Source organism: Cardiocondyla obscurior, linkage group LG11 (genome assembly GCF_019399895.1).
Source record: "Cardiocondyla obscurior isolate alpha-2009 linkage group LG11, Cobs3.1, whole genome shotgun sequence".
Lineage (NCBI taxonomy): Eukaryota > Metazoa > Arthropoda > Insecta > Hymenoptera > Formicidae > Cardiocondyla > Cardiocondyla obscurior.
This window is the reverse complement of record NC_091874.1, coordinates 6,331,839-6,620,196: the sequence shown is the minus strand read 5'-3', so window position 1 is coordinate 6,620,196 and position 288,358 is coordinate 6,331,839. Positions and strand designations below refer to the sequence as shown.

Sequence of the window (288,358 nt, the reverse complement as noted above, 5' to 3'; positions counted from 1 at the left end):
TGGTTTTAGCCCTTCCAAGCTTCCAGATAACAGATTCGGAAATGTTTAGGTAACTTTTTTTTATCGGCAGCGTGCAATTGCTGCCTGAATTTTATAGTTTCCGGCCGCGTATCCCATTTTTATTATTACAGGCTTCTTGCCTCCGTTTTCTAATCCCTAAGATCCACGGCGAAATTTGATTTTACTAAATTGTTTTTCTTCCCGAATTTCCTTTGTGTACCGCCAGGCATTTATTGTTAGTTTAAGATATTCCAAATCTTTCCGAGCTATTAATGTTTATTGAATATTTTGACAAACCCTTTCGTTTCGATTTTTATATTCCGCATCTGTTGTACAATTGTTTCAGGTTCCTTCTTTTATTTATACATCTGGCGATTCAGGATATTCCGTCAGTTAAAACTTTTTTTTTTCTGGAAACTTAGAACCCTCTCCTTTGATACCAATACATTCGGTATACTTTTCATTATCTACTTTATCAACCATGTGTCGGAAAAAGGAGATGTGGAGTTACAGGACGTAACAGTATTTTGTTTGCCTTATCTACTTCGTTGTCTAACTCGTCGAAACTATTAGTTAATTGTTGTAGTTCTCGAGGGTTAGATATAATTGTTTCGCCTTGTAACTCATTTTGCTTTAATTGAAGATTTCTTAATATAATGTTTTTTCGGTCGAGTGTCAGGTTATATGCGGGTAAACGTGCCATGATATGTGATTCATGCACAGTTTTGGTTCGTATTGATACGTCAGCTGTTATTACCTGACATTCGCCGAAAATAGTAAGTTTACCGGTGTTATTGATTTTAATAATATTCCTCGTGTTGTTTAAACAAAATATCTGGATCTCCTGTTCTTCAGTAGTTGAGAATATCCATGATTGAGCTTCGTGTAGGGAGATTCATATGGTCGCTTTTGATAGGAGGTATCGGGTTTTGCACTGCGTCGGTTGTTGATCCGGTCTCGTGAGTGCTTGTATTTCGCACGGGGCATTTGCCTTTGCGTGGTATATCGGATGGCTTTGAGTGCACACGTACTGTTTATCGCTGCGTTTGCATTTTTCTAATTCGGTCGCGGTTAATTTTAGGTAGTTATTATTATCTTTGTCGAAAGCGATTATTTCGTTGTCGTTATTTATGACGTTGAATATGTTTTCACTACTATACACGGGAATTGCCGTGACTCGCATTACTTCAAAATTTTCATATTTCACTATCGGGAATTTTATAATTGTTATTATTGCATTTTCTTTATAATACGCGCTGATCTCTGCGTATTCGTGGATATTGTACCAACTCTGCTCGTTGATACGAAATGGGAAGTGATTTCCCCTTCTTAATTTTCCTGCGGCTTCCTTTAGTTCCGCTAGTATTTTTTCTAACGGGAATAATCGCAGATTCAGCATATCGGATTTTGAATGTGTCAAGAAATCCGTGATGTCGTGCACATCATTTAATGTGTCTGTGATTAATGTTCTTACTATAGACACGAAATCTAACGCGTACAGTCGGCGTGTTATCTGGTCGAGTTTCCAGCTCACTGCTGCTGTCGCGTTTGCTAGATTTTTAATATGTTGGTCCATCTTATTTTCTGTTTCTCGGATGTGATCTATCGTTGTGTTCAGAATTTTTATCTGATTTTTTGCGATGTGTTGCAGAGTCTGTTGTTGCGAGTGTAGTATTTCCAGTTGTTCCGCGATTTGTTTCTCATCGTCTACGACCATCAGGCTGAATAATGCTTTTCCTGCCTTCCCGACGAAATCAATTAAGCCTCTTTTCTGTGTTGCGGACCCATATATAACTTGCAGCCGGTTTATTGCGGTTGTTAATTTGTCGTATTCGGCGAGCGCTGTATGTAATTGCTCGTTGCACTTTCCACCTATGTTTTCTTTGTGTGCCTCATGGAAGTAATCGCAGAGTTTTTCTGCTTTTTCTGTGTAATTTTGTATCTTCCTGTATCGTTCTTCGATGGTTAAGACATCTGTCATAATTACGAACTTCTATGTAGACGTTGCCATTTGCAGAAATTCCTGGCTCTCATAATATAATCCGGGGGTGTGTGTAAACCGGGCGATTGAATACGGTGGTGTACGTGTATCCGTGTTTTCACCTATGTCCCTGGCTTGCGTTACCGTGATCGCAAGTCTGAAAAATGAGTAGCCTTTCTTACTGTGTGTTAGTTTTGATTTTATATTCTTATGTGGAAGTGTCTGTCAGTGTTGTGGTGTCCAACGTCTACAGTGGGAACGTATTTTTGATGAGATGAGTGCACATTCCGATTAAAATTTCACTTATCTAAACTTTTTATTTTTTTTGCACGGCTCAAGTTCTTCTTTCCTTCACTGCTGCCTTCTAATTTCAGAGACTCTTTAGTCTGTCTCGAGCAGTCTATCGCGAACGTGTCCGCGTTTTTGTCCTTTTTAAAAAAGTAAAAAAATTTTTTTTTTTTTTTTTTTTTTTTTTTTTATATAATTAAATTCCTTATTCTATGTGATGTGTGATGGTGGTTGGTTTTTATAAATTTCCTCTTGTTTCCAGTGAGTAAGAACGTGTCATCAGGGTGCTATCGTTGCGACGAGCCCCGCTTTGCCCCCCTGTTTTTGGGACACAGTATGTCGCGGGCGTGCCTGGATTTTTGCCCGCGGTGCCGAAGCACCTATAGCCCGCGGTATGCGAGGAGTGCTCCGTGGCTACCTTGTCGCCTAGCTCTACGGCGATAACGGTGCCGGAGCATTTGGCGGGCCCGTCGACATCGGCCAGGGGGGCACCCGCGAGGCTGCCGCCCCCTCTGTATATGCCGCCCATTAGTGGATTCCCTCCGATGGTCTGCAGGGAGCTTATTACCGGGGGGGTAGTGGTGGATGAAATTCCGGAGTTTTCCCATCTTCCACTCTTCCCCCCGGAGAGTCAACCATCTAGCCCCCTGCCATTGGAGGTATCTTCGCGGGTGTCGTCACCGGTAAAGCCGAGGACGCCGGATACTGATCCTCCGGCCTTGGATCCTCCTTTTCGGTCGCCGCCCCCCGAATCGCCGCCGCCACCGTATTCTTTGGTGGCCTACCGTTCGGGGGTGTCTGCGGCCCCGGACCCAGGGCCATCGCCGGCGTCCCCCTTCGAGCTGCGTGAGGTGATCACCCGGGTGGAGGACCGGGACCTGTGCGTGCGGCTCTCTGAGGATGAGTCTCGCACTGTCGACATCTTGCAGGCTGGTGAGTGATTTTTATTTGCCGCTTTGGGCTTTGAACTCCGTCCCTTCAGACTGCTGATCCGTCGTCCAGTCCTCTCATCCAATGCTCCTGGGTATCAATTTTCTGTTTGCTCTGTGGCATGACTCTTCTTTTGCTTGCTCTCTCCCTCTGCCTGTTTTACCGACTCACCATCTCCTTTTCCTCTTAATGTTTAATAAATAGTTTTAACCGATTAGCGTGAACGCGAATGGTTTTCCTTCTCTTTTTAATTGCATAATTTATTTCGCCGTGTTTTTCTATTATTACATATGGTCCTACCCATTGCGCGTCGAGTTTCTTTGATCGCCCTCGCCGTACTGATTCGTCGTGTAATAGTACGGAATCTCCGACTTTAAATGATTTAGGGTTTGTTCGTATGTCGAAGTTTATTTTCGCTTTTAATTTTTCCCCCTTAGCGTGTTCTCGCGCTAGGAAATTTGATGCCCGTAGTCGTTCTCGGAGCTCTTGTACGTAATCTCCGTACGAATAAGTTTGCTTCGGTGTGCCTGACATTGCTGTAGGCAGCAAAGCTTGATGTCCATATATTAGCTCGAATGGTGTAAAACCTGTAGCTGTGTGTGGCGTAGTATTATACGTGAACATAGCATACGGTAACCATTCATCTCAATCTGTTTGTTCCTCGTTTAGATAATGCCTTAGATACTCGGCGAGCGTTCTGTGCGATCTTTCCAACGCACCATTTGTTTCATGGTGGTAGGCGGTTGTTTGTATTTTTTCTATCTTTAGTAATTTGCAAGTTTGTTTAAACATTTCGCTTGTAAAATTCGTCCCCTGATCCGTGAGTAGTTTGTCCGGTATCCCATGCTCGAATACGATCTTCGTTATAAATGCTTTTGCCACTGTCAGCGCTTTTTGGTTTGTAATCAGAATCGCCTTACTAAATTTTGTTAAGGCGTCTTGGAACGTTAATATATATTTGTTCCCTTCGTTTGACACGGGGAGTGGCCCTACAATATCCAGGGCGCATTTCTCAAAAGGTCGTTTAGGTGTATCCGTGATTGTCAGTGGCATTTTTGTTTGCCTACTTAATTTATTTTTCTGGCATGTTTCACATTTTTTTATGTATTTTTTGACATCCTTTGTTAGTCCGTGCCAGTTATGTTTTAATCTCAATCGATTTATTGTTCGTGATACTCCCTGGTGTCCTCCCAGTGGAGAGTCGTGATATTCTTTTAAAATTTTTTCTTTTTCTTCCGTCGTATATTCTCGTGTTTTAACGATTGTATTTATGCTGACAGTTTTTTCGTGCGGCGGGTTTCTACTGAGCGCGTCTGCGTTCGTATTTTTCTTTCCTGCCTTATGTAGAATTTCGTACGTATATTCTTCTAATTTTAGTCGCCATCGGATTAATCGCGACCCTGGATCATTTACATTAAAAAGCCAAGTTAGCGGTTTATGATCCTGTTGCACCGCAGCCGGTGCACGGGGTCCGTCCGATAATTATAATAGATATCAATAAATTGTTTGGATTTTTATTTGGTTGTGGTGTTACACTCCTTTCGCTTCTCCTGCGTTTCCTTTTTGTCAGTTCGGTGCACGTCCCCGCGTTATCACGCGTCCTCGGCTCCGCGAGGTCTCCTCTTTCACGGCACGCGACCAAACTTTAATTACCACACGATATCGGTTTACTGCACGGACTCTGATGTGACTGCCCGCCCGTGACAGTCCGCGGTTATTTAATAGTGACGCAGGGCCTTGGCGTCATCGGGTTGCAATGCCGAACTTCGGTTGTTCGGCGAATGCAACCTTCGCGATTTCGGCAATAAGTTCTCGCAATTGTTTCCTTATGATTTAATTGCTTAAGGAGGTTTGCTGATATCGCATCCTCCGATGTTATTTCATTACGAGATCTTATGCCGAAATGCCTTGCGTCATGTTCCGTGTTGTAACGGGGTTCGGGTTACAACAATCCGTAATGATGGTGAATTTGTTTCCGTAGATGTATGGCCTAAAATGTTTGACGGCCCAGACTATGGCTAGTAATTCTTTTTCAGTCGTTGTGTAATTCTTTTCCGCTTTATTTAATATGCGGCTTGCATAAAAGATCGGCCTGTCTTCTCCGATTTCACCTTGCGAAAGTATAACTCCGATTGCTTGGTCAGAGGCGTCTGTGGTAATTAAAAATTTTTTCGCAAAGTCTGGATAATTTAATACTGGAGCGGTAGTTAATTTTTTTTTGAGCATTTCAAATGCTTGCTGCTGCTCTATCTCCCACTTAAATTCTTGGTCTTTTCTTGTTAGATTCGTTAGTGGCTTTGCTATTTTCGAGAAGTTAGCAATGAATTTCCTATAGTATCCGGACAATCCGATAAAAGATTGAATATCTTTGATTCTTTTCGGAGTCGGATAATTTCTTACGGCGGATATTTTAGACGGGTCGGGCCGTATTCCGTCCTCTGCTATTATATGTCCCAAGTACAGGACTTCTTTTCGTAGGAATTCGCATTTCCCTGGTTGTAATTTTAAATTGTGTACTCTTAGCCTTTTGAAAACTTCTTTTAGCCGTTCATTATGCTCGTGGAGAGTAGGGCTGTAGATTACTATGTCATCAAGGTATACCAGACACTTGATGCCTTGTAAATTAGATAAAACTGCATTCATCAGCCGTTGAAACGTGGCTGGTGCATTCTTTAGCCCGAATGGCATACGATTAAATTCGTAATGCCCCAGAGTTGTTGAGAAGGCGGTTTTGTTTCGATCCATCTCATGCATCGGGATCTGATGATATCCCGATGCTAAATCTAAAGTTGAAAAGTATTTTGCTTGTCCTAGTTGATCTAGCATGTCTGTAATGTTAGGAATCGGAAATGAATCTCCAATTGTGATCTCATTTAATTTCCGAAAATCCACCACAATCCGAACTCTGGGATTTCCATTTTCGTCGGTTTTTTTCGGTACTACCAAAATGGGCGCATTCCATTGACTGGTACTTTCCCGTATTATTTTTTCTTGCAGCATTTTTTGTATTTGATTATTTACTTCTGTTTTATGTTGTTCAGGCAGTCTGTATGGTCGACACTTTATCGGTTTTGCCTTTTCATCCATGGAGATTTCATGTGCTACCGCGTTAGTACATGTTAAGGTATCTCCGTCTAAGTAGAATGTGTCACAAAAGTTATCACTCATTTCTAAAAGTGACTTCTTTTCTTCCTTATTTAAATGCTCGGTGCGTAATGTATCTCTCAATCTTTTTTGTCGTGACTGTACGAGCTCCGAGTCACGCGTTCCGCGCAACACGAGTATCTCTTCTGCGTCAGCGTTTTCAATTCTTTTTATATCGACGTTCGGCGTGCTAAAGACATTTTCGCTGTCCGAAGTATTTAATATACTTACCGGACAGATATTATTTATGGGTTCAACTAGGCAGCTTCTCATAAATACTCCAGGTTTACATACTTTCGCCTGAATGATTCCGATGTGGTCGGTATCGGTGATGGTTCGGCAAATTGTTTCGCTGCGAGGTGGCAGAATGATCTGCTCGTACGGCATTAACTTGAATACGGCGTTACTCATCGTAAGAGTGCCCTTTTTCAAATCGCATACTGCTCCCTGTTTTTCCAGGAAATCCATCCCTAGTATTCCCTCATAATCCACGGGGAAATTATCCTTTACTATATGTGCTTTATGTATTATTTCTGTTCGGCCTAAGTTAATTGTGGCTTTGATTCGTCCTAGCGTGATTGCTTTATGTCCGGTTACGCCTATTAACGTTAGTTTGTGTTCATTTAAGGGGGTATTTCCTTTCAATTTTCCCACTTTTATTATTGTTATGGTTTCACCTGAGTCCAATAGGAAAGTTATTTTCCCTTGCTTCGCTTCTTTTACTGGTAAAGTGATTATATTAATTATATTAATTTTAGCCCGCGCGCTTTTTCCTGTGTCATCATTTGCGACACTTGATGCTTCCTTACCGTTTGCGTAGCCCACGTTGTCGAGTATCTCTCTTCGTCGCTGCTATCGGCGTCTTGTGTATATGCTCGTGTCGTGGTATTAACTTCGCCTTTTCTACGGTTATTTGATGCTTCGCGCGTGGCGCGGGTCGGGTTACGCGAGGCCGTTGGTCGTCCGTGGATTTGCCAGCAGTCCTCGCGTATATGCCCGTCGATTTTACAATGCGTGCAGTATTTCGCGGTCGCATTTACCTTTTCGTTTGCGTTGGCTCGCGGTAACGAGAATCGGTTTGCGTGACGGCTATTTTTACATTCGCGTTTCGTTTGTCCTCGTTTTCCGCATTTCTGGCAATTTATATTACTTCGTGAATTTACTGGCGGGTATAATTTTTCGCGTTCCAAATAAACCCGCGCGGGGGTTCCCCGTTGTCGTTCTTCAATTGTGGCTCCCGCGACTGCCTCAGAGAGGGTCGTGTAATTGCGGGAACGTATAATTGTTTGGAGATGAGGGTGCAACCCGTTTTGATATGTGATCAGCACTTGCTTTTGTAGAGAGTTCCATATACCTAATTTTTGTTCGTGCGAGTACGCGGTATCATTACTCAATGCGTCGTATAAGTCCGTAGTTAGTCGGTCTGCTCTTGCTCCGAATGCTTGGGCGTTTTCGCCTGCTCGTTGCTTTAATTTAAGGAAATCGACTTGTAAGTGTACAGCTCCTTCCTTTTGTAAATATGCTTCTTCTATTGCTTTTATAAATTGCCGGAAACTTGTTATTTTCTTTGTTTCAAATCGCATTAGGGCGCGTCCTCTTAATTTTGTATATAATACTTCGGCTAGTAATAACTTTACTTGCGTCGGTTTGATTCTACGCGCGGCGAATTCGCAGGATCGCGTAAAGTCGCGGACCTCTCTTGCGTCTCCGTAAAAGGTCGGGACTATCTTAACTGCTTCTTTCAATGATATAAATTCATCCGACTGATCGAGTGTAAGTCTAGCGTCCTCGTCGTCGTCATCTTGTGGTAGTTGATCTACCATTCGCGTAAGCTGTAATTCGGTTCTTGGCGCGTTACGACTGGCTTCCAGTCGATCCATTCTTTTATTTATCTCTTGCATGGCTTCTAATAGCATGAGAGTGGTTTCGTTTTGCGAGATCTCGGGTTTCGAGTTCGCGATAGGCGAGGAATGAGCGTGTTCGGAGAGCTCTTCTTCCTCTGTATTTTCTTGAGGAGGATTTGCACTTCTCGAAGGTCCAGGATTTTCAGTCTCGTGTCCTTCGTCAGTAATTGTCAGCATAAAATTTTTTCCGTTAGCTGTGCGGATAGTTGTTTGTGCGGAGGGACGCGTTTGTCTGTCGGGTCTCTCAATATTTTCGTACGTTGCTCCTGTCGGATCGTTGTCAAATTCGTCACTCGAATCATTAAAAACGTCCGCATGCCATGTGGCAGTAGATTTCGCAGCGTGCTTTCGTGACATTTTAATTTTCAAATTTTCGTACTCTGCGTTATTCGCGGTCGCGTTTGTCTATAGCGTCTGCCAAAAACAGGAAGTCAGTCGTTCGGTTTTGTAAGAAAAGTTTTTCGTTCACTTACATTAATAGCATAGAATGCATGTTGTCTTCTGCTTGGTCTTTCCTTTTGCTTACGCTTGTGTTTTGGCGGGTATCGTAACGTGAGCTGCTTGGCTGTCTTTATCGTTGACGTTGTCCTCACCGTGTTTATCTTTTTGTTTCAGCCGTATATTACTAACAGCACCGAGCGGTGTAAGGGCGAAAATGCAGAGAGCCTTTTCTTCGGGGGGCGGATCCCACCGTTGCCACCAAATTGTTGCACCGGAGCGGTGCACGGGGTCCGTCCTCCGAATATACACATTTTGAATGGAGTTGGTGTTGAATAAATTATAGTTATTTGATACAATCATTTGAAGTATTTATTCTTCCTTGAATTTCGGCGTTGGAGTTACGGGACGCTACCTCGTATACTCCGACTGACTTGCACGAGCTTCGGAGCTCGTGCATTATATATTATTATTTTCGGTCTTGTCAGCGAAATAGCAGAAGAAAGTGGCCGCGTGCCCTACTGCCTTCTGCTGATAGCGCGCGATGTCGAAAGACTGACAAGACGGATTCTTAGGCTCAGCAGATTCTAACAGTTTGGCAATCTGCTGAGTTGTATATAAAAATGTGGCGCATGCGGTGGTCAATGACCAGCGTGTGCTTTCGGGTTACAACACTTCTGTCATGTTGAGCACACTTACTGGGCACTCGTTATCTTTTGGTGCTACCAGGCAGTTTCCTATGAATACTCCTGGTTTTGTTTCTTCCGCATTAATTACTCCTACTTGATTTTGACTCGTGATTGCTCGGAGTATTGTTTCGCTGCGCGGGGGCAGTATATATTTTTCGTACGGATGTAGTTTAAATTTTACTTCGTCTATTACTATTTGCTCCTTTCCGTGCAGGCAGAATGCTCGTTGTTTTGTCAGAAAGTCTATCCCTAGTATTCCTTCGTACTCTATCGGGAAATCATCTCTTACTACGTACATTTTTTGTTTTACGTTTTTTCTGTCTATTTTAATTGTTGCCCTTATTTTTTCTATCGTATTAATTTTGTGTCCTGTGACACCTGTTAATGCCATTTTTTCTTCAATTATCGGTGTGTCTTCTTTTAAATTTCCTACTCTTATTAGTGTAATTGTCGCTCCTGAATCCACTAATAAATTCAATCTTCCTTTTTTCGCTTGCTCGACGTTTAACGTGATGAGTTTTAATCCGTTACTTACTTCTTTCGTTGCTATGTTCGCAACTTGATATTCTCTTGCCGCTCTTGTTACTCTTGGTTTCTATCTCTCTTCTTCGCTCTCGCTTCCGCTTTCCTTGCTTCGGCTGGTTTCTTTTCTATTCCTACTTGTGCGTGCTATGTTTATCGCGGGCGATTGTCTTGTGCGTATCGTCTGTCTGTTATCTTTTCGTTGCCATCGCGTTTCTGGTCGTCCGTTCACCGACCAGCATTTGTCTCGTGTGTGTCCTGGTTTTCTGCAGTGTGTGCAGAATTTCTCTGTGTTATTAATTCTCGCACGTGTTTCGGCTCGCGGCAAGTTGAATCCGTTTATGTGTCTGTTGCTTCGGCATTCACGTGCTATATGACCTGCTTTCCCGCATTTATTGCATGTAATGCTTGACGATCGCGGTTTTTCGTGCGTTTCGTTTGTTCGCGTTTGTTCATATGTGCCTTTATGTTTTGTTACTCTTATTTTTTTTTCTTCTACTGCGCCTTCTATCGCGTCTTTTAACGTCTCGAAATGTTGCAAGCGGACCATTGTTTTAATGTCGTCTATTAGTCCCATGTGAAAGTAATGTAACGCCTGTCGCTGAATCAATTTTAGAACCGTACGTTTCTGTTCGCTGGTCATCTCTTCTTTATTTGTCAATGCTTCGTATAGTTCCATCGCGGTTTTTTGTACGCGTTGTCCGTAAGTTGTCGCGCTTTCTCCGTATTTTTATTTCAGCGCGCTCATTTCCGTCTGTAGACGCGAAGTTCCCTTTTTTCTTAAATATGCTTTTTCGAATTCCTTTAGAAATTGATCAAACGTTGTTATGTTTCTCGCGTCGAAATCTAATAATGCGGCACCCTTCAATTTCGTGCAGAGTACCGCTTCTAGTAGTATTTCTGTATCTTCATGTGCGACGTGTTTCGCGGCGTACTATTAAAAATTCTTTTGTTTGATCGTGGTTTGTTCCGTCAACCGTCGGAATCATTGCTCGTGCGTCCTTAAGTTTAAACGTGGATGCTGGTTCCGTCGGTCTGTTTCGTACGTCCCCGTGTGCGCGTCCATTTCCTTCGATGAGTTCTTGATTTCCTCGCGTTTCTCGACTTTCGTTTGGTCGTTGTTTGAGGCGAATAATTCAGGAATTCATTTCTTGCAAGTTTTCGAGTACTTGTTCCATTAATCGTTCTTGTCGTTGTGTCGGGTTTGGCGTCGCGGTATGTAATTCTCGCAACGCGTTTACTTCTCTGTCGATGAGTATCTCTGGTACTCATTTTTTTGCGGGTTGTGTTTAAATTATTCGCGAAAATTTCCGCGGGATCAAACACGCTACTGTCGTGAAACGACCGTAACTCTTGGCTGCGAATGTCGGGCCGGCCGGAGTGCTCGGATGTGCTCGCCGGGCGGACAGGATTCGCGAGAGAATAAGTAGGTTCGAAAATACACGAGACTTGGATTAACGATTAATTAATGGTTTATTCAATTAATAAGAACACTTTACAATAGAGCCAAATGTGACGAACGCGTGGTTGAGACGTCGCCGGACAGAACACGAATATAATAAAACGCTTGCGGTAACGCGGTAATTGGCGCGTGTATGCGCCGGATCGGTACGGCGGTGATTGATACGCGGATCTATGACGGGCGGGCCGTTACAAGTTTTCGGCAACCGCCTAGATAACGCCCTAACGGATCGCGGAGCTAGCGGCGCGAATATTCCCCAGTGTCGCGGGCCTGGGCGGGGCTTGATCGATGCACGCGACGCGGGACGCGGTGGTCGAAATAATTCGTATATCGCGACGCAAATGCGGGTTTTCGGATGTCGTGGAGGACGGAGCACCTGTTCGGTGTTGCAGTAGCCGAGAGTACTCGGCCGAGGCGGAGAGCTCTCCACCCCGGGTTTGTGTAAGGGTGCGAAAGGATATTTCGCCTTGGCAAACCGACTGTAGATCCGGGATCGAGATCACTCGAAGAAGGCGAAGTGCGTTTCACCCCACGAGCCGGTCTTACGAATCGAGAATTGCTTTCGGCTGCTAGGAAAATTCTTATGCGGTCAAGCGTCAGGAGTGCCTGACCGAGGCGGAGTTCGCTCCACCTTGTTGTTCTGCTTGCTCCAGGAGTCGGTCGGTCCGGATGTTCGCTGTGAGGCGAACGGAACGAGAACGGTGCGCGACTTTTCCGAATTCGCCTTTTTATCTAGAAAAGGCGACGTCCGGGGGTATCCTGGTACGTGGCGCCGGCCGCAGTATTCCGCGGTACCGTGCGCGTCGCGCTCGTTCGGACGAGCTCGGGGCCGCTCGTGTAAGTCCGTTCCGCGGGACTTTGCGCGTTACTCGACACTTGTACAATTATCGCGCCGATGATCGGTTTCTTCGGGAGCCCCCACGTTCCCCTTCCTGTCCGAGAGGATGGTCGTCTCGGCCTCCGGTGGTTCTTCTCCGGGAACGATGCTTTTCCCGGGGGCATCGTTACAGTCGTATGATGTTAATGAAAATTCTTCCCTATCCGAAATACCGCTTATGTCGCTTGAGATATCTGCGAGTAATTGTTTGTGTTTACGGCGCGCAATGTTTCCGTCTCCGCGGTCTAATAACGCGTCGTCTATTTCGCTAAAATCAAATTCGCGCGGCGTGATAATATTTACGGACTCCTCGCTTTCTGTCGCGGGGTCGTCTTCGTATTCTAACACGTGGCGTACCCTATTTCTAATATCGTTTAACGCGTTTACGGCGACTCTCAATGGTCGCACAGGTGTCGGCAGTAAAGCTCGTCTACCCGCTTGGCTGTGGAGCCACGAATTGTTTGCAACGCGGCGTTGTAATTCTAATTCATTATCCGACATGAACCGGTCGGTTACAAAATAATTCAGACTTACATTAACGCTGCGATTCGCATGTTTAATCGGCTATGCTGCTGGCTGCTTATCTGCTGTCTCTTTTTGCTGCTTGGCTGTTATGTTGCTCTCCTTGTCTCACTGCTTGGCGGCTTCTTCTTTCCTTTCTTTTATCACGGAAGTCAGGTACCGAGTCTACTGCTGACTCAGTATTTTGCTCACTGTGGTGTGTCCGTCTCGTCGCGTTAATTATTTTTTTGTAATAATATTCGGTTTTTCTTTGTTTCAGAGATCGTCTTCGCCGTCGCGGAATAGGCGGCTCTGCGCCACCCGGAGAGCGGATCCCACCGTTGCCACCACTTTTGTTGCATCGCAGCCGGTGCACGGGGTCCGTCCTTCGGGATCCGTGGGGAAAGGGCGATAAAGTTTTAGATAGAGAAATAAATACTTAGTTTTTATTTGGTTCTGCGTTACAAGTCCTTCGCTTCTCTTAATTTTTCCTTAGTTAGTTCGGTGCGCATTCCGACGTTATCACGCGTCCTCGGTTCCGCGAGGTCTCCTCTTTCACGGCACGCGACCGAACTTGAATTACTACGCGGTATCGTTTTACTACACGGACTCTTCCACTTTTGGCTTTGACGTGACTGCGCGCCTGTGACGGTCCGCGATTATTTAATAGTGACGCTGGGCCTAGGCGTTATCGGGTTGCAATGCCGAACTTCGGTTGCTCGGCGAATGCAACCTTAGCGATTTCGGCAATAAGTTCTCGCAATTGTTTCTCTCTTTTATTTCTTATTGTGGCGGCCGAGATGACAACCCGAAAAATTGACACTCGGCGCGCCACGACAGATGCAGCCCGGCATACGTGAACGTATGCCGGAAGGCCCGGAAGCTCGGTGGGGGAAAAGCTCCGGGCCCGACTGATAACAGCCGCGGCCGCCAGGCGTCGCGAAAGACGAAGAGCTTTCGCGAGAGTCAGATGCGATAAGGACCGCTATATAAGCGGCACCGATGGAGCTTGCGATATCGCCTTATCCGATAAGGAGATCGCCTTTTGAATACGGTCGATAATGCTCGAATAGACGCACACTTCACGGTATAAGAAGTAGTGCTCAGCCGACGCACATCGAACTGAGACGAGGCAGTATTCGTTGCCACGAAGCAGATCATAGACGCATGCCGTTACCACCAACGACGAAGAGTCAGAGTCCGGAGACAGGGACTCCGCAGAAGCGGACTCGGAGAAGCCGCCGCAAGAAGAGGGCCACACTGACGCCAGAGATCGTGCCTGACAGTCCTCCGTCGCCACCGGTCGAGGAAGCAAGAACACCGAAGATAGTATCGATTGAGGTCTTTCCGCCGCAGCAGCCGCTGGCAGGGATATTACGGCCTCCAGGACTCAAGAAGCCGCCACGACACACGCACTTCCAATTCCTGGAGTGGAAGCCTCCTCTAGCCAACTTCACGCCTCCACGGCTCACGAGGCCACCAAGGATATACCTCGCACCGGGTGACATACGCATTTGGCGTTACACCAGTCCCCGGTGGAATCAAGTGAATCCGCTGCTCTCGCCTATCCCACCAACACCACCGGTGCGGATAGAGCGAGGTGTACAGTGTGGGCCAAGCACCACAGAGAGGGCTATACAGCACGCCCCCTGTGGTCACGGATAGTGGAGTCCAGTGCGATCCCTGGGCTACCACCTCATCCTCCGAAGCCGAGCCTCCGATACTGCCCGGCGATGATAAGTGGGGGCCCATAAAGGTGACGCTCACCGCCCCACACATTTCCTACCGCGAAAGGCGGTTGTAAAACGTTGTAAAGCGTTCTTTTGTAAAAGCACCAGTGGGTGCGATTTAAACGATATCAAACACCATGTACATAAACTTGTAAATATACTTGTATATATATATAGAAAGAAGGCGTTTATCTATAAACCAGCGTTCTATCCTATCAACGAACCAAAAAGATCTAAACTTATTATTTAATTGCTTAAGGAGGCTTGCTGATATTGCATCCTTCGATGTTATTTTATTACGAGATCTTATGCCGAAATGCTTTACGTCATGTTACGTGTTGTAACGGGGTTCAGGGTACAACAGCATTATAATAATTATCAGAAGGTGCTTTCGACGTTGATGATACTGCCATCGCATTAATGCCCTATTGAGAAATCTCAGATGCAGTGGTGCAAGTATTGTCGCATATATTCAAATATATTTTATCGTTGTGACAAACAACATCAGTTGACGATAACATATCAGACACAATACTACCAGACGGTTCAACAAAATTGATAAAAGATTCTAATGTTTAAAACATATGTGCTGAAAGTTATTATATGAGATTAATCTATAAAAATTATATGCACATTCTAATAACAGATATCCAGGGGACATTTGGAGTATGTTTTGAAGGGTTTTTGAGGACGTTTTTTTTTGTATAATTTTCCTTTTTTGTTGGATTCTTAAAACAAGGGGGGTAGAGAGAGAGAGAGAGAGAGAGAGAGAGAGAGAGAGAGAGAGAGGAGAGGGAGAGGGAGAGGGAGAGGGAGAGGGAGAGGGAGAGGGAGAGGAAGAGGGAGAGGGAGAGGGAGAGGGAGAGGGAGAGGGAGAGGGAGAGGGAGAGGGAGAGGGAGAGGGAGAGAGGGAGAGGGAGAGGGAGAGAGGGAGAGGGAGAGAGAGAGAGAGAGATAGAGGGAGAGAGGGAGGGAGAGAGAGGGAGAGGGAGAGGGAGAGGGAGAGGGAGAGGGAGAGGGAGAGGGAGAGGAGAGGGAGAGGAGAGAGAGAGAGAGAGGGAGAGGGAGAGGGAGAGGGAGAGGGAGAGGGAGAGGGAGAGGGAGAGGGAGAGGGAGAGGGAGAGGGAGAGGGAGAGGGAGAGGAGAGGGAGAGGGAGAGGGAGAGGAGAGGGAGAGGGAGAGGGAGAGGGAGAGGGAGAGGGAGAGGGAGAGGGAGAGGGAGAGGGAGAGGGAGAGGGAGAGGGAGAGGGAGAGGGAGAGGGAGAGGGAGAGGGAGAGGGAGAGGGAGAGGGAGAGGGAGAGAGAGAGAGAGAGAGAGAGAGAGAGAGAGAGAGAGAGAGAGAGAGAGAGAGAGAGAGAGAGAGAGAGAGAGAGAGAGAGAGAGAGAGAGAGAGAGAGAGAGAGAGAGAGAGAGAGACACCTCGCATTGAGTATTGAGGCACATACTGCGCATTACTTTTCGAATATCAATATTCGTTAACGATGTATCCATATCAACAATTTTAATACACAAAGCAATGTGTCTTAATTATTAGTGCAGACTGACTTTTTATTGATTGACAGGCTGCATAAAACAATTGCGCTATGCAAATTTTCGCGTTTTTATTTTGGTAGTACATTTTTTTTCTTGGCGAAACATTTTAGATTTTGCCAGTACATTTTAAGTTTTGGCGGTACACGTACGGCGGTACTTTAACGACTGTACCTCCAATCTACATTAACGCAAAATATACGAGAAAATATGTTTCTCCGAAGAAAAGTACCGCGAGTTTTTAAAGACAGTACTTCTAGATGAATAATGTACTTCGTGTATTTTGTGTTTCGTGCTAATATATCGTAAAAAATATCTCTTATCATTGTTACGTCCAGGCCGTTGATTATTAAAGATAGGAGAAAAGGATGAGGCAGGTCTGGGTAACTTGACCTTATAATCTCGAGATACACAGCAAATAGTGTACTCGAGATACCGTTCACACCGAAAGCTACGATAAGAGTCAATGTTTTGAGAGACAATATGACGTCTTATTTAAGCTGCGTGACCGGTGGCCGCTTATTTTGATAAGGTGATAAAAGTATCACCTATTATCAGGGATAGGGCCGGTGCGACTTATAACTAAAATAATCCGAGAAGGCAGATGTATAAAAAAAAAACAATAACAAAATATATTTCTTAAAGTTACAATATAAACCGTATACAACTTTAATTAATTAAAATTAGTATCCACAAAGATGACTTTAAGGAACAGGAGGAGAAAAAAAGTTGGCAGGTGTGATTCGGGAAGAATGAAAGGAGTTAGATGTTCAGGATGATAAACAAAAATGACAGGATCGTTGTCAGAAAGGTTGTATTCTGTTTTAAAAGCTGGAGGAGGGAAGGATTGAGGTTTCGGAGTTTCTTGAGGTGGGTGAGGGTATTTATCGGCTATCTTGTCGAGGAAATGTCGGTAACTGGAATTAGGTAGAGCTGAGAATGGAGAGGAAAAAGAATGGGAAAAACTCGGGAGAGGAACCGGAGGAGGAATATGAGAAGCAAACGAGGGAAGGCGGTGAGGTGACGCGATCGGCGATGGAGAAAACGATGGGCCTTGGGCCTCGCAATAATCCGCGTACAATCGGAGCTCGGGGTAGCACACTTTACAATTGTAACTTCCGCCGCATGGCATGAGAAGTTTTCTCTTTAATTCAGTGAGTAAGGAGTCGTATTCCGACGTATGCTTATCAGAGTCAGCGGAAGTGCGTGGACGAGTTCGGCTCACTATAAATCGATTTAATAATTGTTTTACGGAAACTCGAGAAAAGTGAGAATTAGACTTACTACTTAGGCGGGTTAATAAACAGGCGAAGTTTATAATGTCAAACGTTCCTCTGGCGGAGCAGTAGATTCGTGATTCCGGTGGAAGTTCGGCGGATTTGAGCAGCTCGTGGATCGGCTGGTTTGAGCGGCTAGCGGATCGGCTGGTTTGAACGGCTAGCGGATCGGTTGGTTCTTCCTTCGGTTTAGAGCACTCACGAATCGCGGTTAAAATAATGCCAGGTATCAAGAGACTTTTTAGAATGAATGAATGTTCCGCCCGCTCGCGCTATTTATATGATTCAAAAGGGCGTTGTTTACGGGTGCCGTGCGCACCGCTTATCGTAGGGCAGTCTGATTCACTTTTCCGAATTTTCCGTTGTTATGACTCTTTTCTTAAAAACAATCCACTTGACCTTTCATTTATTGTTAGTCATCTTTGTGGATTCAGAATGTTCTGGAAAGAAAGAAATTAAAAGGGCGTGGACGTAACATCATCGTGTATCTCTAAATTTTTTAGTACCTCGAAAAATATATAAATTTGTACCTCGATTTTGGAGGAACTACGCGATACATGTTTAAGAGTGCACCGTTTACAGATAACGAACATTCAACTGTACAACAATCTGAATTTAATTTCGTTCATTCTTCAACACGAATGTCAGTAAAAAAAGCGTTTGTTTATTTAAAAGACGCTTCTTTCGTTAAAAATTTTTAGAATTACTTTATTCTAAAATTAATAACAGCTATTTGTATTATACATAACATTACTATAATAGAAAATGATAAAAACAAATTTTTTAAGAAGTTTTATAACGTTTTTGTAATTAATGTTGCAAGCAATAGTGAATATGACGATTTACATATTACAATTACGAACGACTTAATAAATCGAAGAATGCAAATGTTTCGTGATCTGTTTCCAGAATAATATATAAAAATTTCTTAGAATAGATAAGTAGTTTTTTTATACTTTTATATACAGGGTGTCCCAAAGTCATGTAGACAAACTTTGGAACTAGGTAGATCTCGTTATTTTAAGACGAAAAGTCCTTTACCATTTTTTATTCCGAGTAATATTAAGCGAGATAAAAATTATTGAAAATTAGGTTTTTTGGGCGGATCTTACTGCTTCTCACACCGCGCGGAGACGCTCTATCCGTCGATAGTCCCCAATCCTTGCTTTCTTGATCATCAATAATTTTCTTTGTATTGTTACGCGTCGTCGCCTTTCTTTGATTCCTGGCTTAGACCAGTTTATCTAGGCGGGCCGATCGTAACCGCCTGTCTTGCCCCGCGCGCCTTCATTTTTCTTATCGATGATCGAGAACGCAAGAATTGGGGACTACCGATGGATAGAGCGTCTCCGCGCGGTGTGGGGGGCAGTAAGTTCCGCCCAAAAAACATAATTTTCAATAATTATTATCTTGCTTAATATTACTCGGAATAAAAAATGATAAAGGACTTTTCTTCTTAAAATAACGAGATCTACCTACTTCCAAAGTTTGTCTACATGACTTTGGGACACCCTGTATATGAATGTGTCTATTTTCCTTTTTGGAGTACATTTGACTCTCTTTTTCCTCCTTTTACATACATACTGTCACGATGTTTTCTCTCCTCCTCGCGGAGGAGCGTCGCGAGCAAAAATAGACGGCCGTGCACGGACGGAAAATCCGTGCACCGTCGTGACACGAGGGGTAGGGAGGGAGGAGGGGTCGCGGTACCTCAGCCGTATACCGGCGCGGGACGGAGCAATCCGATGACGAACTAGTTTTGGGCGCCAGGCACGGGCCCAGCCGTGCCGATTCTATTCACAAAGGCTTTTTATCTTAATAATTCCCAGTAAACTCCAACGGCCGTCACGCGCGGGGGCTAGCTCATCCGAACGGAGAGGGGCGGGGTATCACAAACGGAATTTTTTGGACAGACGGAAACGACAGCACAAAATGATAAGTACGCGCGAACAGGGCGAGTACAGTTTTCAGTCCGTTTATTAATACTCAACGGCACGAGACAACTATGACGAATAACAAGAAAAATAACGAAATTATCGTAATCGTGAGGCGGCTCGATCTTCGCGCAATCACCTAGATCGGGGTTTTGGTTTTGAACCGCTATTAGATCGCCACAAGTATCTCCCTTGGATCTTGTTCTCCCGTAATTTTTGCGTCGGCCCTGACTGTTTTGGTCGGTTTGCCGGTCACGCGCCTCCCGTACACGCGGCGTGTTTTTGCGGGACGCAACGACACACACGAATTTACGCGTAAGATCGCCCGTCGCAAACGAGATCGCGGGATTTCGGTTTCTTACCTCGGCCGCTGCCGAGGGCTCTCCGTGCGGACGCGATGTACGACAGCCTCAAATCATTATAGTAATCAGCGCAAATAAATCATGCCGGCGTTTCCCGCGGAGCCCAGCTACCGGCCTTCAGACGCCCGTCGACTGCCACTCTCTAACGTTAAGTTTTTGCCTTACGACAAAGATCCATCAAATACTCTAGCGGGCCCGCGTGCCCGCTCTACGTGGCCGGGTCTCGTCTGAGCCTACGCCAGTCTCCCCGGGAAGCGGAAGGTTTCACAAAATAATATTTCCGCAATGCGGGTGGAAGATCTCACCGATGAAAAGCTGCTTGGGTCTCGCACGATCCCTCTCCCGTCCTCGCTCGCTCCCACAGGCTCTCTCTCTTCGTCGCTCGCTTACTCGCAATTTCGCTGTCGCACACTCTCTCGCTCGCCCTAGCTATCGTCTTTTCGTCCGCCTACGTTGCTTGCCTACACGGAAGAGAGCGAGGACCGCGCGAATTCTCGGCACGAGGCCCGGCGTATCCCCACTCTTGCGCCTCGCGGATTTTTCCGCGCTACGTTGCCGATTTCCCGCGGGAGCCGCTGCCCTCACAGAGCTCTATTGGTACTAATAGGTTGGCGCGAGCTTCGGATTGTCCGCGGCCGTGTTAATTTCCTCGCAGGTCCCTTCCGGCGCCGAGATGCGTAGGCAGCGGGTTTCCTTCAAGGCCCTCGGAATGGGTGGCCTCCCATTCCGGGCCCGTATCTGGTCATCGTCTAGCTCGGACGTTTGCGTCTCCGCGTATGATCCGCTCCTCTCGCTCCTCCCCCGGCAAGGACGACCCGCAGTCTCGACGACATACGGTAGTAACATGATCCAAAAATCGCGACCATTACTTTTTGTCTCGCAAATAACGATAAAAACCCTTGGAGGCTTCCGCGACCCCTCCCCGCTCTCCTCTTTACCGCGACTTCCTCGGCGCCGCTGCGCTTTTGTGACGGCCGCGGGGAGCTGCGACGAAGCAGCGAAAGCCGCCACGTCACAACTCCCCCACACCGAGAGAGAGCGTATCGGGGGTCTTCCACCCGCAGTCCTCCGCTTTCCGGAGAACGGGATTCCTCCACGGATGCCGGAAGGGTTCCGGAGTTATAAGATATATTTCTGGACCCTCTGTCCTCTTTCTCAAGTGCGCCGGGAAAAAGAAAAAGAAACAATCTTTGACATATATTTTTTTTTTTTAATTCCTCGGTTATTAAACCTACTATAAGAACACCAAAAAAAAACTTATTACATATGAAATAATCAGCGATACAAAAAAAAACGTAGTTAAAGGGAGGAACATGACTTTTTCGAAGAGGATTACAAACTAGAGGCCGAAACAACAAAAAAAAATGAGAACAAGAGGGCGAGCAATCAAAAAAAATTTTCCAGAGGCAGTCACGACAACAATAAATTAAAAAAAAAAAGGACCATTAAAAAAGAGGCTCCAGTGGGCGAGAGCAAACAAAAAAAAAATAATTTCCCTCTTCTTATTGCTGGTCTTCCAACGATCTCTCAAAGTTGCAGCTGCCTTCCACTTCGCGCGTTTCCTCCTTGTTCTTTGACTGAGTCTTCGGACATGGAGGTCCCCTAGTTATGATGTTTCTTGCAACCATCAGGCTTCAGCGTTCCCGGCGGCCCCCCTTGTCTGCGGGGTGGGTCTTCTCCCGCATTTCCGTGACCTGGCTGAAAGGGGCCCTGGGCTCTCCAGGCTGGACCACACTCTTCGCAATTTTTAATTGTGGCCCCTGGTCGCCCACAGCGGTAACAAAACCCCGTCCCTCTTGGCTTCGGGCAACGCGGCATGAAATGCCGCCGAGATCCACAATTCCAGCATCTCTCTCGGCGGTCAACCCCGGTCGATCTGGCTCGCCTTCCGTTGTCCGAACCGGCTCTACGGGGTGGACGCTCTCTTCCCCTATTCCGTTCCTTCCGGGCGGTAGCCACCTCCTTACTCTTCTCGCCCAGGCTTCGGTTCTCGGGGTTGTCCCACACACAATCCGATACCACGCTTTCCGCGTCCAAGTCATGGGTCAGTTCGGCAGGCGGGAGTGTCCCGGGCAGTCCGCGATATTTTGGCGGAGCTCGCGCCCCCCTCAGACGAGGGTCGGCCCGCAACCACAAAAACACGTCGCTGAACTGGGTGATCAGAGATTCGCTTGATCCTCTACGCCGCCCCAGCAACATCTCGCTTCTCCACTCTTCCGGAGTCTGCGTCGCGACGTCCGCCTTCCGGGATTCCACCTGGGTGGCTACTTCTCAGACGGGTGCACCCAAGTGCGCTAGTTCCGGTCCGGGGAACAAGGGTCGGCCATCTCTGTGCAACAAAACTGTGGTCTCAAGTCGTTCCCAAAATCCCGGCTCGTTCCCTCCGAACTGCACCATGACGGCGATCACGTCAACCTTTCTCCTCCCGCTCTCCGCGCCGGCCATGGCGGTTCCGGTAGCTACGTTTTTATTGGCCTAAAGGGGTGGACGAGAGTACGTAGGGTTTCAAATCTTTAACATGGATCTTTCCGGCTACATTTCCCGATTGATCCGCGAGTTCGTAAACGACAGGCGACAAAACCTTTGTTATCGTAAACGGACCGTGAAATTTCGTAGCGAGTTTGGCTGCAATGTGCTGCGTGGCTGACGACAAAAAATGTTGCCTCTTAAGGACTTTGTAACGGTGCACCCAGGAAGTGCACCGTTCCGGCCAGAACAACGGCCGGCCGCCGGCAAAACACCGCTGGCGGGGACCCGGGGCGCGGTGCACCCCAAACATTTATATTATACAAACAGAATAGGCGATAGCAAGCGCCGCGCTATCGTCTCGCGGCTAAGTCCCCGCACGGGCTTAGCCGAAGTACGCCAAACGCCGCCAAACGCGCCGACGACGACGAGGACCGCTGTTTCGCGATCGCGCCGTAACGAGATCCTCGGCGCCACGGCAGGATCATCCGTATCCCCGCTGAGCCCCGCAAACCCGGCGCCCTCGTTTTTTTTGTATAAAACCGCGATGCCGGAGCTCAGCGGGACCGTCCTCGATCCGCTCGCTTGCGAGCAACATCTCCGACAACCTAGAGCCGATCCGGGGGTAGAGCGCTCTCTGTCTCCACCAGGTGATTCTGGGGCTTGTTTCCAACCTAGTGCTCACGACTTCCGACGCGCCTTCACGGCCAGCTCGAGGGGTAGAGCGAACTCTGCCTTCTCCGAGTCATCTCGGACTTCGGCCACCGGTCTCGTGGAGTCAAAGAACACGCAAATTAACGCTTCCTATCGCACCGTCGCCGACCACGGGGTAGAGAGATCTCTGTCTCGCCCGAGCGATCTTGGGTACGCGACACCAAGCCTATGCCTCACCTCCCGTCCCCGCGAACCGTCACCGACACCGCGAATTGTCTGGACTTTTCGGCGAATAGCGCAAGCACCTAAGATCTGGTCCCGCGTCAAGCGTACCGCGCTCGCACGTGCCGCCGAACGGCACGTGCCCGTAGGATCTGTCCCGCGTCGCGGACACGCCGTCACCGCGTGCTTCGATCACGATTATCGATCGCCTCACAGCCGCTCGCATGGCCTTATCGCATTTCGTGTAACTATTGTAAATACGCGTTACTTTTCTTTTGTTTTAATAAATCGTTGTTACATTCAATATAACAGTCTCGCTGCATTCCCGGACCCTATCTACTCGAATCCCGGAATACCGACGAGCGCAGCGGGCGCATCCCGCACCGAGCCGACGATTTGGTGTACGCGAAAACAGGGTCGTTACAACTTGATCACCGATATTAAATTGGCGATCTTTACGCCGAGCATTGTAATATCGCGTTTGCTTTTGTTGAGCCTCTTCCAAATTTTCGACAATCCATTCCTTTAAAAGCTGAATGCGCTCCATGCGCTCTTTCCATTTTTCGGGCTCTGTAGGCTCAACCTCTACGTCCGCCTCGGTTTTTCCGAGCTTAATTCCTACCGGTTGCGGTTCCCTCCCAAAATTGAGGAACGCGGGCGTAGTTTGCAACGACTCGTGATGCGCCGAATTATATGAGAAACAAAATTCTTTAATATGTACGTCCCATTCGCGGTGATCTCTCTCTAAATAAGCGGTAATCATGGTTTTTGTGGTACCACTAATTTTAACTGATCAAAATCTGTCACGGCCTGCGATATCTCCGCGCGAGGTTTCCGAAAATATAGTTCCCCGTCTGCAATTTGCCACCCGATATGTGTTTGTGGCTCCGCCGTGACTTCCGTTTTCTTCGCGTCGTACCACTTGTCTGCTTCGACCGCGACAGCACACAATTCTCCGTCTCTTTCCGGAATTCGTGAGAGTGCATCCGGTACGTGATGCATCCCGCCTTTACGGTGTTCGACAACGTAATCGTACTCTAAAAGTTCTAAGGCCCATCGCGCTAGCCTTCCCGTCGAATTTTTTAAATTATGCAACCACCGGAGGTTGCTATGATCCGTTATTACACGAAAAGAATATCCTTCTAAATAAAGGCGATATTTTTTTATGGCCCATACCACCGCGAGGCACTCCTGTTCGGTTGTAGAGTATCGCGTCTCCGCGTCTGATAATGCACGACTCGCGAAAGCTATCACTCGCTCCATACCGTCGATATCCTGCGTCAATACGGCCCCGAGACCTACCGAACTCGCGTCTGTCTGTAACACGAACGGTTCCGAAAAGTCTGGACACGTGAGCGTAGGCGGGGCGGTAATTCGTTCTTTTACTAGCTCAAAAGCCGCTTTTTGAGCATCCCCCCAACCCCAAGAGTTGTTCTTCTTGAGAAGACGCGTTAATGGTTCGAGAACGGTCGCACACTGCGGAATAAAGCGCCGGTACCACGACGCCATACCGATAAAACGCCGTAATTGTTTAATATTTCGCGGCGGAGGGTAATTCCGAGTAGCTTCCGTTTTATCCGGGTCGACTTTTAAACCGTCATTTTGCACTAAAAATCCAAGGTATTTTACCTGCGAGCGGCAAAATTTACTTTTCTCGGGATTTATTGTAAGTCCCGCTTCACGAATCTTCGCGAAAATTTTTCCGAGCCACACTAAGTGATTTTCAAACGTTCGTGTGACGACCACAATGTCGTCCAGTTACGCAAACGCGTGAGGTTCCATTTCCGGCCCGATTAATTTGTCTAACAATCGTAGAAAAGTCGCAGGCGCTCCCGTTAATCCGTACGGCATTCTCGTGAAATGATACAGTCCACGCCCTGGCACGGTAAACGCCGTAAGTTCGCGACTTTCTTTTTCGAGCGGGATTTGGAAATACGCCTGGCTCAAATCTATCGTTGAGATATAACGCGCGGCTCTCAACTTATCTAGAATCGCGTTCATGTACGGTAATGGGTACGCGTCTTTCTTCGAAACGCTATTTAATTTCCGGAAATCTAAGCAGAACCGATAACTACCGTTTGGCATTTTAATTATTACTATCGGCGTCGACCACTCACTTTTTGATGGCTCTATTATTCCCGCTTCGAGCATTTTGTCGACTTCCGCGTAAATAGCCTCTTGAATCTTAGGCGAAACCGGATAGTATCGCTGTTTTATCGGCGCGTTATTCCCGACGTCGATTTTGTGTTCCGCGAGCGTCGTGGCACCAGGCTTTTCCGGATCTCTCTGGATTTCGGAAGCCAAAAATTCGGCGAGCATCTTCCCTTCGTCGGGCGAGAGCTCGCTAAGACCGCAGCATAACGCGGAACCCGGGTCCACTCGCGCCTCTTTCTCCCGCCTCGGAGAAACCCATGCCGTTCGCCGCGAATCAGCCGAAGACGCTGCGTTTCCCGATTTTCGGTGCGACTCCCCTAGACTCGCCCGAATCCCGCCGCTCTGTTGCTTTCCTCCGAAAGAACGCCTTGATTTCTCGAGCATGGGCGCCTCGCCCTGCTCAAAGCGATATTTCGTTGCGGTATTATTGGCGAAGTGCTACTCTCGCGTCGCGAAATCTATCACCAACGCGAATGCCGTTAGGAAATCCGTGCCCAAAATGCACGGTAACGCCAATGACGTTAACGAGCAGACGCTCAATTGCCGCGTCTTGTCCCGTAAAGTTATCGGTATCGCAGCTTCTTCCTGGACGCTCGCGATTTGACCGGTGGCAGTGATCACTCGATTCCCGGTCTTTCCGCCAATCTTGATTCCGCGTTTTTCTAGCGCCCCCACTGCTTCTTCCCCGAGGAAGGTCCGGCTGGATCCCGAATCCAGTAGCGCCGAAAACTCACAAGGGCCGACGGAAACGCGAAGAAAATTTAATTGGGTTGAGTCCCGAGCTCCGTACGCGCTATACGCAAACTCGCGGCCCCCGGTCGCGACAAAACTTTCGAAGCTCTCACTAAGAGAGGTCGGATCGCCCCGCAATCTCGGCCTCCTTACGCGTTTTCCGAGCAATCCGGGCAGTCGCGTAACGTTACGTCCGCGCGTCCACACCGATAACAATGTACGCGCGGCTTGACTTTACATTCGCGCGCGAAATAACCGGCTTGCTGACAATTCCAGCATTGACCGATTAACGGGCGCGAAGTTTTCTTCGGAACCGTCCCTGAAGTTGACAAAACCGCATTACTCAATTCATTTTTCGTTGATCGCGTCTGTTCCTTTTTGGGTGGTAGAGGCGGCCGTTTTTCCCGCGGCCGCGTCTCCGGAACGCTCACGGCCGCGACCGTGTCGTACGAGCGCGGTGAATCCCGCCGCGTCGCGTTTTTCGGCGACCGATACGCTAGGTCCGGGAATAGAGATTTGTCGGGTGTCGGCGGAGCGCGGTAACTTAACGCGACTTTATGACATCCTTCCGCCCGAGCCGCTAACAATTCGAGAGCTTCTAAGCTCTCTACCGAATCTCGCGGTATCATTGTTTGCAACCGCGGTAACATTTGTCGGTGCGCGTACCCGATTTTCTCTTCTTCGCTCCACGGCGGCGAGAGTCGATCAAAAAGCGATTTGAGACAGGGTAAATAGTCGCCGACGGACTCCTGTTCTCCTTGCGTACGCCGCATAATTTCGTCCCGAAGTGCGAATTGAAAATCCGGATCCCCAAAACGTATCCGCCACGCATTCTTAAACGCGGCCCAATCCGTAAAACGCTATCTTTTTGCGTGAAACCAATGTAACGCGACTCCCGACAAAAAAAAGAGCAGACTCTTCAAAACGTCTACATCAGATACCGCAATTAGCTCTCGGCCTTCCTCAATTCGTATGAGGAAGGTTTCCGCGTCTTCCCCGCACGCCCCTGAAAATTTGAGATTCCATTTCCGCATGGTGTTGTATGCGGCGGCTGCGGACGTACCCGGTAATTCCGGCGAGCCCAAACGGGCCGGACTTCTCGGTTCCGGTCGCGGTTCCGCGCGAATTAGTCGCGCGGCAGTCTCAAAAGGGCTATCGGGGCGTCCCGCCCCGCCCGCGGGCACCTCAAGTTGTTCCGCGTCCGACATTTCGTTATTTCGTGATCTCCCGGCACTCGAAGCTCGACGCGACGTTGAAACTCTCCGCAATAATCTTAGCGCGAGAACAGAGTCGGATCCTTCGGTCGGAAAGCCAAGTCTTTCTAATTCCGCGACGAGATGTGGACGGTCGGAAGCGAAAACCCAATCGTCGTCAGGGCTCTCGGAGCGGCTCATACGGAAGCACGTACCCCAAAATTAGCGAAACGCGATTTTAATATCTCTGAATAAGAAACCTCGCGAAATGATTAAAATATTGGTTGCTGTGCGCAGATAAAAGGCTGCTGTGCGCCGATAAAAGACTGCTGTGCGCCTGAGACCAATATTTATAAAAACTTATGATGTCAAATGTAACATTGTAACGGAGAGACGAAAAGTATTAATTTGGTTTCGCAACGCCAAGTTTTTTTTTTTCTTTATATTACCATGTTATATCATATCGGGGCGAACCTGGGTCTACGTTTGTACGGTTCCACATGGGTTTATAATGTTAATTACGTTTTATCATCGGGGCGAACCTAGATCTACGTTTGTATGCTTCCACATGGGTTTGTAATGTTAACGTTTTATTATCGGGGCGAACCTAGGTCTACGTTTGTACGGACCCACATAAGTTTGTAATGTTTAAAATTCTAGCTGTTGCGAAATGCAACTCGGTTTAATTCTTATTGTACAGCGATCACGCCTTCCTTCGTTTGGCGTCCTTGTGTTGGCGCGTGATCATTCGTTGGCCTTCTCCTCGTGTTGTTTTCAGCGTGTCAACGTCTCGTATGCCTCACCTGTTCTCTGTGTTTATTCCGGCGGTTTAACCGTCCAACGTGTAATTGTCATGTTCTCGCGGGTTCTCGTCTTTTCTATCGTGACGTATTTCCGGATCTAGAATTCGCCAGATCCTTCCAGAGGATGGTAAGGATATATAAGCATCCTCCGATCGATCTGGAGTCAGTCGCTATTTCGTCGTCTCGCTGCCCGGCTTTGTTCTCTTGTGTCATTGCGTGCGAATTCGTGAAGCAGAAAAAGTACTGCGGCTTCGATAAGGCGAACGGCATTCCGGCTCGCGTATGTTGTTGTTTTTTGCGACACTTCTTCAAACTGTAATTTCGCGTGATTGAATTCCAAAAATAAAAGTGACTATTTCAGGAATCAGACGTTTTCTTCCGCTAACTCTCCGTGCCTTTCTGAGAAATCCTCGCGTTTCGTTCGTTTCAAAACACTAGCTCTTTCAAGTTCTTGGCGCAATTTTTTGATCTCATTAGTTTTATAAAGAGTATTTGATATTAAAGTATACACTTTATGTTCTGTTTTGGGCGATTATAATTTTGGGGGTTATTTTTGGGGGAGACTTGAGGTTTTGAAGAAGCTTTGGTTTTTGAGGAGTCTTTTTATGAGAAAGTCATTTTTGAAGAGAATCTTTTTTGAGAGAGTCTTTTTTGGGGAAGTCTTGGTTTTGCTTAAATATAATTTTCTAGTTTCTTTAGGTTCTTGGCGCAATTATTTGATCTCATTAGTTTTAATAAAAAGTATTTGATATTAAAATACACATTTTATATTCTTTTTTTGGGGAGTCTTGGTTTTTTGGGGAAATTTTTTTTTAAGGAAGTCTTTTGTTGGAAGTCTTGGTTTTGGAGGAGTCTTTTTTGAGGAAGTCTTGGTTTTGCTTAAATATAATTTTCTAGCTCGTTCAGGTTCTTAGCGCAATTATTTGATCTCATTATTTTATAGAAAGTATTTCATTTTAAGTACACATTTTATGTTCTACTTTGGGGGAGAATCTTTTTTGGGGGAATCTTTTTGGGGAAGTCTTAGTTTTGTTTTGAAACTTTTTCGAGGATGCTTCTCGCAAGCCTATACTTGGCGCTTTTTTCTATCTTTTTTTTTAATTACATTTAAACGCTATGTCGGCGCGCGGTGCACGTGAATATATTATTGTTCGCGGTGTATATGGTGTAACGATGCCCCCGGGAAAAGCATCGTTCCCGGAGAAGAACCGCCGGAGGCCGAGACGACCATTCTCTCAAACAGGAAGGGGAGCGCGGGGGCTCCCGAAGAAACCGATCATCGGCGCGATACTTTTACAAGTGTCGAGTACGCGCAAAGTCCCGCGGAACGGACTTACAAGGGCGGCCCCGAGCTCGTCCGAACGAACACGCCGCGTACGGTACCGCGGAATACCGCGGCAGGCGCCACGGACCAGGATACCCTCGGTCGTCGCCTTTTCTAGATAAAAAGGCGAATTCGGAAAAGTCGCGGACCGTTCTCGTTCCGTTCGCCTCACAGCAAACATCCGGACCGACCGACTCCTAGTGCAAGCAGAACAACGGGGTAGAGCAAACTCCGCCTCGGTCAGGCACTCCTGACGCTTGCCAGCATAGAAGTCTTCCTAAAGCCAAAAGCGATTCTCGATTCGTAAGACCGGCTCGTGGGGTGAAGCGCACTTCGCCTCCTTCGAGTGATCTCGATCCCGGATCTACGATCAGCTTGCTAAGGCGCATCTCCTTTCGCACCGTTGCACAAACCCGGGTGAAATGTCCGGATATAATAATTAAGCACGGTAACTTTAATATATTTATTTCGTATAAGCAGTTCGACGGCTGAACGATTTCTGCGGTCTGGACCGCAGATTCGCAAGCACAAAGCCTGGCCTTCCAGTGAAGGTTAGCCAAATATAAAGTTACAGAGTCACTGGAAGCACCAAGTGATGAGATATAATTGCGGGGATATAGTTACTTAGAAATAAGAAGTAAATACATTACAATTCTTTCTCCCTTAAAGTTTATGAAGACGCGGTGAGCGACGCAGATATAATGGAGATGAATCATATTTAATAATTTGATCCACATGTCTCTTCTGTGTAAGGTTGTCATACTGGACGATATACGTGGAGGGTGACGCTCGCCCAATGATTTTACCCTGGGATCTTTTATACGATCTAACACCGAAAGTATCAATTAAAACTTTATCTCCGATTTCTAAATTAACATTACGCTTTCCAGAATGATTAATAATTTGGGCACGCTGACTATAATCTATATTCTTAATAATATTATCGCTTGGTTTTAGTAAATCAAAACGGGTACGAAGTTCGCGGCCCAGAAGCATAAACGCCGGGCTTCTGCCAGTAGAACAATGACTTATGCTACGATAATCAAATAGGAATTTATCAATAGCAGAGTCTAGCTTTTCTTCTCCTTGTACAATTTTTGTAATTTTTTCTTTAAATGTATGTACAAAGTTTTCGGCCGCACCATTAGTTGCAGGATGATAAGGGGGGGAAATTGTGTGCTTGATCCCGTTATTTTGTAAAAAGTCATGAAATTCTTTACTGCGAAATTGGGGCCCTCTATCTGTTACACAATGCATAGGTAAACCGTGGCGTGCGAATAATGTTTTAAATTCTTGAATTAGACGATAAGCTTTAGTATTTTGTTTAAAATTTATAATCTCAGGCCATTTTGAATGAGCATCGATAATAATAAGGTACATATTACCAAAGAAAGGGCCCGCAAAATCACAATGGATGCGACTCCATTTATTTAATGGCCAAGGCCACGTAGTAAGAGGCGTGTGTGGTGGCTTTTTCTGAAATGTTGCACAAATTTTACAGTTTTTAATAAGAGTTTCAATGTCTGAATCAATTTTAGGCCATCAAACATAAGAACGTGCAAACATTTTAACTTTGACAATGCCTAAGTGTGAGGCATGTAATTCTTTTAAGATTAAATCTTGTAAGGACACAGGAATGACTGCTCTTAAGCCCCAGAATAAACAATTTTTTTCTACCGAAAATTCTAATCGCTTAGAATAAAAATATTTTTCCGTTTCAGACAAATTAGTAACAGACGGCCAATCGGTTACCACATATTTAATGATTTTAGAAATAACGGGATCTTTTCTGCTTTCTAAGGCTAATAATTTGGCGTCGAGTACTTGGACTCCTTCTTCCAGAAAATTAACGTGCGAAAACTCTGTTTCTAAATCTAAAAATAATAAACGGTTATCTTCGTCATCAATAGGAAGGCGTGAAAGCGCATCGCAGTTTGCATTAGCCTGTGAATTGATATGCTCAATAACGTATCGGAAACCCGAAAGAAAATACGCCCAACGTTGTAGCCTGTTATCAGCTGTTAGAGGAATCCCCTTACGAGATCCCAGAATGAGATGTAATGCTTTATTATCCTTTTGGAGAATAATCTCCTTGCCAAAGATAAACTGATAAAATCTTTTGAAACCAAATACAATTGCCATTGCCTCTTTATCTAGAATAGCACGATTTAATTCTTTTTTGGCAATTTTTTGAGACGCGTAAGCAATGGGCTTTTCCGTTTCATCCTTAAACTTATGTGAAAGAATAGCTGAAATACCTTTATCCGAAGCATCACAGGCTAAAACAATCTGTTCATTTGGATTAAAATGAGCTAGAACTTGTGGTGATATTAACTCGTTTTTAAGCCATTCAAGAACCTTAGTGCAATCTTGAGTCCAATGAAATTCTTTCTGGCCCAATAAATCATAGAGCGGTGCTAATTTAGTAGCTCGGTTATCGATAAATCGTGAATAGAAAGTCACAAGGCCCAAAAATGATGTTAACTCTTTGTGATTTGAAGGCTGCGGAGCATTGATCATAGCTAAAATTTTGGATTTGGCTTTATGAAGCCCATTTTTATCTATAACATAACCCAAAATCTCAATTTGTTTTTGCATTAATTTACATTTATCTTTATTTAACCGTAATCCACAATCTTGGAGTCTTTTGCAGACTTTATCTAAATTTTCTAGATGCTCCGCGTCTGAGCGACCCGTAACGTAAATATTATCTAAATAAGCGATTGTGCCAGGAATACCTCTAAGGCACTCATCCATTTTCCGTTGGACGTCCGGAGGAGCGCGCGAGATTCCTTCTGGAATGTTTCGATATCTAAAAAGCCCTTTATGCGTTACAATTGTAAGCAAATTTAAACATTCATCGGCAACGGGAAACTGCATATAAGCATGCTTAAGATCTAATTTCGAGAATACTACGCCGCCTTGTAAATTTGCAAAAACTTCATCAATTGTGTGGAGCGGATATTTATCAATTACAATGTGAGGGTTTAAAGTAACTTTGAAATCACCACAAATTCTAATATCGCTATTAGCTTTAAAAACCGGAACAATGGGGGTTGCCCATTCACTTATTTCTACCGGCTCCAAATGTTTTAATTTAACTAAACGGTCTAATTCTTTTTTGATTAATGGTATTAACGCAAGTGGTGTGTGGCGGCATTTCATAGCAACTGGGTGTGCAGAATCTTTCAATTGAATTACAGTTTTACTTTTATTGTAACTTCCCGGAGTTTCGCTAAATAAATCATGATATTTTTTTGACAAATAATTAAATAGATTGGAAACATCAATTTTGTTTATATGATTATCTTGTAATTTATTTAGATTTAATGGCCACAAACCAAAAGCATTAAGCCATTCTCTTCCGATTAATGCAGGGCCCGTACCTGGCAAGACAAAACAATCTAATACTCTTTTTTCAGTATTTAATTCGAGCGTTATATTGGCAAGTTTTCCTAATGGATACAAAGTATTTCCGTTATAAACTTTGAAATTCCGCTTGGTTTTAATTAAATTTATATTTTTGAAATGTTCATTAAATAATTTTTCAGGTAAAATCGTCGCGAATGTGCCTGTATCAATTTCCATTTTTAACTTAATGCCATTAACAATTATTTCTAAAGCCATTGGTTCCGCACTATCCTTATTAATTAGATGAACAACGCTTTTAACATTACATTTAATATTATCATCAATTTCAAGATTGTAAAAATTATTACAATGCGATGGAGACTCCTGGTGTGTTGTCGCGATGCCATCATCCGGTTGCACACATTCTTCTTGAATCCGCTTGACTTGCTGTTGCGGGGAACCTGTAGGACCTTTTTTTCTGCAAACCGTCTTGAGGTGTCCCTTCCGACCACACTCATGGCACGAATAATTCCGGAAACGACATTCCTTGTTAGTGTGATTAAGTTTGCCGCAACAAAAACATACGAGACGTCGGCCTTGAAAATTTTTATTCGGATGACGTTGATTTCCGGGTAAGGAGCACTTTGAATTTTCCTGCCTCTTGAATGAAGAGTTGATATGCTTATTCCACTTATTTTTCTGATAGGCCGGTTGAATCGCAAACATTTCATTTTTTGTAACCCGTTTTTCAAGTACTTGTCGTGATTTCGATGCGTCTTTATCCGCGGCTTCACGTGCGACGGCTTCTTTAAAAGCCGTATCAAAGTCTAATTTTTCCATGCGAAATAAAGCTGCTTTAATCTCAAGATTATGGAAGCCACTAACAAACTGGTCACGTAAAGATATTTTAATTTGCTCGAAATCACAATGTGTGGCCAATTTCTTTAAGCGAGCTGCAAAATCCGCCACCGATTCATTTGCTTCTTGTTTAGCAGCATTAAATTTACACCTTTCCATTATTTCTGAGGGTTTAGGCGTTAAGTGAGTTGACATAAGTTTAATGAGCTCAGCGTAAGATTTAAAAATTAATTTGTCCGGTAAGGCCAATTGTTTAATTAAACTAAAAGCCCTCTCGTCAAGACGAGTTAAAAATTGAGCTGCCTTTTTTTCATCTCTTATGTCCTTTGCAGCGAAGTACAATTCAAAACGTTCCAAAAAATTTTCCCAATTGTCCGTTTGTAAGCTAAATTTAAGCTTAATGCCGTCGTTGGACATTGTGTCTTCTTCGTCTAAAACACTTTCTTCTAGCACGGAGACACTGGTTTCCACTACAGGGTTTGAATCGTTGAGTGATTTTCTTGATATTTCCTTTTTCACAATTGTCCTCAATAGCTCACGCAGGCTATCATACGAACTAGAACTTTCACAAACAATGTTTCTTTTTTTAAGTTCCGCAAGGATTTGGTTTTTATTTAATTACTGAATCTAAGCCGTTCCTTGTTGGGACATGTGTAAGAGATTTAAATTAAGCGCGTAAAGAGAAGTAGAATTGACAAACGGCGGCGCTGAAAGCAAAAAGGCGATGGATCGGGATCTCCGTGAGAGCACGAGTAGTATTAATTTGGCAAGCGAGCAGATAGCATTTGAATCTATTGTAACCGTGAAGATTTCGCAAGTCATAAGGACAAAGAACAAAATTAAGGCGCGTCAAACTTCGTGGCCACACCGTAGTGATTACACGGTATCGTCTTGCCGAAAAAAAACTAAAAGGAAAGTGGCGATCCTTAAGCAAGTCTGTGAAACACATAACGAAAATAAAGCAAGGCCGCCTAGGCCATAGTCACGAGCACATGAGACATGCATGAACTTTGATTTTCAATTGTTCCTTCTCATACAAGGAAAGTGGCGATCCTGCCAGGATCGGGAACGATTAAAACGAGCAAGGAATCTTCTGATGCAGCAGGAAAGTCAGCAGGAGCTGACGAAATTGAAGGACCCAAGCGTTAATTGGTGACGTCAGCGGCACGCGCTCGGCACGAGAGGCAGGCGTGAGCAAACAAAGAGAACATATAAGGCGTCACATTATTCGCATTGCAGCTCACGGAATGGAGGAATTTAACGAATCAGTATCGCTTGCTCATTTGCTGTCGGATCAGCAACATGATTTTGACAGCTTAAAAAGACACGCATGCAGCTTACGCACGTTTTGCGTTCAGGAGCGCAAGGAGTCAGTGCTCAATCACCGAGCGGAATTTATTAGACATCTCTGGATCCGATGTCAAGAAAGAAACGCCCAAATATATCGATTGGCGTCGGCAGAGGAAAAAGCGGAATTGTCATACTTCATTTCATTGGAATTTGGTACCATCGAGAACACCGTGTTCGAGGCACTCAACGACATCGTGGAGCATACATCTATTCAAGAACAACAGTTCCTCGGCGAAGGACAAGTCAGGCCAGGCGGAAGAGGCATATCAACAAACCTAGCGAACGTTAAGTTACCTCGTATTAATTTAATTACCTTCTCGGGCTTATTTACTGAGTGGCAGACATTTCGCGACACTTTCGTTTCTCTGGTAAAAAATAACAGTGCGTTGAACGCGATCTCGAAATTGCACTATTTGCGAAGTTCATTAGCGGGCGATGCGTTGGACCTAATAAGTCACGTGGATATTACTGCCACAAACTTTGAAGTTGCTTGGAAAATTATATTGAAGCAATACGATAATAAAATCGCGTTAGTGAACGTTCATTTAAACGCTTTATTCGCTGTTGAGCCGATAAAAAGAGAGTCACCGCAGGGCTTGAGTGCGCTTAGACACGCGATCAAAAAACATTTGGGCGCGCTCAAAAGTCTGGGTCGGCAGACTGACGGTTATGACGATATATTAATTAACCGAGTGGTGGCTTCTTTAGATCCGCGAACGAAAAGAGATTGGGAATTGCAGTTGGCCGCCCAGTCGAATTACTCGAAATATGAAGAATTAGATAATTTTCTTTTAGAAAGAATAAGAGCGTTAGAATCGTTGGGCGGGGAGGCAGACTCCATAGGAACGGCATCCCAAGCAATTTCAAAACAAAGATCGAAGGCGAATTCGTTCGCCGTGCGAGCGTATCATGCGACAATAGCAGGATCGGTGTGTGTTGTGTGCGGCGATAAACATGCGATATTCAAATGTAATAAATTTAAGGCTGGTAGTGTGAGTGAGCGATATGAACTTGTGCGAAAACATCGTTTATGTATAAATTGTCTGAGGCCAGCGCACACGGCCACTGCATGCAAAAGTCAAAACAGCTGTTTCAAATGCCAGCAACGGCATCATACTTGGCTCCACCGGGAGCAACCGCAAAGTGATAATGCAAAGGAAAACGCACACTCTTCTTATGGAAAAGACGCGCTGGCGTCGGGAAGCGGCATGCAACTTGTCATGCCCAACCAAGCAGTCTCACATTTTTCTGTCGCCGACTCAGTTCGGCCCGCAAAAATTTTACTCGCGACGGCAAGAGTGTGGGTTCTCTCAAGCACGGGCAGAGCGGTGCGTGTGCGAGCGTTATTGGATCCAGGATCCACGTGGACATTCATGTCCAGCGATCTGGCGAAATTGTAAGGCATCAAAGGAATGCATACAGCCACCGCACTCGCGGGAGTGGGTGACACCGTAGTTAAAACAGTATCTTCGACTGCGCACATTAGCATAGCCTCCGACGCTCAGGGCGAATCAGCTATTAAAACAGCGGCGCTAGTTTTAAAGAAAATTACTTCTTACATACCGAAATGCAAGCTACCCGTGCAAGCATGGCCGCATTTAGAAAATCTGAAATTAGCCGACGACCCATCGAATGATGACCCTATTAATTTGCTCATAGGCGCGAACGTATACGGGGACGTGCTTCGCGAGGGACTCATTAAAGGAAAACAAAACGAGCCATTTGCGCAGAATACGTTGTTCGGGTGGGTGATAAGCGGGGATCTCGGACACTCGGCACCACGCGTAAACACGGTTGTATCTCATCATTGCATATCGAATGATGAGCTTGCAGCGTCGCTGAGGGCGTTTTGGGAAATCGAAGAGATTCCTCAGCGGGCGGTTGAGTCGGAGGAAGATAAGATATGTGAGGAGCATTTTAAAAGAACACATTCGCGCGACGCTCATGGGCGATATATCGTTAGTGTGCACGATTCGGCGAAAAGGCACACTTCCGGTTTCTTTTGTGTGAGAAACAGCTCAGCACTGAGCTCGGCACGGTGCTTTGACTTGAGGTTGACAATACAAAAAAAAGGCGAAATTCTAATTGTCACGATTAACGAAAGAGCAAAAAAAATTATATTTACAAAAAAATGATACAGAAAACTATACAGTGTAGATGTAGGGAATCACGAGAGCAAGGTCGGCGGTGGTAACGAACGGAAATCTTCTGAGCTCGGCCTTCCCGACGGAAATCTTCGAGAGCGGTTGCTTTCCCGCCCGATCGTCGAAAATCTTCTCGCGAACGTCGGATATCTTGAACGCGAGCCGACAAGTTGCGCGATCGCGACACCTTGCCCCGCGAATGCTCGTGTAACAAAAAAAAAAGAAAAAAGAGAAAAGAAAAAACTGACAAAAAAAAAGGAATGATCGCGGAGGATTCAATTAGTGACGGAACGGTCCAATGCTCGCGGCCGAGAGAGAATATACGACGAGTGAACCGTACGGTGACAACGTGAAAAACTTCTTTCTTACTAGTGTCGAAGTTCGAGCGAAACTGCCCGCGTTTCGGCAGAATCGGCCCTCGATCGTCGGAAACATCGAGTATACAAAACAAACAGGTGGCGAGATGACTAGTGAGAACCGGATTAATCCGACTTTAACGTATTGAACCTGTCGATGTAAACTAGAAGCGGTATGCGGCGACTGACAAAAATAACAAAGCATGAGCGAAGAACGCGGACGGATCGCGAATGCCGATGGAGAGTCAGCGAATTAAAATAAAATTTCACAGATGATGAAACAGTTAGGATACCGTTTAAAGTTTCGTTACCCTTAAACATTGGCGAAACGCGACACGTCGCAGAAGCTACATTAAAACGAATTGAAGCGCGAATGGCGCAACACTCGAATCACAGTGAATTATATGTAGATTTTATGAAAAAATACCGTATTTTAAATCACATGACGCTATTAAGTAATCTACCGAGAGAAATTGTCGACACAGCGAGGCCCGTATTCCTGCCGCATTATCCTGTTATACGAGCGGATAGTCGAACAACGAAACTTAGAGTCGTGTTTAATGCATCAGCAAAAACGAATAAAAATCTAACTCTTAACGAATTTATGTATACCGGACCCGCGTTGCAGAACGATTTATTTAATATCTTAATGAACTGGCGAGAGTATAGATACGTTTTCGCGGCCGACGTGGCTAAAATGTATCGACAAATCCGCGTAAACGAGCTCGATGTACCCTATCAGTGTATTGTTTGGCGCGACACTCCACAGTCGCCGGTGGAGGAATATGCACTATTAACGGTGACCTACGGTACGCGGGCCGCGCCGTTTCTCGCTCTTCGTGTTTTGCGTCAATTGGTGGCGGATGAGGGGGACAAATATCCGATGGGTGCCCTCGTCTTGCAGCAAGATACATTTGTCGACGATGTGCTGTTCGGGGAACATGACAAACAAAAAATCATGCAGGCTAGAACGGAGTTAATTTCACTACTCGCGAAAGGAGGATTTACGGCGCGAAAGTGGGCCAGCAATGATCGACATTTGTTACAAGAAATAAGTCCTGCAGATCACGGGCTCGCGTGGAACGCTCCAGTACAGGAGAGCGAGGAAATAAAAATATTAGGGCTTCTGTGGAATCCCGAACGGGACGCGTTTGAATTCAAGGTTAATTTCGAAGCTCCGAGAAAATTAACAAAAAGAACGGTTCTTTCGGTAATAGCGCGATTGTACGATCCGATGGGATGGATATCGCCAATTGTAATTGTTGGAAAAATTCAAATGCAAGCGCTTTGGGCACACAAATACGCATGGGACGACGAGTTACCTACGCCCATTAATTCGACAATGCAACACTATTTTTCGTCATTAAAACAAATCGCGAATATCACTGTCCCACGGTGGACGCATTTTGCTCAGGGGGAGGAAGTACAACTTCACGGATTCTCCGACGCCTCCGAACAGGCATACGGAGCAGTCATTTATCTAAGATGTTTAAGTTTCCAAAAACACTTTACAAATTTTCAGTAAAAAAAAAATATAGTTTATTAATTAAACAAAAGAATGTACAATAAAGTGTATAACGGAGATGAAAGTAAAGTTGATTCAAGAATAAGAGCTTGCTGGTTCTGCGACTCGCAACAAGCTTGGCAATCGTAACGCACATACGAAAGCGAAAAGTTATATTGTAGTTAATTATTTATGAGTAGCACGATCTATCCGCATTGAAATACGGAAGGCAACTAACTCGTCGGTGTGAAGGCTCGCAATATCTGCTTGCCCTACCTTTGTTCGTAAGGACAAGCGCATAATATTACGGGATGGCCCAGGTTCTCCGAAGATGAAACTTATCAGTTGGTCTACGTGACCGGGTATTTAGTTATAAATTTCTCGGTGCTGGCAAGTAACAAAAGAACGGAGCAAAGTTTCCAATCGCACAAAACTTTCCAACGCACAAATATCATATTACATTTTTCGATATTTTCTCATTCTCTAACATTCCGCCCGCCTCGTTCTCGCTGTGAACGAACATTTGCTTATGTTAGCATGTTCATGTTTCGATCGCATCAGAAACATGATTTATTTCATCCTCAGCAAACAATGGGACGATTTTAACCACGGGTCGCGTATAAGTGGATGTTGCAGTTTTAACGGTTACCACGCGAACTTGACCGTCGGCTCCAGGATGAATAGCAATAATACGCCCAAGGGGCCACTTCGAAGGTGCAGTGCCTTCCCCACGAATTAAACATAGAGTATTAACTTTTAAATTTTTCATCGCAACAGGCCATTTATTTCTTACATTAAGTGTCGGAATATATTCATGGGACCATCGTTGCCAAAAGTGGTCCCGCATTTTTTGAATGAGTTGCCATCGCTTTAGTCGATTCTCAGATATTTCTTGTAATGAAGGTTCGGGTAAAGTATTTAGAGGTTGCCCTATTAAGAAGTGACCCGGTGTAAGCGCTTCAAAATCTTCGGGGTCATCGGAGATTGGAAGCAAGGGTCTCGAGTTTAAGCATGCTTCTACCTGCGTCAAGAAAGTTGCTAATTCTTCATACGTCAATGTCGCTTTACCGATTACCCGATGAATATAGAATTTTGCAGATTTTACCGCGGCTTCCCAGAGGCCCCCAAAGTGGGGAGCACTGGGGGGATTGAAATGCCAAAGCACCCCTTTATTGGTCAGATTATTTTTAATCAACGAGTCATGTGTTATTTGTTTTATAAAATTTTCTTAGTTGCGCATCTGCCCCTATAAAATTTGTGCCGCGATCACTATAAAGATGGGCACATAATCCGCGTCTAGAAGTGAATCGCCTGAAAGCCGCTAGAAATGCTTCAGTGGTATAATCTGAGACGGCTTCTATGTGAACGGCTCTGGTAGAGAAACAAACGAAAATGGCAATAAAGCCCTTATAGGCTCTTTGGCCTCTGCCCTTTGAGGTTCGCATCATAATTGGCCCAGCATAATCTAGACCTGTATTAAAGAACGGTGGTAACGGAGAAGTTCTCGCATGAGGCAAACTTCCCATAAGCGGGAAACATGCTATTCCTTTCCAACGTATACATTTGGCGCATTTGTGAATGAATGATTTAACAATTTGGCGTCCGCCTAGGATCCAATATCTTTGTCTTATTGTAGCTAAGGTTAACTGCACCCCGCCGTGCAGTGTCATACGATGGCACTTATCAATTACTAATTTCGCAAAATATGAATCCTTGCTGAGAATGATCGGATGCTTTTGATTATAGTTAATAGGCGAGTGTTGCAAACGGCCACCTACTCGAAGTATTTCATTTTTGTCAACAAACGGATTTAATTTATATAATGCACTTTGTCGTAATAATGTCTGTTTATTTTTAATAGCCTTAATTTCTTTAGAAAAAAATATATCTTGCGAATGCTTAATCCAAAGATTTTTTGCATTCTCAAGTTCGCTTAGTTCGAGATCTTGATCTTGATTTTTATGTTTTCGTAATCTTGCGGGCCAGCGACGGCACCAAGCAGTAATATGCAATAATCGTGTTAGCGAAGAAAATTGCAATAGCATTTCATTTTCCTGATTTTTGTTTTCAACTATATGTACCCTAGCAGCTCGTTCCTCCTCATGCGTTTGAGGAATTTCTTGTTGAATTAATCTCGCATTTAATTCATCGTCTGGTGATAACCAAGCTGGCCCGGACCACCACAGCGGGTGTCCTGCTAATTCCGATGGAGGAATTCCTCGCGACGCACAATCAGCCGGATTTTCGTTACCAGATACGTGTTTCCACTGAGCATCAGGTAATGTTTCTTGTATCTCAGACACTCTATTAGCTATATATGTTGACCAACGCGAAGAATGACCCCGAATCCAAGCCAAAGTAACCGTAGAGTCGGACCATAAATAAACTTTATTAATTTTAAATTTTGCAGCAAGTTTTATTTTGTTTACTAAACGCACTAATAGAGTGGCGGCATTTAATTCTAATCGCGGTAAAGAAATAGTTTTTAAAGGAGCAACTTTGGTTTTTGATTGCAAAAGCGAAATTTTGGAAAAGTGAGAATCATCATATTCGTCAGGAGTGGTCCACATTACTCGTAGATAAACAATGGCTCTCTCGGAGGCATCTGAAAACCCGTGGATTTCTATACTACAATTTGAGGCAAGAATATTTATCCAGCGAGGCAAGGTAATTTTCTGCAATTCAGGGAGTTCTGCTTGAAATTTTAACCAAAATTCTTGCTCCTCTTTCGGCAGAGGCTCATCCCAATCTAAACTTTTTAGCCATAATGTTTGTGTGTGAAATAACGGGTTCAAAATAAATTCAGCTTTAAAACGGTTGTATTTAGTCTTTTACAAAAAATGTTTGTTGTGCGCGACGGCGTCGCAAAAACTCTTAACGTGCAGCACGCGATTAAATTGAGACACTTGTCTCACGAAACTCGACGCGTCGAGAAAATGACAATTCGCATAAAAACGGGGATTCCGCACTCTGTTTTCAAACGACTGTGCGGCGACGAACGAAACCTCTCATTTTATACTGAGAAAAGGCCCAGAAATTTCGGGAAAGTGCCGGCGCCGATAACACGCTATTATGAAGTGATTTCGATCGCTTCAAGTGGGTTTACCGGCGTGACCACGGCATAAACAACTTAAAGGTGAGGTAACACGATGCTCACCACGGCGTGTCAAACATATTGTTGTCGAGGCTGACGTTGAAGCCAGTTGTTCGGCACGCGAGCGCGCCGTGATCCACGCGACATCGACTCGCTAAGCGGTGACCGCGACGTTAATTATTTGGCTTTCCGAACATCCCGCCCGCCTCGCGAATTACTAAGACAATGACGCATCGCCGGAATGAGTTTACGAGAGTTAATTCGCGATTAACACATCATCATGTGCATTGCGCCCAAGAGCGAACGACGCCTCTCAGAGCGGAGAAGCGATGCACGCGAGAAAGTGACCGGAAATGAAGTCACGTCACAATGATGCTGCATCGCAGAGCAGCCTGAACAATGCTGTTATGAGTAGAACACAAAAATTACAAAATTCACGCAAAAGAGAAAAGAATACAAAAAAAATTGATTGACATAAGTAATCGCACGGAACCCGAAGCGCTGCACGATGCATCACTCGCAACCTCGAAATTTTAATTCACCGGACGGTCCGAAGGCGGTTCGTCGCCAACGGGCAGCAGCACGATTTTTACGACGGGCCGCACCAAAGAAGAGGCCGCGGTGCGGACAGTTACCACGCGGATGTGGCCGTCGTCGCCCGGATGCACCTGTGTAATCCTTGCGAGAGGCCAGCGCGCAGGGGGGGAAGTCTCGCATCGCACAAGGCACAATTGTCCCACCTGGGGCGGGGGGACGGGAGTCGCCCATTTTGGCCTTGAAGCGAGTCCGTGCAGGTACTCGCCTGACCAACGACGCCAAAAATGGTCGCGCATTTGCACGACCAGCTGCCAGCGCGACAGACGGCCCGAAGGGACGTCCAATAGAGTGGGCTCCGGAACCGCCAGCGGAGCAGATCCCACCAGGAAGTGGCCCGGAGTGAGGGCCGAGATATCGTCCGGGTCGTCGCTCAGGGGGGCAAGGGGGCGCGAATTCAAGCACGCCTCGATGCCGGCTACCAGCGTGGTCATCTCCTCGAAGGTAAGAGTGGCGGAGCCGACCACCCGTCGAAGATGGTGTTTCGCCGACTTGACGGCCGCCTCCCAGAGACCTCCAAAGTGGGGAGCGGCGGGGGGGTTGAAGCGCCAAGAAATGTGCTCCTCAGCCAGTGCTCGGTGAATGCGCTGGGCCTCACGACTGCTGGCTCGGAACATCTCGCGCAACTCTGCCTCCGCACCTGCAAAATTCGTCCCGCAGTCGCTGTAAACGACTTGCGGGAGGCCACGCCTGGACACGAAGCGTTGCAGCGTGGCCAGAAAGGCCTCAGACGTATAGTCTGACACCACCTCAAGGTGCACAGCACGGGTGCACAGGCAAACGAAGACGGCAACGAAGGCCTTGTGAGCCTTCCGCCCACGGCCCTTGCCGGCCCGCAGCATCAACGGCCCAGCGTAGTCCACGCCCGTGTGCTGGAAAGCTCGGGACGGCCTCACCCTAGCCGAAGGAAGGTCCGCCATAAAAGGGGCCGCCGCCCGCCATCGCACGCATGTCACACAGCGGTGAATTGCCTTCTTCACCGCGGCTCGAGCGCCGGGAAACCAAAATTGCTGTCGCAGAAGGCCCAGGTCTGTTGAACTCCACCATGAAGAGCGCGCGTGTGGCAGGAAGAAATTAGCAATGTCCCCAAGTGCGAGCTCCGTGGCAGAATGGCAGGGTGCTTCTCGTCGTACGATAGAAGAGAGTGCCTCAGACGACCGCCCACTCGTAGCACACCCTGAGGATCCAAGAAGGATGAGAGTCTGTGACTCCAGTGAGATCTGGGGAGCGCAGCGCCAGAAGCCACAAGCTGCACCTCTCTCTGGAGGAGGGCGGCCTGAACGCAGCGCACCACGGCCAGCAGCGCCCCGCGCAACTCCTCAGCCGAAAGGCCCAGCGACTCCGCGCGAACCCTGTCCCCTCGGCGCCATCGGAGACACCAAGCCATGACGCGAGTCAGCCGTGAAAGGGAGGAAAAATTGGTGATCCAGTCGGGCTCCTCCACATCCGAAGCAGCGACCGCGGCATGCACCGAGCTCCGAGCCTCGGGAAGATTCTCCTCCGCCACAGCCTCCTCAACCCCCGCTCCCAAGTTCGTGTCCGTGGACAGCCACGCAGGGCCTCGCCACCATAGGGAAGAGCGCACCAGCTCGGAGGGAGACACCCCTCTGGAGGCGCATTCCGCGGGATTCTCGGCGCCCGCCACATGGAGCCACCTCGCCTCGGGCAGCGTGAGCTGGATTTCCGACACACGGTTGGCCACGTAGGTTGTCCACCGCGAAGGATGACGCCGGATCCAGCCGAGCGTCACAGTAGAGTCCGACCAGAGGTTGATGGACTTGGGTTGAAGGTCGAGCAGTCCCTTCACGTGAGCCACCAATCTCACGAGCAGCACCGCGGCGCAGAGCTCCAGTCTCGGCAAGGAAACCTGCTTGAGGGGGGATACCTTGGTCTTGGCGGCCACCAAGGCCACCGTCCAGCTAGACTCACCGTTGCCCCGCGTTCGAAAGTAAACCACGGCCGCGTACGCCCGCTCCGAAGCGTCGGCGAAACCGTGAATCTCGACCTCCCGCACTCCAGACAGCCGCATCCACCGCGACACCCGCACCTCCTCAAGCGCGCCGAGATCACGTACAAAGTCGCACCAGCGATCTCGGTCATTGTCCGCGAGCGGGGAATCCCAATCAAGGCCACGCAACCAGAGGCCTTGAATAAACGTCTTCGCACGAATTGTGGCAGGCGCCAGCCAGCCCATGGGATCGAACAACCGAGCTGACTGCGACACAACGGTGCGTTTTGTCACGACGTCCGTGGGCAGAGTGCGCACCCGAAACGAAAAAACGTCTGGAGCAGGATGCCACTGCAGGCCCAATGCAGTGTGGCAGTCCTGCGGAGACCATGAGCGAACTCCTGGCCGCGATAAGTCGCCCACCGGCACTTCCCGCAACAAATCCTCGTTGCTGGCTGCCCACTTTTTCAGCGGGAACCCGCCCGCCATGCACAGAGCTCGTACGTCCCTGAGCGCCGCTGCCGCCTCGTCCACCGAATCTCCGCCGGCCAGAACATCGTCGACGTACGTTTCGCGCCTAAGAACCGCCGCGCCCAAGGGATAGCGCCGTTCCTCGTCCTCCGCCAATTGATGCAGCGTGCGAATGGCCAAAAACGGAGCACACGCGAGGCCATACGTGACAGTATTTAGACGAAAGGTGACCACCGGAGAATCACGGTCAGCGCGCCACAAAATTCGCTGTAAATCGCGATCCGCGCGATACACCTCAATTTGCCGATACATCTTTTCGATGTCGGCCGTAAACACCACGCGATGCCGACGCCAGCGAAGTAGCACGTCAGAAAGCGCGGGCAGCAAATTTGGGCCCGTAAACAATTTAATATTGAGCGATTCATCGCCGCTCAAAGCCGCCGAGCCGTTGAAGACGACTCTTAGTTTGGAGTCCGGACCCTCCCCCTTCAGCACCCCATGATGAGGCAGATAGCAGACTGCAGCAGGAGTCTCGGCCTCGCTCACGCGGGTCATGTGACCCAACTCTTCGTATTCCCGCATGAAAGCGGAATATTTCGCGCTCAAGGATGCGTCCCGGCTGAAGCGTCGCTCCATGCAGTACAGCATTCGGAGCGCGAGCGCCCTGGTGGGCTCCAGATTTGACACGTCGTCCGCACAGGGCAACCGTACCGAGTAGCGACCGTTCGCTTTGCGTCGATGCGTTCGCGCGTAATGTTCCTCACATTTGCGATCGTCCGGGGACGCTGCCCCGGCTGCAGGCGTCGTCTCCGCCTGTTCCCAGAATCCGCGGATCAAGGCAGCGAGCGAGTCATCTGTCCCACAGTGCAAGGCCACTGCCGACGAGGGCGCAACCGCACCGCCCACCGGGCCCGACACGATCCACCCGAAGATCGTTTCCTGCGCGATGGGATCTCGCGGAGAACCGCGTCGCACTCCCGAGCGCAGGATCGTAGCGTACGCGTCCGCACCAAGTAGAATGTCCGTGGGATCGGCGGACATGAAGTCCGGGTCCGCCAACGGTATCCCCCGAAGATGAGGCCAGTCGCGCGCCACCGTGCTGGCCAGCCCAGCATAAACGGTAATTCGCGGTAGAATAATCGCCCGACACGTGGTCTCCGATCCCCCGCACCGGGGTGCCATTCGTAGCGTCACCACGCCCCTCGCCGTGTCGCACTGCCGTCCGCCAACTCCGAAAATCGCGGTGCTTGATCGTTCGCGAGGCAAACGCAGTCGTTGCACCAGCGCCTCGGTGACCATCGACGCGTCCGATCCTTGGTCAATGAGCGCTCTAACGTGGTGCTCGTTACCGAAATGATCGCGTAAAGCGATCCGCGCCGTGGCAAGGAGAACGGTTCTCCTCCCCTCCGCAAAATGACACGAAGCGGTCGCGTCAGTCCTATCCGCGACAACCGCACTCGCGCCCGCCCCCGGCTCCGTCGACTCATGGAGAGCCGTGTGGTGCTTGCCGCTGCACACCGTACACGTGCGGGTAGAGAGGCAGTCGGCCACCCTGTGACGCCCCAGGCAATTCCAACAGAGGCCAGCTTGCACAACGAAAGTCCTCCTCTCTTTCGGCGTCTTCTTCTTAAAAGCCTCGCACAGCATGACGAAATGGTCCCGGTGACACAGCGCGCATCTGTCACGCTCGGCCTTCGTCTGCGCCGTCTTCGCGAGATGAGATCGCACGGGCTTGGAAGAGCGGTCTCCGCTCTTGGTCTCAGGCCGCGCTCTTTCCACCTTGACCGCCTCCAGAGTATGCAGCTGCTTCTCCAGAAACACCTTGAGCGTGGCGTACGACGGGGTGTCGGACGAGTCGCCAATACTCGCCTCCCACTCCCGCCTTGAGATCGGGTCGAGCATCTCCACGGTAGTGAAAACGAAAAGATCCTCGCTCGAGTGAATGGGTCGCCCGATGCTAGCTAATGACCCGACCGTGCTCGTCATCGAGAGGAAAAGTTTCCTCAGTCCCTCCGCCGATTCCGTCCTCAACTTTGGTAGCGAGGTATACGCCGCATACGCCGACCGCACCAGCAAGCGCTGATTATCGTAGAAGCCGGACAACGCGTCCCACGCCCTGGCAAAATTATCTTCTGTGGTGGAAAATTCGTTAATAAGCGACGCGGCTTCCCCCTTCACACCGACCTTAAGATAATGCAATTTCGTCACGTTCGCCAAGGCAATATCCTCAACGATCAGCGTTTGAAATAGATCGCGAAAGGACGGCCACTCTTCGAATCGCCCCGAGAATTTCGGTATTTCGATCTTAGGCAGAGTCGTTCGCGGAGGCGCGGGGACCACAGTTCTCGGCGGTCGATCGACCACTCGATCCGCAGTCAAATCTTCTTGCATCTTGAGCAACTCTGCTCGCTGGTCAAGATACACGCCTTCCGCGACGTCTATGACGCTTGAAAGATGATATTCATGTACCTTCAACGCTTCCCAATGCGATCGTCGAAGCTGATCGTGACGCTCCTCAAATCGGTCCCACTTCTTATCCAAGGCCACAATTGCAGAGGCCAGCATTGGGCCGGTTCTTCTGGCGGCGCCGACCTTTTTAACGTTAGCCACGGTGCGACTCATGCGACCCTGAAGCTCCCGCTGATCCTCAATAAGCGCCTCCATCCTTGCAGTTGTCTGCTGTCGATGCACTTATTACCGTACCGTACCGTTGTTCTTTCAAATCCGGCTCGAAAGACCATTAAATGTGTGAAATAACGGGTTCAAAATAAATTCAGCTTTAAAACGGTTGTATTTAGTCTTTTACAAAAAATGTTTGTTGTGCGCGACGGCGTCGCAAAAACTCTTAACGTGCAGCACGCGATTAAATTGAGACACTTGTCTCACGAAACTCGACGCGTCGAGAAATGACAATTCGCACGGGGATTCCGCACTCTGTTTTCAAACGACTGTGCGGCGACGAACGAAACCTCTCATTTTATACTGAGAAAAGGCCCAGAAATTTCGGGAAAGTGCCGGCGCCGATAACACGCTATTATGAAGTGATCTCGATCGCTTCAGGTGGGTTTACCGGCGTGACCACGGCATAAACAACTTAAAGGTGAGGTAACACGATGCTCACCACGGCGTGTCAAACATATTGTTGTCGAGGCTGGCGTTGAAACCAGCTATTCGGCACGCGAGCGCGGCGTGATCCACGCGACATCGACTCGCTAAGCGGTGACCGCGACGTTAATTATTTGGCTTTCCGAACAATTTGAATAAAAATTTTCGCGCGAATGATAACTGGTGCTAGCCACCCGAGCGGATCAAATAGCTGTGCAACTTCTGATAGAATCTTTCTTTTCGAGTATATTTTTTCTGCAATTATATGAATATGAAATGCAAACGTATCTGTTCTAGGATTCCATTGCATTCCTAAAATCGGGTGTCCCTCAATGGATTGCCAAACGACAGGCTGGTTTTGATGTTTTGTTTTGGGAACTATGTCCTCTATTAATTTTGAGCTAGCAGCCCATTTTTTTAACGGGAAGCCGCCCGCCATGCAAATCGCAACTAGATCTTTTATTAAAGCGCGTATTTCGTTTACGGAACTCGCTCCGGTAAGAATATCGTCCATATAAGTTTCCGACTGCAACACGGAAGCGCCTATAGGAAATTTTTCCTTTTCATCCTCCGCGAGTTGTTGCAATACTCGCAGGGCTACAAATGGTGCACAAGCAAGTCCATAAGTTAAAGTGTTTAACTGATAGTCGTTTATATTCTCAGCAGGGTCATAACGCCAGACAATACGCTGCATTTTCTTGTCCGCGTCGTCAACCAAGATTTGTCTGTACATTTTTTCTATATCCGTTACTATCGCAAATCGATGTCGGCGCCAATTGGTTATTATAGCAGGCAATTCTGGCAGCAAATTTTTTCCCGTCAGCAAAACTTGATTTAAACTTATATCTTGTGCCATCCGGGCTGATCCGTTAAAAACTACGCGTATCTTAGTTTTTTCTTCGATTGATTTGATTACGCAATGATGTGGCAAATAGCAGCACATTTCGTCCGACGGCGCGGGTGAAGTTACTTTAGTCATATGCTCAAGCTGTTGATATTCTGTCATAAATTCATTATATAATTTACGAATCTGCGGTTGTTTGCTTAATCGTTTTTCCAGAGCTTGAAGCATTTTAACAGCTATTGAGCGAGAGTTTTTAAAATTTGGAACCGTGTTCTCGCTTAAAAACGGCAATCGAATTATATAACGTCCTGTCTCATTGCGGCGATGAGTTTCTACAAAATGTTTTTCGCACTTAATTTCTTCTGCAGTTAAGGCCGGAAGAGACAATTTTATTTCCTCCTGCTGCCAAAATTGCTTAACTAAATCGGACAAGTCTATTCCCGTGCTGCATTTATGCACGGTTACGCCCTTGCCTGTTGATTCTCCGCCCGCCGTTCCGGAAAGTACCCATCCCAGCGCGGTTTTTATTGCAATCGGAGCGTTTATATTTCCTTTACGAATTCCTTCTTTTAGTATAATAGCATATACTTCCGCACCTAAGATCAATTCAATATTAAAAGAAGCTCGAAAATCTGGATCTGCTAGTTCTAATTCGCTTAAATGCTGCCATTCACTGTACATATTTTCTAGACTATCTCCTGAGGCGGTAAGTCGAGACAAAATTAATGCTGTAATTTGTAATGAAAACGGAGTTTTTGTTCCGGATTCTATTTTTAATATTACTTTACCACGAGCATGCATATTTATTATTCCACCAATTCCAAAAATAGGCGTTGAATCCAAAAACCGCGGAAGTTTTAATTTTTGCATTAAAGATTCAGAAGCAAGCGAGACTTCCGAACCCGGATCAATTAGCGCACGCACGGTGTGTTTTTTACCAAATTTGTCTGTAACGAAGACCCTGGCAGTCGCAAGCAAAACTCGTTTCCGCTCTACGATATTACTCAAGTGGAGAGCCACTGCTCCTTCCGTGCTGGTTCCGGCTGATTTTTCGGCTGTTTCCGAGTATTTCGACGGCGCCGTCCCGGTGTTGATGTTCCTGCTGCTGGATGCGTTGAACTCCTCTGAGGCTCGATGCTCAATGGCTCGGTGTCCGGTGGCACGACGCTCTGCGGCGGAGGCATTGACTCCGGTTCGCATACTTCCGGTTGAACAGGCTTCATGGATTGTTGAATGATGTCTCTTTGCAATGGTAGCAGCTTCTGGTAGAAGGACACAGATTGGTTCGATGATTTCCGAAGCAGTTGAAGCACAAGCGATGCTCTATCGCAAATTCTTTACGCGCATTAGGCTCTTTTCTTTTAAATTCCGGACAGCCCAAAATATAATGTTGTCCGTGGCACAAAAAACACGAGTTGGGCTTACCTCCGCTCTGAAACGGAGCTGGGGTAGAAACAAATGCTCGCGTAGCCCGAAATCCAGATGTAATTTTAGACGATAAATCACGTCCCGACGGCTGGATCGCTTCCAAAGTTCGGAGACGGTTTTCCATAAACAGTCTCAATTCCTCATAGCATGGAGGATCTGTGGTATTTCCAATAACCGATTCCCACTCCTTACGTGTATAAGAATCGAAAAGCTCAATTATTCGATGCACAAATAAATCGTTTTCTGCTACAGGCCTCTGGATTCCCTCTAATGCAGCAACGGTCTGCAGCATTCCATTAAAAATCTTTCGCAATTCAAATGCACTCTCTCCTTTCATTTTCGGCAAATTTGAAAAGGAGGTAAGCACGGAACGCACAAGCAAACGCTTATTTTCGTAGTGTTTCTGAAGCATGGTTCACACTCGTTCGTAATTTCCTGCAGTTGTCGGAATGTTTCGTGTTAATTGTTCCGCTTCCCCCTTAAGACTGCTTCTTAAGTAATGGAATTTCTGTATTTCTTGCAACGAACTGTCAGCTCCCACCATTGACTGGAAAAGATCTTTAAAATTCGGCCAATCCTCGAAGCGTCCCGAAAAGGTAGGCAATTGCAATCTTGGTAGTTGACTTCGAAGGGGCTCCGAACTGCGCGGAGATTCCGGTGTCTTTGAAGATCCGGCTGTGGGTGACAATGTTAGCACCATTTCTTCCAAAGTAGCTCGCTGATTGTAATAAACCTCTTCCACGATTGCATAATAATCTTTAGTAATATAGGCATGGGTTTTCACTTGTTCCCAATATTCTTCTCTTAATTGATCATGAGCCTTCTCGAATTTTGCCCAATTGGTATCCAGTTGATTGATTCTAATTTCTATCGCACTGCTTGTTATCTTTGCTGATCCCAGCTTACGCAAATTGTCTACGGCTCTTGCAATACGGCCGTGCAACTCCTGTTGGTTGTTAATTAACGTATCATGATTCTGACTCATCGTAACGAACTTGTCGCAAACTTGAACAGTATAAATTTCGCACTGATTTACACTATCCGGCTCGAAGGACCAAAAAATGTTTAAGTTTCCAAAAACACTTTACAAATTTTCAGTAAAAAAAAAATATAGTTTATTAATTAAACAAAAGAATGTACAATAAAGTGTATAACGGAGATGAAAGTAAAGTTGATTCAAGAATAAGAGCTTGCTGGTTCTGCGACTCGCAACAAGCTTGGCAATCGTAACGCACATACGAAAGCGAAAAGTTATATTGTAGTTAATTATTTATGAGTAGCACGATCTATCCGCATTGAAATACGGAAGGCAACTAACTCGTCGGTGTGAAGGCTCGCAATATCTACTTGCCCTACCTTTGTTCGTAAGGACAAGCGCATAATATTACGGGATGGCCCAGGTTCTCCGAAGATGAAACTTATCAGTTGGTCTACGTGACCGGGTATTTAGTTATAAATTTCTCGGTGCTGGCAAGTAACAAAAGAACGGAGCAAAGTTTTCAATCGCACAAAACTTTCCAACGCACAAACATCATATTACATTTTTCGATATTTTCTCATTCTCTAACAAAGAGTAACCAACAAGGAAGGTCGAATCATTGTATCATTGCTAGCAAGCAAAACGAGGGTAGCCCCCATTAAACAATTAAGTATCCCGCGACTTGAGCTACAAGCGGCCGTTCTTTTGGCTCGACTAGCGGTAGCGACGCGGCGAGCGCGAGCACTAGCTCAAGTACCTGTTCAATGCTGGTGCGATTCAAGTATCGTATTAGCATGCCTTAGACAGCATCCATCGAAATGGAAACAATTTATCGCGAATAGAGTGTCCGAGATACAAACGCTACTTCCGGACACTAAGTGGCGTCATGTTCCGAGCGAGTCGAATCCCGCGGACTTGCTGTCGCGAGGCAAGCCAGCAAGCGAGTTAATAAATTTAGAAATTTGGTGGAAAGGCCCGACGTGGCTCAAAAAGGCAAATAATTACTGGCCGTCACAACTCGCGGACGGGTCAATAGAGACGACGTTAGAAGGGAAGACAGCGCGATGTAATGTGCACATGGCGCACCCGGCAGACGACATATTAGCAGAAGTATCTGAACGGCTTTTGTCGTGGACGAGAATAGTGCGGACAGTCGCGAGAGTAATCAAATTTGTTAAATTACTAAAAAGTAAAATCAAAGCACAAGGCCGCCCGAGCGCGGACATAACCGCACAAAACTTAAATGAAACAGAACGATTAATTATGAAGTATTTGCAAAGACGAATGTTCCTAGAGGAGAGGAAGGCTATAATTAACAAAACCCCAATCAAAAATTCGAGTAAACTTATCGCCTTAAACCCATTTATAGAGAACGGACTATTTCGGGTGGGCGGTCGGCTGGCTAATTCAAATTTAGAATACGAAGCGAGACACCCGGTAGTGTTGTTACGACATACAGTCACGATTCGAATAATAGAAGACGCACATCGTAGATGTATTCACGGGGGCGTTAAGCTCACCCTCAGCACTCTTCGACAAGAGTATTGGGTACTCAGCGCGAGAGCGCAGGTTAAAACGGTTGTACATAATTGTATTAGATGCGCGAAAATCAGAGCGAAATTAACATGTCAAATTATGGCAAATTTACCAGCGATGCGAGTTACTAGACCCAAAAAGGTTTTCAAAAATTGCGGCGTAGATTATGCAGGCCCACTTCAGGTTCGCATGGCGGGCGGACGAGGACAGAAATCACACGCATGTTATATTGTAATTTTTGTATGTTGCGCGGTAAAGGCGGTACACCTTGAAATATCAACGAATTATTCAACCGAAGCGTTTATCGCGGCACTGCAACGCTTTATCTCACGGAGAGGTATGCCAGCTAAATTAATAAGTGATTGCGGCACAAATTTTCGCGGTGCGGAGCAGGATTTGAGACGCAGCGCGGATGCGATTTGTAAGGAAAAATCGGTACAAGAATTTATCACAAACAAGCGAATAACATGGCAATTTAATCCACCCGCCGCCCCGCACTTCGGGGGTCTGTGGGAAGCGGGAGTAAAGAGTGTGAAAGGACACTTAAAACGTATTATGGGAGATAAAACGCCCACACTCGAAGAACTCAGCACCTTGCTCTGTAAAATCGAAGCAGCCTTGAACTCGCGACTTCTTGGACCGTTAACGGACAATATTGACGACTTACGCGTTTTAACACCTGGACACTTTTTAACCGGAGACGCGTTAACGGCGATTCCACAATCATCCCTTCTAGAGGTACCAAAAAATCGATTGTCAAGGTGGCAAGATATACAACAGTGTATGGAACGCTTTTGGGTTCAATGATCGAGCGATTATTTACAATCATTGCAGCAGCGCACAAAGTGGCGTGTGGAACAAGAAAATATAAAGCCGGGGCAAATGGTGCTGTTGCGACAACCAAATTTGCCGCCTACTAAATGGTTAATCGGGCGAATTGAGGAATGTCACTCGAATGCAGACGGAAAAATTCGTACCGTACAAATTAGAACAGCAAAATCAATATATTTACGTCCAATTACTCAAACCGCGTTGTTGCCTATCGACTTAGCTGATAATGAAGAAAAAAAAGTCGAGTGACAGTCTTCATTCCTTCCAACGCAACGAGAAAACTGTAAAAAAAAAAAAAAAAAATGTGCGTAAGACAACTGTAAAATTAAATTTATTGGACTCGCGACAAGTCCAAGGCGGGCGGTTTGTAAGAGATTTAAATTAAGCGCGTAAAGAGAAGTAGAATTGACAAACGGCGGCGCTGAAAGCGAAAAGGCGATGGATCGGGATCTCCGTGAGAGCACGAGTAGTATTAATTTGGCAAGCGAGCAGATAGCATTTGAATCTATTGTAACCGTGAAGATTTCGCAAGTCATAAGGACAAAGAACAAAATTAAGGCGCGTCAAACTTCGTGGCCACACCGTAGTGATTACACGGTATCGTCTTGCCGTAAAAAACTAAAAGGAAAGTGGCGATCCTTAAGCAAGTCTGTGAAACAAAAAACGAAAATAAAGCAAGGCAGCCTAGGCCATAGTCACGAGCACATGAGACATGCATGAACTTTGATTTTCAATTGTTCCTTCTCATACAACATGAAAATACCGTTAATTGAACGTATTAAATGACGTACAATACTGCACCTTGCTGCAGTTTTAATACAAAATAAAAAAAAAAACTGAGAGATCAAAACTACTTGACGAAACGGCGTAACACTCACGAAAAAAGTGTTTTAATCCTCGTCGCCAAGTTGAAATGTCCGGATATAATAATTAAGCACGGTAACTTTAATATATTTATTTCGTATAAGCAGTTCGACGGCTAAACGATCTCTGCGGCCTGGAGCGCAGATTCGCAAGCACAAAGCCTGGCCTTCCAGTGAAGGTTAGCCAAATATAAAGTTACAGAGTCACTGGAAGCACCAAGTGATAAGATATAATTTCGGGGATATAGTTATTTAGAAATAAGAAGTAAATACATTACACCGGGGTGGAGAGATCTCCGCCTCGGCCGAGCACTCTTGGCTACTGCGACACCAGATAGGTGCTCCTTCCTCCACTACATCCGAAAACCGCATTCGCGTCGCGATCTACGAACTATTTCGACCACCGCGTCCCGCGCCGCGTGCATCGATCAGGCCCCGCCCAGGCCCGCGCCGACGGGGAATATTCGCGCCGCTAGCCCCGCGATCCGTTAGGGCGTTATCTAGGCGGTTGCCGAAAAGCTTGTAACGGCCCGCCCGCCAAAGATCCGCGTATCGATCACCGCCGTAACGATCCGGCGCATACACGCTCCAATTACCGCGTTACCGCAAGCGTTCTACTATATGATTGTTCTTTTCGACAACGTCTCAACCACGCGTTCGTCATATTTATCTTTATTGTGAATTGTTCTTGAAATTCTTTAATTGAATAAACAATCAGTTAATTGTTCATCCAAGTCTCGGTGTATTTACGGACCTACTTATTCTCTCGCGAATCCTGTCAGCCCGGCGAGCACATCCAGACAATCCTGCTGGCCCGATATTCGCGGCCTAAGAATTGCGGTCGTTTCAATGGAAAGAACAGACCGCACGTGGTGTATGCCGAAAGAACAGACGAAACGCCAGCGTTCGAGCAGCATATATGTCTGTCCTTAACGCTCACATCTAAACAAACGCGTGCGAACGAGAGCGATATTATATACCGCTTTGATCTCGTGCCTAACCTATAGCGTTCTCTCTCCATCGCGCGTTTCTCTAAAGGATGGAGCATCAAATCGCGCCCCACTACATTTTCCCTTGTTCTCTCGATCTCCTTGGCGCTCCGTGGCACACGTGCATGCTTCATTGTGAGAAGCGTGACGCGCTAGCGCACGTATACCACCGTCGCCTCAGATCGGAGAGACTAGCGTACCGCCGAACGCTATCTCTGGTGGTCCATGTACGCTTACAATTATTATAACGCTGCCCCTGCGGAACAGCAGCTTGGAAGACACGAGTGGTTGTCTATTAGACGTTTGGAAGGCGCTAATGTACATGTGCTTGAATATTTGCGTTTGATAACATGGGTTGTTTCCTTTTTTTTTAAAGCGACTTAGTATTTAACAAAATAACATTTGATGGAATTACTTAATATTAAATAAAGGTGTTTGGTAAAATTAGTTTGAATAAACTCTAAAAAATAGAAATGCAAGCAAAGGTAATAGTTCAATAAGTAATCGACGGCTTATTGATAGCCATGGATTATTAAAATTTTGAACTTTGTTTATTCTTTCTTTTTTAGAGTTTTAACAATAAATATCTTTTCTTTTAACATTCAATATTCAGCCGGAGACATCTGATTAGTTTTAATGTTTATCATGTGTCAGCAGGTAGAGCGTGACGTCTCCATTTTGTCTATCTCATAAATTAGACAATTAGGAACCGCGTGTGCGACTCGAGTATCCGATATCTCTAGCTGTTTATTTTTTCTGATCTCTTGACTTTTGGCGCCTTTCTGACTAGCCTTTTGTTCTTTGTTAAAAGAAAAGTGCTATTATAAAAGTTTATAACTTTTTAACGGAACGCTTGGCGTTTTTATCAATTTAAACGAACAATTTTCAGGATCGTTAAAGCGCGAGAATATAGGTCGGTATAAGAAGATGAGTCGCGCGATGGCTCATAAATTATTAATAAAAAAAAAAGAAAAGTCATGTTTCAATTCTTAAAATGTTAACAAGTTTTTCCTTTAAATTGATATTACGCATAAGTATCTTAAAATATCATTATATATGTGGGTGCAGATTTGCCTGCACCCCGGCAGATGACGGGACAGGTATCACCTGCGACCGGCCGTCGTCGCAAGCAATTGATAGTGCCGCGCACTATCTTCCCCATAATCTCCCTTGCCTAGCAACAGCCCGGCTTGGCAACGGGAGCTTCTAGAAGCTCTTTCGTCAGCTTCCGCTGACACAGCGTTGCATCATCTCCTGGATGATGCACCGGGAAGTCCCGTCTTAAAGACAAAGGGCTGATAAGCCACAAAGGAACTTCCTTCGTGCTTCCCTGCTGTCGACGCATCGGAGCGTCAGTCCAGCACCAGGAGTTGTACCTCGCGCACGCGACTAGTTTTATATCGAGTCCTACCGTTCTTTATTACTGTGTCATTTTCTTATATTGAGTTTAAAATTATATTTGATTATTTTTATTCTTTGGGTATTTCACTGTGTTCCCTGCACGCTTCCTAACCCGCGAACCTGTGAGATCCTAAATATATTCTATTTTATTATTAACAATATGTAAGAATCATACACTTATTTTAAATATCCCGCCGGACATACGAGCTAGGGAACGCAGCGCTCTAGTATAACTTAGAGAGACTATAAGGAGAATGAAGCGGATTCCCGGAAGTCAGCCATTTTTAGCTCAGCTTTTAGTACCTAGGCGGAATTTTTTAAACTTTAGATACATAATTTTATTTAGAAAACGTAAGTATTAAAACAAATAATTTATATACAATTACGATTAATTATATTAAGTAAATAAAAATAATTGTGTAAATAAAGTAAATAATTAAAAATATCTATTAAAAATATCTAAAAATACAATTTATATTTTATACTAAAATAAAAATATAATGTATAATTTATATTTACTTAAAAATTAAAACTTAACATATTTACACATATATTTTTGTCTAGCATGTTTTTATAAAAAATGCATATTATTATAACATTACTAAGTAAATACTTTTTGTTTAAATGAAAAAGTTACATAATTATATTTATAATCTATGTAGTTTATTAATGTTGATCAATCTATTATTAATTTATTAATAATTTTTTAAAACTATTAACATTTACACAATAGTCACTAAAGCCACAATAATGTTGGTTATTCACGTCAGAAATTTCAGTCACATTATTTTTTTTTTATTATTATTTCAAATTGTGTTTGTAGAGAATGCCTCAATAACTCTTTCATGAGAGTTGTTTCTTTTATCTGAAATAAAAAATAAATAATAAAATGAAACAATGTGTTATGTAATAAACTTACGGATAAAAAATATTAGTAATTAAAATATTTATATTATAATAACATTTTCTTAAGAGAGATAAATGAAGAAAAACGGAAAAAGAATAAAATATATATTGTTAAATTATAAATAAATTTATATGTATGTGAGTGAGTGATGCGATCATGTGAAGGAAAGAAGAACGGCACATAAGACAGTGATCAATAAAGATAGGAATAAAAGAAAGAAAAATTAGGATCAGCAAAACACCGCACAAAGCAGAGAGTAAGAACTCCCACTACGCTCACATGTATTAAGGACTGTCTCAGTCCATAAAGAATTATTATTCGGTAGTCTGACAGTATAGAAACTAGATCAAATGTAAAGGATAATAAAGAAATAAATCTTTGTAAAAGAAAAATCAGTTTATTAAATAAATCCGAATCAAATATAATTTGTTAAACCACGAATCCTAACATATATAAAGATAAAATATTTATTAGATAGAATAATATAATATAAATGAACAGAAAAATCGAACATAAGTTATAAATTTAACATATAAAAAAATTATATACAAAGAAATTATTCTAAATTATGCATTGCCATTGTTTTGCTTCTGTAATGTTTAACTCTTGTACCGCAATTTTTCGAATTTATTTTTAATCTAAAAGTTATAAATCTTTTTATAATGTAACTTTTTAATTTATGACACGGTGGCACATAGAAAAAAATATTTTGACATTTTGAAACAAAGAAGTCTCTTTTATTTTTACTACGACAATTTTTAATAAAAGCGCGAAATATTTTTTCCATCTCAATAAAAAAATCTTAAGTACGATTATTAACAAAAAATAGTGTATTTGTATCGTTATAACATCATAAAGATGTTAGTACATTGTAATTAGTTACATTAGTTTGTAAGTGCCTAAAAATGATATTCAATTATTACATGTTTTTATATTTTTTTTAATACTACAGATAATATAACCACTTATGTGATGTAAGATATTTAAATCTGTATTAGGTAATTCAGGAACATTTTGTTGTAAATTTTCCTTATTGTTATCTTCAATATTGCACAAACTTTTTTTTCTTTTTATTTCTTGAATTTAAAAAATCAGGTAAGAAATCGCGATTATCGTATGAATAATTACTAGTAGCAACTTCTTTCATATAATAAGAAATAGCGACTAGTCTTAAATTAAATTTAAACTGTAACGCGTTTAACGTCGAATTTTTTAAACGTAAAACTGAAAACAAATTTTCGATACAATCTTGAGTAAAGCGACTTGTAAAAACAAAACTGTAATGTAAATTTTCAATTAAATAAATGACTAATTCAATTATTGACGTGGTCGATAAAATATAACCTTTCTGAAATGGCATCCAATTACTTTTATTGCCAAAAGTTATATCTGTCATAAACTCGATAAACTCGTAAAAAAAATCGATTGTTTCGTTAAATTTATTAACATTTTTCTTGCTTATCGTCATAGAAAGATTTCTTGAGGTTACAATTTGAAACCATCAAGGGTGCGTTCCACTTAGCGTTTTCAACGTTCGCTGTTCGCGATTTTCACGATAAGCGAGCGTGACCGGCTGGTGAGTATTCTCCGGGCCGCCTCACATGCATCATCCGCGTGATGCGGGCGCACCCGGACTTTTCCGAAAAGGCGATTTTCGGATCGCGAGCTGACGAAATTCCTGCTCGCCTGCCGATCGCAGCTCAGTAGCCGTACGCGTCTCGTTGAAACTACATCTACGTACCGCGACTACTCCGTATCTTTGTACGCTCCGCGAAAGGCCGGTGCGGCAATTGTTCGCCGATCTTCTGACCACTGGGCTCAGAACGTGTGCGCGATCTCTATATTGTAATTAAGCGTCCTTTAATTGTGACTGTTAGTATTACGACGCGTGCCGCGTCTCGGCACGGCCTGCACACGTGTTACGCGTTCGCGAAGAACTCCTGCTGCCCGCGAATCTCCGTTCCTCGCGATCAAGATCTTCCGCATTCGGCGGGGCGTTTACGCTCAACGCTCCTCAAGATTTCCGTCGGGCGCATTTGCAGCAGATCACGAGTTCTTACAAGATTGTCCGTTCCGGTGCGTGCTATTTCATCCTTGTGCAGAGCTGTGTGCACGCGCCAGTCACCTGTGTTCTTTCTTTCTTCCATTCCACGTTTTGTTTCAACGTTGTATTTTAGTGGACCATTAAATTGTCGTGCGTATCATTATTCTGGTTTTAATTTCTTGTGCGTGGAACGAATCACCCCGCGGCGGTCACTTCTGGCCGTACCGGCACCCCTTTTTTTTTCTTTGCATCCGCGCTTCGCGCGTCGTGATCATCCGCGCTTCGCGTGTCGTGATCACGCTACCACGCGCGTGCACATTGTTGTTGGTCCTTCGAGCCGGATCCGTTCAGGGTGATTTGGCACCTGTTTTTCCTTCACGTGTCGAGTGTGTGAAATCGGCATGAAGACCTTGCTTGCGAGGCAGCTGTTTGTTCAGCGATCGATCACGCGTGCGTTGGACAACGTACGTAAGCTGGGGAAGGCAAATTTCACCGCGGCGAAGCTGAGGAGCCGGCTTGACACGCTGCACGAGAACTGGACTCAATTCCAGGAGGGACATCTCCGTCTCTTGGAGGGCACTACCGAGGTGGAACGCGAGGAGATCGACTACTTCCGGGATCAAAACTTCGAGGTAACGGAGGAGGTCTACCAGTCCACGAAGGATACGTTGAGTGAGTGGCTTGAGGGGGTGGAACCACCTCCCACGTCTCAATCCCTGATGCAATCGACTTGCAGCCAGGCCGACGCGACGAGCTTGGCGCTCACTCATATGCCTCCTATTAGCTTGCCACCGTTTGACGGTAATATTTCTGAATGGGAGCAATTTCGCGATCGGTTTGCGGCGCTCGTTATCAAAAATACTGCTCTTTCCGATTTCGCTCGTATGCATTACTTGGCTTCCTCAGTTACCGGTTCGGCGTTCAGTTGTATATCCGATCTTTCTATTACGGCCGATAATTTCCAGGTCGCTTGGGCTGCGCTCGCCAAGCGATTCGATAGTCGGAAGCGGCTCGTGAAACATCACTTTGACACGTTGTTCGGGTTATCGGCGTTGCAGCGGGAATCCGCGACTGATCTTCAGATCTTGTGTGACAAGGTTGAAATGGCGGTTTCAGCCTTACGTATGTTGGATCGGTCATCCAAGTCATTGTGGAGTGATTTCCTAGTACAATTATTAACGCGCAATTTGGACCCCGCTTCGCGGAAGGCGTGGAATCTCAGGAACTGCGACGCTGACGACCTTCCTAATTATAAGGAGTTGATTGAATTTTTGCATAATCGTTGTCATGCGTTGGAGGAAGCCAAGACTGTTGCCGTCGTAAAGCCGGAGCGTTCCGTGCGATCGACCCGCGTGCATGTTGCCAACGCCGCCGCGACTTCTTACGCCTGTCCGCTCTGCAAAGCGAAGCATTTTTTGAGTGCGTGTCCTCGGTTTCTCGCGCAGCGGACTAGGGCTCGGTTGGATACTGTCAAACGTCTAAAACGATGTACCAATTGTCTCGCGCCGTCGCATACATTGGCTGATTGCCGCAGCGCGCATACGTGTCGTACTTGTCAAAATCGGCATCATACATTGTTGCATGCGGACGCGGAAACGCCGAACGATACTGCGTTTCCTCCGAGTACCTCCGCTTCCATTTCCGCGACGTCTGGTGCGCCGTCGGCTTCCGTGCACCACAGCGCTTTGAATGTATCCGTGTGTCAAACACCCGGCAGCGTACTCCTCGCTACGGCGCGAGTTACCGTGACGTCGGATTTGGGTCGCGCGGTTACCATTCGTGCTCTGCTCGATCAGGGCTCCGAGGCTACGTTTATTTCGGAGTCGGTAGCGCAAATTCTTAGAGCAAAGCGTCGACGATGCCCCATTGCTATATCCGCTATCGGCGGCGCTTCAGTTGGCCACGTACGGCAGGCCATCTTCGTCAAGATTTCTTCCCCGCTTCGGAGCGACGCGGGATATGGTGCGACGGCGCTCATACTTGATTCGCTCACGGCTTACGCTCCTAAACGTGCAGTCCCATTGGGCAGTCTGTCTTATTTAACGGGTCTCACATTGGCAGATCCCAATCCGACACAATCGGGTCCCATTCATTTGATTATTGGAGCGGATTTGTACGGCGACCTGTTACGAGAGGGTCTTCGGAAAGGGCAAACCGGACAGCCTATAGCGCAAAACACGGCCTTAGGCTGGGTATTATCGGGTCCATTGCGTGCAACTGACGACCGGCTGCCCTCCCCTCAGTTGCTTGCCCATCATTGCACGCCGCTTCTCGATCTCGATGCGTCTCTCCGCCAATTTTGGGAGGTCGAGGAAATACCCGCCATTCAGAACCTAAACCCTAGGGACGCGCAATGCGAGGATCATTTCCTCACCACGCACTCACGCGATAGCGACGGTCGCTACATTGTACGCCTGCCGTTCATTTCTCCGATTCCGCGCGCGCTCGGGGATTCGCGCCCTATAGCAGCAAGGCAACTTGGCCACTTGCTGCGCCGTATGAAAAGTCGCCCGGAATTACAATCCGAATACGCGCAGTTTCTCCAGGACTATGAGGAGATGCGGCATATGCGTCGGGTTCTACCCGCTTCCGATTCTTCGCGTCGCGTATATATTCCGCATCATCCCGTCGTTAAAACTGATAGCGCTACTACCAAACTTCGCGTCGTGTTCAATGCTTCGAGTGCCACCACGACTGGAGTGTCGCTCAACGACATTTTGCATTCCGGGCCAAAATTGCAGACGGAACTTCCGGCAATTCTCTTGCAGTGGCGACAATTCCGTTTCGTCTACACCGCCGATATCGCGAAAATGTTCCGACAGATAAAAGTAGATGAACGCGACGTTGATTCCCAATGTATATTGTGGCAACCGGAAGCCACGGGGTCTCTGCAGGAGTATCAACTCCTCACGGTCACGTACGGCATGACTTGTGCTCCATACTTAGCGCTGCGCGTACTACGACAGTTGGCGGACGACGATGGGCCACGGTACCCTCTCGCGGTTCCCATTCTACGCCGACAGATCTACGTCGACGACGTCTTGTTCGGCGATCACGAAATTGCGCCGTTGAAACATAGACGCGATCAGCTCATCTCGCTGTTGCGGTGCGGGCAGTTTACCCTGCGCAAGTGGGCGAGCAATTCTTCGCAACTGCTGGACGATATTGATCCCCGCGACCACGGGCTCGCGTGTGACAAATTCCTCGCACAGGATACATCGGTTAAAGTCCTTGGCATGGTGTGGACCCCATCTTCGGACGCGTTTCACTTTCGGGTTAGCCTCGCATCTACGGCTCCGAATACCAAACGTTCCGTACTTTCTTTTATTGCACGGTTGTATGACCCGCTCGGTTTGGTGACGCCGGTCACAGTCGCCGTCAAGATTCTCATGCAGGCCCTTTGGCGCCTCAACTCTGAATGGGACGCTCCGCTTCCTGACCCCATTTATTCACAATGGAGTGCTCTCCATTCTCAATTCAGTTGTTTAGAACAGCTGCGGCTGCCGCGCTGGACGGGCTCTTCTCCTGGTTGTTCTGCCGAACTACACGGCTTCGCGGATGCGTCAAATAGCGCATATGCTGCATCCGTGTACCTGCGGCTACCACGTCCCGACGGTACGGGCTTCGTTACGCTCCTCGCCGGAAAATCTAAAGTCGCTCCCATCAAGTCTCTTACGATACCGCGGTTAGAGCTCTCGGCTTCTTTGCTACTGGCACGTCTCATCACTTTCGTTCGCGCGACCCTCGAGCTCGGGGCAGTTCCGTGTACGTGTTGGGCCGATTCGACCATCGTCCTCCAATGGATTCGTTCTCAGCCGCCACGCAAGGACGTCTTCGTGGCGAACCGTGTTGCGAAAATTCAGGAACATCTTTCTGACGCGGTTTGGCGTCACGTGCCTACATTGGACAACCCTGCGGATTGCGCGTCGCGCGGTATTGCGGGCTTAGAATTGCTTAACCATCCCTTGTGGTGGCGGGGCCCACCTTGGCTTGTCTCCAATCCCGACTTATGGCCTAGCGAGCCGGCGTCCCTTCGCGCGGAGACTCCGGACGCGGAGCTGTTGACTGCTCTTCACGTTGCCGAGCCGCCTCCTCCGTGGGACCTTGCAGAGCGTTTTGGTTCCTGGAATCGGCTAATTCGCGTGACCGCCTATCTCCAACGATTTATTGATTGCTGTCGTCATAAAACCCGTAACGAGCCGGGGAATGGGCCTTTGGGTACCGCTTTATCTGCCACGGAACTTTCGAGTGCCAGACTGTTCTGGCTTCGCCGCATTCAGCGGGACTTATTTGCCTCAGATATTCATGCAGTGCAATCCAAGGGAAAGGTTGCCTCCCGTAGCCCTCTCGCTGCCTTTAATCCATTCCTAGATCGCGACGACCTGCTTCGCGTGGGCGGCCGTTTGAGACATGCGCCGCTGTCTTACGATGTACGACATCCGATCCTGTTGTCGTCACATCATCTCGTTCGTCTCTTAATTCAGCAAACTCATTTGCGCGTTTTACACGGGGGCTTGCAGCTCACGCTCAGCACCCTCAGACAAGCCTACTGGATTTTACGCGCCCGGTCCTTGGTCAAGGCCGTCATTCATTCTTGCGTCGCTTGTGTACGCGAGCGCGCGACTGTACCTTCCCAGCTCATGGGAAACCTACCCGCGGAGCGGGTGACTCCACCACCGAGGCCGTTCACGTGGTGCGGTCTCGACTACGGTGGCCCGGTGCGGGTGCGTCCCTCAGCCGGCCGTGGCATTAAAGCCCGTAAGGCCTATATAGCTCTGTTTGTGTGCTTGTCGACTCGGGCTGTTCACTTGGAATTGGTTAGCGACTATGGTTCCTCGGCGTTCCTGGCGGCCTTTACCCGTTTCTGTTCGCGACGCGGACTCCCACAATCTGTCTTTTCTGACAATGGTACCAACTTCGTCGGTGCCGATCGAGAGCTTTCGGTCGCATTTAGAGAGGCTCTTCGTGATCCCGATTTTCTAAACTATACGGCCCAGGACAAAGTGTCCTGGCATTTTATTCCCCCCTCCGCACCACATTTTGGGGGGCTGTGGGAAGCCGGAATTAAGAGTGTGAAATATCATTTACACCGCATTGTTGGCGCTCATACGCTCACTGCGGAAGAATTTTCCACATTGTTATGTCAAGTTGAGGCGTGTCTCAACTCTCGTCCTCTCGCGCCTCTCTCCGACACTTATGATGATTATCAGGCTTTGACTCCGAGTCATTTTCTAGTCGGATCAATCCTTACGACTCCACCCGAACCCTCCCTACTTCATTTAGAGGAAAACCGTCTTTCACGATGGCAACTTGTCCGACAAATGTCGGAAAGATTCTGGCGTCTTTGGGCCACCGACTATGTCAACACGTTGCAGCAGCGATCCAAGTGGAGAAAGGTGCATAGCGATATTGAGGTGGGCCGTTTGGTGCTGCTGCGCAGCCCCTCTCTTCCCCCCTGCAAGTGGGAGCTCGGACGGATCATTCAGGTTCATCCCGGGGCCGATGGCCTGACCCGTGTTGTCACAATCCGAACGGCCTCGTCCACCTTACGGCGCCCTATTGCCAAACTTTGTATTTTACCTGTTAAAGGCAACGAGTCTTCCTCAGAAATTTAGTGCTTTATTAGTCCTATTGTACATAAGCGTATTGCGTGCGACGTTTCCATTTCTCTTTGCGAAATATATGTAATCCTTTGCTACTAGTTTTTATTCATGCGATTTATTTGTACATGTTTGTAGCGCATCTTTGTACTTTATCATTCTTGCGTTTCTATTGTAAATCTTAGTTTATACGCCGTAGTTTTGGTTGGTCGTTCTATTCTGTTGCGATCAGCGACCAGCTTAAGTTTAATTGTAATTGAAACGACGTTTCAAGGGGGCGGCGATGTTCGCGATTTTCACGATAAGCGAGCGTGACCGGCTGGTGAGTATTCTCCGGGCCGCCTCACATGCATCATCCGCGTGATGCGGGCGCACCCGGACTTTTCCGAAAAGGCGATTTTCGGATCGCGAGCTGACGAAATTCCTGCTCGCCTGCCGATCGCAGCTCAGTAGCCGTACGCGTCTCGTTGAAACTACATCTACGTACCGCGACTACTCCGTATCTTTGTACGCTCCGCGAAAGGCCGGTGCGGCAATTGTTCGCCGATCTTCTGACCACTGGGCTCAGAACGTGTGCGCGATCTCTATATTGTAATTAAGCGTCCTTTAATTGTGACTGTTAGTATTACGACGCGTGCCGCGTCTCGGCACGGCCTGCACACGTGTTACGCGTTCGCGAAGAACTCCTGCTGCCCGCGAATCTCCGTTCCTCGCGATCAAGATCTTCCGCATTCGGCGGGGCGTTTACGCTCAACGCTCCTCAAGATTTCCGTCGGGCGCATTTGCAGCAGATCACGAGTTCTTACAAGATTGTCCGTTCCGGTGCGTGCTATTTCATCCTTGTGCAGAGCTGTGTGCACGCGCCAGTCACGTGTGTTCTTTCTTTCTTCCATTCCACGTTTTGTTTCAACGTTGTATTTTAGTGGACCATTAAATTGTCGTGCGTATCATTATTCTGGTTTTAATTTCTTGTGCGTGGAACGAATCACCCCGCGGCGGTCACTTCTGGCCGTACCGGCACCCCTTTTTTTTTTCTTTGCATCCGCGCTTCGCGCGTCGTGATCATCCGCGCTTCGCGTGTCGTGATCACGCTACCACGCGCGTGCACATTCGCAAAGCCTCAAAACCCATTCCACATGACGACCGTGATCGTTATGGTCGTGATTGAAACGTCATAGATGACGTCATTACATCGAGTCACGACGCTCACAGTTCGTAGGTGGGTCGGCGTGAGCGTTGACGTTGCGAACGTTGCAAACATCGAATGGAACACAGGCCATGGTCTATGATAACGACACAGTATACAGTGGCTCATGAAAGTCTACATACATATTAAAAACCAGCAGTTTACCATTAAAACAATTATTTTTGGAAACATTAGCGAAAGTAAGGTATTCCTTATAATGAAAAACTAATACTGTAAACATATGAAACATTTTAATAAAAAAAAAAAATATGTATGAACAAAAGACTTAAATAACGTTTATCGAAAATCTCACAAAAGTTTATATATACTAATAAATAATGCTGTTTTAAGTTAAAAACAATAAATTAATATTTGGTAACTCCTCCTTTGATTTTTAAAACAGCTTCAAATCTTTGAAGCATTGACTTTAAGTATGATGAATTATATGGATTTTTAGAGGTGTGTATGTAGACTTTCGTGAGCCACTTGTATGTATGTATAGTCTGTGGTAACGATGACCGTTGGACCGTGCAATGCCGTACAATAAAAATTTGCTGAATATAGGTTTTAACTGTAATAAATTTAAACGGATAGACCGGAGAGAGCAGAGGGAATGGAAAAACCATAGAGATTGGAGAGAGCGGAAAGAACGTAGAGACCGGAGAGAACAGATAGACCGGAGAGAGCAAAGTGATTGGAAAAAACGGAGAAACTATACAGATCGAAGAGAGCGTAAAGAAAAAGTGAGAATGGAAAGAGCGGATAAAACGTAAAGACCGGAGAGAACAGAGAGAGCAAAAAGAGTGGAGAATACGGAGAAACCAGAAAAATCGGAGAGAAAGAAGAAAAAAAACGGAAAAACAGAAAAACGAAAGTGACTGAGAACGGAGAAACGGAAATGACCGAGAGAAAAGAAAGAGCGGAGAAAGCAGAGAGAATGGAAAAACCATAGAAATTGGAAAGAGCGAAAAGAAAAGAGAGAGCAGAGATAACGGATAGACCGGTGAGAGCAGAGGGGAGAGCAGAGAAAAATAGAAAAAACGAAAGTGATCAAGAGAACGGAGAGAGCGGAGAGAGCAAACACAAAAAAAAGAGAACGGAGAGACCAGAGAGAGCAGAGAGAATGGAATAACCATAGATATTAGAGAGAGCGGAATGAAAAGAAAAAACGGAAAGGACCGGAGAGAACAGAAAAAGCTGAGAGAACCAGAGAGAACATTATCAAATTCTCTTACTTGGGACGCTAAATTCTTCCGTTTTTAAAATTACTTGAATTTAATTAAAAAACTGTCACAGGCACAATGTTAAATTACACCAGTTAAAATTATAGCAGTTATCATACTATTTATCGATCAAACTCGCAACTTACGTATATCGATAAAATTAATTCTTTTGTTCTTTTCACCTACCTAGATTCAGCTTATTTTTATTAACCAGAAGAATGGAGTTATCAAATATAGAAGACATTGATTTTACGAGATACGGATTTGAGGATATTCAAACGTAAGTAAAAAAAATAAAATACAGTTAAATAATTTATATTAATATATATTATTCTTGCAGCAATATGGAAAAAATGGAAATGGAAATTTGTGAAAAAACAAAACCCCGAGAGTCTGGCCAGTCAAGCGAGGAACGTGTAAACGTTCCTCGAAAGAAAGAAACCACCAAGTTGTCAAAAAGGCAAGCAACAACGGCTACGTCTGCCCTGTCTAGTCAGAACGTGCCATCAGCGACTGCTGCCAGGCAGCGATTGCGACGAGATGAGACGGGGCATTCAACGTCGTTGAATGAGGAAACCGAGGAAGAAGACGAGGAAAATATTAAAAAATTAAAAAAAAATACAAGTTTTAGAAGCACGCTTAAAAATGCGTAAGTAGATTAATTAAAAACAAAAAAAACAAATTGATAATATTAAAAATAAGAAAATTTTTTTTTAGCGCCCCGATGGAAAAGAGGGGAACAAAATAAAAAACGAGGACGCGGACACAACCAAGGAGAAAGAGGACGAGGTGGTAGAGGACGAGGAGGAAGAGGACGAGGAATTTATCACGGCTTCAACCAATTTATTTTTTATTAATTAAAATCAAAATTATGTTTAATGAACATAAGTAAATGTTAATGTTGATATGTTTATTTATGTTAATATGTTCAAAATTATGTTAAATTATGTTTTATTATGTTAAATTATGTTTTATGTTACTTGTATTGTTGCATAAATAAAAATAATTTATTCTAAAAATACATTATTTTATTTATCAGAAAAGTACATTAAAATTAAAAACATAACCAAAGAAATCGGAAAAAGTGGAGAGACCGGAAAGAATAGATAGAATAGAGTAAATGGAGAAACCAGAGAGATTGGAGAGAGCGGAAAGAAAAGAGAGAACGGAGAGAAAGGAGAAAACAAAAAGACCGGAGAGAACAGAGAAAGCGAAGAAAACCAGAGAGATCGAAAAAAAGAAAAAGAACGGAGAAAACGGAAACAACCGAGAGAACGAGGAAAGCGAAGAAAACGTAATCAGAAAAAACATAAAAAACAAAAATGACCATTGTGTCACATAAAAATTATTATTTTAACACCTTACATATGTGTATATGTTCCATCACTTCGTTGAATTATACAAATTAAGTGACAATTAGCATAATGTCTTGGAAAATAGAAATAGCGAATGTATAATGCATAATTCAAGATTCCAGTCTGTGATATATGATTCTAGATTGTATTAAATATATTAATCAGGTATAAATGTCCAAGAATAATTCTTTATACATAATATTTATAATATTAATGTGTAAAATTATTCATTCAATCAAACTTTTATTAATCAAATTTTATTAATCGCGCACAATTATATAAATGGTATAAAATAACTATTAAATACATATATATTAAATAGACAATTACTTTAAAAACCATTCTCATTTACGATAGCAACTAGACTAGAATCTGATATACAAATTATAAAATCTTCAATTACGATTTGATTAGATAAATCGTAAAAATAGAAGTATATCTTAAGACAATACAAACATTAATATATTGATTAATTGTTATTTTTGCAATAATTATAATTGTTACTTAAACAGTTTGGATAATTTTAAAATTAATTCTACATATAACAACATGCTCTATAATAGTATAGAAATATATCTATTTTTCAATTCAAATCTTCAATTCAGCCATATTATTATAACTCAATTAAAATATTAACTCGATTAAAATATTTGGACTCATTTATGGTTTTGTGTGTGTTTTGTTGATCTGCAGTCTATCTTTGTGATATAGTTATTCATGGCCATATAATTTTTATATTTGATCTAAAGAACAAGATATACGATTGTACTAAGATAAACATTGACTAGTATACCATGTGGTATTTAATTTGCAAAAGCAGCAGTTATAGTTAAGAATTTAATTCAAGCGTTTCTAAAATCGATTGACATAAACTTTGCAAATTTGGTTGTTTTGTATATTCTGTATGTATTTTTTCCAATTGTTTTAAAATTTCTACTCCTCCCTCTGTGATCAACATCACACAATAACGTTCTGCTGAAAATAAATATATGGCATTATTACATTATGTACAATTAATACTTTTATAATTTTTTCTATAGATTTTTATCGTAAGTTTAAATTACATGAAAAAAAAATTTAATTATGCAATTCTACCGTTACAATAATAAAATATTCAAATTTACGATTCCTTGTACATACATGATGAATCGCCCACACGGCCCAGAGTTGAACAAGATACGCATCTGTACAACGTAACAATGGGAAAAATGGTTGGAGGCTACGATAAGCAACCATTTTTCCCTGTGGTGTTTGCCAATGAGTTACAGCAAACACTAGTTGGTCTAATAATTGCTCTCTACTTGATTGTGATGGCATATTACACCAAGATCGAGGACCGTCGCTAAGTAGATGCGCGGCGATACCAGCTGCAAAATAAGATACATCAATGTGCTCGGAATCAAGTAGCATAGAAAGCATCTTTATAAATCGAGGTTGCATAAGTCGCGGTCTCAAATAATCAACCTAAAATTTTCAGTAAGAAGTAAATCGCATATTAATATAATTGTATTATTAAATAATATAATATAATATATGCAGATGACACGTTAATATTAATATTATTATTAAAAATTATTTTACAAACCTCTGCTATGTTGTTTAATAAACCGAGAACTTTAGTTTCCACACTAGATTCTCCTTGGAAGCTATCTAGTACTTGAAGAAATAATTCCATTCCACCTTCGTCAAGAAAAACCTTGCATGTAATCGCACTCTCGTCCGTTAAATTTCATAGAGCGCTTAATGATTGTAATATCAACTAATTTGAACACGATAAATACTAACCTCAAAGGATCACTAACTCCACACGTCAACACGTCAATCACATGTCAATAAACTGTATTGATAAATAAATGATAAAACAGAACATCGCAACCGCACCATCTAACGGTGCAAAAATGAAAAGGACGTTTTTGGAGTCGACGACGAAAAGAGTTTTATTCTTGAAAGAAAACTTTACATCGCGATATCTCCGTTTGTAGTTACATAAACGGAAAAATAACGACACTTTTCTTATATAATTCGACCCTAATCTACACGATAAGCCTATCTAGAAAGCGATCGGTTTAATCATTGTTGAAATCTGAACATTACAGATTTCTCAATAATTCGTTTCGCGTAAAACAGGCACGGTAGTGCGCTGCGCCTATACTTGGCGCGAGGCACTACCGTGCCTCTTGATATTAAATTTTGATTTTGTGTTGTGTTGATTTGTGTGATAGCTTATAATAATGGAAAAAATAATACGTGGACGAAGCAAACGCTTTTTCTTTTTTTCATATAAAAATTCCTCGTCCAAACTGAAGTCGGTATCCGAATTACTTTTTATTAACATTCGGATCGCAGATATTACTGCAATTTTCGTCGCCATGTCGTATCAATCACAATACTCGTAAAATCGTTCCACTTGCCTGGCTTTAGTTGCTACAATGATCCAAGTGGAATGAACGATCATAACGCCGCAAGCGTGAGTATTCGTACTATCAAGTGGAACGCACCCCAAGCTAAATATTCAGTTAGCTATGTTGTAGTTTTATAATCGGGTTTGGAACATTCCTCACTTAAAAATTTTAAAGCTGTGCTGACTTCATGGCTTAAAACATTAGTAGCACTTGGAACACGCATTTTTTGATAATGTTTGGATCTATCTAAATAATCATATTTTAATTTTGGTACTAATAAAAACTCTGTATCTTTTTGTTGATAAACTAATTCATAAAAGTGCTGAGCATTAGCTATATTTGAAGGTAAATTGTATTTTTCAACAAACTTATTTGAAATTTTAATCGTCTTATGGTTCAACATACCTTCTTTGAAGGTTTTTATTCCATGACAAACATCATTGTTGCACCCGGACGGTGCAAGGGGTCCGTCCTCCTGGATTTATGTATATATCAGCGAGGGCCACAATAAAAGATAACTCTTGATTTTATTTAGATGTCCTTTTATTTTCCTTTGGTTGAGTTCTTAGGCTTCGGGCAGCGTTACCCCGTCGTAGTAATTAACAGAATGACCCGCGGGCGTTCGGTGGCCGCGGGTTTTATACGCGACTGTTGCTAAGGCGGAAAAGCAACAGTCCGCGGATTCCGGGCGCATAGGACAGTGACCGCGTTCGGTCATTGCCTAGGCGAAAAGTGCAAGGCGTCGATCGGTCAGCGGATTCCGCGATCGGAAGATCCGATCGACGCTGGTTGTTAACCCGGCCAGCGCCTTCGCGTGCGCGGCCTTGCTGTTGCCAGGGTCGGGTTACAACATCCCTCCCCCCCTGGGGAGAAGAAAAGGGCCAGAGTTTTGTTAGGGCCATTTTCTTCTTATCGCTGTTTACAGAAGCCATTACATTAATCGGTTGCTTAATCTAATTTTCTTGCTTCGCTTATCGCTTTAAACTTATAACTTACACGGACGCGGTCGCCGTGGTTGGTTTCAACATGCGAGGAGGCGGAGGGGGTTTTTTATTCTTGTTATATTTTCTTATACCTAATATTACAATTACCGCAATTATAGCTATCACGCTTACAGTGGTACTGGCGCTCGCGGTGTACACGATTATTTCGTGTGAGGTGATACCTCCGGGCTGACTCACTGTGTTGTCTAGCTCACTGAGCTCGCCGCTTAACTTATCTAACTCTACCGGGTTTCTTATAAATGTCTCGCGTTGTATCTCTTTTACGTTCGTACCTTCCGGTAAGGCATTCGCGGGTGTAAGGCTTAGATTGTATAGAGGTAAGTGAGTAATTATGTCTGTCTCGTTAGAAGCTGCCCTTGTGCGTATCGTCATGTCGGTCGTGGTGATTTTGCATTCTCCGTACACATTCAATTTTCCCGTTCGCTCGATCAGTAGTATTTTGCTCGGGTAGTTTTTGCATTGCATGTGTATCTCCTGTGTGTTTATGGTCGAAAATAACCAAGCCTGCGGCTCGCTTAGTGTCATCCAAAACGTGGCACGCGACGTGAGGTGTCGTATATCGCATTGCGTCGGTTGTTGCTCGGGTCGCATGAGCGCCTGTATCTCACACGGGGCATTCGCCTTAACGCGATAAACCGGGTGATTCTGCGTGCATATGTAGTTTTTGTTCCCACGCTTGCATTTCTTTAACTCGTCCGCGGTTAGTAAGATATAATTCGCGTTATCTCGGTCAAACGCGATTACTTCGTTGTTTACGTTTACTACCTTAAATCTATTTTCTTTCTTTAGGACGGGTACTGGCGAGACTCTCATTACCTCATATGACTCATATTTGACGATGGGGAATTTTATAATAGTCACTATCGCGTTCTTTTTATAATATGCGCTAATGTCCGCGTATTTCTGTATGTCATTCCAGCTTTGTTCGTTTACCCTAAATGGGAAGTGATTTCTCCCTTTTAAATGCCCCGAGGCTTCTCTTAATTCTATTATTAGTTTTTCTAAGGGTAGTATGCGTAGGTTTATAATGTCCGCTTTTGCGTGCGTTATAAAATCGGTGACGTCGTATACGTCGCTTATCATATTTTTAATTAATGCCTCTAATACTGACAAATAGTCTATCGCGTATAATCTGCGCGTCAGCTGGTCCAGCCTCCAGCTGATATTGCTCGTTGCGTTTGCTAAAATCTGTATGTGGTGTTCCACTTTATCCTCCATCAATTTTATGTGCCCAATGGTCGTGTTTAAAATTTTTATCTGCGTCTTGGCGACATGTTGTAGCGCTTCCTGCCGCGAGTGTATAATTTCAAGTTGTTCTGTTATTTGTTCTTCGTCATCCGCGTCCATTAATCCAAACAGCGATTTTCCTACTTTCCCTACAATATCTATTAATCCCCTTTTTTGTACTGGCACCCCGTATATAATTCGTAGCCGGTTCAACGCGACCGTTAGCTTATCGTTTTCTGCTGCTGCTGTGTATAGTATCTCCTTACACTTTGCGCCTATCTGGTCTTCCTTTGCTTTGTAGAAATTCTCGCATAATTCTTCTGCTTTCGTGACGTAGCTTTGTAAATTTTTGTATCGTGCTTCGATGGCTTCTGTGTCGGTGATTATTACGAATTTCCACACGGATTCGATTATCTGAAGTTGTCCCTGGCCCTCGAAGTATAGCCCGAGTTCGTTCTCGAATTTGGTGATTTTGTACGGCGGTGACTGTTCACCCCTCGTACCGCCGTTTGAACCGTGTGTTGCAGCGAGAATAATTCTGAAAGGTAAATTATCTTTCAGTCTTATTATAACGCGACGCCGCGTTGGCTTTTTTTTTTTTTTTGTTTTGAGTGCGCGAAGTGTCCCCACGTGTCTGAGGTTTTGTTTGTGCCGGCGAAAAGGACTCTATCGCTGAGGTGAGTGCATATATTCTATTTCATTCGTGTAATATTACGGTGTCGCCTTAATCTATCCCATGAATTTTTTTATGCTCGTCCCGTCAGTCTGCTCCCTGTTGTCGACGGGTACGAGTCGATTTTATTAAGTACCTCTTGTTTTTTCCGAGTTAAAAGAAAGTAAGGATACCGTGTTTTTGTTTCCGGAAAAAAAAATTTAATTTTCTTTTTTTTTTTTTTTTTGTATTTCTTTTTCGCCTTACATTTATTTTCCTTATGATTACTTAAGTGTACTTATATCTACGGGGTGTTCATTTGTGATTTCTTCGTTTCCAGTGGATTTTCCAAGAGAGGCCTCCTTGGCATCGGGGGAGCGGTGCTTTCGGTGCCGCGCGCCCGGTTACATGGTGTTGTGCCAGGACCATCTCCTGGACCGGGCGCGCTACCAGCTTTGCGTGAGGTGCAGCGGTTACTTTGAACCCAGGATGTGTGAGCCGTGCTGCACCCCACGGACGCCGTCACCGCCCCCGCCGCCGAGGGATGATTTTCGGCTGATTTCCGTCTGGGAGCGGAGATACGACGTGGATCTCCGGATCCGGGCGTCGTCGACTGGCCGGGTCGTCTGGCCTCTCAGCAACCGTGAGTAGTATTCACGTATTTCTTTACGCTTTGTCCGTCCTTTGGCTTGAACCCAGCCTCTTTGAGTCCTGAGGCTGGTGTCGATTGCCTCTGCCACTGGTCCCCCTGCTGTTTATTCCTTATCCCTATTGCTTATTTACTCCTGTCCGCCTCGCTGCGCGTGATCTCTCTCCGTTTTATTAATGATCTATAAAGGCTTTTAGTCGGTTCGCGTGTACTCGCGTTGTTTTTCGGCCCTTTTTTATTGTATAATTAAAGTCGCCGTTCCGTTCTATTATTATATACGGTCCTATCCATTTAGCATCTAATTTTTTCGATCGCCCCCTTCGTACCGTTTCGTCGTGCAGTAACACATGGTCGCCTACCTTGAATGCGCGCGGATTTATTTTTTGATCGAACGCACTTTTTGTTTTTTCCTTTTTTAGTCTGGCATTTTCTCTGGCTATCCGGTTAGCCGCGCGCAATCGCTCGCGTAATTCTTGCGCGTAATTTTCGTAAGAGTACGTTAGTTTGGGCACCGTGGTCAGTGCTGTAGGTAGCATTGCCTGGTGCCCGTACACAAGTTCGAATGGGGTGAATCCCGTGGATGTGTGGGGCGTGGTGTTATAAGTGAACATCGCATAGGGTAACCACTCATCCCAGTCGGTTTGTTCTTCATTCAGATAATGTCGCAGGTATTCCGCTAGGGTTCTATGCGATCTCTCTAGCGCCCCGTTCGTTTCAGGGTGGTATGCGGTAGTTTGAATCTTGTTTATTTTCAAAAGTTTACAGGTTTGTTTAAAGATTTCACTTAGGAAGTTGGTCCCTTGGTCCGTGAGAATATTCTCGGGTATGCCGTGCTCGAGAATTATCTTTGTCGCGAACGCCTTGGCCACGGTAGCCGCTTCTTGGTTCGGTAACGCGATAGCCTTGCTGAACTTAGTTAGGAGATCTTGAAATGTCAGCACGTATTTATTTCCGGCGGTCGTTATCGGTAGCGGTCCCACGATGTCCAGGGCGCATTTCTCAAAGGGTTTCCCTGGCGTGTCCGTTATAATCAGCGGCATTTTCGTTTTTCGGCTTAATTTGTTCTTTTGGCAATTTACGCATTTCTGGATGTACTTTTCGATATCTTTATTCATTCCGGGCCAATTATGACGTAATTTGATCCTATTTATTGTGCGATTTACTCCCTGGTGTCCTCCTAAGGGGGAGTCGTGATATTCCTTGAGTATTTTTATTTTCTCTTCTTCGCTGTATTTCTGTTCTTCGTTGGTCTCGTTTGTGCTGACTCCGATAAACTCCTCTGGCGGGTTTCTGCTGAGCGCGTCCGCGTTTGTATTCTGCTTGCCTGACTTATGCACGATGTCATATGTGTACTCTTCTAATTTTAGTCTCCACCTGATTAATCGTGATCCCGGATCGTTAACGTTAAATAGCCACACGAGTGGTTTATGATCCGTGATTATAGTAAAACGCGTGCCATAAATGTACGGGCGAAAATGTTTTACCGCCCAGACTATTGCTAGTAGCTCCTTTTCCGTTGTACTGTAGTTTTTCTCCGCTTTATTTAGTATTCTGCTAGCGTATGCGATAGGGCGGTCTTCTCCTATTTCCCCTTGCGACAGAATAGCCCCGATCGCGTAGTCCGAGGCGTCGGTGGTAATCAGAAAAATTTTTTCGAAATTCGGATAGCTTAGCACAGGGGCGGTAGTCAGTTTTTCTTTCAGTATCTCGAAAGCTTGCTGTTGCTCCATTTCCCATTTGAAAACGCTGTCTTTTCGCGTAAGCGCGGTTAAAGGTTTTGCGGGTTTTGAAAAATTTTCGATGAATTTGCGATAATATCCTGCTAGCCCTATAAATGATTGTACGTCGCGTACTCGTTTTGGCGTCGGGAATTGTTGTATTGCAGTTAGTTTAGATGGGTCGGGTCGTATTCCTCCCTCCGTTATTATATGTCCTAAATATAAAACTTCCTTCCTGAGGAACTCGCACTTCTCAGGTTGAAGTTTCAGATTATGTTGGCGCAATCTTTTTAATACCTCCACGAGTCGCTTGTTGTGTTCGTCTAACGAGGCTCCGTAAATTACGATATCATCGAGGTACACTAGACATTTTATTCCCTGGAGACCCGATAGTACCGAGTTCATGAATCGTTGGAAAGTAGCTGGCGCATTTTTCAACCCAAACGGCATTCGATTGAATTCGTAATGCCCCAGCGCCGTTGAGAACGCGGTTTTCTTTTTGTGCTCCTCGTGCATAGGAATTTGATGGTAGCCTGACGCGAGGTCTAATGTTGTAAAATATTTCGCGTTCCCCAGTTGGTCTAGGATATCCGTAATGTTCGGTATAGGGAACGAATCTCCCTCTGTGGCGTCGTTTAGCTTCCGGAAATCGACAACTATCCGGAGTTTCGGGTTTCCTGACGCGTCGGCTCGCTTCGGTACCACGAGTATGGGCGCATTCCACTAGCTCGTGCTTTCGCGAATAATTCCTTCGTTCATCATTTTATCTATCTGTCGATTTACTTCTTTTTTATGGCGCTCCGGCAACCGGTAGGGTCGGCAGTTTATGGGCTTTATTCTCGCGTCGTTATTTATTTCGTGCGCTACCGCGGAAGTGTGAGAGAGAATATCGCCAGCGAAGTAGAATGTGTCGCAAAAGTTTGCACAGATTTGCCGCAGCTTGTCGTCCTCTTCCTTGTTTAAATGTGATGTCCGCAGCTGTTCGTTTAATGCTTTTATCCGTGTCTGTACCTTGCCGTCGCTTGGCGCGTCGCGTAACGCGAGTACCGGCGCCGAGTCAGCAAATTCCGCTCGGTGAACGACCAGTCGTGGCGTAGGAAAAACTATCGGTTTTTCGGTTGTATTAATTACGCTGATAGGACACGCGTTGTCTATCGGATCGACTAGGCAATTCCCGATCAAGATCCCGGGTGCAGGCTCGTGTGCGTAGATTATGCCCACCCGGTTTTCGTCTGTAATCGCGCGCACGATGGTCTCGCTGCGCGGCGGTAACATGATGCGAGCGTACGGATGGAGCGGGAATGTAACACGATTTATACTTAAGCGGCCGTTCTCTACGTCATACACGGTCCGCTGAGTCTTTAAAAAGTCCATACCGAGAATTCCCTCGTAATCGATGGGGAAATCGTCCGGCACGACGTGCATATCGTGGTGCACGAAGTTAGTTTTGAGGCGGATCGTGGCGTTACATTTGCCGAGGGTTTTCGCCTTATGTTCCGTTACTCCTGTTAAAACGGTCGAGCCGGAGAAAATGGGGGTGGTACCTTTTAGTTTTCCCACCTTTATAAGCGTAACCGCGGCACCTGAGTCGACGAGGAAAGTAGCCTTTCCGTTTTTCGCTTGGAGGATCGGTAGAGTGACGAGATCGAGCTGTCGACTCCTCGTGTCTTCTGCCAGGTGCGCTATTTGGTAATCTCTTGCGAGTCGGGTCTCCTGCTGGCGCGGCGGAACAGCGTTTCCCGGGCCGCTTCCTACCGTATCAGTATTCGGTTCTCTCTCTTGACAATGCGCGGTGTTAACTACAGGGGGCCTCCTCGGCGGGGGGTGCGGTCGGGAGTCGCGTCTAGTGTTTTCACGAGGTCCCGTCTCGCGTTTCAGGCGTCGGCATTCCTCGCGCGTGTGCCCGGGTATGTTGCAATAGGAGCAGTGTTTCGTTGTGGTGTGCACGCGCGGCGGGTGATCGGCTCGCGGTAACGGGAAACGTTGCGCGTATCGGCTCGTGCGACAAGCGAATCCCGTGTGTCCTTGCTTCCCGCATTTTTGACAGGCTGGCGGGGGGCGTCGCGGCGGCGGGTCGCGGTCCAGGAAGGATCGCGTCGGTATACCGCGTTGTCTTTCCTCCATGGCCGCCCCCGCGATGGCCTGTTGTAATGTAGTATAATTCCGCGACCGTACGATCATTTGAGTATACGGGAGGAGTCCGGCCTGGTAATTTTGTAGCACTTGTTCCTGTATAGAATTCCAAATTCCGCGTTTCTCGTCATCTGAATATTTCGGATTTTCGCTTAAGGCGTCGTATAGTTCAGTCGCGAGGGAGTCTGCTCGGAATCCAAAAGCTTGCGCGCTTTCCCCATGTCGTTGTTGCAGATTATTAAAGTCAATTTGTAGGTATGAGGTGCCCCGCCGTTGCACGTATGCTTCCTCTATTTCGCTTAAGAATTGTGAGAATCCGACGACTTTCCTAGTCTCGAAACGCGACAGCGCGCGTCCCGTCAGTTTTGTGTACAATATTGCGGCTAATAATTTATTTTCGTCCGCCGGGTCTATTTTTCGCGCGACGTATTCACAGGCTTTAATAAATTTTTTGGCGTGCGTCTCGTTTCCGTCGAAGGAAGGGATCGTTTCGAGGGCATGCTTCATCGACAGGTATTGCCGGGGGTTGTCCAAAGAGAATCGTACGTCATCGCGGTCTTGAGTTAGCGGTTCCCGTCGTGCGGCTACCGGCTCCGATGTCCGTGTGGAGTGGAGCGGTTCTCGTAACGTGCTTAGCTCGATTTCTACCCGATCTAGGCGCCTGTTTATTTCTTGTATGGCGTCCAAGATCATACTTAAAGTATCGCTATGGGGTGCCGGTGAGCGCCTCCGTGTGATCGGAGAAGGGGGTTCGGGTCTGGGCCGCTTTATTACGATGTCGGCGGTTGTCACAGGGGTGCCGCCGGCGGCCTCCTCCTTTGACTCACTCGTTCCGTCGCGATCGCCATGGTCTGTTACCATGAAAATTCGCTCGACGGGGTTCGTTTCAACTGGTTGATTTTCGTAGGGCCTTGAGGAGGTCCCTTGATTATCGCGGGTAGAGTTTCGGCCGCGTCGTCGCATTTCTAACTTGTCTACTATTTCCGCGGGATCAAATATACTACTGTCGTATGAGGTAAGAGAGAATTCGCCGCGTTGCGATACGTTGCTTATATCGCTACCTGCTTCTTCTAATAGCCTCTTCCGGTCGCTTTTTTGCGTTTCGTCGGTAGGTCGTGCTAAATTTAAGTCGGTTTCGTCGCACGGTTCGGTTTCTTCGCGCGGATCAAGTTTGGCTGAGCTTTCGCTATCGCTCTCTGTATTTAATGCCCGACGCACGTTATCGCTGATTTCGCATAGGGCGGCGGCTGCAATGCCTATGGGGTTTTCAGGGGGTGGTCGCCGTGCCCTGTGGCCTGATTCGCTATGTAACCAAGATTCGTTGGCTATTTGGGCTCGCAAACCGAAGTCTTCGTCCGACATCGACTAGTCGGGTTAAGATTGACAATAAAGTTATATTTCGGACTTACACTAACGCAAGGTGCTGCATGGCGCTGTCTCTGCTTCCGGGCTTTCTCGTTGCCTTTTCCTTCCGGTCCTTGTCCACGGCTGTCCGTTCCTTCGAGTGGCTGCGGCCGGGCTGCTGCTACCTTGGCTTATCTCCCAGCTGTTCGGCCTCTCCGATGTCGAGCGCGTGCGATATCGGCAGAACCGCTGCTTGTGCTGTCCTAGTCTTCTTCTTCTGTATAGGGTGAGTCCGACGTCTCACTTTTGTTTTTTGTTTCAGAGATCTATATGGCCCGTCGAGAGTAAAGGGACGTCGCCGGAGCGGTGCCTCGCCGGGGGGCGGATCCCACCGTTGCCACCAGAATGTTGCACCCGGACGGTGCAAGGGGTCCGTTCTCCCGGATTTATGTATATATCAGCGAGGGCCACAATAAAAGATAACTCTTGATTTTATTTAGATGTCCTTTTATTTTCCTTTGGTTGAGTTCTTAGGCTTCGGGCAGCGTTACCCCGTCGTAGTAATTAACAGAATGACCCGCGGGCGTTCGGTGGCCGCGGGTTTTATACGCGACTGTTGCTAAGGCGGAAAAGCAACAGTCCGCGGATTCCGGGCGCATAGAACAGTGACCGCGTTCGGTCATTGCCTAGGCGAAAAGTGCAAGGCGTCGATCGGTCAGCGGATTCCGCGATCGGAAGATCCGATCGACGCTGGTTGTTAACCCGGCCAGCGCCTTCGCGTGCGCGGCCTTGCTGTTGCCAGGGTCGGGTTACAACATCATGAAAAAAATACAAATATTTATCATTATAATATGGATGGGCGCATTTATTTTAAATTGTGAAATGACGAGAAACATTAATGTTAAATGATTTCCACATAGCTTGATTTGAAGCTCCCATGTCAGAAACAATCCTATTAACAATTAAACCAATATTCTTTGCTTTATTCATAATTTCTAGAATTATTAATTTCAATTTACTTTCATCAGTACTGTTACCAGTAAAATAATATGCTACAATTTGCTTCCAACGATGAGAAATACCTGTTTACATGAAAATCAAGCCATGTGTAGCAAGTTCTTTACTGTTATGATCAGGTAATGTAACATAGCCAACATAATCACCAGTACTACTGTCATATTGAATACTTGAAGTTATGCTTATTTCATTTAAAACAATAAAACACTCTTTATCTTTATCGGATTTGAAAGTATTTACTTTTAATTGTAAAAATTGAAAGATTTTATCTGATATACCACTTGTAAATTTCCAACCATCTAATTTATCATTTAAAGTTCTTAAAGAAGGTAACAAAAAACCTTGCTTAATGCTTAATGCTAAAAAAAAAATAAGTAATTCACGATAATCAGAATATCCGCACGTAAATTTCAATTTGTAACCTTTAATTAGTGCTTCATCGCACCACTTTAGCATGCGTTTTACTTTTCCAGAAATGTACTTTACATAATTATTATTTAAAAAATAATTTAGTTTTTTGTTCACACGTACTTATTGCTCTAATGCTTTGATTTTCCGTTTAAAAACTATATTTTTTTGTTTATATTTTCTTCTCATTTGTATATTTGTATTTTTTCATTTTTTATAAAGTTGTTCATATTTTTTACAACTTGCACATTGATCTTCAGCAATTTTAACATTTAAAGTATTTGTTTTTAAAATTGAGTCTTTTTCAACTTTTGAGGTTTTATCAGTGTATGAAACGACGGACAATATTGAAGTATTTGCTTTTTGTAAGAAAGTGTTTTCTTCAGGACACTGATGAGTTACATTAACTGGTTCCACATTTGATTCTGCCACTGTTTTTACTGTTGAAATACCTGCTTCTTGTGGAAAAATAGCATTGCCTTCAATACAGTTATGGATTATAATTATTAGTTTTCTTTTATTCTACTTATTATTGTTTTTTTTATTCTACTTATAATACTAATATATCTAACAAATATTATTAATAATTATTTCAATTAAGTTTTTACCTATTTCTGCTTCCTTCTGTTTTTTGTGTTTATTTGATATTTGGATAACAAGATCTCCAAAAATGGTTGGAATTGCATGGCGTTTTAATTTTCTGGTTCCGTCTACTCTTTCCTTTTCAAATAAATCTATTGTAAAATAAAACTAAAAAAAATATATAAATTATTGTAACTGTTAGATTTTAGTTATTTTATAAATAATAAATCATATTTAAAACAAATTATTTTACATAATGCCGAATGTTTATTTGGAATTCAGTTTTGTCGTCCAACTTTATGTATCCATACTGCTCTTTGGTCAATATTTGAAGGAAAGTACAGCATTTTAACACCGTTCTCTCTTCTGTTTTTACAATCCATTGCTGCGCAAACTGTCATCTAAAAATAAATATAAAATAATATATGTATAATTGGTAATATGAAATAATATAGATAGTAAATCTGTATTTAAAAAATGTTAGTTATTTAATTAATTTGTACAATATACAATAATAATATAGTTTTTAATATCTAAAATTATACTTTTAAATAAATTAATCATAAAAATTTATTAACTTATTAAAAATAGCACCAACACTTTGAAGTTAGGACTTTTTGAACACAATGTACGTATAACAAAACATTCTTTATAATATATTAAATACCAAATTTACCTTATACTCTATTTCTTATTTTGTATATAAGTAATATAATATCGAATTATAATAACACATTGAACTGAAAAAGAACGTATTTCACAATTTGACTAAATTCGACAAACACAACACGTGCATTCCATACGCTTCCACGCTTGTATTACTCAGTATTACTTGTATTGTGAGTGTGCATGTATGTATATACATATACTATAATATTGAGGAAGTTGAGCTGAAAATGGCGGAACCAATCAGTGAGTGGCACACTATCCGCTTCACTCTCCTTATAGTCTCTCTAGTGTAGCCGTCTTATAGGAAGAAGAATAAAGAACTAGTTTTAGTGCAAAGGTGCTCTCTTTATTTTCTCGACCGATGTTTCCTCTTTCCTAACTACGAGACGACTCGTCTTCCTTTCTCCGGTCGTCTGCTCCCTACCCTGCAGACGACTCTCGCTCGACCTGCTCGCCATCTAGGGTCTCTACGGTACCTAGGTTATAATCGAGCTGCCATCTATACAGCCTACTTGGTGTATGGTGAACTATCTACGTCGCTGGCGTGCAGAGCGTACAATATGGCTGCACTTTATATATAAATCGTTTACACTAGTATAACTGGCACCGCAGCGCCATCTGAAGCCAACCGTGCCAGCGAAACGAATATGATCTACCTGCCACCGGATGACGAGTGGGACGCGCTACGAGTCGGACATGCTTTTTCAGTTGGAGAGTTCGCGACGTATTTAAGCGATTTTTTCAATCTTTTGTGTCGATTATTGTTATCACCGGTGTGCTATAGTGATGTTACTCAATTTATCTTTAATTATCGTCCGTTAATTATTCCACGGCGATCGTTCGTTGCATGTCAAAAACTTTACAGGGTTCGGAGGGGAAAAAGGAGTCTTCGGACGGATCCGATCTTGTCCATGTTTCCCCTTCCCCATCCCCCTCTTTACTTGACCATAATTCTTCTACTTCGATTTCAGATATCCCGCTGGAAAATTTTTCCTTTTTTTGCAAGAAGTACAAAGATTTTATGGAAGTTATTGAGGACGAAGAGACCTCGGTTGTCGATCCTACTAACTTATTGGACGCTGGGAGTTCTTCAATTTTGAATAGCACAAAGCATGAAGTAGTGAAGGAGACTCAACTGAATAGCGCTTGAGTCGAAAAAGTGGCTTGTGAATATGGCACCGACTGGGGAGGGAATCCACAGAATGGCACGGATTCGGGCCAACATGACGCCATTTTAAAGTCCTGTTCTTTGTAGCTGAACTAGCTGCAATAATTCACAGGTTATCTCTTTCCTCACATAAAAAAAAAGAGATAACTTCTGAAGTAATTCATGTAGTTCAGTTGTAGAGAACAATCCTAAAACTAAATTAAAATAAAATAAAATAAAATAACACAAAGAACGTAAAATAAACAACATTTCGACCTTAGATTAATAAAAAAAGATCTTATAAACCTAGTATAAGGTAGGAAAATAAAATAAAGTTTATATAATTAACGTTTTAATGAGATCGTTTTTCTTTGTTTACTTATATTTTGTACAATTTCTTGTTTACTGGCTTTTCTTTTTATGGGGGCGTATACTGGATTTTCTAAATGTATTGCAATAGATTGGCTATTAGAATTGTTACTTGCTCGGCTGAGTTTAGAGCACTTTCTTCTCTCTCTTGTCATTTCCTTTTCAATGTTGTTGTTTTTGTTTGATTGCTTACATATAAAATACATCTTTGTTGTTAAGAAGAATCTTATTATTTTTTGCGTTACTTCCATTGCATGATTTATACAACCAACGAGAGATAAAGGAGATAATGTCTCTATTTTGTTTGTGATAAGAAATAATGTTTCTGCGTTAATATCACCGTGTTTAACAACGTCGATTGTCGTTCGTTCCAATGCGGACAACAAATCAAAAAGTGCAGCGGATGGATGTTTCAATCCTTGTTCTTTGAGCCTTGATTCTAGTATTATTAGGCGGTGTTTTTCCGGGATCTCATCATTTGTTTGTAAAACCAAAGTCTTAAGACATTCGTCGCAAACCGTGCATGGTTTTTTTCCAAATGTTGTAAATTGTGGTCCTTTTTTAGCAACGTATCCGGCAACATAACTTACAAGGAAGGTTAGGCAACCCGGAAATTCAAAAAAATATAAAACTTTGTGTGCATGTAGAGTAGTTCATCCGTAACACAAAACTATTTTTTGTTTGTGCTAAATTTCATTTTAAAGGGGTAAAACCACCCCTTACAAATAGAAGGGTTATTTGCTTTTTTTGATATAACTCGAAAACTATTTAAGATATCAAAAAAAGTTTTATACAAAAGTTTTACAGTAAATACAACTATATTTTACTGCAGTAACAGAATTAGATAAAAAAAAATTTTTAACAAAATTGTTTAGAAAATTACAAAAAAAAATTTTTTTTTTTTTAATTCTATTATTGCAGTTAAACGGAGGTGTTTCTACCATAAAACTTTTGTATAAAACTTTTTTTGATATCTTCAATAGTTTCCGAGTTGTATGGAAAAAAGTGAAAAAACCTCTACATATGAAAATACTTTATTTCCGTAAGAATTATTTTTAAGATGCAGCTAAAAATTTTTTAATTTACTTGTTACACTATATGCGTAAAGCTTCTCATTATAAAAAGAAAAATTTAATCAGGGTAATACGCTCAATAATAATAATAAGATTTTCATCAAAAAAAGTTAGAGAATCTTTAAATATTCAACATTGTGAAACTTTGTGTGCAATAATTTATCTTTAATATAAAACTTTTTTGTTCGTGCTTCAATTCGAGTGACTAATTATGAAATTAAAAGTAAATGTGAACTTTGCGCGGTCTGTCGAATGACGAGTTTTGTACACTATTTAAAGTTTGACATGTCTTTTTTCCACTATTCCAAAATTCAATAGCTTGTTTTTTGTAATGAAAACCGATCGTTTTACCTTCATCATCAATAATGCATTCTTCAGATTTAAATGTGTCTTCTTCTCTTTCTGCTGGTGTAACATACTCTACAACTTGTACATCGTGCGGTTCTGATGGATCAGCGAAATCAACCATGTAATCATGTTCAAATGATGATATTAAACGTGTATCTTGACATTTTTGTATAATGTCACGAATTTCATTATGTACTTCAATTTCAAATGGAGTTAATGGTGTTTGTGTGATACTTGCAATTTGAAATGTCGTTGCTAACATATTAATTACGTTTGCAATATTGAACGATGTCATATTAAAGAAAATTTATACGATCTCTTCGGGGGACCTGCGCCCCCCACTATTTCTCCCCCACGAATCGGGTTTTCCGCGTAACATGCCACCCGTGAAACGCGACGTAATTCGCGGAGGAGAAATAGTGGGGGGCGCAGGACCCCCGGGGAGATCGTAAAAATATGCAAAGGCAATCAATCAATTAATCATTCCTTTCCGGCTGATTATCATAAGCAGAGAAGAAAAGAAAATATGGCGACATACTCAAATACAGAATACTACGATATGATGATGGTACTCGGCGAGTACCTGGGGCAACCCCACGTTGCTGCTAGACGTTGCTGCTAGAAGATATGCGAAGTTATATCCAAATCGAGAAAGGCATCCTGGTTTTGGAGTAATTCAACGGGCAGCACAACGTCTACATGAAACTGGCAATGTTCTGCCAATGAAGAAAGATACAGGCAGATATCGGGATGTGAGAACTGAGCGTACTGTCGAACAAGTCCTTTGTGCGGTAGAAGAAGATCCCGTAATAAGTATTCGAGATATTGCTCGGAGGCATGAAATGACGTATTTGACAGTATACCGAATTTTAAAAGAAGAAAATCTGCACGCGTACCATTTTACTACCGTGCAGCATCTACGCGATGAAGATTTTCTTCGAAGAAGACAATTCTGCGAGGAATTCTTACAAAAAGTAGAAGAAGATCCTGCATATCCTTCTCGTGTGATATTCAGTGATGAATCACTGTTTACACGAGAAGGAATTTTGAACTCCCATAATTGGCACATGTGGGACCATGAAAATCCACGGGCCAAAAAAATAAGAAATTTCCAAGTTCGTTGGAAAATAAACGTTTGGGCCAGCATTATGGGCACAACAATATTAGGTCCGGTATGTCTGCCGGCAACGTTGAATGGGGCGTTATACTTAGAATTTTTAGAAGAAAATTTGCCCGATTTTCTGGAAGAAGTTCCATTGTTGGATAGAGCAAGAATAATATTTCAGCAAGACGGTGCAGGCCCACATAATTCAAGACGGGTGACAGAAGATTTAAATCAACGTTTTCCCGGCCGATAGATAGGCAGATACGGGCCAATACGCTGGCCTCCAAGGTCACCAGATCTTTCTCCATTGGATATTTTTTTTTATGGGGCCACTGCAAAGAAAAAATTTATAGGAAATTTCCCGAAAGCGAAAAAGAGTTAAATGAGAAACTCCATTACGCATTTTGGACGATCGATGAAGACATGATGGCACGGATGCAAGAAAATTTACTTAAAAGAATGAGAGCATGCGTGACCATGGACGGTGGGCACTTTGAGCACCTGCTTTAAAGCCGAATAAAAAAAATCTGCTCTTTTCAGAGCAACAAAAAAAAATCTGCCCTTTTCAGGACAACAAATACTTTTTACGATAAACATCCGCTGAAAGTAATAATTGAAAAATGTTGCATTATAACGGTAGTATGAATGCATCGAAGCATTTCACTGCTGATATTTTTACGCTAAGGTCGATAAATCAGATTACGACTTTATTAAACTGATACAGTTCAGATCGTGTACGCAAAATTAAAAAACCTTACCTTTTTATGTCAATTAATTTTTCTTGTACGCGAATTAAATAAATAATATTTTAACGCGAGACAAATATGTTCAGACACGATCACGCGATAACATCACGAATTGCCGATCGCGCGCGCGCGCGCAAATTGTTTCTAGCGTGTGATGTTCGTCTAACAATCGATGGTTTAATGTATAAGGAAAATAATTATTACCGGTAGTAATTAATTAATAGTATCAATTATTTTATTCGCGAGTGTCAGATCAATTATCAATTTTATGTTAAAAATGTTATGCGCGAGTACTTGTCACCGTGGGGCCCTTCGCTTTCTGACGATAAGTCACATACGTCCCTGGCTACCACTTGTATCCATCCGGTAAGTAGCTAAATATTTTATTAATTCACTCGAAAACTAGACCTCAAATAAAATTTTCATAGAGGAAAAATCGTTTCAGATTTGATTCAAAAACACGTCCCTTCAGGGACTATATACTTGTTCTGAATCACCCTGTATATTAAACTTGGGGACATTCAGAGCCTCCCCGAACAAAAATCCTGGCTACGCCACTGGCTGCAGTGGATAATATTCCTGTCTTCCTGGCTAAGAAAAAGATATCGAAGCTCAACAACAAACAAGGTATTTCTTCAGATTCTAGATCTGACATTACTAGCTTCCCCATCCTCAATAGTAATCCCTCGTCACAGGATATTTTTGCCTTTTCTTCTTCAAATAGATTTTCTTTTCTCAGCTCGTTGCCTTCTTCAATAGACTCAACTTCTTCCACTCTTCCTCGTCTGTCATACGCTAAAGCTACTACCAATTCTAGGAACCAAAAAACTTCAAAAACTAATCAATTTAACAAAGCCAAACAATCTTTCCCATTCTTTTCATCTACCAACTCTTTTTTGTCTAAATCGTCTGATACTCAATTTCGAGCTATCCCTAATCGGATAAACCAAGGCTCATTTTCTCTGCTTAATAAGAATTTATCAATGACATCGTCCTTTAATAATTGTTCTACCCCCAAGGCTAAATCTAGCATTGCATCGAACGATACTTCGTCACGTTTTCTGTCTTCCTCAAACATATTGTATAAAATATGAATGAGTAATTACAAAATGAGATCTTACAATTAACACCGCGGAGATGTTACGCAGTCGTGGCCGGTTTTATTTAATGCGAAAAGGCGGGTGTTAGTCCTTCGTATGTGCGAGGTACACGGAGACACGCGTTGAGCATGTGGTCGCTAGGTGAGATCCGCACTGAGTTTATAGAATGAGTTTTCCGAAAGAGTTAGTCCTGAGTCGATAGTCTGTTTAATTGTCTTTGAATACCCGCACTGAATTTAACTGAGTCACAATTTTATTAATCGTGAGATCACGCTGCGAGATCAGACGAGTTACTGAGCACGAGCTTCAACACGCCTCGTGCTGCAGAATTATGTCTTCCAGAAGATTCCTGGCGTGTTGCACACGGCGAGAATGCTCTGGATGAGTTGCACTGGAGACAAAGCGTTGAGTTTTCTGATGAGTTGCACGATGAGTAATAATTCGAAGAGAAGCACACTGCACGTTGTTGCACACGGGCGATGCTTGGCACAGCTGAACGAACAATGAGAAGTCTCGAGCCGGCAACGCCTTCGAGAATCGGAGGCAATTATCGAACGACAGATCGATATCGATCCGTCGCCGGCGATCGGCCACGAGGTGCTGCCTCCGCGGCGGTGACATAATTAATCACCAAATTCAAATCTTTTAACATATAATAATCGTCAATTATTGATGGACAAAATATTTCTGTGGAGTTTTCATTTAAAGTTTCCATTTCTTTTCTATTTTTAACCTTTCTATATCTTATTTGGTTAATATTAATCCATTTAATTGTTGTATTTTTATCTGTACCATATAATGGAATACCTAATAAGGTATCTGTAGCTTCTAAAGCTCCACATTCTCTGTTGTTTGTAAAACGTAATGCAATATTCCATAAATAACTTGCTAATTATTTATTTTTATTATTTTTACAGGCAGCAATAGTATCTGCAATTTCACTTTTGCCAGCTTTATTAACATACTTTGTAATATACTATGTTAATAAAGTTGATTTTTCTCCAATAAATTGGATGTCCATATTTCCTTCCCAAGCAGTAAGAAGAATTAGATTATAATCATTTTGTTGCATGATAGTAAGAGTAGGCTAATTTTGTTTGTTTTAATTTATAAATATTATTTATTTTTAATGTTTTTCTTACATCTAAGTTCTGAATCCATATATTAGGAATTAATAACAATAATAATGAAAAGAAAAGTTTAAAAAGAAAAGAATTAAATTTAATGATGATTTCCTGTAATTGAATCACTTAATTATGAGAGTTACCGTGCAGGGTTTTAACAGATAATCAACTAAAATACTAGAAAATAAAAATATAAATTGTGTTGGTTTAATTAATTGATTGATCAATCATACTCTTTCGGTATGGATGCAAGATCTGCTCTTACGGCATGAATAGAGTAATATTTTATAATCACTCTTACGGTGACAATCATTGGAAATCTGCTCTTACGGCGAATTATGCAAGATGTTAATATTTAGAGAGGTCACACTTACGGTGGAAATTGCAAGATCTGCTCTTGCGGCAAGAATAAGCTTTGTGTTGCGAACACAACCTCAATACAATCAATTGTTCGCTAATATCAGTTCAATTCGGTCTCAATTCCACAATTAGTTGGTTGTAAATCCTCGGAAATCCTAAAATATATCAACGATAGAGAGCTTCCTTGAAATCCGATGAAAGGCCTTTCCTTTTTCGATCTTCCACGTGCACGCTAAAACTGGTACTGAACACGTTAAGATAAGAGAGCTCAGCTTTTTCCGATCGTCCAATCGGGGTGGTTTTTAGGAAGGGGGATCCAATTGAGCGGTAGTGCTCGTCTCGCTGTTTCGCGCGTCCTTCAAATATTGAGACGTCCCAACACATTTATATTTTTTTCTTTTTCTGTTCGGGGTAAATCATACAATCTACTTTTTTGTTTTAATTGTTTACGACTAGCTATTGCACTAATTACATCTCTCATTAAAAATGTTTTGGTTGTTCGTCTTGGAAAACCGAATCGGCAAATTCGTACAACTTTACGTTCTATTTTTTTATTTCGTAAACAATAATTATGTTTATGTTGTTGATGTGCTATTACTCGTTTATATAATATTGGAGATAATTTCGAATTAGGTATTTTACAACTAATATGTTTTATAATGAAATCTCCTACTTCCATACTTGTTGATTCACCAATTATCAGTGCATTTTCAATCCAAATAATTAAATGGAAATGTTGTATTCCTCTTCCTTGATATTCTCTTCTCTAAAAATAATGTTTAACTTTTTTTATTGGATTACTATTTGCACATATAAATTCTAACATTCCTCGATATTTATTTTCGAGGAATTTTGATGTAGATACTGGATCTCGAGCAATTAATTCATTTATATTTATTGATTTATTTTTCCAATTATTTATTTCACGAATATATTCTCCTAAATCTTCCCATAACCATTCAGATAGACTTAATGTTAAAAACCAAGTTGCTGGACCATAATGCTGTATCATACAATTTAGATCATTCTTTGTTTTACGCCAAAATTGTTTAGTATTTTGTAATGTAGAAAAAATTACATTCATATTTGCCTCCAATAATTCTTTTTGCACTGCTTTTAAATATTCGCCTGCAATATATTGATTTCTTAAATTCGTTACATTCATTTTATGATAATTTCCTCGACTTAATTGTCTAATATTTGCATTATTGAAAAGGAAGAATAAATATTGTATATTTATTCTAAATTGTTTATGTTTAGATTGTAAACGTAATTTAATGTATTCGTGATTTAATAATTTTATTTTTCTATTTTTATGTTGTCCATTTTTTCCAAATGGAAATAAATCTGGAAAACATAATAAATTCAAGCTTTTTTCTCTATTATTTATTGGTAATTCTTCAATTTTTAACATTTGGTATAATGCCTGTTAAAGTAATTCGATCCTCATTCTTTATATTTACTTAATTTTTATTGTAATTTGATTTAACCGCGCTTTACACCACGAAACCTCAAATAGGTTATGGGTCCAGAAACGATCAAAAACGTATGAAAAAGGAAGTGGGTTAGAACGTCGCAAAAAAAAGTGAGGTTAAGTTAACGCTGTACGTGTTCATTTAAACAAAAAAAGGATCATGGCTTCGTCAAGTACGGTACGGATCGAGTTGCTGCACCGGGAAAATTATGACACATGGAAGATCCAAATGTAGGCGTTGCTTACCAAGAACGAAGTCTGGGATTATGTATACGGACGGAAACCTAAATCCGAGACGGACGGTAGTGCGGGATCTGCGGAGGAAAAGCGCAAGTGGGAAATTGAGGACAATAAGACAAAAGCAGACATCATATTATTGATAAAATTTTCTGAACTAAGGCAAGTAAAAGATTGTAAAACGTCGTCTGAATTATGGCGGAAATTATTATTCATATATCAGTCTTCAGGTCCTGCACGCAAGGCGACTCTCATTAAGCAATTAACATACCATCATATGCGAGAGAAAGACGATCTACGCGAACATCTCGACCAATTTTTCGACACCGTAGACAAGTTGAACGAAATGGAGGTCGAAGTAAATCCGGAACTACTAACTGTAATGTTATTGCATAGTTTACTTTCATCGTTCGAAAACTTCAGATGTGCAATCGAGTCGCGTGATGTAATACCGACTCCCGACGCTCTTTGTCTCAAAATTTTAGAGGAAGGAGAGGCTTGAAAACATTAAGGTCAACAAAGTCAAACGAATGCCATGTTTGCGAGGAACGATACGACAAGAATAAGAAATATTCTAAGAAGTTCGAGCAGGGGTTCAAGAAGGATATTAAGGCAAAACCAAAGAATACAACCTTCAAGTACAAATGCCATAGGTGTCACAAATAAGGACAAGGCGGTCGACTGCAATGTAACTGTTAAGGAAGTCAATAATGCAACCACTACAAATGATGTTAGCTTATACGCAATTGCGAATGCATCACATGTACTGAACGACAAGGAGAAAGCTTTACGAGCTGTCAATGCTGAATCTAACAAAGTTTGGTGCATCGACAGCAGATGCTCATCACACATGTGCGGAAACAAAGAAACGTTCGACAAAATCCAGAGATTTTTAGACGGAAAAATCAATTTAGCGAATAAGATGTCTATTGAATTTGAAGGCAAGGGATCATTGACTCTCTCAACCAAATCGAAGGGTAAGATGACTCACATAAGGCTGAATAAAGCGTTACACGTACCAAAGCTTAGAACTAACTTATTGTCAGTAAGAAAGATATGTGATAAAGGATACAAAGTAATTTTCGACAACGACAGCGCAACTATTGCTGATATAAATAATAATTGCATTATAAAAACAGATCGAAATCAAAATGGTCTTTATTATTTAAAGGATATGCCTCAAGAAATAAATACTAGTGTCGAACGTCTTGTTCAAACAAACAAAAAATTATTACTAAACGAAATCTGGCATCGCAAGATGGGTCACCTAAATTATAAGGATCTAAAGAAATGTCATCGTAACGGCACCGTGAGTGGACTCAAAATTGACGATCGTGAAGAAAAATTATTCTGTGACGTTTGCACGGAAAGAAAGATGACTCGCACACCCTTTCCGAGAAAATCAACGAGAAATACAGAGTTATTAGACGTCGTGCATTCCGATATATGTGGCCCGATGCGAAACGAATCCATCGAAAAATCCAAGTACTTCATCACGTTTACCGACGACGTCTCAGGATGGTGTGAAGTTCGCTTCTTGAAGAACAAGGACGAGGCTCTTCAATCTTTTATAAAGTATAAAGCGTACGCTGAAAATCAAACAGGAAGACGGATCAAAAAATTGCAATCGGACAATGTTCGCAAGTACGTAAACAAGGATTTTGACAATTTCTTGAAGAAAAATGGGATTGGCAGGAGATTCACCGTTCCGTACACCCCCGAACAGATCGGGACCGCCGAGAGAAAGAATAGGACCCTTCTCGACATGACGCGATGCTTGTTCCAGTCGTCGCTATCCATAGGTTTTTGGGCCGAAGCTATTAATACAGCCAACTACATTCGTAATCGATGCCCAACTAGTCATCTCGACGGAAAAACGCCACGTGAGGCGTGGCACAAGAAAATTCCTGACGTAAGTCATTTTCAGATATTCGGATGCAAAGCTCGAGTTCTCAAGCAAGAGCAAAATAAAGGAAAATTTGACCGAAAATCCAAGGAAGGAGTGTTCGAGGGCTATTCAACCACATCAAAGGCATACAGGGTGTGGCTACCTAAAGACAGGCGAGTCGAGATCGTGCGAGAAGTAAAGTTTGATGAATCGGACACTTACAGCGAAAGGATGGAGTCTGACAGCTTTAAGAAAATATGTTGTCCGAAAATCATGAAACCATTGATATCGAAGTATTCAACAGAACTACAAATGATACGAGCCAGGACACCGATGATGACTACATTTTGATATCAGACGACGACAATTATTCAGAAGGCAACCTAGATGGAAACGATCTTCAAGATGGAAACAATCCAGACGACGTATTCGACGAAAACGTGAGCACCCCTAAGAGAAGACCTGGACGGCCTTACTTGGAATGCACAGGACGCAGGGGGAGACCTAGGAAACTGTTTAATTACATCAACCCGACAGAAAATCACGACGAAGCTGCTGGTTTAGCGGAAATCTCTATCGAAGAAGCCATTCATGGCCCCGATGCTGAAGGGTGGCAAATGGTCATCGCAAACGAGATAAAATCCTTACTTAAGTATAATACATGGCAGCTTGTAGATCGGCCTGAAACAGGAACAATTATAGGCAGCAGAATCGTGTTGCGAAACAAGTATAACGAAGACGGTCTCATTGAACGACGAAAGGCTCGAGTAGTGGCAGAGGGCTTCGCACAATGTCCAGGCGAGGACTTTGACCAAACATTCACCCCCGTAGCGCGCATCGAGTCAATTTGCATAATGATGGCTTTTGCCGTCAAACTCAGAATGAACGTAGAACAATTGGACGTGGCCACAGCTTATCTCAATGGAACACTGGACGAGCAGATATTCATGGATGTTCCTAAGCACATTTAAAAGGGTTTAGAACAATTAATAGAACTTGAGCCTACTAATAGCGACATCGGATCGAGAGCTAAGGACATGATGAAGGAATTGACGAACGGAGACAAGGTTTGCCTTCTGAACAAGGCTCTTTACGGATTACGGCAAGCAGGTCGTTGCTGGTACAACTGTCTTCACAGTCTTTTAAAGGATTTCGGGTTTACCAAATCAATACCAGATCCTTGTATTTTCTTCAAAGGTTAAAAAAGATAATCGGCTAATCGTTGCTACATACGTCGATGATATGTTGGTTGCATCAAGAGGTAAATCAAAGATTGACAGACTAAAGAAGTTCTTGTCTAAACGCTTGGAATTAAAATGTCTTGGTCCAGTGAAGTACTGTCTAGGTGTAGAATTTTTGTAAGATGAATCCGGTATCTCAATGTCTCAAAAAGGTTACTTATGTGACATACTCAAGAAATTTGGGATGATTAATACTAAATCAGTCTCTACATCGATGGATCCAAACGTAAAACTAGAGGCTTGTGACGATCGTGATCAGAAGACAGAACAATTGCCGTATCGAGAATTGCTTGGTTCTTTAATGTACATCAGTACATGTACCAGACCGGATATATCGTTTGCGGTTAATTACCTCAGCCAGTTTGGAACTTGCTATGGTACAGCACATTGGACAGCCGCAAAACGTATACTTTGTTACCTTAAGGGCTTAAGGGCTATTGTGCGAATTGCACTCTGAATAGAAGGTCATACACAAGATACACTTTTATTTTAAATGGAAGCCTCGTAAGTTGGGAATCATGCAAACAGCAAACTGTGGCCTTATCATCCACAGAAGCTGAGTATATGGCCCTGACCGAGGCAAGAAAACAGGCCAACTATTTACATCTATTTCTCAAGGATTTGGAGTACCAAGGACATCGTAACGTTACACTATTTTGCGACAACAACGGAGCGAGAAAGATTGCTGAAAACCCTGTTTTTCATAGTCGTACAAAGCATATCGATGTTTGTCATCATTATATTCGCGAAATATTAAAAAAACGGTTTCCTCGAGATAAAGTATGTATTCACCGATGAAATGGCTTCGGATATCCTCACTAAAAGAACCCCCGCGCCGAAACTTTTAAAATGTTTGTCACTTCTTGGTTTAATTAAAATATGTTAGTTATTCATTTATGTAACCATCGGGTCGAGGGGGAGTGATGAAGTAATTCAATCCTCATTCTTTATATTTACTTAATTTTTATTGTAATTTGATTTAACCGCGCTTTACACCACGAAACTTCGAATAATACCAAAACAGATTTGTTTATTTTTTTCTCATATAAAGAATAAATTGTATATTGTTCGTAATAATTATCATTTTCGTTTACTTTACCTAACATTCCTTTATCGTTATTATAATCTTTATTTTCTAATTTTATTTTATTAATTTTTTCATTACTTTTTAAATTATTTTTCTCTGTGTTTTCATTTTCTTCTATTTTAAATTCATTTTCTATCATATTATTTAATCATAAATCTTTGGTGTATTAGGTAAAATTATTTGCTTATAAAAAGGATTGTTTTGTTTGAACCATTTTAATGCATTATATACTTTTTTCAAATCCACCATTTCTTCCCAAATAATTTTATGTTTCGTTGGAATGCCTCGTATTAAAATATATAATTCATAATTAATATTTATGGCATCTGTTTGTTTACAAATTTTATTCCAAGTTTCTTGAATTGGTAGTGGTAAATGAAACGTTCTACCTTTAACCTTTTGTACCATTTGTTTTTGTGGTATTTTTTTATTCATTACTGCACTCATTTTAACAATTGTTTGGAAAGCTTTTACTCTTTGTATTAAAATTTTTTCAAATGTATTTAATGAAGATATTTCTTCCGGAATTTTGTCAACATTTAAATTATTTAAAATGCAATATGCAGGTAATATTCCATCTCTATATTTTTTTTCACAATAATTACAAATTTTATCATTTTTCGAATTTTGTTTTTCAGAATAAGCTAATAAATTTATCCAATCTGCTGTATGAATTTGTGATTTTATTTTCTTAATATTTGTTACATTTTTTAGATAACTTAATCTTTCACAAGACAGACATACATGCTTTGGAGTGTCCATTGTTCTTTTTGTTAATGCCATAAATGCACTTTTATATTTTGTAAATATTTCTTCGTCACTTATTGTTTTTCTTTGAGTATTTCTTTGTGTCTTCGATAAAAATTCTGAAGAATATATAATTTTATTTATTTCTTTTAAATCTCCTTTTTTTATTACTTTTTCGAAATTAATAATTTTACAATAATATCGTGTTAATTAATATATCTTTGATTGTATTATTCTAATTTTAGGAAAATGAGGTGATAATTTTTGTAATAATAAATTCAATGCATTACAGTTGGATATATCTATATAACAACTTTCTGTATGTCCCTTTTTTTGATAAATTTTTCCTGTGTACACATATTTATTTTTGGTAACAAAATATGAAGCTTTTTTAGAGAAATTTTTCTTAATTCCTCTAATAAGTTTAAATATCGTTCAATTATTAAAGGATCATCCACTTTACATAATGTAGAACATAACCAATTTTTTTTGGCTGTTTCATTAATTGTTTGTAATAAATTACATATTTTACCTCCTGTATTTAGAACAAGAAGTTCATTACTTTGTAATTCTCGATAAATTGTTTCTCTGTAATAACTTTCTGAGGTAGCCGTATGTTTTGATATGCCTCATAATGCATTTAATTTATCCTTAGGATTAATACATTCTTTTCCTAAAATCAAAGAAACTTTTGCTTTCTTTTTTAAAATTGTTATTGATTTGTATAAATTATAAATAAAATGATTTCTAATATTCATACAAGTCTGGACAATACGTTCTGAGTGTAATTGTTTTTCAATTCTATTTTCAATATTTAATTTCGTGTAAATTTTTTTTTTTAATAAAGATTTTCGTTTTAATAATGATCTATGATTCAATATTAATCCTTTTTTTAATTTTATTATTTTTTAGGGTTATACAATAATTTCTTATTACATTTGATTTATTTGTTTTTAATTTTAAATATTGTATTCGCCTTTTATATTTATTTAATGGTAAATTTTTATAAATCCTTTGTTTTTCACGATTTATTTTTAGATTTTTTAAATATTTTTCCCTTTTCTTTAAACGATAATAAATTATATTTTTTTTATAGCGTTCAACTTGTTTAGCTCTATTATCTGTTATTTTATTATTACTAATATAATCCAATGTTTTTTTAAATCGCTTAACAGCAGGTAAATTCTCGGAATTATCATTCTCGCTTCCCCTCTTATTTTTATTATTTTTTATAACATAAAAAGTATTCAATTCGTCAATTTTTGATTTAATTACATTGACTTCGTTTTTATTTGTTTTGGATTAATATCTTGTTCTAAATTTACGGAATTGAAATCTTCTTATATTGGTTTCAATATAGGTTCTTTGTTATCTATTTTAATTATATTATTTAAAAAATTTAAATTTTTATTCTTATGTATTACAACCAAAGATAACGGATAATCTTGATTTAATGAATTTTTAATTGTTTTATTATTATTATTTTTTTTATTTAATGTAATAGAATTTTCCAGTGTATTTGAATTTAATTTTAATTTTTTTAATACGATTTTCTGTTTAATTTTTTTTTTTTTTCCTATATGTCGTTTTATCCTTAAACAAGATGCTTTTACTTCTCGCATTTTAATAACAGCCAATGGAATTACTACTTGTGATTTTCCTTCTTTTAAATTTTGAGGAAAATGTTCAATTATATTATTTTCCAATAATTTTAATAAATGGGGACGCATTAAACCTCAATCATATTTTACTTTTTCTGGTTAAATATTATATAACAATAAAATTGCAAATGCAATTGAAAATACACCACAATCGTTACCATTTGGTTGTTGTTGTACTGTTGGAAATATAATACAATTTTCCTCAAAATTATTGTTTCACAAAGATAGTTCGCGCGAGTGTGAACGAAAAGAAAAAAAACGTAAATTTGGACGAACACTTTAATAATTAATTTTCTATGTACAGTCACCGCCAATAATGGCCTGTCGCACTGCGGCGACGGCGGCTCCCGTGCGTGAGGTGGGGTAGTGTGCGTGAGGCCTCATCGCGGATGGCGTACGTGAGGCGCGGAACGCCGAAAGGAGCGAGAGGACGGGGGAAAATTTGGTGGGGGGCGTTCTCATGCTCTCTCTCGCTCGCGACCCGTAAGTGTGAGAGAGAAAGCATAAGTGAACGCTAAGGAATTATTATAGGCGCACCTTCGCTCTCTCTCTTGCACGCGTTCGTGTTTATACGGGTAGACAAGGATAGAAGTATATTGCAAGAGTACGCTATTAATTCTAGCGTATACTTTAAGACATTTCGCGACTTTTAACAATCGAAATTAAATACTCATGTTACTTATATTTTAAATATATATTTTTACATTACGTATAATTTAATTTTGAGATAATTTTCGTTTTCTGTCTTGAGAAAAAAATTGTCTTTCTCAAGACAATTTGCCCGAATCAATCAGTGCGGTCAGTAACTCTTTTCTATCAATTTCGACAATTTTATCATTAAAGATTAAATTAATCGCCTTGCCTAGTGAAGACAGCCCAGCGCCACAGAGGTCTTGATCCATGGCTAAATATTTATCTCGCTTTTTTGAAGTTTCATTGATAGAAGATTCAATTTCTGGATTAAGTTTTGATGTCGCAATTGGACAATTGCCTTTACGTGGATATGACAAAAAAAGAGCATCCTTATTTTTTTTGTCTAAACCTTCTAGCAAAACTTCTTTCCACGTTTCCACCAACTTGGGGTGAAATTTAAATTCCCCGTCATCCTGTCTATAGCCTTTGCCCAGAATTTCAAGAGTTTCCTCATCTAGGTCGACAAACGCTGAATTATCAGCTGTCTCAGCCTCAATCTGGTTGTTCGTATGGAGATTTTTATTTTGGATTAAATTTTCCTTGTTTGATTCCGAGATATTTAACAAAAGAAACAAGATTTTTATCCTCTAAGTCATCATATCCTAGACATGTACAGATTGTCTCATCTCACGTATGAGCTCTCCGCCAATTACAACAATTAACCAAATCTGGTATTGTCGAAAAAACGTACGGCTTGTCTTACCTCACGTGTGAGCTCGCCGCCATAACAAACATTTTACCTGGGATTACTGATGAAATGAGATCATCTTCTAGGTTAACCGGTACAACGGAACCTTCTGGCGAAATACATTGGCGTTTTTTGTTTAGCTTTTCCTCAATTTTTCTTAATTTTTTCATAAGCCTCTCCACTGAGGGAGAGCGACTTCTTTTTTTACCTTTTTTTCCCATAATACTAGTAATTAACGCTTTGCTGAAAAAAACGTGACTTATACCAAAACGCACAAAAAACGTTATGAAGATCGGCGCGTGGCGGCAGCGCATGTGTGTTTTTTCTTGGCTGAAAATGTGACGGTACCTGACAGACAATAGCGGTACTACATAGTGATCGTTAGTGATAACGAGAACGAAACACGAAGCATAATTGTATTTGTAATTAACAGATTGAATTTTACCTATAGTTGTATTGATTGAAATCTCTTACAATTTACATAATCGCCAGGATTTTCTTTCGGTGCATCAATTCGTATGTGGGTACCATCAATAACCACAATAGTATTTGAAAATCCACTGTTTTCTTTAAATCCTTGTCTAACTGTTCTACTAAGATCTCCAATAGACCACTTAATAAATAGTGATGCATTTAAAAAGAGTGCATGAATAACTTTGCAGAGCTCAAATAGCAGTTGCTCTTTTAACATTGAATCTATCTCAGACAGATCTTTAAAAAAATTTATTTAATATTTTTTATTGTACATTAACAATTACTTATTGCATTACTTAAAGAATTTGTATTGTACCTGTAAGAGTCAATGGTTGCCATTTTCCAAATAGTTATCATTAGTTGATGAGCAGTAGGGATTATAGGACATTCTTTTATCTGTCGAGTTAAATATGGTCTCAGCATTTCTAATAAAAATTGGAAAGTCGCTTTTGTCATTCTATAAAAAAAAATGTTAATATCAAGAATTTGTATGTGTAAGCATGCATGGATAATTGGAAATAAAATTAAGTAGAATAAATATATATCTCATATTTATATTATACATAACGTTAGTTTCAATTTTTTACACATACACGTACAAATGATATTTTTTTAAATGTATAATGTAAAATATGTTATAAAATAAAGTAAAAAGCATATGTTTATTTACTAACCTAAAATAACTTTTAAAGTCGTCTTCCACGTAATTGTTAACAACACGATCGACATAATTTTTAATACGTGGGCTATGTTTACGCTTTTTTTTTTATATACAACCACTTTCCATTTATCGTCAGAGCTCGATAAATTTTAAAAAATTATTTCTATAGCGCAACACTATCATTTTGATAGAATCCATCTTGGCATTTATCTTGATCGATCTTATTCATGAAAGTCGTTTCACTTAACGTTTTGCTTGTAACGCCCACAAGCTTATTAAACAGCAAATATCGTGGTCGTGGTCGTAGTTATTGCGGACGATAAATGTAACGCACCTTATAAAGAGAGTAAAGCGGATATTGTGCCACTCACTGATTGGTTCCGCCATTTTCAGGTAAACTTCCGTAATATTTATACGTATATGCGTATACATACATGCACACTCACAATGCAAGTAATGCAAGCGTGAGAAGCATGTTGTGTTTATCAAATTGTAAAATATTTTTCCAGTGCTGCTGGGTGTGCCTCACCTGCAAACAACGGTAGCATTGAAGCATGGAAGCCTTGCTTCCATTAATTCGACTTTGGCAGGAGTCCATCCAATTTTTAGATACCCAGTGGAAGCTAGCTTGCTAGCAGTCTTCACCGGGTATTTCAACCATGCTGAGTGCAGGCCATCAACAGAAGGTTTGAGGGGCGTCATTTTGATTTGCTCCGCTTTGCAGTTTCCTTCTCCACAATCGTAATAATTTCTTGAACAGTAATAGAGTCGTCCAGGTCTCTGAGTCGAATTTCGGCAAGTTTTTTAGGGATGTATGGAAATATATCATGATCCTTTTCGAAAATTTTGTCTAGAGCACTAATTATTGTTTCCACTTTAGAGTGACAATCCTGTAAGTATATTTCAAAGAGCGGAGCTTTTGTAACCGCTCTTTTTGATCTCAAATCCTCAATGCTGAAAACAGATATGTTAATTCTTGCCTTGGCTATAGAGATAACTTCAGCTCGCCGTTCCAGAGGACAGTTGATCACGACTGCCGCTGATTTTGGCACCCTTCTCGAGATGATTTTACGAGTTTTAGACCTAGCTACAGTAGTGGTGGAACTAGACATAGCAGGTACAGGTAGTTTTTTCTGTTTCTTTCCCAAGACAGTGATCCAAAGAACCTCCTGAGACGTATGATAGCCTGTGGCAATAAACGCTCCTTCCGAGTATACCCATTATTATTGAGTCATTGTTCCTTATTATGTTGCAGACGTTTAGAGTTAACATCCAAGTGTTTCTTGTAAGAGGGGAGGGAATCTGTTTCTTTTGTGAATAGGATGCATTTTGTTTTTTATTTCCATTCAGAGGGATAGAAGGATCAAACTGAAACCTGAGTTTCTAGGAGTGTAATGAATCAGTATGTAAATCGATCAGTCGTCTTTTTGATATTTTTGTTAAACAGGTTGTCGTGCAACAAGCTGCCAGTTTTAGCGTTTTGGCCAAAGCTTTCTTTAACCCAGTGGAGACTTTCGCCATTCTTAAAACACTATGCATATTTTCCATTAAAGTGTCCGCTATTTATTGAATGGAAAAAAATTTGACCTCCAAAGAGTATGCTTTGATAAGTTTAACGTTTTTCTCGTTGTTTTCAATAGCGGAGGAATCCTTAATCAAGGATTTCTGAGTACAGACTTATCCATCAGGTTTGCAGCGTCTCCTGTAGAAGTCGAACTTCTTCATCAAACTCTTGTTCTTTGTCGCAAGAGGAGCCATCGAAAAAGAACAACGTTGGTATGAAAGGCTGTATAGACACTGAGCAAAGCCTAATAGAATTGTCCGACAGTGTTGAAAGTGGAGAATCATGTTGAAGCCCTACTTTTATATGAGTACTTTCTTGGCATGTAAGCAACATACTGAAAGTAAAAGTAAAAAAATAAAATGTAGGGAAAGGAAACAAAGCTGAAAGAAAAACAAAATAAGAGAACGTTATTGCGACGTTTATGTCGGCAGAAGTAAGACTTCCTGCATTCTCCATATTCTGAAAGAAAGGCAGGCATAAGGTCTGTAGAAGACTGCTTGGAAAAAAAATCATCAAAATATTTATATTTTTTTAATCGATAGAACTTGTTTCGCTGATAACGAAAAAGAAAAATTGGAAGGTTATACGATGTTTAGTTTAAAAGATATAGCGAAATAAATATTGACATCTACACCATGGTGAGCATTTCTATAGAGAAAAGTTTATCTGAAAATGCCCCGCCGCGCACCACATCGGCAACACCACGCGGCAATAAATTGTACTAACCATTGTATTAAGTAAATTTTTTAAACCATGTAATGAAGAAGCTTTGTTCATAATAAATTAACCCAATAATTACAAAATAAATTTTATAATTAGTCTATGTTTCATATACATTTTTTTTTTGCAATAGGGAAAAGGAAGAGAAAGGTAGGAAAGGATTGAATGGAAGGAAAGCAGAATAAAAAGATTGGTACCTTTAAGGAAGACTGAGGGCAGAATGGGATTATTATTTGTCTCGGATTTCAGTGTAACACGTCTGTTCACAAGAAGAGCCAGAGTCAGAAAGGAGAAATTATCAAATAACATTATTCATTTTCTTTTTCACGGGTAACTAAGAACTCACGCGTCCTCGTGCATATAGCGGCGAGCTAGGGAACCCGTTATAGCAGCCGATAATCATGCTAGAGTGGCTTGATAGGTACAATATTCTAAAAGAGTAAATTATCAGAGATATAGTAGCATATTTAAGTGACTTTAATTGATTTATTTCTTATTTCTTAGAGATATATATACAATAATTTTCCGATATTTAAAAACATTATGATTAAGCAAGTAAATAATTGGTTTCATTGTTTAGGTTTCTTAAATGTAATTATGTATCTGAAGTTTTAAAATAGGTTAAAAATCCCGCCTAGTTACTAAAAATGGCCGATTTCCTTGAATCCGCTTCACTCTTCTTATAGTCTCTCTATTCAGAGTTTGGTCGTCACTTCTGTTCACTTTTAATCCGATCTTTTTTCTTCCCTCACTCTCTTAATTCAATTTTTTTCAGCAGACCTTTGCTAGCTTGCTCTTTCCTTTTTTTCAGTTTCTTTTCTTATTCTCACGCCCAGATTTTTACTTTTGCTTTCAGTTTGTTTCTTTGCAACTCTTCTTTTAATAAGTATTTTAGCGTTTTTCTTTTTACACCTAATGTCCATCTTAAATATCTTTTCTCTAGTTTCTACACATCTTCTCTTTTCTCTTTTATTTTACATATTATTATGTTACACATATGTGTTCATTTGTATTAGAATAACAACATACGTCGTGACTGTGGCAAAAAACTAAAAAAAGAAAAAAATACATTTTATAAAACTTTTTATTTTTTGTTCTTTAAAATTATATTACGCAAGGTTCTTTAACTACTTATTTTTTTAATTTAAATTAATTAATTAATTTTAATTAAATAAAAATTTTTTATATTTTAAATCTACAAAATACATTAACATAACCGTGGTACAGAGTGAGTGAAATGACTGTGAAAGTACCTGAGAGTGAATAAAGGAAGAGAGGTGGGACGGGAAGAGCGAGGGAGATAGGAATTAGGGAAAAAACGAAGGTAGGATAAGAGCCAGGAAAGGGAAAAATGAGAAAGGGAAGAAAGAAAGGGTTTTGGCGGACAGATAAAAAGGTTTGGAGCGAGGCATTAAGACGGGAGTTTAAACTAGAGGAATTAGAGAGAGGAATAAGAGAGATAAGTAGAAAGTGGCGACAACTAGAAACAGCCAGAAGAACTAAGTTGAATCAATGTAGGCAAAAGCGGTGGTTTTGAAAGGAGAAAAGATGGAGAACGGAAAAAGAATAGAGTAAAGCGGGAGAGGAATTGAAGTGGAAGGCGGGAAAGGGGAAAAGAAGATAAATGGGGATGGAAATAAGATAAGGAAAAAAGAGAAAGATTGGGAGGAAAAAAGAAAAGTAAGCAGGCGGGCAAGAGCGGAGGTGTTAAAAAAAAAAATTAAACAGTCTTTCGATACTGGAAATGTACAAAACGGGGGAAAAGAAAGGTGAGGAAAGGAAATGAAGTTAGAGGGAGACTAGATGGTCATGAAAAGCACAAAGATATAAGGAGCATCAAAGTAGAAAGAAAAGGGTGTATGGATGAAAATGGTAAATGAAATAAGAAAAGAGTTTAAAGATATTATGATGAAAATAAGGGAAATAAAAGAGAAAAGGAAAAATATAAAAAAGTGCTTGGAGAAGATAAAAGAGAAATGAGATACAAAGAGGAAGGTGCTAGTAAAGAGAGTGCGGAATTTGGAGAAAATGGTGTTAAAATTTGAAAGTAAGAAAAAGAGGAGAGTGGAGGAAAAGAAAGGAGATGAGAAAAAAAGGGATAGAAAAAGAGGAGAAAAAAATGGGGAGAGAAGAGGGGGTAATTGAGAGGAATTGGAGGAGAAAATAAAAAACTTGTGATGGAAGATGAGAGGAAGAAGAGAAAAGAAAGGAAAAGAAATATAATAATAAGGGGAGTGAAAGCGATAGAAAAAAGAAAGGAAGAAGTGAGGATGTACACGCGTACATGTGCTAGCGTTCGGACGATCGAGCAATACGGAATTTTCCTCGGTCGTCCGACACGTAGATCGCACGCGGCGTCGTCGCGGGTTTTCGCTTGGCGATCATACCGTAAATGCGTGCTGAGTAGCGTACTCAACCCTTTTTTCTTCCCTTTTCTTTCTTGTTTGCGACATTCCATTCCTCGAGCCCGGTGCTCGAATTCCGACGAAAGCAGTCGATTCAGTTAGTCGTATCCGAGCTTCCGCCTTGCCACGATGTGGTATGTTCGCGCCGCGAATCGAAAATTGTTAACGGTTGATTAGATTTCGCGGCCGAATCGGATCGCCTCCGACGCTCTGGGACTCGACTCGCCAAGCTACCCAGAGTGATCGTCCTCCGTGCAGCCTGCACCGGAGATTTGGCACGTCGTGCCGTCCCTGCGAATTTTGTGTGTATTTCGCGTGCGTGTGGGATTCCATTGGCGCGCCTGAAGCGAAGCGCGATCGCGATTGCCGAGCCGCCTCGCGTTCTCTGCGTCGCGTTGAAGATATCCGCATCGCGGGTGCCTCCAGTGGGAAGCGCCTCAAGATCTCCGTCGCGTCGAACGGCGGCTATCCGACGGCAAACTCAAGATTTCCGTCTCGTATTCTATTTTCAAATTTATTTCGTTCCGGGTGTGTGTATGTGTGTGTCAATAAAATTCGTTGATTAACCGAGTAATTGGTCTTGTCACGGAGCTTTCCTACCCCCCGCGCGACGCCCTTGTCAGGGTGGTCCCGGTACACGAGTGCCGCGGGTGAGTGCTCTACGCGCACCGTCGCGCACATAGTTTGCTGGTCCTTCGAGCCGGATTCGCGCGGGTGCGTGGCAATTCCGTGATTCTTTATTTCTTCCGCGGCGACTTGTGCTCCGGGTGGTGATTACCATGGGTGACTTGCTCATCGGACAAGGGGTTACGAGACGCTCCATCGAGCGCACGCTCATCAACTTTAAGAAATTGGGGCGTGATAACATTACCGCCGCCAAGGTCCGGAGTCGGATCGCCTCTCTCCAAGAATCTTGGACTCGCTTCCAAGATGCCCACGTTCAGTTGCTCCGGAGCACTCCGGAACAGGATCTCCAGAAGCTGGACTACTTCAGGAACCAGGAGTTTGAGGCTACAGAGGAGGCCTACCAGACGACGCGGGACGCCTTGACGGACTTCCTGGAGGAGATGGAGCCGGTCGTAAGCCAGCCGTCTGTATTCAACTCCACCGGTATCCATGCAGAACCGCCGGGCCTCGCGATGCCGAACATGCCCAAAATTCGTTTGCCCGTGTTCGACGGCAATTACGCCCACTGGGCTACGTTTCGCGATCAGTTCGTTTCCTTGATAATTCGCAACGCGGCTTTAAGTGACTTTGCTCGCATGCATTATCTCGTTTCGTCGTTGCAGGGTACCGCTCTGAACTGTATTTCAAATCTTCCGGTCACCGCTGATAATTTCCGCGGGGCATGGTCGGCATTGAAAGAACGATTCGACGACAAGCAGCAACTTATCGATACGCATTTCGCGACTTTGTTCGGGCTCTCGGCATTGACTCGGGAATCCGCTGAAAATTTGCAGCTCTTGCGCGATCGCGTTCAAACTACCGTTTCTTTGTTGGAACAATTAGATCGCAGTTCCGAAGATTTGTGGAGCGACTTTCTGGTCTATTTGATTAAACAAAGATTAGACCCCGCAACTCGTAAGGCGTGGAATTTGAAGAACAGCGATGCCGAGAGTCCCCCTCGCTACACCGAATTACTCCGTTTTTAAGTGCTCGAGCGCGCGCTGGACAGCGGTCCTGATCGAGTCGCTTCGAAACCGACGCATTCGAACGCGACGTCACGCGTGCATCACGCGTCGGCAGGCTTGTCCTCGTCTCCGAGGACGAGTGTATCGCCCTGTCCATTGTGTCGAGCGCGACACTTTTTGCGAGCGTGTCCGCGATTCTTATCCTTATCTCCGACGGCGCGGATGGGAATTGTTAAAAAATTCGGTCGATGTCTAAATTGTTTAAGTGATTCGCACGCGCTTCCTGCGTGCCCGAGTCAATACTCATGTAATTCCTGCAAAAGGCGACATCACTCCATGTTACACGTGGATACGGATATTCCGCGTGCCGACGCGGCGGTCGCGGCGCCTAGCCCGAATCTCGACTCTCCGGTGCCACGCTCCGATACCGTGAGCGTAAATAACGCGGTTACCTCTAAGCTTTTGCGTGTGCCTAAACAGATTCTTCTCGCTACAGCGCGTGTCAAATTAAGCGTGACATCTGGGCATAGCGTCTCCGTCCGAGCTCTGCTGGATCAAGGCTCCGAAGCCACATTTATATCGGAGAGTATGGCTCAATTGCTACGAGCCAAAAGGCAACGCGCACACATTAATATCTCTGCCGTCGGCGGGATACAGCTCGGGCAGGTTCGGCAAGCGACCACGATCGCGGTGTCACCCCTTCAATCGGATAGCCCTTCATTTACGGTGACGGCTCTCATTCTTCGGTCCTTGACTCACTACGCGCCGCGTCGCGTAACATCGTTGAGCGAGATCTCACATCTCTCCGATCTATCCTGGGCCGATCCGGACCCCCTGAGTTCAGATCCGATCCACGTGATTCTCGGCGCCGATCTTTACGGCGACCTGATTCTGGATGGCGTGCGGCACGGTCTTTCTGGCCAACCGGTCGCGCAACGCTCCGTCTTCGGATGGCTCATCTCCGGCCCTCTTTGCGCCCCTTTAGCTGCTTCAGATCCGTCGGCCAGTTTGACCACTCATCACTGCATGTCCTTGGCCCCATTGGAGGAAGCCATCGTCAAGTTTTGGGAGGTGGAGGACCTTCCCGCCGCGCGTGTTTTGACTCAGCAGGAGGAGCAATGCGAGGAACATTTTTGCACGACTCATTCTCGTACTTCCGACGGAAGATATATCGTTCGGCTGCCGTTTAACGTGGCGTTGCCTCTAAATCTCGGCCCCACCCGGCACCGCGCGGGAATGCAGTTTTTACAATTACAGCGCCGCTTTGATACTCACCCGTCTCTACGCGCGGAATATTTTCAATTTATGACGGAATATGAAAACCTTCGGCACATGCGGAAAGTTCGTAGTTCGCAGGGGGCTAGCCAACGTGTGTTTATTCCTCACCATCCGGTGATTCGAGCTGACAGTGCAACAACTCGGTTACGCGTCGTGTTTAACGCGTCAAGTCGGTCCGCGAGCGGCCTGTCGCTAAATGATTTTCTGCACGCCGGTCCTAAACTGCAGACCGAGTTGCCTGCTATTCTCCTGCAGTGGCGGCAATTCCGCTTTGTGTACACCGCGGATATTGCGAAAATGTTTCGCCAAATTCTGATCGACGAACGCGACCTCGACTATCAATGCATTCTCTGGCGGGGCGAGACATCCGCTTCAATCGACGAATATCAGCTGCTGACGGTTACGTACGGCATGAAGTGCGCTCCGTATCTCGCCTTACGCGTTCTTCGTCGTCTGGCGGAGGACGACGGAAATCGGTTCCCTCTTGCAGCTTCCATTCTCCGTAGGCAAATCTACGTCGACGACGTTCTTTTCGGCGACCACGACGTGGCGTCTCTTAAACTTAAGCGCGATCAACTCGTGTCTCTCCTTAAATGCGGGCAATTCACTCTTCGCAAATGGGCTAGCAATTCAACTGCTTTGCTCGAGGATATAGATCCTCTCGATCACGGACTCGCTTGCGATAAAAATCTCGCGACAGATGGGACGGTTAAAATACTCGGCATCGTTTGGAACCCGAATTCTGACGGATTCAGTTACCGCGTGTCGCTTGATCGAGAAGTTTCATTAACCAAACGATCTGTCCTATCGATTATTGCTCGGTTATACGACCCGTTGGGATGGGCGACGCCCGTGATTATCGCAGCAAAAATCCTTATGCAAAGTCTCTGGCGGCTGCAACTCGATTGGGATTCTCCTCTTCCGCCTCACTTCGTTGAGCGCTGGCACCCGGTTTACACGAGCTTCCAGTTCTTGAACAGCGTGCATATTCCACGCTGGACGAGCTTCGGTCCGAGCTCCTCCCTCGAATTGCACGGGTTCGCCGACGCGTCCACTCTCGCATATGCCGCGGCAGTTTACGCGCGTGTTACTCTCGCTGACGGCGAAACGCGCGTCATTTTACTCGCGGGCAAGTCTAAGGTCGCCCCGATCAAGCCGTTAACGGTACCTCGTCTTGAGCTCCTAGCTGCGCTTCTTCTTTCGCGACTCATGTCTTTCGTTAAGAGCGCACTGAATCTTTCAGGGGTTTCGTGTTTTTGTTGGTCGGACTCGACTATTACGCTGTCATGGTTGAAGTTTCCTCCGTTGCGGGGGAACGTGTTCGCTGTCAATCGAGTCAGCCGAATTCGCGAATTACTTCCGGAGGCGGTCTGGCGGCACGTCCTGACGTCCGACAATCCAGCCGATTGTGCCTCTCGTGGCATTCTCGGAAGTACGATTCTCTCGCACTCCCTTTGGTGGCGTGGTCCGGCTTGGCTTCTTCAGCCGCCCTCTGAGTGGCCAGCCGACCTTCAGTCTCGGGAGTCCGATTTTCCAGAGGTAGGGGAAACCGTTTCGCATCTCGTTATTAATCAGGAGCCGCCGTGGGATCTTGCTTCACGCTTTTCATCGTGGGACAAGCTACTCCGCGTTACCGCGTATGTTTACCGATTCACTTCGCGATGTCTTCGCCGCAGCATCGTGGATATCGACTCTTTAAGCAATTCTTTTGCGCTTTCCGTTCCGGAGATTACTCACGCCAGAAATTACTGGATCCGCGTTATTCAGGGGGAACTCTTTGCAGCGGAGCTTCTCTCGCTGAAGCGTAAGGGTACAGTACCGTCAAAAAGCGTTCTGTCCGCCTACAGTCCATTTCTGGACTCTGACTCGGTCTTACGCGTCGGCGGTCGTCTACGGCACGCCTATCTGTCTTACGAGAGCAAGCACCCAATTCTACTTGCTGCTCATCCGCTTGTGCGTCTCCTCGCGAGACAGTATCATTTGCGCTCGCTACATGGCGGTCTGCAGCTTACCCTTCGCAACCTCCGCCAGCAGTTTTGGATTTTACGCGCTCGATGTCTGGTCAAGACCGAAATACATCGATGCGTCATTTGCGTCCGCGAGAGATCGGCCGCGTCCACCCAGCTTATGGGTAATTTGCCTGCGGAGCGTGTTACTCCTCCACCCCGCGCGTTCTCATGGTGCGGTCTTGATTACGCCGGCCCGGTTCGCGTCCGCGCTTCTGCCGGTCGCGGGAATTCCATTAAAAAGGCCTACATTGCAGTGTTCATCTGCCTTTCCACGCGCGCGGTTCATTTGGAACTAGTGGGTGACTATAGCACACCCGCGTTTATCGGCGCCTTCACGCGTTTCTGTTCCCGTCGCGGTTTGCCGCAATCCATTTACTCCGATAACGGCACGAATTTTATAGGTGCCGACAAGGAGCTGACCGCGGCTTATCGTGCCGCCTTACGCGATCCGAATTTTCTAAATCAGACCGCCAGTGACAGGGTGGCCTGGCACTTCATCCCTCCGGCTGCTCCGCAATTCGGCGGAATCTGGGAGGCGGGGGTGCGCTCGGTGAAGCATCACCTCCGGCGTGTCGTTGGATCGCACACGCTGTCGAACGAGGAGTTCGTCACCCTTTTATGTCAGGTGGAGGCATGTTTGAATTCGCGCCCGATTGCGCCGATGTCCGATTCCCTCGAGGATTATCAATATCTAACGCCCGGTCATTTTCTAATAGAGTCCCCCCTCACGGTACCTCCAGAACCTTCTCTTTTCGAGCTGAAGGAAGGCCGTTTAACGCGCTGGCAACTTGTTCGCCAATTCGCCGAACGACTCTGGCGGCTGTGGTCATCCGATTATATAAACACGCTCCAGCAGCGTGCTAAGTGGCGAAAGCCTGAGCCCTCTCTCGAAGTCGGTCAACTCGTTTTCCTACGCAATCCTTTGTTGCCTCCCTGTAAATGGGAGATCGGGCGTGTGATTCAGGTCCACCCGGGCGTGGACGGCCTGGTTCGTGTCGCCACTGTCAAGACTGCGAGCTCCTCGTACGTTAGACCAGTCGGCAAAGTCTGCGTTTTGCCTATCCGTTCTTATTCGGATCCGCGAAAGGCGTCCGAGCTTAATGACAATCCGGCGACTAAATTGTAATTCCGATGGCGATGCGTAGCGTTAGTTTTAAGCCTGCCTATGTAAATACCTAGCGTTAGTTTAAGTTGCGCCTACTTTAAGTTTTCTTCGTTGTTCTCATTTGTGTTATTAGTTTATTTTGCGATCATTCAGGGCGGGCGGCGCGCCCTCGAATCTCTTTGTATCGTCAAATCGGTTTCAATTGTCTCACCTCGTCATTACTGACCTTCGCTACCGCCCCGTTTTGGCGATTGAAACGACGTTTCAAGGCGGGCGGTATGTACGCGCGTACATGTGCTAGCGTTCGGACGATCGAGCAATACGGAATTTTCCTCGGTCGTCCGACACGTAGATCGCACGCGGCGTCGTCGCGGGTTTTCGCTTGGCGATCATACCGTAAATGCGTGCTGAGTAGCGTACTCAACCCTTTTTTCTTCCCTTTTCTTTCTTGTTTGCGACATTCCATTCCTCGAGCCCGGTGCTCGAATTCCGACGAAAGCAGTCGATTCAGTTAGTCGTATCCGAGCTTCCGCCTTGCCACGATGTGGTACGTTCGCGCCGCGAATCGAAAATTGTTAACGGTTGATTAGATTTCGCGGCCGAATCGGATCGCCTCCGACGCTCTGGGACTCGATTCGCCAAGCTACCCAGAGTGATCGTCCTCCGTGCAGCCTGCACCGGAGATTTGGCACGTCGTGCCGTCCCTGCGAATTTTGCGTGTATTTCGCGTGCGTGTGGGATTCCATTGGCGCGCCTGAAGCGAAGCGCGATCGCGATTGCCGAGCCGCCTCGCGTTCTCTGCGTCGCGTTGAAGATATCCGCATCGCGGGTGCCTCCAGTGGGAAGCGCCTCAAGATCTCCGTCGCGTCGAACGGCGGCTATCCGACGGCAAACTCAAGATTTCCGTCTCGTATTCTATTTTCAAATTTATTTCGTTCCGGGTGTGTGTATGTGTGTGTCAATAAAATTCGTTGATTAACCGAGTAATTGGTCTTGTCACGGAGCTTTCCTACCCCCCGCGCGACGCCCTTGTCAGGGTGGTCCCGGTACACGAGTGCCGCGGGTGAGTGCTCTACGCGCACCGTCGCGCACAGAGGAAGAAAATAGAAAGTATAATAAAGGCAACAGAAGTGGAAATAAAAATAGGAAAAATGAGAAGGGTAGGGAAGAAAGACAGGGAAAGAAAGGAAATAGTGTAGGTAAGGTTAGAGAAAATAGAGGAAAAATAGAGGTGATAAAAGGAAAAAAGAATTTGAGGGAGAGAGGGGAATGGATTGTAGATGATCTGATGGAGAAGGAGAAAAAAATTGAATGGATGATAAAGAGAGAAGTGGAGAGGTACAGAAGAGAAGGAAAAAGGGTAAGGGCATGGTATATGAGAATTTGAGTTGAGGAAGACATATGGATATGAGATGAAGAAAGAAAGAGGATGAGAAAATAAAGATAAAGAGTTTTGGAAAGGATTATATGAGTGGGATAAAATATGCATGAGCGAAACGTAGTTGCAAGAAAGAGGTTGGAAGAAGATTAGAAGCAGATTACCGAAAGGATACAAATGGGAAAGACAGGCGGCGGGGAGGAAGAATAGAAAAAGAAGGGCGATGGGGGGAATGCTTTGAGAAATAAAAGATGACAGAGAGAGAAAGAAAAAAGGAAGAAGTGAAGGAAGAGATAATCATGGTAATACAGGTAAATTTGAAAGGAGAGTGGTGAAAGATAATAGGGATTGGGACACGAGAGCCGAGAGGTTAAAGGAATGGGTAGAGAAAAAAAAGAAAGGTGAGAGAGTGCTGATAGGAGAAGACTTCAACTCGAGAACGGATAAAAAAGGGAGAAGAGTGAGAGAAGAGAGAGGGGGGGAAGACAAAAAAGAGAAGACCGAAAGATAAGAAAATAAATGAGAAAAGAAGGAAGATATGTAGGTTACTAAAAGAGTATGGATAGAAAATTTTTAATAGAGATATAGAGGGAAACGAAGAATGAGAGTGGACATATACGAAAGAGAAGGGAAGATCTGTAATAGAATATGTATTCCCTATGATGGTATTCCCTATGATAAGGAACGAAAAAACAAGAGAGAAAGTAGAAAGAATGAAGATCGAAGATAAGATTGACTCGAATCACCAGCCATTTACAGTGGTAGTGAGAGGGGAAGGCAAGAGAGATTAAGAAAAAATAAAAAGAAAAAAGAGAAGAAAAAGAGGAAGATGAACGGAAGACGAAAGGATGAGTTTTGTGGAATCTTTTAAGAGAGAGGAGAGAAAGGAACGTGAAATAGACAAGGAATGGAAAAGACTAAGAAGAGAGGTGGAGGAGACATTGGAGAGAGTGCAGAAAGAGAAAGGGAAAAAGCGCAGAGAAAATAACAAAAGTGCGAAGAAGGGATGGTGGGATGAGAAGTGCAAAGAGAGAATGAAGTGAGTAAGAGAGGAACCGAGGAGATAGAGAAAAAAAGAGGGAGAGGGGGAAATATACAAGGAGGAGAAAAAAAAGTATAAAGATGTATGCGAAAAGAAAAAAAAAAGAAAAGGAGAGATGGAAGAGAGAGATAGAGGAAGTAAAGGCGGAAGGAGACGTATGGAAGGTGATAAATAAAAGGAGGAGGGCGAGGAGGGAGGTGAACGAAAAAAAGGGATAAAGGAGTGGAACAGATATTTCAGAGAATCGCTGATAGGAGTAGAGTGGAGAGTAAACAGTGGGAAGAGGAAAAAGAGGATTGTTGCACCGGGAAGATGCCGTGGGGTCCGTTCTCCGGAAAGATGAATGTATGTTGGGCCGGAACAGGAAGCCGAGAATGAAGTCCCCTTTTTGTTAAACTGTTTTATTTTCTTTTATTTTTCTTCTCTTGCGAATTACAGCTGATCACTTCACGCGATTCACTTAATTATGATTTTTATTCACGACTGGCTTTCCGGGCCGCGGCTGCCCCTATATATGCCCTGCTGTTGCTATGTCAAAAATCATAGCAATCAGCAGAATCACGGGTGGCAACCGCTACTGTCCTCGGAATGTCGCGTCCTGGCCGAAAATGCCGGGTTACCTTGATCGGCGGTATTCTGCCGATCAAGCTAAATGGTCGCGTGCGTGCGACATTTCAACGTTATTCCCGGGCTTCTGTTGCCAAGGGCTCGGGATATAACAGGATGAAGAAAGAGGAAGAGAAGGAGATCGAGAAGAAAGAAATAGAGATAGTGATAAGGAATTTAAAAGAAAAAAAGCAGCAGGGGAGGATGAGATAGGAAATGAAATATGGAAGGGGGGAAGAAGTGTTAAAGAAATGATTGTGGGAAATATGCAACAGAGTATGAAGAGAAGAAGGGTTTCCAAGAAAGTAGAGGGAAGCAATTATAGTTCCTATAATAAAGAAAGGTAGAGAGGAGAAAGCAGAGGAATACAGGGGGGAGACATTGATGCAGACTGCATATAGAGTCTATGCAGTTAATTTGTTGGAGAGATTAAGACAGGAGATGGAGGGAAAAGGGATTCTGCCACCGAGTCAGACAGGTTTTAGGAAAGGCATGAGAATGGTGGATCAAATATACGTGGCCAATTATTTGATTAATAGATGTGAGAGGGACAAGGAGAAGAGGTTAATAATAGCGTTTATGGACATGAAGGTGGCCTTTGACTCGGTAGACAGAGAAGTGTTGGTAAGAACGATGAGGAAAAGAGGCATAAAAGAAGGACTGGTAAAAAGATGCGAAAAGCTGTGAGGGAAGACGGTGAGCAAGGTGAGGATACGGGATAAAGAAGGGGAAAGATTTTGGACGGGAAGAGGAGTGAGGCAGGGGTGCCCTCTGAGCCCCACGTTTTTCACGCTATTAATAGCGGATTTGGAGAAAGAGTTGGAGAAAGGGAGGTGGGGAGGGACAAAAATAAAAAAAAGTGTACACATTAGCTTATGCGGATGACGTTGTGGTGCTGGCGGAGAGTGAGGGGGGGTATGGTAGGACTTTTAAAGAATTTGGAATAGTATATGGAGAAAAAAGGGCTAGAGGTAAACGTGGAAAAGACGAAGGTGATAAAGTGTAGAGAAAAGAGAAAAACTGAAAAAAATAGTGTGGAAGTGGAAAGAAAGAGTGATAGAGGAAGTGAAGAGTTTTAAATATCTGAGATACGTGTTATCAGCGAATGAGAATCAGAGAGAGCAGATAAGGGATACAATAAATAAAGGCAGCGGTGGTGATAAGTCAGGTATAGAGCATAGAGAAATGGAGATTTGGAAAAGATTGAGCGAGAAGAATTTGGATGTTTGGCAGGCTGGACAGTGGTGTGGACAGTGGTGAGTTAGAGTGGAAATATGGAGGTGGAGAGAAAGAATAGAAATAAAAAGGTTACAAAAAAAGTTTCTGAGATAAACACTGGCGGTAGGAAGATACACGCAGGGATACATGGTGACGGAGGAAACACAGAGGGATATGTTGAGGGGAAGAGCGGGTCTGTAGGCGTGGAGTTATGAGAGAAGGTTGGGAGAAGGAAGGGGGGAGTGGACTATAAGATGCTTGGAGGAGATGAGGGAGAGAACGTGGGAGGGTAGGACAAATGGAAGGTAGGAAAAGGAAAGGAAAGAATTTTACGAGGAAAGAAGATGGAAATTAGAGGTGATAGAGGAAATGAGAGAAGGAGGAGAAATGAGGAGAGAAAAAATAGTAGAAAGGGAAAGAGGTTACAGAGAGAAGAAAGGTGGAAGAAAATTGGAGCCTCAAAGTATAACAGATGGTATGCGAGAGTAATGAGAAATGAAATTTCAGAGTACTTAAAGAAGGAATGGAAGGAGGACAGGTGGCAAAGAGTGGCGAGGTTCAGGTTGGGGGATGAAATAGACAGTAACAAATATTGGGAGGGGGAGGAAAAATGGAGGTGTAAGATATGTCTTGGGGAAGAGGAATCTTGAAAACACATATGAAAGAGGTGCATAGACTGAAGAGAGAAGAGAGGTTGGCAGGAGATGGTGGGAGAGGTGTTGGGAAAGTGAAAGGAGGGAAAGGTTTGGCTGAAGAGACTGGAAGAGATATGAAGGGAGAGAATAGGAATGAATGAGGACATGAATGTATGAATGGTGATCGAAGGGGAGTTGAAAAAGTGCGCCGGAAACGGGAGTCCTAGGTGTGAGTGAAAAGAAGTGAATGGGTGAATAAGTGTAAGTGTGAAATATATCTCTCTCTTTTTTTCGCTGTTTTGCGTTTTGCGTGACAGCGTTTTTGCGTGTTAGCGTATTGAATTTTGATTTTAATTTTTAATTTTTGATTTAGTAACGTTTAATGAGTTGAAAAGAGGTCGATTAAATGAATGTAAGCAGAACGGAGGTCCGCAGTTGTACCCCGTGGATGGGAAAATAAACGACATACATACATATATATTACAAATTATATTATTAAAAATAAATTTTAAAAATGTATACCTTGCCGGTAAGTGAATTATCAATTGAAAAAAAACCAGCAGCAGTAAAATTTAATGAATTTAGCACTATTTGCTGTGTAAATTGATGAATCTGCGAATATAAAATTTTTTTATTATATTTGTACAACATTGATATACAGTTTTTTTAAGCATAGAATTGACTAAAAGAGTAAGTATATTTTATGCAGATAAGTAAGAAAATCCCATATCGATTTACATTATTTACATTAATAGACAATATTACAAATTAAAAAAATTTGCGTAACAAAACAAGTAAGAGTACGTCAATAAAAACGTTTAACACGCTAGAAGTATAGTATAGTTTCAGCATTTCCATTGTTTAGTAAATACGAAAATTTACGGAAGCATACGCGAGGTGCAAACAAGGTGAATATTCCTGAATTAAAGATTATTAATATTTTTATTGTTATAGTTGCTTTTACTTCATTTTTAATACAATGCACGTACAATTTACTCAATCAAGTAACGCAGGAGACTGACAATGAGAGTTATACAATGCGTGCAACCAAGCATTTTCTTGTGTTATAGCTTTAAACTAATACTCAAAATTTCTGAAAACTTTTTTTCACTATCGTCGGGATATATTTGTTTATAACGCAGAACCAAGAATTTTAATTGTTAATTTATAAACAGCAACCAATTTTCTTAACGCCAATTTGCGCAATAAAACGGTCGGCTACTACTTCTTTGTCATCGCTCAATTGTCTAATCAGTGATTGAGTGGGTCCTGCTATACTCTTAGCGTGACGATCTTTTCTATCGGCGTGCTATCATTAACTCTGTTATACAAATTAAAAAAAAATTATATCTTGATTATTAATGCAAATAATACATAATGATATGTGACTTTTTAATTTTTCGCTGTAAGATTTACTTACTCCTAAAATATCAGTCATTTGGTTTTAGACCCCTGTATGTATACAGAGTGAGTCAGAAAAAACAAAACAACTGAATATTTTTGTTGAATTTAAAAATTAGGAATACGATTATATCGGAATTAAAATGGTTTCAAAAAATGCACATCGTTATTACAATATTATAATAATTTGTGCCATATATTATAATACTTTTAAAGTCACCAAAATTTTTTTAATTAAAAGTACATATTTTTTTCCTATACATATAATTGTAGCGGACATGTAAACGAGTTTAATCATGTAACAGAATGTGATTTTTACATAACCTTTAACCCAGAAGAATGAACTAAATGAAATTCAAAGTATAAGGTTTATTAACTTTATTTCTATTACGTTAAATGTTTATAATTATATTTCCTTGGATTGTGATACATTTATTTAACCATAAAGTAACGTAATATACTCATTTATAATTTATTTCCAAAGAAATCAACACACAAGCCCTGATAATTTCTTTGTTTGGAGTCGTTTAAGATCAGTTACTTTTTAATTTCTAGAAATATATTTGACTAACTGTAACTTTCGAACATAAGAAATGCGTTTCGCCTACAGTAAAAGAATTTTAGATATTACGGCGCCGTGATTTCCTGACACTACAACACGAGATGAGTCTCTGTTCTCTTTTGTTTGCTTTTATTACTTGTTACGTCTTCTATTTCACCGTTTTTTTTTCTCGACACGGAATTAATAAAAAATTAATTTAAAAAAAAGTAGACCATAATTTACTGGAGTATAAAGAGATGTGGCCCTAGGCCCCTGAGTTAAAACCATGTAGACCCCGCGCCGCGACCACCATCGCTTTGCCCGAGATATTGCGCGGTCCCGACCAAAGAATAAAGTCACGCGGGCCGACCAACCGCTCGCGGCGTGTAGCGCGGATCACCGTAACGCGTGACATGGGCCGCCCAACCGCCCACACCGCGCACCGCCACCGACCGCTCGGGAGTGGGAGGTCCCCCACTCTCGGGCCCACGGGTATATAAACTGCCTCGAACGCAGACGAGGCACCTTTTCCTCGCTGGAGAGCACTCCAGCATCCGACCCTCCAGGTCTTGGACGCTCCCAAGCCTTCCTCGACCGGGCTCACCCGGCCTTCGATACCGCTACCTCCAGGACTCGGGCGCTCCCGAGCCTGTCCTCGACCGGGCTCACCCGGCCTTCGATACCGCTGCCTCCAGGACTCGGGCGCTCCCGAGCCTGTCCTCGACCAGGCTCACCCGGCCTTCAGCATCGCTGCCTCCAGGACTCGGGCGCTCCCGAGCCTGTCCTCGACCGGGCTCACCCGGCCTTCGATACCGCTACCTCCCGGACTCGGGCGCTCCCGAGCCTTCCTTCGTCCGGACACTCTCGGACCTCCCTCGCCACAGTCCGAACGGTCCATCCTGGACTTTGCGCCGCGGACTCGCGATCGCGGAGATTGTGCGACCGCCACGGCCCGAACGGCCTACTCTGTAACCGGCGCCGCCGACTCGCGACCGCGAAACCTGTCCGACCGCCACGGCCTAAACGGTCTATCTTGTACATCGTACCGCCGATTCGCGACCGCGTATTCCTGTCCGAACGACACGACTCGGAGAACTTCTTGTACACCACGTCGTTGATCCGCGATCACGCCGTTCCGCTTGGGGGTTACGACCCGGAGGGCTTTGCACCACACGCTGCGCCGCCGCCTCACGACCGCGTAATCCCCTCCCCCGAACACGGGGCCTACCTTGGGCCACGCGCAGCCGGCTCGCGACCGTGTACCGTCACCCACGGAACGTAGCGTCGACCGATCCGTCATTTCGGCACTTACCGTAATAGAGGCTGGTCGTGTACCGTTCCACCGAGCGACTAGAGTATTTTCGTTTGTTTTCTGCGTAACTTTAGCATTATCTTTACTTTATATTACAGGTTTATTTTGTGTTATCTTTTATTCTTTAAATCTATAATAAAGTGTCGTTTACGTCTTTTTCACGTTTAATCACGTCTCACTTCTTACTCGTACCCCGGTCCCCGGCGAGCTTTCCACCGATAAAATTACCGCGTTACATGGCGCCCGAACAGGGACCTGACCGAACTGAGACGTGATTAAAGCTAAATGAAGAGCTGGATCTATAGATTATCAAGAAAAGACTTGTCCGAAGAATTGACCCGCCTACAAATCGATAACGACGGCCCTTGCGATCAATTACGATACCGCCTGCGAAGATTTGTGGAATCTAACCCCAGTTACGAACCCCCGATGGCAGTAAATAGAACGGTGCCGCCAAAGCCGGAAAGTCAGTCGCAATCAGGCGGCCTCCGAGGGGAGACCAGCGTCGAATTAAACACCTCAGCTCAAATAGAGGCCTTTGCGGCCGGCACCCCGCGGCATCATCCGCTCCCGGCATTTGGCCACCTGGAGAAATTACTGCCACTACAAGCACCCGTCCCCGGAATCGACATGGAGGAAACCGCCCCCGGCCGGGCAGAACCGCTACCGCCACGAAATGAAGAACTCCTCGGCTCAATCGACCATGCGAAAACTATCAACCAGATCCGGAAGTGGGGCGTACACTTCGACGGGCGGGATTCGTTTTCATTCCTTGAACGGATCCAGGAACTTCAGCGCGCCTACGGGTATCTCGGGGAGCTCCTGCTACTTGGATTGCCGGAAATGTTGAAGGGCGACGCGTTGCTGTGGTTTCGTAATAACCAGGCACGATGGAGGTGCTGGACCGACTTCCAAGACATTTTCCGCAATTTTTATCTGCCGCACCGATACCGTGCTCAATTAACCCGGGAGATTCGTGGCCGCATACAGCGGGCTGGCGAACCATTCAAACAATACGCCACCGCTTTACTGACAATGGCACGCCGCGCTGAAAAACTGTCAACCGACGAAATTCTCGACCAGGTCTACGAGAATATGAGGCCCGAGTATAAGCTGTACATTAGAATCGGAGATATAAACAACCTAGAAGACCTCACCCGGCGAGCCTCGGAGTTCGAAGACATCAAGCGCCGAGAGCAATCCGAGAAACACCAAGCCAGCCATCCCCCGGCCATCGCAGCCGCCTCTTACAACAGAGAGGAGTGCTGCTGGCGCTGTAAACAGCGGGGCCACACTCGAGCCGAATGCCGCCGTCCCGCCGTCAAATTCTGTTCTCGTTGCGGCAAAGATGGCGTACTTACGCGGGAGTGTCATCCGTTTACGGGAAACGCCCAACGGGCCGGAGGTACCGACAGCACCGACCGGCCCACTGCCAGCCAGAATTAAGATTCCGGCCCCGACCGCATCTACCGATCCTACTCGGAGATACAGAGATAGAGGCTCTCTTAGATTCCGGCTCGGAGCTCTCGTGCGTAAATGCCGAGGTGGTAAGCCTAGCCGAAAAACTAGGCTATCACAGTCAGACGGACCGACAGCAAATCAGACTAGCGGACGGGAAAACAACAGAGACCGCTGGCAGTCTGCTATTACCCATCAGACATAAAGGGGATATCTTCCGGCATCAATTTACAATTATGCCACACGCTCGGAGCCCCATGATCATAGGAGTAGATTTGTGGAAACAAATCGGATTAACGCTGCGAATCCCACCAGGCAGCTCACACCAGAAGCAGCTAAACAGTCTTGACAAAGTCGGACTCGCTGTCCAATCGCCGGAAGAAGAGGAACGCCTCAAACATTTTCTCAAACTAGAACTGGGAAAATTCCAAAACATCAGGGGACCTACCGACAAAATTACACACCGTTTACGACTAAAAACCGACCAGCCAATCAAACAAAGGTACCGTCCGCGTAATCCGGCCATGCAGGCTGTAATAAATCAAGAAATCACGCGAATGGAGCAGGACGGAATCATCGAGCCTTCCCACGGGGCCTGGAGCTCTCCAATTGTACTTGTAAAGAAAAAAGACGGCCGCTATCGTTTTTGCATTGACTATCGGAAAGTCAATGAAGTCACGGAGAAGGATGCGTATCCATTACCACAGGTCAACGCCACGCTCGATAAACTGCGAGGGGCACGTTATCTCACGACACTGGACTTGAAAGACGGTTACTGGCAAGTGCCGTTGGATCCAGAGAGCCGACCAGTCACCGCCTTTACCGTTCCGGGGCGGGGCCTGATGCAATTCAAAGTAATGCCGTTTGGTCTTCATTCGGCCCCGGCCATGTTCCAGCGACTCCTGGACACGGTGCTCGGCCCCGAGCTCGAACCCTGCGTACTGGTCTACCTCGATGACATCATTATTCTAAGCCGTACCTTCGTTGAACACCTAACTCACCTAAGGAGGGTTTTCCAACGCCTGCGGGACGCAAAATTACGCCTGAACCCCGAGAAATGCCACTTTTGTAGGCCACAACTAAAATATCTCGGACATATTATCGACCGCGAGGGTATCCGTACAGATCCGGAAAAGACATCGGCCGTGACTGCTTGGCCGCCACCAACGACCCTTTGCCAGGTACGACAATTCCTGGGAATGGCGTCATGGTATCGAAGATTCGTTAACAACTTCTCCGGTCTAGCCGCCCCGCTTTCCCGCCTGACCAGAAAGAGCGCCCGTTGGAATTGGGGCCCCGACGAAGAGAAAGCCTTTACCGAGCTCAAAACCGCACTGACTACCGCTCCAGTTCTGGCCTGCCCGGATTTCTCCCGCCGTTTTATCTTGCAGACCGACGCTAGCACAAACGGCCTAGGGGTGGTCTTGACGCAGCACCTAGCGGAAGGCGAGCGCGTCATCGCGTACGCAAGCCGTACGCTTACTAAGGCCGAGAAGAACTACAGCGCCACCGAGCTGGAATGCCTAGCCGTCGTCTGGGGAATACGAAAAATGAGAGGATATCTCGAGGGCTATTCTTTTACGGTAATCACCGACCATCAAGCTTTGAAGTGGCTACAACGTTTGGACGAACCTACGGGACGGCTGGGCCGCTGGTTTTTTGAGCTGCAACAATACCACTTCGAAGTCCGTTACCGCCGGGGGGCAGCCAATCAAGTGGCCGATGCGCTCTCCCGCCAACCAGCCATAGCCAGCACCGAGACACCGCCCCCGGATAATTGGTACCGCCGCATCCTCACCGGGGTCCGAACTCATCCTACAGATTTTCCAGACTACAAGGAACAACAAGGACGTTTATTCCGTCTCATTTTGCACGAGGTAGATTTTAAAGAGATTGATCCGGCTATGCAATGGAAGCAATGCGTACCGAAACCAGAACGACAGCAGACCATCGCTCGACATCATGCGGACGTTAGCGCCGGCCATTTTGGGACGGCCAAGACTATTGCTAATATGGCTCGGCTCTTCTATTGGCCGGGCATGTTCCGCGACATCACCCGATTCGTGAGGAAGTGCAAGACCTGCCTCGCCTATAAAGCATCGCCTACCAAACTAGCCGGAAAATTACACACGGCACTAGTGGCGGCGCCCTGGCAACAAGTCACCATAGACTTGGTGGGGCCTCTACCGCGCTCTCGCAAAGGTCATACATGGCTCTTGGTCATGCAGGATCGCTTTTCAAAGTGGGTGGAGCTGCACCCATTGCGAAAAGCCACAGCAACGGCGGTGACGACCGCCATAGTCGAGAAAATTTTATATCGACACGGATGCCCGGACCAAGTTATTTCCTATAACGGCACTCAGTTCAAATCTCGCCTGCTAAGAAATCTATTGCGCGCTTGGCACATTCAACACCGTACGACACCGATTTATACCCCAAAGTGTAATCCGGTCGAGCGGACCAATCGAACAATAAAAACGATGATTGCGCAATTCACACAGAAGAATCACAGACGATGGGACGAACATCTCGGGCCACTTCAGTTCGCATTCAATACAGCGCAACACGACGCCACCGGATTCACGCCTGCATTTCTCAACCACGGACGAGAATTAGCCCTGTCACATCCCGAGGATCGCCGCCACGCCACACCAACGACGCCGCATCAAACACAGCGCACGCTCCACGAGGCCTTCCAGCTAGTCCGAATAAATCTAGCTCGAGCCTTCCAGCGCCAGGAAACCACGTATAATTTACGACGACGGGAGTGGCAACCTCAAATCGGCGATTCAGTCTGGAAAAAGGAGCATCCATTGTCACGGAAAACCGACGGTTTCAACGCCAAACTAGCGCCGAAGTATTCGGGCCCGCTTACAGTAATGAAGTTTCATTCGCCGGTCATCGTGGACCTTCGTGACGACCGGGGGCGCTGGCATCGACACATTCACGTTCAGGACTTAAAGCCGGACCCCCCACCTAAAGAAAGCGACCAATCCACGTCCAAGAAACCCTCGCAATCAGGATATATAAAGCGTGCCCCGTCGACCCAGACACCAGTCGAGCAGTTATCGTCCGCGATGAATAAGCAAGACAAGTTAAGAGAGCTCTTCGGAAGCTTAAGCGAAGATAGTGACTCGCCAGCCAGTCCACCGCCGGGAGCCTGGCCGCCGCCCATTGATCCAGGACGCCGTTACCGAGTCCCACGGATCGGAACAAGCATCCAGCGCGGAGACGGCAGCCGGGATCGGCATACCCGCTGGATGGGGGAACCGCCACCGGCCACACCGAGGACGACGCAAAAGAATCGAGGCCAAACCACCGCCACCAGCACACAGGGCGATCCGACAAAAAAGAAGGCCGCAGGGGTCACCGCCGCGGCCAAAATGGCGGCACCCGGCAGCTCAGTCGCCACGAGGCCGGCCACAGGCGGCTCAGGGAAAATGGCGCGCGAACGGCCTCCGCAGGACAGGCCTCCCGCAACCGCCAGCACCAGCGACAAAACGCATCAGGTCGAAACAACCAGCCGGACAACAACCGCCGGCTCAGAAAGATCAGTGCCCACCAGCCTGGCAGAATCCGGCGCCGGAACACGCGGCCAAAAACTAACAAGGGGACACCGAACAAAGGCCCCCCCGCCGATGCCGCCAGGACTGAGACGCGGCTCGACAACACGCCGCGGGCCAACCATCCGCGCGGTGCAGATTGTGCAACCACCAGGCGCGGAAATCAAAACCGTGGCCAGCATCATGGCTGCCGGAAAACCTGTCTTAGCGGCCACACCATCCGAGATCCGGCAGACCGACGCCCGGGCGGCCGCATCATCAGCAACGGACGAAACCACCGCCGTTACAATGGCCGGAAGGCGGGAGAACACGACAGTCGGGCCATCCAGCGCACCAGCAGCAGCGTCGCCACCGTCACTGGCTACTACCAGCACGCCAGGAATAGCGCCGTTAATTCTGCCACCGCCAGCTCCACCGGCCTACATACGGCAAGAAGGCTGGATCTCAAGGCCTGGAATACCCTTAGCGGTACCGATTCAGTTGCCGGATGGTACATGCATCTCCGTGCCCATGTCTGCCATCCGGCACAATCGAAAATGGCGAGCCCGGACCCCAACAGGAAAGTGGATCCTGCGATTTGCGTCGGACGGCCGCCTCACAATGTGCCGGAAAGTACAAGAGGCATCTGCGGAGTAAAACGAGGGGGTGATGTGGCCCTAGGCCCCTGAGTTAAAACCATGTAGACCCCGCGCCGCGACCACCATCGCTTCGCCCGAGATATTGCGCGGTCCCGACCAAAGAATAAAGTCACGCGGGCCGACCAGCCGCCCGCGGCGTGTAGCGCGGATCACCGTAACGCGTGACATGGGCCGCCCAACCGCCCACACCGCGCACCACCACCGACCGCTCGGGAGTGGGAGGTCCCCCACTCTCGGGCCCACGGGTATATAAACTGCCTCGAACGCAGACGAGGCACCTTTTCCTCGCTGGAGAGCACTCCAGCATCCGACCCTCCAGGTCTTGAGCGCTTCCAAGCCTTCCTCGACCGGGCTCACCCGGCCCTCGATACCGCTACCTCTAGGACTCGGGCGCTCCCGAGCCTGTCCTCGACCGGGCTCACCCGGCCTTCGATACCGCCACCTCCAGGACTCGGGCGCTCCCGAGCCTGTCCTCGACCGGGCTCACCCGGCCTTCGATACCGCTACCTCCAGGACTCGGGCGCTCCCGAGCCTGTCCTCGACCGGGCTCACCCGGCCTTCGATACCGCTACCTCCAGGACTCAGGCGCTCCCGAGCCTGTCCTCGACCGGGCTCACCCGGCCTTCGATACCGCTACCTCCCGGACTCGGGCGCTCCCGAGCCTTCCTTCGTCCGGACACTCTCGGACCTCCCTTGCCACAGTCCGAACGGTCCACCCTGGACTTTGCGCCGCAGACTCGCGATCGCGGAGATTGTGCGACCGCCACGGCCCGAACGGCCTACCCTGTAACCGGCGCCGCCGACTCGCGACCGCGGAACCTGTCCGACCGCCACGGCCTGAACGGCCTATCTTGTACATCGTACCGCCGACTCGCGACCGCGAAGCCTGTCCGATCGTCACGGCTTGAACGGCCTATCTTGTACATCGTACCGCCGATTCGCGACCGCGTATTCCTTTCCGAACGACACGACTCGGAGAACTTCTTGTACACCACGTCGCCGATCCGCGATCACGCCGTTCCGCTCGGGCGTTACGACCCGGAGGGCTTTGCACCACACGCTGCGCCGCCGCCTCACGACCGCGTAATCCCCCCGAACACGGGGCCCACCTTGGGCCACGCGCAGCCGGCTCGCGACCGTGTACCGTCACCCACGGAACGTAGCGCCGACCGATCCGTCATTTCGGCACTTACCGTAATAGAGGCTGGTCGTGTACCGTTCCACCGAGCGACTAGAGTATTTTCGTTTGTTTTCTGCGTAACTTTAGCATTATCTTTACTTTGTATTACAGGTTTATTTTGTGTTATCTTTTATTCTTTAAGTCTATAATAAAGTGTCGTTTACGTCTTTTTCACGTTTAATCACGTCTCACTTCTTACTCGTACCCCGGTCCCCGGCGAGCTTTCCACCGATAAAATTACCGCGTTACAGAGATAGACTTTGAATCTTCTAGAGAATATTTTTTATATAGCAAAAAAACATGCTTATATTGTTGATATTGTCAGACGTCTGAAAATAAAACAAAACTATAAAATCGGCGCTAACAAAAATTAACAATAGAAATTTGTCGAGACGTTACGTGTGAAAAGTAACCGAACGAGCCTAAAATAACATAAAAATAAATTTCAAAACTTAGGAAATATTTCAGTATACTATCGAACGTCTGGTAATGGATAAAATAAATTAACAAAAAATCTCTTTTTAAATTTGTAATCGTTCCGCGAATCCGACACTTCAGAAAAACCAAGTGGCCGGGTGTGTCACAATTGCTATGGTAAAATACACAAATACAAAGCAATAAAATAGAAACTTAGGCTATGAAACATGACTCTCCGTTATTTAAATTTTTTCATATTATTTTTTCTATTTGTTAGCAACATTCTAGAAAGTTCGACAGATCTAGATCTTTGAGGGCGGAGCAATTTATAAACATATATTTCAAATGTCAATAAATATTGGAAATTCGTCACCAAAATTTAGAACTACGAATGCGTTTAGAAAATGTTCAAGATTGAAGCTGTAATTTTGAACTTTGTAAAGGGCCTTTACTTACTAAAATCTTAGCCTTGACCAGCCCAGGGTCTATTGTCATCATGCATCTGTTGCAGCGCATATGTAACACATAGGATAACCCGTACGTGCCCAATCGCGGTTAGCAACGGGAATATCCCTTCGGGAAGAACCGACTTCTCGGAGGTTTTTCTTTGTCAAATAACAAAGGTGCGCTCGTTACAAACCGATCGCGCGATCGGAAAAGTCAGTCCTCAGCCAGTACTCGTAGCTAACGCATTGCAGCATCGCGTTTTCTGCCTTTCTTTTGTTTTAATCCGCCGTGATTTCTTTAACCATACATAGCAAATATTAAACTCGCAGCAGTTTGTCTCACTATTCGCATAATAAATAAAAATACGATTCAATATTAATAATTCGCAGAAATTATCATTTTCAACCTCACCGTGCAAGCGTGAACAGAAAATTTTAAGAAACAGGAAAAGGGGTGAAGCCTGAGTCGCCCATTTATCATGGAAAAGATAAATGGAGGAACGAAAACAACAAATAAAAAATCTGAGTTTCTGAAAATCAGAAACTCAGCAGCGATCCTCTCTTTTTCCGAGTTTATAAAATGGAGTGCAACGGCGAGGCACGCTCTCTAGCTTCCTGGATTTCTCAAACAGTTTACCATTTTAAAAAGTCTGACAGTGTGACCTCGAGAAAAAGATCACGAAAAATCATTCCGGTCACGACATCATGTTAGACACCAAAAATAAGTTAAATTTTACCCAACTTAATTCTTTAAATTGAACAAGTGTATTTCATGAATATCCCGTTGTGGTTCAGGGAGATTTGAAAGTGTGGTATGCGATTCTGTTTGTCGTACTGTTCCAACCAGGAACTGGTCAAGTATCGGGCAAGAGATTGAGGAAAGTAAGCGTGAGGCACAGAAGAGCACTGCATGTGATCGGCGCGTGACCGGCGAGTCGCTGCTCGTGTACAGCGCTCGGACGAGAACGGAACTCATCGAGGAAAAACCCAAGTGGCAACGACAATAGTCATCGTCGCCGTGAGACTATACCGGGAACATCCGGAGTGCAGCCAGCTGTCGCGGGAGTGGATAGCGGGTATTGATTCGCGCTGTCGCGGAACCAGTCATCACGTGAAGAGTGCGTGCTGCGAGTACACCGGACATTTTGCGTATCGAGGGAGTCCCGGGGTGAAAGGTGTTGACGCGTTGTTTTCGTCGTGTGCCACACGTTTCGCAAGCGTGAGCTGAAAATTTCTTGCGTATCGACGTGTTGATAAGTTCGAGTTGCGTGTTTCTTTGCGGTACGGTAAAATTCTTACGTAGCAGCGTAATAATAGATTTAGTAACGTATTTCTTTTGTGTGTGCAAAATATTCCTGCGTATCGGCGTAACATTAAATTTAGTGCGTATTTCCTTCACGTGTGCGAAATATTTTTGCGTTTTGACGTAACTTTAGATTTAATAGCGTATTTCTTTGCGGTACGAGAAAGTTCATGCGTTTAGATGTAGCATTAAGTTGAATTTTGTAACCTCTTGAATTCGAGCTAGTCATCTTGCGTCGCGTTGCGTTAAGTCCGTTTGTATGTATTCGTGTTACCAGGAGGAACACGCGTTCGGTAATAAAAGAAATCTATAAAGTACGGTTATATCTTTGTGCTTGGCGCTAGCCGGTAAACGTGAAGAAGATCGCAGGTTCCTCTCCCTCGTATTAGATTTGTGAATAAGATTCTTATTGGTAAAATTAGCACACACTTTAAGAGGGTAAAACCACCCCTTATAAATAGGAGGGCTTTTTGCTTTTTTCGATATAACTCGAAAACTATTCAAGATATCAAAAAATGTTTTATACAAAAATTTTATGGTAAAAACACCTATTTAGCTGCAGTAACAGAACTAAAAAAAATAATTTTTTTTAACAAAATTGTTTATAAAATAAAAAAAAAATTTTTCTTTTAATTCTGTTAATGCAGTTAAATAAAAGGGCTTTTATTATAAAACTTTCGTATAAAACATTTTCTGATATCTTGAATAGTTTTCAAGATATATAGAGAAAAATGAAAATTCTCTACATGTGAAAATAGTTTATCTTTATAAAAATTATTCTCGAGCCGCAACCAATAATTTCTAAATTTATTTGTTACTCTACATACGTAAAGTTTCTCATTATAAGAATGATTTAATCAGGTTACTACGTTTATTAATAATGATAAAATTTCCACCAAAAAAAATTATAGAATCTTTAAATATTCAGCATTGTAAAACGTTGCGTGCAATAATTCACCTTTAATGTAAAACTCTTTTGTTTGTGCTTGAATTCGAGTGACAGATTATGAAATTGAAAGTAAATGTAAACTTTTGCGTGATAACTGTCAAATGATGAGAAATAACAACAAAAATAAAACAAAGTTAGGTTGTATGTTATTTACGCCGCAACGTGGTAAGCGCGATCGTGGCCGGATCGTCCCTATCTAGAAGGCGGACGTTGAGCCGTTTGACAAGGGAGAGTCACGCGGGCACCGTATGATCGCGCATGTGAACGTACAATTCTTTACACTGAGCAACAGCGCTATTTCTGGCCATTTGTCTGTCGCGCTCATTCACTTGCAGTTTCCTGGTCGCTCTTACGCTGATACATTTTATATATTTTAATTTTTTTCTTGATAACAATTGAGATTTTTACAAAATGGTATTGGACTCTTCTATTCTTTTTGACAAATTCTACCTATTTCAGAAGTTACGATACTTTAGTATAGGATACCATGTATATACAAAGAAATGCCGCACGCAAAATACGGAACTAAACGCAAAAAATAACACTCAAAATAATTACTATCTGTCACGCAAGAAACAAGGGCAAATAGCATTGCAGTTAACGTAAGTGTAATGCGGTTTCGGAAAGTTACTGTTAGGTACTTGCATGTATTTTGATCATTGACATCTATCGGTGGAAATTCGAAGTTTTAATGCAAACCAATTAACCTATTTTTTTAATTCAAAGTTTTGACATCTGTCTACACAAAGTAACAGTTTTCCATTGATTATTATTGAGTTATTCATTGTATTAAAACGCTAATCATGGAACGCTCAAAATTGCATTTTCCACATGCATTACTTGTTTAGATCAATGCAGCATAGCTTGGCTGGCACATAGTTTTGTAATGTTGAAAAAAAGCGAAAATTAGTCGATAATTGGGTCGCTACCAAACCAACATCGTTCTTTCGACACGGAATTGTTATTAGGTGTACAAATAAGTTTCCGCCGTTTGATCAAAGTTGGCGCCACCAGTAAGTTACGGTTAAAATTGTTATTTAAAACGTCGTTGTCGTAAGTTTTGAACCAAATAAGCGTCATTTGCGGGAACTATTAATTTATTTCTTCAATTTAAAGAACTCTGCAACTGAGGCGCATCGATTGCTTATAGAAGCATACGGTGAGGCTGCCTTAAGTAAAAGAAGTTGTCGTGAGTGGTTTCTGAAGTTCAAGAACGGTGATTTTAACATCGAAGACAAAGAACGTAGTGGAAGGACGAAAGTGTACGGCGACGCGGAATTGGAAGAATTACTGAATGAAGATTCGTGCCAAACGCAAGAAAAACTTGCACTTGCATTAAAAGTGACTCAACAAGCAATTTCACATCAGTTAAAATCATTGGAAATGATTCAGAAACAAGGACATTGGGTTCCACACGAACTAATGCCTGTTAAGACTTATCTGTAAACACTTAATTGGGAAGTTTTACCCCACTCATCATATTTGTTAGACTTTGCTCCATCTGATTTCCATTTGTTTTAATCGATGGCGCATAGCTTGTCTGAACAGCACTTCACATCATATAAAGATACGAAAAATTGGATCAATTCGTGGATAAACTCAAAAAGTAAAGAATTCGGTATCCGTATGCTGCGTGAAAGATGGCAAAAAGCAGTGTCAAACGACGGACAATACTTTGATTAAAACGTAGGTACCGTTTTTTTTTTGTAACAAATGCCCAATTTTTTATAAAAAACGGCGGAAATTTATTTGTACACCTAATATATTGCCAGAAAGATGGAAAAAATTTGTCGAAAATAAAGGGAAATATTTTGATTAATATAGTCAGTACCAATTTTTCTCAATAAATGCCTTTTTACAGTAAAAAAATGATCAAAATACACGCAAGCACCTAATATAAATGACGGCACGCCGTGAAGGCGTGATCCTTGTATACCGGCCCGGTTCGAACATTTTATGCGTGCTCACACGTTCGCCGCGTGACTTACTCCGCCGCGTCCGAATGCGGCTACAATACTACTCTCGCCTTCGCGAGATCCGTGTTGCGTCAACCAGCACTTCTGCACGCGATGCGCCTCTGCCCGTAGCTTCATACGCCCGGGTTATTGCGGTGAAATCCGGTGCTGAATGACACAACTATATATACTAAGCCGCGTGGCCATAAGAAGGACGACCGCCCGCGCCAGGAACTTCCTCACTCAAACACCGATTTTCTGGTCGTTAGAGACACCTGCGTCGTTTTCTCGTTCGCTCGACTTATCTCTTCGGCACCGGCAGTCCTCGTCGTCATCGACCGCTTCCCTAAGTCCTCGCACGCGCTCCCCACGGTCCCTGGTCGAGGTCTCACACCGGAAGAAAGCGAGCTTTTATCTGTTATCAACTCTTGTTAAGTGTATTCCGTTAGACGGTTTGTTTTATTTTACTAGATTATACCAAATTGTCCGTTTTAATTCTATTACATTTCACCAGTGGCAACATTTTTATAATTATTTAAAATAAATAAATAAATAATCTATTATATATGTTATGTCTGACATTATATATTTATTTACTAAATTTATTTATAAACTAAAAATACACTTAATCTTAATTAAAGAAATATATATAAATATATATGAAAAATATATACATATTTATGTGATAAAGATTATATATATCACCTATTACATTTCTAGAGAAATAACAATCCATACTCTTTGCAGCGGTCGTCGCATTATGAAGATGCTGCATAATGCGTAGTTTGCTACAACATGGTGACCTATCAATTAGAAATTCGTTGCGACACCGCCAGGTGGCTGAGAGGCAAATTCAATCCTCGGTAGTAAGAATTGACACCCATCAGGTCATATACGGGATCGGTCAGCCAATCAAGTCGCCTACGTTTTGAGTTAAAGCAAAGTCCCGACAGTGTTTTAAAGCTGCGGTGTGCTCCGGAAACGGAAGCACCTAAAGCGAAAGTGTTGTAACCCATGCTGAAATTGGAGAACACTTTTCCTCATAAGAAGATACGAACAGAAAAGAAGAAGAAGAGGATATTGACTCCTGCCTTCTTGTCATTCTCGCCAAAGAGTGCCAAGGAGAACAACAAGCCGAGAATCATCAAAGTGGAAGAAATCTTCGGGAAGGTTAAGGTCTTGCCAAAGAAGAAGAACGACGAAGGAGAAAGTTTTTTTCCCTGGAGATTTATACCTCTGGACTTCTTATCAAAGAAAACGCAATTGCCTAAGCTGTCGCTGAACCAAGAAAACGCCAGGAAAAGAAGAACAACTAGCCTGCGCTGGCATCTGGAAACGGAAGACGAATTCCTAGAAAAATTTCAACCACTGAAGAGGAAAGAAGTAGCAGTACACTATCCTGACAACCAAAGAACCGGGAGCCAAGCCGAGTCCTCTACCAGAAAAGAATCCACGCAGACCGACAAAAGAGAAAAATATCCACTACACTACACGGGCGACGACAAGTAACGATCAATACTAGTTACACATCACACATATTCTATAGAGAACGCCGGCAAGGCAAGTAAGCCTTCCGGCAATTTGTAAAGGCACTCAAATAGGAGCGCCGTTAAATTATCCAAAACATAATTGTACAGAAATTGTTAACAAAATAAATATATGTTAAAAACCCTGTGGAAGACTGCTGACTCGCCCATACTCTTTATTTTATTTATTATTGAAGTCGGTTAACCAAAATTATCACAAAATTTATTGTATCGCTTTAAACCAGTCCTTATAGTTAATATTGCTAATAGCATAGGAACTTGCGTTCTGTTTTTTAACTTATTTTTTATAATATTCATATGACTAAATAAACGATCTACTTCCGCATTTGAGTGTGGTAAAGTTAACACTTTTGTAGCAAAATCTGCAAGCTCAAGAAATGGATTTTCCCCTGCGCTGTTCTTAAAATTTTTAACTTTACACCAAAATTCTGTTAAGTCTATTCAGTTTCGTTGCATTACCGGACCCCCACCAAATCGAATCCCGGAGTATCGACGAGCGCACCGGGCGCATCTCGTACCGAGACGACATTTGATTGAACGATTCGCGGGGTCGTAACATATTAAGTCCGACGTCGTGTTGTTTTTAAGTAGACCTTCCGTCACGACGTACACCACGTTAATAATCTTTTTAAAAAAAACTTAAAGACTTGGTGGATATAAAACCAAAGTCTCTTGTCTTCTCGAGGCATAGTAAACGGAGGCGTAACCAATCAAAAATTGTTAAAAATTAATGGGAAAACCTTTTCTCATACCAAAGGACTAACACGCTCAGATCACAGAAAAATAAAAGCCGATATAAGATGACGAGTGTGTTCCGGTAGTTGACATTCTGTTTGTCTAATAACTCGCTCGTTAAGACAATAAAATTTACTGCGGTTAACAGGATGAGTGTTACGATCATGGCTAATCAATTAAGTCGTAAAACGAAACATAAAAGGGCCCACTCATCAGTCGGCAATTAGAAAATTTTCTGTTTAGTTAAAAAGCACAATAACTGTAACTTTTTCGATTTTATTACCTCACACCAAGAATGCCGGATAACGTATTTCTATTATGGAAAATTCCGTAACAAACTGGATTAGAAACGCCAAAACGAAACATATCTAATAAAATATTCCAGAATTAATACGAATACCGAAGTAATTGCCGAAGCAGGCTGATGTTACGCAATGATCGGGAAGACCAGCTAAAATAATTAAAATGACATGCCCAGCAACGACTGATCTAAGCATCAAAGACGGCAGGTATCATAAATTTCGAGAGATAATACAAAATTAGAGCAATAGTAAAAATCAAACGATGTGCAATTAGCCTATCTGAAGATGCCACAACTCCCTTTATCTTCCATTTTTTGGCTATATAAACCTTGCTACTTTGAACAGTGAACATTAATACCCGTATTCATAGTCAGTCCTCATTTTAAGAATAGAGGAAGCCTTCATGAAGGTTTCCTTAAATCTCCAAGGTTGCCTTGTTTTATAAATGAATCTTGAGTCTCTCTTCCAGAAGGAAGGAATATTTTAGGGACTTTTAGTGACTTATGAAAAATGGCAATAATGATATCTACAACCTAACCTTATTTAATAAAGTCATAGCAAAAAAACCATTTATAGATTCAAAAGAGAAAAGACAACGAGCAGTACATCACGAATTATAAAGTCTATTCGACAGAATAATAAGAAGCGTAAGTTAACTACTATAATTTTTAGAGATTGATTTTAATTATAGAACTCTAATCGATACAAAAGCAATTCGATCAGTAATATTATTTCAATCACACACAGATAATAGTAAAAGCATAAAGAAAGTCACAGCGAAAATACCTTATATGTATATTAAAATTAACATACACAACATGTAAAATCTCATATAAAAGCTAATAGAAATATTTTATAATTTTACGTTCAATTATTTAACATTATGAACAATAAAAAAATTGAAATATATTTTATCTTATGTTAAATAAGAATCTGCTGATCAGCATTTAACATGCGAAAAGTGTGTAAAATGAGATGGTATGCCGACATAGAATTTTATAAAATTCCACTTCCGTTTTATTCGCATGCGTTAATTAATCTATTTATATTACAATAAAAATTTGAATTTTAATAAAATACAAATCTTATTTTAACAAAATATATATCGATTAAAAAAAAATAAAACAAAACAAGCAGACCTAAAATTGTATCTCCTCCTCAAGGAAGCTCGTGATCTTCCTTGAGATAAGGAAGCCAATAAGGTTCCTTGTTTAGTCAAGGAAGTTTTATGAAACGTCGAATGAGAAATAAGGAATCCTTATTCCTCAAGGAAGGACTATGAATACGGGTATAAGAAATTGAAGTAATAACGTCGTTATTCTGCCCAATTTTCTCGCAAACAATTTGTGGAATATTTATTAACGACGGTACAAAGGCTCCATGCAACGATCCGGCGCCAGGAACTCATCGTCTTCTCCAACTTATTCGAATCGAACATACGAGTCCATCGACCGTTTATCACTCACCCCAGAAGAAGCTGCAACCAAAGTCACTCGAACTCAAATAACCTCTGCCAGAAGGAGTGAGTTAAATTCTAATTTCTAATTACTCTGAAAAAACAAAGTTACTGAACATCACCCTAAATATTATAGTGCGGAACCCCATGAATTTAACGCGTCATCAAACCTTCGATAATTTGCGACCAGCCCAAAGCAGATCGTCAACTCATAATAATTTAAATAATTCCACACTCTCACGCCTCATTACCAATACCGTCACATATACGACACCCGATATTACTCAGACAACATCTCGTTGCGAATCCCTCCCTTCTGCTACTCAACCTAATGACAGATCATTAATTTACCCACCGTTCACCATTGATTCACAATTATTCCCCTCCAATTCTCATCCTGTTTCAAAACCAAAAGCTTATCATCCTTTTCCGAAAATAGATTTTTGAACCTCGCTAACGCGACAACAATCTGTTATCCCACATCCGGAAGAAAATTCTTCGAGTTTTCTTCCCGATAACAATCAATCTACTTCTCGATTTTGTGAATTACCCGCAAATTCCGTATATAACAAAAATTATTACCATTATAAAGAGACGCGGTAGCGTCTCGCGTCAAGTGCACGAAGTTTGAAGTTTCGAGACTACCGCGTTTTTTTTACGCGAGAGACCGAGTTGTTGTCTGATGAGATTTTGAAATCTTTTTAATGGCTAAACCGATTTTTTTTTTAACTTGGTTTATTCAAAAGATTGTATTCGATTTTATTAACAAAAGTCTCTTTTTATATATAAAGGTGTTTATTCCCTTGCGGAATACACCAAACCTCCGCTTCGTTTAAAAGTCTCTTTACTTTTTTTTTATTTAGTCTAGGAGTTGAGTTTTATTTTATTTCAAATTTTATATTGTTCATTTTTTGTTTTTTTTATTCTCGTCGTCGTCGGCGTATTTTTCTTTTTTGCGAGATGGCTGTATTGATTTTTTGTTTGCTCTGAAGTTTTGATTATATTATATATAAATATGTATTGATTTTTTGTTTGCTCTAAAGTTTTGGTTATATTACTTATATATAAATATATTAAGAGACGCGCTATTGATTTGCGTCAATTAATTGATAATAAGTTCTGTATGTTAACTAATCTTCTAAAATTAAAAACCAAAGAGAACTAAAAATATAAAACTTGAAACAAAATGACTCAGCTTCAACACTAAATAGGAAAAAAGTAAAAAAAACTTTTATTAATAAAATTGAACCCAATTTTTTGAATAAACCAGGTTAGAAAAAAAAAACGGTTTAGCCATTAAAGAGATTTCAAAATCTCGTCAGACAACAATTAAGTTTTTAAAAAAAATTATATTTTGAAAAAACTAACTTTTAAAATAAAAAAAAATAAAAGCATCAAGTGTACGAACTTTTTTAAAAAAAAACAACAAAAAAGAGAAAAAAAACTTAAAAACCAACAATCCTTACTAAAAAGGTAAAAGACGCAAAAAAAGCAATAAAAGAAAAAAAAAGCTTAACTTCAAAGAATAAAAAGACAAAATCGGAAATAAAAGAATGATATCAGTAAAAAAGCGTCAAGTAAAAGAGTTAAAAAAAATTCTAAAAAATAAACCCAAAAATTAAAAAAAAACGCCAAAAATAGAAAAGACAAAAAATGGAGAAAAAACCCCCCAAAAAAACTCAAAAAAGTAGAAAAAAATCCAAAAAAGTAAACTTAAAAAAAAAAAAAATTTGTTGCGAAATCCATAATGTTGAGACGGAAACAAAAAGTTAAAAGAAAACGCAGCGTCAATTTTTTTTTCCTAAGTTTACTTTGTTTGTGTTGTAGTGGCTATATAGAAACTTTATTTTAAGGAACAAATAATTAGTACATAATAATAATAATAATGCTAACGAATATATGTGTAACTATGCTTACCCCGGCTGCGGGTTTATCTAAACTTAGTATGTTTCTTATGCTTCTTATGTGATACGCTTTACACGAGATCTTTGTCACAATGGCTAGCCGCGTGATTCTTTTCGCTCTCTTCACATCGCGTCGCGCTTGCGCTATATCAGTACCGTACTAATCTTTTCTGTCTTAACATTCTTACAACAGTTTGAAATTTTTTTCTACCTTTTTTAGATTTTTTTTTTACATTTCTTTGTCATTTCTATTTTTGGCGTTTTTTTTATTTACAGAATTTATATGAAATTATTATCCCAATTTTCTTGGTAAGGAAAAATGTCTTAACTAATGGCATGCTGACTAATGAATCATTAAATTTATTATTACGTATCCTAAGAAGAATTATTGATTTTAAAATATAGAGTGTGCAATATCAATCATATTCCAGTTACATTAAAGCTAGTCAAAGTGATAAAAGCTTACAAATAAGTGGTGGAAAACCAACTAGATTAGATTATACAATGCTGTAATAGATAGTACTAATTACATGAGATGCCCGAGAACGTACGGGCAGCGCAGTAAAACTACCAAGAGATCACGATTCAACCTGATGGCCGGAATGGGCCACGTGCCACCATGATGATTGCGTCCACGAGAAGTTACTGTTCACGTGAGATGATCGGTTCTTAATTAAATGAATAACGAGTGAACCGGGCGCGGCGATACACACAAAAACGAGCGGTCAAAACACGAATGAGGCGTATTCCGCAATTGAGTAATAAACGGTTTAATTATTCACTCTATTGATGGTGTCGCGTAAAAGTTCTTTGGTGCCGTTTCTCCGTTTGTTCGCAAATTCTGTCCGTAATACTCCGCCCCTCTCCGTTCGGTGGAGTTAGCCCCCGCGTGTAACGGCGGTCCGACTTAATAATCACTCTTTGTACGTACGTTCTTGTTTCGTGGAAAATATCGGCACGACAGAGCCCGTGCCTGGCGCCCAAAAATTCAGCTAGTGGATCCACGTCGCCACGTGCCGGGATACGACCGAGAAATCGAGACCCCTCCTCCCTACTACCCCTTGTGTCACGGCGGCACGCGGATCTCCTATCCGCTCCCGGCCTTTTTGATTGCGACTCTTCTCCTCCAGGAAGAGAGAAATAAATCGTGACAGTATACGACAGTATACATAACTGTACATACGATAAATTAGTAGTCAAAGATAAAAATTATATACATCTTCAATATCCAACAATACCACAAAGTAATATAATATTTGAAGAAGTAAACACACAACCAAACTCTGAAATTTGTGAAGTTTACGCTGCAGCCTTTGACACAAATTGTTTTAGGAGATAATCTTTGCTTTATAAAATATTCCATGAACATAAAATGCATGAGGTAACACTTCATGAATATTATAGAAAGTAATAAATTGCTGACTTTCACTGGAAGATAGCAATGTAATCTTAGAATTGGCAAGTATATCAAAACACAAAAAAAATCTTGTCTCAATAAATGAAGTATTATGTCTTGACTGTAATAACAAAAAGTACAAGCTAGAGACGTTTATTTTGACGGTACTGGAAAAATAATTATTATAAGTGTCTATACGAAAGATACTGATATAATTGAAAGTTAAAATCAAAAACTTTTTGTTTAAAGATACTTGTGTTTATTGTATACTTAAAACGGAAAAACAAAAATATTTTACTGGTTGTGTTCTTACAAAAATAGGTGTTGAAAAAGCCTATTTTGTTATTTTAATGTATTTAAATTTTACAACAGCGTAATGGTACAAAATATACAGGGTGTCCCAGATCAGTGGACGATGCCGTAAATAATAAGTAGATTTAATCAAATTAAAACGAAAAGTCTTTTACCATTTTGAAAAATTCTCAATAGTTTTCGAGAAAAAAATTAAAATATATAAAATGTATAAGCGTAAGAGCGACAAGAAAGCTGCGCGTGAGTGAGCGCGACAGGCGAATGACTAGAAATGGCGCCGTCGTCTGTCGCGTTTATTTAGCCCACGCTTCCTCGTCGCTCTTACGCGTACATAAATTAATTTTTTTCTTGAAAACTATTGAAAATTTTTTTAAATGATACAGGACTTTTCGTTTTAATTCGATTAAATCTATTTATTATTTTCGGCATCGTCCACTGATTTGGGACACCCTGTATATTAAAATAATATTAAACATAAATATGACTACTAAAGCTTGTGACATCATAATATTGGTATTACAATATAGTCCTACAAAAAATAAAAGAACATATAAATACTAGGCGAAAGGATGATATGAAAAACATGTTACACTTACAAATAAAAATTTTTTTTTAATATTAGTAATAAGTTCTTCTGTGGATTACAATAATTTTTTGTGAATAAAGTATTTAATATTTTTAGAGTTATTGAATATGGTTTCGCCGTTAATTCAAAAAGAAAACACGGTAATGAGAGATGCAATTTCTACTAACAAGAAGCTTTTAACAACATTACGATTTTTTGCAACCAGACAGAGATTTAAAGATTTAAAATTTACAACTGCAATAGCACCGCAAACAGTTGAAAAAAAAAAAATAATAGATACTTGTGATGTGAATTACAAATTGTTTTAGACGTGTAACGACCCCGCGATTTTATGTAAACCGAATTGTCGTTTCGATACGAGATGCGCCCGGTGCGCTCGTCGATACTCCGAGATTCGATTTGGTGGGGTCCGGAAATGCAGCGAGATTGTATACAGGGTGTCCCAGACATAACGAAGGATACAGGAAGGATAGATAGAATTGATTGAGACAAGTAGAAAAGTCCCGTACTATTTTGCAAAATTCTCAACCGTTATTGAGAAAAAAATTAAAATGTATAAATTGTATAGGCGTAAGAGCGACAAGGAAGCTGCGCGTGAGTGAGCGCGACAGGCGACGGCGCCATTTCTAGCCATTCGCCTGTCGCGCTCACTCACGCGTAGCTTCCTTGTCGCTCTTACGCCTATACAATTTATACATTTTAATTTTTTTCTCAATAACGGTTGAGAATTTTGCAAAATGGTACGGAACTTTTCTACTTGTCTCAATCAATTCTATCTATCCTCCCAGTATCCTTCGTTATGTCTGGGACATCCTGTATAGGGTGTCCCAGACCAGTGTATTTTATTTTTAATGGTAGGTAGAACGCGTTGAGAAAAATCGAAAAGTTTAATAACACTTTGTAAAATTCTCATTCATTTCCGAAAAAATTAATAAAATATTAATAGGTAAGAGGGACAAGGAAACTGCGAGCTGTGCGAGCGAGAGACAAGCACCGGCGAGTATTCTGAAGAGAATGGGCGGAGTTAGCGCGCAGAGAGTGAAGCGAGGCAACGATACGCGAGTGAGACAAAGCGACGATACACGAGCGAAACGAGGCAACGATACGTGAGTGAAGCGAGGTGACGATACACCGGTTTATTACGAACAAAAGAATAAGAAAATGTCTATATACATACAGGGTGTCCGGTTCGTTTTGTCACTCCCGAAATTTTGGGGTAGACAATAATAATTCAAGACGAAAAGTCCTATTCAATTATGCAAAATTCGTCACCGTTGATTTTATAAAAATTATAATGTCTCGGCGAATGAACGCTAAGAAATCTATGGGCTGGGCGCGGCGATGGCATTGTTTAGTTTTCTGCAGAAAGTAGTCGAATCGAATAATACTGATTGGCGAGCGGGTTCGGCGAATGAGCTCTAAGCAACTTAGAGGCCGGCCGCGGCGGCGGCGGTGTTTATAAAGATGTTATTTGAGTCAACTCAGAAGGGGACAATCGCGAGCGCATTCGTTTCGTTTTTGTCGCAAAGATTTCGATACGTATTGAAATCCTTGTGTAATGTTTAATTTTTGTAAAAAGGTACTAGATTCGTACAAATTTGTTTAAAAACTATTTTGAGAACGCTTTACGTGCGCCTATACTTGGCGCTTTCTTGTACCTTTTTTTTTTAAAAATAATTTTGTGGAGATTTCACTCATTTTCTAGAATCATATTTGCACTAATATTATAATATCAAGAGATACGTCAGTGTTTCGCGTTACGTGTACGTGCAACGAAACCGACTGTGTTTTTACACAAAATCTTTTATTCTGAGCAATTGAGATTATTAAATCTCAACAGCAGTTTAACCGATCGTTTTCTAAATAAATTAATTAAAAAGCTTCTAATTGATTCATCACGACTCGAAATTCTCGAAAAAATTTTTGGCTATTTTCAGCAGAAAAAGCTGCTTTGCAACTGTTCGCTATTTCCGGAGACGCAAGCGTGATCGGAGAGCAAGTTGCTACGTCGTGCTGGTATGCACGTGATTTTAGCGTGCACCGATCTCTTCCGGACTTTTTCGATAAAGTAATTCGCACGGGCTAGACGCCGAAATTCTTACGCTCGCTTGCCGATCGCAGCTCAATAACCGTACGCGACTCGCTTCATACATTACTTCGTTTTTCTTTGTTTTTTCTCACATTCCGTTTGGTATTTGCGTTGTTGCGCCGGAGCGATGCACGGGTCTGTCATCCGGGCCCGTGCTTGGACAATGTTGGAGGTATTGAATAAACGTCTTTTTTTCGTATAAAACTGTTGTTTCGTTTATTTCTTCCGTGTATTATAATTGTTGGTGGTCGAGTTACGGGTCGCTAGCTCGTAGCCTACTGACTTGCACGAGCTTCGGAGCTCGTGCATTTTATATTATTTACTTATGTCTTGTCAGCGTAACTGCAGAAGGAAGTAGCCGAATGCACTACTGCCTTCTGCTAATAAAGCGCGGTGTTATAAATGCTAACGAGACTGCGTCGTAGGCTCAGCAGATTCCAGCAGTTTGGCAATCTAATGAGTCTTTGTAAAAATTGGCGCACGTGGTGTGTCAATCACCTGCGTTTACGCATCGAGTTACAACAGCGTGTTCTCATCGACCACCGGCCTGCTGGCCTCCGCCTCGCCTGCTGTGAGAGTATGCATGAATTCGAACTATGCCGAGTGCATTTAGATAAATTAACTACGCTAATTCGTGGTTTTTTTTGTTCCTTATTACGTGTCTCAGCACGGGACGCGAGCGTGCTTCCGCGGTCGCGAAGATCCTCCAGCTCTCCGCGGGTTCGTATTTTGCGTGCAAGATTGTCTGGCCGGCGGGGCGTAAAAACGATACTTCTCAAGATCTCCATCGGGAGCAGATCTACAAGGATTTGAAGATTTCCAACCGTCTTAATCCGCTGCTAGAAATTGCTACGTGCTGGGGCGCGATGTTCTGTACATCGCGTGTCAGTTTTTTTTTGTACAAGTTGTTCGTCTAGTTTATAATAAAATCGGTTGTAACGGCAAGCCAGAGTGTATATTTTTTTTCTACTCGTGTTGTACTGTATTTCTTTGCGCGGCAGTCATTCCTGGCCGATCCGATTTTTTACACGTGTACCGCGTGTCTCGATCACGCGTCCGCACGTGAACAGCAACTATTACAAAAATGTTGAATTTTATTGACGTATTCTTACAAGTAGACCTACGGAAATGTCACTCTCCGATTTTTCTGAAATTTGGATGTTATAATACTTAAAAAACTAAAGGACACGTATTTTTTCTTATCTGCGGAAAAACACTTTTAAGAGGTAAAACAACTCCTTCAAAATGGAGGGTAAAATTGAAAAGTTGCGATGTCTTTGAGACCAATAAAGCGATTTTAATTTTTGGTATGAAAGTATCTTTTAATAGAAGACAAAAATCGGCCTAAATATGTTGGAAGTGGATTAAAATGTTGCACCACAGCCGGTGCACGGGGTCCGTCCTTCGGGGACCGTCGGAACCAGAGCGAGGTGTATTAATTATATAATATTATATACTTCCTTCACAAATATAAGTTTATTCAAATAGTAACACTGCTTTACACTTTTTTATTATCTTTGAACTTCCTTCTTTCACGATACTGAGCCCACGCGTCACCTCGTCTCCACGAGGTGTTACCTCGTACCAGCACACGATCCGTCTCACGTTACGAGTGAGTGTCAATTATCGATATCTGTCCGCGGGCGGCGTCTCGCAGTTATTTAACTATGACGCTGGACCTTCGGCGTAAGCAGGTTGTATGACCGTAACTTGGTCACTCAGCCGATGCAACCTCAGCGATTTCGGCAATAAGATCTTGCAACCGTTTTCTTTTCTATTGATTCTTATTTATTATTTGTTTTTATTCTCTTTAATTTAAAGTGGATTGCTGGTGTAGCATCATTTAATTTATGTTGCGTGATCTTATGCCGAAATGCTTATTGTTTCGTTGTAACGGGGTTCAGGTTACAACAGAAAATTAAAAGGTGCATTACCCTTAAAGTGACAAATTTCTTGCTATAAAAAATCAGCTTTTATCTAATCAAAGTAAAATCTATGAAAACTTCAAGAGGAGGACAAATTATGGAACATGTATTTTTTTTTATTTTTATATATATAAATATTTTGCGCCAAACAACCACTAAAATGCCGTGTTTGTTTGGCATTGTGCATGATACATATTTTTTTTTTTTATTTATTCCACTTTCAACATACTTAAACCCAACGGTACGCGGGACGCGGGCGCGGAACGGCAGGTGTGGCCCACATTACAATGATAGATATGGTCGCGGTTTTTTTCGGCGCGCGCTTTACAATAAATTTTGACAGTGGTCGCGAATGAGCGGTCGATCGGTGGATCAGGATGCACCTTGATTGGTGTCGTTTAGACAAGTGTACTTGGCCGAGGCGGAGAACACTCCACCCCGAGGATCACGACGGTGCGACAGGATCTTTAGTGCTCCGGTCTATTCGTAACGCAAACTTAGAATCGAGAGTCCTCGGAGGAGACGGAGTGCGCTCCACCCCACGAGCTAGTCGTGCGGAACTTTTTAGATCGAAACGAGAGGATCGTGAGCGCCAGGAGTTTCTGGCCGAGACGAAGATCGCTTCACCCCGTGGTTCGTGCTCTGGAATCGGTTGTTCGCTCGAAAGCGAACGGATCAGGACGGTGCCGCTGAATCCCGACATCGACTTTTTATATGTAAAAAGTGATGACGCAGGGTTGCCGGGGCTCAGCGGGGCTCGTGACGTATCCCGACGTGTGGCGCCGAGGCCCCGGAAAGCGGCGCGTTCGGAAACGACGGGCCTCGACGTAGACGGCGCGGTTCGGCGGTGCTCGGGATATCTCGGCTAAGTCCGCGGATGGACTTAGCCGTGGAACGGCTACGAGCACGCTGCCGTTCTCTTTCGGCTGATAGAAAATATAATGTTTGGGGCGCACCGCGCCCCGGTCCCCGCCGGACGGTGTTGTGTCCGGCGGCCGGCCGATGGTGTGGCCGGAACGGTGCATCGCCGGGTGCACCGTTACATTCTTAGTTAATAAATGGATATCTTGTAGGGAAATGTTCGTAATCAAGTAACGGTTGTTGTTATCAACTCAGAGTTTCAGATAGTTTTTTTAATTTAAAGAGAAGTTATTTTGTTGCGTCAACAGTCAAACAAATTTGAGTTACGCGCTGCCACGGAAGTCACTAGCGGAGTCTAATTGGCCGAGCCCGCTCTCGGAGGCGCTTACGTCTTAGCCTGCAGCGACGAAAAGCGATTGCCTTATATTTTCGAGTGAGAGTCTTGCTTTTTCGGAACCTGTTTACAGTACAGAGTCTTGTGCGATAGTAGAAAAAGAAGCAGAGATACGTTTGTTAGATTATTCTCATGAGTATTCTTCACATTATTACGCTGATTGATCAGAGAACGATCTCTTCAAGTATTCCATACGTAGAAGGGAAATCCCGTACATGCATGTGCGCATCTGAGTGTATTGAACCGAAATAATTACATTCTGATAAAAGGTATGATTCCCTTTCCATATTTCTTGCCACGGAGATCAACTCTTCTAAATCGAATCAGTACAAAGTTTTAATAGAGAGAAAGAGGCTAAGCGCGCGCTCTCTCTCTCTCTCTCTCTCTCTCTCTCTCTCTCTCTCTCTCTCTCTCTCTCTCTCTCTCTCTCTCTCTCTCTCTCTCTCTCTCTCTCTCTCTCTCTCTCTCTCTCTCTCTCTCTCTCTCTCTCTCTCTCTCTCTCTCTCTCTCTCTCTCTCTCTCTCTCTCTCTCTCTCTCTCTCTCTCTCTCTCTCTCTCTCTCCCCTCCCCTCCCCCTCCCCTCCCCCTCCCCCTCCCCTCCCCCTCCCTCCCCCTCCCCTCCCCTCCCCCTCCCTCCCCTCCCCCTCCCCCTCCCCCTCCCCTCCCCTCTCCCTCCCCCTCCCCCTCCCCTCCCTCTCCCCTCTCCCTCTCCCTCTCCCTCTCCCTCTCCCTCTCTCCCTCTCCCTCTCCCTCTCCCTCTCCCTCCCTCTCCCTCTCCCCTCTCCCTCTCCCTCTCCCTCTCCCTCTCCTCTCCCTCTCCCTCTCCCTCTCCCTCTCCCTCTCCCTCTCTCCTCTCCCTCTCCCTCTCCCTCTCCCTCTCCCTCTCCCTCTCCCTCTCCCTCTCCCTCTCCCTCTCCCTCTCCCTCTCCCTCTCCCTCTCCTCTCCCTCTCCCTCTCCCTCTCCTCTCCTCTCCCTCTCCTCTCCCTCTCCCTCTCCCTCTCCCCTCCCTCTCCCTCTCCCTCTCCCTCTCCCTCTCCCTCTCCCTCTCCCTCTCCCTCTCCCTCTCCCTCTCCCTCTCCCTCTCCCTCTCCCTCTCCCTCTCCCTCTCCCTCTCCCTCTCCCTCTCCCTCTCCCTCTCCCTCTCCCTCTCCTCTCTCCCTCTCCCTCTCCCTCTCCCTCTCCCTCTCCCTCTCTCTCTCTCTCTCTCTCTCTCTCTCTCTCTCTCTCTCTCTCTCTCTCTCTCTCTCTCTCTCTCTCGGGGCAACCCGGAGCATTGCCCGTCGGCTCGGAGACATACTCGGCCAGCTTTCGTTGACTTTCCTACCTGGAATCGGGAGGTTATCCGGATCTTTCTTAGGCGCGCTTGGGGGTTTTCCGGCCTCGGACTCGGGAGTTACCCGACGTACCGACCGACGGCGGTGTTCAACCAAAGACATCTCGGTGGACTCTGTGATTTTTGCGATAATTTTAACCGCGATAACGTACGCTCCGTTGCGACCCTTGCGACCGATCTGACTGGCGACAGCGCATCTCACCGACGCCTTCGACGGGTACACCGACGTCGGCCCGTACACTTTTCTGCGACACTTGCGTCCGATCCGATCAACAACAACGCATTTTTACCGACGCCTCCGACTAGCAACTCGAAGACCGTTCGATCTGTACGCTTGCGGCCTCTGCAAACCTATCACCGACATCGACAGCTCATTTTATACTACCGTTTACCGACAACTTCCTGTATACGAGCAATCTTGACCGACACGTTTGTGTCCGATATTAACAATACGCTCGCGACGGTGCCAACCGTGACGACTCGACTTATATCCTATATCCACTCCGAAGCGCCTTGGCGCACATGTAAATAACTTGTTAATGTCACACAGTGGCCTCACCACGAGTATAATGTAAAACGATTTAATAAATTTTACATAAGTGGTTAGCAGAAATCAGTGTCACAGCTTATACTTTGAACCTCGATCCCGACGAGCACAGTCCGGGTCGCGCAAAAGTCTAAGCGTTACAACTCGCTATCGCTTTATCGATTGTCCATTCTCTTGTTTATGTCTTCGCGGCAGGATATTTAATTTTGTCGTCGTCAAAAAATAATATAATGATAAATGCAAATGTTTCACTCTAATAAGAAAAAGGATAGGTTAGTTTTTAAAAACAAAAAAAACTTATCACAATTAAAATGTAGAATATTTTAATTAATATATATTTGTAAAATATAAAATGTATATTACAAAATTTTTATAAAAACGAATAAAGAATAAAACCCACAGATTCTTTTTTACTAGTGGTAATGGAAATGAGTATTGTCGTACCCCAACGCACCAGTATGTTTGACATGTCCTCGTTTGGCACGTTACCATAGTCAGCTCTCACGAACGTCACCATAACGATTTCGTCGCTCGAATTGTTTTGAATGGTTATCCATCCGTGTTTCTTCTCGAACAGCAATTTTGCAATGTCGATATCTTATTGTTTCCAATATACCGTATTCACTGATAACACTCATTGCAGAGCGCACGATATTGTTTATTGCGGCAACTCGCGGAAGTGATTCTTCAACATGTAGCACTTGGAACGGCTTCTGGTGACTACGTGTGCTTAGTCGTAGAGGTTAACGGACATCTAATCTCCTCGTCAACGTAGGCAACGATGCTTTGTTTCCATCGACATCCTTCGCGGATGGCGACAATATATTTCACTTGTACACACTACAGGAATAGCTGCAGCGTGTGGCCAATCCTTTCCATCCTCATAGCCGAGTATATAAGTATCTCCTCGTGCTCTTTTTCACCATTTTTAAAAATAACCCAGAAAAGATCCAGGGTGTCCACGCACACTATGCGCACCTCTAAGGGCGACCGTGCAAGATACCGAGGACTAATGTACTCGATGTTCATGTTTTTTCCTGCAAAAAGAGGAAAAAAAATAATTTTTTTAATATTTTTATAAAATTAAAATTATTTCAAACATTTAAAAAGCACTTACCTTGTTAATTATCTTTATCATGTACAACAATCATCACGGAGATTACTCGAGAGCACTCGTTCGGTTACGATGCACCGATTTGTGCGGTGTAACGATAATCTACGTTATCTCTCGGTTTCGGTGTCGGATTATCGACCCGATCTATGTATCGACCCGCGGAAAATTCGGCGATACCGACGGGCGTGGTGGACCATCGCGCCGGCGCGGTTGACTTTCCGCTCACGAAGGAAGATTCATCAATTTTCTGCCCTCAAGGATCCCTCATCGATTTTCCACCCGTCGGGACTGACGACGACGAGGGATAGCAACCGACGAGCTGCTGCTCACGTGGCTATCACGTGCCGTACCGTGAGTGCCCGGTCCGTGACGGAGAACCAGGAGTTTTCTCGGTCCCGGAAAAGTAATTGTATTTTACGTACAGGTTCCAGCCAGGGGCTGGCCAAGAATCGGGCCGGATTTGTGGAGGTAAGCGGCGAAGAGCCGTAAGCCGCACGTATCTATCACGTAACCGACAGACTGAGCACGGGGTACAGGCACGAGGACCGCAACAACGCAGAATTTGGGGACAGCGACAACGGTCATCGCCGCGCCGTGGGATTATATCGGGTGCATCCTGGTGCGTTCAGCCACCGGGGAAATTTGCCGTTTACGATGTGCCGTGTTCGCCGCGTCGCGGGACGCCATATCGCAAACAGCCACCACGAGAAGATAGCATGCAGCAAGTGTTATACAAGCATTGCGCAGTGGGGAGTCTCGGGGTAAGGGGAGTGTCGCGAGTGGAAATTCGTGTGTGCCACGGCACGTTCCGCGCGCGTGAGCGAAAGATTTTCGGTATTTGCGTTTTTGTATTGTTGTGCCGCGAGACTTATTTACCGTATTACCGTTGCGTTCTTTATATTGCCGTATTACCGTAGATTTAATTGCGTGCATTCTTTTGAACAGGTTGTGTTATTGTATCATTCGCGTTCTTTAGGATAAATTGCGTCGACTAGGACATTGCGAGCCCTTGTATTATTCCGTTTGCGTTTTGTTAGTTTGATCTACGCCTTGACGTATTTCTAAAATTTAGGCGTGGCGTTTATATCCTTAGTCGTAATTTTGTGACCCAACGGGCAGCGACAGGTATTAGACTCGGACTATCGTACTGGGATTTGCTTTGTGCGAAATAGGCACAAGCCGGGTAATTGATTTGAGGATCGCGGGTTTATCCTCTGTTATAATTTTGCGAAATTATATTTTTGTTTTTTTTTCTTTCCGGTTTATAATTTTTTTTGTTAAATTTTGCACAGCGAACATAATATATTCGTGTACTCTTTCGTTCGCTTCTACCCTTTTATCTACGTGACAGTGCGTAGCGGTAAGTGATACCGCGAAAAAATAATTCAATATGGTTCGGCAGAGAATAAAAGAAGCATCAGGGAGAAGAAAATGCTCCGTGAATAAAAATGCGTCTTAAGCTAAACAGTTGAGCGCAAAGAAATCTTAGAAAGAAAGGGGGTGGTTGTGCCGCCATGACAATTGTTTTGCGTACATGTTTTCTTCTCAAAAATGTCATATAGCTGAAAAATATCTCGATATGATTCATGAGAAATAGAGAGAAGTTCTATCATGGGCAAAAGTGTTGCATCAACTCTGGTACGGTGCATTTGTTACAAATAATTTGTTTTATGACAAAGCAGTGAGCGATTTGACAGCGACATGAATAACAACAAGCCTTAACCCTTGTCGTATAATAGCGCGTACGAGAGCGACGATGTTGAGGAGTGGGTCATAAAGTCGATAGATGCAGTGCGTTTAAGCGCGCTCAGCAAAAGTATGAGACATTGCGCGGTATACAGTTACTATTACTACGTCGATAGAAACATTATATCGTGTATTCGTCTTATATGATCAATGTGGTGGACATTGTTCACCAACCTGTCTTTGCAAAAATCACATAGTAGGACCGCATCACTCGATCTGAGGTACATGGTACTCGAACTATAAAGCTCCCACATTCGCAATATATCCGTGCGATGTGTGTTTGGTGTGCGATAGTATAATGTACACAACTGTAAAAGCGATCTACAATTTCGATAACGGCGAGAAGGCAATCGAGGACACGGAGGCTGATCATCTTGATGATTTTTCAAACGGGTCTCGCGCTAACGAAAGCCCACCGCAAAGTTTCATCATCCGCTTTTTACGAGATTGTGAACTATGTGTGCGCGGTACCAATGAACGTTTCACGAGACATGTCACTGTTGCACGGTACTGAAGCTACAATTTACTAGAGTACCTAGTGCTAAAAAAAATTTGCTTGGCACAGAGCGTCGCGGGATCGTTCAGTAGATCTATATACGATACGGATTTTCATAAATTAATTGTTAGTAACAGAACATTTGTGAGGCGCAGATATACATTCTATTCGCGACCGAGATTATTTTGCGGCGTCTTAAAAGTTGACAACACCTACGAGTGGTTGATTTATTACTTCCAATCGTTGAGAAAATACAACGCATAAATATTTTCCGTTGAGCGACACCGGGTTACACGGTGATTTGTTTATCGAACAATTGAACGATTAGTTGACGAAAAAGAGTGAATAGAACTCTTATAAAAAAGATCAAGCGAATGTAGATTGGACTATATAATATGAGGTAAAAATAATGGGTAACGGATAAATGAGCCAAGCAAAAATCATACCAACATTTCGTGTAAAAACCCTCCCCCTGCGTGGGAGGAGGGAAAAGCCAGAACAGATACAAAAATCATAGACTCTTTACCTTGTTAACAATAGTAGTGAGATAGGGAAAAAGGTCGGTGCCACGTGGTGTAACAGCGGCGAGAACAGCTCGCCTCCCCAATCCAGCACAGATCGCAGTTATGCTTCACATAAACAAAGATTCAGAAAACAGTAATTCAGATACCAATATCTCACTATGAGAAGATGCGGCTATAAGGCACAGGTTTTTTTAGCTTCCGTTTTTTGTCGAACTATTAGCTATCAAAAGAAGTACCATATATGATGTACGCTTCACATACGAAGATTCGCCATATTTCCTCTCGTTCACCCACAACGTTTTTTTTTAACGCAACTATGTCGACCTCAGCGCGGTAAGCCTGCGCTAATGGAATCCTCGCCGGGAAGTACAAATATAGATTTCTCTATTTGCTAAACAAAGATGAACATTTTTTATGCAAAGTACGTTATAACTGTGAAACTGCACAAATCGTGTTACCGCGATCTGTTTGCGTGTGAACGTTGTCTCGGCAATCTCAACGCGTTTCTGTACGCTCGGCGAACATGTCGCCATTGTGACATTGTTTGATGTGCGAAGTTTAATCAACGATCGGCAACGTGAGTGATTGTTGAGAAAAAATGGATCGAGACCTTCTACGCGAGTGACGTGAGCACTGGATACGTTTTAACGAAAAAGTTAACGCGCGGCACAGATTTTTTGCATGGGATACTGTTGCGAGCCAGGACAATTGCGTCACGTAGCTGAAACAGTGCGAGAACTTGCGCGATGAGCTGATGAATTAGCTCGAGGAACGTGCCTCTTTATGGAGTACAATATCGTCAGGTGCATGCAATTCATGGCCGAAACTCTGGCGGAACTCTTAAATGCGCGAGATAAAATGTACAAACATCATTAGCTCAACGAGAACTCTCAACTTTTAAAAAGTATTTGGAGCTGTATGTTCGCGTCTCTGAATTTATCTCGCACTCACGCGAGAGAACATTACAGTACGAGCATCGGTACGAGAAACATTTCACGGAAAAATGGATGAAAGTTTTTTAAAAAAAAAAGAATGCAAACTCCTGGTGCGGGTCGACCACGTAGCTATCCTGGGCAAGTGTTTCACGTGGCTCGAACGATGCAACAAGCTGGCGAAACAGCTTGAGAAACATAGTTACGCCAAGCAGGCGCGCCTCTCTGTCGGGTGTCTACAATCCACGTTGGTAAGTATCGCGCGACACCTGGATGCCAGAAATCAATTGCACCGACGTTACATACACCAGGGTGGCGAGTACGCGAGCATCAGTGCTGTCGACGGCGATGATGACTCTAACATGACCGGTGAGATTGCGTTCAAAAGTCTTGTCGCAACGGGCGTGGTAATCAACGTTGACTACATCGAGCCGCTACGATTCCTGGAGGACACGAATTACGTGATGCGCACAAGTTTGCGGGACATTGTGTGCGTAAACCATTGCGTGAAAGTGAACACTGCGTTCAACGCCGAGTTCACACGGCCGGAGAGAAACACGCAAATAAGAACATAACCACAAAGAACTGTTAGATCTTTCAAAAAACGGATGTGCGTAAGTGGTATCGACAACACGTGATCGAACTCACGCTGACCGCTCTCGAGAAGTTTCAGTAACGCAACAGTTGTTGGGCGTTGTCGCGAATTCTGAATTTGACAATCAACGTGAACAGATGTAATCCGATGTGCGCGGAATGTCACGTTACATTGCCGCGAAAGGTAGTCGCAAGAAAAGCTGAGGTATGCGTAAAGTCTATGGATAACGCGTGTTTCACGTAGTCGGTAGTGGTGACTCTTTACTCCGCTAAACAGCACGTGGTTCAGGAATTTTCGAACCCGTATTACGAGACGGTATTGAACGTTAAAGGCGTGAAGTTTCCTGAGATTCTGAAAAACGTTGCGAGACTAGAGTGACTGAACAGGCTCTCCATCAACGTATACGTTTTTGAGAAAAACATGAAAAAATTAACGTTTTTTTGATACGTCTCAGCGACGAGAAAAAGAAGCGGGACAGGCACGTATATCTGCTCTACGTGCAACATGAAGACCATAAAGCGGGACACTTCGCCTCGATCAGGAATTTATAGCGTCTCGTCCACTCGCAATTGAGCGCTAAAAAAAATAAAAACATAAAAAACATTTTTGCAATTGGCAAAAATTGTTTAAATATTTGAATATTGTTTTAAAAAATATATTCTAAAATTGTTAAGATTGTATGGTTATAATTTAATCCAGTCGCACGCAATGTGGCAATTTTTGGTTGGGTTTTTTGTCTCGAGTTCGAGTCGCTGGGCACGCTGTAGATGCGTGATCCCACAGCTAATCTAGCGTGATTGCGCGGCCTGTGCTGGCTTTGTTATCGTTTTGCGAGCGCCGTGTTTGTGTGCCTTGGCGTTCTGTCACTTATTTTAATTTTAACCTCTCGTCTTTTTAGCAACAATTTCTGCTTTTCGATTCTTCTAGATGATTTCTATATGACGTATTTCCGGTTCTGGAACGTGCCTGAACGTTCTAGGCGTTGGGATTAGTATAAAACCGCAAGGTTTCATGCTCCAAATATAGTTTGTTAATGAGTTTCGCAAGACAAGTTTGCCAAGTTTATTCCGCATTATTTCTGTAATATATTTGCAATGTAAGATTCCTGCTAATCCTATCTATCAAATGTAATGCGAGCACACAATGCAAATGTAATGTATACTAAATAAGTCGTGACTGTCATTGTAATTGTCTCGAAGCATCAGCTCCTCTTCTTATTATCTAGAAGCATCAGTTCTTCTCTGACCGTCACGCAGTACGTTTAAATAAAGTTCTAACATTACTATTCTTCTGTCTTGTCATCTAACTTATAACAATTTTGGTCTCACATGCCGCTTGTCGTGAAAATCTGCGTGTAAAAAAAAGGGAAGCGATCCTTTTAACAGCGTAATCGCAAGACTCGTGGCTCATTGTGTTTTGGTTTTTTTGTTCTTCCGCAACCGCGTTGAGTGTGGAATTTATATCTCTGACTTGTGTATATACTGATCGCCGAATAAACTATATTTTTCTCCGAATCTGAGTATCGCTTAGTTTAAATTCTATCAAAAATAATTTTTATTTTTGTTTCAAATGTCTGCATTATTTTGACTCGACCGAGAAGCTCGAGGTACACGTAGAAGATTGCAGAGTCTTGAACAACTACGCCATACGACTGCCGAGCGAGGACGAAAAGTATCTCCAACCACGGTAACAAGGAGCGCGTGCCGATTCTTAATTCGAGTGCTTTCAGTCAGATTTCTGAACACCACCGTCTCGGGTGCTCCTGGACACTTTATTGGCTCGAGTACGTCCGACCGACGACTATACTTCTATGTTCGCAAACTTATGTTACATCGGATTTCTTCGGCACTGTGTTAAATTTAGCATTAAGATACTGATACGCACCTCGGTATAGCCCACCTCGTACACCCGCAATCAACAACGCTTCGTTAATCTTAAGAATATTGCATGTCTTCACTAGGCAACTCACGACAGAAACACACGCACACATACACATTAATTTTTTGTAAATATTTAATTTGTGGATATAAATCCATTTTATGTCAAACTCAAATGTATGTCTCAGCTCTCTCTCATCCTAACGAGCAAATTTCAGGTTTATCCCGCCACGAAAAAACACTACTATTATAAAAAATTGAAAACTCTCATTTAACATAGGTTTTATTACTGTTCAAGAAAACTATTTTATTTTTATATTTGACGTACCATATTTTGCAGTTATTTGAGATTTAATAAATGAGGCAAGCAAGCTCAGATTTAAAGATCGTCGCAAAACGATCGTCTCTAAAACGCTCATGTTGCAGGATGGCTTTTTGTTGCAGCTTTTGAGCGTGCTCTATTTAAGAACTGGCGCCAATCTTTGTTTATGCATTATAAATGTTCTCGAAACTCGGGGCATCCCGTAATTTCACTCCAATAATCATTGGAGACATAGGAAACCAGCCTAGCAACAGTGGCCTGGCATCGTTTCCTCACATCATTGCCAGTTAGTAGAGTCCTGAGTGTACTCGAATCAGCATCTGATCAGAACCTTCGCATCTAAAGCAGACTTTAAAACTTCATTGTCGCGCCGTCGATTGCAAAAATTATCCGTTTCGCGGTAGACATCGTCGTTCAACAACTAGTGTATTTTTCTTTAAAAATAAATTCAGTGATTTTTCAGTGTAATTTCTACTTTTAAGTGATTTATCACTGTTTAAGATTATTTGAATTATTTAACACTCTAGAGTTTCTGTTTCTGCCTGCTTTCTAATTCTATTGACCAGCGAAGGTCATTTTTTATATAACATGCGCCAGCATACGTACGTAATTTTCCTGAAGCCGTGCGTACCTAATCACGTATGGCAACGAGGAAGTACCTTCGGGAAGAACCGATTCTCGAAACTTTTACGCCTTTGTCTCTAAGACAAAGAATAGAACTGCAGCTTCCTGGCCCAGCAACAGACGTCTCTCATTGTCAGTCTGAGACTTGCTAGCATAGTGCTTGCACCTTGAAGTCTAGTACGCGCTTTGCGATTTTACATTTCTATTAACGGCTTGCAGCAGTTCTTTTTCTATTTGTATTTCAACTTGTGCAAAGTATATAAATTAAATCATCATCATCAAGACAGTGCAACTTCTTGTTTTTCAATCTACAGTTTATCCTGACTTCTACCAATTCTAATACTTCGCGTTACATCGCAAACAACTTTAAATAATGGAGCCTTTGTTTGTTTAAACAACCACCATTACTATAGTAGTTGCGTTTGTGGCTCGCCGCGCAAACACAATACAAAACAGCAATTTACATTTTAAATCAATTAATTACTACTTATTTGTTAGTGTATGTTATGAAATAAAATGTAATTTGCGAATTACATTATTGCCAATAACATATAAATAGTCGTAAGATTTTTGCGGCAATTGGTTTTATCAAAACTTTTAATAAAATTTTTCATGACATCTGTTTGGAAATCTTTATTTTAAATTTTGATAAATATATAGTACGTTTACCTCTTCTCTCATATCATCATCAATAATCGATCCTTCAAATGATTGTATAATTTCACCAGTTTTATATGCCTGAAAAAAATATAAATATGTTTAATGTAAATTTGATATATTGTTACGAAAATACCAAAGAAAAATGAATATAATGTTGTAAAATATAAATTTACTAGTAGGGGAGACCGGGTATGGTTGTCACATTTTTTTTTATTGTCGTATTACTCGTGATTTACGCAACGTAATCTGATCAAATCTATCAAGTTTTATAGGGTATATGTTTGCTATGAAATTTACAAAACGTCACGCGAATAATAATAACGGGTAAGAATATAATTAATTTAATTAAAATATTTTTTTGAACATTTTACCCCGCATCTGGGTTGGTTGTCACAGTGCTTGGGGCTAGTTGTCACATACAGATATAACTGATTTATAAAAGTAAAAACCCGTTATAATTAAAGAAAATGACATTTTTATTTATTATTTTACTATTGTTATTGTTTTTTTTTGTTATTTGTTAATTTATATTGTTATTTGTTTATTTATTGTTATAATAATTTTTGTTTAATATTTTTATAATTTATATTATTATTATTTTACAATAAAATTAAACATTTGTAACACGGTAATTTCGGAGCCGGAAAGCTCGTCGAAATCCGGGGTACGAGTGAAAGGAACCGAGACGTGGTCAACGTAAAAATAAGTGATTTATTATGTTTGATTGAGAACAAAAGAAATAACGTAAAGAAACAGATAATACAATAGCATAAAAGGAACTAAAAGTAAATGAAACAACATCCGCCGGGAGCTGGATTGACGCGGGAAACAGTCCAGGCCGCTTAGGCCGTATTACATGTATCAATTCCGCGGTCACGGGATGGCCGTCCGGGCCGTATCGGTCGTACAGTCTCCGCGGTCGCGAGTCGGCGGCGCAGGTTACAAGGTGGGCCGTTCAGGCCGTATCGGTCGTACAGTCTCCGCGGTCGCGAGTCGGCGGCGCAGGTTACAAGGTGGGCCGTTCAGGCCGTATCGGTCGGACAGTCTCCGCGGTCGCGAGTCGGCGGCGCAGATTACAAGGTGGGCCGTTCAGGCCGTATCGGTCGGACAGTCTCCGCGGTCGCGAGTCGGCGGCGCAGGCTACAGAGTGGGCCTTCTAGGCCGTACCGTTCGTACAGTTTCCGCGGTCGCGAGTCGGCGGCGCAGGTTACAAGGTAGGCCGTTCAGGCCGTATCGGTCGGACAGGCTCCGCGGTCGCGAGTCGGCGGCGCAGCAGCGTAATTTGCCTACGAGGCTGAATGCTAGGGCAGGGTCGGCGAGAGAGAGAGAGATCCGGGAGCGCCCGGACGAAGGAAGGCTCGGGAGCGCCCGAGTCTGGGAGGTATTGTTGTCGAGGAAGGCCGAGAGCGCCCGAGTCTCGGAGGTAACGGTGTCGAGGACGGCCGGGAGCGCCCGGTCGGAGGAAGGCTCGGGAGCGCCCGAGTCTCGGAGGTAACGGTGTCGAGGACGGCCGGGAGCGCCCGGTCGAAGGAAGGCTCGGGAGCGCCCGAGTCTCGGAGGTATTGTTGTCGAGGAAGGCCGAGAGCGCCCGACTCTCGGAGGTAACGGTGTCGAGGACGGCCGGGAGCGCCCGGTCGGAGGAAGGCTCGGGAGCGCCCGAGTCTTGGAGGTAACGGTGTCGGAGGCCGGGAGAGCCCGGTCAAGGAAGGCTCGGGAGCGCCCGAGTCTTGCGGAGCAAAGTCGGTTTCGAAAGCCGGGTGAGCCCGGTCGAGGAAAACTTGGGAGCGCCCAAGTCCTGGAGGATCGGTTGCTGGGGTGCTCCCCAGCGCGGAAAAGGTGCCTCGTCTGCGCTCGAGACAGTTTATATACCCGTGGGCCCGAGAGTGGGGTGGCTCCCACCCCCGAGCGGTCGGTGGCGGTGCGCGGTGTGGGCGGTTGGGCGGCCCATGTTACGCGTTACGGAGATCCGCGCTACGCGCCGCGGGCGGTTGGCCGGCCCGCGTAACTTAAACTTCCCGGTCGGGACCGCGCGGCATTTCGGGCGAACGATGGTGGTCGCGGCGCGGGGTCGGAGCGTGCCATGTCGTGGCCTTCAGCCACACATTAAACTGTAAAATTTAATATTAACAAAAAACAGTTTTAATTAGAATAATTTAACAAACAATTAGGACAAATATAAGTTGGTGATTCTGAAGTACATTTTTCATGTGCCCACATTTTACAATCTTGACACTGAACCCAAATTTCTTTCGGTTTGCTTGCTGAATATGCAGATAAACAGACAAGGCAATAGGTCTCTTCGTTATTTTCTTTGTCTTTTTTAGAAATTTTTTTCTTTTTTTCCCTTTATCAATTTTCTTAACTTTCTTTCGCTTTTCTTGTTTTTGTTTCTTGTTTCTTGTTCTTTCTTCAAAATTATTTTTCTTTCTTCAATATAATTCGTTTCTGTTAATATTACAGATATGCATTACCTCTTGTTTACTTTCACTTGCTTTCGTTGTGAAGCCTTTGGCATTGATCATATAATTTTGGGAGATAAAATAAAACGACTTGAACCAGGTTGATGATTTTCAATTTGCGTTTGTGCTTCTGAATTTTGAGATGACTCTGTTATTTCAACGGAGATTAAAGGGGCCTCTTCTATGGCAGAAGAAGAGTTTGTCGTTATTTCAGGGTTATATTCTTCTTTTGCTATATTTTCTGGCCTGTCGGTTATTGAGGCTCCTAAAAAATCGTGATCTTGAAAAACGTTGCGGTCGAAAAGACAAATGCCACAAGATTTAAATCCTGCCATGATGTTGATAGAAGTGGCAGCCAAAGGAAAAGCTTTGGCAATTATACCCGGAATATCATAAATTTTCATGGTTGAGCCGGGATGATTCAGCATCCATTGATCACATTCTGTATTTATATATTTTTTAATAGATCAAAAACAGATCTATCTAATGGCTGCAAGCGATGGGTGCAATGTGGTGGAAATGAGAGCATAATTATGCCATTTTTTCTTGTAAATTTTAATTCTTCTATAGAAAGATGAAATCCATGATTGTCCAGAATCAGAAGGCATGGTTTTTTTTTGGTAGATTTAATATGATTTTGGAAATGTTTCAAAAACTGAATAAACAACTCTTCAGTCATCCATCCTGAGGGATTACATCCACCTTGGCAACCAATTGGCCCATCTCTAATAAAAAAATCTTTAAAGTGAACGCATGGAAATATAAAATAAGGTAGAATCGTATTGCCCGTTCCAGACACTGCAACAGCCAATGTTACAAGCGAGCCTCTTTCCGCTGATGTAACCGCTCTTACTTGTTTAAATCCACGTCGAGCAATGATTTTATTTGGTTTTTGTACGGTGATTACTCCCGTTTCATCTATATTCCAAATGTTATTCGGCGCAATAGAATATTGTTTTAAAACTTTTTGCAAGTTATCAAAAAACTGATTTTTTGACGTCAGCAGGTTGCATGACCGTAACTCGATTACTCGGTTAGTGCAACCTCAGCAATTTCGGCAATAATGTCTCGCAACTGTGTTTTCTTCTATTCATTGATATATTTATATTTTCTTACTTTTATCATTCTAAGTGAGTTGCTGATGCAGCCTCACCTGATGCCTGTTGCGAGATCTTCTGCCAATTTTGTTTATTATTTGATTATTGTAATTGGGGCTCGAATTACAACACCCCTCTCTTCTAGGCAAAAAAAAAGGTTGAGTGTGTTGTTACACCTCAATCTTTTCTTTCTTACATTATTATAATTTTTACAGTTCTATTACAGTTGATCCTGGTATTTTTACTAACGGTATCGCTTTCTTTTGCTTTTTCTTAAGTTTAATTTTACTATTTTGCGTTGTTTTTGTGGTACGTTTATTTTTTCTTTCATATAATTTTACAATTGCTAACACGTTTAATGTTACTATTATTGTTATACATAGCAAGACGCTTGTCCCTGTTGTGTACATTATTGTTTTATTGATAAATGGTGTATTACTTTTTAGTTGTTTGTTCATGTCATTCAGGTCTACGCTTAGTTTTTCAAGTTCGTCTAGATTTTTTATTATTTTGTCGCTCTTAATTTCCATTAGTTTATTTAATATCGCGTTTGTTCTATCGATTAATTTTCTTTCTGTCTCGTCTGTTAAGTTGTATGACGGTATGTATTGTTCTATTTCGTTACCGTTCATTATGTTCTTTGGTTTGATTGTTATGTCTGCTGTTGTTACTTTGCATGCTTTTTGTAATGTCAATTTTTTTTTTTTAGTTTTTAGTTTTTTTGCTTGGTTTGTGTCTACATTGAATTTTTATTATTTGTTCTTTCGTTGTTGAGTATAACCACGCTTGCAGTTCGTTTAATGTTTTCCAGAACATTGCTCGTAATGCTACGCCTCAAATTTCACACATGTCTGGTCGTTTTGCCAGCTCTGTAACTGCTCGCATATGCATGGTGCGGTTATCGTAATGTAATATATTGGATGATTTTGCTCGTTTACATAACTTTTATTATTACTTATACATTATTTTACATTATATTTATTTAACAGTACATAATTGTTATTTTCTTTATCTATCGCTACATATTTACATTTTGTTTTTATTATCTTAAATGTATTACGTGTTTTAGTTAATATTTCGCGTAGTTTACTACCGGGAATTTAACAATTGTGATTATCGCGTGCTCGTTGCTTTACGCTTATTGCCACATGTTTTTTTATTACGTTCCAATTTTGTTCTTTAAGATCGCAAATAAAAATAAAACATTAAAAATGAAACGTTTATAATTAATTGGCAGAAATCTTTTCTCACAAGCTTTATCTTGATAAAACTATAACTTAAAGTTTTTATTTAAAGATATTGTAGAAATTTTCGCTGCTGACGCAAAAAAACTATGCATCCAAAAATTCAGATTTTGATGAAACTTTATACTTATACATGTAGGGATAAATATTAGATAAGATTAAAAAAAATATATATGTATACAAGGTGTTTTTGATCAATGAACTTTATCGTAAACGGTAGATAGAACTATCGAAACAAGACAAAAAGTTCTTTACCATTTTGAAAAATTCTCAATAGTTTTTGAAAAAAAATTAAAATATATCAAATGTATAAGCGTAAAAGCGACAAGGAAACTGCGCATGAGTGAGCGCGACAGACAACAGCGCCATTCCTAGTCATTCACCTGTCGCGCTTATTCACGCGTAGCTTCCTTGTCGCTCTTACGCCTATACATTTTATATATTTTAATTTTTTTCTCAAAAACTATTGAGAATTTTTAAAAATGGTAAAGGACTTTTCGTCTTGTTTTGATTATTTTTATTTACCTTTTTCTGTAAAGTCCATTGATCTGAAACACCCTGTATACAAGAGTGTCCGCAATCAATTAAAAAAGTTTTTAATGGTAGATAGGGCATCCAAAGATAAATAGAAAAATCCTATTAAGTAAAATATTAAGTTAAAGACGGATACTGGCTTTACATATTGTATACTGGGTATCTTTAACATACCTATGGAGCCGGTAAAAAAAGGTTGTTAGAGTTTTCAATAACACTTCACAAAATTTGCAAAATAATAAAATAGTTTATTTATTAAAAAAGAACGTACAAAAATAATAAGGATAAAAATGATATAAAGAAATAATAAACACTTGCTGGCTTTGCTGCACGCGAACAAGCCTGGCAAAGTGTACGGAGCATGCAAAATACTAAGTATTGCTATGTCGTAGCAGACAACTATTCTTTTTAAAACTATACGGTCTTTCTGCATCGCGATACAGATTGCAACTAACAAATCGCCACGGAGGCTTGCAATGCCTGGCTGCCCTACTTTTGTTCTTAAGGACGTGCGCATAATATTACGGGATGGCCCGGGTTCTCTGAAAAATGACACTTATCAGGCGGTCTACGTGACCGGATATAGTTATAAATTTCTCGGTGCCAGCAAACAATAAAACTAAGACACGGCGCCAGCAAGTAATAAAATAAAGAAGCAAAAAAAGGAGAAAGTTTTTAAACGCACAAAGTTTTCAAAGGCACAAGTATTATTTTGCATTTTAGCATATTCTTATTTTCTAACAAGGTATATACAGGGTGTCCCAAACAATGTGTCACTCCCAAAAACTATGGGTAGAAAATTGAAATCTAAGACGAAAAGTCAAATGCAATTTTTAAAAATTCTCAATAGTTTTCGAGAAAAAAATTAAAATATGTAAAATGTATAGACGTAAGAGTGACAAGGAAGCTGCTCGTGAATGAGCGCGACAAACGACGGTGCCATTTTTAGTCATTCGCCTGTCGCGCTCACTCACGCGCAGCTTCCTTGTCACTCTTACGTCTATACATTTTATATATTTTAATTTTTTTCTCGAAAACTATTGAGAATTTTTAAAAATTACATTTGACTTTTCGTCTTAGATTTCAATTTTCTACCCATAGTTTTTGGGAGTGACACATTGTTTGGGACACCCTGTATAACTCGTCAACACAAGACGAAAAGTTCAGTATCATTTTGCGAAATTCTCAAAGGTAATGAGAAAAAAATTGAAATGTAATATTCGTGCGAGCTACGAGGAAAGACGCGTTAGAGCAAGCGCGCAACAATCTGCGGCAAATATCTTAAAGCGAATGGGCGGAGTCTGCGCGCGACGAGCGAGACGATTCGATAAACGCTCAAGCAAGACAAAGCGGCTACACGCAAGCGAAGTAAAGCGATTACGCGCGAGCAAGGCGAACAAAATAAAGAAACCACGCGCGAGTAAAATTAACTTCCCCGAGTTTAATTAAAAAAAATTTTTTATAAGAAAGGCTATCGTTTTCACACCATTTTGTAAAAAGGTAAATAAAGTGGTGTTCTCTGAAGGCCTAATCCACCGTAAAAAATTTAACGTAGCACATTGAAGTGCCGTCTTTGTGCTTGTAAGCAAAGTCCAGCGTTTTAAACAATTTGCTGCTCTCTGGCGTGATTGTGCTGAAAGGGACTACGATCACGTCGCAGACTTCTTCCTGCGTACGATTACGCATATCTTCGATTTGTGCTTTGACATGGCCCCACACAAAATAATCAAGCACATTTAGATCGGGCGAACGTGCTGGCCACGCAATTAAGCCACCTCGCCCCATCCATCTGTCTAGGGAACGAGTATCTAATACTCCCCGCGCTCGAAGCGAGAAATACGGCGGTGCACCGTCCTTCTGATAGATTAAATTTAGTCGTGTTTTGTAGCGGCATGTTTTCTAAAGGGATGAGCAAACGCTTTTTATTAGTAAAATCTATCAGATCCTAGTTCGACCGAATGAGTGACCACTCAATTGGCTGCACACATGAGTGTAAAAGCACATCTGGTCTTAGTTCAACCAAATGAGTGTCTGCTCTTTTTTTCTAAATAAGCGAGTTGAATAATTTCTTTTTACAATTAACATGAGATTAACAATTTGACAGTTTATTGTCTGTGTCATAGACTATTCAAAGGCTGAGTCCTCGTACGACGCTTACATTAAATATTATTAGTATTATATTTTATTTCTTGATTGTTTTTTCAGCAAATTATAACGATAGTAAGATTAAGATAATTCAACTAGTATGTAAGTCTAATGTCGAATCATCACATAATCGCAGTTAATGTCATCAAAATTAAGGAGGTATACCCACTGTGGGAGCCACTTGACCTTGCCGTTGGTAAATGGATTTAGCCGGGAAGACGGAGGGGATCGCGCCCGTCATAAACTAGTTTGGTGACGGACGGGATCTCGTCGCCTGCCTCACGGCGAGTAAATGAGCCAACGGGGCGTACTCTGCTGTATCGGCTTAGTCCGCCTCGAGTATAAATGAAAAGAACTTAATAAACGGACTCTCCTGTGTGTATGGGACTCTTCGCGAGGAGAGTAACAATGAATGTAAAGACGTGGGGCGGTTGTTCTACCGGGAACCAAGGAGTGGTTCACCCAAGCCAAGGTGTTTGGACCGTGCCGAGGGCTGCATGACGCAGGGAGAGCTGCGTCTTGAACGGTCAGTCCTGGATACCGAGCGAAATCTAGAAGTATATAACCAAGCCCCGGGCAACGCGGCTCTGTCCGGGTGATACTGCGCTTCAGCAATACTCGTAGGAACAAAATGGAACCAGTCATCGAAAAACTAAACATAAACAACACCCTCCAGGGCGCGGCTCCTAAATACAGCAAACAACCGAAAGCAAACTTTGAGGTTGGGGCGGGACCCTCGGGGGACCAACTCAAAACTAGAATTAAGCTGAGCGGGGCCGCAAGATACTGCCTTAAAAAGCAGCAGCAGGGGGAAAAGAAAGGACAGCAAATGCCTCCCCCGGTTCAACTGCAGCTGTTCAGGGGAAGGGGGTGGTGGAGCCCGGCCTGAGACGGGTAAACGGATCAGGTCGGACCACACCACTCTGTTGTATTGACTGCCGAGATAAGAGACCAAAGGTCGACGACCAAGAATCGTATGTCCAAGCGGCCAAGGGCATTGCCAGGCTAGTCTTCGTATTAGAGGGCTATCCTGACAAGAAATTAGGAGCCGAAGAGATCGCCCGGATCATGAGAGTGATCCGGGAGAACATCCTCCAACTCCCAGAAGGAACAAGAGCTTCGACCTCCTCCGAGTCGTAGAAAAGAGAAAGAGCTCTCGTTTTTGCTTGCACCGACGGGAAAACCGAGTACTGGCTGAAAAGCCAGGGGAGGATAAAACAAACTCCTATTTTGCTTGCCTGGTGAGCGGGACATCGCTAGAGGTACTGAGAACCTTTAAATTCAGACCTTTTTGCGAGACGGGTCGGGCGGCTGTAAGGCTGCTTGACAAGGACCGCAAGGAGGGTCCTGATGAGAGGGAAAGACGGTTGGGAGGCTGGGCCAGCATAAAAATGGCTAGGCTCGGCTTTCCAATAACCCAAATTAACTTGCATCATAGCAAAAGCGCCTCGGTGATCTTAGCCAGGAGCATGGTTATGATGCAAACAGGAATAGCATTAATACAAGAGTCTTGACTCATAAATAATGCTGTAAAAGGCTTAGGAGAATGTGGCAAATTATACTATGCCCGCTCAAGTACCAAGCTTAGAACATGTATTTTGGTCAAAGGACTTAATGCAGTGTTAGTTCCACAGGTCGGCCACGGGGACCAGACGGTGATTCGGATCGGACTTTGCAACATCGACGGGAGGACCAGAGAAATGTACATTGGGTCAATCTATATGCCCTACAACTCTCTGGAGCCACCGCCGCAGGAGAGCGTAAGTAAACTGGTCGAAATGGCCAGGATCGAAAGATGCGAACTACTCTTGGGTTGTGACGCAAACTCCCATCATCTAAGTTGGGGCAGTACAAACATCAACCCGAGGGAAGAAAGCTTACACGAATTCATTGTCAATTCGAAGTTGATTATTCTCAACCGAGGCAATAATTTCATCTTCATAAACTCAAGAAGACATAAAGTTATTGACATAACGCTCTGCACGGGGGGTGTGGCGGGCTTCGTGACAAACTGGGGTTTTGAGTAAACCTTCAGGATCGGACCACCGAAGCATACGCTACACCCTGCAAGCAAAAACGGAAACAACATGGGAAAGAAACCCAAGACAGACTAGGTGGGAAGATTACAGAGCGGATTTAACTGTGCAAGTAATCAGAATCCCAACCAGATTCCACATAAAAAATAATTTGGATAAAACAGCACAGAGCCTTGGGAAAGTAATAACCAAGGCTTATGAGAACAACTGCTCGGAGAGACTAAAAAGCGGTAAGATCAGGGTCCCATGGTGGAACCAGAGGCTGGGAAAGCTCAGGTCGACCGCGATACGTCTCTTCAACAAGGCAAAAAGTACTGGACGAGCTGCCCACTGGTAGAACTTTAGACAAGTTCAAAAGAAATACAGAAGAGTCATTATCAAAGCCAAGCGCAAAAGCTGAAGGGACTATTGCGAAAGTACCAAAGAAACAGCAGAAGCCTTGAAACTGAGCAAAATCTTCAGCGTGAATAATAAATCGCATTTGGGCTGTATAAAACTACCGAATGGCAAATATAAGAACAATTTGCAAAGCACACTAAAACACTTGATGTAAGTTTATTTTCCGGGTTTCCAGCTGCGACAGAATAAAGCAGGCTGCACAAAAAAAGCCCAGGGAAACCTACAAGCCCAGGGAATGGCAGCCAAAACCGTGTATCCCAAAAGAGTAGAATGGGCGGTAAACTCATACGGCCTTTACAAAGCAACGGGACCAGACGGTGTATTCTTGGCTCCATTGCAAAAGGGACTGGGAGTGCTGATGGGACCACTAACAAAAATACTTAGAGCTAGCATAGCTCTGAGACATGTTTCAAAAGCATGGGGGAACTAGAGTAGTTTTCATATCCAAGCCAGAAAGAAACAAGCACATTATTGCCAAAGACTACAGACCCATCAGCCTGACCTTTGTGCTAAAAACACTGGAGAGGCTGGTTGATGGATATCTAAAAAGAGGACTACTGATCCAACACCCACTGGTTTCCTGTTAATTTGCCGACAGGGAGAGCAGGTCGACAGAAATGGCACTGCATCGACTAGTGGGGCGGATAGAGAGACAGCTGGAGGACAAGGGCTACGCATTGGGGGTCTTCTTGGATATCGAAGGAGCTTTCAATAGAATCTCATATAAGGTGATACAAGAAGCACTGACCAAACATGAAATATCAGAGGCACTAATTGACTAGACCCAAAGTATGCTTGTAAACAGAAAACTGAACTTAGAGCATGGGGGAGTCTCACAAGGGGAGGCCGCGCTCAACGGAACACCGATTTTCTTCAAACTTGCAGGGTTTGAAGATTGGTGTTCCTAGAGATACTTGGTAAAGCCATTCGACGCACTACTCAAAAATAAGAGAGAAAAGTTAGTTTAAATATTTTGTATGTCTATAAGTACAGAACAGTAATACCACAGTATACTAAGAGACAGTAGGGACAGTAAGCGAAAATTTGTCAGCCGCGCAGTTTCGCTCGCGCATCTACGAGCGGCCATGTTTTTGGGCGCACCAATAGCGTTGACTGTAAATTAATTTGAAATTGCTTTAATTTCAATACAGTTTAATAACGTATTTGTTATGTTTTAAAGGGGTTAATAACTCTGAACTCATAATGAAACAAAAGAAAAGAAATATATTTATTTAATAAAGGCAGTTGACATGAGGTGTAACTATGAGACGGACCAAGATTCTAGCAATTGATGGTCCCTAAAGCTCGGTGTACATACACGATGCAAGAAATTGAACAAAGTTTTAACACCAAGCTCAACACTAGCTTAAAAAGTAGTGTACATACACTAGCTTTATAAGTTAGTATTGGGCTTAGTGCTGTAACTTTGTTTAATTTCTTACAACGTGTACACTCGTGGTCAGAATGATTGCAACACATAAAGTTGCAACATAATTTTTAGAAACAGAAAATGCGAACCGCTAAATTCGTTTACGTGCAATATAATTGTAAACAAACCCACCCTTCCAATGTGCATATGCAAAATTAAAATAAAAACATTGTTTAATTTCTCGGGGCCCACGTACTATTTATACGGCATTTGCTGCCTAAAGACTTCAATTTCTCGAGGCCCACAAAATTATTCATACGGCATTTGCCGCCCAAAAACATGGCGCCGGGTCATGTGACCAGAAATATTTGGCTGAAAAAGATCAAAGGTACCGACGCTCACTGTCCCTACTGTCTCTTAGTATACTGTGGTAATACTTACTTTCGAAGCAGCGTGGTAGTCCAGAGCGGGCGGCGCAGGTCTAGTAAGCGCGGAATCACTGGTTTGATTCCCGTTATGTATTTTTTTTTTTTTTTAATTTTCACATTTTGGTATAAAATTTAATAATTATTATCTTATTATTATCTTATTTTATTATTACATTATTATATAAAAAGAAGAAATAAAAATAACGCAAGATTATATTTTTTTTACAAAGTTATTTATTTTAGTAATCATATATATATAAAAACAATATTATTAATTCTTAACATCGCATATCCCTGGGTGGTATTTGTCATAAAAACATTCAAAACAAAAATTTTGTCTACATCGAGCGCAAGTAATAAATGATACTTTTGTACAATTACAATTCTTTTGTAAATTATTCATATTAAAGCATACTTCGTTAACATTCATAAATATTTCTCTGTCATCAGAAAGTTTTGCGGTAAACCATGCGTATTTAATCATATTATTAAAAATTTCTGAGGAAAGTTGGTGGTGCACAATTGACTGAATTTTGATACAATCTTCTCGAGAATGAATTTCACGCTTTTGTTCCAGTAAATATGTACAATTTTGCAAGCGTTTTATAAAATTTTTTACTTGCCTATAAAAGTAAATGTCGCATGGTTGGACGAGAGGTGTGCATTTGGGTGGAATTATTTTAACCATACATGTCGTTAAGCGATTTTCATCCATAAAAGTTTCATCATATAATTCTGGTTTGGTTTGTCCTCCCCAAGAATTAACGAGTAATAAAAATTTTTCTTCTTTAACATATGGTTTTAAAACTGTATTTAAAAAATATTTGTAGGAACCCGTTGTCAATTTTCCTGATGTCGTCGATGTTACAATTACATTTGTGTATTTTTTAAGATATTCATCAACTTCTTTTTGAACTTTAGGTCCAAAGATACCAGTTGTCTCTTGCAAACAGACGAAAACTAATGGTAATAATTTGCCACTTAACGTCATGCAATATTGTGCCGTGTAACTATGTGTTGTTTTACTTATATTTTTTCTTTGAACAAGAACTTCTTTAACGCCTTTCTCTGCAAGAGTTCTATTATATGTAGATTGGTACTGGCATCCTATTTGATCAGTATTAATTACCAAATTCGGATTAAAATTTTGTATTAAATGTCGAGCTTGTATTCTAAAATTCTCTGCAGCAGTCAAGGTTTCTTCAATTGATGCACTTTCTCTTTCCAAAACATATCTTGTAATTTTTCGTTGACGAATTCGATGCTTGGATTTAAATGATGATACCCACGTTTTGCAAGCTTTAAAATCAAAATTTTTGAACTGGCTTGCAGCAGCTAAAGCCCATTGCTGCAAGTTTCTTGTTGTAACTTGCATATTATTTTGTCGAGCCTCAAGAAATCGATCATAAGTCCATGAATTAATTATAGAATATTTGTCATAAATAGTTCCACCACTTATTATTTGTTCTTCCCATATTTTTAACGAATCCATTCGTTTTAATTTTAAACATTTTTTTTTTGTAAAGTTTTTAAATTCTATGTTGGATGTTGTTTCGCTATATTAATAACTTTTACTTTATAATCAAGTGAAATTAATTCCACGCTTTTCCTACGTTTTTCTTCTGGTTTGTAATCAGATTCTTCATCAAATTCTACTTCTTCAAAACTATTGTTAGTATCACTTTCCACTATCGTTATTAATTCTTTGTCCGTAATAAAATGTTTTTCTAATAAAATTTTTTGTGTGTGATTATAAAGATCTTTTGCCACTAAAATTGATTCCTCAGAAATAGTGGAAAAAGATGGTTGTGAAATGACGCCATTTTGTTCTAATAGCGCCTCGTAATATTTCACAGCGTTGCGGATATCTATTTTATTTTTAGTGCCCACATTTTCTTCTACTGGCTCTTGAATATTTGAGGGTCCAGGTTCGTCGGTTTGTTCCATGTTTATCACTAGGTTAATAGTCCTTTTGCTTAAAAAATTATATTTTTTCAATTTACCACGTGCTCTCCACCGCGTGCTCTTTACCACGTGCTCTCCACCGCGTGCTCTCTACCACGCGCTCTCCACTGCGTGCTTTCTACCACTTTTATTATAAAATTTTTATAATAAATGTGATATTTCGCCGATCTTATTGTGCACCGATGAGATTTTTTGATTTCCGTCTATAAATTTCTATTCACAAAAGTTTTCTCAACCGTTCTTATAACCGTTCGCTTTGGAGTTTCGCGTACGACTACAAGTCCTTTGTGCTCCGTTGTTCGTCCTTCGAAAACCGTCAGCCAGAGGGCAGTTGCACAAAGGTCAATGAAACAAGGCCCAGGCCCTTGAACCTGTATTAATTTTCTTTGTTAAACGGCTAACCAAGCCGTTACAAAGTACTTAATACTTGCGCTCAATGTAGACAAAATTTTCGTTTCAAATGTTTTTATGATAAATACCACCCAGGGATATGCGATGTTAAGAATTAATAATATTGTTTTTATGTATATATAATTACTAAAATAAATAACTTTGTAAAAAAATATAATTGTTATGTCGTAACACAAGGAAGGTTAATTCCCGTGTTATATTTTGAGAATTATTTAATGATCACACTGTAGGTTTTAAATCGTATATTTCCGATGTTCATTCCACGGTGTACAATAGCGAAGTGAAGTGAGTTTTCTTCCGCAACCGCACGCTCATGATATTCGTCTTGCTTCTAATTGGACGATGCGCGTCACTTAGTGATAGCAGAAACCAATTAATTTTCGGAAAGAGTCGCGATGCTGTCGCTAAGCGCACGCCTACGGCGTCTTCTTGTCTAGACGGACGCTATTGTCGCTAAGTGGTGTCGCGAATCGGCTTATCGTTTCTAAATTACAATCCTATCTTTCAACCATTGCAAAATGATGGTCGTATACGATTTGCTATCTAACATACTCCTCCCGTTGAGAGAGTATCGAACAACAATTGTGAATGTTGAGTATTACATTATGGTTTTTCGTTTGCATAACAAATTCCTCGTCGCAAATTACAAATAAAATTTTCTTCGCAAATGATATTTCTCGTCGCAAATTATAATTAATAAATAACATAAACTTATTTGACGCATGAGCTGAGAATACATAGAGTTGTCGCAATACAATGTTTTTCATCGCATAAAAATAATTTAATTTGTTGCAATATACAATATCTTTTTGTCGCATTAAATATGTATGATTTGTCGCAAGTAGTCGAAACATTTTTTTTTTTAATTTATTTTATTTCAACACGTGTTATGATGAGCGCAATTATGCTCATGTATTTGAAGCCTCGGGCTTCTCATTTTCAATGGGCAATGGACATAAACATCTTGTACTTTTTTTAATGATTCCATTTGCCGTTTTAACATCGGCTGCCCGTGTAATACCGTCTTCTCCAGGATGCAATTTTTCGATTTTACCTAATACCCATCGGGTACAAGGTAAATTTTTGTTTTTTATTAATACAACGGTTCCGATTTTTGGCTCAATGTTGGTTTTAGTCCACTTGGAACGGTTTTGCAATTCGTTCAAATATTCCAAATGCCAGCGTGCCCAAAAATCTTGTCGAACCTTTGCAATGTGTTGCCAAGCAGATAGCCGATTAACCGAAACATGTTGTAAATTACTTTCTGGTAGAGCGGTAATTGGTCTGCCAATTAAATAATGTGCTGGTGTGAGTGCCATTCTATCATTTGGGTCTGACGATAAAGCAGTTATGGGTCGCGAATTCAATATTCCCTTAATTTCGACCGCAAAAGTATTTAATTCCTCGAAAGTAAATAAGCAATCGCCAATTACATGTTTGAAATAATGTTTAAATTGTTTTACGGTGGACTCCCAAAGTCCTCCGAAATGAGGTGCTACAGGAGGTATAAATGCCATGCCATATGCCATGTGATCCTATGTTCATTCGCGTATTTATTAACGATCCTTTTATGTTCGTCAGAATTAAACAACGCGTACATTTCTTTCAATTGATTGTTAGTTCCTACAAAGTTTGTGCCGTTGTCTGAAAAAATATGTTCGGGTAATCCGCGCCTAGCCATAAATCGACGAAGTGCCGCAATAAATCCGTCCGACGATAGATCACTTACTACTTCTATGTGTACTGCTTTTATGGTCATGCATATGAATATACAAATATAAACTTTAATTTTGTTTCGGTTTCTAAATTTTTTCTCCTTTATGTGGAACGGGCCGCAAAAGTCAACGCCGGTGTTGTTAAAAGGCATGGATTCCCGTACGCGCGCTGATGGAAGGTTTCCCATTTTATATTTTATGGTAGTTGGATCGAATCGAAAACAACGCGTACATGATCGAACTATCCTTCGTACTTGATTTCGCTCATCTAAAATCCAAAATTTTTGCCTGAGTATATATAAAGTGGTTTGAATTCCTGTGTGATAGTGATTTTCATGACATTCACGGATGATTTGATCGGTAACATGATTTTTGCTTGGTAATAATATAAGGTGTTTTTGTGAGTAATTTAAATTAGATGAGGGAAGACGTCCTCCCACCCGAATTAAGCCTTCGGAATCTAGGAAAGGACTTAGATTTACAATCCTACCTGACTCTATCATTTGACCGGTCTTGAGTCGTTTTATTTCTCTTGCGAATTTGGTGGTTTGGACAATCTTCAGTACCCGGATCTCAGCCTCATAAATTTCCTCTACGCTGAATTGTCCCTTGTGTTTGTTTTTCCAACAACAACAATAAGCGATAATTCTGCATGTTTTATTATATGATAAACATTCTTTAATTATGTCGCGATCGATCGGTGTAGTCAAGAAGCATGCGTTCTTTTTTAATTCAGGTATTTGTTCTACAGACGGACACTCATTTGGCCATTTGTTTTCGCGTTTTACTAACCATGATGGTCCACAACTCCATAATTGATTTTTAACAAAATCATTAAAAAGCTGTCCTCTTGATATCGCGTCCGCGGGGTTATCTTCCGATCTTATATAACGCCATTCTACTGAATTCGCGATTTCTTGCATTTCGGAGACTCTATTCGCAATGTATGTTTTCAACAGATGCGGGGGTGTTTTCAACCATTGCAATACGATGGTCGAATCGCACCAAAATATTATTCGATTCGGTTTGACTTGTGTTATGTCTGTAATTTCTTGATATAATCGTGTTAATAATAATGCTCCGCAAAGTTCAAGTCGAGGTATTGTGATCGGTTTAAGAAGAGCTACGCGAGATTTTGCACAAATTAATTCACTATTGACTTGATCATTTATTCCGGTAGTTCGCATGTAAAGGCACGCACCGTATCTTACGGAGCTGGCATCGCAGAACGCGTGAAGTTGAGCATCATTGTAATCATTTAGGAATATTTTCCGGTCAAATGTTATTCGTTTCATAATTTTTAATTGACTGCTAAACTCTAACCATTTTAAATAAATTATTTGTGGAACGGACTCATCCCAATGTAAACCATGACGCCATATATCCTGCATTAAACATTTAGCATATAATACTACAGGGCCCATCAAGCCGATTGGATCGTATATTTTTGCAATTTCCGATAGTATAGTTCTTTTAGTTATTGATGCTGTGTCATTGATTGCATGTGCTGTATAACATAGTTTATTTTCGCGTGCGTTCCATGAAATGCCTAATGTTTTTAATGAATAATCATTGTTTAATATAAAATTCGCGTGAATGGCATCGTTTGGCAAATCGCAAATAATACGCGAGTTGTTAGAGGCCCATTGTCTAATTGAGAATCCGCCGCGAGATAATAAAGCAATTATTTCGTCTCGAATGATTCGAAGCTCCTTTACTGAGTCTGCGCCTGTAAGTAAATCGTCTACATATAAGTGACCTTTTAAAACACGAGCGGCTTTCGGGTAATTATATCCTTCATCGTCCGCGAGTTTGTGTAATGTGCGAATTGCAAGATAAGGCGAAGATGAAATACCGAACGTCAATGTATTTAGTTGCAAAGTTTTCAGCGTGTTATTTTCTTGCCAAAGAATATGTTGATATTTACAATCGTCTTTATGGACCAATACTTGTCTGTACATTTTTTCTATGTCTGCCGTCATGACATAATTATATGTTCTAAACCGGATTTAATGCATAAATAACTTTTCTTGAATTGTTGATCCTATCATTAATACATCATTCAATGACACGCCTGACGTAGATTTAGCTGATGCATCAAAAACAATTTTAGTTTTAGTGGTATTACTTGACTTCTTGAATACAGCGTGATGGGGCATGTAATATCCATTGTTATCTTGTGTGTCGATCACTGACATATGTCCTAAACCTTGATATTCCTTTATTATTTGCGAATATTCGTGATGTAAGACCGGGTCTCGTTTTAGTTTCCGTTCAAGTAATAATAATCGTTTGTGGGCAATAGTTTGTGAATCACCGATGGAAGGATTAGGTTCTCGGAAAGGTAAATGAACTATGTACCGTCCGCTGCTATTTCTAGATACATTTTCTAAAAAATGTGTCTTGCACCTCTGGTCTTCCGTTGATATTAACTTCTTAGGCGCTATCTCTTCAATCATCCAAAATTTATTTAATTGCGTTTCTAATGAATTTAAGTAATACGAAGTAATTTTGGGCGATTGTTGCGTTGTTGAATTACCGGCGATTACCCATCCTAATCGTGTTTTTTGAAGATGTAAATTAATACCTTTCTCCGATATGTTAATCTGTCCTATCGAAAATAAAGATAAGGTAGTGCATGAACCAATTAACAAGTCAATGGGTCGTGGCAAATGGAACTCAGGATCTGCGAGTTTAAGATTTTGTGGTATAGTAATTGACTCGCGAGGAAAAATGTCAGACGGTATCATGTCAGCTATCGTCGGGAGAGTAAGACACGTTAATTCATTTCGGAAATCGTTATAAATAGATTGTATAGTGATTCGTACTATTCCTCTAGATTCGGAATCTAAGTTATTAATTACACTGATTGGTATGGTCTGAGGAACTGGGCGTATGCCTAAACGATTTATAGCGGCTTGCGAAATAAAGTTCGCGCTAGCGCAAGTATCTAACAGCGCACGGCACTTTATAACTCTATGTTTGTTTGTAGATACTATATAAACCATTGCGCTTGTAATTAATTGGGGCGCATAATTGGCGATCGATGCATTAACGTTAACCGTTCTCTCCCGAACCGCATTTAGTCAATCGGTTTTATCTGTTTCGGGTTTTGAATTTTCAGTTTTTTGATTGAGAGTTAATTGTTCGAAATGTAGAAGCGTGTTATGACGTTTCTTACATACTGAGCAAGGAAGAGCCTTGCATGGGATTCCAATATGTGATTTTAAACATGTATAACATAATCTTGCGCGTTTCACGATTTCGAATCGTTTAGATACCGATAAACGCTGGAATTTATCGCACGCGTATAGTGGATGTCGTTTTGCATTACACGCGATACAATTACGCATTGTATTTGACATGAATGTATTATGCGGTACGTGTTGGCGTCTTTTCTTAGCTAATGGCTCTCCTTTATCGCGATCGGATTCCGGCATTTGATTCCTATCGCGTTTTGAAACACATACGGCTCTTTTGTACAAAAACTCATACATGAAATCAAGCGTCGCGGGTTTATCTTTATCAATAGATGATTCCCATTTGTCTAACGTACTTCTCGGCAATTTTGATTCAATAATATTAATAGCCATTTCGGGACTGACGGACACTCCTAATGAACTTAATGTCGCTAAATGTTGTTGCGCGTCATCCGCGATTTTTGTTAAATTGCTCGTAGTTTCCCTATTAATTTGGCTCATGTTTCGTAATAGAGTAAAATGTCTAGAGACTAAAGTTCGTTTATTTTTGTATGCGCGTTCTAATAACTCCCAGGCTTTGCTATAATTTATCCCGTCAATAGTAAGAATTTTTATTTTATTGGCCGCTTTGCCTTTTAATGCCGATTTCAAATAATATAATTTGTCTACGTCAGAGAGTCTTGATCGCCTATCAATTAGATTTCGAAACGAGTTTTTGAATGATAACCATTCTTCGAATTTACCGTCAAACATCGGTAAAGGCGCGTCGGGAAATTTTATCTCTTGTTCTTTACTGGGCGTTGTTACCGGTGATGTTGAAACATTATCGCTGATTGTACTATTTTCATTTGTACTCGATGTGCTCGCGGAATTTAAATTATGTATTTTGGTAGCGATTGTATAATATCTATCTTGTAAATTTGTAAATTCAGTTTCGTGTTCATCTTTCGGATCAATCAATACGAGTTCATCATGATAATTTTTAAATGCGCGATATAACTCTGTTAAATGCGTTAATCTTAAATTTAAATTAACATTATCTAATTGTCCGCGTTCGAGTATATTTGCTACATTTGTCAATTGAGCCTTTAACGCCTTGCATTTTTGAGATATGAATTTAAGTCGTTCGGCCATTATCTGTAATGAAAGACCGTGTGGAAACGATACGTTCTTACTTTAAATTCGTTGCGTATGTAACTCGCATTCTGAATCTCCGCCAAGATGCGCAAGCTGAATGTAGTCGTCTCTGCAGATCTCTCCGTATTTAGGTTGTCGAATCCAAGAGCTGCTGCATCCGGGTTGTCCTCCGTCGGCGGATTGTTTAGTCCGGGAATCGTTGCATCTACATCATCCTCCGTCGATGGATTGCCGAGCCGAGCGCCCTTATATTTTTAATTGTTCCTTTTCAGTGGGTCACCAAATATGAGCACTGAGAATTTTTATTGATTTTCATTGTCTTTCTTGTTTTAATATTCACTTCATCACGCGAGGTCGTAGCACGACCTCACAGGAGGCACCAAAATGTTATGTCGTAACACAAGGAAGGTTAATTCCCGTGTTATATTTCGAGAATTATTTAATGATCACACTGTAGGTTTTAAATCGTATATTTTCGATGTTCATTCCACGGTGTATAATAGCGAAGTGAAGCGAGTTTTCTTCCGCAACCGCACGCTCATGATATTCGTCTTGCTTCTAATTGGACGATGCGCGTCACTTAGTGATAGCAGAAACCAATCAATTTTCGGAAAGAGTCGCGATGCTGTCGCTAAGCGCACGCCTACGCCGTCTTCTTGTCTAGACGGACGCTATTGTCGCTAAGTGGTGTCGCGAATCGGCTTATCGTTTCTAAATTACAATCCTATCTTTCAACCATTGCAAAATGATGGTCGTATACGATTTGCTATCTAACAATAATGTTGCATTATTTTTATTTCTTCTTTTTATATAATAATGTAATAATAAAATAAGATAATATTAAGATAATAATTGTTAAATTTTATACCAAAATGTAAAAATTAAAAAAAAAAAAAAAAATACATAACGGGAATCAAACCAGTGATTCCGCGCTTACTAGACCTGCGCCGCCCGCTCTAGACTACCACGCTGCTTCGAAAGTAAGTATTACTGTTCTGTACTTATAGACATACAAAATATTTAAACTAACTTTTCTCTCTTTTTTTTTGAGTAGTGCGGAATGGCTTTACCAAGTATCTCTAGGAACACCAATCTTCAAACCCTGCAAGTTTGAAGAAAATCGGTGTTCCGTTGAGCGCGGCCTCCCCTTGTCAGTCCAAAGAACACTCACAAAAGGATGCCCGCAAGGAGGAGTGCTCTCTCCACTACTGTGGAGCCTTGTGGTAGATAAACTGCTAAACAAACTAAAAGCAGCGAGAGTCCTCACCTATGGCTATGTAGATGACAGCCATTATAGCAAAAAAGAAATTTTTACCGATCCTTGGGGAACTCATAGATAGAGCACTCAAGATCACACAGAACTGGTGTCAAACTAAGGGACTGACGGTTAATTCCAAGAAGACCTCAGCCATAATATTTACCAGAAAATACAAACCGGAACTCATCAGACCTCTAAAACTATGGGGGAAGAAATTGAACTTCGTAACTCCAGTGAAATACCTAGGAGTTCTATTGGATACGAAGCTGAACTGAAAACTCCATCTGGAAAATAAGAGGAAAAAGTTCTACACGGCTTTCTGGGCCTGTAGAAGAGCACTAGAAAAATCTTAGGGCCTGAAGCCGAGGATGGCACTGTGGCTGTACAAAGCCGTGCTCTTACCCAGGCTTACATATGCAGCAGTGATATGGTGGCCCAGAGTGAGAAGAGTGGAGAGGAAAAACCTACTGAAGAGCTTACAGGGAAGTTACCTGAGAGCTGCAGTAGGGACTCAAAAAACGATACTCATGGCGGCACTACAAGTGGCGCTGTGTACTTACCCTCTGGACCAGCTAATCATTTACAACACCAGACAAACGGCACATAGACTACACTGTCAGAGGGAGTGGGGAGACACCGGGATTGGTTACATGGCACTCGGTTTCCTGAACAATTCTCTTTCACGTATAAACAAGACAGAATCCCCAGGAAATACCAGAAAGAAAGAACCGCAGAAGTACTCATACCTTCCAGGGACCAATGGAGGAAAGCAGACTTTCTAAACTGACTAGGACCTGACATATGTTTTACAAATGTAACGGTGCACGCGGAAATGCACCGTTTCGGTCACAACATCGACCAAACGTCGAGCCTAAGATTGTTCGGCGGGAACCCGGGGCACGGTGCGCCCCAAACATTTATTGAAACTTTCAAAGCACGAGAGATAACGGCAATAGCGAACGCCATTTCGCGGCTAAGTTCATATGTGGTCTTAGTCGAACGCGTACGAGCGCCGCCGAACACGCCGGTGACGCCGAGGCCCGCCATTTCCCGACTGCGTCGCAACCTGGACTTCGGCACCACGTCAGGATCGTCACCATCCCCGCTGAGCCCTGGAAACCCGGCGTTATCGCTTTTTAGGTATAAAAAGCTGATGTCGGAGCTCAGCGAAATCGTTCTCGATCCGCTCGCTTCAAAGCATCATCTCCAAACCGATCCTCGAGCCTATACTAAGGTAGAGCGCTCTCCGCCTCAACCTGAAGATCCTGGGGCTCATTCCGACCAAACTCCAAAATACAGACTCGCCGGCACGGCCAGCTCGAGGGGTGGAGTGAACTCCGTCTCTTCCGAGAACTCTCGGACCTCGGCAGCCGACTTCTGTACTTCAAATAGAAAACATCCTATTGCACCGTCGCCGACCACGGGGTGGAGTTATCTCCGTCTCGGCCAAGGAATCTTGGCTACGCGACACCAAGTAGGTGCATCCATCCCTGTGTTTGCGGCCAATAACATACCCGCGGAAAGAACTTAATATTGTATCCGAAATAACCGCACGGGCTTTAAAGACCGAACGTGCGTCATCAATACGTGTATAGCGATTCTGTGTACATCGTTCGCGACGTTCGCACGTGTCGTTACGACGCATGTGCGCGGGATAGCTGTCAACCGCTGTAAACACGTCGCGACCGCGTGTCTAAATTGCGTACTGCGTTCGCGTAATCTGTTCGTGCAATTTATTCGCCTTGTATATATCTGTTCATTATTTCTTATGTTACTTTATTTAATCTATTAATAAATTGCATTTTTTATATTAATCCAGTCTCGTTACATTACCGGACCTCCTAAAATCGAATTCCAAAATACCGGCGAGCGCACCGGACAAAGCTCACATCGACTCGATATTCGGTCAGACAACTAGCGGGGTCGTTTCACAGACGACTCGGGAAAGGATAATCGCCATGGGGCAGAAATTTATGGACCCACGAGAAAACAAAGATCTAGCCTGCCTCTTGAAGAGTACGCCACGGTTTTTTAGGCCGAATGCGAGCAAATACAGATTGCTGACCAAATGAGCAGTAAAAAAATATATATCTGTTCTGATAGCAGAGCAGCAATCAACTCTTTAGCAAAGGAAAGCACGGAATCGATGACGGTTTAGAGCTGCATGAGAGTAATAAATAAGCTGGGGAAGACTAACAAAGTCACCCTAGTATGAATTCCTGGACACCAGAGCATACATGGCAATGAGGTGGCTAACAAACTTGCCAAGCAAGGAACTTTAATGGAACTTACAGGGCGAGAAGTGTACATCCATTGTGTCATGGAAAAAGAAATTATCAGGGGCTGCTTGAGATAAGACACCGCAAAGCTCCTGATGGAAAAACCCAAACCAGAAAGAACCAAAGAACTCCTGGCAATGAGAAAACAAAAACTGAGAACAGGGATCGGCCTACTAATAGAACACGGATCCCTCAGGGCACATCTGCACAACCTAGACATAATAGAGCATAATAAATGCAGACTATGCAAGAAAGAAAACGAGGACAGCATACACATTCTGTGTCGCTGTCCAGTATTAACACTTAAAAGATATTTATCCTGGGGAAAAATATTTACGGACCCGGGACATCTCAAAGAGGTGAAGGTGAGTAATCTGATAAGCCTGGCAGATCATGCTGGGCTGAAGACAAAAATACACCCTCGATGAAACAGTGAGGAGTCACAGAGATCCAGAGGACCAAAAGGGGCTCTCGCAGGCACATCCACTAATACATTACTACCACTACTTTCACTAAGGAGGTATAAACTTTGTGAGACGTCAATTAGAACTATAAAGGTATTATTTATATTTTTATGTAATTTAGTAAAAACATTTATAAGAGCTATTAAATTAGCAATAATATTTTTTTAATTTTTTTCTTTTTTCTTAAATTTGTGTTTATTTTTAGAAATACTAATAATATTAATTTTTAAATCATAAAAATATCTGAGCAAGAGATTGGTTTTAATATATCTAATAAATCGTTCAAGGTGCGATAAATCTTATCAGAAGACGTCAAGACAAAGCACAATGTTATGTTATCTCAATTTAAGTGGTGCACCCTGTATATATTTTAAGATTAGTTAAACAAATTTTTTTTAATTTAATTTGTTTATTTTATAAAATTTGTTTATATCTTTTTTTTAAGTTAATACTTAACATAAATTAATTTTATTACGATAACAATTTACTCTCATAATATGGATAAAATTCGAACGGGGACAACCACACTCTTACTTATCTTGCTACAGCATTTAATATAATTAATTTTAAATAATACAATTTTAATGTAACATATAATTATTTTTATTAAGAAAAAAATTGTTCATACCTCTATTGAGACACTCGTACAAAGCCAATTTACTAATATAATTTTAAATGAATAAACGAATGCCGACACTGTCATGGCAATAATTTTTCCGTAATTAACTGACATGCCTGGTTGACCAGAAAATGCACCATATACACAATAAGTAGTCGATGTTACTGTTGTAAAATGGACTGCTAATTCCAGCAGAAGTTGTACACAATAAGCATGATTAATTTGCCGTCCTATTTTTGTAATTTCTAAATGTAAAAGTCTGTAGAAAAATAATTAATTATTAAAAATTTTTTAAGTAATGTTAAACTAAACATTTAATTATTTAAAATTTTTAACAATAGAATTTTCAATGCTTTATACGAAAAAATGTATGTATGCGTGTGAGTGTAAAAGGGCAAGAAAAAAAAAGTATATAAAATTAATTGATAAAACATTTACATATATTACGTATTTTACATATATTAAAAATAAGAAAAAAGTTGCACAGAATTAAAGATCAAAATATAAACAAGACATAGAATAATATAAAAAATTTGTATAAATACTGTTGTTATGTTAAAAGACACCAGTTAAGTTGACATTTTATTACCAAAAATTATAAAATTTGTTTACAGTTTACATCGTAATATTGTAGTTATTAGTACAATTACCTTTCTTAAAAAAGAAAGTAAAAAAAGACGACAAATGTACGTACAACAGACAAGTTTGTAATTAAAAGAAAAACTTCCTTACAAAGATAGTAGTATAAAATAATTTATAGAAAATTGTGACGGCTGCCACCCGCGCGATCAACCTGACAAATACGGCAACTCGGCGTGTGCTACGCTGCGCCGCTACCAGAAGACCAAGCGCACATAGGCATACGCAAATGCAAAATTCAATCGAGGCTGGCATATAATTCTTTACCCAATTCGGTTCGGTCTGGCTCTGCAATCCGCGCAAATAGAGTTTTATTCTTTGCAAGTGTTACGTCCTCGGACTCCACATCTCCTTTTTTCCGACACGCGTTTAATAAATTAGATAAAAGAGGTAAACCGTGATTATTTTGTGACGAGAGAGAACTTCCAAGCTACCAGAAGAAATAATTTATACTCCGAAATCCTTATCGCCGGATGCTTAAATTAAACTTAGAACAGTCACGCTATAGATGCCGACGGAAATCTAAACAGAAAACTCTTCAAGGGATATTAAACTAATAGGGACCCAAAACGATTTAGAATCAATATCGAATATCTGGCGATAAGTGAAGCACTTGAGATCGCAGTTATACCGTGGCTCCGAGGTATAAAGAAAACAAAAGCGCGAAAGTCCTGCGGTCGTAAGAATATGACACGCGACCGGATCCCATAAACAAACGCGACCCGGTGATAACGAAAAGGGGCCCTTAAGAATTTTCTCCTAACTGTCAATAACAATATTCTGGAAGGTTGGAAAAAGAAGCCATGCGGGCGGAAATTAGTACGAAGAAATCTTTTCTCTCGGGCCAATAGATATCGGGAACTCCTCACCACTAATTAAAAACCTAAGGGCAAAAACTAGAGCTTAAGAAAATCAGAGAAGGGATGAGATCTGAGTAACCAATAATTAAGAAAAAGGAAAAGTGGAGGGACACGGCTGGCAAATGAGAACACTGACTTTTTCAAAAATGAAAATCTGGCGCTAGTTCTCCCCTTTTCCGAGGTTATAAAACCGCGCGTTTCGGCGGGACTCGCTCTCATTCAGTCTCTGAACCATCTCCGTACGATTAATCGCTCTTTGAGTTTAAAAGTCACTTGTGACACCTTTGTGAACGTTCTGCAAATAAAGAGATTGTCAAGGACTCGTCCAAGAATAACCAAAGTCAACAAAAAGTAAGTCATCATTAATTTAACTTATTTTCCCCTCCTTCAAAACGGTTCCACTAAAAATCTTAAAATATATATATATATATATATTTTTTTTTTTTTTTTTTTCGTGTAGTTATGTTATGTATTAATGACGAATTCAATTATAACAATTATTATTTATCATAAAATTAGTTATTATAGATTTTACATTAATTGATTAAATAATGCAATATTACATGTTTATGTAAATCAACATCTTTTCCTTATATATCGTCTTCTTACATTTACGTAATTCTTTGCAGCAAAGTTTATGTTTCTTCTTTATTTCCCTCATTTTTTCTTCTTTATATGTTGGCACAAACCTTTCATTTGCTTTTACATTTTCAGATGTACTAAATGGAATGCTACTACTACTAGCAGCAATAGTACTAATAGTACTAATAGTAGTATTGGTATTATTAGTACTACTATTCTGGAAACTAATATGCATAGACGGATATGCATTTTCTTTGAAACATCGCTGCGACCTATCAATGAAAATCATGTCATCTGAAAAATGTAAAGCGCAAATTCTTAGGCCGTCTAAGTCTTTGTTAGGTAAACCTGAAACAAACATTCGAAATTTAATATATTACATTAACATTAAGAATAGAGACAGAAAAAGGAGCTGACACAATGGCTACATTCAGCAAAAAAGCTGCTTTGCAACTGTTGTAAAAATGGTGAATCTAATTAGGTATACGTCTACATTCTGTCAAAGTGAAAATAATATGCCAATCAAATACACCATTTTTACAACAGTTGCAAAGTACCTTATCTGTTAAACATAGCCAATGCTCTTTACTAAATATAACTTACCAATTAATTTATTATATCCAATCGCTTTTAACCACGTTTCTGCCTTCATTACATCTGTTGGAAGTTTATGTCGTGGTATCAGTTTTCCTGGTGTGCATCCTGGCACACAACACGCTCGCACCATCTTGTATACCTGAAATCTAATTTCTCATTTTAGAAAAATATTTATTAGTTAATATTAGACAAATAACTTACCAAACACAGAATATTACAACAATATTTCAACATTGCAGCAATAGTTCAACATTGTCGCATATTGCTATAATATTCTGTATTTAATGGGAATATTATAATATATTATATTAATTGTTCTCATAGAGGGGAAAGATTCCGTGCAATAACAAACTGGTGTGCAACATTTAGATATAATACTTATAATACTTACCAAAAATAATTGACATAAAACCAAACAATGTTATTAATAATAATATGTTATTATTAATAACATTGTATTAATAATATTATAATACATTGTATTATAACATGTTATTAATATTAATATATACAGGGTGTCTCAGCCCATGTGTAAAATCCTATACAGATAGGTAGGTCTTAGGGAGATAAATAAAAAAGTTCTTTAACATTTTGTAAAATTTTCAACCGTTATTGAGAAAAAAATTAATTTGTCTAGCGCAAGAGCGACAAGGAAGCTGCGGGCGAGTGAGCGCGACAGGCGAATGGCTAGGAATGATGCCGTCGCCTATCGCGCTCACTCACATATAGCTTCCTTGTCGCTCTTGCGCTAGACAAATTAATTTTTTTCTCAATAAGTATTGAGAATTTTTCAAAACGTTAAAGAACTTTTTTACTTATCTTCCCAAGACCTACCTATCTGTATAGGATTTTACACATAGACTGAGACACCCCGTATACAGGGTGTCCCAGACATAACGAAGGATACTGGGAGGATAAATAGAACTAATTGAGACAAGTAGAAAAGTCCTGTATCATTTTGCAAAATTCTCAACCGTTATTTAGAAAAAAATTAAAATGTATAAATTGTATAGGCGTAAGAGCGACAAGGAAGCTACGCGTGAGTGAGCGTGACAAGCGACGGCGCCATTCCTAGCCATTTGTCTGTCGCGCTTACTCACGCGTAGCTTTTTTGTCGCTCTTACGCCTATACAGTTCATACATTTTAATCTTTTTCTCAATAACGGTTGAGAATTTTGCAAAATGGTACAGGACTTTTTTACTTGTCTCAATCAATTCTATCTATCCTCCAAGTATCCTTCGTTATGTCTGGGACACCCTGTATATTATAATTATATGTGGCATTCAATCCACAAGTCCTGTATGTTACTGCAAATCATTATTTTTCAGCACTTTCGTTGAACAATTACACTGTTTCAATATGGCGACTGATCGTGCTGCCACTATCGTATGCTCCTTTGCATTAAAACTTCCGTCGCCCTAAAATGGTGAAAGTACGCCCACTTTGGGAAACTCTTAAAAATTCATATTGCCCGTCTGGCACGATAAACGAGGTATACTTTACGCTACTTTTGTCTACTCGAACGTGGAAAAACTCGTTTTTCAAATCAATGGTGCTAAACACCTTCACATCTTGCAACTAATCTAATTGATCCTCAATGAGGTAAAGAGGATACCTGTCTTTGATTATCTTTTTATTCAACACGCGATAATCTACGCAAAGCCTGCGTCATCCATTCTTTTTTTTTACGAGAACGATGGGATTCGCGAAATCAGAAACAGACTCTCTAATAATTCCCTCTTTTTTCCACTCATCAATTTGGGCATTAACTGTATCTCTTTCGTATTGCGAGAGACGCCTCGTTTTCTGATAAACTGGTTCCTCGTCTTTTAAGATAATCGTCATCTTAATATAGGTTTCTCGCAACTTGATCGGCTGATAATTCTCTACCATACGCACTAATGCTTGCCGGTGCTTCGCATCACGTACCAACGACGTGTCAATGTCTACCGCACTCGTATCGCATATGGTGTCGATCGCAAATATTTCGGGTCGCGACTCGCTATTAACCATTAACTCGCACACGGGAGCAATCGAAATAACGCCTCTTTTGAAACTTATTTCTATCGTCTTTATAAAGTCCGCGCCAATAAGTAAACCATACTGCAAAACAGTATCTGGAACAACTCGAATATATATCGGATAAATATGTTCGTCAATTGTAACGCTTGTTTGGAATTCGCCCAAGGCCTTCACGCTGTAGCCTCCTACTCCGCAAAATTCTATACTCGACGCTTGCTTTTTTGGTGACTCGATTCTAATATATTCACTTATTCGCATTATCGAAATATCTTTTCCAGTATCAAATAAAGCAACAATACGACTTTAATTACTTCTCGTGTATATTTTTTATTGGCCACGCTCGACACCGACGCAACAACAGCTTCTTTACCATCGCTATTTTGTTTAGGGCATTTCGACGCAATATGTCCGCGCTCACAACACTCAAAACATTTAGCTCCTAACGCTTTACTCGGAAATTTACACTAAGATGATCGCGCGTCTGCCACAATTAAAACAACGCTTATTGTCTGTAAGTATTCTTCTTTTCTCGTCACTTGTCATCGTTTTTCTCTCATTACCTCTTCAGATCAAACCAGTCGCTCTTCGGTCTCGCAATGTTATTCTCTCAAAGGCCTGCAGCAAATCGTTCACGGATGAGAACCCCTGCATACGCGCCTGGTCGCGTAGTCCAACGTCTAGTATACCGTTTATAGCACATTCTAGCAATTCGTCTTTCTCGATTGGCACACGATTACCGATGATAGTCTTATCGTGTATGTATTTTCGGAAAGTTTCGTCCTTTTTCCACACGCGTTTCTCGAATTGCCGTCGTAAACATAGTCTGCTCTCGCGTTGTTGGAACATGTTTTCCAGCTCCTTCAAAAGTTCTTCAAAGATCATGCTTATATACTCGGGCTTCGAGTGAAACCATTCAAATGCTTTCTTTTTTAACCGCATTCCAATCAAAAATTTCGCACCGTTATCGTCCAAACGATAGGCCGCTCTCAAAAATTTTGTCTGTTTCTCCCACGTATCGAAATCATTCGAAACTCCGTCGAATTCACACAACAAATCGGCCACCGCCGTCAGGTGTACCCTTGGCCTCACGCGCAAGTTTTCCTCTCCACTGGATGTTACCGATCTCGCTATTTCACTTGCCGAATCCTGGTCTCGCTGGTCTCGCAGCAACGCAATTTCTTGTCTTGCAAGCTGAAGCTCACGCTCGACAAACTCTCTCTCACGCCTACACAATTCGGCTTCTCGCTGTAGTACACTCTCTTGGATCTCACTGGTCTCTTCGTTCTCGGCACTGTCTCAGTCACCGATTTCTGCCCAAGATCCCGTCGGATCTGCCTCGAATAATCGCGTAATAAGTTCATTTTTCGAACCCGTCGTAGGCAACTCGCGTGCTCTCAGTCTATTCTTTAATGCAGCAACAGTCAGGGCATTCGCGTCACAAGGCATTTCTGTTCGTCACTCTCTGAAGGCCACACTTTTCCGTAGCTATGCCCACTATATCCCGGCTGAGCCCCCAAAGTTTATGTGGGATTTGGCTTATGAGCGATAAAGGATAGGCGACACTTCAGATTATAAAGAAATATATTCTTGTTCGAATTATAATGGTCTTTGTTTTCCTCGCGGTCTGGTTTTCAACATGCGCGTCTAACTCTCGCTCTGAGCGACACCGAGAGACTACTCCGAGACGACTCATCTGCAATTGCTATTTTGCCCGTCGCTATTTATTCGTTTGTCCTTCATCGGCTCCTAGAAGGACCTAACTTATATCTAAAAGCGAGATAAATAAGGCTAACTGTGGCGGCCACTAACGCTCGCCACAAGCACCTGCCGAACGGTAACCCGATAAACGCATAAAAGCTGCGTAATACGAAAGTTCGCCGCTAGGAAACGCGGCTTTCTCGAGAGTTAAATAACTTTAAGGATCCTATATAAGTCGGAGGATCAGATTCGAATTTTACTTCCGTTAGCTGTAGCATATTCTAAAGCACATCCCAAGGGATAGTGCCAGATACAGCTAAGCAAGCAGGAAGCCTTTTTGAAAGTTACTCGGAGTGCTCGATTACGATCGAACGCACCCAAATATTCATGTGGGAAGAGACGTCGGCTGCAGAGACCTTGGATCCTGGGACCATCAGGAAAAAGAAGGAACGGAAGAAGCCACCGCCACCAGTGACAAGCTTACCAGTAGCACCACTGGTCCGGTCCTGTAGTGCCCAGAATCGTGGCAGTGGAAACGTTTCCGCCAGGACAACCACTGGTCAATTTGGTCCACCGGCCGGACATGCTACAGCCTCCTCCGCAACCGGTCATACCGCAGCCTCCTCCGAAGCTGCCGCCGATAGCTCTGCGGCCGTGAGCACCGTGTGTGTTCAGGCTGCCACAGCTAACTAGGCTACCACGGGCGGCACTCCTACCCGGAGACATACGGACTTACCGCCTGACCAGCCCTCGCTACCGTGTGCCGACGATACCACAGCATGTGCCTGTACACCAGATAGAGGAGCCCAAGCACGCTATCCAGCATGCGCCGCTGAAGACGGACACAGGGACTCAGACCGACCTGTGGGCCACAACCTTGGCTTCTGATTCCAAACCCGTAGCATACCCGGGTGACGAGCGGTGGGGTCCGATTAGGGTTACCCTAACAGCCCCACACATATACAGGGAACGCCGGGTCTAATAACCCGTGCCTGGCCTCTTCTTCTGTCTTTTGTTAAAAGCGTCCTAGCGACGCGATTTAAGAGATTATAAAGATAAAGACTGTAAATATTGTAAATAAAGCTTTCATATAAGACACATAGAAATAGCTAAAAGTTTCCTTCCGCGATGACAACGGCGCTACACTAACACTTTTTTTTTGTTATTTCTTTGCACGGGGAATTTAACATCTTACAGTTATTAATGTAAAATAATGTATTATTTTGAAACGTTCGAAAAGCAATTAATTTATTATAACTAAACAAACTCATTTTACGACAACCGAGAAATTTAATACAATTTTTACTATGTTTTTGCGTATTAATAATACTGGAAATAATATAACCAGCAAATTGGTGTAAAATATGTATTTAATTTAACGTGTGATAAAATAATTTCGTTACAATGTACAGAAAAATTAATTATTTTATTTACAAATAAACTTCCTGTATTTAGTTGAGATTCAACTTTATTTACTTGTGATTTTTGATCCGAAATAACAAATAAGAAATCTGGCAAAAATCTCCACCATCTTCATTATAATTACTTGTTGATATGTTTTTCATATAATGACTAACAGTAATTAATTTTAAATCGTTTTTAAATTGCAGAGCATTCAATATACAATGTTTTATACGTAATACTGAAAATTAATTTTCTACACAATCTTGCGTAAATCTCCCACCTAAAACGTATTCATAATTTTTATTATTTATCGAATATTTTGATAACTCAATTAATAATTTTGTAGTTATAATCATGCTCTTCTGGAATGGTTTCCAATCACTTTTTTTGTCAAAAGTTAGTGTTACGAATTCACCAAGTATTGAACATTGACCGGTGTATATGTTTTTTTTGTCACTTAAATAAGACGTTAACGCGTTCGAGAAAATAATACTTTGGGACGTATACAAACAAAAATATGTATAGAACTTTCTAATCGAGACATAAATATAGCATGACGCGTTCTAATAAACAGAGTTAAAATTCAACGTTAATAACGGTCGATCTCGTTAAAAATAAAACGGGAGAAAAATTATAAAAGACGGTGCAAAGGGAAAGGCGCCAGCTAGTCTGACAGAATTTTTACACGAAAACTTGACACCGCTTGGCCTTACATTTCATATTAAAACTAAGTATTATTTTAAACTCTGACAATATACTTGACGCAACTATCCACGTACTCCTTCTACATCTTTCATATCTCCATAACGGAGAAAAAGAAAGAGAGAGCAACCGCTCTCATCTCACATATCCGCGGAGAGCCCGGATTCTTGTGAGAAACACTCGTCGATTCTCCCGAGGAGAATATCGAGACAAAACAAACTTTTGGTCCTTCGAGCCGGATCGGCGCACCGATCAACCGGAGGATGCAGCCAAAGGGGTACGCAAGCAGCCATCACTAAAATTCAACGCAGAACAACGCAGTCGACCACTCCACAAGGAAAAGAGACAGGACAACCGTTGTCATCACAATCTGCGGGGAACGGCGACCCCGACTTCCGAGGACGAGACAGCATTCTACACGTCGGGCAAGGGAAGTAGAAATTCGGCGCATCGCCACACATTTCTTTTTTATTTTTTGTTTGTTACATAATATATTCATTGTGTCCCGAATTTACAAGACAATTCGCATAACAAAATGGCTCAAGCGAGTCAATCGCATACCTCCCAGCAAACGGCCCAGCAAGCGGCCCAAATATCTGTTCTAAGAAAGAAACGCGCTACGATTAAGGCTTCGTGCACGCGGCTAACAAACTATTTAGATTCAATATCTGTAATTACCGACGACATAATTATGAACATAGAAGCGCGTGGCGAAAAATTGCCGTTATACTGGTCCGAGTATAACAAAATACAAAGCGATTTAGAAATTATATCGGACGAAGGCGATGAGGATAGAAATGTTTTTGAGGACGTGTATTTTTTACTCGTAGCGCGCGTAAAGAGAACTTTGTGAGAATTTGCGCCCCAATTACCAATTGCAACTCCACCGTCGGGTTCGACACCCACGTTAGAAGATCGAGCACGAGGATGTTAGGTGCGCCTGCCTAAGATAGATTTGCTACGTTTTTCGGGCCAGTACGGAGACTGGATTCCGTTTCACGACGCGTTCAAGACGATCATAAACGAAAACATATGTTACGTCTCCGATTCCGCGTCTCTTTTTTTCGACATATATTAAAAAATTTAGTTAAGGGGGGAGGTAGACCGTAGTCCATTGCAATACAAAAGAAAACTTCAGAGCCTTTCAGAAAAACAATTCATAAAACACTAACATATTCCGAGACAAGTTGTTGCGTGAAAGCATAAAAAACATGCAACAAATTGTAAACGGGCGCCAACGAAAATCAGACAAAAGAATTTGTCTAGACATAATACAAAAAATCAAAACCTAAGGGGCTCATAAATATTTCAACTCTAATAACCTGTCCATCATAGAAAAAGAAAAAATAACTTTTCTTTAAAATTGTAATTGCGCATAGATCCTGAGCTTTAGAAAAACCAAGGGCGCGAGAGGCCCGTAATTACCGGAGTATGTGGTGCAGACAAAGGCAATAAAGTCAGGTAACAATGCGTCGTACGGATGGTAGAAGTTTCCCCACCATCTCTTGTTAAAAATAATAATAAAATTCTGGAAGGCTCGGAAGGGATAACTCCTTAAAGCGGGGATATTTCGTAGATGTCTTATTCCTAAAAACCAATGGATCTCGGGAACTCCTCACCAAAATCTAGAAACTAAGGGCGAAAACTTAGAAGTTTAAGAAATAGAGAAGGGATGGGGTGCGAATGCCCAATAATTTTAAGATAGGAAAAGTGGAGGAACAAGCTCCGCAAATGAAAGATTAGAATTTCAGAAAAGTGAAACTTCGGGAATAGTCCTCCCCTTTTCCGAGCTTATAAAATCTTGTGTTTTGACGGAGCACGCTCTCTTACATCTCAGCTACAGCCGCATAAGTTTTACTAAAATTAACGTGAGTGTTACTCAGTGCAAGATTGCAGAAGAAGCATCGAGAAGATCTCCTAAAAGTAAGTCTCAACGTTTCATTATGTATTGTCGCGAAAATTGATTCCACTAAATGTATTGTTCAAATCAATTGTTCTTTTATTTCAATCAAAGAGAGAAGGGAATGTCCGAGTCGGAGTTCCGAAGTTTTGATTCTGTCCGTTTGTTCCTGTGGTCTATCGAATGTGTGAGAATGCCTGCTTCCAAATATCGGCTAGGATACGCTGTCGAATAACCAGCAATTTACGGTGGTTCGCGCCGCGAAATATTGCTGGAAGTTTGGCGACTATCCACGGCTAAAGAATCGGCAAGCGATTCTCGCCAAAGATAAACTACGAGAATTCATTCATTGACGAGTTAAAAGCTTTGGAAATCGTCGGTGACGAGTCTCCTTCGCCCCGTTCTTTGTTAATCTTGTAAAATTCTGTTCGAATAGAATTAAAATTAAATTATGAATTTTAGTGAAATCCAATAATAAGAAAACGATTAAGAAGAGCCGGGCGCGAAGAAATAAACAGATACGGAATCTGAGGGAGTTGGTCCGCCGTTTCTTTATTTAATATGTGCTCGCGGCGGCGCCAAGCGAGGAGGTGTTTGTTTCTCTTGCGCGCAACGAAGAGAGACCGTGATCTCCACGTCCAGGCCCTCCGCCACCGTCGCCTATCCACGGAGACCCGGAGCCTTTATTCGGATATATCCCGCCCGAAGAAATTTCTAACATCCAACTCGAAACATCGGCCGGCGATCTTAATCTCTCAAACCAGTCCACGGAGCCGGGATCGGAATAATTCCGCCCCACGACTCCATCGTATACTCCGAATTCATCCCTCATCTCCGAACCACGCTTTCCCGGAGGTGAGCCACGAGCTTGTTCCTCTCCTCTCTCACCGCCTCCTTTTCCGTTCAAACCCGAGGAAGCCGACTCTCTGGGCGAAGATGAATCCATCTCTCTCCCAGAAGTAGACTTCCCCGATCAACCTCCATCTCCCGTCCCGAGTATTGAGGTTCTGTATCATCGTATCATCGGCCCTGACCATTTCGAGCCAGAAGAGATCAGGAGACAGGCAGCTCGTTCTGCTCCTTATTCTCATTTTTTTATATACTATCCCGTGGTGGAATTTCCTTTCCTGGCCCCGATGCGACTAATCGACTTGGTCTTCCCGAGATCCACAGTGAGGGTGGTAGAGATCGAAGAGATCACATTGGACTGAAGACGTTTATACATATACACATACACACACACACACACACACACACACACACACACACACACACATTTGTAAATACTCTCGTTTCTTTGCAATGTTAAACTTATACTTATTTATCAGATTACAACCGTTCTCTTACTACTTGATTTTTTTCTGCTAGAACATTAACTTTATTTTTATATTTCAAACGAAACAGCTAAATAATAAAAATTGTTAATTCTGCCTGGTTTAACGATTAATTTTCTTTTGTAATTTTAAACATCATGTTTAGTATTAAATTTGTTAATTTTGTGTTATTGAAATTATGAGTTAATTATTTTAAAATTACCCTGATTATCCTCCATAAGCGAATAATCACGCCTGGTTCTATCCCAGAGAATAAGGATTCACTTCCTTTCTCTAAAAAGGAACCACTTACGCGCTCAATCTGAATCCGAAATTCTAGAATATTTAATCTGCGCGTAAAATAGCGTGGATTCGAATCTCAAATCCCACGTAAAATTCAGTGGTACGTCATCTTCCTACCTTACCCACGAATACTTTTCCCGAGGATTTCCTTCAATTAACCATTTAATAAAAATATAATCTTCTTGACGTAACACATACAATTGACAAATATACAGCGTTTCCAATATTTAAAATCAGCGGTGTCGGGGGATGCTGCGGATGTCATTCAATCGTTAGAATTAACAACGCAAAATTACGACATTGCGTGGGAATTATTACGCAAGAGATATGACAATCGGCGCGCAATTGTACATTCGCATGTGCGCGAATTATTCGAGACGACACCGGTCGCTAAAGAGAACGCGCGCGATTTAAGACGTATGACGGATAATATAATAAAACACATGTAGGCATTGCGGGCGCTATAAAGACCAACCGACACTTGGGACGATTTTATCGTCTATTTAATTACACAAAAATTAGACGGGGCTACAGCTCGGGAGTGGCAGAATTCCCAAACTAACACTACGCCTCCCGCGTTCCAGCAATTGATGGATTTTTTAAATCATTGGTGTCATATGCTAGAGGCATTGGAAGGAGGGCAATTTTCGAATAAAAACGGTCGGCCTCAAAACGGGGTAAGGCGGCAATCGGCTCACGTGACGTCAATCACGCAGCAGTGCGAATATTGCAAGGGAGAACATCAATTATATCGATGTCGCGATTTTTTAAATCTTTCAATAGAACAAAGAACTAGAGTAGTCCGACAACATAAGCTCTGCACGAATTGTCTGCGTACGGGGAAGCACGCTCCGGGGGCGTGCAAATTCGGGTCGTGCCGAATGTGTGGACAAAGGCACAACACTTTGCTCCATGCATCGGCGACGAAAAGCCCGGCGATTTCGGATGCCGACAATACAAATCAGTCAAATCAAACTTCGAGTGACGTAATTTCGGCACATTCATCGACACGTCTTAGTACCGAGGTGTTGCTTTCAACCGCTTTAATATTTGTTAACGACGCGAATAATAAATGACAGTTGTGCCGCGCGTTTTTGGACAGCGGATCACAAGCAAATTTCGTAACCACGAAATGTTTAAATCGACTTCGATTAAAGTCGGAACCGATATATACGGGTAATATACGGGTAATATACGATAATATACGGGTTACGGGAATACAAGGCATCACAAACACGGCGAATCGCGTTGCGCGCATGGGAATTGGTTCGCGTGTTAATGATTTCGCGACATAGATAGGATGCATTGTGACCGATATAATAACCGACCGTATTCCCAGTAAAATCTTCAACTCACGAGGAATGCGTATTCCGTCAAATATAAAATTAGCCGGCCCACATTTTTTCAAATCATCGGAAATTGATATACTAATAGGCGCGGGTCTCTTTTGGCGGTTACTGTGCGTGGGACAACTAAAGGCCACAGTATCGCATCCCACGATTCAGAAAACGCATTTGGGATGGGTGCTGGCCGGCAAATGTTTAGGCGACGTTACTAATTCAAGCGGTGCGGATTTGAAGGCCTTACAAGTGTCAATTAGTAACGAAGAGCTGCACAATCAACTAACAAAATTTTGGCACGTTAAAGAATTAAATTCTTCAAAAATAACTCAAACATTAGACGAACAATATTGCGAGACATTTTTTAGATAACGTTACGCGTACTGCACAAGGCAGAATTAAAGTTAAAATGCCCGTTCGCGAAGATATCATTAAAAAGATCGGAAATACATATGACGCGGCTTTAAAACGTTTTTATAGCATCGAGAAAAAATTAGATCGAAATATTGATATAAAGGCACAGTACGTTGGTTTCATGCGCGAATATTTATCGTTAAGGCATATGAAATTGATACCGCCAGAACACTTCAAAAATAAAAATAGTCTCTCAGTTTATTTACCACACCATTGTGTTTTCAAATCGAATAGCATGACCACAAAGTTACGGGTAGTCTTCGACGGCTCATGCAAGGGATCAGGGAGAGCATCTTTAAACGATGCCATTAATAACCGGCCCGGTCGTACAACAAGATCTTGTATCAATTTTAATGCGACTTCGAACTTTTAAATTTGTATTTTCGGCCGATATCACGAAAATGTATCGTCAGTTTCTCATTGCCGACGATCAAACGTCTTTGCAAAGGGTACTGTGGCGCAAAAACAAAGACGACAGACTAAACACATACAAATTAAATACAATAACATACGGTACAACATCTGCTCCGTACTTAGCAACACGAGCATTAAATTACCTAGCTGAGTTACATACTGACAAATATTCCCTCGGAGCGAAACATATATTGTTTTTTATGTAGACGATTTTTTAACAGGCGCCGATGACATAAACATGGTAGTTGAAATTTGCGATCAAATAATAAAGATTCTAAAACGCGGATTATTACAACTAAATAAATGGTCAGCCAACGAAAAACAATTATTAACGGAAATTACAAATAACAACGAATCTCTAGTTACCATTGACAAATCAGCTGATTCGCGAATCCTCGGAATTTTATGAAATCCGTCCACAGACATTTTTAAATTTAATATTAAACTCAATGCATCGGACGATCGAGTTACAAAACGAAATATATTGTCGGAAATAGCGCGTTTATTTGATTCGATCGGTCTGTTGGGTCCGGTAATTATAATTCCAAAGTTAATCATCCAAGAAATTTGAAAATTAAAATTGAATTGGGATGAATCGGTGTCGGTTGATTTACACACACAATGGACAAAGATAAAAGAACTCGAAGATCTGCAAGAATTAAATATACCGAGATGCGTGAAGAATAAACAAAACGGGGGCTCGATTCAACTGCATGGTTTTTGTGACGCTGGCCAACGAGCTTTACGGTGCTTGTACCTACATACGATCAATCAATTTAAATGGTAAAATTGACACGCGACTATTGTGTTCAAAAGGAAGAGTAGCGCCTTTAAAAGCGATTTTCTTGCCACGCTTGGAACTTTGCGCCGCGGTATTATTAGCACAATTATTAGAAAAGGTACAATCGGCTATAAATTTAAATACTGACAAAATAATATTATGGTCCGACTCGACAATTGCGCTGTCGTGGATCGCTTCACATTCGCGGAAATGGTCGGTATTCGTCGCAAACCGTGTGGGCAAAATTCAACGATTAACGGACGTATCACTCTGGCGTCACGTGCCTTCGCCAGACAATCCGGCAGATATATTATCGCGAGGAGTCAACCCGCGAGAATTAATAAATGCTAACGTATGGTGGCACGAGCCACATTTCTTAGAACTATCAGAGGTTCATTGGCCGACTAAACAATACAAACACGCGGAAAGCGAGCTGCCGGAGCAAGGAAAAAAGACGCTCACTGTTAGAGTATCGACCGAAAACATCTTCCTCACTTTAATCGATAAATTTTCAAATTTAGATAAAATATGTAGAATCGTGGCATACTGCCTGCGTTTTGTAAAAAAACCGATAGGCAAATATTCAAATGTTTGCATAACTCACCAAGAATGTACGCTCGCGTTAGACAATTTATGTAAAATCGTGCAACGGATTGAATTTGCGATCGAATATCGAATGTTAATTAAAAGAAACGCACTTCAAAAAACAAGCGCATTATCGTCGCTAAATCCGTTTATTGACCGCAATCAATTAATACGCGTGGAGGGGCGTTTGCAAAACTCACAACTTAACTATGAAACGCATCCTATCGTTTTGCCAAAAGAAAATCGATTGACAAAATTAATAATAGAGGCAGAACATAAAAGAAGCTTACATTCCGGGCTTCAGGGAACGATGGCACTAATAAGACAAAGATTTTGGCTTTTGTCTCTACGATCCTCGACTCGAAAGGTGATACACAATTGTATTACATGTTTTAAAAACAAACCGCTGACGCCAGAGGCTCAAATGGGAGTTCTGCCTTTTCCGAGAGTGACGCCGTCGCGTCCATTTTTACATTGCGGGATCGATTATGCAGGTCCAGTTATTCTGCGGGAGGGAAAGCGACGCAATGCTTGCAACAGTAAAGCTTACATAGGCGTTTTTGTTTGCATGTCTAGCAAGGCCGCGCACTTAGAGTTAATAAGTGACTGACGTCCGACGCCTTTCTGGCATCGCTGAAGCGTTTCATATCTCGCCGCGGTAAGCCGGTCTCCGTATACTCGGACAATGGCACGACATTCGTGGGTGCCGCCGGGCTGTTATCAAAAACAGAAAAGGAATTATTAAATTCGATAACGGAACACGACGCGATTTGGGAATATCTTAGAATTTCAAAAATTACATGAAACATTATTCCTCTAAACGCGCCTCATCAAGGCGGATATGGGAGGCCGCAGTAAAGTCAGCAAAATATCTACTAAATCGCGTCGTCGGTTGTGCACACCTCACATTTAAAGAGCTTCAAACTGTGTTGTGCGAGATCGAAGCAATGTTAAATTCACGACCTTTGTCTCCGCTAAGTTCGGATCTTAGTGATCTAAATTATTTAACTCCGGGTCACTTCTTAATAGGCGATGCGTTGAATAGCTTCCCTTGTCACGATCTAACAGATATTCGCGAGAATCGTCTGTTAAGATGGCAACAAATAGAGCAATTAAAACAGCATTTTTGGAAAAGATGGAGTAACGAGTACTTGTCAGATTTGCAGTCGAGACAAAAATGGAAATTCAACAAGGGAAGGTAGCTGCAACAAAGGCAAATGGTGCTAATCAGACAACCAGGACTAGCTCCCCTGCAATGGACTGTCGGCCGAGTGGACAGCATTCAGTCGGGATCGGATGGAATTGCCAGATCGGCAAGGATACACACGACAAGAGGCATCCTGACTCGACCACTGACAAGACTGTCAATTCAACCATTAGACGACGACGATCAACTGACTAACAAATAAATTATTATTATATTCAATCAAATCATATGACATTTGTAGCGACCACTCGCGCTCGCCACCTATGCATGAACGCCAGAAAATGGCAACCCGGCGGACGGCGCTCCAGCGCTTCGCGGCGCCACCGTTAGGTGGCCACAAGGGCGTAGGTGTCACCCACATGCAAAAGAAGCTTGACCCCTGGATAAAAGGACACGCTCCGAAGCGAGTCCTCACGATCTAGCCCGCCAAGGTAAAGCATCAAAAAAGATAGCTCCCAAGGTGTTTTTGAAAGATCGCTATTATAATCCGCTGCCTTATGGAAAGCAATTCAGCTCTGCCAGAAGATAAATCCTTCCCACGAAAGAAGACTAGACGGAGTTGTAAGCGGAAGGCGCCGATCACTCCAACGACGATCAGCAGCAGCTCGCCGGACAGTACGACGGATCCTCCAATTTGACCAACTCCGCCAGAACTTCTTTCACCATCGCAGGAGACCTTCGGGAAACCAGCCGCAAAAAAAGCAGAGAAAGTACTCGCCGGGGGAAAACCCAAGACAGGGCCACCGACAGCACCTCTTCTAGAAGTATCTCTCAAGAAGCCTCCGAAATCAGTGTTACTGCAGATCCGGTCAATCCAGCCGCCTCTAAAGGTCAAGTCACTTGATCCAGAAATCTCATACAGGAAGTGGATCCTCCATCCTATAGACCTTCCACCAGTAAAGAGACAGCAGCGAGAATTCTGCAAGAGTGTAGCGACGCAGACTGAGCTGACTACTCCAGAGTCCTCCAACGCCACGACTCAAACGGAAACGGAGCAAGAAGAGCCTTAGATCCTACCGGGAGATGAGCGCTGGGGCCCGATAAAAGTGACGCTCACTGCACCACACATCTCCTATAGGGAACGCCGTCTGCAGAGAGCAGCGGCATTTTTGGAAAGCGCCTCAGATACGAGGCGCACAAGACAAACCTAAAACTAAATACTTACCTTTGTAAATCTTCACCTATTATAAATAAATCCTATCAAAATTTACAACCTTCTACCTTTCCTGCGGACACCCTGGCAACCTACAACATTAACACTTCAAAACCTAAATCAATTACTTGATGTAATAATTAACTTTCATTTTTTAGTTGCGATTGACGAAATTTTTTTTTAATTATTTAATGTTAAATCGAATCATATTTATATTATAAACTGTACAAATTGTAAGACAAGGTCTTCCAAGGCGGGCGGTGTTACGAATTCACCAAGTATTGAACATTGACTGGTGTATATGTTTTTTTGTCACTTAAATAAGAGGTTAACGCGTTCGAGAAAATAATACTTCGTGACGTATACAAACAAAAATATGTATAGAACTTTCTAATCGAGACATAAATATAGCATGACGCGTTCTAATAAACAGAGTTAAAATTCAACGTTAATAACGGTCGATCTCAAACATTATAAAAGACGGTGCAAAGGGAAAGGCGCCAGCTAGTCTGACAGAATTTTTACACAAAAACTTGACACCGCTTGGCCTTACATTTTATATTAAAACTAAGTATTATTTTAAACTCTGACAATTTACTTAACGCAACTATCCACGTACTCCTCCTGCATCTTCCATATCTCCATAACGGAGAAAAAGAAAGAGAGAGCAACCGCTCTCATCTCACATGTCCGCGGAGAGCCCAGATTCTTGTAAGAAACACTCGTCGATTCTCCCGAGGAAAATATCAAGACAAAACAATTAGTGAAGAAATTAATGTTAAAAAATTGTTTAAAAAAGTTATAATTTCATTAAATTTTTCAGGATTAGCCTGACTTATTCCCAAAACTGCTTTTCTATTACTATTTTAAACCAAAAAGTTATATTTTCTATTAGCCAAGAAGTAGTTAAATATTCTGATTTTGAATATTCAGAAGCTAATAATTTTAGTGCAATACTTACTTCGTGACTTATAACGTTAGAAGCACTTTTAACGCGTATTTTCTGAAAGTGATTAAACGTATCAAGATATTCTATTCGCAATTTTGAGTACAGTAATAATAAAAACTTTTTTTGTTTGGATACTAATTTATGAATATGTTGTTTTTGCGATATTAGTTGCGGTATTTGTAAATTGGATTTTTAGACGTAATTGGCTGAAATTGTTACATATTCATGATTCAGCATTCCTTCTTTAAAATTTTTGTAAGCATGAGTAGAATCATGAAAAAAGAAAAGATATCGATTTTGATCACACGGATGAATACATTTATTTTGAGCTATAGAATATCTTGATGCTTGTATATTGAATGTTCTCCACATGCCTTGATTTGAACCAACCATATCTGAAATGACACCATAAACTTCTAATCCAATTTTTTCAGCTTTTTTAATTATGTCTATTAAAATTTGTTTAAACATTGATCTTTTTGTCTAGTTTCCAGTATAATAATATGCAACAACTTGTTTTCATCGTTTCCCTATATCCTCGAGCATAAACACTAAACCGTGGGTAGCAATTTTATTTTAATCGTGACCAGGCAATGTTACTTTTCTAGTATAATTACATGATGATTTGTCGAAAACAGTGCTTGGAGTTATGCTTACTTTATCTAAGATGATTAAGCATTGTTTATCTATCTCATTAAAGAATGAAACTTTTATTTGCAAAAATTTGAAAATTTTATCAAGTATTCCACTTTGGAATTTTAAATTTTCTAATTTCTTATGTAAAGTTGGAATCAATGGAAGTTTAAAATTTTGATTGAAAAGTTCTTTATAACCAAAATTACCGCAAGCAAATTTTAATTTATACGTCTTATTAGTCAATGTTACATTGCATCATTTTGTAATTTTTTTATATTTTTTACTTAACAGATTTATTTGATCTTTATTCAAAAGTTGTTGTATTACTGTAGGAAATTGTTTGTCGATGCTTACTTTTTACTTTAATTTTATTAACGTACTTTTTTTTATACGTATGTAGTTTTTTCATTTTAATGCGTTACCTTGCAGATTTTAATAACCAGTCTTCTAATTTCTTTATTTTTTTTATAAAGAAATTTGTACTTCCACATCACCTTTCTTTTTTATTAAAATTGATTGATTTTGAATAAAATTTCCATCGCTGCTTAGTTGTACTGTTTCCTCATTTGAGTTTGACACAGAATGATCTTGTTAATAATTTTCTTCTGTTAAATTTTCTTGAGACTGTATAGTAATGGTAACATCATAAGAGTCTGTCATTGAAGTTATTATTAAAAAGTTTGAAGTTAAATTTGTAGTATCTCCTAAATAAAAAAATATTGTTTAAAAATATATTAGACTATTAACAATTCATACAAACTTCTAAAAAATTATATTTAAAAACCTATAAAAAATAAAAATAAATTATAAAGTTTAAACTTACTATTAATTTCAGTTTTACTATTTGTTATCTGAATTACTAATTCTCCAAATATCGTTAAAGCTGCATTATTTTTTAATTTTTTTTCCATCAACACGTATCTTCTCCCACATGTTTGAGATAAAATAAAACTTAAAAATAAAAGTTTTTATATTTTTTTACTTCACTATTTTATTTTTTACCTTTATTTATTAATTTTATTTATTTATTTTATTATTTATTATTTATTTATTTTATTAATATTGTTTTATTATTTATTATTTTTTATTTATTATTTATTATTTTATTATATATTTGTAGGATATAGAATAAGGGTTTGCTTTGTTCATTACTTTTTATTTTTATTTTGTATTCCCCGCGCGGAACGACGGCGTGACATTCAGGTTGAGCGAGCATAGGCAGAGAAAGGCATTCGAATAGCGCGTGCGCAGAAAAGAAGTAAGAAAGAAAGCAAGTAGAATAGAGAGCAGTAGCAGTAGAGTGACGGACGAGACATAGAAGCAATCACGAGTTCTTTCTTTTTGTTAATACGGTCCCAGATCTCCAATAAATAAAGAAATTCATTAAAAGTGCATTTTCGCCCTTTTATTTTCATTATTCCTATATATTATTTATTGTTCAAGATTTGAAGATAGTAATTAATTATGTCACCGCTGCGGGAGCAGCACCTCGTGGCTGATCACCGGCGACGGATCGATATCGATCTGTCGTTCGATAATCGCCACCGATTCTTGAAGGCGTTGCCGGCTCGAGGCTTATGAGTGTCCGTCTAGCCGTGCCAAGCATCACCTCGTGTGCAACAACGTGCAGTGTGCTTCTCTCAGAATTCTTACTCATCGTGTTACTCATCGTGTTACTCATCGTTCAACTCATCATTCAACTCATCGTTCAACTCATCGTTCAACTCATCGTTCAACTCATCGCCTTGTCTCCAGTACAACTCATCCAGATCATTTTTGCCGTGTGCAACACGCCAAGAATCTTCTAGAAGACATCACCCTGCAGCACGAGGCGTGTAGAACCTCGTGCTCAGTAGCTCATCTGATCTCGCAGCGTGTGAACTCCCGATTAATATAATTGTGACTCATTGTTTAAACTCAGTGTGAGCTCTCAAGAACATTTTAACAGATAGATATCAATTTAAAGACTAATTCAAGCGTGAAACTCATTGCATAAATTCTGTGCGAATCTCATCTATCGGCCACGTGCTCAACGCGTGTCTCCGCGTAACTCGCATATTCGAAAGACTTACACCCGCCTTTTCGCGTTAATTAAACCGGCCACGACCGCGTACCATCCCCGCGGCGTTATTTGTAAATTCTCATCATTGTAATTACTTATTTTTATACATTTATTATATTTTTTATTTGTTTTAGTTAGTGCTAAAAAAGAGAAAAGGGGAGAAGATAGAAGATTATAGAGGGATAACGCTGACACAAACAGCTTACAAAGTGTACGCATCTGTGTTAGCAGAAAGATTAAAGAATGATGTAGAAGAGAAAGAAATATTGTCACGGAGTCAGGCCGGTTTTAGAAGAGACATGGGGACAGTGGATCAGATATATGTATTAAAATGTAACGGTAGCGGCTTCCGGGGGCCGCGTAGTTTGCCGGATTTAGGCTCGCCGGAGCCAAGGTTCGTTAGAACGACGATAGTTCGGGCTTCTAGTTGTGGTCTAGGCCGACGGGAGCGCCCGTCGGTGAGACCGAGGTTGCTCGGGCTGGCCCGAGGGGCAGCGGTCGGGAGCGCCCGACCGTGGCAGTACCGGCGACTGGCTGTCGCGCGGCGGATCCGTTACCGGACGGGAGCGCCCGTCCAGGGGATCGTGTGGGCACGAGGTACCCTGGAGAGGACGGCCGTCGGGAGCGCCCGACGGCGGCGATGCCGGTGACTGAGAGTCGTGGGGCTGGTCCTAGACTTGGACGGGAGCGCCCGTCCAAGAGAACCAAAGGTTGTCCAGGATAACTCGGAGGGCGGCGGTCGGGAGCGCCCGACCGCGGCGTTGTCGTCGGCAGCGTGCCGTACGGTAGATCCTATAGCCTGGACGGGAGCGCCCGTCCAGGGAATCTCGGTGGCCCGGACTAGCCGGGGGCGCCAGCGGTATCCGGTCGCCTCGGTGGTGGAGCCTCGGGAGCGCCCGAGGTCTCCAGGAACCTGAAGTTACTCTGCCTTGGGAGCGCCCAAAGCAGCGGAAGACTCTCATCGGGAGCGCCCGGGGACGACTCGGGAGCGCCCGAGTCGGAGAGTACTAGAGAGGGCTTCGGGAGCGCCCGAAGCCTTTAGGATTCTGGAAGGAGTGATCGGTTCGGTGATCAGAACCAGACAAGATACCTGCTCTGCCGCGAGCTCGGCTTATATAGCCGCCGAGATGAGAGTGGAGAAGCTCCCACTCTTACCTCGGCGGCGCGCGCCATCGTCGAGCCGGTGGTCGCCCGACGAACCTCCATGGCGCGTCCGGTGCTGCCTGGACCGGTGGTCGTTCAGGACTTTCACGGTGACGGCATCGGCCGTCCAGGGGCTGGTGTTTGCCCTTTAGTGGCGAGGCCTAAGCCCTCGCCACAAAATTATCTGATAAACAAGAAGAGAGAAGAAAAGGAAGGAAAAATGGTAATAGCATTTATTGATATGAGGACGGCTTTTGATTCTGTGGACAGAAAAAATTGGTGGAAGCAATGAAGAAAAGGGGGGTAAGGGAGGGATTGATAAGAAGGTGTGAAGAAGTTTTGGAGGAAACAGTGAATACAGTTAAAGTAAAGGAGAAGGAAGGGAAAAAATTTTGGACGACAAGGGGAGTAAGACAGGGTTGTCCGCTTAGCCCGAGCTTGTTCACTCTCTTATTGGCAGATTTGGATAAAGAATTAGAAAAGGGAGAATGGGGAGCGATAAAGATAAAAGATAAGAGATTTTACTCGCTGGCGTACGCGGGCGACATTGTATTGCTGACAGAAAATGAGGCGGGAATGAAAGAAATGATTAAAAATATGGAGAAATATGTGAAGGAGAAAGGTCTGGAAGTGAACGTAACTAAGATAATGAAATGTCAAAAGGGTGAAGGGAGATAGAAGAAGGTAAAGTGGGTTTGGAAAGAGGAGGAAATAGAGGTAGTAAAAAGTTATAAATATTTGAGATATATGATCATGAGAAACAGGGAACAGAGGGAGCATGTAAAGACAGAGTGAAAAGAGCAGCAAAAATAATGAGGCAGATATGGAGTATAGGCAAAAGAAAGTTCGGAAAAGATTGGAGTAAAAGACTATAGCTATTTGACAAACTGATATGGTCGGTTGTTAATTATGGTGTGGAAATATGGGGGTGGAAGGAAAGGGAGGAGGTAGAGATACTGCAGGAAAGATACCTGAGATGGGTGCTGGGGTGAAAAGATACGTACCAGGATATATGGTGAGAGAGGAGTTACAAAGGGGATAAACTGAAGGGAAGAGCAGGGATGAGAGCGTGGAAGTATGAAAAACGTCTAGAAGAAGGGAAAGGAGGAGAGTTAACTAAATGGTGCTGGGAAGAAGTTAAAAAAAGGGCGAGGGAGGAAAGAAATAAAAAGAAATAGGAAAAAAAAAGAGAAAAATTTTTTGAAAAATTAGGGTTATCAGGAAAAGAAGTGGAGGATATGAGAGAAAAAGGGGAAATAAGTGGGGAGTATTTGGTGAAAAAAGATAAAGAAATGCAAAGAGAGGAAAGATGGGAGAAGATAAGAGGATCAAGGTTTAATAATTATAATAAAAAAGTGAAAGAGGAAGGGATACCAGGGTATTTAAAGCTGGGCTGGAAGAAAAAAAAATGGCAAAGGATGGAAAAGTTCAGATTAGGGAAGGAAATAAGAGGAAATAAATATTGAGAGGGGGAGGAGAAAAGAAAATGTAGAATGTGTCTTGAGAAGGACGAGACGTGGAAACATATATGAGAGGAGTGTATAGAATGGGGAAATGAGAGAAGCTGGGAGGAGGTGGTGGAGGAAATTTTGGGACGGGAAGAAAAAGGGATTGAATGCCAAGAAACACTGAAAAGGACAAAGGAAAAGATAAGGTGTGAATGGAAGAATAAAAGAGGATGAAAAAAAAAAGAAGTAAAATAAAGAGCGTCGGAAGCGAGGGTCTAAGGTAAAAATATAAGGTAGAATAAGGCAGAGTACAGAACAATAAGAACAGAAGCGTGATCTCTCTCTCTCTCTCTCTCTCTCTCTATCTCCTTCTCCCTCTCCCTCTCCCTCTCCCTCTCCCTCTCCCTCTCCTCTCTCTCTCTCTCTCTCTCTCTCTCTCTCTCTCTCTCTCTCTCTCTCTCTCTCTCTCTCTCTCTCGGCTCGTAATTAATGAGATAAAGGTGTAAGAAGGCGTAGGTTAAGTTTTAATTTTCAGGAATTTGGTATAAAAAAGAAAGAAGATTGTAAAAATAGAACTAAGATAGAGTTAAGGAAATGATGTAAAGCGAAGGTTTTGTAAAGAATATGTTATGTTATGTTTTGTTTGGATGAGTATTATGTAGAGTATTATGTAGATATCTACTGTATGTTTTTATGCTTATATGTATTGAAAGTTTATGAGGATACGAAAGTTCTCGGTGTATCTCTTAAGAAGATAATAAACATCTTATATATATATATATATATATATATATATATACAGGGTGTCTGAAATATGATGTCCAATCTTAAATTTGTGGGTAGGGACATAAAAACGGTGACGAAAAGTCCTGAACAATTTTTCAAAATTCTTTATCATTTTCGAGAAAAAAATTAAAATATAATACACGTAAGTACACGTAAGAGTGATAAAGAAGACACGATTTGAGCGAGTGCGACAGACGACGGCGCGAATATTACAAACAAAATAGGCGGAGTCAGCGCGTGACGATAAGCGAGCGGTGAGCGGCGAGCGGGAAGAATCATCTGAACACGGCGAAAAATAAGCGAAGGCTCTCGCGATCAATATTATATCCGGTAAGAGCTCAACAAGCGCGCAATTAGCACAAATGAAATAAGAATAGCATAATTACATTAGTGCTAATAGCGCGCTTTCAATGGGCCTAACAATTTATTTTTGGCGAGTATAATATGATCGCGGGCGCATTCGTCTATTTTTCATGTGCTATCATTTCCACACTACCTTGCGGTAAATAGCATAGCGCGTTTTTTTTAAAGTGGTGTCCCCGGTAGGCCTAATCCACTTTTTCACATTCGCGATCATTATAATTGTTCAAAGTGGCCTCCCCTTTGCTGTAAACATAGTTCGGCCCTTCTAACTATGTCACGCGTGGCACGACGCACCATGTCCCGATCTATTTCTTGAAATGCCGTAATAATTGCTTCGCGCACTTCATTTTCTGTTTTATTCCTAGAATTTTCGACTAAGTTTTTTACGTGTCCCCAAATAAAATAATCGAGAACGGTTAAGTCCGGTGACCGTGCTGGCCAAGCGATCGGGCCACCACGACCTATCCAACGGTCCGGAAATCTTATATTTAAAATCTCGCGTACTGCCCGAGACGAGTGTGCCGGTGCTCCATCGTGTTGATAAATTGCTTGCTGCCTTATCGCAAGCGGCACGTCGTCTAATAAGATTGGTAGTTCACTTTCGATGAACCGTCTGTAAATGGGTCCTGTTAGACGTGGAGGCAAAAAGTATGGACCGATCTACAAATAATAAAATATTTTAATAATAATATAAAAATGTTCTTTTTTTAAATTTGTACTTACTATTTGATTTCCAATAACTCCTGCCTATACGTTAATAGACCATCGATATTGGAAGACCCCTTGTCTAACTACGTGCGGGTTCTCGTCCGACCAATATACGTGGTTTCTTGAATTAAACATGCCGTTTTGCGTAAACGTGCATTCGTCTGTCCATAGAATAATGTCCGGGAACGTAGCATCTCGCCGATATTGCGCGAGGAATCCTGGAAAAAATTGTGTTTATTAATTATGGCCTTACAATTAAATTATCCCGAATATAAAAAGTTAATACTAATACCGACCTTGACAAAAATAAATCCGTTGCTCAAAATCTCGGGGTAAAAGTTGTTGCACCCGCTGGTAATGGTACGGATGCAACAGATTATTTCGTAAAGTGCAATGCACTTCATATCGCGACATGTTTAATTCGTGCGCCGCACGACGAATACTTGTGTTTGGTTCATTATCAAACAATTCTAAAATTCGCTCTTCGTTGCGAACTTGACGACGTGCAGGTATATCTTTCTTTAAATGAACAAGGCAGCCTGTTTCACGTAATTTATTTACAACGCGTTGAATCGTGCGTCTCGACGGATGACGACGTCCTGGATGACGCTCCGCGTAAATTTCTTCTACACGTAATGCACATTCACCCGCTAATCCATACGCTATCACCATATCGGTGTAATCTTGCGGCGTGTACTGCATTGTCACAATTTATCTCAATGCCAAGACGATGCTGATGATCGACTATCCTTGAAATTATCGTGCTTGCAACTCTCAATAAAAAAATTGACTGTTAAAAAAAAGAGACGAATAAAAAAGTTGATATTAAAAAACATTAACAGTCAATTTTTTTATTGAGAGTTGCAAGCACGATAATTTCAAGGATAGTCGATCATCAGCATCGTCTTGGCATTGAGATAAATTGTGACAATGCAGTACACGCCGCAAGATTACACCGATATGGTGATAGCGTATGGATTAGCGGGTGAATGTGCATTACGTGTAGAAGAAATTTACGCGGAGCGTCATCCAGGACGTCGTCATCCGTCGAGACGCACGATTCAACGCGTTGTAAATAAATTACGTGAAACAGGCTGCCTTGTTCATTTAAAGAAAGATATACCTGCACGTCGTCAAGTTCGCAACGAAGAGCGAATTTTAGAATTGTTTGATAATGAACCAAACACAAGTATTCGTCGTGCGGCGCACGAATTAAACATGTCGCGATATGAAGTGCATTGCACTTTACGAAATAATCTGTTGCATCCGTACCATTACCAGCGGGTGCAACAACTTTTACCCCGAGATTTTGAGCAACGGATTTATTTTTGTCAAGGTCGGTATTAGTATTAACTTTTTATATTCGGGATAATTTAATTGTAAGGCCATAATTAATAAACACAATTTTTTCCAGGATTCCTCGCGCAATATCGGCGAGATGCTACGTTCCCGGACATTATTCTATGGACAGACGAATGCACGTTTACGCAAAACGGCATGTTTAATTCAAGAAACCACGTATATTGGTCGGACGAGAACCCGCACGTAGTTAGACAAGGGGTCTTCCAATATCGATGGTCTATTAACGTATAGGCAGGAGTTATTGGAAATCAAATAGTAAGTACAAATTTAAAAAAAGAACATTTTTATATTATTATTAAAATATTTTATTATTTGTAGATCGGTCCATACTTTTTGCCTCCACGTCTAACAGGACCCATTTACAGACGGTTCATCGAAAGTGAACTACCAATCTTATTAGACGACGTGCCGCTTGCGATAAGGCAGCAAGCAATTTATCAACACGATGGAGCACCGGCACACTCGTCTCGGGCAGTACGCGAGATTTTAAATATAAGATTTCCGGACCGTTGGATAGGTCGTGGTGGCCCGATCGCTTGGCCAGCACGGTCACCGGACTTAACCGTTCTCGATTATTTTATTTGGGGACACGTAAAAAACTTAGTCGAAAATTCTAGGAATAAAACAGAAAATGAAGTGCGCGAAGCAATTATTACGGCATTTCAAGAAATAGATCGGGACATGGTGCGTCGTGCCACGCGTGACATAGTTAGAAGGGCCGAACTATGTTTACAGCAAAGGGGAGGCCACTTTGAACAATTATAATGATCGCGAATGTGAAAAAGTGGATTAGGCCTACCGGGGACACCACTTTAAAAAAAACGCGCTATGCTATTTACCGCAAGGTAGTGTGGAAATGATAGCACATGAAAAATAGACGAATGCGCCCGCGATCATATTATACTCGCCAAAAATTAAATTGTTAGGCCCATTCGAAAAGCGCGCTATTAGCACTAATGTAATTATGCTATTCTTATTTCATTTGTGCTAATTGCGCGCTTGTTGAGCTCAACAATTTTTTTCTTACCGGATATAATATTGATCGCGAGAGCCTTCGCTTATTTTTCGCCGTGTTCAGATGATTCTTCCCGCTCGCCGCTCACCGCTCGCTTATCGTCACGCGCTGACTCCGCCTATTTTGTTTGTAATATTCGCGCCGTCGTCTGTCGCACTCGCTCAAATCGTGTCTTCTTTATCACTCTTACGTGTACTTACGTGTATTATATTTTAATTTTTTTCTCGAAAATGATAAAGAATTTTGAAAAATTGTTCAGGACTTTTCGTCACCGTTTTTATGTCCCTACCCACAAATTTAAGATTGGACATCATATTTCAGACACCCTGTATATATACAGGGTGTCCCAGATCAGTGGACGATGCCGAAAATGATAGGTAGATTTAATCGAATTAAAACGAAAAGTCCTGTACCATTTTGAAAAATTCTCAATAGTTTTCAAGAAAAAAATTAATTTATGTACGCGTAAGAGCGACGAGGAAGCGTGGGCTGAGTGAGCGCGACAGACGACGGTGCCATTTCTAGTCATTCGCCTGTCGCGCTCACTCACGCGCAGCTTTCTTGTCGCTCTTACGCTTATATATTTTATATATTTTAATTTTTTTCTCGAAAACTATTGAGAATTTTTCAAAATGGTAAAAGACTTTTCGTATTAATTCGATTAAATCTACCTATTATTTACGGCATCGTCCACTGATCTGGGACACCCTGTATACAGGGTGTCTCACCCCATGTGTCGAATCCGTTAGGAATAGATAGAACTCGGGTAGACAAATAAGAAAGTCCCACACCATTTTGCAAAATTCTCAATGGTTATTGAGAAAAAAATTAATTTGTCTAGCGCAAGAGCGATAAGGAAGCCACGCGTGAGTGAGCGCGACAGGCGACGGCGCCAATCCTAGCCATTCGCCTGTCACGCTCACTCGCCCGCAGCTTTCTTGTTGCTCTTGCGCTAGACAAATTAATTTTTTTCTTAATAACCATTGAGAATTTTGCAAAATGGTGTGAGACTTTTTTATTTGTCTACCCGAGTTCTGTCTATTCCTAACGGATTCGACACATGGGGTGAGACACCCTGTATATATATATATATATATATATATATATATATATATATATATATATATATATATATATTTGTTTTAGTTATTATTTTTACTATTTTAAAAAAGTTTAATATTTGGTGTACAAATAAGTTTCCGCCGTTTAATCAAAGTTGGCGCCACCAGTAAGTTACGGTTAAAATTGTTATTTAAAACATCGTTAACGTAAGGTTGAACACCTGTTAGCAAGTTAACCTTGACATATTAGTTAATTTTTATCAGAACAGTATATTCTTTTGTGTGCGAAAGTGTCAAGTTATAAACCAAATAAGCGTCATTTGCGAAAACTATTAATTTCTTTCTTTAATTTGAAGAAGTTTGCAGCTGAGGCGTATTGATTGCTTATAGAAGCATACGGTGAGGCTGCCTTAAGTGAAAGAAGTAGTCATGAGTGGTTTCAGAAGTTCAAGAACGGTGATTTTAACATCGAGGATAAAGAACGTAGCGGAAGGCCGAAAGTGTACGACGACGCGGAATTGGAAGAATTACTGAATGAAGATTTGTGCCAAACGCAAGAAGAACTTGCACTTACATTAAAAGTGACTCAACAAGCAGTTTCACATCGGTTAAAATCATTGGAAATGATTCAGAAACAAGGACATTGGGTTCCACATAAACTGATGCGTGTCAAGACTTATCTGTAAACACTTAATTGGGAAGTTTTACCCCACTCGCCATATTTGCTAGACATTGCTCCATCTGATTTCCATTTGTTTCGATCGATGGCGCATGGCTTGTTTAAACAGCACTTTACATCATATAAAGATACGAAAAATTGGATCGATTCGTGGATAAACTCAAAAAGTGAAGAATTCTTCCCACGCGGTATCCGTATGCTGCCTGTAAAATGGCAAAAAGTAGTGTCAAACGACGGACAATACTTCGATTAAAACACAGGTACCGTTTTTTTGTAACAAATGCCCAATTTTTTATAAAAAACGGTGGAAATTTATTTGTACACCTAATATAACAATAAAAATCTAATAAATACTAATTTTTGCAAAAAAATTATATATTTTATAACGTTTACCTTTCATAATTGTCGATGTTTAATATCTTTGGGAAATTGACACATTACAACACCTTTTACAGAGGTATTGTGACACCCATTTGCTGTACAAGTCATCATATTTTGAAATTATTTTTTATTCTTTTAATAATACGAAGCCACGAGAATGTGACATTAAAAAAATAAACCTAACGTAATCAACATCCCGGAAATTGTCGGAAAATGGCTGAACCAATCAGCAGCGATTACATGCATTGGCAATACTCTTTTTTACCTACTCGAATTTTTTTGTCGAACTCTTAAATATCCGATACAGTGATATATCAACAACAATTTAGGTCTACGTTAGCACGGTTTTACATGGGTTTGTAATGTTAACTGCGTTTTATTATATCGGGGCGAACCTAGGTCTACGTTTGTACGGTTCCACATGAGTTTGTAATGTTTAATATATTTTGTACGTGTGTGTCAAAAGTTGGCACAATTATTTGATATCACTTATTCTTTTAAATAAAAATAAATTCTTCAGGATGTGCCTCCTGTGCGGTCTCAGATCTACCAAATGGTGCGGGTGCCCAACCTTTTGGTGGTTCTGGAGAACAATTAGCATAGGTTTGTTCACCAATTAGAGGATGGTGAGTTGTTTTTTTGTAGTTTATTTAACTTCTCTTAATTTTCTATAATCGGTTTTAGTCTATTTGCATGCACTCTCATGCTTCTTCTTCCTTCTTTTATTTTATAATTTACTTCGCTGCATTTTCCTATTCACTGCGTTTCTAAATTCTTTGATCTTTCTCTTCTCACGGTTTCGTCGTACAGTAAGACTCGATCGCCTATTTTAAATTTTCGCTTGCGAGTCTTTTTGTCGAAATTCTCTTTAGATTTCTCTTTTTCAGTGTTCTCTCACTAGTAAATTTAACGCGCGTAATCTTTCTCGTAATTCTTGCGCGTAGTCGTCATATGTGTACCTGTTCCTTGGTGCCGTCACTAATGCCGTCGGCAAAGTTGCTTGATGCCCGTATACCAGCTCAAACAGCGTGTATCCCGTTGCCGTGTGTGGTGTCGTGTTATATGCGAACATCGCATACGGTACCCATTCGTCTCAATCGGTTTGATCGCCATTTATATAGTATCGGAGGTATTTTGTTAGGGTTTGATGTGATCATTCTAGCGCTCCGTTGTTTTCTGGGTGGTGGGCCGTTGTTTGTATTTTCTCGATTTTTAATAATTTACATACATTCTTGAACATCTCGCTCACGAAGTTTGTTCCTTGGTCCGTTAATACTCGTTTCGGAATTCCGTGTTCAAAAATTATTTTTGTTGCGAATATTTTTACTGCTGTTATTATCTTTTGCTTCGGCACTGGTATTGCCTTGCTGAATTTCGTTAAGGCGTCTTGAAATGTTAATATGTATTTGTTTTCTGTGTTTGTAATTGTTTGTGGTCTTACTATGTCAAGCGCGTATTTTTCGAATGGTTTTTTCGGCGTGTCGGTTATTATCATGGGCATTTTCGTTCTTTTGCTCATTTTATTTTTCTAGCACTTCTCACATTTATATACGCCTCGACTTCTTTATTTATTCCCGGCCAATTATGTTTAAGTTTTATTCTGTCTAACGTACACCTTACTCCCTGATGTCTTCTCAATGAACAGTCGTGATATTCTTTTAGCATTTTTGTTTATTCTTTTTTTGAATATTTTTTTTGTTTCTTCTGATACGCTGTTTATTGTTGGTTGTTCTGCCAAATTTCTGCTTACTGCGTCGGCATTCGTATTCTTTTTCCTTTTTTATGCATTATTTGGTACGTATATTCTCCTAATCTTAATCTCCAGCGTATCAGTCGTGTTCCTTGATCGTTCACGCTAAATAACCATGTTAATGATTTGTGGTCGGTTATTATTGTAAATTTTGATTCGTATATGTATGGTCGGAAATGTTTTATCGCCCATACTATGCTAACAATTTTTTTTCTATCGTGGTATAATTTTGTTCTGCTTTATTCAGAATTCTACTGGCATAAGCGATTGGTCGGTCTTCTCCGATCGTGCCCTGTGACAGAATTGCTCCAGTTGCATAATCTGATGCATCGGTTATTACTAGGAACTGTCTCGTGAAGTCCAGGTAACTTAATACTGATGTCGTCAGTTTTTTTTTTAATATCTCGAATGGATTCTGTTGCTCAATTTCCCATTTGAATTTTTCTCCCTTTTTCGTCAGCTTTGTTAGTGGTTTCGCTATTTCGAAGAAATTTTCTATAAATTTTCTGTAGTATCTCGTCAATCCTATGAATGCTTGGATATCTTTTACTTTCTTCGATGTCAGAAATTTCTTTACTGCGTTTATTTTTGTTGCATCCGGCTGTATACCGTTCTCGGTAATTATGTGTCCTAAGAATAATACTTCTTTGCGTAGAAATTCACACTTGTCTGGTTTAAGCTTCAAATTATTTTCTCTTAGTCTGTTGAATACATTCGTCAGCCTTATATTATGCTCCTCTAGTGTCGGTTCGTATATCACGACATCGTCAAGGTAACAATACTAGACATTTGATACCATGCAGTCCTGCTAGTACTGAATTCATCAGTCTTTGGAATGTTGCGGGTGCGTTTTTTAACCCGAATGGCATTCTGTTAAATTCATAATGCCCATGTAGTGTTGAGAATGTTGTCTTGCATTTATGTTTCTATTTTATTTGTATCTGGTGATATCCAAATGCGAGACCTAACATGGTAAAGTATTTTGCATTTTTCAGTTAATCAATATTTTGATAATGTTCGGTATTGGGAACAAATCACCTATCGCTATTTCATTAATTTTTCTAAAATCCACTACTATTCTATACTTTACTTTTTCTGACGCGTCTGTTTTCTTTGATACTACTAATATCAGCAGGTTCCATTGGCTGCTGCTTGGACAAATTATTTTTTTTTTTAGCATTTTATCTATTTGCCTGGTTACTTCTTTATGTTTCTCGGGCAATCTATATGAGCAAATATTTATCGGTAGATTTTGGTTCAAACTTATTTATTTCGTGCTCCATGGCTGCTGTGTAAGATAACACGTCGCCTTCTAGATAGAATATGTTACAGTAGTGTAGGTATATTTTCTCTAGTTTTCTTTTTTCTTCTACGTTCAAGTAATCGGTTTTCAATTGTTTCATTAATTTTGTATGGCGTTCCTGCACTGTTTTGCCGTCGTCTTTTTTATGCATCGTCAACACTTCTGCGGAGTTGATATTTCTTAACTCCTCTATCTCTACTTGCGGTATATGTATTTCCATCGACTCCTCTGTCATATTGAGCACACTTACTGGACACGTGTAATCTTTCAGTGCCACCAGGCAGTTTTCTATGAATATTACTGATTTTGTCTCCTCCGCATTTATTACACCTACTTGATTTTGGCTCGTAATAGTTCTAAGTATTGTTTTACTGCGCGGAGGTAGTATATATTTTTTATACGGGTGTTATTTAATATCACTCCGTCTATTATTATTAGTTTCTTCCCGTGTAGACATGATGCTCTTTGCTTGGTCAAGAAATCCATTCCCAAGATGCCCTCATATTCTATCAGAAAATCGTCTCTTACTACGTACATTTTCTGCCGTATGTTTTTTTCCCCAATTTTTATTGTTGCTTTTATTTTTTCTATTGTATCAATCTTGTGTTCTGTGGCACCTGTTAACGACATTTTATCTTTAATTATTGGTGAGTCTTCCTTTAAATTTTCAACCTTTATTAAGGTTATTGTAGCTCCTGAATCCATGAGTAAATTCAGTTTTTTTTTCCTTGTTTGTTCCACGGGTAGCGTAATAAGCTTTAATCCGTTACTAACTTCTTTTGCTGCTATGTTTGCAATCTGATATTCTCTTGCTGCTTTGATCGTTCTTGGCTTTTTTCTTTGGTACAACTTCAGTTTGCGTGTTTTCTTCTTGGATTGTTTAAGAATACGCTCAAATGCGCCGCGCTCAACGGCGCCAGCGCGAATATCTCTAAAGAGTAAATGGCACTTAGGAGTAGCTCTGTTCTCTCTAATGTCCAGATAACGATTGACTCCGGCGACGTTAGCCGATGCCTAACTTCCTTCTCAAAGGACAAAGGCATAAAGTTACGGGATTTTCCCGTCTTCGAGAACGGTCGGGTATTAAATAACATTTCAATTATACGATGAGAGAATTGCCAGAACTGCTTGACAATTGTTTATCGTGTTAGGCGCTATCTTGGCCGCAGCTAAGATTTCGAACCATCGCGTAGTAGGGCAAAACGCTCTAAAATCGGACATTGCTTGTCTTGATTTTATTTTATAGAGAATACTTTTTTAATATATAGGGTTAGGTTTACAAGTAAACAAGATATTAAAAAATAATTGATATCTCAAATTATTAATTTTATTTAAATTTTTTTATTTATTTTTTTTATTTATTATTTTTTATTATTATTTTTTTTATTTAATCATTATTATTATCATCATCATCATCATCATCACTAAAATATAATAATTGTTTGACGTCTTTACCTAATTTTTTTTTGTTATATTTTATTACTTTTTGTAAATTAGAAATTATCGGATCTGACGCAATCATTAGAATATAAAAAATGTACTCATTATTTTCTATTCGTAACATTTTTCGCGAATAATTTTCTCTAAATTTTCTAAAATATTTGTGATTAGCTTCTTGAGCATCTTCAGATAATTGTCCTATTGGTACTATAAAATTTTTTATAATATTACTGCCATGAATCAATAATTTGTGCACTGATACTGGCATATAGTACCATGGATATAATGATAAATATAATTCAGCAGTTCTTAAGCTGTAAGATTCAAATTTTAGTACGTTAATTTTTTTACCACTCGCGATTGCTTGTCACAAAACTCCAAATCGAGTTATTAAATTCTTATCTAATTATGTAATATTAGCTGATAATTCTGGATTTGAAAAAAATTTTCTGGCGGTATTACTACTTTAAATGGATCATTATCTGCGTGAGTGGTAATACGTATGCGCGCTTACGTTTAATTCCTACTTTATAAATCGGGTGAATTTTGATGTGCATTTTTTCCACAAAGGGGACGAGAGGGGATAACGTTCAAGTATGTCTTAAAACTAGAGACTTTGCTTTATCAAATGAAACAAGAATTATCTCATACTGATACATTCCAAAAACTTTATTCATGTTTAAATATTAAATTAAAAATTTTTTTATCTGCGAATATTTTAATTGGTTTATTAATATGTAATCATACTCAAATAATATAAAACATAAATAATATGTTTTTTTGAAACCTGACAAACAAATTGTAACAGATATTTAATATATATTGACAGTTATGTTTTTCTTAAAAATTTATTTAATTTAGTATTAAATTACTGACATTTTAATTATTGAGAAAATGTCACATTTTACCGAATTACTGTGATGAAAGAAGGCGGGTTTAATCAATTGTAAATATATTTATTTATAGTTTATGATTTATAATAACGTAAAAACTCATTATAATTCGAATCTATATATTTTAATTTTTTTGTCCAATGTCCGGTTTTGGAGCGTTTCGCCCCACTGTGCGTCACAGGCCGGAAAAATGCTATCATTTTTCACTTGAGATCTTAAACATTCCGCCCGCCTCGTCTGGGCGAAGGACGAAATTAACCTGACCCATTGCTGGGTTTACAATATTGTTTTTTTTTTTAAACAATTAATTTTTATTGTTTTTGGTGGAGTCGTCAATTGGGAGCGGAACAATTTTGACGACTGGTCGTGTATAAGTAGATTCTGCGGTACATAATGTAACAACACGAACCTGACCATCGGAGCCTAAGTGTGTAGCGATTATGCGAGCGAAGGGCCACTTTGTCGGCGCTGTGTTTTCACCACGTATTAAACAAAGTGAATCTACTTTTAGGTTTTTGATTGTTGCAGACCATTTATTTCGCATGTTTAGTGAAGAAATTTATTCTCTTGACCAGCGTTGCCAAAAGTGGTCCCTCATCTTCTGTGTCAACTGCCACGAGAAATTCTATTTTCGGGTATTTCCACGAGCGAAAGTTTGGGGACCGCGTTTAAGGCATTTCCAATCAAGAAATGTCTTGGCGTTAAGGCTTCAAAATTATCTGGGTCGTCGCTAATTGCAAGCATCAGGAATGAGAAATTGAACAAAATTTTTAAATATGTTATATCTCAATTTCAAGATGCGGTTGAAAAGTCAATAACGGTTCACGATGTTGATATTTGTATATGGGCTTTAAAAACTCGAGATATGTTTTTAATTTCCTCTGATTTATTCACAGCATCATTCAAATGGCTTTACACTTTTAAAACAAAGTACAAGATAAAGCAAAGTACAAGATTGTGTCAAGAAAAATTAATTGGTTTGTAACGTAAAAATCTGTACTTAATCAAGTGAAGCTTAAAGAACAAGCTACAGAATTTGTTAATGATTTTATTTAGATTTAATTTGGAGATGCATACTGGGCGCACTTTATCATTTAAAGGAGAACTCAAAATTGAAGCACTAGCGCAATCTTTGAATTCAATGACTCACAGTTACACAATTCAACCTCTCATTTCTGCTAATGGTTTTTATTATCTCCGTTGTTAGTTGTACTGCAAGAAAAAGATAGTATATTCGGTCCAAATATTAAAAAAAATTTATTTACTCCGGAAAATGTCCATAAACTTGCTTCTAAATCAGAAAAATTAACATCAAACCTAGTTCAAGAATGGTTTAAAAAGGTTTTTCTGCCATCAACTAACAATAAAAGTATATTATTGTTAGATTCTTGGAGTGGACAGAATCCACAAATTCTTAATAGTTTATCAACGTCTGGAAAATCCGTTCTAATTAAAACCATTCCAGCTAGTACAACAAGCATGATTCAACCCTTAGATGTCTTTTTCTTCGTTCTTGAAAAAATTTTATTAGGTATTTTTCAGATAATGTAAATTTACACAATTATGACATAAATTTACATCATCGAAATAACATAATTAAACTGCAGTCGCTAATACACAATCAATTTTCTTCTCCTCGATTTCAAAATCTAATTAAATACTCATGATGCAAAAGTGGATATATAAAAGAAAAACCATTGGAGTTCGATAACCCTGTAGACTTCTGTTTTAAAAATTGTGAGACATCTTGCGAGTCCTGCAATGTGTGTGCAGTAATAAGATGTGCTTGGTGCAAACAATCTTTGTGCATAAGGCACTTTTTTAATAATTACCATGTATGCAATACATTTAAAAAATAACTCAATTGTCAATTAAATTGTCAAATTTTACTTTGATCAGATCAAAACTGATTTTTGTAACAAGAAAAAAATTAGTTTAGGGATAGTTTACTCTCTAATTTTCACTTCCCTTTCAACACACCTAGAGCAATTATTGTCTTCTATCAAAAGATACTTTTATACCAAAGATCATTAAAATCGTTTTACCGATCTCAATGATATCGCAATTTTTCTATTTTACCTCTCCATCTTTGGGGGATTGTTTTACCCCCAAAATATAAGTTACTGCAGATAAAAAAATACGTGTCCCTTAGTTTTTCATGTACTATAACATATCCAAATTTCATAATGATCGGAGAGTGACACTTCCGTAGGTTTACTTGTGCGTACTAAACACGTTAGGATCGGTCTTTAAGGGAAGCCGAACTTGATATCTCAACTTCTATTCGAAATGATGAAGAAGAAATGTGCAAGCAGCACTTTGTAAACACTCATAGACGTGACGAGTTTGGGAGATATCAAGTTCGGTTTCCCTTAAAGACCGATCCTAACGCGCTTGGTAATTTAAAGGATAGAGCGCTCACATGCTTAAAACGGGCATCATCAAGATTCTCTAGAGAGCCGAATTACTACCAATTGTATTTAAATTTCATTGACGAATACAAGAGACTGGGTCACATAGTGTTGATCAAAGGCGCGGAGAAATTCACATTCCTGAATTTCTACTTACCACACCATGGTGTCTTTCGCGAGGATAGCACGACCACCAAACTTCGAGTGGTTTTCAATGGTTCCGCTCGAACTGATAATAACCTGTCTTTAAATGATTTATTATACACAGGGGAAAAGTTACAGACAGAGATTTCTGATGTATTATTATGGATTCGCACTCATCGAATAATATTTTCTACAGACATCGAGAAGATGTTTCGCCAAATTACGGTGAATCCTATAGACTGTGATTTACAGAGAATTTGGTGGCAGGAAACAAATGGGAACATAAACGGTTATAAGCTAACAACCGTAACATACGGCTTGAATTGTGCTACCTTTTTGGCATTGCGCACCCTCCAACAACTTATCACAGACGAGGGTCATCGATACCTACTGGCCATCGAATCAATGTCAACGGGTCGCTATGTAGACGATATATTTGACGGAGATGAAACTCTTGAAGAAGCGGAAGCAGTTCTCAAACAAGTTACTCAACTCTGTATTGCGGGAGGATTTCCTCTTCAGAAGTGGCGTAGTAATTGCCCAGCAATACTTCCAGATTAAGCGCAAGTGACTTCTGACATAGTAGAACCGGACTCAACATTTCAAAAAATTCTAGGACTTATTTGGAACTCCAAGACTGACCAATTTGAATTTTTCGTGGCCCCGCCTGATACAGATCATTACACTAAACGACAGATAGCATCGGACATTGCCCGGTTGTACAACCTTCTCGGCCTGAGCGCCCCTGTCGTCATCAAGGCAAAACTCATATTGCAAGAGCTCTGATGCCTCAAAATCGAATGAGACGAGCCTATTCCCAGCAATTTACAAAAACGTTGGTCACTTTTTCGTACCGAATTGTCCGATCTAAATCACTTGGTAATTCCGAGATGGATAAATCATATTCGTGGAAACAGCACTCTGGAGCTACATGGTTTTTTAGACGCTTTAAAGCAAGCCATGGCTGCAGTAATTTTCTCTAAAACCATTTCAGATGATGGTTTGATTTCTACAACGATGATATGCGCTAAGACAAAGGTTGCGCCTATTAAGTGTCTTAGCATCTTTCGGCTGGAGCTTACAGCCGCCCTACTCTTGTCTCGATTAATGAAGATGGCTATCAAAGCCCTCAAAGTATTCCCAGCTTCGATCAATTGCTGGAAGGATTCTGCAGTGGCTCTCTATTGGGTAAATTCGCTCCCTTCTCGCTGGAAGGGCTATGTACAGAACAGGGTTTTATCTATTCAAGAAATCCTACCGAATTGCACGTGGAAATTTGTTCCAGGAAAACAAAACCCAGCAGATTGTACCACGAGAGGCGTTCGACCCAATCCATTGACGCATCTTAAGCTTTGGTGGCAAGGACCCGACTGGTTAGCTAAGGAGAAACCTCATTGGCCAACTACACCTAATCAATTAATTGTTAACGCTCATCTGGAGGAGAAACCAAAAAGGATTTTGGTTGCATTGACTGCATCGCCTTCGTATTGGTACCCCTTTTACTTATATTCTTCATTTAACAAGCTATTAAGAGTCATCGCGACATGTCGTCGTTTTATCCAAAAACTTTGGAAGTTACCAAACACTTCTACTATCTATCATCCGCTTATACTGGCTGAACTTAACGAGAGCCGTATAATCTTAATTGGTTTGGTCCAGAGAACGGAATTTGCATACAAAGTTCGTTTTCTATCAAGATCCAACAGCTTGCCGAGTTCAAGTCCATTGTTAAAACTCATACCCTACTTGGATTGTGATGGTCTGTTACGAGTAGGAGGAAGATTGAATAACTCAATCCTAGACGAGAACAAACATCCTTTTATCCTACTTAAGCGGTCACCTTTTACCTCCCTAATAATCGAAAACGCTCATCTGAAAACGCTCCACGGCGGGACTCAATTGACCTTGAGTCATACTCGAATGCATTACTGGATCATCAATGGACGCACCACAGTTCGTGCACACATTCTAAAATGTGTACGATGTGCTCGCTACAGAGCTACTAGAGCGAAGCAGATTATGGGTCAATTACCAACCTCGCGTGTGACCATGGCCAGACCGTTTACAAACTCCGGTCTAGATTATGCCGGTCCTCTTACCTTACAAACTTGGAGAGGGCGGGCGGCAAAAACCTATAAAGGTTATCTCACTATCTTTATTTGTATGGCCACTTCTGCAGTACACGTAGAAGTCGTCACTGATTACTCAAGTAATGCCTTCATAGCAGTGTACAAGCGCTTTACCGGTCGTAGAGGCATTTGTCTTACGTTACAAAGCGACTGTGGAACCAATTTCACCGGAGCAGACGCCGAGTTAAGAAAATGGTTTGACTCCGCATCCGCAGAATCCAAAGAATTTGCTGCACTTCTTTCCAATGATGGCACCTATTGGAAATTTAATTCGCCTGCGGCTCCTCATTTCGGGGGTAAATGGGAGGTGGCAGTCAAGTCCGTAAAATTTCACCTGAAACGAATTCTGAGAATAGCCGTCCTGACATATGAAGAGCTCAATACTGTTGTTGTACAAATAGACACAGTGCTCAACTCTAGACCCCTTTATCCTTTTACCGAGGATAGCTCAAACTTATCAATTCTAACCCCTGGACATTTTCTAACAGGAAATTCGCTTACAGCTATTCCTGAACCGGATCTGACAACTGTACCTATTTCTCGTTTGACACGCTGGCAGTTACTAAGGCAGCTTCTCGATAAATTCTGGAGGAGATGGTCTACCGAATGTCTGCAACGCTTCCAAGCAATTTCCAAGTGGCATCACCCTTTCAACGCAATCAAGGTTGGCTCGCTGGTGCTCATGACGGACGAACGTTTTCCACCAGGCAAGTGGCCGTTGGCCAAAGTAACACAATTGCATCCAGGAGCAGATGGCTATACACGAGTTGTCACATTGAAGACAGCCACCTCCGAGTACAAGCGCCCTGTTGCCAAAATCTGCCTTCTTCCCACGGAGAGAACTGAAGAAATTTCGTCAAATCCTTTGTCGAAGGCGGGTGGAATGTTGAAAGAACCGCAAGGTTTGAAGTAAGCGCGCCTCGTACGCCATGTCGGTTGTGCTCATTGGATGCCAACTCTGTCTCCCGCTCTCATTGGTAGCTTGAGAAACGCACACCACTAACGTGTGTGTTTCGCCGGTTCAGTCTCGAACAGTCGTGCGTAGCTGTCGCACGTGCTCCTTCAGTGATAAGAAAAAGTGAATATTGCACATATTCCCGAGAACCGCTTTTCAAGTTGCTGAGCTAATACACGCAGTGCAACATATCGTGACGTTTATTTTGAAGGCCAGAATAAGTACGTCTGTAGCCGTCAGGCTCAATCGTTCATTGCGCCGCAAAAGGCCATTCTCTGTGTTTCACGTCGCAAGACCCGTGGTTTCTACGCCTCACAGGCTAACTGATAAAGCGTCTTAAGGACGTTCGAGCATTGCGCAGCTAAGCTGCTTCGCTAACCCTGTTCATGGACGACCGCAATCTTTATTTCAGCGTAATTATTCCTAACAATACATTCCCGAAGAGCGGCATTGCACGAAGCGATTTTAACAATTGAAGGACGAGCCTGTTACACGAGAAAGACGAGCCACCTTGTATGAACACGAATCTGAGAGAGAGAGAGAGAGAGAGAGAGAGAGAGAGAGAGAGAGAGAGAGAGAGAGAAGCGATCGTTTTCTTCTTTTGGTTGATGCCTATTTATATATATTAATGCGTGAGTTTATCGTTTCCTAACCAATTGGGTAAGACCGTTAATTTCTACTAATTAATTTCTTTATTTTTGTGCAGATGTTACCTTTACATTTTTGGATAGATATTCTTTATGTTATTCTTATCTAAATCAGAGCAACGGAAACTTGGACCGAGATATATGAGAACAGGAGACAGAACATCGAATAAAGCGAAACAGCTACGTATATGCGAGCTAAACTCTACAGTACTACCACTATATATGAGTGCCAATCTGTTTAAAATGCGTATAATTAATTATATTATTCGCTTTTCGTTCAACGAGATGAACACGCTATTTTGGCGTGATCGATCAGCTGCTCTCGCTGTGGCCCGCTTAACGCGACATTTGTTGTTGCAGCGGGTCTAACGAGTGCCGTGTCTGACCTCCTTTGAATTTTCTTATATTTTTAACAATAAAAAACAATGTCAATTGTTCCTTCGTGATGCGTTTCTGGTGCGAGCGTCTTCTTAAACGTTCGAGACTCTAGCAACAATATAAAAAAAGCATTGTTCCGTGAATTCAGCTAGACATAGTTGAGAGTTGTGCAAGTACACTCGGTACATTGTCTCTTCGTGCGCGCTTCGCATCATCAGTGTCAAGTCTTGTGCTGACAGAAACTGGTAAAAACAGTCAACTCGGCCTTGAAATTGGCAATCGCGTGCTTTGCGAAAGCAAATTCTAATTTGTATCGTTTGTAGCGACTTTTGTAAATTACACATTAAACGGTTTAAAGCTACATCGGCTTAATTTTATTCACAATCATAACCTTACAAGTGAAAGTGTCAGTACGCAGTGAAGAATAAAATAAAGGAAAAGCAAGTGTAGGAATTATAACGAAAGAAAATACACGAATTAAAATAATTGAGATAAAGGAAGAAATCAAAAACGTCTAAGAAAGGAAAATTGTGGTGAAAAGAAATATTTGGAAAATTTTAACAGTATACCGAGCGATAGTGGGGGACCGAAGGCGGAGACGATCAGAAATCAACCGAACTGGGCTACTAATTCCGAGCGCTGCTATAGAGATATAAAGAAAACGAACGGATATATAGAAAAAACAACTGAGATAGTAAAAAAGAAAAGAATGATTATAAAAAAAGATTTTAATGCTAAATTAGGGAAAGAATTTTTTTCTATTGAGAAAATGGTAGACAGAATGGGTAAGAAATCTTGAACGAAAATAATGAAAGGAACGAAAGAGGAAAATTTACAATTTTTCGAAGAAAAAGGCAATTTAGTAATAAATTACTTGTTGGTAGATTTATCGATAACGAACGAGACCAAAAGCTTCTAAATAGTGGAGATAATGGAATCGGACCATGTTCCAATAAGGGTAGAAGTACATAGGGAGATAGTAAAAGAAAAGAGGAAGGTAGAGCAATGGAAAGAAAAGAGAATTTGGACAGAAAAAAAATGAGGCACTACCAAGGAAAGGTCGAGAAAATGTTTGAAAAAAAAAGAATCTGAGGAATTAATAAAAGAGATGACACAAAAATTAAATGAAGAAATACTCAAAAGGGTTAGTAACAAGTAACACTAGGGAAGTATCATACGGTGATTTTCCTGAAACTTGGCATACAAGTAGTACATGGAAAACTATTAGACACGTATTTTTTTATATCAGCCCAAAAGCTGTTTGAAGTAGAAATCACCCTTATTGATTTTGAGGGTTGGTTCGACAATTTTACGAATTATTTTTAAGATTGTTGCGAAATCAGGTAACTAGAGGTTTTTGTGATCGCTGATAACGAATTTGAAGCTCGTTTTTATGAATTCAAAATGGCGGATTTAATATGGCGAGAAATCCGTGTAGATATAACAAATCGGGGTGCTTTTTGAACGTGATTCCCCTTGCCTCTCACAAATTTGAGTGCTTTTTAACGTGAGTCCTCTTGTCTTCCACAAATCAGGGTGCTTTTTAAACGTGAGTCCCTTTACCTCTCACAAATCGGGGTGCTTTTTAAACGTAAGTCCCCTTGCCTCTCACAAATTGGGGTGCTTTTTGAACATGATTTTCCTTGCCTCTCACGAGTTCAGATATGTTTCGACTTACACTTTAAATTTAGTGCAATAATGTGCAGAGTTAACGTTTGTTATGGCAAAAAAATGCTACATGCACATTGATGTCATACACTAATTACATTTAATTATTGCAATATCATTGCAGAGTTTACATGTACCATTGTAATTTTTCAAACAGAAATCTGCAGGGGTTTCGCATTTGTGGGGTTTTTCTGCAATATATCATCACTTCCACCAAGCGTATCAAAATATATTCTTAAAACTGGGGAAGGAAAACTGGTTATGAATTGAAGACTGTATTTTGAGGATATTATTTCTTAAATGTAAATTTACATCAAAGTTATACTGCATGACAATATTTGAAAATTGTTTAAAAAAATTTTTTTAAGGTCTAAAAGTGTAAACATCCAGCGGTTGAATTAAACTAATGGTTCCAACGGAAATTGTAAAAATTTTAACGTTTTTATTATCTTTATCAATATTGTCGAACTTTTTTTTAGTCTGGTCAGTTCAGGAATCTAACAAAAGAACAGAATTTTCCCCGGTGTTTAGTAAAAAAACGTTTGTGAACCAATTAATGGCAAGGTCGGATGTTAGTTTGTCTGATTTTGATGCAAATAAGATAATATTGTCTGCTTTGTACAAAGTTTTCTCAACTATTGGTCCAAATTTACAACTAGTCTCTTGTAAAACTATTAATAAAGGGGACTTTAAGTCTCCGTTGGCAGAAATGATTGGTTGAATAGTGTAGCTGTGCGTTAAAGAAATCAAACATTGCTCTAAGCACTCGACTTTTAATGATCCTTTTAAAGCAAGCGTGCAATCTGTATGCATTTTTAAATTAAACCTTGATTGATCGGAATTATAAATATTGATTTCAGCTATCAACATAATCTCTGATTTTACTTTAGAAGCAAATTTACTTGACGCTTGTAATAATTTTTCCTTCGATAATATTTGTTTTTTAGTCACAAATTTATTTATCTTTCTCAATACAATTACATGATTTACTTTAAAATTATGTACCCAAAATGTGGAAGCAGTGAATAATGTCGGTAACAAATTGATTTCATCTCTAGCCCGTAAAACCCATTTTTTTATATTAGCATCATGAATAGGCAGCGATCTTTCAGAGATAATTTTGAATTGATCCAAAACATACTTTAAAATTTGTAGTAATTTTTCATTTTTTGTGCCACTTTTTTTAATTTGTGCCTCCCACCTATACAATGACTTCAAATTAGAAACGTGCTTAAATTTGTGCTGGACTATTGTTAAAGGTAAAGCTTTTGTCTTTCCGAAACGTGAAAAGTGTACAGCCCTCGATTTATATTTGATATCAATATCAATTATAATTTTTTGTAATCTTTTATTAATTTATCGAAATCACTTTCAGAAACCTCCTCAAAAGGAATTGCTTTAGGTTATACACTTTCATCATTAAAGCTCAAAGTATCAATGCTTTCAACAAATATCTGTGCATCTATAACATCTTTAACTAAATTTTCCAAATTAGCTGCAAAAGATTTTTACTCGTCTGTAATATCAGAATCCACATCCACGTATTCAAAAGAATCAAAACTTCTTTGTAATAAAAGAACAATGTTTTTTTAATTAATCGACATTATCTTTGCAGGTACTTTATATTTATAAATCATAAGAAATAAATATCGCAGCTGTTAAAAAAAAAATTCAAGTTTTGATAAGAGTAGTTTACCGTAGCGAATGAAACGAGTCAGAATTGGACATATCAATCGACAAGAATTGTAAATGCCCTCTATGCTGGTTAGCAAATTATTATATGACTGAATGACAAATTGATCTTTAGCTTTGCGTTTAACCTTCCAGTGTTCTGAAATTATTAGAGCGAAATCTAATAACCTAGTTGCTACTTAGCGGCCCGCTCAGGTACTTACTTATTTGTCAGAATAAATTTTAAATCATGGAAAATTACTTTTTATTTTGCGATCACTTAAAAACTACTAAACAAAAATTTTCACTGCACACTTGGCCCACTATCCTCAAGGTTTAAAGAAAAAAAAATAATGATAAACTGAATCCTTCAAGAATAATTAGGGTGACAAGCTGCAAAATAATTTATAAAATAGTCAAACCAATCCTCAAAATCAATAAGGGTGATTTTTACCCTCCAAACGGCTTTTGGGCCGATATAAAAAAATACGTGGTTAATAGTTTTCCATGTACTACTTGTATGCCAAGTTTCAGGAAAATTGCCTTATAACACTTCCTTAGTGTTACTTGTTAGTGAGCGTCTGAAGGGTCTTGAATGAGCTTTAAATAAAGCCCAAGACACACTAATTGGCAGGAATACAGGGTGGACTTCACTGCCCAGGTATTCAAAATCCCAAAGTGACTCAACACTAAACAAGCTCAGAGAAAGCAACGAAGAGCCTAGGACACGCAATTATCGAGGCTTACAAAGCCATCTGCCCGAAAAGACCGAAAAATTGCTCAACCAAAGCCCCATAGTGGAACACAGAACTGAATAAGTTCAGATTGGCGGTGAAACGCTCTTTAAATAAAGTAAGAAAAACTGAACAAGCTGACCATTGAAAAAAACTTAGAAGGACCCAAAGAAAATACAGTAAAATCATAAACACGTCCAAACGTAGAAACTGATGAGCATTTTGCAAAAACATCAAGGAAACTGCATAAATCTCGAAGATAAACAGAATTTTTAGCTCGGATCATAAGGCGCAACATAAAAATCTCAAGTTTCCGAATGGCAACTATACAAAAAAGATGCAAGACACACTTAAACATCTGATTGAAATACACTTTTTATGATGCCAAATTAAATAAGACACGACCAATAATGCAGGAAAGAAATCCAGGGAAGCATATAAGTCCAGAGCATGGTCTCTAGCGGCGAAAATCGATCACTCCAAAAGAGTAAAATAGGCAGTTAACACCTTTAACCCATTTAAAGTAGCTGGGCTCGATGTAATCTGCCCGGTACTCTTACACAGGGGGCTGGAGACACTGCTGGGCTTGTTAACCAAAATACTGAGAGTCAGTATAGCACTCAGATATGTACCAAAAGCGTAAGAAGGAATCTAAGTATTATTCATACTAAAGTGAAGTAAAAATGAATATATCGGCCCGTATTCTGTGCTTACTTTTATTAGTACCTTTATAAGGCCGCCTCTAAAAGTGTGAACCAACTTTAGAGGCGCGTTACTAAAGTTGCCTTTATTCCGAATGCACATTTATAGCGCCTTTAAGATACAGGTATATTTATGTATACCAGTTTATTTTTCATTCTCTAACGTGATCAAAAAACCGACACATTTATTAAACAACCGACATTTCTATTAAACTTTCTGTTCATTATAAAGAGTGACGGCAAAAATGCTTGTTTTTTTATGATAGATCGATATTAATCTCTGTAAAAGTGTGTAAAGTCATAAGTTATGAGAAAATATCACTTTCATTTCTTAATATCTTCAAAACCGTGCCTATGCTTGTTTTAAATTTTACTGGGATTAATATCCGATTATAGGCCGGTAATCATAGTCAGTTCTCATTTTAAGATCATCTTAAGCATTGTCTTAAAACGATAATATTACTTTGTAATTGATTTAAAACCAAATAAGACTGCACTTAAAACAATTTTAAATATAAGGATTAACTATGAATACCGACCATTATCGTACTATTTAGCATGAAAAAAAATTTGAAATTTATAGTCCAAAAAATAGGCCACTTTTGTCGTCACTCTTTCAAACGGTGTACGCAACGGTACGTGTAGCGTGAACACGCGCAGCATACGTGAAAGCCGATTTCACCCTGACAAGGGCGTCGCGCAATGTAGAGATGTAAATGGCTAGATCAAGGAAACGAAATGAAATAAAGGAACTAAATTTGACGCACACCAAACAACACTTTCTTAATTCACTAAGTAATTAATATACGCTGGCGGAACAGAGTTCAAGAAAGAAAAAAAGAAAAAAATGAAATACTTGAAACGGAAATCTTGAGTCTCCCGTCTTTTGCTGCAAGTTCGACCCAACGGAAATCTTGAGAAGCTTTCAGGGTGGAGGCGTAACAGAGATCTTGCACGCAACAAAGCTTAGCGAGGCAGCTGGGCAACCGCGACCGTGATCCGTTCCGGAAGCAGAAAATCCACTGCACGAGGTGCACTCATTAGAAATAACATAAAAATAGCATAAAAATAACAACAACCTGAGCGGGCCTCGAATGGCAAGCTCAAATACGCCGAAGACGCTCTGATAAAAAAGAGAATTAAGAAAGTTGTAAATAAACGCCGAGAACAATGAGCGGTATTGCGACAATTCGAATAAGAGATCTTTATACGGTATCTCAAAAGCGACTTATTTTACCGACTAGTTCAGCCGGAATCAGCAAGCAGAACCCTACTAGATTATGCAAAAACGATGAGACGCTTATTGGTTTCCTCGCGATCACGCGATGGTCCTCACGCTTCAAATGCATGATCCCTTATGCTCGATCGCAAAGAAAACACCTGACGTGTTTATGTCGGGCGATCGAGTAAATTTCCACGTTTCCTCGGTCGCTCAAACGAATCTACGTGTATGCGCGAACAAACGGGTTTATTCTATTTTAAAAACCTCGCGGATCACGATCACGAACAGCATTTACTTTCCGAATTTTGATCACATAATAAATTTCGTCAACTATATCTATTGTTATCGTGTTTTAGGCATTTAAAAGATCTATTCTCAGTCATTGCACGTCGAACTGGTGTAGTAAGTTAGAATGAAAGAAATTATATTTGTTTTACTTCAACTTATTGCATTAGTGTGCACCAATTTAACAGTGCAGTGACTGAGAAGAGACTTAAAATAATTAAACTTATTCTTATAAAACATTCACGACATGTTAATGACACCTTTTATATATACGCGCATTATCAAGATTGATAAATTTTTTAAATTGTTTTAATATCATTCTCTAAGTTTGAATTCAGAATACAATCATATTTATCCAATCACATTTAGAAACACATTTAACTAATGTCGCTTCTAAATGTGAGTTCATAATAAGGGCCATCGTGTCCAAAGACTACAGACTCATCAGTCTGACTTTCTTTCTTTAAAGACGTTGGAAAGACTGATTCACGGATATCTAGAAAAAATTTACGCCCGCTAGTCCCCTGCCAATACGCCTGCAGAGAAGGGAGGTCTACAGGCACAGCACTGCATTACCTTGTAGGACGGGTAGAGGGCTAGTTGGTGAATACATAATAAGTCTTGGGTGTTGTACGTGAATTCGCACGATCACGGAATAATTAAGAAATTTGCTCAGCACTGAGCTCGATGCGGTGCACGGAACGAAGATGAAACAAGAGAAACGCAATTAGCAAATAAAAGAATCAGAACTCAAAATAATTAAAACAAAAATATTAGATATATTTAACAAATTAATAAAGAAAAGCTCAAGAATTAAGTGGTTGTACGCAAAGACCGAAACAAATAGCGAGCGGAAATCTTCATTAACTCGGCTAGCCCGTCGGAGATCTTCAGTAGCGACTAAATTAATCGCTCGATCGACGGAGATCTTGACGCGAACGACGGAGATCTTGCAACACGAGCCGATTATAGCCGCGGACGCGAAATTTTGCAGTATAAAAAAAAGCATGAAATATACAACAAAAAAAAAAAAAAAAGACTGATGAATTCCGCGACTGACAAATACAATTTGAAGCCGTTAGAAGCGCGGTGAAAACCAAAAAAATAATCTGAAGCGAGATGGATAGCTACAGTGACAACGAGACGAGCTACTTTTTCGATATTAACAGTATCGGAGTTCGAGCGAAACTGCTCGATTTTTCGCTGAACGGAGCCCAGGTTTTGAGGAAACCGGGCGAGGAATTTGAGGAAAGACAGAGGGAAAACCAGATAAAACAGGAACGGACTGACTTGGTCGGAAGAAAGCGAAGCAGTGATAAACAATAAAAGGTCCAAGGAGACCGACAAGAATAATATACAGAACGATGACAACACTGAAATGATCGGGAGTTAAGACAAATTTTCGGGCTAGCGAAATATAATTTTCCGTCAATTGAACAGGTGTCTTTCTGGATATCGAGAACGCTTTCGATAGCACCTCATATGATGTAATATATGAAGCATTAAACAAACGTAGAACGCCGGAGGCATTGATAGACTGGACCCGGAGTATGTTGGTGAACCGAAAACTAAACGTCGAGCACGGGGAAGGAGGAGAATCACAGTCCAAAACACATCTGCCAAAAGATACCCATAGGGGAGAAGTACTCTTATCGCTGTCGTGGATCATCGTGGTAGACCAACTTTTAGATGAACTTCAGACGTCAAGACTCCTTATATATGGCTATGCAGATGACGTGCCATTATAGCGAAGAGAAAATTTCTAACGATAGTTAGAAAACTCATAAAAACAGCACTCAAGATCACATAACACTGGTGTCTGGCTAGAGGTCTAACGGCTTTTTTCAACAAAATCTGAGCTATAATATTTACCTGAAAATACAAGTCTGAACCCATTAGTCTATTAAAACTATGGAGAAAGAAATTAAAATATGTATCTTCAGTGAAATATTTGGTAGTTCATCTAGATAGAAAGCTGAGCTGGAAGCTTCACTTAGAAGATAAAAAGAAAAAATTATATATTACCCTATGAGCCTATAAAAGAGCTTCTAAAAAAACTTGAGACCTAAAAACGAGACTGGTACTGTGGATGTATGTACAGAGCCTAAGTCTTGCCCAAGCTTACATATGCAGCAGTAATCTAATGGTTCAGAGTGAGAAAGGTGTAGATGAAGAATCTACTAAAAAGTCTACAGGGAAGTTATATGAAAACTGCAGTAAGAAATCAAAAAACGACACCGACAGTGGCACTTCAAGAGGTGCTGTTTTTTTACCTTGTAGATTAACTAATCACTTTGTAACGATGCCCCCAGAAATAAGCATCGTTCCCGGACACGATCCACCAGAGGCCGAGATGACCACCTTCCCGGCCAGAATATGGAGCGCGGAGCGCTCCCGAAGAAACCGATCATCGGCACGATAATGTATTACCGTGTGCGCGCTAAGTCCCGCGAGGCGGACTTACATGAGCGGCCCCGGGCTCGGTCGAGCGAACACGCTGCGTTCGGTACCGCGGAATACCGCGTCAAGCGCCATGTGCCGGGATACCCCTGGCGTTCGCCTTTTCCGTATAAAAAGGCGAATTTGATCGAGCTGTCACCGTTCTCGATCCGTTTGCCTAACCGTGAATATCCGGACCGACCGACTCTTAGTGCGAAGCACGAAAACGGGATAGAGCGCACTCTGCCTCGATCAGGCACTCCTGACGCTCGCTCAAGTAGTTTCCTAAGCCAAAAGTAATTATCGATACGCACGACCGGCTCGTGAGGTGAAGCGCACTTCGCCTTCTTCGAGTGATCTCGATCCCGTGTCTGCTGTGTCATAATACCGAGGCGACTTTCCTCTCGCACTGTTGCACAAAACCGGGGTGGAGTGATCTCCGCCTCGGCCGAGCAATTTCGGCTACTGCCACACCGAACAGGTGCTTCATCCGAATCTACTTCTAACCGCGTTCGCGTCGCGATATCCGACATCTTGCGTTTACCGCGTCCCGCGTCTCGTACGCGCTCGAAGCCACGCCTAGGCTCGCGGCCGCGAATAAGATTCGCACGACCATCTCCGCGATCTATTAGGGCGTTATTTATGCGGCTGCCGAAATTACTGTAACGGCCCGCCTATTGAAGATCCGCGTATCGATAACCGCCGTATCGATCCGACGCGGAAACGTTTCTGTACACGCGATACCGCTGCATTTCTAATTCTTTTCTTAATTTGTTATTTCGTTCGACGACATCACAACTACGCGTTTGTCACATTGTTATTATTTAATTGAATAAACTTTCAATTAATTGGTTAACCAAGTCTCGGTGTCTTTAAGGACCTTATAAATTTTTCTCGAATCCTGGTTTCCCAGCGAGCATATTCGGACATTTACCGCTGGCCCGATATTCGAGGCCCAGGGATTTACGGTCGTTTCAACTTAATTAACCAAATTAACGGCATACAGACTGTACTGTCAGGGACAGTGAAAGGATTCTGGGATCGGCCATGCAGCGCTTGGATTTCTACACGATCCCTTCTTTACGCACACACAGAAAATACCAGAATAAGGACCGTAAAAATACTCAGCCATCCAGGGACAACTGGAAAAATCCAGAATTTTTAAACAAAATGAAATCCGATGTTTGGTTCAAACCTCCTTGGGGATGGCGCACTATAACGCTTATATAGCCGTTGCTAGCTTAATGGTTCAACATGTAAGTAAGTGCTGGGCGGTGGTCCGACTTTCGAAATGACTCAGGTCTTCTCGGGGCATGGTTGTTTCGAGAAGTACCTGTTCCGAATCGAGAAGGAAGTCAACTGAAAATGTCATTACTGTAACTTTTCCGAGAACACCGCTCAGCATACGCTGAACGAATTTCCAGCATGGGATAAGCAGCGGAATAAACTGGTCCGGGCAGTGGTCCGGATTTAACGCTTGCGAGCGTCATCCGGTCCATTGTCAAGAACTTAGATCAGTGGGAGGTCTTCTCCTTCTTCTGTGATCAAGTGATGGGGAAGAAGGAAGAAGCCGAGAGAAAATGGCAGGGGCAACCAACTGCAGTACCTTTGCCAGCCCTCGCTAACGTTAACGGCGTGAGCTCACCAGTACCACCATCTCTTCTGTCCACTGCTGGGTGTAGAGAAAAGGAGCGAACGCAGACGCTGAAAGAGATCACTGTCACTTTCCCCAGGCGCTCACGCCCGACCCTTCAAGACAAAAAACGCAGAGGGCGACGGACCTCTCAACCCGTCCTAGATGGTAGCTCGCGCTGGGTTGTGAATAACGGAGGAGTGCAAACCTCCTCTCTCCTTTCCCGTCCCACGCCAAATCATACAAACGCTCGGATAAATAAGTATTCGACCGTCGTTCCATATATTAGAGGCGCGGTGGAACGTTCACCCTCCTTCTCGTGAGACGGTAAAGGGTGACATGGGCTCATAATGGCTGGGAAGCCATGCTCATAACCACCCTTATGAGAAAGTGGTTAGGGTGTTTTAGACCCGACCCAAAAGAAAATCGGTTATTTTATTCAATGGAAGATAGTGCAGAGTGACTCATCCAATAACACCAGCGTGAGTCGGCGTTGAGAGAAGTGCTAAGAAGAAATGTGCGGCATTTTCTTCGACCTTTCCCAAGTCAAAGGCGCCAGGCTGGCCATCGTGGAGTTGTTAGCGGATAGTGGACAGCCTTCCGGCATAAGACTTGAGTTCCGTATAACCCTCTTTTTCAAGAAAAAGAGTATCTGTAAATGTATTTCCCCATGTTAAGAGAAAAAAAAAGTACACTTGAACACAAGAAGTGAAGATTATGTGGAGAAAAAGACGAAGATAGCACGTACAGTCTGTGTCGTTGTCCCGTTCTGGCAGTAAAAAGATACAAATCTTAGGGAAAAACGTTTACTAACCCAAGCGACATCAAAGAGGCGAGGGTGAAAATCCTAATTAACCTGGCAGGCCATGTCAGACTTAGGCTAATTAACCACCCTCGGTAAACAGTGGGGAGTCACAAAAAATCTGTAGATTTAAGTGACTGCAAGTTGCTTAAATGTCACACCCACTATATTATTAAAAGAAACAACTACTACTAAAAAAAAGTATTTGGGAATTTTACTGCATTACTTTATTTTAAATTCTTGTTGAGACATATGGCTACTATACTCTGTCGAAAGCGACATGCAGTAAAATTAAAAAAAGGATTTTTGCATCGTGTAGTGACTGGCGATGAAAAATAGATACACTACGATAACCCTAAGCATATAAAATCGTGGAGTAAGCCCAGCAATGCATCACAATCGCCGACAAAGCCTATTATCCATGTTTCTAAACTTCTGCTGTACATTTAATGGAATCAGCTGAGTATAGTCTATTATGAATTGCTTAAACCGAAGAAAACCATTACACTACCAACTACTTGATGCTTTTGAGTCGAGCAGTACAAAAAAAAACGACCGCTATACGAGTAGAGACACGACAAAATGATTTTGCAGCATGACAACGCTCGGCTACATGTTGCAAACCGGAGAATTCTTACTTCAAAGTGCTTAAATAAGAAGTCCTACCCCACCCATCGTATTCACCGAACATTGCTTTTACTAACTACCACTTATTCCGATCGATGGCACATAGCATGACTGAGCAGCACTTCCATTTTTATAAAGATGCTAAAAAATAAATCGACTCTTGGATAGCATCAAAAGACGTGTCGTTTTTTCGACGTGAAATTCAAATACTGCCAGAACGATGAAAAAATAGTGGCTAGCAATGCACAATATTTTCAATGACAGGTTTTTTTCTGATTTTTTAAAATATAGCATTAATTTTCACGAAAAAACAACAAAAATTTATTCAACATTTTAATAATTATTTAAAAAATTAAACTAAATTAATTGTAAAGTCATTTATCAATAACTATACAAAAACAAAAATTATTATTTTATTATTATTATTTATCTTACCTTAACGTTTGAATAAGATGCATTATTTTAGCTTTGTGATTTTTGTAGTTTGTCATGACAAACGCAATAGACTTATTTTCATGTTGTTCATGAATTTTGACATTCGATTCATTTACACAAAGTATTACATTGCTAATTAAAGTGTTGGTCTTCTGAAATTTTATTTGAACACATCTGCCACATTTAAATTTTTATCAATATTTATGTACGTAAATAAAAACATTTTATACAGGATGTCTTAAACACGTATGGAGCTTCTGATTGCTACAAATGCCGTCGTCTGACGCACTCACTCACCCGCAACTTTCTTGTCGATCTTACTTCAAACATTTTAATTTTTTTCTCAATAATAGTCGGCAACTTTTGCAAAATCGTATAGGACTTAATTATTTGTCTTAATCAGTTTTATCTACTCTCAAATGCTTTACATGTATGTTTAGAACACCCTGTATATATAGTTATTTAATACAAATAATTTAAATACATGTTAAACTAGAAAGTTGTGTGACAAAAATAGTATCAGAGATGATCCACAGATTTTTTGTTGTAAAACTATTTTATTAATATATAATATTTCTCAATGTAATTATTAGACAGTCGTAAAAAGAATGAGTTTAATACACTGTTAAAAAATGATATAGCATAGAAAAATTTTATGCTGACGGTATCTCCGCGAAAAATTATCGTAAAATTATGAATTTTTTTTTTATGAAAGCTTGAAATCTCTACTTTAAGATGCTGTAGTTGGATTTAAATTTTGATTTATTTTCACTACTATAACATCTTAATATGTGAGAACATGTTTAATGTATTAAAAATTACAATTTTGCACATTGTTTTTAACATGCGTGCGTGTGCACACACACTTAAAAACGATTTTTTTTAGGGCCCTATAATGTGCAAAATCTGACCGGCAACCTCCCCGTGGTGCACATCGGGTAATGCTAATGCCGGCGGTATATGCCAAAATGCAAGGGTTACTTTAAATTGCTGTATCTTTGCGAAAAAAAAATTGCAGCAATTTTTATTTTTTTTTTAAATTAAAGAGAAAGGTTCAGACTTTATGTTTTTGCAAACAGAATCCATCCAAAAAATTGTAGCAAATCCGTACGTTCCGTTACACTTTGTAATTTTTAATACATTAAACATGTTCTCACATATTAAGATGTTATAGTAGTGAAAATAAATCAAAATTTAAATCCAACTACAGCATCTTAAAGTAGAGATTTCAAGCTTTCATTAAAAAAAAAAATCATAATATTACGATAATTTTTCGCGGAGTTACCGTCAGTCAAAGTTTGCATAAAGTTTTTGCATAAAATTTTTCTATGCTATATCATTTTTGAGCAGTGTATTATTAAAGTTCTTATGACGTGTAAGAACACATTTCCAATTAGTAGCCCAGCCGTTACGCTTAAGTAGCAGCGTTACGCTTAAAACACTCTATTTCAAGTTTAAATTTACTTTAATTAACTCTTTTCTGTGTTTATTACTTCACAGATAACTATAGTGATTATCACAAACATATGATTGTGTAACATATTTTATTATTGTAGTAATTAAAAATTAGTAGTTTTTTTAAATCACAGTGTAATAATATATCCCGGCAGTGTAACATTTCGACCAAACATCAGCCAGACGCCGGACCGAAAACCCATCCGGTGGGATTTTTGGGCGCGGTGCGCTCCAACCTTTTTTAAGCATTTCCACAAGCGACAAGAGAACAATGGTAAACCGATCGCCGTTATGCGTCAAAATCCAACGCGCGGACTTAGCCAAGCGGGACCAAATATAGTCGAACGCACTGGCGATGTTGAGGCCCCACATTTCCGAGTCGTGTCGCACCGAGCGCCTCGACATCACCAATAATTGGCGGTGACTGCTCTATTGAACGAATTACCCCTATTGCTTTTTTTGCCGTATAAAAGGGCAATGACGAGGCACATTGACATCGTTCTCGATTCACTCGCTTAATACGAGTAACCGAGCTTTTTTTGATTCCTAAACAAGTGAACAAACGGGGTATAGAATACTCTGTCTCGACCAGAAACTCGTGGTGCTCGTTCTGAAATTCATCTTGTAAGCAATTGCCGGTACAACCGGTTCGAGAAGTAGAGCGCACTCCACCCCCGCTGAGTATTCTTGGCCCTGAGTTATCGACGAACGGACTAACCGAAGCTGTCCTTCGTGACAACCGAGGCAAAATGTTCTCCATCTCGGCCGAAGAATCTCTGTTAGCGACGCCTTGTCAATGCCTTCGCTCCTAAATTTCGATATCCCCGCACACCGCGTATACGTGCGTCCGTATTCACGCCCCGCATCTATTTTGCGTTCACCAAATCTGTCGCGTCTTGCTTTATTTTATATGTGTGTAAAAAAAAAATACTTTTTTTATTAATGTTCTACGAATAAAATACAGGCCGTCTTACACGACAGAAAAAATATACGTACGGGAAGAAGAATAATTAGTCAGACCTGACGACAGGCAATGAGATAAACAAGAAAGGAAAAGTATGACAGTCATAGAAAGCGATTGATACAGTACAATTAGAAAAACGCTTAATACATTAAAAGTGATAGGAAGAAGTTGACATTTACGAATAGGACTTAAATTGTCGTTTCTTTGTTTTACAAGTAAAAATTTTATTATTAGTTATTAATAAAAAATATAGATAATAAATAAACTCTTTGTATTACAGAGTAACTCGATTAGTTTCTTCTTTGTCAATTCCCTCAATGTGCGTAAAGTATACGCGAGCCGCGTATTTCGCACTTTACGCGAATTAAGGTACCAGATTTTTCGTCCCGGAAGAACGTGACGGGATACAGAGATCGTGCGAGCAATCGAGGAAAGAGAAAAGAAATAATAAGCACAAGCAAAGTCCACTCAAGAAAAAAAAATACATAACACATGTAAATACATAAATATACAACTTTCCCGACGGAACGGTCAAAGATCGGAAATCTTGAATCGCTCGTAGTAGCTGTCGTAACGGACCGACAGGTGAGGCGGACCACCTTTGCGACGGAAATCTTGCAACAAAAGGAGACGCGGGACAGCCGGGTAATATACGCACTGTTCCGGCGGAACCGAACAATACAATACTATCTCGCGAAGCGTTCAATATATTTTAACGTATTCGAACTCTCGCGAAAACGAGAGCTGTAGACTGGAGATTTAAGCGATAACTGAGTTGCGACTGTACGGCATCCGTTACCGCAGTAAGCGGGCAAAAAGTCTACCGACACCTGCTCGAGTTGATTGCTCGGATAGAAGTTAACACGTGGAGAGCTGTTGATCGCGGGCTGTTTTCAACTCGAGCCCACATCGGTCAAGCACGCGTACACCAGCAAGCGGATGCGTAAACACTCAATAAAGAAAGGGAATAAATTTAAAATCTTCCACCTTATATGCGTATCGTCGATCTGTCGCGTACTGCGTTAGTTTGTATACTGTTCCGGCCTACGATTGTGCCGCGTTTTCTAATTTGCGCTGCAATACTCACACCCCGCGTTTATCTGGCGTTTCATCGCGTCCCGCTCTATTTTGTATGCATTTCGCACTTGCCTGTTGCGTCTGTAAAGCACTGCCGCGATAACACCGGTATTGTCAGTTGTTGCACCGGGAAGGTGCCGTGGGGTCCGTTCTCCGGAGGGACTAGTGTAATCTGGGCCGGAAAGGGTGCCAAGAATAAAGTCGTCTTTTTATTACGTTGATTTATTTCTTTTATTTCCCTTGTCTTGCGGATTACAGATGGCCACTTCACGCTATTTACTGGATTATAATTTCTATGCACGATTCTTAATTGCGACTGCCCGTCCGGGCCGCGGCTGCCCCTATATATCTCCTACTGTTGCTATGCCAAAATTCATAGCAATCAGCAGAATCGCGGGTGGCAACCGCGATCGTCCTCGAACGTCGCGTCCCGGCCGGAAATGCCGGGTTACCTTGATCGGCGGTATTCTGCCGATCAAGCTAAACGGTCGCGCGCGTGCGACATTCCAGCGTTATTCCCGAGCTTCTGTTGCCAAGGGCTCGGGATATAACACAGTATACTTTGTGTTGCATTGTGGTCAGTGTAAAATGGTCCGCTTCCAGGTCAACCTGGGAGCAAGGGAGGTCGAAAGGGCAAAGTGGCGTTGAGAAACAATAATGCCAGTTCTTTTCTAAGTTTAATTGTCTTTATTTTTATCCTAATGCGTTCTGTGTCATTTACAATGGCTAGCAAACTCGGATCAGGCGAGTCTTCTCGTTCTCTTATTCTTTTCTCAAGCCATAATGCGGCACGCAACAACTCTCCAATTATACGTTGTACATGATCTCAATGCACTAGTTCCGTTCAGTGCTTAGGGCTTTGTATTTATGTTAAGCTGTTGTTAAATGCAAAAACAAGTAATCAACCAAATTTCATCGATAGACTTCGATTGTAGGTTCGATGCCCGTCATGGTTATTTAACCAAGTAAGTCTCGATCGGTGAATTTCTGCAATTCGGCAGTTTGCCGCGCCTGTGCAGAAACTTGCCAGTTGTGCCCTGAGACTCTGTTGCTAAGGAACTCGGGTTACAACATTCGTTTCTGTATCTGCGTGTACGTCTGTAATAAACGTTTGCTTTGTGTGATTGTCATAAATTCAGTCTCGGTAATTCTCTCGGACCTACTCGTCAAATCCTGCTTATCACGTCGAGCGTCCTGGGCGGGTTTCGCTAGACCGACATTGGGTGGTCGCAATTAAGTCGTTTCAAATTTATTCAAAACATATGTAGTAAATTTATATAATAACTTTTCCCTAAAAGTACCACTATTTCGTATTTAGATTTCCCATTTATATAGTTGCTGCAATGACTTCATCTTTTTAAATAATGTTATATTGTTGATAAAGTATAACGTCCTTTCTTTCCGCTTCTCCAAAATTCGATAACTCTTCTTTTATAAACGTTATTCATTATTTTTTTTGAACAACTGTTCTACTTCTGTTTTTTATAATTTTTCTCAAAATCTTTGATTTCATCGGTAACATTAAATCCTTCCTCAAGTAAGTTTGAGTCCCAATAATTTTAAAACTTTAGTATAGTTTCAGCTTGTATCATTATACAAGATGTCCCAAACAATGTGTCACTCTCAAAAACTATAGGTAGAAAATTGGAATCTAAAACAAAAAGTTAAAGGCAATTTTTAAAAATTCTTAATAATATTCGAGAAAAAAATTAATTTATGTACGCGTAAGAGCGACAAAGATACTGCGCGTGAGTGATCGTGACAGGCGAATGGTTAGGAATAGCGCCGCCTGTCGCGCTTACTTAGCCTACGCTTTCTTCTTACTTTTACCTACTCATAGTTTTTGGGAGTGACACATTGTTTGGGACACCCTGTAGCTTGCTACGTTCTTCGCACGCAAGGAATATGGAAGAACAGATGGTTTTTGTTTTGCTTTTCTTATAGTTAAACTCATTTACAAAATTTGTACAATTTATTTTTTATTTTGTTTGGGCAACACCCAAGGGCGCCTTCAAAATGCCGAAGTTTTTATAATTAGTATTGTTCTCGATATGATACTTAAAAAGCCGTAAGTGTGACTTTTATCGGTCCCCATTTCTCGTCGCCAGGGTATTGAACAGGCTTGTCGTTAGAGGATATTAACTCAAAGATCCGTCTGAATACCACACTCCTGTGTAGTAAGCGCGTACTAGATTCTTTCTGTTTGTGTGGAAATCGTCACTGGCAGCGGAGTAATGAGCAGTGGCAGTGAATTTCTCTACTTGGGACTCGTATACCGCCAGATCCAAGCACCTTCGGGTTGCAGGAAAAGTCTTGGAAGTCGAGTTAACCTTGGGGCGATAACCTCTAACGGCCTTGGGTTCCAGGGTGATAGTGACGCCGGAATTCGAAGACTTTTTACTTGTTGTTAGTCGGATCAATGATGAATCAGCAGGGAAGGCCTCCATGCTGACAATAACCGATTTTGTCAATGCTGCAAGCTCGGTAGTTGAAGATTCCGTGGACACTCCAGTGTTGCTGTTGGGTGAGCTGCTGACGAATGCTGGAGTTAAAAGCACTGTCCGTTTCTGTTTTCCTCGTCTTGGCTTCTTCTTGGCAGGCTTAGATGCGATCAGCTCGTTCTTCGTGAAGTCAACAACTTTATCGTTCATTAGGTTAGTGCGCCTATGCTTAAGGTACATCCACTAAGAGAGCACACCTAAGCTGTTATAAAAAATCCTTGCAAAAAATTAACCCTTTGAGTGCTGAATACTCGCGGCCTATGCGATCCGTACAGACGGTGCGCGGCTAGCGTCGTCCATACAACAACAACAACCGTATTACAACTGTACGGCGTAACAGGAAAAATGAGTTATCAGAAACAAACTGAAGTGGCGTTTAAAACAAAATTTTGTTTTCCATCGTTACTAAGCAACGAGGTATGTGAGTATTGTATAGTACACTATCATTTTTACCAGTCACGTATTTGTGGCCATAGTCTATATTGATAACATTTGCTGATTACGTATTTGCGTCCACAGGCTATATCGATAGCTTTCGCTGGACGCATATATGCGCCCACAGCACTCAAAGGGTTAACTCAATTTGTGCGGATTGCAGAATCAGGCCGAACCGAATAGGGTCAAAGTTTTTATGCCAGCCTCAACTAATTCTTGCATACGCGTACGCTTATGTGCGTTCGGCTCTTTGGCGGCGGCACGGCGTAGCGCGGCGCGTTGAAGCGCACACCGAGTTGTTGTATTTGTTGGGTAGGTTGCGCGAGAGCCGACCGTCACAATCATAAATGTTGTATTTTTCATTGAATTTGTTATAATATCTTTTATAGTTTTGTACAATTTAATTTCTCTTTCGTCATTTGTAGATGTTACAGAAATATTTGTAATTTTAAGTAAAATAATTGATACATTTATAATATTCGCAGAATTTACATACACCATTATGTTTTGTTATACTTTTTTAAAAATTTGCAAATAGTTTTATTTTAAACCTACATGCATTATTTCCAGTTTATGCAGGATCTGTTATTATTTTATCATATCTTTCACGCAAACATTTTTGTGTTTACATATAATGCAACGTGACTTCTGAATCAGCAAAATTATTCTAATATATTTATTTATGAATATATATCTATTTTTATTTTGTGGTGTGGCCCAACCTACTCTATTTACAGAGATTCATAGATTACCCAAATCTTTGTGAATGGAGTAAGACAAGCCATACCTCTAATCTCGGTAGCTTCGAACGGCGCGTTCTTACTCGCACGAGAGGCGTCGAATCTTTAAATATTGTTTTCTCGGTTATTAACGTCCAATTTACAAATCCGTATAGGATTTTTCTATTTATTTTCGGAAGCCCTATCTATCATTAAAAGCTTTTTTACATCAACGCGGACACCCTGTATAAAATATCGAAAAATGTTTTATACAAAAAATTCGTTGTAAAAATTATTTTTTTAACGACTTTAATAAAATAAAAAAAAATTTTACCAATTTTGGAAAAAATTTTTCTAAAAAGTATAAAAAAAAATTTTTATTAATGCAGTTAAATAGGAGTGTTTTTACCATGGAACTTTTGTATAAAACATTTTTTAATATTTGTTAGTATGCAATAATATAAATTATGCCACGTTGTCTCGTTCGGAATTAACACTATGTAGTCATGCCCATGCACGCTATCAGGCAACACATTTTATAAGCCTTAATTAAAAAACGCGCGCTGGCGCAGCACCCGCGCGCTACTACCGGCACGCCCGCAGCGTCGCGCAACCTTATTGTGTCATGTTCGTTACACAGTGCAACACGTAGTGCTTCGTGCATTATTTATTTAAGTTTTTTCTTAGTTTTTACTTTAGGAAACAGCATGCCGAAGCATAAGAGCCGTAAGAAGGATTTTTTGAGGCAGAGACATCGTTATTCTTCGGATTATTCTCTGGATTACAGGCGATCTCGTGATCGCTCGGCGCGCTCTAGGAGGCCGCCTAGCATGTCCCCGGACAAGGAAAACGCCACGGAACGCTCTTCGGATCTCAGACATAGCCCTGACGGTTCAACTTGTGCAAGAAATTTGCAACAGACACGGAATCTCATTGCCGACCTTCGGTATAACCGATTTGAGGTTATGCCGTTGACACCTTCGCCGGCCAATTCTGGCAGAGCATCTCCCAAGTGGCGTTCTAGTGAGCTTGTGACAGATGCACAGACGGTCGCATACGACCGGGGTGTCGAACCAGATACGTCGACATGTCGAGACAGTGGACATAACCGACTGTGTCATTCTGTCATTAATTTTTTTTCAGAGCCCAGTGTTTTGTCTGGTGAGCTGGTTAACGCTCCTCTCGAAACAGAGATCCCTGTTATCGACGTCGTGAATGTTTCTCCAGACATTCAGGAAATAGACGCTTCCTCGGAGGCGGCTGTGCTGGCGAGCAAATTGTTCGAGGGAGACAAGCAAGCGCCCACACTTTCCAATTGAAACTTCTTCATGGCGGAAGCCATTCAATCAAAGACACGTAAGGGCTTGACTGAGGAAGGCTGTTCCAGCTTGCAGGCGAGATACGACGTCGGAGCTGATCTGCCAGCGTTAATACCGCCCAAGTTAAATAAAAAATTTTTGTCAGCACTGGCACCCTCGGTGGTCAAGAGAAACGAGTTTCAGACTAAATCGCAGGTTCAAGTTGGTGCATGCCTACACGCCTTTGGCTCAGACATCTTGCCTGTTGAAAGAAGATGTTTTTAGCGCTTTCCAGGAAGAGGCAAGGTCCGCTCTGCCATTCCTCTCAGACGGAATGCACTTGTTGGACATTTTTTTAATCTTTCCAATCTGGCCAGGAGGGCTTTTACCAAGCCCTCTTTTAATTTTATTGCCAAAAGCGCAGCTGAATCTACAAGGATTGATGAGTTCCTGTTTGGCCAGAATTTTGCCAACTCTTTAAAAGCCGCGCAAGCTTGCGAGAAGATAGGGAGGGAGATTACCAGAACGGCTCATCAACCGGGCGCAAAAACTCAGCAGCCGTTGCGTCAACAGACGCGCCAACAACAACAGAAGCCTTTTCAACGCCTGGCTAATTCATTCGCTAGAAGGCTCGCGCGTAGAAAAAACCGGAGAGCTCCTGTAAGCTCCACAGCGGCTCGCCAGGCAGGAGCCTCATACTCCAGGAGCCGCCAGCATCATCGTTCACAATCACGAGCCCGACGCAGCCGTCAGAGGATGTAAGTATTGCAGGTCAACTTCAACTTTTTATTGCAGAGTGGCAGGAAATTTCGAAGGACGCGATAGTTTTGGAAGCTGTTCAGGGCTATCGCCTGCTCTTTACATCTCCTCCCCCCTTGAGAGGACTACTCTGAAACAGAGGGAATTATCCGTCGCAGATCAGAGTTTCTGCCAATTGAAAATTGAGCATCTTCTAGCCAAGGGTGTTATAAGTCAGGTTGAGTTCCGCGGGGACCAATTTCTTTTTACCTTCTTTTTAATTGATAAATCGTCAGGGAGAAAGCGTTTTATATTAAATTTAAAAGATTTAAATCTTATCTGGAACCCCCCATTTTAAACTGGAAGATTGGCATACGGTTATTCGCCTTATGTTACCCAACTCGTAAATGGCCACCTTGGATCTAGAGGACGCATATCTTCAAGTATCTATAGATGAGGAGAACAAGAAGTATCTCCGTTTCAAGTGGCGCGATTATATTTTTGAGTACTCGGTGCTACTTTTTGGCTTATCGACCACCCCGTACATCTTTACTAAGATATTGTGTCCGGTCTTCACCTTTCTTCGACAGAAGAGTTTTTAATCTGTAATTTTTCTTGACGACTTCTTACTGATTGGTTCGTCTTATTTGGATTGCCAAGCCAATGTAACCGCTAATCATAATCTTCTTCTCTCCATGGGTTTTGTAATAAATTACCCCAAGTCACAGCTGGTTCCGTCGGTAAAGTGTACATATCTCGGGTTTGAGTTTAATTCAATAGAGTAATCTATATCAATCCCTTTACCGCGTCATAAGTCTCTGTTAACTTTAATCTCATCTATGGCAATTAGATCTATCTATACTCAATAAGGAGCTTCGCCAGTATGATAGACTCACTTATTTCGATCTGTCCGGCAGTTCAATATGGTCTTTTATACATCAAAAATTTTGAACGGAGAAATTTTTAGTGTTGTGTAAATTTAATAACGATTTTTCGGTTTACATGCAAATTCCTTCTTACCCTAATTCGGATTTTTCTTGGTGGATCAAAAGGTTGCCAGATCCGAATCTCTTTAATTGCATTCGCCCTGGCAATTTCCAACGAGAGATTTTCTTTGACGCTTCTCTGAACGGTAGAAGGCAGCTTGTGGTGTATCTCGTACGCATGGATGGTGGTCGGCCGAAGATAAAAGTTCTCATATTAATGCATTGGAGCTCAAAGCAGCCTTTAATGTAATTTGCTGCTTTGCGAAGGATTTGCGAGATTGCAATATTCTTCTTCGGGTCGATAACGCCACGGCGCTGATTTACATCAAATTTGGTTCCATTCAGTATCCGCATCTCACAGAAATTTCTCGTCAAATTTGGCAATAATGCGAAGCGCGTAATCTGTTTGTCTTTGTTTCATATATTTCACCCCTGGAAAATGTTGTGGCTGATGCCGAATCTCGTGTCGCTGACCCAGATACTGAATGGTCCTTATCTCCTAAGGCCTTTTGTCGGATTGTTCAAGATTTGAACTTAGTAATTAATTATGTCACCGCCGCGAGGGCAGCACCTCGTGGCTGATCACCGGCGACGGATCGATACCGATCCGTTGTTCGATTACTGCTTCCGATTCTCGAAGGCGTTGCCGGCTCGATGCTTATCAGTGTTCGTCTAGCCGTGCCAAGCATCACCTCGTGTGCAACAACGTGCAGTGTGCTTCTCTCAGAATTCTTACTCATCGTGCTACTCATCGTGCTACTCATCGTGCTACTCATCGTGCTACTCATCGTTCAACTCATCGCCTTGTCTCCAGTACAACGCATCCAAATCATCTTCGCCGCGTGCAACACGCCAAGAATCTTCTGGAAGACATCACCCTGCAGCACGAGGCGTGTTGAACCTCGTGCTCAGTAGCTCATCAGATCTCGCAGCGTGTAAACTCACGATTAATATAATTGTGACTGTTTAAACTCAGTGCGAGCTCTCAAGAACATTTAAACAGACAGATATCAATTTAAAGACTAACTCAAGCGTGAAACTCATTGTTAAATTCTGTGCGGATCTCATCTATCGGCTACGTGCTCAACGCGTGTCTCCGCGTAACTCGCATATTCGAAGGACTTACACCTGCCTTTTCGCGTTAATTAAACCGGCCACGACTGCGTACCATCCCCGCGGCGTTATTTGTAAGATCTCATTTTTGTAACTACTCATATTTTATACACGGATCGATAGAGTCTTTGGTCCCTTTGATATAAATCTCTTTGCCTCTCTTGTGAAGGCTAAGTGTGAAACGTACGTTTCATGGTTTCCTGTCCCGGGTTCCGTGTCAATTGACGCATTCACTTTCCCATAGTCAGACTTAAAATTTTACGCGTTTCCTCCGTTTATTTTATTACCGCGTGTCTTAAGGAAAATTGTGGATAAGAAGGCGGAAGAGATTATGGAGGTCCCGTGGTGGCCCTCTTAAGCGAGGTTCCCCTTATTTCAGCACCTTCTTGTATCTCCTCCTTTAATTCTGCCGCCTAATCAAACTTTACTCTCCTCACCTTTCAAGAATCAGCATCCGATGTGGAGATCAATTTCCCTGGTGGTAGGCGCGGTATCAGCCAGGCGTTTGAACACCGCCTAATTCGGCTATCTCGATTATGCTTGCCTCTTTGTCGAACTCGACCATTAAGTAATATTCTCGTTCGCTTCGCCTTTGGTGGACTTTCTGTCGCACCCGCCGCTTACCACTTTTCTCACCGACAGTTTTGCAAATGCTGGAGTTCCTTGCTCAACAACTCAAAGAAGTCTCTTCTTACTCGTCTCTCAACTCTATGAAATTAGCCGTTTCTTTGATCTTGATGAACAAAATTGACCAACATCCGACCGTGAAGCGGTTTTGTAAGGGCGTAGCTGCTCTAATTCCATCTCGTCCGAAATACGATTTAGTATGGGATCCAGCTCCAGTAATTGCAAAACTGGCACTTATTTATCCTCATGACTCTTACTCGTTAGAGGTCATTGCTAAGAAATTGGTTTTATTATTTGTCTTAGCTACAAGCCAACGTGTTCAGACAATTGCATCTCTCAGACTGTCTCAAACTTCGTTGGGTTTTAAGCTAGTTATTCGTTTCCCTGATCGTCTTAAAACCTCAAGGCCAGGTTGTAGCCAACCAGCTTTTTCTTTCTCGCGGTTTGTAAACCACAAGGAGCTTTGCATTTTTCGTTTATTCGAGGATTATATAGAAAAAACTAAAGATTTAAGGCCAAAGTGATGCGATGCTCTTTTAATTTCTTGTAAAAAACCACATAGTGCGGTTTTGTCTCACAAGGAGAGCCCAGACCCACTGGGTCACTGATTTTTTGGAGATTCAGACTGTATATTATATTAATACAGAAGTCTCCTATGTTATTCGGAAACGATGCACTCTCAAGCGTTTACGAGAAATCGCGATTTAAAGTTTTGCGTGTTTCTTTACTATCACTGCGTAAGAACGAATTTTCGAAGCATGGCGTAGTGCACAGAACTAGGCGACGAGCTAGAAGTTTGCACGTTGCCGGCTCGCGTCCCATTTTTCCATATTTTTTTTTTATTTTTTTTTTAATATATTATTGTACGCTGCAATAAAATTTATTATTAATTTAATTTTTGCGTCTAAAAATACATTTTATAATACATATTTGAGTTTTTTTACAGAAAAAATAACAATTTTTTAATAAACGGTTTATGAACATATATGTATATTATGTATAACTCGGCATTATAATTCGGTGATATGTTTAAATAAATAAGATATATAAAATCTATTTATAACTATTTATTTGTTTATTTTATTTTCATTTACTTTTAATTTGATATACAAATGATTAATTCTGCTTCTGACTTTTACAGTTTTTTGGATGATACAAGTCAAAGAAACAAAACATAAAATTATCTCACACCAAGCACACTTTATAAAACCTATTGGTTCGCAAACACATTTTTTTTGTAATAATGAGATAAAAAAACAAACTTCATTAACATTTAAAAAATTTGGTCTATCGCTTATTAATTTTGACGCAAACCATGCGTATTTAATCATGAGTGAAAATATTGGTGTACACAACTGATATAATATTAAAGAGTGAATTTTTATAATGTCTTCGCAAGATATTTCTTTTTTCTCTCGAATTAATCTCGAAGCATTTTGCAAGCGCTTGAGAAAAATTTTTATTTGCCGGTAGAAGTACATATCACAAGGCTGGCACAGTGGTGTGCATTTTGGTGGAATTATTTTTTATGTGCGCGTTGCTTCCCCTTGTTCATTTTCAAACATTTCATCATGTAGAGCGGGATTAGTTTGACCTCCCCAAGAGTCAATAATGAATAAAAATTTATTATTTTTAACATACGGTAATACAACATTAGTCAAAAAATTTATATATAAATTAGTTGTAAGTTTACCGGATTTCGAACAGGTGACAACAATTATTTATTTTAATTTGATTTTAATTAATAAGTTAATTGTTTAATAATATAAAAATATATTTGGTTACAATAACATATGCGTCATCGTGTATCAGCGATGATGCTCGAATGTCTCATCTTGTTTTAAACCTAGCGAAAAGATATCTATATACGTGTCAGTAACTCTGATCACAAAGGTTCTGGATCTGCGAACAATCCGAAGGCGAGTCAGTAACAGTTGAATAAAGTAACAGTAAACATCAGTTATGTTTAGTTTCTTTTTATTAAAACAAAAAGCCACTCTCTAATTTCAAACGATTATAACAAAAGAAAAAAAAAATAATTTTGTACAATTTTCTTGTGTAGTCATTTTCTAAAAAGAACATTATATTCGGCTGTTAGTGCTAGGAGAAAACACATATTGTTATTGCGACCAAAACATTGTTAAGCATTGCGTATTATTATTATCGGCGAAAACAACGAGACTCGTGGAAGGGTCGACGACTTGACGAGCAATCGTTAGAATTCGAAGTTCTCGTATCGATAGGACGATTGGCCAAAAATAAAAAGTACGGAAGACGACGTTGCGGTATAAAAAGACCGGCCCCGTGCGAATCGGGGCTCTCTCTCTGGAATAAAGATACGATTGACAGTTCGCTCATAAGAAGACTTGTGATAAGCTTTAAAATGGATCAACCATCTAGTACTTCCATCGCAAATATAAATCTACAATTAGAAGACGAACGAATAATGTATTAAAAACGGAAGATTTTAAGGGAGAATTAACAAATGCCCTTAAACATTGTTATTCTTTACTTAAATCAAATGATCTTTCAACTGATAAACCTCCAGAAAAAATAAGTTCTGTGTCAATAGTTATGGGTGAAGTAATTTACGAAGAAATAATAAACATTTTATCAAATCGACAAGTGGTTGTAGATGACGATTTAATATTATTTGATGAAAGTGATAACGAAGAATTATACGAAGAGGTATGTTAAAATATTTATATTATTAATAAAATTAGCACATTTATCAAACTGTATAAAACAAACATTTATAATTTGCTCATGGAATTTTATTTTTATTTACAGTGTCAAATTGATGAAGATAATTATAAACCTGACGAATTTTTAAGAATGAAACAACCTTTTGACTATATTCCTATGGAATATAAAATAAAAACTGTCGCTCTAGCTGAAGCTCATCCAAAGTGGTCTTTAGCAATTTTACATAAGAAAGGATGCAACCGTTTAAACAGAAAAGAGGATCTAAAAAATGGGCAGAAAATGTCAAAAACGGTGGAACTCACTTTGACAAATGGATGTATATTGACTCGGAAACTTTTCAGCGTTTCACAGAAGCTAGAGCTTTTTATGAGCAAGTAAGTACATAGTTTTATAAAACGGAAAAAATAAACAAAAGTGTTTAAAAAAATATATACATTATGTTTTGTCTTTTAATTGTAATAGGTTACGACTAGAACACTACAACAGTGGGCAATGACAGAAGCCTTTCCATATATTAACGAGCAATTTAAATTTAATGCGAGCAAATCATGGGTGGATTTATTTAAGAACAGACACAAAATAAAACAGTGAAAAATAACAAAATATATCAGCAAAAAGGATTATTGCACAATGGACGAGGTATTAGAAGCCGCCGAAAAATTTCAAATGCAAACCAAAACCATCATTTCTAATTTTCCATTAGGTTTTGTTATAAATACAGATCAGGACTGGTTGTTAATATCAAAGTACATCTAACAGAACCTTCGAACATCAAGGTACGAAAACAGTATTTGTTAAAAATAAAAGTTTAAATAAAATATCACATTTATATACTGCGCAGTATAGCTTAACCGCGTTGGGAAAAATTATTCCATTTGTATTTTTGTGCATGCAAGAGAGTACGAGAAAGTTTGGTCCTAAAGTTCAAAGTAATATTGACGAGTTAACGGGTGAATATAAAAACATTGTTGTCACCTGTTCGAAATCCGGTAAACTTACAACTAATTTATATATAAATTTTTTGACTAATGTTGTATTACCGTATGTTAAAAATAATAAATTTTTATTCATTATTGACTCTTGGGGAGGTCAAACTAATCCCGCTCTACATGATGAAATGTTTGAAAATGAACAAGGGGAAGCAACGCGCACATAAAAATAATTCCACCAAAATGCACACCACTGTGCCAGCCTTGTGATATGTACTTCTACCGGCAAATAAAAATTTTTCTCAAGCGCTTGCAAAATGCTTCGAGATTAATTCGAGAGAAAAAAGAAATATCTTGCGAAGACATTATAAAAATTCACTCTTTAATATTATATCAGTTGTGTACACCAATATTTTCACTCATGATTAAATACGCATGGTTTGCGTCAAAATTAATAAGCGATAGACCAAATTTTTTAAATGTTAATGAAGTTTGTTTTTTTATCTCATTATTACAAAAAAAATGTGTTTGCGAACCAATAGGTTTTATAAAGTGTGCTTGGTGTGAGATAATTTTATGTTTTGTTTCTTTGACTTGTATCATCCAAAAAACTGTAAAAGTCAGAAGCAGAATTAATCATTTGTATATCAAATTAAAAGTAAATGAAAATAAAATAAACAAATAAATAGTTATAAATAGATTTTATATATCTTATTTATTTAAACATATCACAGAATTATAATGCCGAGTTATACATAATATACATATATGTTGTGACGTGGCGGCTTCGCTGTCTTGCCGCAGCTCCCCGCGGCCGTCACGAGTCAATGCAAGGCTCGATGGCATAGTCCGAGTAGAAAGACTAAAAGGGAGGGGTAAAAGGAGAAACGGCGACACCTCCGGAGGCCCGTATACCGTATGCGAGCGCGTAATTATCCGTGAATATTTTTGTTTGATTAAACGGCGCCGAATCGGGCGGAGAGCGATCGGTGGACCCCAAGGGACGGAGAACGGAGCGCGGGAACACGACAGCGAGAGGGTACGAGCCAGCAAGACGATACCGGAGGACGGAGGAGCGTCAGAGAGATCCTGAGATATCCCCGGACCCACAGAAGTGCCCGGGAAGGGAGACCACCCGACCCGTGAGCGCTGGAGACAATCCGCGACAGAAATCATTCCGCACGGATGCGCCGTATTACGAGGATCTGACGACGAGGGAGACGTTGCGGAAGCCGAGTCATGTACCCCATCCGAAACGCGCGCCGATGAATTAGTTAGTGATAGGGCTCCGCGAGGGCAGCTGCGCCCGCGAAAAACTAGCGACGACATCGCGCGCGGAAAATCGGCAGGACCCAGGAGAGGGGGACGAGCCAGCCCGCCTGCCAAAATTCGGCGCGGTCCTCGCTCTCTCCGGCGATAGCGAAAGGGTGGCGAGCGATCCCGAGAAAACAGCGTAGGCTAAGTGAGCGGATCCGTAGGCGATAGCGTGCCAGGTCAGGACGTATACCTGCAAGGCTACATCGAGATGAAAGTGAGGTTGTCCACCCGCACTGCGGTATCATTCTTTTTGTGAGGCCTTTCGCTTCTCGGGGCGGTACCCGCGTGTTCGGACGATCCCCGGCCACGTGTGGCGAGCACCCGGGCTCGAAAAGGAGAGGCTTGGCGGAACCCTGCTACAGGGTCTGACCATTGGTTTAGTGAGTTGCTACTGATGGGCGTCCGGATACTGTCGGCGGGACCCCGCGAGGAATTTTGGCTTCGGACCGCTATTCTAATTTAATTGCGACGCTACCGAACTTCTTAGTGCTTGCGTTCATCGGGAGAGCTCTCAGCAGCGGCCGAGGATAGTCTAGATCCGCGATTTTGTCACCGACAGGCGACCGCCCGCGTAAATTCTTTGAGGTTGCGACAAGCAGCGGGACCACGCCGTGGGCGCGAGGGGCGCGCGGCTGGCAACCATGACCGCCAGGGCCGGCACGAGAGTTACCGAGAGATGAGGTCGGAATAAGATACCGGTTCGCGATTTTGATACGATTAACTTAGCGACGCGATTCAAGTCATTCCACGGCGATTGATCGCGAATACTCTTGTCTCTTTTCTTTATTTTGTATCTTTGTTTTTTTTTGTTCTCTTTACTGTTCTGTTGTAATCCGGAATAAACGGTCTAATTGTTCCCGTGATTTTGGTGTAACCGATGTGTTATTTCGTGCCGTCTTTCCGCCCGTCCGAGGATTCCGCCCGCTATACCCCGCCCCTCTCCGTTCGGATGAGCTAGCCCCCGCGCGTGACGGCAATTTGAGTTTCATAATCCTTTGCCGGGGAAAACGTACTTGATTCGTGAGAAAAATCGGCACGGCTGAGCCCGTGCCTGGCGCCCAATATTATCGGCTTCGAGAAGTACGCCGTCCCGCGCCGGAATACGGTTGAGGCACAGTATACTAAGAGACAGTAGGGACAGTAAGCGAAAATTTGTCAGCCGCGCAGTTTCGCTCGCGCATCTACGAGCGGCCATGTTTTTGGGCGCACCAATAGCGTTGACTGTAAATTAATTTGAAATTGCTTTAATTTCAATACAGTTTAATAACGTATTTGTTATGTTTTAAAGGGGTTAATAACTCTGAACTCATAATGAAACAAAAGAAAAGAAATATATTTATTTAATAAAGGCAGTTGACATGAGGTGTAACTATGAGACGGACCAAGATTCTAGCAATTGATGGTCCCTAAAGCTCGGTGTACATACACGATGCAAGAAATTGAATAAAGTTTTAACACCAAGCTCAACACTAGCTTAAAAAGTAGTGTACATACACTAGCTTTATAAGTTAGTATTGGGCTTAGTGCTGTAACTTTGTTTAATTTCTTACAACGTGTACACTCGTGGTCAGAATGATTGCAACACATAAAGTTGCAACATAATTTTTAGAAACAGAAAATGCGAACCGCTAAATTCGTTTACGTGCAATATAATTGTAAACAAACCCACCCTTCCAATGTGCATATGCAAAATTAAAATAAAAACATTGTTTAATTTCTCGGGGCCCACGTACTATTTATACGGCATTTGCTGCCTAAAGACTTCAATTTCTCGAGGCCCACAAAATTATTCATACGGCATTTGCCGCCCAAAAACATGGCGCCGGGTCATGTGACCAGAAATATTTGGCTGAAAAAGATCAAAGGTACCGACGCTCACTGTCCCTACTGTCTCTTAGTATACTGTGGTTGAGGTGTCGCGACCTCTCCTCCTTCCCTACACCTCGTGTCACGGCAGTGCACAGATTTTCCGTCCGTGCCCGATCGTCTCTTTTTGCTCGTGACTCTCCTCCGCGAGGAGGAGAGAAAATAATCGTGACAATGTTCATAAACCGTTTATAAAAAAATTGTTATTTTTTCTGTAAAAAAACTCAAATATGTATTATAAAATGTATTTTTAGACGCAAAAATTAAATTAATAATAAATTTTATTGCAGCGTACAATAATATATTAAAAAAAAAAATATGGAAAAATGGGACGCGAACCGGCAACGTGCAAACTTCTAGCTCGTCGCCTAGTTCTGTGCACTACGCCGTGCTTCGAAAATTCGTTCTTACGCAGTGATAGTAAAGAGACACGCAAAACTTTAAATCGCAATTTCTCGTAAATGCTTGAGAAGTGCATCGTTTCCGAATAAGATAGGAGACTTCTGTATCAATATAATATACAGGCTGAATCTCAAGAAAATCGGTGATTTAGTGGGTTTGGGCTCTCCTTGTTAGAGTGACTGACTCCTGCGGCCAGTAGCTTTCGGGTATTTAAATGATATCTTGTTTTTTTTTGTCAGCAGGTTGCATGGTCGTAACTCGGTTACCGGGCCAATGCAACCTCAGCGATTTTGACAATAGAATCTCGCAACCTTTTCTTCTCAATTATGTGTTCTCAATTATCTGTTCCATTACTTTAGTTAAATGTAGGCTGCTGATGCAGCTTTAGTCAAATTGTGTTGCGAGATCTTATTCCGTTCTACTTTTAATTGTTGTAATGAGGTTCGAGTTATAAAAAAGGCAACAAACCGAATGATGGCACAGTCAGGAAAAGGAAGCTCAAAGTCTTTTATCTAAAGAGACTATAAAAATAGAGCATCAGCCGCAATGGCGGAATCGCTAAGAATTGCCCGATTAAGTATAGTTAAATTGTCCGTAAATTTGACTAGGACAAAGCTCAGCTTCGTGAAGTTAGCCCCTCAATATTTAAAAAAATGTTTTTTTTATCTTATACGATTGCACATCGTTTGCACATGTAAGCACACACCGATTTTTTGTTTGCACATCTTTTACAAAATAATGAAAAATAAAACAAATTTAGGGGGGCTAACTTCACACTAGCTCCCCAACTTTAAAAAAATTAACTTTTCAAAATTTATATCAATAGGTTTTCGTTTGCACATTTTGATACATATCGATTTTTCGTTTGCACACCTCTGGAAAAATTAAAAAAAAAATTTTTAATTAAAAAAAACAAATTTCTAGAAGTGTGCAAACGAGAACTCGCTGTGTTTCGAAATGTGCAAACGAAAACCTACCAAAAATTTAAAGTTCTTTTTTTTAATAAAACTGTTAAATATGTAACGGTGCACCCGGCGATGCACCGTTCCGGCCACACCATTGGCCGGCCGCTGGACACAACACCGTCCGGCGGGGACCCGGGGCGCGGTGCGCTCCAAACATTATAATTTCAAACAGCCGGATTAGAATGGCAGCGTGTAGCCGTATCGCGGCTAAGTCCATCCGCGGACTTAGTCGAGCTCTCCCGAGCGCCGCCGAACCGCGCCGTCAACGTCGAGGCCCGTCGTTTCCTAGCGCGCCGCTTCCCGGGGCCTCGGCGCCACGCGTCGGGAGACGTCACGAGCTCCGCTAAGCCCCGGAAACCTTGCGCCGTCACTTTTTATGTATAAAAAGTCGATGCCAGGACTCAGCGGCACCGTCCTGATCCGTTCGCTCTCGAGCGAACAACCGATCCTAGAGCACGAACCACGGGGTGAAGCAATTTTCGTCTCGGCCAAGAACTCCTGGCGCTCACGATCCTCCCGTTCCGATCTACGAAGTTCGCACGACTAGCTCGTGGGGTGGAGCGCACTCCGTCTCCTTCGAGGACTCTCAATCCTATACGGTTGAAAAACTTGTGTTAAATATAACAGATATTAGCCGTCTATAAAGATCCACATAAATTTTTGTGTTAATTTAACATATTTAAGATATGTTAAATTATAATTCAAATATTATGTTAATATTTTAACATAAAATATGTGCAAATACATAAAAATTTTAAATAAATTTTATGTAAAATTAACATATTATATATGATAAATTTAACTAAAAAAAAAGTTATTTTAACATTTTATATATGTAACAACTCAAAGATTTGATGGAAATAAAATGTAAAATTAACATATTCTATATGATAAATTTAACTAAAAAATAGTTATTTTAACATTTTATATATGTAAAAACTTAAATATTTGATGAAAATAAATTGTAAAATTAACACAATTAATTCTGTTAAAATTCTGTAATTTAACGAGAAAATATAGTCAACGTAACATTTTACTTATGTTAAATTTAAATACTTTGAAATGTTATTTTAACATTCTACATACAGGGTGTCCCAAACAATGTGTCACTCCCAAAAACTATGGGTAGAAAATTGAAATCTAAGACGAAAAGTCAAATGTAATTTTTAAAAATTCTCAATAGTTTTCGAGAAAAAAATTAAAATATATAAAATGTATAGACGTAAGAGTGACAAGGAAGCTGCGCGTGAGTGAGCGCGACAGGCGAATGACTAGAAATGGCACCGTCGTTTGTCGCGCTCATTCACGAGCAGCTTCCTTGTCACTCTTACGTCTATACATTTTACATATTTTAATTTTTTTCTCGAAAACTATTGAGAATTTTTAAAAATTGCATTTGACTTTTCGTCTTAGATTTCAATTTTCTACCCATAGTTTTTGGGAGTGACACATTGTTTGGGACACCCTGTATATTAAATGTTATAATTTTTATAAGAAATTCTGGAGCACTTGGTACAAAAATAATAAATATAAATTATTATCCATAAAACATATTTTATTTTATGTACATATATTATATAAAAACTTTTTTAATTATAAACTTATAATTATGTAATATCATTAATATACGCCAGTATATTATCGCATCCATTTTGTTATACAAAACTTATTATACTTAATACAAAAATGTGTATAAACGTGTTATAAAAAATAATCTGTTACAATAACTAAATCTTTTTCTGTCGATTCGTAAAGTTCCCAACTTTTAGTGTAAGGTGTATCAATAATTTTCATTAAAAATAAAACAAATGTATTTTTTACAACATATGCTAAACATGAAGCTGATACTTTTAAAGTATTCCAGCGTTCATATATAGCATATATTTCTGAATTTAAAGAAAAGAGAAATAAAATTTTACTAAAATTGGGCAAATTATTATAAATGGAAGAACATATAAACTTATTTAATATTAAAATTGTACTTCGAAATTTTACACTTTTTCCCACATAAATAGGTGTTGTTTTGTTTATTTGCAAGTTATTTATAATAATTTCACTGTAATTAGTGCAAGTTAATTGTTGTTGTTTGAAATTGTTTAATACTGGTGTACTATCACATGAAAAAGTTTTATTATTCCAAACATGCATCATGTACTTTTGATGACGTACTGACAAGGTAAATGCAATATCTTTAAAATTTTTTAATTTAGTAGCTAAATCTTTCAAATACCCATGCTTGCTTTCATATCTCATTGTCCAATAAGTTTTTGGAGGCCCTATTTTTTTAATAATCATTACATAATGGGTAATTATATGATCTTTTGGTAGTAAAAATACAGAATATTCTTTCATTAAAAGTTCGTGATGCTGTTTTGTAAGATTTTGTAAGTCGTCTAACATATTATTCGTGATATTAGGTGATAGTACTATTTTTAACATTTCTATTACTAATAAGATTACTTTCCATTTATTAAGATTTTGACCAAGTTTCGGAATTACATGTCGCAAAATTATTGGTAAATGAATAATTAAGCAAAGTGTTTGCGCTGCACGTTGTCCTACTGTATTACTTTTATTCAAATTAATAATACTAGGCAAATTGGGACCGTTATGTAAACCATAATCGAAGGCTTGTACTTTATCGTTCAAATCAGTCAAACTGATAATTTCTTGTTTATTGCAGAAACTAAAAAATAAATTTAAATCTCTTTGACAAATTCCTTCTAAAAAATCGTGCATTACGTCAATATTTAAATTTTCACAAGGTTTAAAGTAAGCTAAATCAAATAAAGGACTCATATTTTTGATACCTAAAAAATTAATTGTGTTACTATTAGCATAATGAAGTTGATTTGAAAGATGAACAAAACTATCAAACGTGCGTAGTAAATTATTATCATCAGTACAAGCTTTTTGAGCATCTTGCTTATTAATTGTGCAAATCCTACAATAGTAGTTAGCATTAAACGATTCATTCATGCCAAGTAACGTATTTCCACCTAAGTTGTCAAATACTAACGATACTAATGTGCCTTTTATAGCGGTATTTAAAGATTCAATAAATATTCCTTCTTGTTCCAAAATTTTTATGTCGTTAACGATTTTATGTAATACGGGATTTAATCCATATTCTTTAATATCAAGATTGTAGCATAACGCCAATAGATGAATATTTTCTAAACTTGAATTAAAATAATAAGGAAAATTATTAATAACAAAATAGAATGCTCCAAGTTTATGTACTCCTGTCTTACTACCTAAAGGATTGCAGATCTCAAATTCATCAAAAAATATTTGAAGTTGAATTGCTTTATTACTTTGTAAAAATTTATTATTTTTGTAAACGTCTCCGTCAACAAAATGAGTATATGCATTATTATTAATATTTACATCAGTAGTTACATATTTTTGAACAGTTTTATTATTTAATAACACTTTAAGTGTTTCTAATAACGGAACATACGAAAAGGTACTAGTAATCGAAATTTGTTTATAACTTTGGGTCTTACTATCATATCTTTTATCAAGTCTAATACCATGTGGTATTCGTATAGACTGAACTATATTTTCTTCAAAAATTTTTTTCCGACCATATTTAGTCACGTAATTTAAAAACAAGTATTTAACTGTATCTGCATGAGTTTGGCGTTCATAAAAATTTGAAAATGTTATAATATTGTAAAATAAAAACAAAATTAATTCTGATGTGCTTTCTAAAATTTTGGTTATTGTCAGTTCTGGTAATCCTAGTGAATAAATTTGCATAATATAATTTATTATATATTTTTCTACATCTTCGTTGTCATTGCAAATAAAGTTATCATTATTTTCGTCGTTAAATTCAACATTAGTATCGTTAGTTTCTAATAAAAAAGAAGCATTACTACTATTATAAGATTGTTCATAAATTGTAGGTAAATTACTTAATTGACATTTTCTTAAATGTTTTCTAAACCCGCAATAAGTTTGAAATACAGAAGGACAACCTGCACAACACTTTAAAGAAAAATTCAAACCATCAAACAACATATGATCATTACGTAAATGATAACATATGTCTTTTACTTTTAATGTTTTATACGTGCATAAATAGCATTCGAAAGCCATTATTATAAAAGAAAAAATAAAAGAAACTATAACGAAACGAAAACTAATCTACTTAATTATTAATTATTTGAACCTACAATAAATTTACCCAAAAAATTTAATCGCACCTTATTCCTATTATTGGATGCAACGTTAAGTTTTTTTTACCTTTTTTTAAGTGGTTCCAATTACGTCGGATTGTAGTCCTTGTTTTTTTAAACTTTCAATTTTTATGAATGTTTCGATAACTTTGTTTGTACATTTACTAGGTATTTTATAAAAGTAATATTGTATCAATGTTCAAAAATTCTTCAAATCTGCGTCATATTCGATATGAAATACATAATGAATCTTGAAAAGATAATCAATAGCTGCAATCATATTATTTGCTTGTAATAAAATAAAATATTTATCAATACCAACGAAATATTGATCAATTGCAACTTTGTTTGGTCCAACCGCAATTAATTTTGGTTGACTTTTATTTTCATTAATAGGCAGTGGTGTTCCGTTCTAAAAAAAAGTAGATTAAACAGTAATTTATTTTCTCAATTGATTTGAAATATAGTATTAAATAAAAAATAACAAAAAAATTATAAACAAGATGCATACCTCTGTGTAAATAATTAATTTGTTAATTATGTTTTTTGCTTTTTCTCTCGTGGCAGACTTTTTTCCTCTAGCAGTCGGAGGTACTAATTGCGTTAGAGCTATAAATGAATTAGTGGTACGATCCCAATCTAACACATTAAATTAAAAATATTATAAAAATTACTTAAATTTTTTAATTTATTTAACAATTTTAAATATTTAAATTAAATATATAAAATAAAGTTACCAAGTAGATCTTTATCTGGTTTTTCGTTATTGTACACTTCTAAAATATAACTAGTATAGTCCGAATAAGAAGTATTAAGAAAATCAATATTAATTTGAGGAAAAAGCAATTGAAATTCAATATCAATCTAAAAAAAATTAATTACTTTAGATTATTATAATTTCATACAATGTTTATATTCAAAGTTACAAATTATAAAAAAATGAATATAATTTGGACCCATACCAATTCTGGAATATCTAAAAATCTAGGAAATGTTTGAAAAAAATTTTCATTTAAATAAAAATTTCTTCGGGCTTTAAAAGTTTTTTTTGTTTTTTTAATTATAATATCTTTTTGCTCTAATGTCGCATGTTTCATAAAATTGATCGCGTCTGTAATTGCATCTGTAAGTTCATAATGTTCTACTTCAGGTTGAACTTTTTCAACGCAATTTTTTGTTTGATCCAATGACGTAATACTTTTATTATTTTGTTTTCTTTGTATATTTGATAATCGAGAAGCAATATACCCTTTTCCAGTTTTAGGGTCAAAAAAGTGCTCCTGTATATAAATATATATTAGTTAATTAAAATTGAAAAAGTAATGAAACATTTATACATGTGTATAATTATCAACACGTATTAAAAAAAGATTAATATTTATAATAGTTTTATTATAAATTTTCAATAAGAAATTGTGATTAAGCTACTTATAAAAATAATATATATATGGGATCACTCACATAACCCAAAATTCCTTCTATATTTTCTAAATTTGGGAAGAGTTCAATAATTGCCTTAGCATATTTACATTTTTCGGAAGACAAAATTGGTCTACGGACTTTTTGTTTATATTGTAATATTTCATTAGCTATTAACTTTACTAATAATCTTCTGTATTTGTCAGTTAAATATTTATTATGTTTATAATTATCGAGAATTTCTTGTCCACATGAAGATTTTTCAATTAATTTATATAAACTCTAAAAGGGATAGAGAAAAGATAATATCAAGGATACCGAGAAAACACAGGAAAATTTGCTAACAAGAAATGATTAATGATAAAATAAAGGAAAATAAATAAGGTAAAAAAAAAATATATGAGCTTATAATTAAACAAAATTTGTATCAACTAACCTCTTTGGATATTATGTCACTTTGAAATATTTTAGCTTTTTTTGAACACGATGGCTCCTCAAACTTTTCTTCTGACAGTTCTACAGCATTTTCATTATCAGTAGGTGACGTCGGTATTAATATATTAGTATCTACACTAGAAATTACAGATGATGTTGACATAGAATTAGCTGTAAAAAAAATTATCGTTTTATATATACTAAAAATAATTTTAATAAATATAAGTATATAATGTTTCATAAAATTTTAATTAAATTAATTTTAAAATACTTACAAATATCTAAATAATTTTTTGCTGTATATTTTACTTTTAATATAACTCCTCGTTCACTAGAATGAACAAACTCTAATAAAAAATCTGGATCAAGCCGGGCATCATGTACATCCGTAAAAACAAAATCTACATCATTTAAAGGAAACAATTGTTGAGCTGCAATGTAAAGTAAATTATTATTATAAAGATATATAATTAATTAAAGTATAACAGAATGGAGTAATAAATAAATAATAAAAAAAAAGAATATAAAATAAACAAATGCAAAAACCTTTTTGAACAAAATCTTGGTACGAGCAAGGCTCTTGCAATTTAATCCAAACTTTTTCATGAAAGTGTTGCAATATACAAACTAGATACGTTGGATTTAATATATCAAAATGTATTTCACTTTCCATATTACTGCTTTTTAAATCTATAATTAAAAATAAAACTTGTTCGGAAACATTTACATTAATGTACGTAATATTGCATATAGCGCGCGCGAGAGAGAGAGAGAGAGAGAGAGAGAGAGAGAGAGAGAGAGAGAGAGAGAGGAGAGGAGAGAGAGAGAGGGAGAGAGAGAGAGGGAGAGAGAGGGAGAGGGAGAGGGAGAGGAGAGAGAGAGAGAGAGAGAGAGAGAGAGAGAGAGAGAGAGAGAGAGAGAGAGAGAGAGAGAGAGAGAGAGAGAGCAGTAAAAAACCGAGAAAGAACGCAAAAAGTGAGCAGAGAAAAGAGAGAAAGAACGCAAAAAGTGAGCAGAGAAAAGAGAGAGAGACCGCGGAGAGAGAGTAAAGAAAAGAGAGAAAGAGATCGCGGAGAAAGAGCAGAGAAAAGACAGAAAGAGCCCGCGGACAGAGAGCAGAGAAAAAGGCAAGAAAGACCACAAAGAGAGAATAAAGAAAAGAAGGAAAGAAACCACGAAGAAAGAACAGAGAAAAAAGAAAGTTTGGTTACTTACCACGTATATTTTGCAATGTTGCAATAGAGCAAATTCGAAGTCCTCTTGGCACTTAATATTCGGTAATAAAGCACTTTGGTAACAATTATTACTAAACTTGTTGAAACACGTGGCACGATATACGGTACGAAACACGTTGTTGCACGTTGTCGAGACCAGTAAACCGGCGATCGGAATCTAGCATGCTCGACACCACGTGACTCTTGAAGAGTAGGAGTGTGCAGATACGATTAAACATGGCTCTGCGCATCTTTGAACAAGCATTCCAATTGTCGAGACATTGATGTTTTCAAGAAAAAACGAAGTACATATAAAAGACGTTTTATTTCTGTTACAGTAGAAAATCAACACTCGTACTTTATAAATTTGTACAGATAAATTGTGTTACCATTATATATAACACATGTAATGTGTAAAATTAAAAATACGACACTTGGACTTTGTAAATTTTTACAGATAAATTGAGTTATCAATTATATATAACACATGTAATGTGTAAAATTAAAAATACAAATTTAAATGTGTTATTTTTACATTTCTTTTTAGTAGATTTAATAATTTTACATTTGACTTTATTTAACGTAATAGCAAAGTGTTAAATTAACACAGAAATGTGTTACATATTTAACAGAAACACTTTAACGGGAGTTTTTTTTTAACCGAAGTACGAAATGTTTTCTACTGTGTAAGTCTGTGTTACGAATAGATCGAAACACGAAAGATCCCGTCGCCCCATCGTGATCCTCGGGGTAGAGTGCTCTCTGCTTCGGCCAAGGACTCTTGGCTAACGACACCGGTCAAGGTGCATTCTGATCCATCGATTTACGTTTTATTCGCGATCATCCGAATAATTTATTGTACCGCGCGCACTGAACGAACCGCGACCATCTCGATCATTGTAACGCGGGCCACGCCCGCCGTTCCGCGCCCGCGTCCAGCGTACCGTCGGTCCTGCCGAAAAGGATCGTTTCTAGATCTCCGATCCACGCCGAAAGCCACGCCCCCCGAAACGCGACACCCACCGTGCCTAACGTGGGGCATCCGCAACCATCCGCGAATTATCATATAGCGCACGCGTCGTATCGATTGCGATCTACGGACCCGACGTACCCGCCGCGTAATTATACCCGCGTCCAGTTCACATTTCATATTTATATACATCTGCGTGTATTTATATCGACGTCGCTTGACCAAGCGTACGCCGTTGTTATATAATAAATTGTCTTATTTCGTTACTAAATTCCGTCTCGGTGCATTCAAGACCTACTCACTCGAATCCTGCATCCTGACGAGCGTCTCGGGCTCGCTAGCCCGACATTCGAGATACGCGACGTAAGCAGGTCGTTTCAAATAAATAAAAAATTGTTTTAACATATTATCTTACAGTTAACAGATGTTTTAAGCTCAGTAACTTTTAATAATTACTAAAAAGTAATGAGATCGTAATACGACTTACATCAGTCATAAAAAGGAAAATATTAATATATTTAAAGTTTTATATTAAATTAGGATATACATTTCATCAGGTGTTATGCAATTTTACGAGACATAATTAAATCTTGTTTATAGTTTTACTAAAGAATTATACTTGAAAACAAGAATCTTCAAAACCTGCAAGGAAGATTTATTTCGTCAGGAAGGATCTTGCCTCTATGTATTGAGAAAATTCGGAAAGATCTAAAGCTGCGTTAAATTGGAAATCGAAATGGTGATCTGATTGACGGCTAACTCCAAAATTTCATTAAACTCTATATGTAGAGGAATTTTGAAGATATCCGCTGAAGGATTGTCGCAGTCGCGTTTTTAAAGTTAGCTGTCAATCAGATCGTCGCAACAATTTTTTATTTGCCGCAGCTTGAGATCTTTCCGAATTTTTTCAATATATAGAGGCAAAATCCTTAGTGACGAGGTAAATCTGTCCTGAATCTGGTACACGACGGATGTATCTGCATTTTAAACAAAGCATTATTTGTTAACCCGCAGCACATTATCACCGTTAAGTATCTTTAAAAATTTACAAATTAACAGGTATGTATTTACTGGAAACTTTTACAATAACGAATATATGTTGCATTCTAAATTAAATTTTTTCAATTTTCAACTTACGTTTCTTCCTTGCAGGCTTTAAAAATTCTTGTTTTGAAATAGAATTCTTTGGTAAAAACTATAAACAAGATTTAATTATGCCTCGTAAAGCCTGTTTAACATCTGATAAAATATTTGAACCTATAAAAAATTGTGACATTTTAATAGATTCAACTAAGGAATTAAAACCACGTAGTGATCCATTATGGATAAATATTTGCCGTTCTTTAAAAAAAAAAATAAAAGTCACAAATCTATATATTTATTTAAGCAAAATAGAAATGTTTTTTCTCGAATTTTAAATTACAAAGGCATTACAGAGGAAACAAATAATTCAAAATGTCTTTCTTTTGATTCTACTATAAACACAACAACAAGCATAGAAAGTGTTCATAGTGACAACGAGCAATATCGTATGAAAACTGGTCATATGTGTCCAATAATTTTGTATGACGTTGTAATTGATGCTGCAACGTGGCAACGTATACAACCAAAAGCAGTCAAATATAAAGAACGTGGTAAATCTGCACGAGAATACTCAATATAACAACGAGGATGGACGGACATCTAATCAGAACTGTGCTGGACTAAGACCAAAATTCCATGTGCGTACGTATTCAAAAGAGCAAAAGTATACAAATCGGCGACTGGTGCATATTGTTACGCCCGGTATAGAGAACGGCGCGAAGCCCGCTGTCTTGGAGCGGCGCGAAGCCCGAGCTCGGCGACGTTCGGCATGAAGAGTTTCGACATGAATATTCCGTGAGTTTCAAGTTAGCTGTCACCCGTTGCTAGGGGACAGCTTGTTGTTTAAAAAGAGAATTGAGTCTTACCCGTGACGTTGACGGGCGATGTGTATCGAGAGGTTATTTCATTAAATCCGTTTCTTTCATAAGTCTGAGTTTTTCTTTACGGTGGAAGTGACGCGGAGTGAGAGAGAGAGAGAGTGAGAGCGCTGCAGCGGAACGTGTGTGAGTGTGTGAGAGGCCGCCGCCTGAGTTTCGCCGCCGTGTGTAACAATTTTGGGGGCTCGTCCGGAATATGCCGCAATCGACGAAGAGGAGGCGGTCGCATCAGGGAGGTCCGGTTTCCGCGGAGGAGTGCACGATGGATGACGTCATCCACCGGATGCAGCAGCAGATAACGGAGCTAAGTCCCTCTGTTTTAAGAATTCCTCCCGCGGTAGTTAACGTGAAAGCAGGGCCGTGCAGCGTGCCGGCTGTGGGGGTAGAGGGTCCCGCGTGTTCCGGGGTGGGTTTCTCTAGCGTCCCGAATAAACAGGGGGACGGGAATAATTTTGGGCGAGGAAATTTGTCTGTGGAGGTCGGGCTGAGATTGAAGCCCGATAATTATGATGGGATGGCTCCGTTGGAGGAATTCCTTGCTTAATTTGAGCTGGTTGCGCGTGCGAATTGCTGGGATGTGCGGGAACAATCTTTGGCGCTCGCGTCTTGTCTCAGAGAGAAGGCCCGCGCCGTTCTTGAGTCGCTCTCGGACTTGACGAACTTCACGTTTGAGGATCTAAAATTGAAATTAGAACTGCGTTTGGGGGAAAGTCGGTTTTCTTTGAATTCTTATTTGGTGTTTACGAATCAGAAACAGAAATTCGGGGAGGATTTTGCTTCGTTCAGTTCGGAGTTGGAAAAGTTGGCGCGGTACGCGTATTCCGAGTGCTCGGAAGCGGTTAGAGATAAAATATCTTGTGCGCAATTCATTTCAGCAATTTCGGATGCGCGGATAAAAAGATCGCTTCAAATGGAGGCAGTCAAAGGGCTGAAGAAAGCTATTGAGAGAGCTAAGACTCTCAAGGCGATTATCGATAAAACCTCCGGGGAAAAAGGAGGAAATTATAATTTTAGAGAAAGTTCTTCTCGTAGAGGGTCGTGGGAATCTCTTCCTAAAGAGCGTTTTCCGCGGAAGGAGAACAAGGGAGCGTTTTCCGGGCAGGGAAATTTTTCAAAAGGGAAGGAACAGAGTCGGAACGGAGTAGAGAAAGGGAAGAGAAATTTTTAGAAAAAGAGGGAGTGTTGGACGTGCGGAAAGTTCGGGCACTTCCGGAATGAGTGTCCAGCGAAGGGGGGAAACTCGAAGTAGCTGGCCTTAGCGGGAGAAGGCTGGCTGGGTGGAGTTGGACCCCGAGAGCTCACGTTTTGAGGAGAATCGGGCGTTCCTCTCGGAATTTTACTTTTCCGGGGAAACTAAATGGGAAGGAATGCAATTTCAGGGTGGACACGGGGTCTGATGTGTCCATTTTCGATAGGAAATTTTTGGAGAAAGGGGCAGAATTATTTTCGGAAGGGGAAGATCTCTTGAGGTATCCCACCGGGGAAAAGGTAGCTGTCGCAGGGAAAACAAATGCTTGGATAGAATTAGGAACGTTTTCTTTGGAAATTCCGATGTATTCTGCGGCAATTTCGGATGAATGTCTTCTCGGAATAGATTTCCTAGAGAAGGTAGATTTGCTTAGGGTTTTTGATTCGGCATTTGAGGGAAAAGCTATATCTAAAGAAGTAGCTAGGATTGGACGCATTTCTGAAGGAGAATCTTCTTCGTTTCCTCAGCAGCTGTTCGAGGAAAGTAGTAGGAACTTAAATAAAACTCAAAAAGGAAAGGCTTATCAATTCTTTTCGGAGTTTGGTGAAATATTTTCAGAAGAAATCGTTGCAGGAAATTGTGAGGCAATTAAACAAAAAATTAATGTTTACGGTGCTACTCCAATTAAGCAGGGGCCTCGTCGTATTCCTTTTCAAATGAGGGAAGAGGTAAATCGAATTTTAGAGGAAATGAAGGAACAGGGAGTGATTGAGGAATCACAAAGTCCCTGGGTCTCGCCTGCGGTTCTGGTCAGGAAAAAAGATGGCTCGATTAGGTTCTGTGTGGATTACAGAAAGCTTAATGCAGTGACAGTAAAAGATTCTTTTCCATTGCCAAGAATTGACGACATTTTGGATCAATTGGCCGAAAATTCTTGGTTCGCGACTTTAGATCTGAAGAGCAGTTACTGGCAGGTGGGAATGAATCTCGAGGATAGAGAGGAAACAGCATTTTCTATAGGAAGGGAGCTATGGCAATTCACTGTCATGCCCTTTGGTTTGACAAATGCTCCCGCCACATTCGAAAGGTTGATGGAGAGAATATTGAAGGGGTTGTTGTCCAAGATTTGCTTGGTGTATCTTGACGACATGATTGTCTTTGGAAAGGATTTCGAAGAATTAATTAATAATCTGAGGGAGGTGTTTTTTCGATTTTAGCTTTATAATTTGAAAGCGAATCCCAAGAAATGTGTTTTGTTTGGTAGGAAGGTAAAGTACTTAAGACACGTTATTTCTTCAGAGGGAGTTGTCACCGATCCGGAAAAGATCGTTGCTGTAAGAGATTGGCCGGTTTCTCATACCAAGAAGCAATTAAGAAGTTTTCTTGGTTTTTGTTCTTATTATAGGAGATTTGTAAGGGGATTTTCTTCGATTGCAAAGCCGCTTCATTCTCTGACTGAGAATTCTGTTAAATTTATTTGGTGCGAAAAATGCCAAGAGGCATTTGAAATTTTGAAACGGGTTTAAACTTCTTCTCCTGTTCTCGCTTTTCCTAAGGGAGAAGGACGATTTGTTTTAGATACCGATGCTTCGGGAATCGGTATCGGAGCCGTCTTATCGCAGGAACAAGATGAAAAGGAAAGGGTAATAGCTTATTTTAGTAAAGTTTCAACTAAGGCAGAGAGGAATTATTGCGTGACGCGGCGAGAACTTCTCGCCATAGTAGAGTCGGCGAAAGCGTTTCGTCACTTTTTGATAGGAAGGAAGTTTTTAATCCGAACTGATCATGCGTCCTTAAGATGGCTTCTTTCTTTTAAGGAACTGGAGGGTCAGCTAGCCCGTTGGTTAGAGAGATTGCAGGAATTTGAATTCGACATTGAGAATCGGAAAGGAACTTCACATAGAAATGCTGACGGTTTGTCTCGTCGGCATTGTGAAGAAATTTTGTGCCGGTATTGTCTTAGAGTGGAAGAAAAGTGTTCTTCTGATCGGCAAGAAGTTGTGACTCGGATTGTGTTAGGGAAAGATGAGCGAATAAGATGGGGTCGAGCGCAAAAAGAAGATCCCGAAATTTCTAAAATTTTTCAGGCCAAGAAGGAAAATAGGCGTCCTGCTATGATGGAAATTTCTTCTTTGGGAACTTGTAGTCGGATTTACTGAAATTATTGGGATGTTCTCGTTCTTCAAGGGGGCGTTCTTTATAAAAGGTGGGAGGCACCGAATTTAAAATCCAGTTTTCTCCAATTAATTGTCCCAAGAACACGGATTCAGGAAATCTTAGAGGAAGCACATGATTCTTCTTCTGGTGGGCATTTCGGTGTCAATAAAACACTCGAAAGAATTCGAAAGAGATTTTATTGGGCCACTTGCAAACAAGATGTCGAGGACTGGTGCAGATCTTGTACCATTTGTTGTTCTCGGAAAGGTCCTTCTGGAAAAGGAAAATCTCCTTTACAGATTTATAATGTGGGAACTCCATTTTAAAGAGTTCAGATGGACATTCTTGGTCCTTTTTTTTATTTTATCATCCGGAAATAGATTTCTGTTAGTTTTGGTGGATTGTTTTTCGAAGTAAGTGGAAGCATTTCCTTTAAGAAATATGAGGGCGAAGAATATTGCAGAAGTTTTTGTAAAAGAGGTGGTCTCTAAATTTGGGATACCGGAGGAGGTACATACGGATCAGGGTCGAAATTTTGAATCCGGTCTTCTTAAAGAAGTGATGGCGCTTTTGGGAATTAAGAAAACGAGGATAACCGCTTTGCATCCTTAGTCTGACGGACAGGTGGAACGCCAGCATCGAACTGTCACTGATTATTTGGCAAAGTTTGTTGCTTTGAACCAAAGAGATTGGGACAACTGGATTCCTTTATTTTTGCTGGCGTATCGCTTTTCAAAGCATGAGGTGACGGGGATTTTTCCGGCGGAGCTCTGTTTCGGTAGGGATCTTAGGCTTTCTTTGGACTTGTTACGAGGAAGTCCTCCTTCTTCTATGGAGGATTCACAATCACAAGGGGAGTTTGTTCGAAATTTAAGACGGAAATTAGAGAAGGTTCATTTAGAAGTAAGGGAAAGATTAGCTATGAAATCTTCACGAGTGAAAACTCGTTATGATGGAAAAGCTAGGAGTATTCGATTTAAGGAGGAGCAAATGGTTTGGTTCTTCAATCCTCGAAGGGTGCGAGGTTTAGCCCCAAAGTTGCAAAAGAGCTGGGAAGGTCCTTTTGTTGTTGTAAAAAGATTAGGGAAAGTAGTTTATTGTATCCAAAAATCGGTAAGACAGGAAGAAGGTGGTACATTCAGATAGGTTAGCTCCTTTTATTGAAAGAAAGAATTGAGTAGGAAAGAACGCGAGCCCAAAAGAAATTAGGCAATAAGGAAATTTATTTATTACGGGTTTTTCTGCGTTAAATTTTATCATTTTAAGGAAGGTCTGCTGGTCAGGGAAAGAAAGTGAAGAGGAACGTCGATCCGGTTCCATCTGAAAACACTTTTGCAACCGTTCAAATTAATTTAAAACATTACGGATAGAAAGAAAGACTGTCTCGCTCGCAGTTTTTGATGCGTGGTTTTCCGTGAGACGATGGGCAAATGCCGAGACAGAAACTTGGGGAGTCTTTGAGACGAAAGGGTCCACGCAAGAAATCAGAACAACAATTTCCCCCATGTTTGAAGAGAATGAGAAACATCGCACGGAGCTGCGGATGGAGAAGTTCTCCGGAAAAAAGGGCGAAGAGGAGAGGGTAAAGAGAGGAAGATCAACGAGGAAGAGGGACTTTGTCGTCAAATCCTGAGGAAGGTTCGGCCGGCCTTTTTTCGGGAGGAGTACGGGGAAGAGTTCGACCTCGCGAAAAGAAAAGGACACGAGAGGGTGGAGTTCAGTGCTCTGGACAACAGCCCGGATTAGAACAGGAACCACCGCAAGAGGAAAGCATTGGCTGTACGTACCCCCATGATTGTCGGCACGACATACGTTTTTAGATAAAGTAGGTTTTCCCAATGCACGTAAAAATGTAGTATTATCTGAAATACCTACACTTCTTAAAATAAAAAACAAAAGTTACCAATTAGCAGGAGCAATTTCTTACAGTGACCAGGAGCAAGAAGTAGAACATTATATTGCTTACTGTTATAAAATTGCGTAAAATAGTATTTAGAAAGAGTATAATGATTTGAAAAATAAATCTACAAAGTTACAACAAACTGTGGCATTTCGTACATTTATCACGCCGAGTATTATAGCTTATACAGAATTAACATAAAAAAAAGAATGTTGCACCGGAGCGGTGCACGGGGTCCGTCCTCCGAATATTACACGTATACCGTGTATTGGTGACGGATTAATAAATATATATATATTGTTATCTTTTGTTTAAATACGTGTGATGCCTTTATTTCTCCTTGCAGACTTCGAGTATCGGCGATTGAGTTAGGAGTCGCTAGCTTGTACTCACTAACTGACTTGCACGAGCTTCAGAGATCGTGCATTTTATATTATTATTTTTGGTCTTGTCAGCGAAATAGCAGAATGAAGTGGCCGCGTGCCCTACTGCCTTCTGCTGATAGCGCGCAATGACGAAAAGCTGACAAGACTGCTTCTTAGGCTCAACAGATTCCAACGGTTTGGCAATCTGCTGAGTTGTGTATAAAAATGTAGCGCACGCGGTGGTCAATGACCAGCTTGCGCTGGCGGGTTACAACAAGAATATTATTGCATTCACAAAATTATTTCGTTCATAAAATCTTTATATTCGCAAAAACATTCATTTAATATAGATTTAAGTAATTGCGATAACAACCGAATTTGTCATTGTCTATTGAATGATTTTACTAATTATTAATACATGCGATATTTTTCATAATTATTAATTTAATCTCAGGGTGTGTTACTTTAATAATTAAGCATGTTAAATTTTAAATATATTAATATTTTTTTTTATAACAGATGTAACTCGCATTATTACCTTTTTGTAATTATTAAATAAATTTGTTAACTGTAAAACAATGCGTGAAAACAATTTTTTATTTATTTAGCGGTTTTATCTGATAGGTTTTCGTTTGCACATTTCGAAACACAGCAAGTTCTCGTTTGCACACTTCTAGACATTTGTTTTTTTAATTAAAAAGTTTTTTTTTAATTTTTTTAAAGGTGTGCAAACAAAAAATCGATATGTTTCGAAATGTGCAAACGAAAACCTATCGATATAAATTTTGAAAAGTTAATTTTTTCGAAGTTGGGGAGCTGATGTGAAGTTAGCCCCCCTAAATTTGTTTTATTTTTTATTATTTTGTAAAAGATGTGCAAACAAAAAATCGGTGTGTGCCTACATGTGCAAACGATGTGCAATTGTATGAGATAAAAAAAAACATTTTTTTTTAAATATTGGGGGACTAACTTCACAAAGCTTACAGTACATCGCGATGTATTTATCATTTGAAAACGGAATTGCAGAACATAAAAATAGAACTATAATGGAAGCAAAAAGATGCATGTTGATTGATGCTAATATGAGTAAAATTTATTGAGCAGAAGCGGTTAATACTGCGTGTTATTTGTAGAAAATATCACCTACTAAAGCCACAGAAAAAACATCATTTAAAACATGGAATAATAGACCAGCGAATGTTAAGCATTTACGGATTTTTGGATCAAAAAGATATGCTTACTTTTCGCGATCTATCAGGGCCGCTCGACGGGGCCGCGCGTTTTAATGCATGTTGTGCGTAATTACAGTGGTCGCTGCTAATTGTCGTGGTGGCACCATGTTTCGAACTCACAAATTCGTTAATCATCCGCGTCACGTGCGGCGATCATCGGTTCTAATCGGTCTTCTTGTTTCGGTCATTCTATCGATCACACGGTGTTTTTGGCAGCTCTCGAGTTTATAGTTCTCAACGTGCAGTGACCCTTGGTCAATCGGATCCGCTCATTAAAAGAGTTCCGTGGACGTAATCAGTATAATCGAAAACGGTCCGCTCATGTAAAGGATACGCTTCACGGTAAGCCCACGCGGTTGCCACTCACTCACCACGTGCTCACGAAGTTCCAGAACGTGCGCTCGCTGTACGAAGTATGCCTCACTTATCGCCTCGCTCATTGTTTTACTCAGTTATTGCTCACGGCGCATATTGCATTTATTGTCCGTTTATTTACGTGCCGCCTCTAGTGTAAAATCGTTCTCAATAGCCGTATCGATACGCGTCACCATCCTGCCGGCACAGTCGATTTTCGAGTCTTACGCGTTGAAACCGTGCTGTCCCGATCACCGGGGATAGAGCTGCTCTCAATAAATCCGTAACACTTACATACCTAAAGAAAAAAGGAAAAAACTGGACGAAAGAGCAAAACCACTCATCTTCGTTAAATACTCAGCTGAATTTAAAGCTTATATAATGATAGATACTAAAACGAATGGTATAACTATCACTCGCAATATGAGATTTATAGAAAATATATTTAATAATGTCTTAGACAAACCTGATACTTTACATGAAAGAAAAATAGAATTTAAAGAGAGTCTCAAGAAAATTAAACCACAAAAAAAAATACTAAAGGATTAAACGCAACCAAAAGCTTTATTAAAAAAGAATTTGAAGAAACAAAACAACAAAATCTAGATCAAGAACAAGACTACTCTGAAGATATGCACAACGAAAGCAGACAACGAACAAGATTAAACAACAGCAATACCTCAAAATATGAAGATGTATTTCTGGATAGCAAAGTAATAAGTCCGACCAATGCAAGCTCAATGCCAAAGAAAAAATCAGAATCAAGAAATAAACAACATTTGGAAGAACCACCGAGAAGATCTGAAAGAACTTCAAAGAAAAAGAACTAGACAGATTCAAGTTTCAAGTAAAATCAGCAATTAATAAATACAACAAATCAAAAACACGTAAAGAAGCACTAAATGCAATCGACCGAGAAGAATGGATTAACGCTATGGATAATGAAATAAAAGCAATGAATAAAAACAAAACATGGATATTTATCAAACTTTCAAAAAATAGAAAAACAATAGGATGCAAGTGGATCTTTAAAAGAAAAAGAAACGCATGACAGGATTATTAAAGTGTAAAGCAAGACTAGTGGCACAAGGTTACAGCCAGAAATACGAAATAGACTATAATGAGATATTTGTACCAATAGTAAGAGCGACAACTCTGCGATTATTACTTAGCGTAGCATCGCAAAGAAGAATAAAAATGTATTATTACGACGTAAAAACTGCGTATCTTAATGCAAATCTATTTGAAGAAATTTATATGAAACAATCAAAAGGTTATAAGAGTATTTACGGTCTCAAGCAAGGAACTAGAGCATAAAACAATAAACTACATAACTCTATCATTAATTTAGGATTTTAACAAAGTACAATAGATGCATGTATATACACTAGAATAACAGAAGGTTTACAGTATATAGCGGTTTTTGTAGATGATATATTAATAGCAGACGCAGCAAAAGAAATAATATTACAAACAGCGCATAATTTAAATAACAAATATAAACTAGTAAATCTAAGTAAACTAACAAATTACCTTGGAATTAGGATAGAAAAAAATCATTAAGGCGTGTATTATATTGACCAAAAAACGATATTTGAAGCGACCTGACTACTTCGCGCAACTGAATGTCGGTCTAGCGAGCGAATGCCCGGGGCGCTCGTCGGGATGCAGGATTTGATTTGAGTAGGTCCGAAGAATGCGCCGAGACAAGAATTATTAAACAAAATAAGATAATTTATTAAGACGATAACACAGACGTGCGCTTAGCGAAACGCCGACAATATAATTAATTAATGCACAATCAATTAGGAGGCGTGCGATATAACAGAGTTCGCGGATGGACGCGTTGGGCTCGTAGAGTTACCGTACATGAATAGGATGCGTGCGCGATAAAAGAATTCGCGGATGGTCGCAAATACCCCACGATAGACAGGGTAGGTGTCGCGTATCGGTAGACGCGGTTATCGGCAAAAATCGCGGTCGAACACGGATCAATGGGAAATCCTTTCCGGTAGAATCGGCGGCACGCAGGACGCGGGCGCGGATCGACGGGCGTGGTTCGCGTGACAATAAGTAAAGGCGGGTAACTCTTGGTGCACAAAGAGCCGCTGTTCAGTAGGTGCGGTGACGGCGCGCGATGATAGATCTCGGTTCGGTAGGGATGAGCGATATCTCGATAGATCGCGATAGATCGAGGATCTTAGATGCACCTTGCCAAGTGTCGCTTAGCTGAGAATACTCGGCCGAGGCAGAGAACACTCCACTCCGAGAATCACGATGGTGCAAACAGGATTCGGTTGTCCGGCTTATTCGGATCACATACATAGGATCGAGAGTCCTCGAAGGAGGCGGAGTGTGCTCCACCCCACGAGCTAGTCGTGCGAACGGCTAAGTCGGATCAATCGGATTATGAGCGCTAAAAGTTCCTGGCCGAGACGAAGTTCGTTTCACCCCGTTTTTGTGCTCTCGGAGAAAAGGATCGGTGATCGTGTTCGCTCGACAGCAAACGGAAGAAGACGGTCCGTTGAGTCCCGACATCGCCTTTTTATATATAAAAAGGGATGACGCCGGGTTTCCAGAGCCCCGCGGGGTTCGTGACGTGTTCCGACGCGTGGCGCCAAGGCCCCGGGAAGCGGCGTGCTCGGAAACAACGAGCATCGACGTCGATGGCGCGGTTTGGCGGCGCTCGGAATACTTCGGCTAAGCTCGCGAATGGACTTAGCCGCGGAACGGCAGCGAGTACGCTGCCATTGTACATACTTCGCATTTACGGCGGTTTAAAATAATATTTGGAGCGCACCGCGCCCCGGGTCCCCGCCGGACGATGTTGTGTCCGGCGGCCCGCTGATGTCGTGACCGGAACGGTGCATCGCCGGGTGCACCGTTACATATTTAAAAAATTATAGAAAAATTCAGATTACAAGATGCAAAGGATTCAAGAATACCTATAGACACGGGATATTTAAAATTAATGAAAAATGAAGATTCTACTTAAGATAAGGATAACTTTCAAAATCTTATTAAAACCCTGTTATACAGGGTGTCTGGTTGAGTAGTGAGCATCGCTTAAGTATAGATAGATCTCGCGAATACAAATAGGAAAGCCCCGTACCATTTTTCAAAATTCGCATTAGTTTACGAGATATTAATTCTTAAAGTTCTTTTGTCGGCTCGCGTCGCTCGCACGTCGTCACCTCGTCTCGCTCGCGTTAAGTCGTATGCTAGAAGAATAAACCCCGCCTACTGGGCCGTCGGACTGCATGTAACACAAGCGAGGCGAGGCGACAACGCGCGAGCGACGCAAGCCGACGATATACGCGAGCGAGGCGAGGCGACGACGCGCGAGCGACGCGAGCCGACGATGCGCGACCGACGCGAGCCGACGATATACGCAAGCGACGCGAGCCGACGATATAGGTGAGCAAGGCGATACGACGACGCGCGAGCAAATTTATGTGAAGTTATCACATGAGCTATCGTTTCCGCATTACTTTATGAGGTAGATAGCTCAATGCGTTTTTTTTATGTGGTTTCCCCGGTTGGCCTAATCCACTGCACAACAGTTCAACGCAATAATTGTTCAAAGTGCCGACCTTGTGTTTGTAAACACAGCTCGGCTCTTCTCACAATTTGTTGCGTTGCCCTGTGTGCCATGTCCGGCGTGATCGTATTGAAGGCCGCTATATTAGCATCACGGACTTTGTGCAATGTACGATCACGCACATTTTCTGTTTGGGTTTTAATATGCCCCCAAATAAAATAATCCAGCACGTTCAGATCCGGCGAACGTGCTGGCCACGCAATAGGTCCCCCCCGTCCTATCCACCTATCAGCAAATTGATTGTCGAGTACTTGCCGTGCGCGACAAGAAAAGTGCGGTGGCGCTCCGTCTTGTTGGTATATGAGCTCTTGCCGAATTATTAATGGCACATCTTCCAGAAGAATTGGCAGGTTATTCTCTAAGAATTTTGCATATAATTCGCCATTTAAACGAGGCGGAAGAAAGTACGGTCCGATCTAATCATTTTAAATTACAATATCATTATTTTTATATTGGGTTTTACTGAGTAAGATTTTATATCGTGATACTTACTATTTTATTATCCACAATTCCCGCCCACACATTTAAGCTCCACCTAAATTGGAAGAAGGCTTTCCGTACTGCATGCGGATTTTCGTGTTGCCATAACACGTAGTTCTTGGAATTAAATATTTCATTAGGTGTAAATAGCGATTCGTCCGTCCACAATATTTTGTTCGGGAATAACGGATCCCGCCGACACTGCGCGAGGAATTCCAAATGGGTTTAATTAATAATTTATTAACAAAAAAGCGTAATTTAAATGTAAAAAAATAAAAATACATACCCTCACAAAAGTTTACGCGTTCTATTGTATCGCGCAAAAGAAGGTGTTGCACCCGCTGGTAATGGAACGGGTGCAACCCATCTTCCCGAACAACTTGGTGTATCAAATTTTTTGATACATGTAGAGCTTGTGCTGCTCGACGGACACTATTCCCGAATCTTCTTCAAACAAATTTAATATTTGTTCTTCGGTGCGGATATCTCGCCGCAGAGGACGATCAAATTGTAGTCTATCTACACCCACGCAACCTGTCTCTCTTAAACGTAGCACGCACTTTGCGATTGTATTCGCTGCAGGAAGCGCACGATTAGGAAATCTTGCTGCATATATTTCCCGTGCACCACGCGCACTTTTACCCGCGAGTCCGTAGCAAATAATTATTAGATTGAACGAACTTACCTTAAGTGAAGTTCGATCCTAATTATGTCCGTTGTCTCGTCCGGATGATTAAAACTATGTAGTCGTGCTTTTGCACGCTTTACGACAACAGTGTTCAAAAAACCCCCCAAAAGCAAAAGTGGCGCCGCGCCTCGCCCTAGTTTCACACTATGGGGCCCGGACGCCATGTCACTCATTAGTTCAAAGTGACAAATCGCAATTCAGTAGGGAGGGAAAAAACAAAAAGAAGAATGGGAGGGAAACTCATCCGGACGAGACAACGGACATAATTAGGATCGAACTTCACTTAAGGTAAGTTCGTTCAATCTAACAATTGTCCTTATGTCTCGTCCGGATGATTAAAACTATGTAGCTGTTCATAGAAGCGATTTGGCCTGAAACACAAAGGCTTAACAAGACTGAAAAAAGAAATTGTAAACACAATTAGAACGAAAGTCTATAATTAAAAATTTAAACAATATCTGAATATTATCTAAAATAACGGAAACGAAAACTTTCTGAGACATAACAGAGTTAATAAGACTAGACTCTAAGAATTATGCTAAACAAAACAAAAAACTAAGTGAGAAGTTCTGCTGAAAGAAAAAGAAATACGCAGACAAAATCACCTTAATAATTAGGAAACAATACTCTTAAAAACTATCAATCCAGTCTTAATATTAAAAGGAAAAAAAAGATAACATAAAAATTGAAAGGGTAATAAGTGAGAACCTAAAACTGCGCTTAAAATAAATTAAATGAATGCAAATTGTCAAAATAAACATTGACAAAATAAAATAAACCCTTTTTCTTTTTTTCTCTTCCCTTTTTACACTCTTTTTTCTTCTTCTTTTTTTTTTAAGGCAAAAGGACTGCATTGCTAAACTCCTCTGGATTAACAACTGGTCTATTATAGAATCTAGCAAAAACTCGGGAGCCACCCGTCCAGCCCGCTGCTTTCTTAATGACTTCGACTGCGACACCTTTCCTTGCAGCTAGTGAAGTGGACGCATGGCGCGTACTATGCGCTGAGAATATTGATATGTCAATATCACAATTTTTTAAAGCCTGCCGAATCCAACGGCTGATAGTTTGTAAAGTAACGGCTTTAAAAGGTTTATTGCAAGAGATGAACAGAGAATCGCAACCGAGAGGGCGGAGGTCCCTAGTTCTCTCTATATAATGCTCTAATATGCGGACTACACAGAGCTCTTCATGGTCGTTAAAGCGAGAGAAAGAAAATGATGGCTGATAGCGGTCGGGGGCTGTTGTTTTAATCCGGTCAGGAACTTGCACGGTTAATTGCCCATCTATTGTTATTTGAGACAGCCTCAAGGCTGCGATAGTCTGGACTCTTTGTCCCGTGGCCAAGGCGAGAAGAAGCACCAGCTTCTTTACCACTGTATTAAGCGGATGACCCTCGTAGGGATAAATAAGGCCCAGCTTCTCGATAACCGGAGCCGGATCCCACGTGACATCATATTTTGGCCTGGGAGGTCTGATTGATGCGAAGCCTCGGCAGAAACGTTTCAGCGCAGGATTTTGGCCAATCTCATTAATTGAGATTAAGGAGATTGCGGACCTCATCGTATTTAAAGACGAGTAGGATGAAACAGACCCTGCTTCCAAGGCCAGAAATTCCAGTAACTGTGTAAATGACGGCAAAAACAGTGGTACTTGACGTTGCTGGCAAAAATTCCACCAGAGACGCAGGGGGCGCGTGTATTGTCTCACGGTCGCCTCGGACAAAGAGTTCATTATGGTAGGTATGGCTGCAGACGGAGTTAGACAAAATCTAAAAGCCTCCCGGATACAATTCCGGCCGCCAGGGAAAGCGACCTCCACGATGTGTGATGACTCCTAAAAGGCGAAGAAAGTAGAGATTCACAAGGTGAAAATATAATCGGAGGTGAAATTAAATGACGCTGAAATAAAGGGAACCAGGCCTGAGATGGCCACCATGGAACTACTAGGGTTCCCTTTGTCCTTTCATCAATTATCTTCCTTAACACCCGTGGTATTAAAATAAAAGGAGAAAAGGCGTAAAAATTAATATTTGACCATGACAAAGTAAACGCGTCTACTGAAAAAGATCCCGGATCCAGAAACCATGAAACATAAGCTTCGCACTTAGTATTAAGTACAGAAGCGAAAATGTCCAGATCAAAGGGACCAAACTGGTTATCTATTCTTTGAAAAGCCCTAGACGATAGAGACCATTCCGTATCAGGATCTGTAATCCTTGATTCAGCATCAGCAACATAATTGTCTATTGACGCAATATAAGACGCAAACAAGTAAATATTGCGCTTTTCACACCACTGCCAAATCTGTCGAGAAATTTCGGACAGATGGGGGAATTGAATAGAACCAAATTTATTGATGTACGCTATTGCAGTGGTATTATCTATGCGAAGCAAAAGATTACAGTCACTGAGGTCACACGCGAAGCAAAGAATGGCGTTGAATGCGGCCTTGAGCTCTAACGCATTAATATGCAAACGTCTGTCTTCCTCGGACCACCACCCGTGTGCTTTTGATACTCCATACGCAGCACCCCAACCGTTGAGAGAAGCATCGGAAAAAATTTCTCTAACGAAATGTCCCGAGCGAATTGTATTTGAGAGGTCAGGCTTAGATAAAGTTCTGATCCACCAATTAAAGTCTGAACAAAGATGAGAGGGAATTTTCATGCGAGCAGAGTAGTTGTCATCGCAATCACGCAAGGCTAGAAACTTTGCGCGTTCGAACATCTTTGTATATAACAAACCGTACTGAACGGCCGGACAAATCGAAATTAGAGATCCGATCATGCTGGCAAAATCTCTCAAAGAGCATTCCGACCTAAGGGCCATGTCAGGTATAACTCTTAGTAACCTCTCTCGACGTTGCATAGGAATTGAAATAGATTGCTTGCAAGAATCAAAAACAAAGCCTAGATATTTACAGGTAGTTGATGGAATTAACTGAGATTTCTTATAATTAACACAGAAGCCTAAAGATGAGAGAAGGTTAATAGAGATGCTAACGTTGGTCTGACATTCTTCAAGAGATGAGCCAAGCAAAAGAAAATCATCTAAATAAATAACTAAATAGAGACCCTTTTGGCGCAGATAAGAAAGAACAGGACGCATAACCTTGGTAAAAATAAAAGGAGCAGTTGACAAGCCGAAGGGTAAAACATTATATTCGTACGTTGTCCCGCGCAGCTGAAAACGGAGGAACTTTCTATGATCCTCATGTATGGGCACCTGAAGATAGGCATCCTCAAGATCAATAGTGGCCATATAATACTCTGGTAGCATAAGGCGAATAACTGTACGCCAGTCCTCCAGTTTAAAGTGTGGAGGCTGAAGATAAACGTTTAACTCCTTTAAATTTAAAATAAAACGTTTTTCACCCGATGGCTTGTCAATTAAAAAGAAGGGGGATAAAAATTGGTCGGCGCAAGGTTCGACTCTCCTTACAGCATTCTTATGTAGAAGGCGTTCAACCTCTTTTTGACAAAAACCCTGCTCTGACTTAGAAAATTCCCTCTCCTTCAAAAAAGTTCTAGGCGGTGGAAGCGAGACGAAAGGCAGGCGATATCCTTGCACTGCCTCTAAAACAGTCTGGTCACTTGTGAGACCCTTCCATTTGTCTACGAAAAGACCTAGACGACCAGCCATATTTACCTTGTTCAGTGGTTGTGACGAGGGCGGGATCGAGATCGATGCGGTTGACGGCTCCTGGAATTCAAGGCTCCCGTTGAGCGAGCCGACGTGGGACGAACGGGAGCTCTCCTGTTTCCCTGGAACCGAGATCTAGCCGGTGTTTGCACAGTACGTTTCTGGGATTGTTGAAATGAAGATTGTCGAATAGGCTGCTGCGTCTTTTTCCCAATCTGAGGCATAACCTTGGCTATATCCCGACCCGTCTTTTCACACGCCTGGGCTGTCTTGAGGGTTTCCGCGAAGTTCTCACCAAACAGGAAATCGTCAATTTCAGCCGCCTCCGCAGCATTTTTGCCAATCAAATTAAGTGATGGTTTAGTGAAGGCTCTTCTGGCAATTGATGGCGAGTAATTGCATGCCTTCGGAGAATAAACTTAAAGACGAACGAGCCTCCTCGCCTAGCTGCTGTAAAACTTCCGCCTTAAGAAGGATAGAAATGCCCGTGCCAAAAGCGTTAATGGCAGCTCCCACCTGAGTCTGAGAGCGGACTTGGTATTCATCTCGCTTGAGCACGGACGGTGCTAGGACAGAAATAAGCTCTTTGTTGAGCTTTGGTGGAGACAATATATCGAGATCTCCCCTGGTTTCAAGTTTAGTCAACAGATTAGACAAAGCTTCTTCCGAAAGGCCCATACGAGCTTTGGATTTGATAGACTTCAGCATCGCTGGGTTCCAGGCAGAGGAGGGTGCCGGATCCTTGTCTGCCTCGAATAATTTAGAAACCACGGCCTGGGCTTCTAAGACAATATCGGGCTCTGGGATCTCTAGAGAAGTATGTTCTATCCCTTTCTCCATAACAGCCATAGAGTCCGGGGGAGAGAAGAGCCAATTACCTCCACAAATTCGGAATTATCTGAAAACGATGAAAAAATAGAAAACGGCAGTCGGTTATGTCCACTCTTTATCACGCTTGAATGCATGGGTCGACAAGTGGACATACCTGGTTCAGAGCCCCGGTCCTTTTGCGCGACCGTCTGCGTTTCTATAGCCGGCTCACCGGCCTGGCTCATCGACTCTGGCGACAATAAAGTCTGGTCCCCCTGCTCGGATGAAGCCACGGAGGGCGATCTAACCTCTACACGGCTCTTTCTTAGGCCTTCTAAAAGATTTTGTACCTGCTCAAGAATCTGGGTACAGGGATTCCGAGCAGCGCTTTTAGCCCTTGAGACAGATGGGCATCCTGCCGCATTTTCTTTATTCGAGAAATCCATTTCTCTAGTATGCGAGCTTTCGCGTGACTTCCTGACTCGGACAGGGGAATAATCCCGAGACCGATGTTTATGTTTGACCGACTTATGCTTATGAGACCTGTGTTTCGACATGCTTTCTGAAAACTAAAGAAAAAACTGACAAACTGAAAAGTGAAAAAACCAAGAAATTTAACCGAACACGTGTTGCAGACAAGAACGAACAGAACACAATGAGTGACATGGCGTCCGGGCCTCATAGTGTGAAACTAAGGCAAGGCGCGGCGCCAGTTTCGTTTTTGGGGGGTTTTTTGAACACTGTTGTCGTAAAGCGTGCAAAAGCACGACTACATAGTTTTAATCAAGCGGACGAGACATAAGGACATAATCATATTTGTATATTCATTCCACGTGAACTTCATTTTCGCGGACGATGTAACAGTACGACAATGCTTAGAGTCAAGACAAGAAAGCACATGTTTTATCGTGATAAAACATTTGAAAATCGGAAACATCGTGCGTGCTGCTTCAGTAACAAAACGTCGGTGTTATAACTATCTGTTAACATTTCAATATATGTCGATAAGTAGGTAAAAATAACTGATATGCGAAAAATGATAACCATTGTCGTACTGTTTTATCGTTCACGAAAATGAGATACACGTACAGTGAATACACGAATACGAAAATTTGTTACGAAATTGCGGGTGAAAATGCGCGTGCCGCACAGACGATTTATGCGGCAAGATTTCCCAACCGCGCGCTTCTTTCCGCGAACACAATCGCGAAGTGCGTGCGACGTTCGCGACAAACAGGATGCGTAGGTGTGGATCGGCTACACCTTGATTGTTCTCTGCGGTGAGATGTCCGCACTGAGGAACCAATCATAGATGTTTAAAAAAAATTTGGAAAATGGTATCCGTCGAGTAGCGCAAGCTCTTTATGTATAAAAAAAAATTTGATACATCAAGTTATATGGGAAGATGGATTGCACCCGTTCCATTACCAGCGGGTGCAATACCTTCTTTTGCGCGATACAATAGAACGCGTAAACTTTTGTGAGAGTGTGAATTTTTATTTTTTTAAGTTTAAATTACGCTTTTTTGTAAATAAATTATTAATTAAACCTATTTAGGATTCCTCGCACAGTGTCGGCGAGATCCGTTAATACCAAATAAAATATTGTAGAAAGATGAAGCATTATTTACCCTGAATGGAATCTTTAATTCGAAAAATTACGTTTTATAGCAACATGAAAATCCTCATGCAGTGCGGGAAACCTTATTTCAATTGAGGTGGAAATTAAATGTGTGGGCGGAAGTTGTAGATAATAGTAGTAAGAAATAAAGTATCATGATATAAAACCTCGTTTACTAAAAACCGATATAAGATTCGTAATAATGTAATTTGCAATTTTTAGATCACGCCGTACTTTCTTCAACCTTATTTAAATAGTGAATAACAATCAATTTGCAGATAGGTGGATAAGACAGGGGGGGGGAGGCCCATTGCGTGGCCAGCACGTTCACCGGATCTAAACGTGCTGGATTATTTTATTTGGGAGCATATTAAAAAATTGTGAGAAGAGCCGAGCTGTGTTTACAAACACAAGGTCGGCACTTTGAACAATTGTTGCGTTGAGCTGTTGTGCAGTGGATTAGGCCTACCGGGGAAACCACATAAAAAAAAACGAATTGAGCTATCTATCTCATAAGGTAATGCGGAAACGATAGCTTATGTGATAACTTCACATAAATTTGCTCGCGCGTCGTCGTATCGCCTTGCTCATCTATATCGTCGGCTCGCGTTGCTCGCGTATATCGTCGGCTCGCGCGTCGTCGCCTCGCCTCGCTTGCGTTACATGTAGTCCGACGGCCCAGTAGGCGGGGTTTAATCTTCTAGCATACGACTTAACGCGAGCGAGACGAGGCGACGACGTGCGAGCGATGCGAGCAGACGAAAAAACTTTAAGAATTAATATCTCGTAAACTAATGCGAATTTTGAAAAATGGTACGGGGCTTTCCTATTTGTATTCGCGAGATCTATCTATACTTAAGCGATGCTCACTACTCAACCAGACACCCTGTATGTAGCAATTCACATCCAACCAAACATAGTGGCATCCATATCGCTACTCACTAGCAAATCTACGGAAGTGTCACTCTCCGATCTTTATGAAATTTGGATATGTTATAGTACATGAAAAACTATGGGACACGTATTTTTTTTTCTGCGATAGCTCATATTTTGGAGATAAAATAATCCCTCAAAGATGGAGAGGTAAAATGAAAAAATTGCGAGATCTTTGTGTTGTGATTTTAATGGTTTATAATAAAGGAAGATCTTAACTCAATGAGAGTTTAGTGCGAACTGATTTATTAAATTAAGATTAAAATATACATAACAAAGGGTTCCTATAGCTATGTTATCTAACAATACTACGGGTTATTAGTTTAGTCTGTTTTATCAACTGTCTATATTCAACACTTTGAGATCAGTGAAGCGATTTAAATGACTTTTGGTATAAAAGTATCTTTCGATAGAAGACTACAATCGCCCTAGGTGTGTTGAAAGGAAAGTGAAAATTAGGGGGTAAATTACCCCTAAAGTGACCTAATGTGAACATTTTTGTTAGAACGCCTCCTCCGCAGATAGTTCGCGGCGTCGCCACAATGCGGCGTTTATTAACAATATTAATAATTACCATGTATGCAATACATTAAAAAAATAACTTAATTGTCAAATTTTACTTTGATCAGATCAAAACTGATTTTTGCAACAAGAAGAATGTCAGTTTAGGGGTTGTTTACTTCCTAATTTTTACTTGCCTTTCAACACACCTAGGGCAATTGTTGCCTTCTATTAAAAGATACTTTTATATCAAAAATCATTTAAATCGCTTCACTGATCTCAAAGATATCGCAATTTTTCCATTTTACCCCTTCATCTTTGGGGAGTCGTTTTACTCCCAAAATATGAGTTACTGCAGATAAAAAAAAATACGTGTCCCTTAGTTGTTCATGTACTATAACATATCTAAATGTCATAAAGATCGGAGAGTGACACTTCCGTAGGTTTACTTGTTAGTCAAAAAATCAAACTGTCAACTTAAATCGATTGGACAAAAACCAAAAAAACCGTCAAATATTTAAAGAAATCTAAAGAAATTAAATTAAAATTAACAAACAATGATAAAGGACTAAAAGTATATGCAGATGCCGACTGGGAGAAAGATAGTGTATCCAAAAATGTATAAGGCAAATCTAACTTTAAAGTGCGTTTTTACTTTTTTTTACAATTAAATGTGGGCCGCTATGAATATTTCTTAAATTTATTTAATATCCACCCCTACACGTGTAAAAAGTTTCATAATTTTCTAAATTTTCCACTTTATGATGTTCCCATGTAATAATATTTTTAATATATTTTTTTTACATTTATATTAAAAATAAATTAATTTTAATCTGAAAATATTTATTCTTGGTACTTATTGATGCTATGGTATAATATAGCATTAAAGATAAAATACTTAACGCATATTTGTAAATATTTTTGTAAAAATTAATTTTTTAAAAATATGTACCTGTTTTTAAAGTTAATTAATGAATAACGCGGCGATTGGAATGAGAAAAATAAACACAAAACACTCTTAAAAAATCACTTGATGGTTTATTATAAACTTAATAATAATGTTACACTTAAATCCGTCACGCACGGACAGAATATTGAGAAGAAAATGCGATAGCACGCAGATCACAAAAAAAGAAACGTTCATCGGATGCGAGAATGCGCATACGACCGACACGATAACTTCACACGCGGTTGCACGCGTACTTGATTTTAGCAGAACGAAGGAATCGTCGAGCGAAGCTGTCAATGCGACGGATTCTAGATTACGATTGACTACGCTCTCCTGACTGTTGCTAGGCTCATTTTCCTATGCCTTTGTTTGCAAAGGAGCATATGGTTATGAGAAGGCCCGAATTTTAAGAAAATCGGGTGTCAATTGATGAATCGCCTGCGTGACTAGATAAGATGCAAAATTGAAATTGAATTAAACAGTCCGGCAACAGTCAAGGGTAATAAAATTAACCTGTATCGTATGAAGCGGATGTATCGCGTTGCGCTTATAATGAGCTCGAGAAGTTTCGAACTCATAATGTTTTTTTTTTTAATGCTTATATTTTAAACAGTAGGCTTTGTTAAATTTTTTAAGATAAATTTGTTGATTTGTTGCTTATTATTTTTTTAAGAAATGTATTACTTGCCTTATAAACGATGAGAAGGTGAGATCTACTGCAGAATTTACCATAATTGGAAAACATACACATATGTTACAATAAAATAGATCCCAATATCCAATATCATGATACATCCATGCGACGTGTATAATTATTAATTTTATCATGCCTATTACCCAAATAGCCACAAGACATAGAATGTTGCGGAAAGTTTTTTGATACTCTGTTTTTATACCCAATGCTTCTAAAGTATTGTCTGCTATGTTATTCCTCTTAATTATTTTAGTCATATTCTTCAAATATTGAAATTTATTAACAGATTAGTAAATTTGATAAATAATTTTATTCTAAATTATATTACTCAAAAAACACATATGTAATTATTTATTTAATAAATCTTTATGTAATTCACAAGCAAAATGTAAAAACTTTATGCCATACATATTGCAAAATTAATTAAATAATAGTATTTTAATAACTTATTACGCGGTTTATTAATGTAATTTTTTTGTAATTTTTGTTTTACATTAACTTAACATATGAAATGTTATTACATACCTCTGATTTCCACCAAAACAGAAGTATAGCCATTATGGCAACTAAGATATTGACTCCCATGACAAAATAAAATATCATAAATTGTTTAATGAGTAGTTTATGGAAAATATTAATTTCTTTGTACAACAAAACAAAATATCCAGTCAACATTGAGAGGACGTAAGAAATACTTAGAAAATATCGTGGACGATTTATAGGTATTTCAAATATGCCCATGCAAAAAATACAATTAAGCCATATAATAGGCATAACTGCCTGCTTCAAATTTTTTACGTTAGCCATCGTTATAAAATGATTATCCTAAATTGATTAATTTATTTGATAATTAGATAAATACAAATATAGATATATTTCTTTTATTTATATTCAATTTATACAGGGTGTCCGGGATCAAGTAAAAAAGTTTTTAATAGCAGGTAGGGCTTCTGAAGATAAATAAAAAAATCCTATACCAATTTGCAATTTGAAGGTTAAAAATCGAGATAAAAATATTTAAAGATTTGACGCCCTTGTGTGAGTAAGAACGCGCCGTTTAAAGCTACTGAGACGTTGGTGGACCCAGAGATGTGGTCTATCTTACTCTATTCACAAAGATTTGAATAATCTATGAATCTCTGTGAATAAAGTGAGATAGACCACACCTCTGGGTCCACCAACGTCTCAATAGCTTCAAACGGCGCGCTCTTACTTGCACGGGAACGTCAAATCTTTAAATATTTTTATCTTAATTATTAACCCCCAATTGCAAAATAGTATAGG

The 288,358-nt window shown here is 41.3% G+C and overlaps 7 protein-coding genes and 4 pseudogenes across 7 annotated transcripts; 5 read left to right on the top strand and 6 right to left on the bottom strand.

The window, feature by feature from the left end:
- The first annotated feature begins 34,574 nt into the window (after window positions 1–34,574).
- LOC139106681 (uncharacterized) lies at window positions 34,575–36,077 on the top strand. Its single transcript, XM_070663619.1, has one exon. It carries the CDS (start codon window positions 34,575–34,577, stop codon window positions 36,075–36,077), a length of 1,503 nt encoding a protein of 500 aa, XP_070519720.1.
- Window positions 36,078–37,072: 995 nt separating this feature from the next.
- On the top strand, window positions 37,073–53,770 carry LOC139106496 (uncharacterized). Its single transcript, XM_070663319.1, has 2 exons — window positions 37,073–38,664; window positions 51,740–53,770. Exons 1-2 carry the CDS (start codon window positions 37,551–37,553, stop codon window positions 53,485–53,487), a joined length of 2,862 nt encoding a protein of 953 aa, XP_070519420.1. The 5' UTR covers window positions 37,073–37,550; the 3' UTR covers window positions 53,488–53,770.
- A 6,346-nt stretch (window positions 53,771–60,116) lies between these two features.
- LOC139106680 (uncharacterized) lies at window positions 60,117–65,330 on the top strand. Its single transcript, XM_070663618.1, has one exon. The coding sequence runs from the start codon at window positions 60,117–60,119 to the stop codon at window positions 65,328–65,330; it is 5,214 nt and encodes a 1,737-aa protein (XP_070519719.1).
- Window positions 65,331–102,064: 36,734 nt separating this feature from the next.
- LOC139106367 (gustatory receptor 68a-like) lies at window positions 102,065–236,395 on the bottom strand. Its single transcript, XM_070663081.1, has 5 exons — window positions 235,674–236,395; window positions 180,908–181,157; window positions 156,149–156,217; window positions 117,221–117,310; window positions 102,065–104,440 (listed from the first exon to the last, which is right to left on the bottom strand). The coding sequence occupies exons 1-5, from the start codon at window positions 235,727–235,729 to the stop codon at window positions 104,381–104,383; spliced, it is 525 nt and encodes a 174-aa protein (XP_070519182.1). The 5' UTR covers window positions 235,730–236,395; the 3' UTR covers window positions 102,065–104,380.
- Window positions 199,010–202,079, bottom strand: LOC139106659 (uncharacterized; annotated as a pseudogene).
- LOC139106658 (uncharacterized) lies at window positions 216,176–218,831 on the top strand (annotated as a pseudogene).
- An 11,214-nt stretch (window positions 236,396–247,609) lies between the features above and the next one.
- On the top strand, window positions 247,610–251,857 carry LOC139106679 (uncharacterized; annotated as a pseudogene).
- Window positions 251,858–257,472: 5,615 nt separating this feature from the next.
- Window positions 257,473–259,878, bottom strand: LOC139106677 (uncharacterized). Its single transcript, XM_070663616.1, has 3 exons — window positions 259,788–259,878; window positions 257,754–259,517; window positions 257,473–257,657 (listed from the first exon to the last, which is right to left on the bottom strand). The coding sequence occupies exons 1-3, from the start codon at window positions 259,876–259,878 to the stop codon at window positions 257,473–257,475; spliced, it is 2,040 nt and encodes a 679-aa protein (XP_070519717.1).
- A 153-nt stretch (window positions 259,879–260,031) lies between these two features.
- On the bottom strand, window positions 260,032–262,535 carry LOC139106585 (uncharacterized; annotated as a pseudogene).
- Window positions 262,536–276,718: 14,183 nt separating this feature from the next.
- On the bottom strand, window positions 276,719–278,087 carry LOC139106676 (uncharacterized). The gene is made up of 4 exons (XM_070663615.1): window positions 277,921–278,087; window positions 277,796–277,811; window positions 277,248–277,436; window positions 276,719–277,171 (listed from the first exon to the last, which is right to left on the bottom strand). The coding sequence occupies exons 1-4, from the start codon at window positions 278,085–278,087 to the stop codon at window positions 276,719–276,721; spliced, it is 825 nt and encodes a 274-aa protein (XP_070519716.1).
- A 570-nt stretch (window positions 278,088–278,657) lies between these two features.
- On the bottom strand, window positions 278,658–281,567 carry LOC139106675 (uncharacterized). The gene is made up of 3 exons (XM_070663614.1): window positions 281,367–281,567; window positions 279,984–281,249; window positions 278,658–279,759 (listed from the first exon to the last, which is right to left on the bottom strand). Exons 1-3 carry the CDS (start codon window positions 281,565–281,567, stop codon window positions 278,758–278,760), a joined length of 2,469 nt encoding a protein of 822 aa, XP_070519715.1. The 3' UTR covers window positions 278,658–278,757.
- Window positions 281,568–288,358: the final 6,791 nt, after the last annotated feature.

What these genes read in the sequence shown, in the direction of transcription:
- LOC139106681 (XM_070663619.1), top strand. Translation starts at nt 34,575, where the DNA reads ATGGAGGAATTTAACGAATCAGTATCGCTTGCTCATTTGCTGTCGGAT.
- LOC139106677 (XM_070663616.1), bottom strand. Translation starts at nt 259,878, where the DNA reads ATGGCTTTCGAATGCTATTTATGCACGTATAAAACATTAAAAGTAAAA. An exon ending in TGATCATATGTTGTTTGATG is followed by an intron (nt 259,518 to 259,787) that starts GTTTGAATTTTT and finishes TTTATTCACTAG; the next exon opens with GATTACCAGAACTGACAATA. An exon ending in AAAAAGTGTAAAATTTCGAA is followed by an intron (nt 257,658 to 257,753) that starts GTACAATTTTAA and finishes CTTTAAATTCAG; the next exon opens with AAATATATGCTATATATGAA.
- LOC139106676 (XM_070663615.1), bottom strand. Translation starts at nt 278,087, where the DNA reads ATGGCGTCCGGGCCCCATAGTGTGAAACTAGGGCGAGGCGCGGCGCCA. An exon ending in GAATTGTGGATAATAAAATA is followed by an intron (nt 277,172 to 277,247) that starts GTAAGTATCACG and finishes TAAAATGATTAG; the next exon opens with ATCGGACCGTACTTTCTTCC.
- LOC139106496 (XM_070663319.1), top strand. Translation starts at nt 37,551, where the DNA reads ATGGCGCAACACTCGAATCACAGTGAATTATATGTAGATTTTATGAAA. An exon ending in AGCAGTCATTTATCTAAGAT is followed by an intron (nt 38,665 to 51,739) that starts GTTTAAGTTTCC and finishes TCTAACAAAGAG; the next exon opens with TAACCAACAAGGAAGGTCGA.
- LOC139106680 (XM_070663618.1), top strand. Translation starts at nt 60,117, where the DNA reads ATGAAGACCTTGCTTGCGAGGCAGCTGTTTGTTCAGCGATCGATCACG.
- LOC139106367 (XM_070663081.1), bottom strand. Translation starts at nt 235,729, where the DNA reads ATGACAAACTACAAAAATCACAAAGCTAAAATAATGCATCTTATTCAA. An exon ending in ATGATGATATGAGAGAAGAG is followed by an intron (nt 117,311 to 156,148) that starts GTAAACGTACTA and finishes TTATATTCGCAG; the next exon opens with ATTCATCAATTTACACAGCA. An exon ending in ATAATTCACTTACCGGCAAG is followed by an intron (nt 104,441 to 117,220) that starts GTATACATTTTT and finishes TTCTTTTTTTAG; the next exon opens with TTTTTTGCCACAGTCACGAC.
- LOC139106675 (XM_070663614.1), bottom strand. Translation starts at nt 281,567, where the DNA reads ATGGCTGGTCGTCTAGGTCTTTTCGTAGACAAATGGAAGGGTCTCACA. An exon ending in GCCTTCTACATAAGAATGCT is followed by an intron (nt 281,250 to 281,366) that starts GTAAGGAGAGTC and finishes GTTTATCTTCAG; the next exon opens with CCTCCACACTTTAAACTGGA. An exon ending in TGGATCCGGGATCTTTTTCA is followed by an intron (nt 279,760 to 279,983) that starts GTAGACGCGTTT and finishes TTCGCCTTTTAG; the next exon opens with GAGTCATCACACATCGTGGA.